This window comes from Papio anubis, chromosome 9 (assembly GCF_008728515.1).
Source record: "Papio anubis isolate 15944 chromosome 9, Panubis1.0, whole genome shotgun sequence".
Taxonomy (NCBI): domain Eukaryota; kingdom Metazoa; phylum Chordata; class Mammalia; order Primates; family Cercopithecidae; genus Papio; species Papio anubis.
Genome location: NC_044984.1, coordinates 2,779,055 through 2,996,938, shown reverse-complemented (window position 1 = coordinate 2,996,938; position 217,884 = coordinate 2,779,055). Strand labels below are relative to the sequence as shown.

Below are 217,884 nucleotides of genomic sequence, written 5' to 3'. Positions count from 1 at the left end.
ATCGGTGCCAAAGTTGTTTCCAAGAGAGGTATTCCAAAAGTCTTTCAAGCAATGACGCCATCACTGAGCTAAGCATCCACTCCTGCAAGGTGAAGGCGTTGAAGACGCAGCCCTCATTTGAATAGATGAATTGTGGTATTTTTATTAAATAATGAGTCATATCAAGGCTTGGTCACGCCTCATGCACATGAAAAGACCAAAACACAAGGCAGCGTATCAGCACCACGTGAAGTACACACTAAGCACCAACTATTTAATTCAGCAATCACAGGGGGCCGCGGTGGCTCACACTTATCATCTTAGCACTTTGGGAGGCCGAGGCAGGTGGGTTGCTTGAGCCCAGGAGTTCGGGGCCAGCCTGGGCATCATGGTTTCCTGCACCTGTAGTCCCAGCTACTCAGGAGGCTGAGGTGGGAGGATAGTTTGAGCCCAGAAAGTTGAGGCTGCAATGAGCCGTGAATGCATCACCGCAAGCCAGCGGTGATGACAGAGCGAGACCCTGTCTCAAAGTAATTAATAATAATTATATGAATTCAGCAATCATTTGAGTGTTTGTTGACTTTGACACCCCACTAAGGGAAGGGGTAGGTCCCTTTCCTCAAGTAGTTCCAGTCAATTATGCAGAGTTCAATGGGAGCGCAAGGGCAGGAACAGTGAAATCCAAGTTACAGTGCATTTGATCTCACTTTTGAGGATAAATGAGGGTTTGCCAGACTGAGGCTGGAAACCCCATTTAAGACACATGGAATAGCGCCTACAAAGGTGAGGCAGCCAGTCTGCTGGTGTGTCTAGCGAAGGTTTGTAAATGGGTGTGACTGGAGAATAGAGATGTGGATAAGAAGATGGAAGGTAGTGGATAACAGACTTTGAAGGTCATTGCATGCCATGCTGAAGATTTGGGCATCAAAAAAGACACAAATGTGACATAATCAGCACCACCATCAAGAAGGCCCTCTGGCAACAGTCTTGGGGTTGGACTGGAGACTCGGGGTGCCCTAAAACTCAAGCCGTGGTCCTGAGGTTGAGGAGGAGGGGAAGGAGCTAGGAAACGGTTCAGATCATTTGGCTGTGTAGTGAGAAAACAAAAATCGCTAACTTTTAACAGCTGAACAATGGTTATGTCAGTAAGTGAGATAAGAATTCAGGGCTGCGCGTGGTGGCTCACGCCTGTAATCTCAGCACTTTGGGAAGCTGAGGCGGGTGGATCACAAGGTCAGGAGTTCGAGACCAGCCTGACCAACATGGAGAAACCCTGTCTCTACTAAAAATACAAAAAACTAGCCGGGCGAGATGGCGCATGCCTGTCATCCCAGCTACTGGGGAGGCTGAGGCAGGATAATCACTTGAACCCAGGAGGCAAAGGTTGCGGTGAGCCGATATCACACCATTGCACTGCAGCCTGGCCAAAAAGAATGAAACTCTGTCACAAAAAAAAAAAAAAAAAAAAAAAAAGCAAGCAAAAGGGGAGCGGGGTAAGGTCGGAGGGGGATCCAGCCAGGTTCAGGGGACAGAGAGGAAGGCAGGACAGAGTCCAGAGTGGAGACAGGGAAGCAACACCAGTGTCACGTTCAGCATAGACTGGCCGAGGAAATGAACTCTGGAGATCTTTTATTCCTCCTACATCCTGTAGCCATCCACATTACCTCAGTGATCCAAGCTGGAAAGGTGTATCTTCAGGATCTTGACTTTCTGGCCCATACCCTTACAGTCTCCTGGAGAGCTCTGGAGCTGTTGAGGAACATCTAGGTAGCAAAAGCACAGACGGCAAATCTATTGCGATCTCACCCAAATAACGTTCCTGGTGATGCCTAATACTCTGAGACGGAGTCTCGCCTGCTGCCCAGGCTGGAGTGCAGTGGCTGATCTCAGCTCACTCTCTGCAAGCCCGCCTCCCCGGGTTCACGCCATCTCCCGCCTCAGTCCCCAGCTGGGACCACAGGCACCACTCCTGCCCGGGCTAGTTTTTGCATTTTTAGTAGAGACGGGTTTCACCTGTTAGTCAGAATGGGACCTGACCTCTGGATCTTTTGATCTGCTCTGTCTTGGTTCTGCTGGGATTACAGGGCTTGAGCCACTGCTACCTGGGCTGAGCATTTCTTTAAGGACAGGGATCCTAATTCACTGGACTCTAGGAATGAGTCTTTTGGTGGAAATATTTCAGCTGTCTGGATCCTACAAATGGATCCTCACTCAAGCTTGATGATGGACTGTGCAGGAGGAGGAGGGTAAGGGTGTGTGCAGGGCCGGGTGGTTTCATGTAGGGGTATTTGTGTTGGCTACATTCCAAAGTCAAAGTTAAAAATCACATTAATTGGGCACAGTCAGGTCAGTAATTCTAGTACTTTGGGAGGCCAAGGTTGGAGGATCTCTTGAGCCCAGGAGTTTGAGACCAGCCCGAGCAATATAATGAGACCCTACCTCTACCAAAAAAAAAAAAAAAAAAATTAGGTGGACATAGTAGCACACGCCTATAGTCCCAGCTACTTGGGAGGCCGAAGTGGGAGGCTTGTTTGAGCTCAGGAGGTCGAGGCTGCAGTGAGCCATGACTGCGCCACTGCACTCCAGCCTGGGTGACAGAGCGAGACTTCGTCTCAAAAATAAATAAATAAACCAGACACATTCATGATATAAGTGGAAAAGCAGATTCTAAAAACTATATATAGGGGCTGGGCATGGTGGCTCACACCTGTAATTCCAGCACTTTGGGAGGCTGAGACAGGCGGATCACCTGAGGTCAGGAGTTCGAGACCAGCCTGGCCAACATGGTGAAACCCCGTCTCTACTAAAAATACAAAAAAATAGCCAGGCATGGTGGCAGGCGTCTGTAGTCCCAGCTACTTGGGAGGCTGAGGCAGGAGAATCGCTTGAACACAGGAGGTAGAGGTTGCAGTGAGCCGAAATCGCACCATTGCGCTCCAGCCTGGGCAGCAAGAGTGAAACTCTATATCAAAAAATAAATAAATAGCTGGGTGTGGTGGCTCACGCCTGTAATCCCAGCACTTTGGGAGGCTAAGGCAGGCAGATCACCTGAGGTTGAGAGTTCGAGACCAGCCTAACCAACGTGGAGAAACCCCATCTCTACTAAAAATAAAAAATTAGCTGGCCATGGTGGCGCATGCCTGTAACCCCAGCTACTTGGGAGGCTGAGGCAGGAGAATTGCTTGAACCCGGGAGGCAGAGGTTGCGGTGAGCAGAGATTGCGCCATTGCACTCTAGCCTGGGCAACAAGAGTGAAACTCCATCCCAAAAAATAAATAAATAAATAAATAAAAACTATATGTTGGATGACCCTGTTTTTGAAAGAAGTTGAAAAAGTATTTTAAAGGGATTATCTCTGAAAGTTTGCAAATTAAGGGGATTTAGTTTCTTGTTTTTATTCTTTTTTTTTTTTTTAAAGACAGAATTTTGCTTTTGTTGCCCAGGCTGGAGTGCAACAGCACAATCTTGGCTCACTGCAACCTCTGCCTCCCAGGTTCAAGCAATTCTCCTGTCTCAGCTCCCCGAGTAGCTGGGATTACAGGCATGCGCCACCGCACGTAGCCCTATTCTTTATTTTCTATAACAAACTTGTAGTTTATAATCAGAGACAAATGTAACTAGAACTATATATCTAACCCTTCCCTAACTTCTCCACATCTTTTTCATATGTATAAACAAAACGCTTTATACATATGAAAATGTCACATTGTGGTGCTTGCCTGGGCAGCACATATACTAAAATTGGATACTGATACAGAGATTAGCGTGGCCCCCGAGCTCACAAATTCGTGAAGTCTTCCATTAAAAAAAAAAAAATATGGCCGGACGCGGTGGCGCACACCTGTAATCCCAGCACTTTAGGAGGCCAAGGCAAGCAGATGACGAGGTAAGCAGATGACGAGATTGAGACCATCCTGGCCAACATGGTGAAACCCAGTCTCTACTAAAACTACAAAAATTAGCTGGGCAAGGTGGCACACGCCTGTAGTCCCAGCTACTCGAGAGGCTGAGGTAGGAGAATCGCTTAAACCCGGGAGGTGGAGGTTGCAGTGAGCCGAGATCACGCCACTGCACTCCAGCCTGGCGACAGAGCAAGGGTAGGTCTCAAAAAAAAAAAAAAAAAATGTGGCCGGGAACGGTGGCTCACGCCTGTAATCCTAGCACTTTGGGAGGCCGAGGTGGGCAGATCACCTGAAGTCAGGAGTTCAAGACCAGCCTGGCCAACCATGGAACCCACAAGGTGGAGTGAGCCAAGATCACGCCACTGCACTCCAGCCTGGGCGACAGAGTGAAGACTTCGTCTCAAAAAAAAAAAAAATGTACATTGTACACCATAAATATATACAATTTTTATTTGTTAATTATACCTTAATAAAGCTGGTGGTGGTAGCAAAGAGATTATGTAGAACTAGAAAACCTCAATGAATAGATTCTGAGTGAACGCCACCATTTGAGTCTTCTAGACTTACCGATCCACTCATTATCCTACATATTTGTTTCAACTATTGCTGACTGCCAGTTTACAACTCTAGAAACTTTTTTCCCCAATAAATCAAACCACTCCCCTCAAACAAACAAACAAAAGACAGCTGGATTGAACGGCCTAATAGGAAACTGACAGAGTAAAGAGAGATTGTTTCCTAGCTTTTAGGTGAAAGGCAAATATTTTACTTTTTTTTTTTTTTTTTGACACAGGATCTCTCTCTGTTGCCCAGGCTGCAGTGCAGTGGTGCAGTCAGGGCTCACTGCAGTCTTCACTTCCTGGGCTCAAGTGATTCCCCCACCTTAACCTCCCAAGTATCTGAGACCACAAGTGTGCACCACTTCACTTAGCTAATTAAAAAAATTTTTTTTTGTAAAGACAAGATTGCCCTGTATGCTCAAGCTGGTCTCAAACTCCTGGCCTCAAGCCCTCTTCCTGCCTTGGACCTCCAAAGTGTTGGGATTACTGTGTGAGCCACTGTGCTGGACCACATCTTGCTTTGGAGATGTCTCCAAAGCTGCTCCCCACACCTTGGGAAGGATTATGCAATGACTCCTGCTGGTCAGCTGTCACTCAGGTGCTTTTTCTTTTTTAACCTCTCCATCCTACATTTATTTATTTATTTTTATGTTTTTAGTAGAGATGGGGTTTTGCCATGTTGGCCAGGCTGGTCTTGAACTCCTGGCCTCAAGTGATCTGCCCGCCTTGGCCTCCCAAAGTCCTAGGATAACAGGTGTGAGCCACTGCACCCAGCCCATCCTACACTTTTATTTACTTTTTTCCTTAAGAGAATCTTCACTTGACATCAGCTGAACTTCATCTTGTGCTTTGAAGGACAAGACAGACCATTTTCTGTTTTGTTTTGTTCTGTTTCTTTGAGATGAAGTCTCGCTCCGTCTCCCAGGCTGCAGTACAGTGGTGTGATCTCGGTTCACTGCAACCTCCACCTCCCGGGTTCAAGCGATTCCCCTGCCTCAGCCTCCCTAGTAGCTGGGATTACAGGCATGCGCCACCACACCCAGCTAATTTTTGTATTTTTAGTAGAGATGGGGTTTCACCATGTTGGCCAGGATGGTCTCGATCTCTTCACCTCCTGATCTGCCCACCTTGGCCTCCCAAAGTGCTGGGATTACAGGCATGAGCCACTGCACCTGGCCTTGTTTTGTTTTGTTTTGAGACAGAGTCTCGCTCTGTCACTCAGGCTGGAGTGCAATGGCAGGATCACGGCTCACTGCAGCCAGGACCTCCCAGGCTCAAGCTATCCTCCCACCTAGGCAAAACGGATCTTTATCGAAGGTTTTTCTTTTTTTTTTTCCCCCAACTGTCTATAGAATAAAAGTAGTCAATAATTTGATAAGCATAATATTCGTTCTATTATGTCTTCATGAAAGAGAAATGTAGGCCAGGGGCAGTGGCTCACACCTTTAATGCCAACATTTTGGGAGGCTGTGGCTGTGGCTGGAGGATCACTTGAGGCCAGGAGTTCGAGACCAGCCTGGGCAACATAGAGAGACCCCCATCTCTACAAAAAATAAAAATAAAATTATCTGGGTATGGTGGCATGTGCCTGTAGTCCCAGCTACTTGGGAGGCTGAGGTGGGAAAATTGCTTGAATCTGGGAGGTCGAGGCTGCAGTGAGCCATGATTATACCACTGCACTCCCACCTGGGCAACAGAGCAAGACCCTGTCTCAAAAAAAAGAAATGTGAAAGAGAACAGGCCCTAGGTCCACTATCTAGGGAACAGTATATGCTGTGAGCTAAATTGTGTCCCCCTAAATTTGTATGTTGAGGTCCAAACCCCTAGTACCTCAGAATGTGACTGTGTTGGAGAGAAGGCCTTTACAGAGGTGACTAAGGTAGCACGAGGTCATTAGGGTGGGCCATAATCCAGTGTAACTGCTGTCCTCATGAATGAGGACACAGAACACTCAGACCAAGGGATGACCATGTGAGGACGCAGAGGGAGACAGGGAGAAAGAAGGGCCTCAGAAGAGACCACACCTGCCAGCACCTGCATCCTCCACTTCCAGCCTCCAGAACTGTAAGAAATGCATTTCTGTTGTCTGAGCGCCCCAGTCTGTGGATTTTGTTACGGCTACGGCAGTCCAGGCTGACTAATTCAGTGTATTAACATTTCCAAACTGAAACAAACAACAGGTTTCCATTGCACAGAGGTGGAAGCGTTCGCTGCACAATTCTCAAGCAGGGTGAAATTCCTACGGGGGTCTTATCCTCAGCTCTCCAGGAGCTTCCTGAAGAAAAGTCGAAAGGAAGGAAAGGCTTCCTCCAATCTTGTTCAGCTAAAATTTTCATCTTCAGTAATCTTGTTTGATAAAATATTCTGAAAATGAGAGTTAACTAAGTTGTGTGTGATGACCTTGTTGGGGCGTTAAACAGTCAGAGTTTAAATTCCAGCTTGGCTACCAAGTGAGCCTCGGTTTCCACATCACTCATTTTTTCACTGCACATTTATTGAATGTGTGGAAAACAGAGGAGTCATGATGTCTGCCTCTCAGGCTGCCACGCGTGGAACACAGGAGCAGAATTGCTAAGAAGATAGTTTGCTTGGGAACCTGAAGTTGAGATTTCTGTAGCCCAACTAACATTTTCCAACACAGCTTTCTGTGATGATGAGAATGTGCTAGGCCGGGCATGGTGGAGCGTGCCTGTAATCCCAGCTACTCGGGCAGCTGAGGCACGGGAAGTCCTTAAACCCGGCAGGCAAAGGTTGAAGTGAGCTGAGATCACATCTCGGCACTCCAGCCTGGACAACAGAATGAGACTCTGTCTCTAAACAGCAACAACAAACAGTTGGGCGGCCGGGCGCAGTGGCTCACGCCTGTATTCCCAGCACTTTGGGAGGCCAAGGCGGGTGGATCACCTGAGGTCGGGAGTTTGAGACCAGCCTGACCAACATGGAGAAACCCCGTCTCTACTAAAAATACAAAATTAGCTGGGCATTGTGGTACATGCCTGTAATCCCAGCTACTCGGAAGTCTGAGGCAAGAGAATCGCTTGAACCCGGGAGGTGGAGGTTTCGGTGAGCCGAGATCTCGCCACCGCTCTCCAGCCTGGGCAACAAAAGCAAAACTCCGTCTCAAAAAAAAAAAAAAAACAGTTGGGCACAGGGGCTCAGGCCTATAATCCCAGCACACTGAGAGACTGAGGCAGGTGAATCACGTGAGGTCAGAGGTTCGAGACCATCCTGGCCAACATGGCAAAAACCTGTCTCTACTAAAAATACAAAAATCAGCCGGGCGTGGTGGCACACACCTGTAATCCCAGTTACTCAGGAGGCTGAGGCAGGAGAATCGCTTGAACCTGGGAGGTGAAGGTTACAGTGAGCCGAGGTCACAACACTGCACTCCAGCCTGGGCAACAGAGTGAGACTCCATCTCAAAAAAAAAAAAAAAAGAAAAATGTTCTCCATCTGCACCATCCAGTGTGGTAGTCACTAGCCACATGTGGCTACTGAGGACCTGAAATGTAGCTAGCCTGACGGAAGAACTGAATTTGAATTAATTTGAATGTAAATAGCCACATGTTGGCCAGCACAGCTGTGCACCATCTCAGACAGAGATGCCTAGCAACAATTGGATAACACTTGCAGAGCTTGTGAAAAAATTTGGGACTGTGGGAGGGAGCAAGTGTAAATGTGTAAAGTTATGGGAGTTACTAAGTGTGGATTAAGATGACATTAGCCTGGTGTGGTGGCACACACCTGTCGTCCCAGCTACTTAGGAGACTGAGGCTGAGGCTGAGGAAGGATCACTTCTACCCAGGAGGTTGAGGCTGCAGCGAGACATGATTGTGCCATTGCACTCAGTCTGGGCAGCAAAATGAGACCATTCTCAAAAATTCATTGGCTGGGCGTGGTAGCTCATGCCTATAATCCCAGCACTTTGGGAGGCCAAGGAGGGTGGATTATTTGAGGTCAGGAGTTCAAGCCCAGCCTGGCCAACATGGTGAAACCCCATCTCTACTAAAAATACAAAATTAGCCAGACGTGGTTTTAGCACGTGCCTGTAGTCCCAGCTACTCGGGAGGCTGAGCCAGGAGAATCGTTTGAACCCGGGAGGCAGAGGTTGTAGTGAGCTGAGATTGTGCCACTGCACTCCAATCTGGGCCACAGAGTGAGACTCTGCCTCAATAATAATAATAATTAATTAATAGTAATAATTTCATAAGGTTTAAAACTTCTTTTTTAATGATTCCTCCTGGACAGGCATGATGGTGGATGCCTAGAATCCCAGCACTTTGGGAAGCTGAGGTGGGAGGATCACTTGAGTCCAGGAGTTGGAGTCCGGCCTAGGCAACATAGTGAGACCCCATCTCTACAACAAATAAAAAAATTACTCAGGCATGGTAGCATGTGCCTCTGGTCCCATCTGCACAGGAGGCTGAGGCAGGAGGATCACTGGGGCCCAGGAGGTCAAGGCTGCAGTGAGTCGTGATTGTGCCACTCCACTCCACCCTGGGTGACAAAGTAACACTGTCTCATAAGACAGAAAAAGATTCCTCCCGCGTCTGTCTTGCCCTTCCTGTGCCGTCCTGCTGCTATAGTTAACCCACTTTTTCGTTTCCAGTGTTTCAGTGTTTATGCAAAAATAATAATGGGCTTGCAATTTCCCACCCTTTGTGCACAAAAGGAAGCATACTGTTCTATAGCTCACTTCTCACTGAATGTGTCCTGGAGATATTTCTGCACCAATCAATACAGTCTTCCTCATACTTGTTTATTCTCCATAGTATTCCATTGTGGGAAGTACCTTAGTGGGTTTTTTTCTCTCTCTCGTTTTTGTTTGTTTTTTTTTTTTGAGGCAGTCTCTCTCTGTTGCCCAGACTAGAGTGCAGTGGTGTGATCATGGCTCACTGCAGCCTCGATCTCCCCAGCTCAAGTGATCCTCCCATTTCAGCCTCCTGAGTAGCTGAGACTACAGGCATGTGCCCCCAAACCTGGCTGATTTTAAAAAGCTTTTGTTTGTTTGTTTGTTTTTTGTAGAAACAGGGTCTTGATATGTTGCCCAGGCTGGTCTCAAAGTCCTGGGCTCCAGCGATACTCCTGCCTGGGCCTCTTAACGTACTGGGATTAATTACAAGCATAAGCCAACCGCGTCCAGCCTTACCTTAGTGTTTTTAACTAGTCCCCTATAGATACGCAATTTGCACATTAATAATGTGTGGGGGTTTTTTTTTGTTTTTTTTTTTTTTTGAGACAGGGTCTTGCTCTGTCCCTAGACTGAAGTGCAGTGGTGCAATCCTAGTGCACGTAAGCAATCCTCCTACCTCAGCCTCTCAAGTAGCTAGGAATACTACTGGTGTGTGCCACCACACCTGGCCCAAAGATTAAATTTATGTATCTCTATCTCTCTAAATATCTGATATAGAACAACATATGACTGACCAAAGGCAAAAATCAGGAAACCTTTTTCAAGGTCACATTCTACCTTAGCCTGATATAGTTTGTCCTAAGTATGCATCAGTACTTTGGAAATGGAACTTAGACCCAACTTGTTGTTGTTGTTGTTGTTGTTGTTGAGACAGAGTCTCGCTGTGTCACCCAGGCTGGAGTGCAGTGGTGCAATCTTGGCTCACTACAACTTCCGCCTCCTGGGTTCAACTGATTCTTGTGCCTCAGCCTCCCGAGTAGCTGGGATGACAGGCATGCACCAACACGTCTGGCTAATTTTTGTATTTTTAGTAGAGATGGGGTTTCACCATTTTGGCCAGACTGGTCTCAAATTCCTGACCTCAAGTGATCCGCCTGCCTCGGCCTCCCAAAGTGCTGGGATTACAGGCATGAGCCACCGTACCCACACGCGGCCTAGACACACTTTAAAAATGTTGCTCTAATTCTTAGCCCTCTTCTGCCAGTCACCCTCCTTTCTCCTCAAACCATTCTTCCTTCCTAATCTTCCTACTCCCAAACTACAGAAGAAAGAGAACTGCTGGATAATTCTTCTTGAAACATTTGAGATTCACGACAAGGGGCAGAATCTAGGTAGAAAGTGCTTAACTAGATGTTAAGCCCTGTGGCTTGAGCCCCAATATTAAACCAAAGAGGTATAGTAAAAGCTGGTGATAGACCAGGAGAAAGCCTGCCCCCTCCTGTGCCCCCAGCTTTACCCCCGTGTGGCTTAGGTCATGGCCAAAGCCATGTAGGGGCAGTGTCGAAGGAGCTCAGGACTGATGGACCAAAAGACAAGGCACATCCAGAAAGAATCTTGGAGGCCCAGTTCATATTTGAAATACTTCAAAAATTTCCATCAGCATCAGGGCTAATATTTGCATAGGCTGTTACTTCAAGTAAAAACACAGATGGGTACAAGGTGAGGAAAGGGAGGTAGGATCAGTGCTGGACTAGCACTGGTGTGTGAAGTAACCCGGTTAAACCATGCTGTGCTTCTGTTCTGTCCTATTGTCTCTGGAAAACCATCTAAATTTGCTTTATAAACATGTATAAGCCATTCTGTATAAGTGCATGACTAAGAAGATCATTGTTCTGTTAAGTTTTTTCTTTTTACTTTTTTTTTTTTGAGACGGAGTCTTGCTCTGTCGCTCAAGCTGGAGTGCAGTGGCGCGATCTCAGCTCACTGCAAGCTCCATCTCCCCGGTTCATGCCATTCTCCTGCCTCAACCTCCCCAGTAGCTGGGACTACAGGCACCCGCCACCACACCCGGCTAATTTTTTTTTTTTTTGTATTTTTAGTAGAGATGGGGTTTCACCGTGTTAGCCAGGATGGTCTCGATCTCCTGACCTCGTGATCCACCCACCTCGGCCTCCCAAAGTGCTGGGATTACAGGCGTGAGCCACTACACCCGGCCCTGTTTGTTTTTTCTTAGAGACAGGGTTTCACGCCAGGCTGGAGTGCAGTGGTACAATCTCGGCTCACTGTGGCCTCCTAGGCTCAAGCCATCCTCCCACCTCAGCCTCCGGAGTAGCTGAGATTACAGGCTCGTGCCACAGTGCTTGGCTGATTTATTTTTGCAGAGATGGGGTCTCCCTATGTTGCCCAGGCTGGTCTGGGAACTCCTGGGCTCAAGCGATCCTCCCACCTTAGCCTTCCAAAATGCTGAGATTACTGTTGAGAGCCACCATTCCCAGCTCATTGTTTTATTTTGAAAGAACATTAATAAAAATGATGGCCGGGCACGATGGCTCACATATGTAATCCCAGCACTTTGGGAGGCTGAGGTGGGAGGATTGCTTGAGCTCAGGAGTTCAACACCAGCCTGGGCAACATGATGAAACCCCATCTCTACAGAATACAGAAAAAAAAAAAAAAAATTAGCTGGGCGTGGTAGCTCACGCCCGTATCCCAGCAGCTCGGGAGACTGAAATGGGAGGATCACTTGAGCCTGAGAAGGTCAAGGCTGCAGTGAGATCATGCCACTGCCATCCAGCCTAGGTAACAGAGTGAGACCCTGCCTCAAATAAAAAAAAAAAGATTATATAGATATCTGCCACTAAGTGTTTATTCTGTGCCAGCCAGATCCTGGGCATTTTACCTGGAATACCTTAACTAGTTGCTTTCTTTCTTTCTTTCTTTCTTTTTTTTTTTGAGACGGAGTTTCACTCTGTCACCCAGGCTGGAGTGCAGTGGCGCGATCTTGGTTCACTGCAAGTTCCGCCTCCCAGGTTCATGTCATTCTCCTGCCTCAGTCTCCTGAGTAGCTGGGACTACAGGTGTCCGCCACTACGCCCGGCTAATTTTTTGTATTTTTAGTAGAGCTGGGGTTTCACCATGTTAGCCAGGATGGTCTTGATCTCCTGACCTCGTGATCCGCCCGTCTCGGCCTCCCAAAGTGCTAGGATTACAGGCGTGAGCCACCAAGCCCGGCACCTTAACTAGTTTCTAAACTCCAGAAATATTAGTGTTCTCAGGCTTTCAGAAGAGAGCCATGGTATAACACGAGGTGCTTGGTAAATGCATGGTAATGTGGTCGGCTTGCTGTTTTCACTCAGGCCTGGTGACTTCCTCACCTGTGCGGGGTCTGCGCATTTTAACGCACTTGCAACATGCATTTCTGGACAGTAGGTGGCGCCATGGAACCACCTACAGTTCCCGTTTTGTGGCAGCCCGTTTTTAGTGGATGAGGGGAGTCTATCGGTTGATAAAAAAGACGGTGAGACTTTTAAAGCATATCCATTGCCAGTGATAACGAGGAGATGTAAGCAGGAAAGGAGGCAAAATGATCCAATATGCCAGTGGTCAGGAAACGTGTCTCAGGAGGTGGCACAGAAACTGGCAAGTCCTTGGCATGCCCCTGCGTGGGCCAGGCTAAGAGAGCTGTGGACTGAAGAGAAGCAGGTGTTAGACGTGCAGACAATTCCCGGGCAGGAGCTGGAGGCTGAGGAAAAAGGCAGCTTGCGACATGCTGGAGTTTTCTCTAGGAGCAAGCTGTGTGTGTCCTGAGAGAATTGCTTCGTTACTATAACCACATTGACAAATGTCAAGTTGGCTAATAAATCGTACTTGGTAGAATAAAGAGGACATTTCTCAGTGCACGATCCTGTTTCTTCCACAATTCCAGTCTCCTCTCCATGGTGCCTTCTTCTCTGAGGCCATCTGTGCTTTCCCGGAGCTCTGTGTCACCTCTCCTGCTAGTCATCCTTAGCCATCAACAGCATGAAGCTGTCCAGGGGTAACCAGTGAGTTCAGCTCAAAACAGGGGAATGCCAGAGTGTTGTCAGCATGAGTGGGGAGAAACATGTAATTCAAGAATGTAAAAGGGCACGTAGTTCAAAGCCTCTCAATCTATAAAGGAGGCAAATCATCGGCAGAAATAGGGTCAGAACCCGGGAAGATTTTGCCTTAGTCGAACCATCACTTTATTTCTGCACTTACAATGCTGGTCTCAAGGAATTGAATTGATGCTAGTTCATTTCTTCTATGATCTATTAAACTGATCAAAAAGAGCCTTTTGCAGGCCTGTTTTTAGACTTGTAATTGACACTTGCTGAAATCTTTCATCTCAGTGCCCACCAGTATGTCCCTGATCACTAGTGTACAAAACTGTGTCACAAAGAATCTATTTGGGCCAGGCATGGTAGCTCATACCTGTAATCCCAACACTCTGGGATGCCAAGGGGAGAGGATCGCTTGAGCCCAGGAGTTCAAGACCAATCTGGGCAACATGGTGAAACCCTGTCTCTACCAAAAACTTAAAAATTAGTTGTTGGTGGTGGATGCCTGTAGTCCCAGCTACTCAGGAGACTGAGGTGGGAAGATGGTTTGAGCCCAGGAGGCGGAGGTTGCAGTGAGCCAAGATCACACCACTGCACTCCAGCCTGGGAAACAGAGCCAGACCCTGTCTCAAAAAAACAGAAAAACTGGCCAGCCATGCATGCACCTTAGCCAAAGAGAATCATATGAAAAAGAAAACAATTCACATTGTGCATGTTGAAGACTTAAAAAAAAAAAAAGGAAAAATCAAGCTGTAAGAATTGATTCCAGCTCTTGTCCTGATTTTTAGGCTCTTCTTGCTTCTTTACATGTGTTTATCACTGTGACACTGATAAGGGCCAGAAAGCCTAGGAAAGCTTTGTGGACACTTTTTTTTTTTTTTTTTTGAGACGCAGTCACATACAGGCTGGAGTGCAGTGGCACAATCTTGGCTCACTACAGCCTCTGCCTTCTCAGTCCAAGTGATTCTCCTGCCTCAGCCTCCCAAGCAACTGAGATTACAGGCACCTGCCACCACACCCAGGTAATTTTGGTATTTTTAGTAGAGACAGGGTTTTGCCATGTTGGCCTGACTGATCTGAACTCCTGACCTCAAATGATCCTCCCACCTCGGCCTCCTGAAGTGCTGGGCATGAGACCACACCCAGCAATTTTTTTTCAACTTCTGAACATACAGCAGCTTTCAAATGTGAAGGCCGGGCACGGTGGCTTATGCCTCTAATTCTAGCACTTTGTAAGGCCAAGGTGGGAGGACCCCTTCAGCCCAGGAGTTCGAGCCTGGAAAACATAGTGAAACCCTGTCTTTACTTTAAAACAAAAAATTAGCCAGTCTTGGTGGCACACGCCTATTGTTCTAGCTACTCAGGAGGCTGAGGTGGGAGGATCCCTTGAGCTCAGGAAGTTGAGGCTGTGGTGGGCCAAGATCACACCACTGCACTCCAGCCTGGACAACGGGAATGAGACCCTATCTCCAAAAAAAAAAAAAAAGGCTGGGTGCGGTGGCTCACACCTGTAATCCCAGCACTTTTGAAGGCCAAGGCGAGACCAGCCTGCAGCCTGGCCAACATGGTGAAACCTCTTCTCTACTTAAAATACAAAAATTTAACTGGGTGTAGTAGCGCACGCCTGTAGTCCCAGTTACTCAGGAGGCTGAGGCAGGAGAATTGCTGAAATCTGGGAAGAGGAGGTTGCAGTGAGCTGAGATCGCCCCCACTGCACTCCAGCCTGGGTGACAAAGCAAGACTCCATCTCCAAAAACAAAAACAAGAAGTTAACACTCAAAGGCAAGCGATGGGGTCTGTTTCACTATTCGATGGTTCATTTGTGTTGCTGCTGAACCAGTAAGGAATGACAACAAATCCGGGAAGCTGACCCGGGCAGGCATCCAAAGAATATACACTCTACCCTCTGGCCCTGCTAAGCTCAGCTATTGGTCCCGTCTTCTGTCCAGACGCCCCTCGCCATCATGTGTAGTGTGTCTAGATAGCCTCTGGAACACAGCCTTCTTAAGTCTGCGGATTCCTGTTCTGCATCAGGATGACATGTTGTTAGTCATCACCTGGTTTTAAAGAACTGATGTGTTCACTGTTACCAAAACTTTTTTTTTTTTGAGGCAAGGGACTCACTCTGTGGCCCAGGGTGGTGTGCAATGGTGTGATCTCTGCTCACTGCAACCCCAGCCTCCCGGGTTCAAGCGACTCTCATGCCTCAGCCTCTTGAGGAGCTGGGATTACAGACGCACACCACCACACCTGGCTAATTTTGGTATTTTTAGTAGAGACGGGGTTTTGCCATGTTGGCCAGGCTGGTCTCCAACTCTTGGCCTCAGGTGATCTGCCTGCCTCGACCTCCCAAAGTGCTGGGATTATAGGTGTGAGCCACTGCACGTGGCCCAAGACGACAATTATGATTACGGAACATGACAGTGGGAACTTCCTGAGGCACAGGACTTGCAAAGGCAGTGACACATTTTTATATAAATTAACTTTTATTTCTATAGCATATAAAAGGTATAAATAGGACTTATGTAAAAACCAATCACCTGCACACACAAATTATGTGAAATCAGTTTATATATCTCTTTAAACCAGAGGGAGGAGGAGGAAGCAGGATGAGGTCCACCTGGCCCACCATAAGTCCTTCCCCAGATGCTGTCGTGTATTAATAGCTTCTGTGGTCAACCAGGGTAATCTGCCAGGCAGTGCCTCAGGATGGGGTGGGGGGGGTGGTGGTGACGAGGTGTGAGGCTTCTGGGCACGGCTGTGAGGGAGGCACTTGGTGGGAAACATGCCTGAGATGTCAACAGTCTCGTCCTCACCCAGAAGGTGGGACTTGTCGCGGGGGAAAAGCCAAGGGTCCCGCAGCTCCCAGCTGGCTCTCCTTCACGTGCTTATCTGATGTGGTGCAGGAACAACAGGCAGGGGTGAGCGGTTTGTCCACGGAAGGGAAGTCTGAGGGAGCAGCCGCCATGGACGTCCCACCCAGTGCTGGCAGTTCTGTGCACAAGCGATGCAGCTCAGCGGTGCTGACAGTGGAGCTCACAGAGCTCCCGTATTCTCAAGGTTTGGATACATTCTGGGAGGGATGAACTGGTGTAAGAGTCACATAATACGTGGAGGGGTGTAATAATCCAAAAAATGTAGCAAAATACCTTCTATGCCTATGAACCTGGGTTGGGGGAGCCGCGAACAAAGTCCAAAGCTCTGCCACACGGGCCAGCAGTGCTCATGACTGCTGGCTGGTCTTCCCCAAAGCCTCTCCTGCCACCTTTTTTTTTTTTTTTAAACTAAACTAAATGGTCAATATTGCCATCTCTCTTGATAATGACAAAATGTTTGCACCAGATGCCTGCAGTTGTGTGTCACTCCACACCAATGGATCCGTAGTGATACAGCTGTGGGAGGCACTCCTGGGTTGAAAATGAAGGCAATTATCAAATCACTGTCAGTCTTGACTGAGTCACCTCTAGAGTTTATGCTTTCGGCCTTAATTGAAATGAAGACAATTATATACAATTCTCACATAATTGATCACAAATGCGATCATAGCCACTCTGACTAAGATTGGTGCTGGCCAATCTGCTGTGAGGGAATGAAGAGAGGAGAGGAACTTCGGTGTCAGTCCCTGATTCTACTGCAAGTTTCTAAGCACAGGAAATCCCACTCTAGCTTCAGGAGACGATACGTGACAAGAACATGACTGTGCTTTAAATCATCTCTCAACTATGCTAAGTTGTGATCCCTCACCAAGTCTATGAAACCTGGAAAAGGAGTAGAGTGCACGGGGTGTGTGTGTGTTTTATAAATTCAGGGATCATTCCAAAAGGGGCAAACTATTGCTCTTCAAGTCCTGGGGCAGGGAGGGGAAGAGGAGGCCACTGTCCGCTCCTGAAAGCTCTGTGGGGAGAAAGGCCCCTGCCTGATTGTTCTGTCATTCACATGCCAGCTTACTGTCAAAGCTAGAAAGACCGATGCCAAAGGCCTGAACTGCGCAAAGTGGGTAGTTGTAGTCCAGTGTGAACACGTCATCTGCTACACGTCCAAACTGCATGACTATATAGTCAGCTAGAAACACAAGGAAATCAAGATGTTAGAATATAATGTGGTTGCACTAGGGGAAAACTTTCTTTTTCTTCCTTTTCTGAGTTGGGGTTTTGCTCTGTCACCCAGGCTGGAGCCTAGTGGAATGACCACAGCTCACTGCAGCCTTGACCTCCCATCCCAGGCTCAAGTGATCCTCCCACCTCAGCCTCTTGAGTAGCTGGGACTACAGGCAAGCACCACCATGCCTGGCTAGTATTTTACTTTTTGTGAAGACAGGGTCTCAGTGTGTTGCTCAAGCTGGTCTCAAACACCTAGGCCAAAGTGATTCTCCTGCCTCAGCCTCCCAAAGTGCTGGGATTACTGGCCCAGTGAAAACCTATTTATGATATAGAAAGAATCCTCCAAATAGGCCAGTTAATCACCAGGTTTCTGTAGAATAGACAGCGGCTTGCTGGGAACGTCACAAGCTCCGTAGGCTAGAGGTGCCAGGAACCTTTATTGGGGTCATTTGCCTTTGTTTCCCAAACAACCTACTCGGTGACTTCTCTGATTTTTTTTTTTTTTTTTTTTTGAGACGGAGTCTCGCTCTGTCGCCCAGGCTGGAGTGCAGTGACGCAATCTCGGCTCACTGCAGCCTCGACCTCCTGGCTCAAGTGATGCTCCCACCTCAGCCTCCCAGGTACCTTGGACTACAAGTGCCTGCCACCAGGCCCAGCTAATTTTTTCTATTTTTTGTAGAGATGGGGTTTCACACCATGTTGCCCAGCCTAGTCTTAAGCTCCTGGTCTCAAGCGATCTGCCCACCTCAGCCTCACAAAGTGCTGAGATTACAGACGTGAGCCATGATGCCCAGCCAACTTTTCTGATTTGCTATAGCATCTCTCTCACACTCCTCCCCCCTCCTCAACACAGTGATTCACAAGTTTTCTCCAAAACTGTAGTTTCATCTTTCCAAAGAAATCCTTTCTCTCCTCCATGATTATCTCCTGACTATCATTTCCTATTGCACACAGGGAATGTGCATTTCCCATCCTGTAAGAGCGTCTATCCTCCTCTTCCTACCCAACCCTTCCCGGAGGCTTACGGTCATTTTTGTGGACTATCTGGAAGTTCTTCACTGATGCCTGAGTGACCCGGCCACGAAAGTTGAGGACATAGGACTGAGTGTCACTGTTCCAGACGGGGGCCTTGTTGTGCAGTTCAATCAGATTTTCCATAGTTTTGTTCTGCCACCTTGAGAGCAAACTGTCATGGTTCTGTCCAAAGGGAAAATCATTACTTTGTAACTGACAACCCTACAACTCCACGAGATAGAAGGTAGAGGAGGATCCTTTCTCCATTTCAGAAAGGGTAAACCAGAAGCAAAGAATGAAAGCCAACAATGAAGACAGGTTTTAAAAATTATTCTACATTCTCCAGCATTTCTCTTTGAAGAAAACATGGTTTCAAGGCAACGACTCTGCAACTGCTCTTATCCTGAGGCTCTGGAGGGCAGCTCTCCTGAAGAAGGGTATGGAGCCATGCTCCAGTGTGGGGCTCTGGAAGCTCAATTTTTTTTTTTTTTTTGGTATTAACCTCTCTGTATTGTACTACTGTCTTTTAGAGTCTTTTGCTGATTTGAATATGTTCTTACTCACGTTTCGTGGCTGATATGGGATCTGCTTATGATTCAGTGTCATTCCAGGAATGATCACAGACATTTTCCTAGGACCTTTAAATCCAAGTACGTTCGTCTCCTGGAAGATAGGAAAACAAGGCAGAACTTGGAAACAGGAGAAAAATAGAGACCACATTCTTTTATAACATGAGACTTTCTTGGGAACGTTAAGATGCTTACAATATCAGGTGTACCGGCCAGGGGCGGTGGCTCACGCCTGTAATCCCAGAACTTTGGGAGACTGAGGTGGGCAGATCACCTGAGGTCAGGAGTTCCAGACCAGCCTGGCCAACATGGTGAAACCCTGTCTCTACTAAAAATACAAAAACTAGCCAGGCATGGTGGCGAGTGCCTGCAGTCCCAGCTACTAAGGAGGCTGACGCAGGAGAATTGCTTGAACCCAGGAGGCAGAGGCTGCAGTGAGCTGAGATCGCATCATTGCACTCCAGTCTGGGCGATAAGAGTGAGACTCTGCCAAAAAAATAAATAAATAAAAAATATAATAAATCATGTGTACCAAAAATAATTTTATTACTTTGCTATAAACAGAGAGTCAAAAACAGGAAAGTAATATATCTCTTTATATATATATAAATATATATAAATATATATATTATATATATAAATATATATATAAATATATATAAATATAACTCTTTTTGTTGTTGTTGTTTTGTTTTCTCAGACAGCGTCTTGCTCTGTTGCCCAGGCTGGAGTGCAGTGGCGCAATCCCGACTCACTGCAAGCTCTGTCTCCTGGGTTCATGCCATTCTCCTGCCTCAGCCTCCGGAGTAGATGGGACTACAGGCACCCGCCAGCACGCCCAGCTAATTTTGTATTTTTTTTTTTTTAAGTCGAGACAGGGTTTCTCCATGTTGGTCAGGCTGGTCTCCAGTTCCCGACCTCAGGTGATCCGCCCATCTCAGCCTCCCAAAGTGCTGTGATTACAGGAGTGAGCCACCACGCCCGGCCTCTTACTCTTGAGTCTTAAATGAGATTTGAGGTAACTGTGAACAAACTGCCCAACTTTGTCAGCACCAACACATATTTATTTCCCAGTGAGGGCATGGCACTAGATTACATACAGTGAGAATGAGTTGTGGTTAAATAAGGCCCGCACTAGATGTTAAAAATGCCTGTCAAGCCAAGCAGATTATTCTTATTTTATTTTGAGACGGAGTCTTGCTCTGTCACCCAGGCTGGAGTGCAACCTCTGCCTCCTGGGTTCAAGCGATTCTCCTGCCTCAGCCTCTTGAGTAGCTGGGATTACAGGTGCCTGCCACCACGCCTGGCTAATTTTTTTATATTTTTAGTAGAGACGGGGTTTCGCCATGTTGGCCAGGCTGGTCTCGACCTCCTGACTTCAGGTGATCCACGCGCATCAGCCTCCTGAAGCGTTGGGATTACAGGCATGAGACACCGCGCCTGGCCGATTATTATTATTTTTTAAATAGGATCTCATGCTGTCGCCCAGGCTGGAGTGCATGGCGTGATCACAGCTCACTGCAGCCTCGACCCTCCTAAGACTCAAGTGATCCTCTTGCCTCAGCGCCTCCAGTAGCTGGGACTCCAGCTACTGCCACCACGCCCAGCTAGTTTTTGTATTTTTAGTAGAGACAGGGTTTCACCATGTTGCCTAGTCTGGTCTCTCCTGGGCTCAAGTGATCTGCCCGCCTCAGCCTCCCAAAGTGCTGGGATTACAGGTGTGAGCCATCAAGCCCAGCCAAGCTAAGCAGATTATGTATGAAAGCTATAGAGGAAAGACACTTTACATCAAAGTGTTGAAGTCAAATGGTTCTCAGGCATGTAGATAAGATCTCATGGGATTAATTTCAACTTAAGAAAGTTGAGACTTTGGAATAAAAAAACCAGCTGAGATGGGTCAATTCCTTCTTGCTTTCTCTTACTCAACAACTTTTTGAATACCTACTGTGTGCCAGGCCATGTGCTAGTATGGATACAGCCATGAGTAAGAGTTCACAAGAATTTACAAACTGGTGGAGACAGTTCATGTTGAACAAATAATAACAAGTACATGTGGGTTACAAATGCCACAAGGACACAGACAAAGGAATGTCAACCACATCTAGTGGAGTACATCAGAAAAGACTTTGATAAGGCAAAAGGCAAGAAAGAGGAAAAGGGAAGCCTCTCCAAGGAGGAAAGAGGAGTGCGGTTGGACAAAGGAACGACAGGAGGGCTGCTTCGCTAGAATGATGGGAAGCGGGGGTGAGCCAACAGAGGAGTCTGAAAGCAAATGCTGCCACGTTAGATCTTCCACAATGGGGAGTCACTAAAAGGTCTGAAGCAGCACAGGAGGCTCAACTAGAGCCTTGTTTTAGGAAGATTCATTTGGTAGCAGTAGAGAATGAGCTAGATAGTTCTCAGGTCTTTCCTGGGTATGAAATAAAATGAAAAAGTACAATAAAACAAATAATAAGATGAAATTTAAAAAGAAGTGAACTATACATGCCAAAAAGAGGAAAAAAATAAGAAAAAGATTAAAAAGAGAAAAAAGAGAATGAACTAGATGGGAAAAGATTAAAAGCAAAAAAAGATCAGCTTTAATTTATTGTAACCTTTGGCCACTGGATAAGAAGTAAAGGTCTGAACTAAGTGGCAGCAGGAAAAAAGAAGAGGAAATAAGGGAAGAAATATTCTGAGAGTGAAAAATAATTGAACTTGGCAATTCAGATAACTAAAACTCAAATACATGGAGAAAGTGGTTCAGCAACAGAAATCAGAAATAGAAACAAGCTTGGGAGGGGAGGTTCTTTGGCGACACTAGGTGAAAAGTGCCAGCAGGACATCAGGAGGGCAGGAAGTGGGCCTTGGGAAAGCAGCACTCACATAGGAGATGGCGGCCAGCTCCTGCCGGGCGTGGGCCGCTCCTACCAGACCCCGGCCCTTGATGGGGCAGATACCACGGTCGTAAACGGTAAACTTGGTCCCCATGAGGTTGGATCTGGAGTCAGGAGAAAAAGTCACCAAGATGATCTGTAATTTTTTTTCTTTTTTTCTTTTTTTTTTTTTTTTGAGACGGAGTCTGGCTCTGTCTCCCAGGCTGGAGTGCAGTGGCGCGATCTCAGCTCACTGCAAGCTTCGCCTCCCGGGTTCCCGCCATTCTCCTGCCTCAGCCTCCCGAGTAGCTGGGACTATAGGCGCCGCCACCTCGCCCGGCTAGTTTTTTGTATTTCTTTTTAGTAGAGACGGGGTTTCACCGCGTTAGCCAGGATGGTCTCGATCTCCTGACCTCGTGATCCGCCCGTCTCGGCCTCCCAAAGTGCTGGGATTATAGGCTTGAGCCACCGCGCCCGGCCAATTTTTTTCCTTATACAAACACAATCTAAGAGAAGGAAAATGGAAGCCTATTTTCCAAATGTCTAAATGTTCATCATCACTTTTTCAAAAATATCTCATTAAAGCAAGGAAGGAACTGAGATTTTCTTTTAACTTTTTATTTACTCGTTCATTCATCTGAGACAGGTTCTCGCTCTGTCACCCAGCTGGAGTGCAGTGGCAGGGATCATAGCTCACTGCAGCCTCAAACTCCCAGGCTCAAGCCATCCTCCCACCTTAACCTCCTGGGTAGCTGGGGCTACAGGCAAGCACTGCCATGCCTGGCTAATTTTAAAAATTTTTGAAGAGATGTCTCAATGTGTTGCCCAGACTGGTCTCAAACTCCTGGCCTCAAGTGATCCTCCAACCTCAGCCTCCCCAAATGCTGGGATTACAGGCCTAAGCAACCACACCACACTTATTTTTTTATTTTTCTGAGGCAGACTCTCATTCTGTTACCCAGGTTGGGGTGCAGTGGTGCCGTCTTGACTCATGGCAACCTCTGCCTCCTGGGTTCAAGCAATTCTCGTGCTTCAGCCTCCTGGGTAGCTGGAATTATAGGTACGCGCTACCACACCTGGCTGATTTTTGTATTTTTAGTAGAGAAGGGGTTTCTGCCATGTTGGCCAGGCTGGACTCTAACTCCTAACCTCAAGTGATCCACCCGCCTTGGCCTCTCAAAGTGCTGGGATTACAGGTGTGAGCCACTGTACCCAGCCTTTTTTTTTTTTCTTTTCTTTTTTTCTTTTTTTTTTTTTTTAAGATTAACATCAATACATGCTAGTTGTAACCAAGATATGAACTGTTCTGCAACTATAGGAATAAGACTATCAGAAAGAATAGGACAGGGATCTAAGGTTGCTTTCACCTAAGCTTGCCGACATAACTTTCTCCTTCACGAGATAAATCAACTGGATCAATGGAGATGAGGTAGTTGGCTGTTTTGCTCTTTTTCCGCTTTCTAGCTGCAAGAAGAAATATCTGGGAAAAGAAAAAGTGTCAGTCAAAAATGAAGTCGAGAGAACCCACCTCGCCCCTGGGGCCATGGCTGTCCTACCTATTCATTCATCCAGTGTTCAGCAAGTCCCCAGCATATGTCTAAGCTGTTAATCTTTGGGTCTTCATCCCTTTTTCTAACTCTCTTATCAGAATTCACTATCAGGCTGGGTGCAGTGGCTCACCCCTGTAATCCCAGCACTTTGGGAGGCTGAGGTGGGCGGATCACAGGGTCAGGAGATCGAGACCATCCTGGCTAACCCAGTGAAACCCTGTCTCTACTAAAAATACAAAAAATTAGCCAGGCGTGGTGGCGGGAGCCTGTAGTCCCAGCTACTCGGGAGGCTAAGGCAGGAGAATGGCATGAACCCAGGAGGCGGAGCTTGCAGTGAGCCCAGATCGTGCCACTGCACTCCAGCCTGGGCGACAGAGTGAGATTCTGTCTCAAAAAAAAAAAAAAATTCACTAACAGGGTTTTCTTCCTGTACGGTTTTTCTAAATTCACTAGCTTGAGTCTCCATATAATTAGTTACAACTTCATCCCTAAAAACTTCCAGTTAAAAAAAAAAATCTCCAAAGCTGGGCCAGGTGGCATGAGCCTATAATCCCAGCTGCTTGGGAGGCTGAGGTAGAGGGATCACTGGAGTCCAGGAATTCAAGGCCAGCCTGGGCAACCCTGCAGAATCCAATAAATAAATAACAATCAATGTTCATCCAATGCCATGATTAAGAGTCTTTCCAACTTTAGGAGAGACAGGATCCTGAATACCTTCCCATTCTTTACTGTGATGGCTTGCTTTCTTTCTTTTTTCTTTTTTTTTTTTTTTGAAGCAGGGTCTCACTCTGTCACCCAGGCTACAGTGCAGTGGTGCAATCACAGTTCATTGCAACCCCTGCCTCCCAGGTTCAAGTGATTTTCCTGCCTCAGCCTCCCAAGTAGCTGGAACTACAGGTGCATGCCACCACTCCTGGCTAATTTTTTTATTTTTTGCTAGAGACAGGGTCTCCCCATGTTGGCCAAGCTGGTTTCGAGCTCCTGTCCTCAAGGGATCCACCCGCCTCAGCCTCCCAAAGTGCTGGGATTATAGGCGTGAGCCACTGCACCTGGCCTGTGATAGCTTTCTTAATGCCATGGGGACACAGACAAAGGAATGTCAACCACACCTGGTGGAGCACATCAGGAAAGACTTTGATTAGGCAAAGGGCAAGAAGGGGCAAAAGGGAAGGCTCTCCAGGGAGTAAATACTCTTTTTTTTTTTTTTGAGATGGAGTCTCGCTCTGTCGCCCAGGCTGGAGTGCAGTGGCCGGAGCTCAGCTCACTGCAAGCTCCGCCTCCTGGGTTTACGCCATTTTCCTGCCTCAGCCTCCCGAGTAGCTGGGACTACAGGTGCTGCCACCTCGCCTGGCTAGTATTTTTTTGTATTTTTAGTAGAGACGGGGTTTCACCGGGTTAGCCAGGATGGTCTCAATCTCCTGACCCTGTGATCCGCCCGTCTTGGCCTCCCAAAGTGCTTGAGCCACCGCGCCCGGCCTCTTTTTTTCTATATTGCTGTTTTTTTTTTTTTTTGAGATGGAGTCTCGCTCTGTCACCCAGGCTGGAGTGCAGTGGCCGGATCTCAGCTCACTGCAAGCTCCGCCTCCCAGGTTCACGCCATTCTCCTGCCTCAGCCTCCCGAGTAGCTGGGACCACAGGCGTGCGCCACCTCACCCGGCTAGTTTTTTGTGTTTTTAGTAGAGACGGGGTTTCACCAGGTTAGCCAGGATGGTCTCGATCTCCTGACCTCGTGATCCGCCCGTCTCGGCCTCCCAAAGTGCTTGAGCCACCGCGCCCGGCCTGCTGTTGTTTTAAACCACTGTGACTTCAATGGCATGAATACCATCCTATGCAGGCATCCTTCCTAAACTCTACTAGGCCAGGACCGTAACAGGGAAGCAGGAGAGTGGCAGTGGCTAAGCAGGAAGACTTTAGAATTATGCAGAAACAGGTTTGAATTTGGCTCTGCCATCACTTAGTGCAATCTGGGGTAGGTAAGTCACTCCCTAAGCCCCAGTTAGTCACCTCATCTTTAAAACAGAGATGAGAAATCCTACCTAACAAGGTGGCTACAGCGATCACAGGTGATCATACACATAAACATACATGCACATGGTTGGTCTGCTGTAAACACTCAATAAATGGCGGTTAGAACAATGAATACCTGCTATCATTATCTCATTTCTAGGCTCTTAAAAGCATCTGTTAAGACCTGGTATTAATACAAAATTACTAAAATAAAGTTCGTCGGCACATATTAAATTGGCTCAAATTTATAAAAGAAATTAGAATTTCTAGGGTGAGAAACAAGACATTTAACTTGTATGTCCTTCGTATTTCTAATTCATCCTATTCCCCAAAACTCGCTCTCCTTCCACAATGTCCTGTTTTATCATTAAAAAAAAAAAAAAAAAAAAAGAACAGTAGCATCCAAAAACTAAATCATGGGAGACAGGTGAAAACTTACATTACAAAATACCTGTAAAATTACATTAAGAAATACCTGCCCATTTTCCCACATTGTGGATCAAGCTCTTATTTGTGGGAGGGTAGAGCTTGCTGCCTATTAGACCATGAGCTCTTTGCAGAAAAGGAGAACACAGCGTCTGGGGACTGAAAGATACAATCTACTTCTAACTGGCTTGGTCTAACACCACAGTTAGTTCCCTAAGGCCCATCAACAATCTATTCCCACAACATTCTTCTCTCTCTCAAGAGTTTTCTTAGAAATCAATTCTCATACCTTCTGATTTTCTTCTTTTTCCAAGTACATATAATAGGTGGGGAAGAGGCCCCGATCCATTCCCTTTTTATCCCGGATTATCCGACATCTTACTGTGACACCTTGAGGGGCAGGACTATACACAAAGTCCTCCAGGTCATCTATGTCTCCCAGGAGGTTATCAGCTGGTTGGGCTGCGGTAGCAGAACAGGAAGTGCCTGTATCCTGAAAGGACAGCCATACATGAGCAACAAGAGGCCAGGACTCAAAATCTGATTCTCTTTGAGAAGCACTTAGTGGACAAAGCAACTTAGAAATTTACCCCTGTGTCTTCAGTCTTCTGACAGAATAAGGAAAACTGAAAAGTTAAATAAGGATATGAATATTAAGAGTAATGAAGAGCTAAGTATGCAAATGGGACAAAGCCTCACAATAGCTGACCTGAGATAGAAAAAATTAGATCATAAGCTAAATTTGAGCTTAAACTTCTGAAGGAACCCTCATTCACTAATGGTATTTAAATACTGAAGATATGTTTGAGGGCTGGGAACGGTGGCTCACACCTGTAATCCCAGCACTTTGGGAGGCCGAGGCGGGTGGATCACAAGCTCAGGAGATTGAGACCATCCTGGCTAACACGGTGAAACCCCGTCTCTACTAAAAATACAAAAAATTAGCCGGGCGTGGTGGCGGCGCCTGTAGTCCCAGCTACTCAGGAGGCTGAGGCAGGAGAATGGCGTGAACCCGGGAGGCGGAGCTTGCAGTGAGCCGAGATCCGGCCACTGCACTCCAGCCTGGGCGACAGAGTGAGACTCTGTCTCAAAAATAAATAAATAAATACATACATACATACATACATACACACACACATACTGAAGATATGTTTGAGAAAGAGTCAAGTTAGCTCTAACGGAAGAAGTTTCAGAACTACATACAGTTGAATTCTGGCTGGATGCAGAATTTGGTCTTTCTAAACATGCTGACTGGGATCTTCCATCAGTCTCCTCATCGAAGTTCACACTTTCAGAGGTATCTAGCAGAAAAGGAAGAACTGTTAGCACTGCCAACACTGGTTTAAAAAAGGTCTTTGAAACAAAGATAGTTTTATTTTTTTTTGCTTAAAACCTTCCTAACTATTGTGACCCTAAACACAACTATTTTGTCCAAATACATAAAACAGGCAAATTCATAGAGACAGAAAGTAGAATAGAGGTTACTAGGGGTTGGGGGCAGGGGAGAATGAGGAATTATCTTGAATGGGTGTGAAGTCTCAGGGATGATGAAAAAGTTCTGGAGATGGTAGTGGTGGTTGCACAACATTGCTAATGTACTTAATGTCACTGAATCTCACACTTTAAAATGATTAAACTTGTAAATTTTAGTCAGGGCAGGCTGGGTACGGTGGCTCACACCTGTAATCCCAGCACTTTGGGAGGCCGAGGCGGGCAGATGACGAGGTCAGGAGATTGAGACCATCCAGCTAACATGGTGAAGCCCCATCTCTACTAAAAATACAAAAAATTAGCCGGGCATGGTGGTGGGCACCTGTAGTCCCAGCTACTCGGGAGGCTGAGGCAGGAGAATCGCTTGAAACTGGGAGGCAGAGCTTGCAGTGAGCCGAGATTGCGCCACTGCACTCCAGCCTGGGCAACAGAGTGAGACTGTCTCAAAAAAAAAAAAAAAAAAATTTAGGCAGGGCACAGTGGCTCATGGCTGTACTCCTAGCACTTTGGGAGGCTGAGGCAGAAGGATTGCTTGAGGCCACGAGTTTGAGATCTGTCTCTATAAAAAGTTTTTTTTTAAAAATTAGCCAGGCATGATGGTACCTGTGTGTCTGTAATCCTAGCTAGCTGAGGTGGGTGGATCACTTAAGCCCAGGATTTTGAGGCTAAAGTGAGCTATGCTTGTGCCACTGCACCCCCGCCTAGGCGACAGAATGACAGCTGAACTCTTTTTAAAAAAAAAGTGTCCTTTTTGTTATTTGGAAGGGAAGGGAAGGCTTCAGTAAAAACAGGAAAACTTGCTAGACATTCTAAAAAGAGCTGTAGCACTAATAAATTATTATTATTATTATTAAGATGGAGTCTCGCTCTGTCGCTCAGGCTGGAGTGCAGTGGCACGATCTCGGCTCACTGCAACCTCCATCCCTCGGGTTCAAGCGATTCTCTTGTCTCAGCCTCCCCAGTAGCTGGGATTACAGGTGTGCGCCACCAAGCCCAGCTAATTTTTTTGTATTTTTAGTAGAGACAGGGTTTCACCATGTTGGCCAGACTGGTCAAACTGACCTCAGGTGATCTGCCCGCCTCGGCCTCCCAAAGTGTTGGGATAATAGGTGCGAGCCACCATGCCAGGCTAACACTGGTAACTTTTATGTTACAATGCATGTTTTACCACAATTGAAAAAAAAATCCAATGATGCATTGTTCTCTACAGCAGTTTTATTCCCCCCAGCATTTTCTTTTCTATTTTTTTTCTGAGATGGAGTTTTGCTCTCGTTGCCCAGGCTGGGCGCAATCTCGGCTCACCGCAACCTCGGCCTCCCGGGTTCAAGCGATTTTCCTGCCTCAGCCTCTTGAGTAGCTGGGATTACAGGCACCCGCCACCACATCTGGCTAATTTTGTATTTGTAGTAGAGACAGGGTTTCTCCATGTTGGTCAGGATGGCCTCGAACTCCCAACCTCAGCCTCAGCCTCCCAAGTAGCTGGGATTACAGGTGCCCACCACCACACGCGGCTAATTTTTTTTGTATTTTTAGTGGAGACAGGGTTTCACCATGTTGGCCAGGCTGGTCTCGAACTCCTGACGTCAGGTGATCTGCCTGCCTCTGCCTCCCAAAGTGCTGGGATTACAGGCGTGAGCCACCGTGCCTGGCCTATTGTGTACTTGAAATGGAAGAGGTGTATGGTCTGTAATTTATATCTCAAAAGAGCTGTTACTTAAAAAATTATTTGCTTTGCAAAGGACATTTTTTCCTTCTGCTCTCTAAAATATTAACTTATTATTATTATTTTTCAAGACAGGGTTTCACTCTGCTGCCCAGGTGGGAGTGCAGTGGCCAAATCACAGCCACTCACTGCAGCCTCAACTTCCTGGGCTTACGTGATCCTCCCACCTCAGCCTCCTGAGTACCTGGGGCTACACCATATCCAGGTAATTTTCTGTAGAGATGGGGTTTCACCAAGTTGCCCAGACTGATCTCAAACTCTTGGGCTCAAGCAATCTGCCCACCTCAGCTTCCCAAAGTGCTGAGATTACAGGCATGAGCCACGACACCTGGTACCCCCCCTTTTTATTGGTAGCAAAAAGGCAGAAAACTCCTGAGATACCACTATCGTATGGATATCTTCACCTATTACTATGTTTTCAAATGCCATTTTTATACCAAGAACTCAGTTCACATGAATCTGTCTTGAGAGATCAAAGATCTCTCTGAAACTTTCAAGACAAGCAAATTGGACCCACTTATAGGGACATAATCTGCCAAACTGACACTTCTTAGAATTCAATCAAAACAGCACTTAATGGGTTTTATAGTCAAGATGCAACCTGTTGAGACATGAAAAGGCATTAATTCATCTGGCACTGAAAGGCCACTTCTGAGAAAGGACACAGCCACTTCACAGAGCAGTGCAAAAGCAGACAATGTGGTATTTACAGTCAGGGATAAAGAACTAGACTAAGAATCAGAAAATCTAAATCTGCCACTTTTCAGCTAGTTGACTCAGGTAAGTAATTTAGCTTTGGTTAAATAGAAAATCATTTTTGCTCTGACTCATTCTATCTGTCCAACTCACATCTTTTACTTTCTTTTGTTGTAAAAATAGTGGTAGTAAAATAATAGGAAAGTACCATGGTCACCTTCATGTTAAAGACAGGGGAACTGAGGCAGAGAAAAGTGAAGTTGTATGCTCTTCTTCCCAGCCAGAAGTGGCAGAATAGAAATTCAAAACCAAGCAAGCTGGCCCAAGAGCTGTGCTCAAATCCATGTCACCAAATTGCCTTTCCTACACCATGCACTCTAGTCACCTGGCCCCGTTTGCACAGACATCTCATGTTTTTACACCTAGCCTTTGCTCATGCGATTTCTTCTGCCCAAGTTTGCTTCCTAACTAGCAGTATGATCTATGACACATTACTTAGCCACTCTAATAACTTTTATTTTTGAGATGGAGTCTTGCTCTGTTGCCAGGCTGGAGTGCAGTGGCGCAATCTCTGCTCACTGCAACCTCTGACTCCCTGGTTCAAGCGATTCTCTTGCCTCAGCCTCCTGAGTAGCTGGGATTACAGGCATGTGCCACCATGCCCAGCTAATTTTTGTATTTTTAGTAGAGACAGGGTTTCACCATGTTGGCCAGGGTAGTCTCGATCTCCTGACCTCGTGATCCACCTGTCTTGGCCTCCTTTTTTTTTTTTTGAGACGGAGTCTCGCTCTGTCGCCCAGGCTGGAGTGCAGTGGCGCGATCTCAGCTCACTGAAAGCTCCGCCTCCCAGGTTCACGCCATTCTCCTGCCTCAGCCTCCCAAGTAGCTGGGACTACAGGGCCCCACCACCATGCCCAGTTAAATTTTTGTATTTTTAGTAGAGACGGGGTTTCACTGTGTTAGCCAGGATGGTCTCGATCTCCTGACCTCGTGATCTGCCCGCCTTGGTCTCCCAAAGTGCTGGGATTACAGGCATAAGCCACAGCACCCAGCTCTATCTTTTTTTTTTAATGAATTTTTATTTATTTTTTTTTTGAGACAGGGTCTCACTCTACACACAGGCAGCAACACAATCCTGGCTCACTGTAGTCTCAAACTCTGAGGCTCAAGCAATCCTCCCACCTCAGTCTCCCAAAGTGCTGGGGTTATAAGCATGAGCTGCTCCGCCCAACCCAATTTTTTTTTTTTATAATTTTTAGAGACATGGTTTCATTCTGTCACCCAGGCTGGAGTGCTGTGGCATGATCATAGCTCACTGCATCCTCAATCAGCTGGGCTCGAGCAATCCTCCCAGCACAATCTCTTAAGTAGCTGCAACTACCATCACACTCAGCTAATTAAAAAAAAATTTTTGTTAGACACTGGGTCTTGCTATGTTGCCCTGGCTGGTCCTGAACACCTAACTTCAAGCAATCCTCCCACCTCAGCCTCTTTAAGTGCTGGGATTACAGGTATGAGCCACCAGGCCCAGCCTTCTATTACTCCCTAAAGTCCCAATTCCTGATGTGGTCTATTAGGTCCCACGTAATTAGAGCCTACCTCCCTGTCCTGGCTCAGCTCTCTACATCCCCCTTCCTACTCTATGACCACACACCCTGAGCTGCTGCCATTATGAACTGGCCAGCACCTCTTCCTGAATCAGGCACTAGCTCAAATATCACTTTTTCTGGGAAGGCTCCCAAGCCTCCAAGTGGAGTGAGGCATTGGGCTCTCTTAGCACCTTGATTTTCTAGCTCTAGCCTATTTAAGTTCATGAAGCTTCAATTAGAATAAGCACTCCATGAGGGCAAGAACCATGCTTACTCACGTATCCTAAGTACCTAGAATGTTGCCTGAGATATGGTATGTACTTTTTTTTTTTTGGTTGAGATAGGGTCCTGCTCTGTAACCAGGCTGAAGTACAGTGGCGCAATCTCAAGCTCAGTGCAACCTCCGCTGCCCAGGCTCAAGCCATCCTCCTGCCTCAGCCCCGCAAGTAGCTGGGATTACAGGTGTGCACCACTGCACCCAGCCAATTTTTTTTTTGGCATTTTTTGTAGAGACAAGGTTTCTCCATGTTGCCCAGGCTGGTCTTGAACCCTTGGACTCAAGTGATCTGCCCACCTCAGCCTCCCAACGTGTTAGGATTATAGGCATGAGCCACCATGCCTGGACTCAAAACATACTTTCTTTTCCTTTCTTTTTTTTGAGAAGTTTCACTCTTGTTGCCCAGGCTAGAGTGCAATGGCGCAATCTTGGTTCACTGCAACCTCTGCCTCCGAAGTTCAAGTGATTCTCCTGCCTCAGCCTCCCGAGTAGCTGGGATTACAGGCACCCACCACCACGCTTGGCTAATTTTTTTATATTTTTAGTAGAGACGGGGTTTCACCATGTGCTGGTCTCAAACTCTTGACCTTCAGGTGATCCACCCACCTTGGCCTCCCAAAGTGCTGGGATTACAGGCGTGAGCCACTGTGCCTGGCCACAGCATACTTTCTAAATGAGTGAATATACGAATTTGTTTAAACGTTCATTTATTATGCCATTCCGTGGTATATGAATCTCCTGATTCATATATCCCAGGACCTAGCAATGTCTGCCTAATGCAAAGAAGGTACCCAATAGATATTCATTATTGGGCTTCAGTTTTCTCATCTGAAAAGGGGATGCTTAATCCCTTCTCATTATAAAATTATTTTTCTAAAAAGGAAAGAAGACTACAAGGGACCTTTGAAATGTATGGGAATATTTATGGAAATGAGAGCTCCAACTAGAAGAAAGGCTATCAATCATCACCAACTATGAAACGGAGGTGGAGTAGAGGGCTGAGTGACAAGTCTGTCAGAAGGAGAGGGTGGGAACCGCAAATAGTCAAAAAGAGAGAAACAGTCATCGATGGTAGCTGGTGGTTTAGATTTAATTATCTTCTTTTTCTCAGGCAATAGTATAAATACTACCATTGCTGACAATTACCAACACTCAGATGTAAAAGATGCTTAATACTGTCACCCCCGTGAGGCCCTAAGCCATGAGTAATTTTGAGTCATGTGGATTGTTAACCACAATGAAAAGAAAGGAAAAGATGACAAATGAGTAAGAAGACAAATTGCCTTAAAATCTTTGCCAGTCCTCACCATGCTTCTGGAGACTCTCCTGGAGTCCTGGCTTGGAAGCGGTGCCCACGGTGTTTTCATCTTCTTCCAAAGCAGGGGAGCTTACTGACGGAGTGCGAACTTCATCTGGTTTCAGGACAGCAGCTGGACCATCAATACCTAGGGGACAAAATAAAATGAATTTTAAAAAAGGAGCAAAGTATTATTCACTATTTAGTTGGGTGGATTTGGCATATGTGATCAGAATTAAGAACTATCGAATCACTTTATCTCCCCTCCTTTCTTAACATCCATAAGAACATGTGTTAAGAGAGTAGGTCAGAACTGGTGTTCTTTTGTTCTGAGACAGGATCTCACTCTGTCGCCCAGGCTGGAGAGCAGTGGTGTAATCACAGCTCACTGTAGCCTCGACTTCCTAGGCTCAAACGATCCTCCCACTTCAGTCCCCCAAGTAGCTGGGACTACAGGTGTGTGCTACTAAGCCTGGCTAATTTTTAAATTTTTGGAGAGATGGAATTTTGTTATGTTGCCCAGGCTAGTTTCAAACACCTGGCCTTAAGCGATCCACCTGCCTGGTCTCCCAAAGTGCTGGGATCAGAGGCATAAGCCACCATGCCCAGCCTGGTGTTCATTTTATTAACATGCTCTGTTACTAAAGTAATATGTACTTGTACTTTAGTAACTGAAGTTATATGTACTTCAGAAACTTAAGAATGAGACCAAGAAAACAAAGTAAGTCCTCCATAGTACAGATCCTGTCCAAGCTCAGGTGGCTTGATTTAGAGGAACTTACAATCTTACTCTTCCTCCACCCCTCACCATCTCAGATGGTCCTTTGAACTATCTATTGGAAGAATGGATGCTCTCTACCTATTCCTGGCTTCATGATTCACCTCTGCCATGATTTAACAATCAAAAACTCCTCAAATAGGTCATTCCAAACTATTCATCTGGCATCTAGAAAACAACAGTTCTTGCCGGGCACGGTGGCTCAAGCCTGTAATCCCAGCACTTTGGGAGGCTGAGGCAGGTGGATCACCTGGGTCAGGAGTTCTAGACAAGCCTGGCCAACATGGTAAAACCCCGTCTCTACTAAAAATACAAAAAAATTAGCCGGGCGTGGTGGCAGGCGCCTGTAAACCCAGCTACTCAGGAGGTTGAGGCAGGAGAATCACTTGAACCCAGGAGAAGGAGGTTGGCAGTGAGCCAAGATCTTGCCTTTGCACTCCAGCCTGGGCAAGAAAGCAAAACTCCATCTCAAAAAAAAAGAAAAAAGAAAAGAAAACAACAGTTCTAAAATGGACACAAACCTTAAGGCATCTTGCACTGATTATACTGCTTTTATTCTCCTCAAAGACCCCAAATGTGTTTATAAAGATTTGTGAAGGTACCTAGTAATGGTGCTAATAATATTGTCCCTTTGGTCCATCTGAGAATCCTCCTGCCTGCTAGGTTTGTGAAAACTGTACCCCAGCAGGAAGTGATGCTGCCTAAATACACACCATGTAAGATGACATTGCTGTGGGGAGTATGACAGTTCACCAAGGGAGTCTGCTCATCACTGGCCCTTGGCTTCGCCCGCCGTAGCCTGGCTTCTGGATTGGGCTGCACCATAAACGGCTCAAGGCGCTTTTTCCTCTGCCTCTTCTCAAGTAGTAGCCTCTGGGAAAAAAGCGATATGATAGCCAGCAAGTAGGGTTTTGACATGACCTAGCCACTTCCAACATTTAGTTTGTTTTTCACTGATCCTCACAAAACATCTTGTAAATTATTATTTCCCCGTTTAAGAAACGGGAAAACTGAGGCACAGAGAGGAGTAAGGATTCAATCATTTCATTTAACAAATACTTTTGAACACCTAACACCTATAAAGATCTATTTAAAATCAGATGATGCATTTTTTTTCTTTTTTTTTGAGACAGAGTCTCACTTGGTTGCCCAGGCTGAGTGCAGTGGCACTATCACAGCTCACTGCAGCCTCGACCTCCAAGGCGCGCCCGATCCTTCTGGCTCACCCTCCTGAATAGCAGGGACTACAGGTGTGTGCTACCGCGCCCAGCTAATTTTTGTATTTTTGTAGAGACAAGATTTCCCCATATTGCCCAGGCTGGTCTCAAACTCCTGAGCTCAAGCAGTCTGGTGCCTTGGCCTCCCAAAGTGTTGGGATTACAGGCGTGAGCCACTGCACCTGCCCCACACAATGCATTTCCAACCAAGTCTACTAAAGATGTATGGGAATCATCACAGCATTATCACAATGTGATTACAAGCTCAAAACATACAAACACACATGCACGGGGGAAAGATGGAGGAACACAGCAAGGGTGGTTTCTTCAGGTGGTAGACTATGGCATGATTATTTTCTCTTTTCTAGTCTTTTTTTTTTTCCAAAGTTTTCTCACTTTTGTAAATGGAAGAAAAAAACTTTATTATTCTCTAAAACTCAAATTATTTCCATGTTCTAATTAGTCAAAGAGCAGTAAGTTTGGCATTCTTGTTTATCTTATATAATTAGAAATCAAATTTGGATCAAGGGTGAGAAGAAAAAAATGGCAGTTGGAACATACCAAATACAAAGCAGTCAACTCCGAATAAAAGCAAGATAAAGACGATGGTAGCAAGAAAAGTCAGGAAAAACGGATGACAGACCCTGAGAATAAAAAACTAATGAAATGGAGAGTACTAGCACATAATACTAGTACCTTTTGGCAAATAAGGGCTTATATAGCAATTATTATGTATCTGGGATAACTCAGAATAGGAAAAATGTTAAGCCCCATGCTAAAAAATAAAGACATGATTAAAAAACAAAGATATTATAACCCACTTACTACTGTTTTTCAGGCAAAATAAACCATCTGTTTACTTTTTTCCATTGATACTGTTTCTAAAAAGTGCCTCCAGGAAGAAGAGTCACTCCAAGGGGCGAGACTATCAAAAGAGGAAGTGTGTTTTTCCTGAACTGGCCTGATGAGAGCACATTGATTAATTCAATAGCTCGTGTATAGAGGGAAAAGACTGGGGAGTTAAGATAACGTGCCAATACGGAATATACCATCAAGAATGAATAGGTGTTAGAGCAAGGACTAACCTATGTTTGGAGATTATTTTCAGATTTCATGAACTACCATGAATAGAAGGACCTTAACCCAGGAACACTAAATACACAGGAGGCTATGATGACTTCCGCCAAATGGAATTGGCCAGTAAGATTCTTCTAGCAACCGGGAGCGGTGGCTCATGCCTGTAATCCCAGCACTTTGGGAGGCGGAGTCAGGTGGATCACTTGAGGTCAGGAGTTCGAGACCAGCCTGGCCAACATGGTGAAACCCCGTCTCTACCAAAAATACAAAAATTGGCCTGCATCTTGGTGCACGCCTGTAATCCCAGTTACTCAGGAGGCTCAGGCAGGAGAATCACTTAAACCCAGGAGGTGGAGGTTGTGGTGAGCTGAGATCGTGCCACTACACTCCAGCCTGGGCAACGATAGCGAAACTCCATCTCAAACAACAACAACAACAAGAAAAACCAGTAACTTGCCTGAAAAGATGGTAAATATTAAGTACTGAAATCATAAGAAACTGCCATATCTTATCTATATGGCCACAGCTATTTTGTCTCACACACACAGTCTGTGAAATGATCGATGAAACAAAAACGCATACTGTGGGCTGGGCGCGGTGGCTCACGCCTGTGATCCCAGCAGTTTGGGAGGTCGAGGTGGGCGCATTACCTGAGGTCAGAAGTGTGAGACCAGCCGGGTCAACATGGTGAAACCCCGTCTCTACTAAAAAATAAAATTAGCCAGGAGTGGTGGCAGGCACCTGTAATTCTAGTTACTTGGGAGGCTGAGGCAGGAGAATCTCTTGAACCCGGGAGGTGGAAGTTATGCTGTTTGAGACACTCCACTGTACCCCAAGACGAAAGCAACAGAGTGCAAGACTCCACCTCAAAAAGGCCATGAAGCAGCCTGACAATCAGAATCCCAGCACTTTGGGAGGCCGAGGCGGGTGGGACTCACCTGAGGGCCGGGAAGTTTGAGACCAGTCTAGTTTAGCCAACAGCTGTGGAACCCCTATCTCCACTAAAATATAAAACACATGGTGGGTGTGGGTGGGTGCTCTGTAATCCCAGCCACCGGGAGGCTGGTGCAGGAGAATCAGCTGAACCCAGGAGGCAGAGGCTGCCATGAGCCGAGATTGCACCCACTGCACTCCAGCCTGGGGCAGTAGAGGAGACTGTTGTCTCTAAAAAAAAAAAAATAAGGCCGGGCGCCGTGGCTCAAGCCTGTAATCCCAGCACTTTGGGAGGCCGAGACGGGCTGATCACGGCGCCAGGGAGGATCGGTGACCATCCTTGGCGAACACGGGTGAGGCCCCCAAGCCCAAAAGCAACTAGCTGGGCTTAGGCGGGCGGGCTCGTAGTCCCAGCTACTCGGGAGGCTGAGGCAAGAGAATGGCGAACTCCGCATGGAGCTTGCAGTGAGCTGAGATTCTACATCAGACTCCAGCCCGGGCAACAGAGCCAGATCTGGCTCCTCAAAAACTTAAAATGTTGTAGTTATTTTATTTTACTTTTGAGACAGAGTTTCTACCTGTTGCCCAGGCTGGAGGCAATCTGGCACCTCGGCCTACTGCAGCCCCCTGCCTCCTGGGTTCAAGCAGTTCCCTCCTGACTCAGCCCTCCGGAGTAGCTGGGATTACAGGCACCGCCACCACGCCTGGCTAATTTTTTGTATTTTTAGTAGAGAGGGGTTCACATGTAAGGAAAATATTTTCTATAGAAAACGAGTTTTCTGCTTGTGGTCTAGAAAAGGGAGGCCAAAGAGCTAGAATTTGATAGGGTTATCCAGTTTGTCCAAGAAAGAGAAACATCTTTTTTTTTTAAAAAAAAAAACAGAGTCTCGCTGTGTTGCCCAGGCTGGACAGTGCCATGGTGCAATCTCGGCTCACCACAACCTCTGCCTCTCGGGTTCATGCAATTTTCCTGCCTCAGCCTCCCGAGTAGCTGGGATTACAGGTGCACCCCACCATGCCCAGCTAATTTTTATACTTTGAGATGGGGTTTCACCATGTTGGCCAGGCTGGTCTTGAACTCCTGACCTCATTCCCTCTGATTCCTTGCTCACCAATAAGCCTTCTAATTTGAAGTTTAACTTCTTAGGTATCGTTTTCCCAGGAAAAGACTATCATGAACAGTAGAGATGAATACACACTGAAAAAGTAGACCTCCCTTTGTAAATTAATAACTTGGGGTTCTGGTTTTAAAACTTACTGGTATGGGTTTAACTAGTGTGAATTTGTGCCAAAGGACCTGGTTATATCCAGGTTCACTGACAAACTAAGCTCTCAGACTTGTAAAGGGGAGACTAGACCCCTGACCACAGGTTCCACCAAGGTATCTGGGGAAGCCTCTCTCTATCTACTTAAAGACTGATCGAACTCATTTAGACCAATGACTTAAGAAAAAAACAACTGTAGACTCAAACTGCAATCAGGGCCACAGCTACTATACCTCAGTATTGAATAGATCTTACTACTGTCCAAGTTTATAAATAAGAAAAATACCATTAAACAGATATGTGCAAGCTGCCATCTTGGTGAAAACTGTCATGCAGTTTGGATGGGGGAGGAGAGAAGTGCTACTAGGGTTTGAATGTAACAATGTCAATTCCTATTTCATTTATATTTTACTTCCCTGAAAACTTAAGAGTGCTTTAAATGAGGCTACATCAACGAGTAAGGACTCATTACCAAGACAGGGTAAGTCAGGGAGCCAGGAAGAAAGCCAAAGTTGATGGTTAGATGCCCTAAATGCAATTAAAACACACTGCCTTCATGATTATAAGTGTCATATAAACTAAAATTTAATCACCTTTAAATTTCCTAATTATCTTGGGAATTGAACAGTAAAAGAATCTATCTTCCCAAGAATTTAGTGGTATGTCTTACTATTGCCTGGGGCCAAAATATTGAATGGTGATGTCAAAATAAACAATAAGAAACTAAAGGAGATTAGATTGGAGGAAATTTCCATGAAATTACTTTATCCAATAAAATAATAAAGCTCTGGCCGGTGCAGTGGCTCATGCCTGTAATCCCAGCACTTCGGGAGGCTGAGGTGGGCGGATCATTTGAGGTCAGGAGTTCGAGACCAGCCTGGCCAACATACCGGAAACCCCGTCTCTATTAAAAATGCAGAAAGTAGCTGGACACAGTGGCGCAAGCCTGTAAACCTAGCTACTTGGGAGGCTGAGGCAGGAGAATTGCTTGAACCCAGGAGGCAGAGGTTGCAGTGAGCCAAGATCACGCCACTGCACTCCAGCCTGAGCAACAGAGCAAGACTCCATCTCAAAAATAAATAAAGCTTCATTTAAATTAATGATAGTTTAACTAATTCTCAATTTTCCTAGAGAAGGAGTCACCCTAGAGGTAATGGGCTGAGGTTACACTATGACAGTTTTCCAACAGACCAAACAACCACAGAGTACAACCAGTAAGTAACATCAGACTGGTTGTCTGCGGTCTATCAGTTTGTTTTAAAATAATCTCAGCCAGGCACGGTGGCTCATGCCTGTAATCCCAGCACTTTGGGAGGCTGAGGCAGGCAGATCATGAGGTCAAAAGATTGAGACCATTCTGGCCAACATGGTGAAATCCCTTCTCTACTAAAAATACAAAAAATTAGCTGGGCGTGGTGACGTGCACCTGTAGTCCCAGCTACTCAAGAGGCTGAGGCATAAGAATCGCTTGAACCCAGGAGGCAGAGGTTGCAGTGAGCCAAGATCATGTCACTACACTGCAGCCTGGGCAACAGAGCAAGAGTCTTGCAAAAAAAAAAAAAAGAAAGAAAGAGAGAGAGAGAGAGAGAGAGAGAGAGAGAGAAACAGACCAAAAGAGAGAGAGAGAGAGAGAGACAGAGAGAGAGGAAGGAAGGAAGGAAGGAAGGAAGGAAGGAAGGAAGGAAGGAAGGAAAGAAAATCCATTCTGCAGCTAGCTAAGGTGCCCACATACCCTGAAAATAAGAGTATCTTGCCAGGTATGGTGGCTCACACCTGTAATCCCAGTACTTTGGGAGACCAAGGTGGGTGGATCACTTGAGGCCAGGAGTTCAAGACCAGCCTGGCCAACATGGTGAAACTCCATCTCTAAGAAAAATACAAAAATTAGCCAGGCGTGGTGGCGCACTCCTGTAATCCCAGCTACTTGGGAGGCACAAGAATCGTGTGAATCTGGGAGGCAGAAGTTGCAGTGAGCCAAGATTGCACCACTACACTCCAACCTGGGCGACAGAGCAAGACTTCTTCTCAAAAACAGAAAAGAGTATCCTAGTGAAACTGGTAAAAATAAAAGCAACATATACTCAACAGGAAAGTATTTCAATAAACGGTGTTGGGATAGCTGGATATCCACATGCTAAAGAATGAAGCTGAATCTCTGTTTCACACTAGACACAGCAATTAATTCAAACATACAGTTAGATAGAAGGAATATGTTCTAGTGTTCCATAGCACAAGAGGGTGACTATAGTTAAGAATAGTTTATTGGCTGGGGGTGGTGGCTCACGCCTGTAATCCCAACACTTTGGGAGGCTGAGGCGAGCAGATCATCTGAGGTTGGGAGTTCGAGACCAGCCTAACCAATATGGAGAAAACCCATCTCTACTACAAATACAAAATTAGCCAGGTGTGGTGGTGCATGCCTGTAATCCCAGCTACTCAGGAGGCTGAGGCAGGAGAATCGCTTGAACCTGGGAGGCACAGGTTGCAGCGAGGTGAGATTGCACCATTGTACTCCAGCCTGGGGGACAAGAGCAAAACTCCATCTCAAAAAAATAATAATAATAATAATTTATTGTATATTTCAAAATAGCTAAAATATTTGAAATGTTCCCAACACAAAGAAATGGTAAGTGTTTGAGGTGATGGATACCTTAAACAACGTGATCATTACAATAACCCTAACCCTAACCCTAACCCCATAAATATGTACAATTATTATATATCAGTTTTAAAAATAAACCACAGAGGCTGAGCACAGGGGCTCACACCTGTAATCCCAGCACTTTGGGAGGCAGAGGCAGGCGGATCATGAGGTTAGGAGTTTGAGACCAGCCTGACCAACATGGTATAACCCAGTCTCTACTGAAAATACAAAAATTAGCCAGGCATGGTGGCACACGCCTGTAATCCCAGCTACTCAGGAGGCTGAGGCAGGAGAATTCCTTGAACCCAGGAGGCAGAGGTTGCAGTGAGCTGAGATCATGCCACTACACTCCAGCCTGGGGAATAGAGCAAGACTGCATCTCAGAAAAAAATAAATAAATAAACCACAGAAAGCGTAAAAGCTAAAACTATAAAACTTGACCAGGCATGATGGCTCATGCCTATAATCCTAGCACTTTGGGAGGCAGAGGAAGGAGGATCACGAGGTCACAACTTTGAGATCAGCCTGGGCAACACTGCAAGATCCCAACTCAAAATACAGGAAAAGAAAAAAGAAAAATTAGCCAAGTGTGGTAGTGCATGCCTGCAGTCTCAGGTACTTGGGAGGCTGACGTGGGAGAATCACTTGAGCCCAGGAGGTCAAGACTTCAGTAAGCTATGACCGTATCACTGCACTCCAGCCTGGGTGACAGAGCAAGACCCTATCTCGAAAAAATTAAAAAATGAAAGGCCACCACACACACACAAAAAAAACTCAACATAATTAGTCATTAGGGTAATGCAAATCAAAACTACAATGAGATACCACTTCACACCCACTAAAATGGCTCCAAATCACAGACAGACAATAACAAGTGTTGGTAAGAATGTGGAAAAACTGGCTGGGCACAGTGACTCAGGCCTGTAATCCCAGCACTTTTTGAGGCAGGCAGGCGGATTACTTGAGGTCAGGAGATCGAGACCAGCCTGGCCAACATGGCGAAACCCTGTCTCTACTAAAAATACAAAAAATAGCTGGGCGTGGTGGCGGGCACCTGTAATCCCAGCTTCTCGGGAGGCTGAGGTACAAGAATCGCTTGAACCCGGGAGGCGGAGATGGCAGTGAGCCAAGACTGTGCCACTGCACTCCAGCCTAGGCAACAGAGTGAGACTCTGTCTCAAGAAAAAAAAAAAAGATTGTGGAAAAACTGTGCTTGCTTTGGCTGCTCATATAGTGAAAACTGGAATGATACAGAGAAGATTAGCATGGCCCCTGCACAAGAACGACACATAAATTCATGAAGATTTCATATTAAAACTGAAAAACAGTGAAAACACGGAAAGCTTCATACACTGCTGGTGGGAATGTAAAATGGTTCAGCCTTTTGGAAGACAGTCTGACAGTTCCTTAAAATGTTAAACAGAGTTACAGTATGACCCAGCACTTCTACTCTTAGATATATAACCAAGAGAAATGAGAACATGTGCACACAAAAACTTGTTTGCAGATATCCAGAATAGCCTTATTTATAATAGGCAAAAAGTGGAGACAACCCAAATGTCCGTCAACTGACGAACGGATAAACAAAATGTGGTATACCCATATAATAAAATGTTATTTGGCGATAAAAAGGAATGAAGTACTGGCACATTTACAATATGGGTGAACTTTATGCTAAGTCAAAGCAGCCAGACACAAAAGACCACATACTGTATGATTCCATTTATAAGATCTAAAAATCATTTGTATACTTTACCTACGTGTATATTTATGGTATGTGAATTTTATCTTAATAGAGCTGTTTAAAATCTATATAGGAGAAGAATAGCCACATGTAAATGATCTGGAGATGTAGAATCTTTAAACATTAAATTAAAAGATTATAGTATCAGGAAAACATGACAGATATGAAACAAACAGTAACCAGATCAATAATACTGTAAACTAGATGATAAAAGAATGAGTTGGCTGGGCACTGTGGCTCACGCCTGTAATCCCAGCACTTTGGGAGGCCAAGGCGGGCAGATCACAAGGTCAAGAGATCAAGATCATCCTGGCCAACATGGTGAAACCCCATCTCTACTAAATACACAAAAATTAGCTGGGCGTGGTGGCGTGCGCCTTAGTCCCAGCTACTCAGGAGGCTGAGGCAGGAGGATCGCTTGAACCCAGGAGGCGGAGGTTGCAGTGAGCCGAGATGGCGCCACTGCACTTCAGCCTGGTGGCAGAGGGAGACTCTGTCTCCAAAAAAAAAAAAAAAAAAAAGGAATGAGTTAAGGGAAGGGAAAGAAGAAGATCTACCCTGTGTCTCTAGCACTAAGGCAGGGAGAATGTCCTGGGCACATGCAAATCTCCTTCCTTGGGTAGGTATATCCCTTCAGAAGAGGCGAATTAATCATACTATCATATTTTAATGTGTCACTATAAATACCATTTTACAAATCTACCTGCTCTGATTTCGAATATACCAAGCCACGTTCTGATTGCAAACTTCCCACAGATATTTCTACTGGGAATGTAGAGACCAGCTAATTCTCGAATATGGTTCACTAGAAAGTAATTCTCAGATTCAGATTCATCACTTATGAGACGGGCTAATATGAACCAATCCTCAGGAGACAGATTAACTTTGGTTGTTTTTAGCTGTTTCTTTTTTTTTTTTTGAGACGGAGTCTCGCTCTGTCGCCCAGGCTGGAGTGCAGTGGCCAGATCTCGGCTCACTGCAAGCTCCGCCTCCCGGGTTCACGCCATTCTCCTGCCTCAGCCTCCCGAGTAGCTGGGACTACAGGTGCCGCCACCGTACCCGGCTAGTTTTTTGTATTTTTAGTAGACGGGGTTTCACCGTGTTAGCCAGGATGGTCTCGATCTCCCGACCTCGTGATCCGCCCATCTCGGCCTCCCAAAGTGCTGGGATTACAGGCTTGAGCCACCGCGCCTGGCCTTTTTTTTTTTTTTTAAAGAGATGCAGGGTGGTGTCTTGCTGTGTTGCCCAGACTGAACGAAAACACTTGAGGTCAAGGGATCCTTCTTCCTCAGCCTCCCAGGCAGCTGGAACTACAGATGCACACTACCATGCCAGCTTCTCATACATTATTTAACACCAAAATTTATACATCTTATCCAAAGATATATTTTTTTTTAATTTCAAAAAATTCCTTTGATACTACCAGGCATGTGAAAAAAAAATCCTATAAAATTTTATGTCTCTAAATTCACTGACTCAAAAAAAAAAAAAAAAGGCCGGGCACGGTGGCTCATGCCTGTAATCCCAGCACTTTGGGAGGCCAAGGCGGGTGGATCATGGGGTCAGGAGATCCAGACCATCCTGGCTAACACAGTGAAACCCCATCTCTAGTAAAAATACAAAAAAAAAATAAAATAAAATAAATTAGCCGGGCGTGGTGGTGGGTGCCTGTGGTCCCAGCTACTCAGGAGGCTAAGACAGGAGAGTGGCGTGAACCTGGGAGGTGGAGCTGGCAGTGAGCCAAGACTGCGCCACTGCACTTCAGCCTGGGCGACAGAGCAAGACTCTGTCTCAAAAAAATAAATACAAAATAAAAAAAATTAAAAATTCACTGACTATCTCTGGAAGATATATTAAAAGTCAGTGGCAGCCACTGACAAAGAACTGAGCCAAGCAGACAGAGATGTTTTCATCAAATATCTATCTTATCTTATTTGAATTCTTATGTTTTTATTACCTGTGTAAAAACATAATTTAAAAAAAATTGTGCTATAAAAAGGCTTACAAAAGTTACAACATTTATACCACATGTAGTATTTTCAATGAAAAGAATACAATTACAAACTACTAGGGCCACCTTTATTTTTTATTTTTTATTTTTTTTTTTGAGACGGAGTCTCGCTCTGCCGCCCAGGCTGGAGTGCAGTGGCCAGATCTCAGCTCACTGCAAGCTCCGCCTCCCGGGTTCACGCCATTCTCCTGCCTCAGCCTCCCGAGTAGCTGGGACTACAGGCACCCGCCATCTCGCCCGGCTAGTTTTTTGTATTTTTTAGTAGAGACGGGGTTTCACCGTGTTCGCCAGGATGGTCTTGATCTCCTGACCTCGTGATCCACCCGTCTCGGCCTCCCAAAGTGCAGGGATTACAGGCTTGAGCCACCGCGCCCGGCCAAGGGCCACCTTTAAAAAAAAACTCAGAAAATGTATCTAATATACAAAATTTAAAGACTAATGTCTCAGAACATGATTGATAGATGAACCATAGATGTTACCTAATGTTAACAAAGTAGGTAAAATTGGGCCTTACGATACTAGGATGCCTAAGAATAAAAATGAGTAAAAATAAATCAAAGATCTACATTTTTGTGTCCACTTCTCCCTAAATACAATTTGCTCTGCAACGGAATGAAGAAAATAAAGGGCTCATCACAATTACTGTGATCTCTGCGGGCAGAGGGATAAGTCTGTATGTATATGTGTGTGTGTAACAGAATTTTCTCCACAATCACAGTAATTTAGTTGTTGCTTAGTTTTCAGTAATTCCACCTCTAAAATAATTTATTAGGCTAGACGTCCCATTATTAGTTCCACCAACCACATAAAGAAGAGAAGACAAAACTTTAGAGACTTTTAGTCACCTACTGAATCCAGACATCTTGACTGTTAACGATCCTAGCTACAGAATTTGCTGAATTCGAATAGATTCATAGAAAAAAGCGAATATAAATACAATGTATGTTGGGTATAGGTTCTAAGCTATCTGAACATGATGATCACAGCATGTAACAACACAAAACCGTTCATTTATTCCTTCCTTTGTTCAAATACTTAATGAAAGATTACTACATGTCCAGCACCGTGCTGAGAACTTCTGATATAATGTTTATCCAAAACATGCTTGGCTCCAGCTCTCACAGAGCTTAGTGTAATGGAGAAAACAAACTAAATGTGCCAGCAGCTCTGTGAAGAAAATTATCCTCTTTGCGAAGGAGATTTTTTGTTTGTTTTGAGATGGAATCTTGCTCTGTCACCAGGCTGCAGTGGCGTGATCTCGGCTCACTGCAAGCTCTGCCCCCTGGGTTCACACCATTCTCCTGCCTCAGCCTCCCGAGTAGCTGGGACTACAGGCGCCTGCCACCATGCCTAGCTAATTTTTTGTATTTTTTAGTATAGACGGTTTTACCATGTTGGCCAGGATGGTCTCGATATCCTGACCTCGTGATCCACCTGCCTCAGCCTCCCAAAGAGCTGGGATTACAGGCGTGAGCCACCGCGCCTGGCCATGCGATGGAGATTTTAAAGCAGCAGTACCAAGTTCGGATCTGCATTTTAGCATAAGAACACCATCTTGTGAAATTACAGTGTGAGTGAAATTACATTGTAGAGAGGTACTTAAGGTAGCAGAACCAAATTACTACATAGAAATACAATGTTAACATTCTTTTAATTCCTCAGAAAGAAAGGCACCAAGGAATTTCTGGTGATTGTAAATCCAAGGCCAGTCTTGTTGCTGACATCCTCAAAGCACTTTGGTCTTGCCATAGCCCAGAGCCTTGGTTCAGCAACCACTAACTCCAGACACTGCCTCATAGGTAACCACCCGAGCCTTCTCCTTCCCAGTCTTCTTTCCATAGCCCTGCCAAGGATTCAGAGCCAAGACCACCAGCATCACGGCCAGTATAGTTGGCCACCTATTTCAAAAGAGGACACTCTGCTCACCTGATAATCCAGTTTAGCCTGTCGCATCTTCATCATTTCTTCATGGAAGACACTGTTTTCCAAAAAAAATAAAGCAAGAAAGCAAGTATATAAAGAGAAAACTCCTTGTCAATTTCATCTCTTTATGCATGTACTCTTTTGGGTTATTTGGAACCAATCGATTCTGCCTTACAGAAGGCATCAGCTTCTAGAGGCTACCTGCACTGACTGCAGGAGGACTTCCCACCCTTAACACCACACTTACTCCAGAGGACCTCAGGAGACTGAAATACTCCAAGGACAAGAAAAAGATGCAAACACAGACTCCATGCATGCAGGGATTTCCTTTTGTTTTAAACAATGTCTTGAGTACGCGTTATGCTCTGAACACAGTGGTAAGCATTTTACATGGTATTATTTTGTTTATTTTTTAAAACAACCCTATGAACTAGATACCATTATTTTTTACACTTTGAAGATGAAGGAAGACTTGAAGAGTCATGTGTAAGGCTAAACAGCAGAAACAGACCCCAATTCTGGTCTCCTTCTGGCATCTAAATTACATCTGAAAAATCAAACATATTTATTTGTTTTTTGGAGTTAGTTCTACGACAGGGAAAATTACACTGTGTATAGCATCTTATTAGAGCCTACTGAATTCCTGAAGATCTGGGCATTTAATTTAACTTACTCAAGTCTGTCATTAATAACACTTATTATGCCAGTCATCGAAGGAGACGACTGTAAGTATGGATGAACAGGTGACATTTATTGCCACCGGGAGACAGATCTGCTTGAAGGCAGAAAGAAACAACAAAAATGGAATAAAACCAGTCTTCAGCTGATAAACCAAGCCCTTCTGAACATTTAAAAACACTCTTTGGGCCGGGCACAGTGGCTCACACCTGTAATCCCAGCACTTTGGGAGGTCTAGGTGGGTGGATCACAAGGTCAGGAGTTTGAGACTAGCCTGGCCAACGTGGTGAAACCCTGTCTCTACTAATGATACAAAAAATTAGCCAGGTGTGGTGGCCATGCCTGTAATCCCAGCTATTCGGGAGACTGAGGCAGGAGAATCGTTTGAACCCGGGAGGCGGAGGAACAGCGAGATCACACCACTGCACTCCAGCCTGGGTGACAGGGCGAGACTATGGCTCAAAACAAACAAACGGGGGGAAAAAAAAACTCTCTCTGAAGGCTTTTCTATTGTTGACAATTTCCTAATTTAAGACTTTTATTTTGTGATTCAGCATTCTTGGAAAGTGTGAAGTATGAAATTAGGCAGAAATGGTTCTCAATTATTTGGATGATAAATGTTTACTGGGAACTTAGTGCCAGAAAAACTGGAACTACAAGGTGCTATTTAAGAAGACAAATTCCATTACCACAAAGAGAAACATGGTTTTTGCTACATGTGGGGCAAATATACCAAAGCATTTATGTATGGCTTAATGGTGTGCCACTATATTCCTACATTTTAGAAGGTTCTATGCATCTTACTAATGCATAGCAACTTGGAATTTGCATGCTGTCACAAAGACTCTTCCTCTTCATTCACTTGTGAGGCAGGTTTAACAACCCGCACACACAGACGTGGAGGTGCTTTCTGATTTTCTGACATGCCTCTCTATTTATTAATTCACTCATGATCTTTATGTTTAAAAAACAAACAAACAAAAAATACTGGGTGGTCAATAAATCATCTCTTTTCTCCCAGCTCCAAAGAGGAACAAATAAACAAAAATGTCAGACACAACAGCCTCTGGCCTTAACTTTGTGCCCCTCATGTTTCACCTAGATATGTTCCTACGTTTTCTGTTTTCTTTTCTTTTTTTTTTTTTTTGAGACGGAGTCTCACTCAGTCGCCCAGGCTGAAGTGCAGTGGCCGGATCTCGGCTCACTGCAAGCTCCGCCTCCCGGGTTCACGCCATTCTCCTGCCTCAGCCTCCCGAGTAGCTGGGACTACAGGCGCCCGGCACCTCGCCCAGCTAGTTTTTTTGTATTTTTTAGTAGAGACGGGGTTTCACCGTGTTCACCAGGATGGTCTCGATCTCCTGACCTCATGATCCACCCATCTCGGCCTCCCAAAGTGCTGGGATTACAGGCGTAAGCCACCGCACCCAGCTGTTTTCTTTAATGATTTTTATCGGCAGTCACATATTTTTAAACCCCAAATTTAAAAATCCTTCATTAATATAGTGTGACCAAAAAAAAAAAAAGATAAAACAAAAACAAAACTAGAGTGCTAGAATATTACAGGTATTCAGTGTGTATAAGTATAAATTTTTTTTTTTTAGACAGTCTTGCTCTGCCACCCAAGCTGGAGTGCAGTGGCTTGAACTCATCTCACTGCAACCTCTACCTCCTGGGTTCAAGCCATTCTCATGCCTCAGCCTCCTGAATAGCTAGAACTACAGGGGTGCACCATCACGCCCCGCTAATTTTTGTAATTTTTTTTTTTTTTGGAGACAGAGTCTCACTCTGTTGCCCAGGCTGGAGTGCAGTGGCACGATCTTGGCTTACTGCAACCTCCACCTCCCAGGTTCAAGCGATTCTCCTGCCTCAAACTTCCAAGTAGCTGGGACTATAGGTGCACGTCACTACACCCGGCTAATTTTTTGTATTTTTAGTACAGACAGGGTTTCACTGTGTTAGCCAGGATTGTCTTGATCTCCTGACCTCGACCTCGTGATCTGCCCACCTCAGCCTCCCCAAGTACTGGGATTACAGGTGTGAGCCACTGTGCCCGGCCAATTTTTGTATTTTTAGTAGAGATGGGGTTTTGCCATGTTGGCCAGGCTGGTCTTGAATTCCTGACCTCAAGTGATCTGCCCACCTCGGCTTCCCAAAGTGCTGGGATTACAGGCGTCAGCCATTGCGCCTGGCCATGTATCAGTATAAATTTTTTAAAGTTCTGCATAAAATGACATTATATAGCAAAAGGAGAATTTGGAGAAAAAAGTCCACTGTTATGGACTAGTATTTTCATTTTTTAAAATTTATTATTTATTTATTTACTTATTTTGAGATGAAGGGTTCACTCTTGTTGTCCAGGCTGGAGTACAATGACGTGATTTCAGCTCGCTGCAACCTCCGCTTCCCAGATTCAAGCGATTCTCCTGCCTCAGCCTCCTGAGCAGCTGGGATTACAGGCGCCCGCCACCATGCCCGCCTAAGTTTTTATTTTTAGTAGAGACAGGGCTTCATCATTTTGGCCAGGCTGGTCTCAAACTCCTGACCTCAGGTGATCCACCCGCTTTGGCCTCCCGAAGTGCTGGGATTATAGCCATTTTCTTTTTTAATTAAAAATAAATTAGGCCGGGCACGATGGTTCACACCTGTAATTCCAGCACTTTGGGAGGCCGAGGCAGGTGGATTGCCTGAGCTCAGGGGTTTGAGACCAGCCTGGCCAACACGGTGAAACCCCGTCTCTACTAAAATACAAAAAATTAGCTGGGAGTGGCGTCATGCACCTGTAATCCCAGCTACTCAGGAGACTGAGGCAGGAGAATCACTTGAACCCAGGAGGCGGAGGATGCAGTGAGCTGAGATCACGCCACTGCACCACTCCAGCCTGGGTGACGGTGTGGGACTCCGTCTCAAAAAAAAAAAAAAAAAAAGAGCCAGTGGCTCATGCCTGTATTCCCAGCACTTCTGGTGGCCAAGGCCGGCGGATCACAAGGTCAGGAGTTCAAGAGCAGTCTGGCCAACATGGTGAAACCCCATCTCTACTAAAAATACAAAAAATTAGCCGGGTATGGTGGTTTGCACCTGTAATCCCAGGTACTCAGGAAGCTGAGGCAGGAGAATCGCGTGAACCCAGGGGGCAGAGGTTGCAGTGAACCAAGATGGCGCCACTGCACTCCTGCCTGGGCAACAATGCAAGACTCTCTCTCAAACACACACAAAAAAATTTTTTTTTTATATTTTTGACAGGGTCTGGCTCTGTTGCCCGGGGTAGAGTGCAGTGGCATGATCTTGGCTCACTGAAATCTCCACCATGAACTAGTATTTTCAAACAGCTGCTGCTACAAATCTGCACTCTGTTCTCAACGCTAAACCAAAGGTGTGATGACTTCTGGTATGGGGGAAAAACGAATCATTCCCCACCCATGCTAAAACCTCTTCAAAGATGTTAAGTTCTGGCATACGACTAAAGTTTTCAAATGTTTCTCATAAGGCCTCAAATAGTGAAAAAAACAGGTATGTCTTTGACAGTACATCTAGACACCACTTGATTCCTTTCATCAAGCCTGGGCAAGTTGAACAGACAATCTGAATAAATAGGGTACAATCAAAGCATTTTGACCTGAACAGAAGAGACAATAAATACATGTTAAGTAACTGTAACATTTGTAAGTCTCCTATATATCAAAAGTCACATTTTCCCTGAGTTCTAAGTTTAAATAAATTATAACTTAAAAAGTTATACCTTTAGTTAAATTATAACCTATAAAGATATTTTATAACACCTGGTGCAGTGGCTCACGCCTGTAATCCCAACACTTTGGGAGGCTGCAGCGGGTGGATCACGAGGTCAAGAGATCAAGACCATCCTGGCCAACATGGTGAAACCCCATCTCTACTAAAAATACAAAAATTAGCTGGGCATGATGGTGTGTGCCTGTAGTCCCAGCTGCTCAGGAGGCTGAGGCAAGAGAATTGCTTGAACCTGGGAGGTGGAGGTTGCAGTGAGCCGAGATCATGCCACTGCCCTCCAGCCTGGTGACAGAGCGAGACTCTGTCTCAAAAAAAAAAAAAAAAGATATTTTATAGACTTACATTCAATCTGAACTAAAATTTCTAGTCTAATCTGGAATATCATCTTAATAATTAATTTACATTTTTCTGACTTAATTTTTTTTTTTTTTTGAGACAGAGTCTCAGTCTGTCATCGAGGCTGGAGCACGATCTCAGCTCACTGCAACCTCCACCTCCCGGGTTCAAGCGATTCTCCTGCATCAGCGTCCCAAGTAGCTGGGATTACAGGTGCCTGCCATATTTTTAGTGGAGAAGGGGTTTTGCCATGTTGGCCAGGTTGGTCTTCAACTCCTGACTTCAGGTGCAGGTGATCCGCCCATCTTGGCCTCCCAAAGTGCTGGGATACAGGCATGAGCTGCCATGCCCGGCCTGTGTTAATATTCTCTTTCCTTCATTTTAACTTAGTTATTGAATAGCAAGCCTAACCACAAGCAAGCCTGGTTAATAAATCAACACAAAACAGAAAGAATTCCTACAGGAAAAAAAAAAAGTGGAGTAACTCTTTTTCCTCCCATTTTTCTCAAAGAAAATTTCCTATTTGCTTGGTACAAACAGGAGAAACCCTAAACACACATCTTGAAGACACACAGAAACACTCAAGTGTGGTAGATGAGAATGCCCACAGAACACCATTCTCTTGGACAATTTTCCACTTACCAACCAGTAAAGGCTAAACTGAAGATACCTGCTGGGCATGGTGCCAGAAGCCTGTGGTCCCAGCTACTCAGGAGGCTGAGGTAGGAGGAGCACTTGAGCCCAAGAGTTCAAGGGTGCAGTGAGCTGTGACTGTGACCCTGCACAGCAGCCTGAGCAACAGAGCGAGACTCCATCTCAGATAAATATAGGTAAGATAGACAGATAAAATAAAAATTAGCTGAAGAGAACTACAAGGCCTTACAACACGGCACAGTGTACACAAAGAGAATTTTCTGGCAGTATGTCCCATCTCACTCACCTTTATTTATGAACACCAAAAAAACCTAGACTAGGAAAGAGACATTAGTAGGAAAACTGACAAAATTCAAATAAGGCCTGTGAATTAGTTAACAGTATTGATTGTATATTAATTTCCTGATTTTGATAATGTGGCCAGAGTTATGTAAGATGTTAACATTAGGCCAGGCACAGTGGCTCACGCTTGTAATCCCAGCACTTTGGGAGGCCAAGGCGGGCGGATCACGAGGTCAGAAGTTCGAGACCAGCCTGGCCAACGCGGTGAAACCCCGTCTCTACTAAAGATAGAAAAATCAGCTGGGCGTGGTGGCAGGCACCTGTAATCCCAGCTACTCAGGAGGTTGAGGCTGGAGAATCGCTTGAACCCGGGAGGCAGAGGTTGCAGTGAGCCGAGATTACGCCACTGCACTCCAGCCTGGGCAACAGAACTAGGGTCCGTAAAAAAAAAAAAAAAGAAGAAGAAGAAGAAGAAGATGATGTTAACATTAGGGGAAACTTGGTGAAAGGTATAGAGGGATTCTCTAATATTTTTATAAATTTTATGTAAGTCTAAAAAGATTTTTTAAAGTCGGGTATAAAAAATATTAGTGATGAATCTACGTGAAGGGCATAGGTTTATGGACTGTGCTTTCTTGCGACTTTTCAGCAAATTTCAATTTTTTCTTTTCTTTTTCTTTTTTTTTTTGAGATAGAGTCTCGCTCTCGTTGCCCAGGCTGCAGTGCAGTGGCGTCATCTTGGCTCACCGCAACCTCTGCCTCCTGGGTTCAAGCGATTCTCCTGCCTCAGTCTCCCGAGTAGCTGGGATTACAGGCATGCACCACCACGCCTGGCTAATTTTGTATTTTCAGGAGAGACAGGGTTTCTCCCTGTGGGTCAGGCTGGACTTGAACTCCCGACCTCAGGTGATCCACCTGCCTCGGCCTCCCAAAGTGCTGGGATTACAGGCATGGGCCACTGTGCCTGGCCAAATTTTTTCAAAATAAAAAGAGAAAAAAATAAAATATACATTTCGGTAACTTTTGTTCATTGTTGTGGACTGACTACCTTTAAAAAGCCCACTGCTACCAGGCGCAGTAGCTCATGCCTGTAATTCCAGAACTTTGGGAGGCTGACGTGGGCAGATCACTTGAGGTCAGGAGTTCGAAACCAGCCTGACCAACACGGTGAAACCCCATCTCTACTAAAAATACAAAAATTAGCCAGGCATGGTGGCCCACGCCTGTAATCCCAGCTACTTGGGAGGCTGAGGCAGGACAATCACTTGAAGCCAGGAGGCGGAGGTTGCAGTGAGCTGGGATCATGCCATTACACTCCAGCCCGGGCAACAGCGCGAGACCCCGTCTCAAAAAAAAAAAAAAATATTCCCATTGCCCTTTAATCTACCACCTAAATTACGCTCACACAGTATTTCTAGGGAATGAAGATGGCATGAACAATGAAGAAATTTGCTAAAGATAAGTAACAGAGAAACTTCGAGCATACTTTAAAACATTCTCCATTGCTAGTCTAGTGCTATACCCAACAGACCATGCTGCCAAGTACTTTGAAGCACTGAATAATGTTACTAATGACCCTCAAGAATCTATGATTATTCGGCACTCTCAACGTTCCTGTCAACTTCTCTCAGCCTGTTAAGAGTAAATTTTTCGAGTTGCCAGTAACACAAAATCCATTGCCACTAGACAATCAGAGTGTTTCTTGCGGCTTCCTACACTGTGCCAGATAAGGATGCTGTAATCAGCACTCAACTGCAATTTGGCCACTGATGCAGGAGGCTAAACAGGCTCCTTCTGTGGTACTGGAGAGAGTAAACACGATCCTTGCCAGGAAAGCAGCAGGATAAGACTTGCAAAAGTAAAGGCTGTGAGCAGCCCATTGCTTTTCCTGAAAGTAACTTGAATGAAGGCTTCCTTTACTGACCACAGTATTGCTTCGGAACATCACAAATTATTACTTTTATTTATTTATTTATTTATTTAGAGACAGAGTCTTGCTCTGTCGCCCAGGCTGGAGTGCAGTGGCGCGATCTCGGCTCACTGCAAGCTCCGCCTCCCGGGTTCACGCCATTCTCCTGACTCAGCCTCCTGAATAGCTGGGACTACAGGCTCCCGCCACCACGCCCCGCTAATTTTTTTTGTATTTTTAGTAGAGACGGGGTTTCACCGTGGTCTCAATCTCCTGACCTTGTGATCCACCTGCCTCGGCCTCCCAAAGTGCTGGGATTACAGGCATGAGACACTGTGCCTGGCCTATTTTTTAGACTTAGAAATCTAGATAGAGTTACTCTTACAGATTTCATTAATGACAACACAATGCCTAATGTGCAGTGATAAATTGGAGAACTAGCCGGGCAAGGTAGCTCATGCCTGTAATGCCAGCACTTTGGGAGGCTGAGACGGGCAGATACTTGAGGCCAGGAGTTGGAGACCAGCTGGGCCAACACGGTGAAATCCCGTCTCTACTAAAAATACAAAAAATAAGCTGGGCATGGTACAAAAAATAGGCCAGGCGTGGTGGTGCGTGCCTGTATTCCCAGCTACTCAAGAGGCTGAGGCAGGAGAATCACTTGAATCCGGGAGGCGGAGGTTGCAGTGAGCTGAGATCACGCCACTGCACTCCAGCCTGAGCAACAGCGTGAGACTCTGTCTCAAAAAATAAAATAAAACAAAATAAAAATTGGGCAAAAAGCCTAAGCAATATAAGGAGGCCCTGTCTCCACAAAAAAAAAAAAAAAAAAAAAAAAAATCTAATTAGCCAGGTGTAGTGGAGTGCTCCAGCGGTCCCAGCTCCTCGGGGAGAATGAAGCAGGAGGATTGCTTGAGCCAGGAAGGTCAAGGTAAGTGTGTATTGAAACCACAACACGGCCAGGCACAGTGGCTCACGCCTGTAATCCCAGCACTTTAGGAGATAGGAGGATCGCTTGAGCCCAGGAGCTCAAGACCAGCCTGGGCAACACGGTGAAACCGTCTCTACAAAAAAAAAATTATCTTGGCTTGGTTGCGCATGCCTGAGTCCCAGCTACTTGGGAGGCTGAGGTGGGAGGATTGCTTGAGCCCAGAAGGTTGAGCTATCATCACGCCACCACATCTAGCCCAGGGTGAGAGAGCAAGATACTCTAAAAAAATATATAAATAAATAAAAATAAAATAACTGTAAGTAGAAAAAAAAAAGTATCTGCAAGGTCTACAGGAATAGAAGAATTCCAGAAGGATATACACAAACTATTAACAATAGTTACCTCAAAGGTAGGGTGTTAAAAAAAAAAAGTATTATTCAAAACAGATGTTTTTGAGTTTAAAATGAGTACTTTATTAATTATCCCGGGCCATCAGCTGACAAGGGTAGCAGAACAGGAAAGCTTGCCATCTCCCTTAGGTTTTACTTCTGTAATTTCACAGACCCAGTCACCAGTCGTTATTCCCTTTCAGTTTATGGACATTTAAATTTTGCACTAATAATCTGTTATTGACATACTGATGTTTATACAGGTTACTATAGGCAACATTTCCAATCCAAGTGCTTCTAACAGCCTAAGAAAGTGCTTTTATGCTCTAAATGAAATTGGGGAGAAAGGAGGAAAGTATAGTCCAGAGACCATCTACAGAACAAAGTATCTTTAGAATCCAAGTTTTTTTGCTTTTGTTTTTGAGACAGAGTCTCGTTCTGTCACTAGGCTGGAGTACAGTGATGCGATCTCGGCTCACTACAACCTCTTCCTCCCAGGTTCAAGAAATTATCCTGCCTCAGCCTCCCCTGTAGCTGGGTTCACAGGCGTGAGCCGCCATACCTAGCTAATTTTTTTTTTGTATTTTTAGCCGAGATGGGGTTTCAACACATTAGCCAGGCTAGTCTTGAACTCCTGACCTGAGATGATGTGCCCACCTCAACCTCCCAAAGTGCTGGGATTACAGATGTGAGCTACCACGCCCGTCTCCAAGTTTTTTTATGGGTTTTTTTTTTTTTTTGAGACAGAGTCTCGCTCTGTCGCCCAGGCTGGAGTGCAGTGGCGCGATCTCAGCTCACTGCAAGCTCCACCTCCCAGGTTCATGCCATTCTCCTGCCTCAGCCTCTCAAGTAACTGGGACTACAGACGCCCGCCACCATGCCTGGCTAATTTTTTGTATTTTTAGTAGAGATGGGGTTTCACTGTGTTAGCCAGGATGGTCTTGATCTCCTGACCTCGTGATCCACCTGCCTCAGACTCCCAAAGTGCTGGGATTACAGGCGTGAGCCACCGCGCCTGGCCCCCGTCTCCAAGTTTTATCTTGAAAATTAAATTATGGGACTTATTCCATAAGGTGACAGGTTCCATTTTAATATAAAAACAACCTCACTGCTGTCTTAAATAATATTCATAGTATGAATAACTACGACCTTACAGGAAAAAATACTTTTATGATTTAGCACAGGGGCTGCAAACTATAGTCTGTGGGCCAAAGCTGGCCTGCCGTCAGTTTTTATACTGCCTGTGAGCTAAGAATGAATTTCGCTTTCTTTTTTTTTTAACATTGTCTTGCTCTTGTTGCCCAGGCTACAGTGCAATGGCACGATCTCAGCTCACCACAACCTCCGCCACCCAGGTTCAAGCGATTCTCCTGCCTCAGCCTCCGGAGTAGCTGGGATTACAAGCATGTGCCACCATGCCCGGCTAATTTTGTATTTTTAGTAGATACATGGTTTCTCCATGTTGGTCAGACTGGTCTCGAACTCCTGACCTCAGATGACCCACCCGCATCAGCCTCTCAAAGTGCTGGGATTACAGGCGAGAGCCACTGTGCCAAGCCTACGATTTTTGCATTTTTAAAAGGTTAAAAATATCTGAAGAATACTACTTTGAGACATGTAAACATTATATTAAATTCAAATTCCAACCAGATGCAGTGACTCATGCCTGTCATCTCAGCACTTTGGGAGGCCTAAGTGGGCAGCCTGCTTGAGGCCAGGAGTTTGAGACCAGCCTGGGCAACATAGTGAGAACCCCGTCTCTACAAAAAATTTAAAAATTAGCCAGGCGTGGTGGTGCACACCTGTAATCCCAGCTACTCAGGAGGCTGAGGCAGAAGGATTGCTTAAACCCAGGAGTTCAAGGCTGTTGTGGGCTACGATTGCACCACTGCACTCTGCCTGGGCAACACAGTGAGAACCTGTCCCCTGAGCCCAAAAAGAAATTATCACTGTGCAGGAAGTAATGAATAAAAAGAAAAAAATCTTCAAATTCCAGTGTCTATAAAGTCTTATTGAAACAGACACATTCATTCACTTACCTATTATCTATGGCTGTTTTTGTGCTACAACAGGAAAACTGAGTAATGAGTAACTGGGACAGAGACTGTATGGCCTACAAAACCAAAAACATTTGGTTAAGACCTTCACAGAAAAGGACCACTGGTCAGGGATGATGGTGCATGCCTACAGTCCCCGCTGCTAGGGAGGCTGAGGCGGGAAGATGGCTTAAGTCCAGGAGTTCAAGACCAGCTTGGGCAACAAAGCAAGACCCCTATCTGAAAAAAAAAAATTAAAAAGAAAAGGTCTGCTGACCCCTGGCTTGGCCTATATTAGTTCTAACTAATCGTAAGTCCCCATTTAGAGACGTGTGCAGTGTGGTTACAGCACAGTTCCCAGTACAACTTAACCTAGTAAAGCCTCAAATTTCCTAATTTACAAAGTGAGAACAATGACACTTAACTCAGAAGGTTATCGTGAAGATTAAATGAAACTTGGCTCATAGTAAGCACTCAAACTTCAACTGCTATTATATCTTTTTTTTTTTTTTTTTTGAGATCAAGTTTCTGCTCTTGTTGCCCAGGCTGGAACGCAATGGCGCGATCTTGGCTCACTACAACCTCCGCCTCCCATATTCAAGCAATTCTCGTGCCTCAGCCTCTCAAGTAACTGGGATCACAGGCATGCGCCACCACACCCAGCTAATTTTGTATCTTTTGTAGAGACAGGGTTTCACCATGCTGCCCAGGCTGATCTCGAACTCCTAACCTCAGGTGATCTGCCCGCCTTGGCCTCCCAAAGTGCTGGGATTACAGGCATGAGCCATGGCGCCCAGCCTAGATTTTTTTTTTTTTTTTTTCTTTTAAGAGATAGGGTCTCGGGCCAGGCAGAGTGTCTCATGCCTGTCCAGCATTTTGGGAGGCCAAGGTGTGAGAATCACTTGAGGCCCAAGTTCAAGACTAGCCTGGGCAACATAGGAGACCCTATCTCTTGAAAGAGAGAACAAACGAACATGACGGACCAACAGACAGACAGGGGGTCTCACTATGTTGCCCAGGCTGGTCTTGAGCTACTGGCCTCAAGTGATCTCCTTCCTCCTGCCTCAGTCTCCGTAAGTGCTAGGATTATAGGCTTGAACCACCGTGCCTAGGAAGATTTTTGTTTTACGATACTTCTTAACACTACAAATGAATGTATTACCTTAATCTTCACTTCAGTGAGAAGCTAATGATTTCATCCTAACACTTTATCACCTTTCAAAAGCTTCTGCATAATCTTTCGAATGCTGGAAACCCACACATTTCTAAGAATGTCCCCTGTATTTAAAAAATCTTTAGGCTGGGTGTGGTGGCTCACACCTATAATCCCAGTACTTTAGGAGGCCGAGGCAGGTGCATCACCTGAGGTCAGGAGTTCGAGACCAGCCTGGCCAACATGGCAAAACCCCATCCTTACTAAAAATACAAAAATTAGCCAGGCGTGGTGGTGGGCACCTGTAATCCCAGCTACTCAGGAGGCTGAGGCAGGGAGAATTGCTTGAACCCGGGAGGTGGAGGTTGCCATGAGCCGAAATCCTGCCACTGCACTCCAGTCTGGACAACACAGCAAGATTCCAAAAAAAATATTTAAAAGTTCAAAACTGTATTGTTATGGAAACATTGTTAAAATGTGTTGTCACTCTGCTAGTTGCACTTAAGTACAGTTCCACTTAGTGAATACTTAATACTGCCTGCCAGGAATTATATTAAATATATATTATCTAATTTTCACAATAACCTTGACAAAGTAGGCACTATAATATCATTTTACAGAGAGATACAAAACTCATAGATGATCTAAATGAATTTGGCGAGAAAGGAGGTGAACTCCTTTCATAGAAGTTTCGTATCTCTCTGTAAAATGAGATTATAGTACCTACCTTGTAGATTTATTGAAGTTTCTTCCTGCAAAGCTAAATAGCAATAATTTTATTTTTCCAGGAGCATATTTGAAAAATATTTCTTGCGTTCTTGTTATAGCCTTATTTTCTACACATCACAGGAAAGCAATTTTGAACTTACAACTATAGCTTATATTCTAAAGGTCAAACAGTTGATCAATGAAAGAGCCAGAATTCAATCACAAGTCTCACTCCCAGTCTACCTGAATGTGTTAAATCGCACGATTGAACACGTGTATTAAAATGGTCAGCAGAGGCAGGAATTTCATTCTCTGGTATTTCAATATGTTCATTAAAAATGCCAGCTGACTTGCTGTTTTTAGGTAGAACTTTCAAGCCAGTGAATGGATTTTAAAGCAGTCCTGGGGAGGAGTGCCCTGAATAATGACATTTAGGTCAACCATACTGCATATACAACGGTGATCCCATAAGATGATAACACTACATTTTCAGCCAGGCACAGTGGCTCACGCCTGTAATCCCAGCACTTTGGGAGGCCAAGGCGGGTGGATCACTTGAGGTCAGGAGTTCAAGACCAGTTTGACCAACATGGTAAAACCCCGTTTCTACTAAAAATACAAAATTAGCTGAGCATGCTGGTACACGTCTGTAATCCCAACTACTTGGGAGGCTGAGGCAGGAGAATCGCTTGAGCCTGGGAGACAGAGATTGCAGTGAGCCAAGGTCGCGCCACCGCATTCCAGCCTGAGCAACAAGGGTGAAACTCCATCTCAAAAAAAAAAAGAAAAAAAAATATTTTCACTGTATCTTTGCTGTGTTTAGATATGTTTAGATACACTAACACTTACCACTGTGTTCCAATTGCCTACAATGTTCAGTACAGTAACAGGCTGTGTAGTTTTGCAGCCTAGGAGCAACAGACTGTACCACAGGGCCTCGGTAGGTAGTAGGATATCCCATCAAGGTTTGTGTGCACTCTATGATGTTCACACAGCACACGTTTCTCAGAACGCATCCCCACCACTAAGTGGCAAATAACTGTATAGAGTGAAAGACTCATCAGATTTCATCATGTTCAAACTGATAACCATTTCAGATAATTGTGGAAAGAGCTATTAACAAAGTATGTTTCCTAACTCAGTTGACAAATAGGTTCACCTTGTCCAAATCCTAAATGTCACTATTGGAAAGCCATATTTTTACACATACTGACACACCAAGAACACATCTGGCTGGAACAAAATATTGCTTCTGAGAAGACACATGAAGGTCATACGAGAACTGTCAGAAAAGAATTCCTTTGACATCTATCCTTCCTTGTCTAGGGAGAAATGGTAGTATTCTAGGCTCAGCTGTCTTCTACTTGAAAGATGGCCACAATCTGGAGCTACCTTAACTGAAGCCAGGGAATGAACATCCATTTCCTAGGAGGCCCATTTAGCAGAGACACAATCAGAGCAGGGAGAATTGCTTGGGGAGAGGAAGGCAATGAGAAGGAAAGGCTGGCCACTGATTTGAGCATTCACAGAGCCCCGAAGAATGCAGCAGGGAAAACTATTTTAGAGTAAACCCCTCCTGATTTTGCATGTACCACATAGCAAAAGCAAAAAGCATTCTTTCGAGTGAACTAAACAGAAAGGCTATTTAAGATGTATGATTTAATCCAAAGGTTAAAAGAATGCATTTATTACTTGTAGATTCAAACAGACGTTACTCAGAACTTAAGTTCATTCTAACTCTTGCCCAATTCTCCCTTCTCAGGGGTTACATTTTCTTTCTTCGGGACTGTTTTTTATTTTCACTATTTCTTATTTTTATTTCATTTTATTTTATTTTTCAAACGGAGTTTCACTCTTGTCACCCAGGCTGGAGTGAAGTGGCATGATCTCGGCTCACCGCAACCTCCGCCTCCCAGGTTCAAGCAATTCTCCTACCTCAACCTCCCAAGTAACTGGGATTATAGCTGCACACCACCAAGCCCAGCTAATTTTTCTATTTTTAGTAGAGATGGGGTTTTGCCATGTTGGCCAGGCTGGTCTCAAACTCTCAGGTGATCCACCCACCTTAGCCTCCCAAAGTGCTGGGATTACTCGTGTGAGCCACTGCACCCAGCCATAATCAGTATATTATTATCAATTATATGCACAAAGGGCATCCAGAATATTTGGAATCAACCTTATGATAATGTGTGAGAAAAGAGGAGGAGACGAGAAGCCAAAGCCTAAATTTTACTTCTGATGACATCATTTTACTCATCACGTAATCTTAGGTATAACATAACCTTTCTAAACCTTAATTTTCGCATCTACAAAATGCAGATGACACCTGCACTTTGTTTCCTTCAGAGTTATAAAGCTCAAAAGAGATCAAATATGTGAAAGCACAATGAAGTCTGCAAAGAACACAAATATGTTAGCCATTATTATTGAGCTTTTTTTTTGAGACAGAATCTCACTCTGTCATCCAGGCTGGAGTGCAGTGGTGCGATCTCAGCTCACTGCAACCTCCGCCTTCCAGGTTCAAGCAATTCTTCTGCCTCAGCCTCCAGAGTAGCTGGGACTATACGCGCACGCCACCATAACCAGCTAATTTTTGTATTTTTAGTAAAGACAGGGTTTTGCCATGTTGGTTGGGCTGGTCTCGAACTCCTGACCTCATGATCTGCTCCCCCCACCCCCTTGCCTCCCAAAGCACTGGGATTACAGGCATGAGCCACTGCACCTGGCCTATTACGGAGCTTTTTATCTTGACAGATCTCTTTTGTGTGTGTGTGTGTGTGTGTGTGTGTGTGTGTGTGTATTTGTGTTGTTGCTGTTTTTGAGACGGACTCTTGCTCTGTCACCCAGGCTGGAGTGCACTTGCGCGATCTTGGCTCACTGCAACCTCCATCTCCCGGGTTCAAACAATTCTCTTGCCTCAGCTCGTGAGTAGTTGAGATTACAGGTGCCTACCACCATGCCCAGCTAAGTTTTGTAGTTTTTTTTTTTTTTGAGACGGAGTCTCGCGCTGTCGCCCAGGCTGGAGTGCAGTGGCGCGATCTCGGCTCACTGCAAGCTCCGCCTCCCGGGTTCACGCCATTCTCCTGCCTCAGCCTCCTGAGTAGCTGGGACTACAGGCGCCCACCACCGCGCCCGGCTAATTTTTTGTATTTTTAGTAGAGACGGGGTTTCACTGTGGTCTCGATCTCCTGACCTTGTGATCCGCCCGCCTCGGCCTCCCAAAGTGCTGGGATTACAGGCGTGAGCCACCGCGCCCGGCCAAGTTTTGTATTTTTAGTAGAGGTGAGGTTTCTCCATGTTGGCCAGGCTGGTTTTGAACTCCCGACCTCAAGTGATCCCCCATCTCAGCCTCCCAAAGTGCTGGGATTACAAGCGTGAGCCACCACGCCCAGCCTACTGTTTATATTTCTAAAGAGAAATCATGGCATATGGACAAACCACCGACTGGAACTTCTTAGATGACTCCAGCTCACAAGGTCACACCACAGTGGGAAGCAAGCCTTCAATTCTCTATCACTTACAAAAGGCCAGATAAGGCTTAAGTTCCAGCACCAGCCAACCCCTGTCATCTCCAGGGAATCTATATTATAAAATGTCTAGCCTCAACAAAGGTCCTGAGTATTGTTTCAAATTTCACTGCCAATTTTCACTAAATATTTCTGATACAAGAAAAACAGGCCAAGCCTGGTGGCTCACACTTATAATCCCAGCACTTTGGGAGGGTGAGGCAAGAGGATCACTTGAGACCAGGAGTTCAAAACCAGCCTGGGCAACATAGTGAGACCTTGTCTCTACAAAAAAAATAAAAATAAAAATAAAAATAAAAATTTGTAGTTAATAATTTTTCTATTTTGTTGAAAATAAATCTGCCTCATGATAAAAGAGTTACATAATTCCAAGAAAAAAAAAAACACAGAAAACCTAAAAGTTGGTTGTTATCCTTACACTGAAAGGCAGCAATACAGAAAATTCTATCAATGTATCTCATCAAAAACATTAAACAGCCAGGCGGGGGGGGGGGGGGGGGCTCATGCCTGTAATCCCAGCACTTTGAGAGGCGGAGGCAGGCGAATCACCTGAGGTCAGGAGTTCAAGACCAGCCTGACCAAATTGGAGAAACCTTGTCTCTACTAAAAATACAAAAATTAGCCGGGCATGGTGTCGCACGCCTGTAATCCCAGCTACTCAGGAGGCTGAGGCAGGAGAATCGCTTGAACACAGGAGGCAAGTGAGCCAAGATCGCGCCATTGCACTTCAGCCTGGGTGACAAGAGCGAAACTCCATTTGAAAAAAAAAACAAAACACATTATTACACACAATCTGAAGCCAAAAAAGAGAAAAAAGCAAGAGACTCCCTCTTAGTAACAAATGAGTTAAGCAGTGATAGAAGTTGCATTAACATTACAGGAGGGCAGGAGAAACACTTGGTGACTCACACATTCCCCTTTGATGTCAATTTTACAATTTAGGGCCAAGTGCAGTGGCTCAGGCCTGTAATCTCAGCAGTTTTGGAGGCCGAGGCAGGCAGATCACCTGAGCTCACTTCGACACCAGCCTGGGCAACGTGGCAAAACCTCATCTCTACAAAAAATACATGAAATTAGCCAGGCGGTGCCACGCACCTGTGGTCCCAGCTACTAGGGATGCTGAGGTGGGAGGATCACTTAATCCAGGGGAGCAGAAGTTGAAGTGAGTTGAGATCGCCCACCACATCCCAGCCTGGGCGACAGAGTGAGACCCTGTCTCAAAAAAATAAATACATAAAAATAAAATTAAATGAAAATAAAATAAAATAAAATTTAAAAAGCTAGTTTCTTTCGGAAGAAAAAGGCTGGGCACAGTGGCTCACGCCTGTAATCCCAGCACTTTGGGAGGCCTAAGTGGGCAGATCACGAGGTCAAGAAATTGAGACCATCCTGGCCAACATGGTGAAGCCCCGTCTCTACTAAAAATAGAAAAATTAGCTGGGTGTGGTGGCGCGTGCCTGTAGTCCCAGCCACTCGGGAGGCTGAGGCAGGAGAATCGCTTAAACCCGGGAAGCAGAGGTTGCAGTCAGCAGAGACTGCACCACTGCACTACAGCCTGGCGACAGAGCGAGATTCCGTCAATCCCCCACCCTCCCCGCTTTTTTCCCCAAAAATCTGAGTCATATCAAACATCTGGTACCCATGAAATTTACTACTTTAAATTCATAGAATTAAAACTGAGCACCCACAACTGAACAAATATTTTCTGAGTTCAACCAGAGATGCTGAATACTAACTTTACCTCCCCTAGCACTTACACCTGCAAATGTAGTTTTCTTCCTCGACTTGGAAAAAAAAAGCACAGTGAACAAATTTCAGAGTGCAGCTATCACCTCAATAGAACCTGATGAAAAAGGAAAATAGGTGTTCTTTATCCCCAACAATTTTGGGACAATTTTTAAAAATGGTTTTAGATTGTTTAAATATCTACTAGTGTAAATATCAAACTAAATCCTTACACGTCAAATTATTTTGTTTGTTTTTGAGACGGAGTCTCGCTCCATTGCCCAAGCGGGAGTGCAGTGGCGCGATCTCGGCTCACTGCAGGCTCCGCCTCCCAGGTTCACACCATTCTCCTGCCTCAGCCTCCCGAGTAGCTGGGACTACAGGTGCCCACCACCTCGCCCGGATAATTTTCCATGCATTTTTAGTAGAGCTGGGGTTTCACCGTGTTAGCCAGGACGGTCTCGATCTCCTGATCTCGTGATCCGGCCACCTCGGCCTCCCAAAGTGCTGGGATTACAGGCGTGAGCCACCGCGCCCGGCCAAATCATTTTTTTTTTTTTTTTTTTTTAAGGAGACAGGATCTCCCTGTGTTGTCCAGGCTAGCAAGCTCAGCGGCCCATCACAGGAGTTTGGAACTCCCGGGCTGAAGGAATCCTCCCTCCTCAGTCTCTAGAGTCGCTGGAATTACAGGCGCACGCCACCGTGTCCGGCCAAAGTGTTTTTTTTTTTTAAGAGATGGTGGTCTCACTATGTTGTCCAAGCTGGCCTCGAACTCCTGAGACCAAGCGATCCTCCTGCCTTGGCCTCCCAAAGTGCTGGGAATAACAGGCGGTGTTCCACCGCGCCCGGCCCCAAATCTTTGTCTTGGTAATGGAATAAAAAGCGGAGTATACAGTTGGCGGGTAGGACTTAAATCCTCAGATGACGCCAACGTTTCTCACCAAGGATTTCAAACGGCTCCCCATTAACTTCTCATTAACCTAGCGAACAAGAAAGTGACACGCTGAGATTTTGGATCCTTTTTCTTTCCCAAACTCTGCCCCTGGCAGAGAAAGAGGCGCACAAACAAGGGGTGTGGCCCACTGGCAGATCAGTCAGACCGTCCCGAATCAGGGACGAATACTGGAAAGCAGAGAGGAAAAAGAAGTTTCGCGTTTCCGCTCCTGGGACTCTGCTCCAGAATTCGGCGTTACCCCGTCCGAAGCGGCGGCGTCAGAACAAGTCACTAAACATCACCCGCACCGCCTCCCGGGAGGGGCTGGGTCCCGTCTCCGCGGAGACACGGCCGGGCCGTGCGAGCACAGCGGGGGCCACCCCGTCTCCCCACAGGGAGACCCAAGGCCCAGAGGGGCCCAGGGAGCCCGACACGAAAACTCCTAAAGTTCCTGAGCAGGGACCTGAACCAAAGGTCTCTGCCCACGGCGCGGGCTGTAGGGCCGCCGCTCCGCTTGAGAAAGGGGTCCCCACACCGGAGTCGGGCGAGGGGTTCGCCTCCCGCCACCGAACCCATCCCTGCCTGGGTCGCCGAGTCCCGTGTCCCGCCCTCTCCCCGCAGGGCTCCCGGAGAGGACCCCCGCCTTCTCGCTTCGCCCCTCCGCCTCGCTCAGGAGGAGACCTGCCACGGCCCTGTCTGACCTGTCGCCGCTGGGACCGAGCCGGCAGCACGAAGCCTCCATGCCCGCCGCCGAGGAAGCCCCCACCACGTACACACTCTTCTCTGCGGTCGCCAGAGTGGCTCGGCTGGCACGCCGCCGCGTCCCGCCTCCTGGCAACCGCGTTCCACACCGTCGCCGCCGCCGATTGGTCCGTGTGCTCGTGGCTCCCGTCTCATTGGCTACTGCCGGGGCAACACTGCGGGAGGGTTGCTAAGGGGCGGGAGGCGAGCGGGAGTTAAACGCGCCTGCGCGGGGGTGGGGGTGGTGCGAGTCAGGGCTTGGTCCTCTGGAGCGCCACGCGCGTCCGAGACTGAAGGGCAAGAGTTTGTTTTTGCCTGGGCCTCGTCCGCCGCGCGGCCAGCGGGCGAGTCCGGTCAGAGGAGTCGCCCATACCCCACCAACCGCCACGCACGCACCGGCTCCCCGCACCCCCGCCATTTTTACCGAGCCCACCCGGAGCGCTTCCCTAGGTCTGCCCTGTGAGGATGTACAGACCTCTGTCACTTCCCATTCTGGCCCCTGCCCTCATACCAGAGGCCTTCGTGGACCCGCTCTGGTACCCTCTCCACTCCGCCAGTCACTCCCAGTGAAACGCATCTTCCATAGGCTGGCCTTGACCTTCAACTGCACACAACTCCTTAAGCTTCCCATACTCCAGCCCAAGCTTGACCTGCTCTACAGACTCCCCTAAAGCACACGAGGGAATCCAGAGACTCTTTTTTTGAGACAGGGTCTCACTGTCTCGCCCAGACTGCAGTGCAGTGGCCCAATCTCAGCTCACCGCAACCCTCGCCTCCCAGGCTCAGGGGATTCTCCTGCCTCAGCCTCTGAGTACCTGGGATTACAGGCACGGGCCACTACCGCCTGGCTATTTTTCGTATTTTTAGTAGAGAGAGGGTTTCACCATGTTGGCCAGACTGGTCTCTTTACTCCTGACCTCAAAAGATCCACCTGCCTCTGCCTCCCAAAGTGCTGGGATGACAGGCATGGGCCCGTCCTGGAGACTCAGTTTCCATCTACCTTTCTACAGCCTGTGGGCCTTCCTCAAACATCCATAGCCCACAGTGAAAGCCTCTGTCTAAAAGTGTACTCTGTCTCCAATAAATCCCGTCCCCAAATGTCAGTCCCTTTCTCCCTACCGACATGCACATCATCCCTACAGAACATCCTAAGTCCTGACGAGTCTCTGCACAAATGGCTTTATGGCATTCTAAGGTCAAAGTTGTTTCCACATTGGTTTTGAACCTACAAGTTAGAACTTTAGGAAGCACACGCTGAGTGGACCGTTACACTGCCTGGGTCAGCCTGCACTCACTGTGTGACCCTGTGCATGGTTCATTCTCTGCGTCAAATTCCCATCTGTAAAATATGCAGAGTAATCCCTGCTTGATCTAGTTGGGGCTGGACCTGACACAGTAGGTCCAGCTGAATGAATGCTGGATGAATGGGGTTTAATGAGATGTACTTATCTGAGTAAAAGGCCATCTGAGACATTCGGTTGACTAGGGAAGTCCTTCTGCATTAATTACAATAAGTAATATTCATTGAAAACTTTCCTTATTTATTTATACACAGTTGAACAGTTACTCTAAGAAATCATTTTCCCACCCTATTTAATATTGATAGATTTCTTCAGTTAGAAACAAAAACTCAAAACATAGGCAATCCTAAAGAACTCATCTACGTCCCCTTTATCTTCCCTGATCTCATATAGTCCCTAAAACAGGGCTTGCTGCCCTTTCTTCTTCTTGCCTTTTCAGCAGATGAGTCAAGGTTGCAGAGGTGGCAGTCAACCACAGAGTCACAGAGTTTGATTTTTTTCCATCCATCAGCTCATAGAAGCTGCCATTGAGCCTGACAAGAGCTGGTACTCAAAAATGCAGAATGAATTGGTTTGAATGAGGTGATTAAAGGATTAATGAGTAGTGGTTAAGGAGACAAAGACCTTTAGTGGATGGGGTAATATTGCTGTATTACTGACAGAAGCAGGATTCTCTAAAAAAACTTTCTGTAGCCATTTACTTACATACATTTTAAAGAGTTACTACAAGATATTTTAAAAATTTAAACAGTTAATACAAGAAAAATATAAAGTGAATAGTTCATGACACTAAACTCAACTGTTCATGACACAAAGTATCTTAGAAAACAAATCTCGGCTGGGCGCGGTGGCTCACGCCTGTAATCCCAGCACTTTGGAAGGTCCAGGTCAGCAGATGAATTGAGGTCAGGATTTTGAGACCAGCCTGGCCAACATGGAGAAACCTCATCTCTACTAAAAATACAAAAACATTAGCCAGGCATGGTGGCAGGTGCCTGTAATCCCAGCTACTGGGGAGGCTGAGGCAGGAGCATCGCTTGAACCCAGGAAGTGGAGGTTGCAGTGAGATGCGATCATACCACTGCACTCCAGCCTGGACAACAGAGCGATATTACATCTCAAAATACAAAACAAAATAAAACAAACAAAAAAAAACCCTGGGAATTGAATTCCTTTATGACTCCAAAAAACATGTCTCTTTTCTATTGAGATTGCTGATGGCAGTCAGCTTTTCACAAGGAATTGGCTTCTGCTCAGCTTCCCTCTCTCCCTGAGGTAAGCAAGCAGGTGCTGTCGTCTCCTCCACGTGACCTTTATTCCATACTTGTCTTCGGGGGTGTCTTCAACCAGAACAGGTCCAGGCTCTGGGCTATCAGGAGTGCCAGTGTGAAGAGAGCAGCTTGGAAGGCTATTTTCCTTCTGATCCTGGGGAATGAGTTCTTCCTTCACAGACGATGACTCTGGGGTCTGGATATCAGGTGGAATGAACACATAAGGTAAGCTCTGAAGTGCCTGTGCTGACATGTCCCCACAGCTTTGGGGACTGAGCACTGGAACTAAGGGTCTTCTGGAAACATCCTTTTCTGAGTCACTGGGGCACTCCCGGATTAAGGGGATCCCCAATGTCTCTGAATTGGAAGACTGCGGACTCTCAAAAGTTAGATGTGGAAACTTGGAGGTGGTAGATTTTCGACTTGAATGTCTCGCCCGGTTTTGGTGGTGGTGTTTCCGGTAGGCTGGGAACAAGCTTCCTGCTGTTGTATCAAAATCAGGTGATACCTTTAAAGAAAAAAAAAAACAGTGAGGTGAGCCTAACTAAGTACTAACCTAAGAGAGGAAACTATATCTGATGACCAGACTCTTAAATCGGGGTCTAATGTAGTAATGAACACAAAACTAAAATAGCTGTCTAATGGGATAATAACAGGATGCTTTCGGCAAATTATTCCATCTCTCTGGCCTTCAGCTTCCTTGTGTGTAGGAAAGGGGATGATGTCTTTTTCCCTTCATCACACCATAGGGATATAACTTTTTTTCCCCCTGGGATGGAGTCTCAATCTGACATCTAGACTGGAATGCAGTGGCATAATCTCAGCTCACTGCAACTTCTGCCTCCCAGGTTCAAGCGATTCTCCTGCTTCAGCCTCCTGAGTAGCCAGGACTACAGGTGCCTGCCACCACACCCAGCTATGTGTGTGTGTGTGTGTGTGTTTTTTTATATATATTTTTATATTTTTTTTTTTTTTTTTTTTTTTTTTGAGACAGAGTTTCGCTCTTGTCACCCAGGCTGGAGTGCAATGGCACTCTGCTCTGCTCACTGCAACTTCTGCCTCCCTGATGCAAGCAATTCTCCTGCCTCAGCTTCCCGTGTAGCTGGGATTACAGGCACGCACCACCATGCCCAGCTACTTTTTGTATTTTTAGTAGAGACGGAATTTTACCATTTTGAGCAGGTTGACCTTGAACTCCTGACCTCAAGTGATCCACCTGCCTTGGCCTCCCAAAGTGCTGGGATTACAGGCATGAGCCACGGCACCCAGCCAATTTTTGTATTTTTAGTAGAGTCAGGTTTTTGCCATGTTGGTCAGACTGGTCTCAAACTCCTGACCTCAAGTGATCCACCCGCCTCAGCCTCCCAAAGTGCTGGGATTACAGGCGTGAGCCACAATGACTGGCCTAGATATAACTTATCTTTAAACTTTATGAGGGTAGAGACCAGCGGTCTTGTTCTTGATTCCCAGCACCTAGCAGAATGCCTGGAACAAAGAAGGCCCTCAGTAAATAATGCAAAGCCAACTCCAAGCACAGGGGGGAGGAACTAGCAGAGGACCTGGCATATAATGACTGTTCAATAAATGTTCATTCCTACTCTCATCCACAGGATTCTGATGTTTAGGTTTCTTCCACAGTCCTGTAGCAGGTATTATGGTTCTTCCAAGCAGTCCTGAATAAGTTACATGTATTAAATACTCCCAAGCCAAGCTTATGTTTTTGTCTGGCCCTTTTACTACACTACTTTCCCGTTGTATAGTAGCTGTATTCTCTTCCCAGGGCTTCTGCTTTTTTTTTTTAATTTTTTTTTTGAGACAGGGTCTCACGCTGTTGCCCAGGCTGGAGTGCAGTGGCAAATCTTGGCTCACTACAGCCTTGACCTCTAGGCTCAAGAGATCTGCCCACCTCAGCCTCCCAAGTAGTTGGGACTACAGGTACACACCACCATGCCCAGCTAATTTTTCTATTAATATTTTTTAGTAAAGATGGGGTTTCGCCATGTTGCCTAGGCTGGTCTCGAACTCCTGGGCTCAAGCAATCCTCCTGTCTTGGCCTCCCAAAGTGCTAGGATTACAAACATGAGCCACTACACCTGGCCTCTCTTCCCAGGGCTTTTAAGCGGTCAAAATATGACATATGCTATTTTTATGGGATTTTTATTTTTCAAGGCTCAATCCGTTAAACAATAAACAGAGTATCTAGCTAGATATGCCACCTTTCACATGAGGTTTGGGGAACAATCTCATTTTTAATTTGTTCTGCCATTGATCTGGCATTCTCACCCAGCTAATGGGTAAAAAACTTTTACACTGAACTCTTTCAGAGGAAAATAGGGGAAGAGAAAGACTCCAGTTCCCACTAACCCATTTCTCAGTTTGAACTGAGAAAAGAAGATGTACCAGGGAAGATGGCTGGCCACAGACAGAAAGAATACATTAACTCCTTGCCCCTGCCCCCATGAATCTTATTCTTGAGGCCCTGGTTCAAGGGGAAGAAGAGTCAGCATTCTGGAAAACCTAACAGAGTAAAAGTCAAAGTAGGCCAGGCATGGTGGCTCACGCCTGTAATCTCAGCACTTTGGGAGGCCGAGGCAGGCAGATCACGAGATCAGGAGATCGAGACCATCTTGGCTAACACAGTGAAACCCCATCTCCACTGAAAATACAAAAAAATTAGCCGGGCGTGGTGGCAGGCGCCTGTAGTCCCAGCCACTCGGGAGGCTGAGGCAGGAGAATGGCATGAATCCGGGAGGTGGAGCTTGCAGTGAGCCGAGATCGCACCACTGTGCTTCAGCCTGGGCGACAGAGCAAGACTCCGTCTCAAAAAAAAAAGAAAGAAAAAGAAAAAAAAAAAGTCAAAGTAATAATCCCATGGGCCTACCCAGGAAGTGATGGTGCTGTGGTCAATGGGCTTGCTGGGCACCTGTCGAGTGTGAGTGATGGGAAGCTGTGTAGATGCACAGCTGTGTTTGGGGCCCTCCAGTGGTTGATGGTGGAACAGCAGCTGGGCTTTCTGGGAAGGCTGGCGGCGTTTTTTTCTGGGAGGCATCAACCGGTGAATGAGGAACAGTTAGTAACCACATGATGCTGTTAGCCTTCGGGTTGGGTGATAGGCTCCAATTCCAACCCATGCCTATAGAGAAGAAACAAAAGCTGAGAACAAAGAATTCAGATGATTCCCTAGCTCCTCCTGATCCTCTGCCAGCCAATTCTACCATAAACCTCAAGGCTGTGGGGAGCACAGCCTCCTATACCTACAACCATCAAGCAAAACACAATATTCATATTCAACATTCATCTAACGAACATTTATTATGTGCTAAGTGTCATGCTGGGTGCTGGGAATTTAAAGATGAATAACCATTTATTCAACAATCATTTACTGAGTGCCAAGCATTTGTAGTGATATAGAGGTCATCCCTGTTTCAAGGAGCTGAAAGTCTAGCAAAGGGAAACAGACATTTACAACACAGTATGAGAATACGATATGGTTCCATTCATTCCAAAGGAGGCTTTCTGGAAAGGAAGATACCTGACCTAGGTATGAAAGGCATAGAAGAAACAAAAAAGCAAGGAGGGCACTCCAACCTGAGGAAGAGTGTACACAAAGGCACGGAGAGGAGAAGGAGTATTGTGAATTCTGGGAATTACAAACTCAATGTATCTGGACACAGAGTATGAAAAGAAAAATGGCAGGAACTGAGGATAAACATGGTGTCAGGCTGAGGTAAAACAAAACAAAACAAAACAAAAAAACAGGTGACACGGCTGGGGGAGGGGGCTCATGCCTGTAATCCCAGCACTTTGGGAAGCCGAGGCAGGCAGATCACCTGAGGCTGGGAGTTCGAGACCAGGCTGGCCAACATGGTGAAACCTCGTCTCTACTCAATATACAAAAGTTAGGCTGGGAGTGGTGGTGGCTCATGCCTATAATCCCAGCACTTTGGGAGGCTGAGGCGGGCTGATCACTTTACGCCAGGAGTTCAAGGCCAGCCTGGCCAACATGGCAAAATCCCACCTCTACTAAAAATACAAAGCTTAGCTGGGCGTGGTGGCACATGCCTATAGTCCCAGCTACTCAGGAGGCTGAGGATCACTTGAACCCAGGAGCTGGAGGTTGCAATGAGCTGAGATTGTGCAACTGCACTCTGACCTGGGCAGCAGAGCTAGACTCTGTCACAAACAAACAAACAAATAAAAAAGATGTATTTTAAAAATAAAAAAGGAGGCCGGGCGCAGTGGCTCACGCCTGTAATCCCAGCACTTTGGGAGGCCAAGGCGGGCGGATCACGAGGTCAGGAGATCAAGACCACCCTGGCTAACACGGTGAAACCCCGTCTCTACTAAAAATACAAAAAATTAGCTGGGCGTGGTGGCGGGCGCTGTAGTCCCAGCTACTCGGGAGGCTGAGGCAGGAGAATGGCGTGAACCCAGGAGGCGGAGCTTGCAGTGAGCCGAGATTGCGCCACTGCACTCCAGTCTGGGTGACAGAGCGAGACTCCGTCCCCCCCCCCCAAAAAAAAAAACAAATAAAAATTAAAAAGGCTGTAGTGGTGCACGCCCGTAATCCCAGCTACATGGGAAACTGAGGTAGGAGAATCGCTTGAACCTGGGAGGTGGAGGTTGCAGTGAGCCGAGATTGCACCACTGCACTCCAGCCTAGGAGACAAAGCGACTCATCTCCAAAACAAACAAACAAATAAAAAACAGGTGATACCATATGAGTTTAGACTTTAAGCAGAAGAAGAATTTGAGCCCACCTGGCTTTTAAAATTTTTTTCACTGCAGATAATGTCAAATATGCACTAAAGTGGACTGAATAACATAATGGGCCCTGTGTACCGATCATCCAGCTCCAGTAACTATCGGTTAGCCAGGCTAACCGTGACCCATCTACACCCCAGCCACTTCTTCTATCCCTGGATTATTTTGAAGAAAATGTATTCGGCCAGGCACAGTGGCTCATGCCTGTAATCCCAGCACTTTAGAAGGCCAAGGTGAGTGGATCACCTGAGGTCAGGAGTTCGAGACCAGCCTGACCACGTGGAGAAACCTTGTCTCTAAGAAAAATACAAAATTAGCTGGGCGTAGTGGCGCATGCCTGTAATCCCAGCTACTTGGAGGCTGAGGCAGGAGAATCGCTTGAACCCGGGAAGCAGAGGTTGCGGTGAGCAGAGATCACGCCACTGCACTCCAGCCTGGGCAACAAGAGTGAAACTCCATCTCAAAAAAAAAAAAGAAAAAGAAAAAGAAAAAGAAAATATATTCTATGATTCCCATTAATACGACTAAATAAATTCATAAATGCTTTAACATTAACAAATATCTAGCCAGCTAGTGTTCCCATTTTCTTTTTTTCTTTTTTTTCGAGACAACATGATCATGGCTCACTATAGCCTTAACCTCCCAGGCTCAGGCGATCCTCCCACCTCAGCCTCCCAAGTAGCTAGGATTATAGCACGTGCCACAACGCTGGCTAATTTTCATATTTTTGTAGAAATAGGGTTTTGTTGTGTTGCCCAGGCTAGTCCTGAATTCCTGAGCTCAAGCGATCTGCCCACCTCAGCTTTCCAAAGTACTGGGATTACAGGTGTGAGCCACCACACCCCAGGTTTTCTATGTCTTTTTTTTCTTTTCTTTTCTTTTTTTTTTTTTTGAGACAGGGCCTTGCTCTGTCACCCAGGCTGGAGTGCAGTGGTGTGATCATGGATCATTGCAGCCTCGACCTCTAAAGCCTAAGCCATCCTCCCACATCAATTTCCTGAGTAGCTGGAACTACAAGTGGGCACATTGCACCTGGCTAACTTTTTTAAAAACATTTTTTGTAGAGATGAGATCTCACTGTGTTGCCTAGGCTGGTCTCAAACTCCTGGGCTCAACCAATCCATCCCTCCTCAGCCTTCCAAAATGCTGGGATTACTAGCAATTCTTCAGATAGGCCTTCCCTAACAACTACGTCCAAAATAACAGGCAACTTAACCTCTTGACCTGTCTGATTTTTCTCTATACTTTTATCTTTTGAGACGGAGTCTCACTCTTTCGCCCAGGCTGGAGTGCAGTAGCTTGATCTTGGCTCACTGCAACCTCCACCTACCGGGTTCAAGCAATTCTCCAGCCTCAGCCTCCCCAGTAGCTGAGATTATAGTCACCTGCCACCATGCTCAGCTAATTTTTATATTTTAAGTAGAGATGAGGTTTCACCATTTTGGCCAGGCTGGTCTTGAACTCAGTTGAGACCTCAACTGATCTACCTGCCTTGGCCTCCCAAAGTGCTGGGATTACAAGCGTGAGTCACCATGCCTGGCCCCTCTGGTAGCCTTCTAACTGAGTTCTCTGCTTCCTTTCTCCACTCCCATCTCCAACCTGACTTTTCTCACAAGGTGCCTAGAGCATCTTTTTTTTTTTTTTTTGAGACGGAGTCTGGCTCTGTCGCCCAGGCTGGAGTACAGTGGCTGGATCTCAGCTCACTGCAAGCTCCGCCTCCCGGGTTCACGCCATTCTCCTGCCTCAGCCTCCCGAGTAGCTGGGACTACAGGCGCCCGCCACCGCGCCTGGCTAGTTTTTTGTATTTTTTAGTAGAGACGGGGTTTCACTGTGTTAGCCAGGATGGTCTAGATCTCCTGACCTCGTGATCCGCCCGTCTCGGCCTCCCAAAGTGCTGGGATTACAGGCTTGAGCCACCGTGCCCGGCCGAGCATCTTTTTTTAAAGTTTTTTTTAATTATTATTTTTTGTAGAGACAGAGTCTTGCTTTGTTGCCCAGACTACTCTCAAACGCCTAGGCTCAAGCAATCCTTCTGCCTCAGCCACCCAAAGTGTTGGGATTACAGGTATAAGCCACCACGCCTGGCCCAGATCTACTTTAATAAGGGCTTCTTTAGTGGAATGGTGGGACACAAGGTTGAATGCACTAGGTAGAGAGATGAAAGAGTTGCAGCTGTGCATGCTGGAAAGTCACACAACAGAGCAGGTTGCTTCTATGCATTCGTGATCCATTCAATCAACAACAAAAAATAACTTGCTTTGACTTATGTGACTAGGCAGTAGAGATACAGGTAAAGAAAAAAAAGGATGACGTTTCTATTCTTTTTTTTTTTTTGATGGAGTCTTGCTCTGTTACCCAGGCTAGAGTACAGTGGCACAATCTTGGCTCACCACAACCTCCACCTCCTGGGTTCAAGCAATTCTTCTGCCTCAGCTTCATAAGTTGCTGGGACTACAGGCACACGCCACCATGCCCAGCTAATTTTTGTATTTTTAGTAGAGACGGGGTTTCACTATTTTGGCCAGGCTGGTCTCGAACTCCTGACCTTCTGATCTACCTGCCTCGGCCTCCCAAAGTGCTGGGATTATAGGCGTGAGCCACCATGCCCGGTCAAAGTTTCTATTCTTAAGGAACTAACATCTTATGGAAAACACAAAAAATATATATATCCATTTGTTCATTCATTCATTCGAAAAATATTTACTGAGCACCTACTGTGTGCTAGACACTGTTCCAGGTGCTGAAAATATATACCAGAGAATAACATGCCCTCTGCCCTTGTGGTGCTTACATTCTAATTGGAAAGGAATAAAAAGTATAGAGAGGCCGGGCACAGTGGCTCACGCCTGTAATACCAGCACTTTAGGGGGCTGAGGGGGGCAGATTACTTGAAGTCAGGAGTTCAAGACCAATCTGCCCAACATGGTGAAACTCCGTCTCTACTAAAAATAGAAAAATTAGCCAGGCGTCATGGCACACACCTATAATCCCAGCTACTCGGGAGGCTGAGACAGGAGGATCACTTGAATACGGGAGGCGGAGATTGCAGTGAGCGGAGATCACACCACTGCACTCCAGCCTGGGCAACAGAGCGAGATTCGTTCTGGAAAATAAATAAAAAGCTACCACAGGAATCCAGTGGAAAGATGCAGTGGTAGCAATGGCTATAAGGGAGGAGACCACCCCTCATATTGTCTTATGCCCAATTTCTGCCTCCAAAGAAAGAAAAAGTAAAAACTAAAAGGCAGAAATGAAATCCGCAGGCAGACAGCCCGGAGCCACACACTGGGCCTGGTAGTTAAAGATCGACCCCTGACCTAATTGGTTATGTTATCTATAGATTACAGACATTGTATAGAAAAGCACTGTGAAAATCCCTATCTTGTTTTGTTCTATCTAATTACCGGTGCATGCAGCCCCCAGTCACTATCCTCTGCTTCCTCCATCGATCACGACCCTCTCACACGCACCCCCTTAGAGTTGTGAGCCCTTAAAAGGGACAGGAATTGCTCACTCGGGGAGCTCGGCTCTTGAGACAGGAGTCTTGCTGATGCCCCCGGTCGAATAAACCCCTTCCTTCTGTAACTCGGTGTCTGAGTTTTGTCTGCGGCTCGTCCTGCTACAGCTATAGTGTTGAAATTCATGACTTGCTGAAAGTCATCAGTACGTTGCTCAGCAATCCTGTTTCCTTGATCAACTCATTCTCCACAAAGATTATCTTAAAATTTCTCCAAGCTAGGTGCAGTAGCTTACGCCTGTAATCCCAGAACTTTAGGAGGCTGAGGTGGGAGGACTGCTTGAGGCCAGGAGTTCAAGACCAGCCTGGGCAACATAGTGAGACCTTGTCTCTACTAAAAATGTAAAAGAATAATTAGCTGGGCATGGTGGCATGCACCTGTAGTCCCAGCTACTTGGGAGGCTGAGGTGGGAGAATCACTTGAGCCCGGGAATTTGAAGATGTGATGAGCTATGATCATGCCACTGCACTCTAGCCTAGGTGACAGACAGATCCTATCTCAAAATAAATAAATAAATAAAGTGGAAAATTTTTTTCTTTGTTTTGAAACAAAGTCTCACTCTGTTGCCCAGGCTGGAGTGCAGTGGCGCAATCTCGGCTCACTGAAACCTCCTCCTGGGTCCAAGCGATTCTCCTGCCTCAGCCTCCCAAGTAGCTGGGATTACAGGCACCCTCACCACGCCCAACTAATTGTAGTATTTTTTAGTAGAGATGGGGTTTCACCATGTTGGCCAGGCTAGTCTTGAACTCCTGACCTCAGGTGATCTGCCCACCTCGGCCTCCCAAAGTGCTGGGATTACAGGCGTGAGCCACCACGCCCAGACTGAACATTTTTAATTTTTAAAATCATTTTTAGAGATGGGGTCCTGTTCTGTTGCTCAGGCTGGAGTACAGTGACACGATCATTGCTCACTGCAGCCTCAAACTCCTGGGCTCAATAGATCCTCTTGCCTCAGCCTCTCAAATAGCTGGGAATATAGACAAGTACCACCACACCTGATTAGTTTCTCATTTTATTTTTTGTACAGATGGGGTCTTGCTATGTTGCCCAGACTGGTCTTGAACTCCTGGGCTCAAGTCATTCTCCTGCCTCAGCCTCCCGAAGTGCTAAGATTCCAGGTGTGAACCACCACACCCTGCCCACTTTCTTAGAGCTTCAGAATATCCCTTTTCTCTTAACAAATGACTTTACTTCCTACTTGACAAAGAATACAGAAGACATCAAAGGAAATACTTTCATTTTCCAGAAAGCAAACATACAAACCTATGCATATCAGCGTTTAACTTCTGTTATAATTAGAGGTCAGTTCATTCTGCTATCTAAGTCCTTCCCCTCTGGTTGTGCTTTGGAGCTGTTCTCACTTGATATACTTTTCTCTGGCAAACTCATCTGCCTGTATTTCAGTACCCACCTAGAAGTAGATGACTTCAATATTTACATATTCATTTTAGAATTCCTTAAGTTTGGGACCCAAATATCCCACTTTCTTTTTTTTTTTTTTTTTTTTTTTGAGACGGAGTCTCGCTCTGTCACCCAGGCTGGAGTGCAGTGGCCGGATCTCAGCTCACTGCAAGCTCCACCTCCCGGGTTTACGCCATTCTCCTGCCTCAGCCTCCCGAGTAGCTGGGACTACAGGCGCCCGCCACCTCGCCCGGCTAAGTTTTCGTATTTTTTTTAGTAGAGACGGGGTTTCACCGTGTCAGCCAGGATGGTCTCGATCTCCTGACCTCGTGATCCGCCCGTCTCGGCCTCCCAAAGTGCTGGGATTACAGGCTTGAGCCACCGCGCCCGGCCCAAATATCCCACTTTCTACCTGAACGGCAACTAGATACTTCTTTTCTTTTTTTTTCTTTTTTGAGAGAGATTCTCGCTCTGTCGCCCAGGCTGGAGTGCAGTGGCGCGATCTCGGCTCACTGCAAGCTCTGCCTCCCAGGTTCACGCCATTCTCCTGACTCAGCCTCCCAAGTAGCTAGGACTACAGGCGCCCACCACCACGCCTGGCTAATTTTTTGTATTTTTAGTGGAGATGGGGTTTCACCGTGTTAGCCAGGATGGTCTCGATCTCCTGACCTCATGATCCACCCGCCCCGGCCTCCCAAAGTGCTAGGATTACAGATGTAGGCCACCGCGCCCGGCCGCAAGTAGATACTTGAAATGCACCTCAAATTCAACATGTGTAAGGCAGAGCACAGTGGCTCACACCTGTAATCCCAGCACTTTTAGAGGTCAGGGTGGGCGGATCGCTTGAGCTCATGAGTTTGAGACCAGCCTGGGAAACACAGTGAAACCCAAACTCTACAAAAAATACAAAAAATTAGGTGGGTGCGGTTGTGTGCACCTGTAGTTCCAGCTACTCAGGAGGCTGAGGTGGGCAGATCACTTGAGCCCGGGAGGTGGAGGTTGCGGCGAGCTGAGATCATGCCACTGAACTCCAGCCTGGGTGACAGAGTCAAAACTCTTTCAAAAAAAGAAAAGAAAAAAAAAAAAATTCAACAAGTTCAAAACTGAACTTGGCCAGGCACAGTGGCTCATGCCTGTAATGCCAACACTTTGGGAAGTGAAGGTGGGAGGATCACTTGAGCCTAGGAGTTCAAGATCAATCTGGGCAACAGAGTGAGACCCTGTCTCTACAAAAAATACAAAAATTGGCCGGGCGCGGTGGCTCAAGCCTGTAATCCCAGCACTTTGGGAGGCCGAGACGGGCGGATCACAAGGTCAGGAGATCGAGACCATCCTGGCTAACCCGGTGAAACCCCGTCTCTACTAAAAAATACAAAAAACTAGCCGGGCGAGGTGGCGGGCGCCTGTAGTCCCAGCTACTCTGGAGGCTGAGGCAGGAGAATGGCGTGAACCCGGGAGGCGGAGCTTGCAGTGAGCTGAGATCCGGCCACTGCACTCCAGCCTGGGCGACAGAGTTTGGTGACTCCGCCTCAAAAAAAAAAAAAAAAAACAAAAACAAAAATTAGGCCAGGCACGGCGGCCTACACCTATAAACCCAGCAGTTAGGAGTCGGTGGCTGATCATGAGGTCGGGGATCGGTGACCATCCTGGCTAACATGGTGAAACCGCCTCTACTAAAAATACAAAAATTAGCCAGGCATGGTGGCGCACCTGTGGTCCCAGCTACCGAGGCTGAGGTGAGAATGGCGGAACCCGAGATGGAGCTTGCAGAGCCGAGATCGGGCCACTGCACCCCAGCCTGGGCAACAGAGAGACTCAGTCTCGGGGGTCGGGGGGGGGGAAATTAGCTGGGTGTAGTGACATGTGCCTGTAGTCCCAGCCATTCAGGAGGCTGAGGTGGAAGGATCACCTGAGCCCAGGAAGTTGAGGTTGTAGTGAGCCAAGGTCATGCCACTGAACTTCAGCCTGGGGGACAGAGTAAGACCCTGTCTCTAAAAAATAAAAAGATGAGTAAAAATAAATATATAAATTTTTTTTGAAAAAAAACTGAACTCATTCTGAGCATTGCTTTGTAGTAAAAAAACAAAAACTGAATTCATGATCATTCCCTTGACAACCCCACCCCCACCCCTTGGCCAAAGTGATTATCTTCCAGGGCCCTTGGTCAGGGAATGGTGTCATTATTCCTTCAGCTATGCAGCCAAAAATCTTGACACTTCTATTTCCCATCCAACCCACCATCAAGCCCTGTCAACTTTACCTCTTAAACATGTTTTCGTAATGCCCCTTTTTCACGCTGTCTCCTTCTTTTTCTTCTCTCCCCGCCACCATTTTTCAAGCTCCAGCAGTTCTTGCCTGGAGTACTGCAACATCCAACTGTTCTGCCCTAATCCACTCTAGCAAACCCCGCTATAGACTGACCTTTTAAAATGCAAATATGACCTGGGTTCACTTCTGCTTAAAGCTTATGATTGGCTTCCTTTAATTCTTGGATAAGCACAAAACTTCTCTGTATGGCTAAGGCCCCGCTTCCCCTGGCTCCAGCTTCAACTCACACCACACTCCATTCAGGTCAATTAGCTCAAACTCTTCAGATATTCCTTAGCCTTTGTACTCACTGTGCTTCCTCCTGCCATCCAGCCTTTGCACGCCTGATTCCCTCTGCTTAGCGGGGCTCCCTCCTTTCTTTGTAAAAGGCATCAGATCTCACACCAAGCTCTCATTAGAAAAGCCTTTCCTGTCCTACCTCTCAAGATCTTATTGTAAATACTCAAAGTATCATTAACCTCTCATGTTTCACTTTACAGCAGTAATGCCACATTTGTTTGTTCGTTTTGGAGACGGTGTCTTCCTCTGTCACCCAGGCTGGGGTGCAGTGGTGTGATCACGGCTCACCATAGCCTCCACCTCTCGGCCTCAGGTCATCCTTCCACCTCAGCCTCCAGAGTAGCTGAGACTACAGGCATGCACCACCACGCGCGGCTAATTTTTAGTAGAGAAGCGGTTTCGCTATGTTGGCTAGGCTGGTCTCGAACTCGTGACCTCAAATGATCCACCCGCCTCGGCCTCCTAAAGTGCTGGGATTACAGGCGTGAGCCACTATGCCCAGCCCACATTTGTTTATTTGATTCTTTTATTTTATTTTAATTTTTTTAGAGACAGAGTCTCACTTTGTTGCCCAGGCTGGAGAGTGCAGCGGTGCAGTCTTGGCTCACTGCAACCTCCGCCTCCCAGGTTCCAGCAATTCTCCTGCCTCAGCCTCCCAAGTAACTGGGACTACAGGCATGTGCCGCCATGCCCGGCTAATTTTTTTTTGTTATTAGTAGTAGAGATGGGGTTTCACCATGTTCGCCAGGTTGGTCTCGAACTCCTGACCTCAGGTGATCCGCCCGCCTCGGCCTTCCAGAGTGCTGGCATTACAGGCGTGAGCCACCGCGCCGGGACTATTTGATTCTTTTAAAATATCAGTGCCCCTCTTCCACGATTGGACTGTGAGCCCGGGGGAAGGAAAGAACCTTGTCTGCCATTGTATCTGCAGGACCTAGCGGGGCCTGGCACAGAGCAGGTGCTCAACTAGACTGGTTGACTAAGTAAATAAAGAAAGCACCACCGTCTACCATAGCCGAAGGCTTGGCTTTGGGAGGGGCCAAAGACAGGTCAGTACTTGAAGATTTCGCGCAGAGGTAGGGTTCGTGGAGCCGACATTTTTTTCAAGATGGAAGAAAGCTGAGCTAATACGCAGCCCTCAAAGAACCCTCAGTCTAATCGGGGGGAGCAGACGATCGTTCACTGTACGAAAATGGGGTACGATTTTCCCCAGGAAGGAAATCAACTGAAGCCGACCTTGGAAAAGGGGAGCAGAGCAGCCCGAGGGGAAGCGGGGGCGTGTCGCCCGGCGTGACTATGGCGGCAGGGAAAGCGGACCCAGGGACCCGAGCCCGTCGCGCCGCTTCCGCACGTCCCCAGACTGTCCCTCCGCTCGCCCACCCACGCGGCGGGGACCCCTCCGGCCCCTCCCAGGCCCCACGGCCACTTCTTCCCCCGCAAGCCGGCCTGCGGCCCACCTTACCAGCCCGGGCCGGACTGGGCCGCAGCTCCTGTCAGACCGCACAGCCTTCAAGCCCGGAACGCCGAGACAAGGCCGGCGCCGATTGGCGACGTTCCGTCACGTGACCTTAACGCTCCGCCGGCGCCAATTTCAAACAGCGGAACAAACTGAAAGCTCCGGTGCCAGACCCCACCCCCGGCCCCGGCCTGGGACCCCCTCCCCTCCCGGGATCCCCCGGGGTTCCCACCCGGCCCGCACCGCCGGGGACCCGGCCGGTCCGGCGCGAGCCCCCCGTCCGGGGGCCCTGGCTCGGCCCGCAGGTTGGAGGAGCCCGGAGCCCGCCTTCGGAGCCACGGCCCAACGGCGGCGGCGACTGCAGTCTGGAGGTGAGCGGGATACAGGAATGGAGTCTCGGGCCTGGCCTGGGCACAGGCGGGGAGCGAGGCCTCCGGGCGCGGAGGTCAGGGCGTCTGGCAGCAGGGCACGGGCCACGAGTGGAGGTTTGGGCCACACGGGAAGAATCTGAGCCCGGGTGCAAATGTTTTCTGCATCCAACCTCCTGGCCGAGGCCGTCTCATTACTTAAAGCGCCCCTTGGCCTTCCCTGGAAGTCTGACCTCTGCACGCTGCCCACGGCCTCGGGAGGGCTGGGGTGGCCTTTCTTAGGCCGGCTGCGGCTGAGATGAACACCGAGCTTGTACTACGTTGAGTCAAAGACCAACCTGCACACATACTCCCCTGCTCCCAGGCTCTCACCACTAGGCAACACTGCCTCCGTCTTACCCATTTGCAGGGCCCTTCTCCTGGGTCCTGAGAGTGTAGCAAGATTTCCCCGCTCAGGATGGAGATGGCCCAGAGGACCACTCTGGAAGTTTCCCGGGCAAGAAAGTGTTGGCAATAATAATATCAGGCTGGTCAGGAAGTAGAAGAAAAAATTAAGACCTAGATATCCTGTGGAAAAAGAGGAATAATATCTACTGATCGATGCGGGGAGAGAGGGAAGCCTGGAAAGATCTGAAGTGAAAGTAAAACTGAGATTTGAAGGTAGAGGTGTGGCGGGCCTGTGAACTCTGCAGATGACAAATGTCAAAAAATTACAGTTGCTTTTCAGGGAGAAAATAAGTGTCCTAAAAAAGAGACAGCCAATTCCTCTGTCTCCCAAAGTTCCATGAAATAGAATTATACAATTTTGCTTAATGGTAGAGTATTCCATGTATCTATTAAAATCAACAAAAGGCTGGGTGCAGTGGCTCACGCCTGTAATCCCAGCACTTTGGGTGGCCGAGGCGGGTGGATCATCTGAGGAGTTCAAGACCAGCCTGGTAAACATGGTGAAACCCTGTTTCTACTAAAAATGAATAAATAGATAAAAATTAGCCTGGCGTGGTGGTGGGCGCCTGTAATTGCAGCTACTCAGGAGGCTGAGGCAGAAGAATCGCTTCAACCCCAGAGGCGGAGGTTGCAGTGAGTTGAGATCGCGTCATTGCAGTCCAGCCTGGGTGACAAGAGCGAAACTCTCTCTCAAAAAAAAAAAAAAAAAAAAAATTAAAAATTTTAAAAAACCAACAAAAGACTTAAAAAGAAAAAAAAAAGACTATGCTGTTAGCATTTCAGAACCAGTGTATTGATAGTGTATTGATGATAGCTCATTCTGGTAGTAAGGAGACAGGGGTTATAGTCTAATTTCTGGAAAAGAAATTAATAAAGTGGCATGCTTAGAAAGTTAAAATATGTATAGCCACATGCAAGTACTAAAATGCCACTGTATAAATACAGTACAAATTGTAAAAGAACACATTCTTTTTAAATTAGAGCAAGTATAATAGCCTGTGAAATGTCACCCTCTAAAGTTCAGTGAACAAGCTGCACAACTTTACATGGGCCTTCAACAGAGGTTTCCATTTTATGTGAGGTTTTGTAAACTGGGAGATGATTTTTTTCAGTAGTGTGGCAATAGTACAATCTGCCTTTCTTCCCTGATTCTGTGTGCACTGGTCCTATTTACAAAATAACATAAAAGTTAAAAGGCTTGGCCAAGTGACTTGCGGTGACTCATGCCTGTAATCCCAGCACTTTGGGAGGCCAAGCCAGGTGGATCACCTGAGTTCAAGACCAGCCTGAGCAACATGGTGAAACCCTGTCTCTACTAAAAATACAAAAATTAACCGGGTGTGGTGGCGGGCGCCTGTAATCCCAGCTACTCAGGAGGCTGAGGCATGGGAATCGCTTAAACCCAGGCAGCAGAGATTGCAGTGAACTGAGATCGTGCCACTGCACTCCAGCCTGGGTGACAGAGTGAGACTCTGTCTCAAAAAAAAAAAAAAAAAAATTAAAAGGCTTTATCTTAGAATGGATTATGGGATCAGAGTTTTGTCAGGACTCCTAACTACCATATGCTTTCCTATTCTAGCATCTTCCATTCCTGTCCATACAGTCATTGCAAGTGATCTATTTATATTATAGTAGGCAATTATAGAGATTTCCACATATTTGTAGCTATCCCATCCACTTCTGTAGCTAAATATTCTGAAGCTTCAAGGAGATCTTTGTCTATCTCCAGCCCAGTCCCATTTTTACCCTTTGAATTGCTTCTGTCTGCTGTAATTTTAGCCTTCTTTTGTCAGTAAAGCTTATCTCCTTATTATCTGAGGTCTTTACAAAAGTCCATGGAGTGTTTACCTGGGCCTTTAGGCTCATGTTCCTGATCATATGAAGAGGAGCACCTTTCTCTAAAAGAACCTCTTCTCAGCCTAAAAAATCTCTAACATCTTGCTGCTGTTTGCATTCTCCAGGGTCGACACTTGTGATTCTCAATGGAGAGTGAAAACGCAGATTCATAATGAAAACCAGCCCCCGTCGGCCATTGATTCTCAAAAGACGGAGGCTGCCCCTTCCTGTTCAAAATGCCCCAAGTGAAACATCAGAGGAGGAACCCAAGAGATCCCCTGCCCAACAGGAGCCTAACCAAGCAGAGGCCTCCAAGGAAGTGGCAGAGTCCAACACTTGCAAGTTTCCAGCTGGGATCAAGATTATTAACCACCCCACCATGTCCAACACCCAGGTGGTGGCTATCCCCAACAATGCCGACATCCACAGCATCATCACCGCACTGACTGCCAAGGGAAAAGAGAGCGGCAGTAGTGGGCCCAACAAATTCATCCTCATCAGTTGTGGGGGAGCCCCAACTCAGCCTCCAGGACTCCAGCCTCAAACCCAAACCAGCTATGATGCCAAAAGGACAGAAGTGACCCTGGAGACCTTGGGACCACAACCTGCAGCTAGGGATGGGAATCTTCCTAGACCACCTGGAGCCCTTTGCGAGCAGAAACGGGAGACCTGTGGTATGTGGTCTTCCAGGGAAAGGGGTGAGGGAGCCCAGCCTTTTCTCTCTAGTGGCAAGGTCTGTGGTCAGTCTTGATGCTTGCAACAGTCAGGCATCTGGCCAAGCACAGTGGCTCACCCCTGTAATCCCAGCACTTTAGGAGGCTGAGGCAGGCAGATCACTTGAGGTCAGTAGTTCGAGACTAGCCTGGCCAACATGGCATGGTGAAACCTGTCTCAACTAAAAATATTTTAAAAACTAGCCAAGCGTGGTGGCTCATGCCTGTAGTCCCAGCTACTCTGGAGACTGAGGCAGGAGAATCACCTCACTGTGTTGCCCAGGCCAGGAGGAGGTGGCTGCAGTGAGCCAAGATCGCACCATGGCACTCAAGCCTGGGCGACAGAGCAAGATTGTGTCTCAAAAAAACCAGAACAATCAGGCATCTAGCCTGAGCCAATGAAAGTCTTGTCTTCATCCTGAAAGCTTGACCCAGCTCCTTTGGGTGCTGTTGAAAGGGTTACAATTATAATTTAGAATTTCTGTTGCTTTGTTTATGTTGTAAAAGGATTATCTCTGTTTATCCTTTGTATTGACCCAAAAGAAAGTAAAAATAATTTTCCTTTCTTAAAAAAAAATCTTGGCTAGGCGTGGTGGCTCACGCCTATAATCCCTGCACTTTGGGAGGCCGAGGCAGGTGGATCACCTGAGGTCAGGAGTTTGAGACCAGCCTGGCCAACATGGTGAAACCCCATCTCTACTAAAAATACAAAAAATTAGCTGGGCGTGGTGGCAGGCCCCTGTAATCCCAGCCACTTGGGAGGCCGAAGCAGGAGAATTGCTTGAACCCAGGAGTCGGAGGTTGCTGTGAGCCAAGATTGCACCATTGCACTCCAGCCTGGCCAACAGAATGAGACTCTGTCTCAAAAAAAAAACACACAACAACAACAAAATTTCTATTTAAAACAATGTTTTGTTTTTTTTTTATTATTAAGAAGGGGTTTCAGCTGGGCGCGGTGGCTCACACCTGTAATAATCCCAGGACTTTGGGAGGCCGAGGCGGGCAGATCATGAGGTCAAGAGATTGAGACCATCCTGGCCAAAATGGTGAAACCCCGTCTCTTCCAAAAATACAAAAATTAGCCAGGCGTGGTGGCGGGCGCCTATAGTCCCAGCTACTGTGGAGGCTGAGGCAGGATAATCGCTGAACCTGGGAGGCGGAGGTGGCAGTGAGCCGAGATTGTGCCACTGCACTCCAGCCTGGCCACAGAGCGAGACTCTGTCTCAAAAAAAAATAAAAATGAAAAAAAGAAGGGGTCTCAAAAAATAAATAAATGAGGAAGGGGTCTCACTGTGTTGCCCAGGCTGGTCTCAGACTCCTGAGCTCAAGGGATCCAACCATATGGGCCTCCCAAGGTGCTGGGATTACAGGCATGAACCACAGCGCCTGACTTCATTTTCCTTCTTTTTTTTTTTTTTTTTTTTTTGAGATGGAGTCTTGCTCTGTTGCCCAGGCTGGAGTGCAGTCAGCTCACTGCGACCTCTGCCTCCTGGTTTCAAGTGATTGTCCTTTTAGTAGAGACACGGTTTCGCCATGTTAGCCAGGTTGGTCTTGAACTCCTGACCTCAGGTGATTCGCCCACCTTGGTCTCCCAAAGTACTGGGATTACAGGCGTGAGCCACTGCGCCTGGCCTCATTTTCCTTCTTGATAAGGGAGAAAGCTGAAGCAAGAGGAGGAAAATGACTTTTTCTTTAGAGATGGGGTCTCGCTCTGTCACCCAGGCTAGAGTGCAGTGGCGCAATCCCAGCTCACTCTAGCCTCGAACGCCTGGACTCAAGCCATTCTCCCACCTCAGCCTCCCAAGTAGCTGAGACTACAGGCATGCACTATCATGCCCAGTTAATTTTTTTTTTTCTTTTTGCAGAGATGGGGTCCCACTATATTGCCCAGGCTGAAAAGTGACTATTTGGTGTGCAGATCTCAATAATTCTTTTGTAAGGCTGCCTTGATTGATCTCTAAGGCTCAGTGTGGCTCAGCTTGAAATGCAATTTGAACTATGCTCCTACAGTTTTCCTGAAATGCATAATGGGGCAGAGTAACTTAGAGCCACAATAGATTCAGCATGTGTTCTCTGTCCTTAAAGGTAGAGGTCTTGGACAAGTGATCCCTAGCCACCAATTCTTTTTTTTTTTTTTTTGAGACGGAGTCTGGCTCTGTCGCCCGGGCTGGAGTGCAGTGGCCGGATCTCAGCTCACTGCAAGCTCCGCCTCCTGGGTTTACGCCATTCTCCTGCCTCAGCCTCCCGAGTAGCTGGGACTACAGGCACCCGCCATCTCACCCGGCTAGTTTTTTGTATTTTTTAGTAGAGATGGGGTTTCACCGTGTTAGCCAGGATGGTCTCAATCTCCTGACCTCGTGATCCGCCCCTCTCGGCCTCCCGAAGTGCTGGGATTACAGGCTTGAGCCACCGCGCCCGGCCTCTTTTTTTTGTTTTTTTTTTGAGACAGAGTCTCAACTCTGTCTCACCCAGGCTGGAGTGCAATGGCGCAGTGTTGGCTCACTACAGCCTCCGCCTCCCAGTTTCGAGCGATTCTCCTATCTCAGCCTCCTGAGTAGTTGGGACTACAGGTGTGTGCCACCACACCCAGCTAATTATGTATTTTTGGTAGAGATGGGGTTTCCCCATGTTGGCCAGGCTGGTCTTGAACTCCTGACCTCGGGAGGTCCACCCGCCTCACCCTCCCAAAGTGCTAGGATTACAGGTGTGAGCCACTGCGCCCAGCCTGCTAGCCACCAATTCTGATGGACATACTGGGCATCTGATGAGGCAGCTAAGTGGGGTGTTGGATGATTTTCCCTCTAGCAGATGGTGAGGCAGCAGGCTGCACTATCAACAAGAGCCTATCCAACATCCAGTGGCTCCGAAAGATGAGTTCTGATGGACTGGGCTCCTGCAGCATCAAGCAAGAGATGGAGGAGAAGGAGAATTGTCACCTGGAGCAGAGACAGGTTAAGGTGAATTGTTCTGTCCCTCACTAAAGATTCAGATCCAGTGCAGGGAATTCCTAGGTAGGGAAACGGATCAAGTGGCCTGATGGCCCAGAATTGCTGCGTTCTGGTGTTAGCTCTCCACTTCATGCTCTTCTGTGTAACTTTTGAGCTACTTTTCTTTTCTGCCTGGGATCTTTTCTCCCCGATCTGTGAAATTTCCTTGAGGGCAGATTCCCTTGGTCACTCTGTATTCCAACCAGCACTGGGTTTAGTATTCTGTCCTTAGTAGGTATTCAGGAAATGATTAAGAGGTCTTCACTTTGGGAATCCACTTGAACTTTAAAGATGTCTCCCAACAGTATGAACAGTATAAATTGAATATAATATAATAAGATAATTTTATTAGAAGATATAATATTAATAGCAGATAAAGTCAGTTTATATATACATTTTTTTTAAGACAGCGTCTTGCTCTGTTGCCCAGGCTGGAGCACAATGGTGCAATCATGGCTCTCTGCAGCCTCGACCTCCTAGGCCCAGCTGATCCTCCCACCTCAACCTCCCAGGCTCAGCTGATCCTCCCACCTCGACCTCCCGGGCTCAGCTGATCCTCCCACCTCAGTCTTCCGAGTAGCTGGGACTCAGGTGCACACCACCATGCCCAGCTAATTTTTGTATTTTTTGTAGAGATGGGGTTTTGCCCTGTTGCCCAGGCTGATTTCAAATTCCTGGGCTCTAGGGATCCTCCTGCCTCAGCCTCCCAAAGTGCTGGGATTACAGGCATGAACCACCAGCCTGGCCTAGATATTAATTTTAAATACTTCCCTAGCAATCAAAATTGAACCCAATCGTGTAGTCTGGGTTGTTTTTTTTCCACAGTTACCAATATAATACATCTAGATTCTATTGTATATATGTGTTAATCATTCATTCAACAACCTTTATTTTCTTCTCAACTTTTATTTTAGGTTCAGGGGGCACATGTGCAGGTGTGTTACATGGGTATATTGTGTGTTACTGGGCTTTAGCGTACAAATGATTTTGTCCCCCAGGTAGTGAGCATAGTACCTGCTAGGTAGTTTTTCTATCTCCCCATCTTCCCACGCTCCACCCTCAAGTAGGCCCTGTTGTCTACTGTTCCCTTCCTCGTATCCATGTGTGCTCAATGTTTAGCTCTTCCTTTTTTTTTTTTTTTTTTTTTTTTTTTCTGAGGCAGAGTCTTGCTCTGTGTCCCAGGCTGGAGTGTGGTAGTGCGATCTCAGCTCATTGCTACCTCCACCTCCCAGGTCAAGCGATTCTCCTGCCTCAACCTCCTGAGTAGCTGGGATTACAGGTGCCCACCACCACGCCTGGCTAATTTTTGTATTTTTAGTAGAGACGGGGTTTCACTATGTTGGCCAGGCTGGTCTTGGACTCCTGACATCATGATCCACTCGCCTTGGCCTCCCAAAGTGCTGGGATTACAGGTGTGAGCCACCATGCCCAGCCTCTTTTTTTTTTTTTTTTTTTCTCTCTTTGAGACGGATTCTCACTCTGTCGCCAGGCTGGAGTGCAGTGGCACAATCTCTGCTCACTGAAACCTCTGCGTCCCAGGTTCAAGTGATTCTCCTGCCTCAGCCTCCCGAGTAGCTGGGACTACAGGCACCCGCCACCACGCCCAGCTAATTTTTTTATTTTTAGTAGAGACAAGGTTTCACCATGTTGGCCGGGATAGTATCAATCTCTTGAGCTCGTCATCCTCCTGCCTTGGCCTCCCAAAGTGTTGGGATTACAGGCATGAGCCACCATACCTGGCCTAGTTCCTACTTATAAGTGAGAACATGCAGTATTTGATTTTCTGTTCCTGCATTAAATCACTTAGGATTATGGCCTCCAGCTCAACAATCTTTAAAAGTGAAAATTTGGCCAGGCGCGGTAACTTATGCTTGTAATCGCAGGGCTTTGGGAGGCCGAGGTGGATGGATCAACTGAAGTCAGGAATTCGAGACCAGCCTGACCAACATGGAGAAACCCCGCCTCTACTAACAATACAAAATTAGTTGGGCGTGGTGGTACATGCCTGTAATCCCAGCTACTCAGGAGACTGAGGCAGGAGAATCACTTGAACCCAGGAGGCAGAGCTTGTGGTGAGCCAAGATCGCGCCATTGCACTCCAACCTGGGCAGCAAGAGCGAAACTCCGTCTCAAAAAAAAAAAAGTGAAAATGTACATGCATGTGTACATAAGTAAATATTAATTGTGCTATAAACATAAAATTTGTGTACTTTAGGAAGTAATGTCTCAGTTTTTAAAAATGTAAGCATGGTGGCTCACAATTGTAATCCCAGCACTTTGGGAGGCCAAGGTGGACTTGAGCTCAAGATTACTTGAGCTCAAGAGTTCTAGGGCAGCCTGGGCAACATAGCAAAACCCTGGTCTCTACTAAAAATACAAAAAAAAAAAAAAAAAAAAAAAAAAAATAGCCGGACACAATGGCTCACGCCTGTAATCCCATCACTCTGGGAGGCCGAGGCAGGTGGATCACCTGAGGTCAGGAGTTCGAGACTAGCTTAGCCAATATTGTGAAACCCCATCTCCACTAAAAATACAAAAAAAGTAACCAGGCGTGGTGGCAGGCACCTGTAATCCCAGCTACTTGGGAGGCTGAGACAGGAGAATCGCTTGAACCCAGGAGGCAGAGGTTGCAGTGAGCCAAGATTGCACCACTGCACTCCAGCCTGGGCAACAAGAGTGAAACTCCATTAAAAAAAAAAAAATAGCCAGGCGTGGTGGTTTATGCCTGTAGTCCCAGCTACTTGGAGGCTGAGACCGGAGGATCACCTGAGCCTGGGGAGGTCAAGGCTGCAGTAAGCTGTGATCTAGCCACTACACTCTATCCTGGGTGACACAGTGAGACCCTGTCTCAAAAAAAGAAAAAAAAAAATGTGAATGATCAGATCTTTGCCTAAAACTTACCTAACTGTGTGCTTTGCAGGCATTGTCTGACTCATACTCCTGGGACTATTTCTCTCATACAAACATTGAAATGAGATGGGTTTATTCACAACACATCAGGAATAGAAATGGGACTAAGACCTAGGTTTCTTGACCCACAAGTCTGAAAAATGGGCGTGGTTTTAGTGTAACATCAATGCTTTGAGAATCAAAGTACCTACTCAAACTTTCCTGAGAAATTGCAACTGGAAGGGACTGGATTTCCTCCAAATTCAACAAAATGAATGATGACAAAACCAGTTTCTTATTGGCTAGGGTCTAGGCTAGATCATCTCCAAGATCCTTCCCAACTCTAAAATTGTATTCTATGAGATAGCGGTCTCAGATGAGTTTGTTTCTAGTACCATCCTATGGGATAAAGGTTTCTCTAGATATTCTTTAAGGGCTTGGGTTGGGGTAGTTCTCATGAACTCTTTTGTGTCATTCCCTTTGTCATAATCCTCAGGTTGAGGAACCTTCGAGACCATCAACGTCCTGGCAGAACTCTGTGTCTGAGCGGCCACCCTACTCTTACATGGCCATGATACAATTCGCCATCAACAGCACTGAGAGGAAGCGCATGACCTTGAAAGACATCTATACGTGGATAGAGGACCACTTTCCCTATTTTAAGCACATTGCCAAGCCAGGCTGGAAGGTAATATGTCCCAATGCAACCAAAATCAACGTCAGTCCAGCCTGACAGACTGTCTCCAGTGCTGTGCTGCAACTTGTATCTGGGACAGCAGTTAAGTGCAAAGGATACTAGAATGATAAACGTATCTTTTGGGTTGTGACTCAATCTTATTGAATCCAGGCAAAATCATTAACAAGAGTTCTTTAACTACTTCATCTGTTACTACCTAAAGTTCATGAAGAGTCTTCAATGTAGCACTCAAGCCCACTTTTCTGCTACACTGAACAGCAGTCCTAGATGCCAGCAGCTAGAGTGGCTAAGTAGTTTTATGAAAATGTCTTGATTAAAAAAAAAGAATGCTGTGAACCTTAAGACCCAAGATGTCATCTCCTATAGCGTCACATACCATTTCTAGTGGGCAGGGGTTTTCCTTTCACTTCATTCATGGAAAGCCCAAGATGCCTGGGAGTCAGTGTAGCTCATGCAGTTGGTCAGTGTCGGAGCCACAAATGAGGTCTTCTCACGGGTGCTTAGTTCCAAGCCAAGTGTGCTTTGTTTTCCTCATGGTAGAACTCTTTCTTTTTTTTTTTTTTTTTTTTTTTTTTTTGAGACAGAGTCTCGCTCTGTCGCCCAGGCTGGAGTGCAATGGCAGATCTCAGGTCACTGCAACCTTCACCTACAAGGTTCAAGCGATTCTCCTGCCTCAGCCTCCCAAGTAGCTGGGACTACAGGCATGCACCACCACACCTGGCTAATTTTTTTGTATTTTTAGCAGAGACGGGTTTCACCATGTTGGTCAGGCTGGTCTCGAACTCCTAACATCAAATGATCCGCCCGTCTCGGCCTCCCAAAGTGCTGGGATTATAGGCATGAGCCACTGCACCTGGCCCCTCATGGTAGAACTCTTAACTTTACTCCCTTCCATCAGCTTACTTTCCTAGTTTTTTTTTGTTTGGTTGGTTTTTTGAGACAGGGTCTCACTCTGTTGCCTGGGCTGGAATACAGCCTTAGCCCCTTGGGCTCAAGCTCTTCCCTCCTCAACCTCCCAAGTAGTTGGGATAACAGGTGCACTACCACAGTCCACTAATTTTTTTTGTTGTTGTTGTAAAGGCAGTTGCCCAGGCTGGTTATTATGTTGCCCAGGCTGATCTGAACTCCTAGTCTCAAGCACTCCTCCTGCCTTAGCCTCTCAGTGCACTGTGATTACAGGTGTGAGCCACCACACCCAGCCTTAATTTCCTAGTTTCCTGTTTGCTTGTTTGTTTGTTTGAGGCAGGGCCTCACTCTGTCAACCAGGCTGGAGTGCAGTGACACGATCTTGGCTTGCTTCATTCTCTGCCTCCCAGGTTCAAGTGATTCTCCTGCCTCAGCCTCCCGACTAGTTGGGACTACAGGCATGCGCCACCATGCCTGGCTAATTTTTATATTTTTGACAGAGACAGGGTTTTGCCATGTTTGCTAGGCTGGTCTCAAACTCCTGGCCTCAAGTGATCCACTTGCCTCGGCCTCCCACAGTGCTGGGATTATAGGTGTTAGCCACCACGCCAGGCCTAATTCCCTAGTTTCTTAATATCTCTGACCCACCTGTCTTGCTATTGATCACTGCCTCACAGCCTTACTCTGCTTTTCTAGCCCCTGACAGCTATCCAGGTCTTTTCTTTATCACAGTCTAAGGTTGACATCAGTCTTTGTTCCCGTAGAATAGATGGGTTTATGGCTGAGGGTGACAGCTCTGCGGTGTGGAGTGTGAGGAGAGTTGCCGAGAGACAGGGCTACAAAGACACCAGAGGAAGCCTGTGCTAAGCACAGTGGGAGGGGCCTGAGGCTGGTTTCCCCATGTGTTTGAAGGGTGATGTTTCTGAACCTAAAGTAACTGATAACCAGTTGTCTTGCTCTTCTTCCAGAACTCCATCCGCCACAACCTTTCCCTGCATGACATGTTTGTCCGGGAGACGTCTGCCAATGGCAAGGTCTCCTTCTGGACCATTCACCCCAGTGCCAACCGCTACTTGACATTGGACCAGGTGTTTAAGGTGAATGCCCTGCTTTTCTCTAAATAGGGCCTAAGTTGGAGGTCGTCATAGCCATCTCAAAAGGAACCAAGTTCTGCTAGTGATGCTTTCATTTGATCGGGGGAGAGTTAGAAGCCAGCCACCCAATTAGTGACTTGCACAAAACCCACTGAATTAAGTACAGTTGACAAATACCAAATGACACATTTTTGTGCTAGGCCAGAGCAAGGAGAGGCTGTTCTGACCCAACAGAGAGGGCCTCCCAGGGCAGTGTTTTCCTAACTTCCCTGTGAACGGGAATTGCCTGGGACATTGTTAAAACACAGCTTCCCAGACCCCTCTCTTGGGGCTCTTGATTTAGTGCTTCTGGGATGGGCCCAGGAATTTGTATTTTTAGCAAGCATCTCAGATGATTCTTCCAAGAAATTCTGGGAATGCTTGCTCTAAAAAAAGCCCTTCCTGCCGGCTGTGGTGGCTCACGCCTGTGATCCCAGCACTTTGGGAGGCCGAGGCAGGTGGATCACCTGAGGTCGGGAGTTCGACCTGACCAACATGGAGAAACCCCGTCTCTACTAAAAATACAAAATTAGCCAGGTGTGGTGGCGCATGCCTGTAATCCCAGCTACCTGGGAGGCTGAGGCAGGAGAATCCCTTCAACCCAGGAGGCAGACGTGGTGGAGAGCTGAAATCGTACCACTGCACTCCAGCCTGGGCAGTAAGAGTGAAACTCCGTCAAAAAAAAAAAAAAAAGGCCTTCCTTAGGCTGCAGACCAGAAGCTGAGCTACTAGAACGTCTCTTCAGACAGAAGCTATTTTGGCATTTCAGAGTGCCTACAAGGCTGCAGCCATTCTCCTGGGAGGGACGGTTGTCTGGGGTGTCTTTTGTCATCAGTCAGGAATAGGTGTTTTTCCCGATCTGGTCCAATTGACCACGTTGGTGGTAACTTCATCTCCTTTCTCTCCCACAATGCCTGGCCGCCACCAGCCACTGGACCCAGGGTCTCCACAATTGCCCGAGCACTTGGAATCAGTAAGGTTCTTTCCCTCTGGCTCGGGGCTTGGCCTTGTTTTCCTTTCACTGCTCAGCATGGCTTTATGGACAGAGACAAGCTGTGATGTGGGGAAGGGTGCCTATGGCCATGTGACTGCCAGCTCTAGACACAGAACACCCTGAGGCTCGGGCACGCACCCACTTCCCTCCCCTCCCATGGGCATCACAGGGGTACGCTGAGCAGAGCGGGGCGCGGCAGGGGAGCATGCTGCAGCGGCCACAAGCACATGGCGCCAGCCTCACAGGCGGCAGTGTGCTCGCTCACTTTTGTGCCTAGCTTTTCTTTGTCACGCATATAGCTACCTGCTCTGGCATCCCCCAGGGGTGTTGAGGACACGTGGGTGAGGCGGTAGTGCCACTCTGCCATCACGTGTCTGTAGGCCACCCACCGGCCCACTAATCATGGTTTTGGAGACCACTCGCCTGCGTCCATCCCCTCAGGTTGGCCTCCTCTGTCTGGGCTGTCGGTTAACTCAAGCACATGCCACCAGAGCAGCTGGTGGGGTTTGGCCATCCCCTCTTTACCTTATTAACACAGGTTTCTTTCTCTCCCCACCTGCCACAAGCAGCAGCAGAAACGACCGAATCCAGAGCTCCGCCGGAACATGACCATCAAAACCGAACTCCCGCTGGGCGCACGTTAGTATGGGAGAGTGGGCCTCGGGCCTGGTCCTTGTTCTGGGGGCATAGCTTTAGGGAACCAGACTTCAGGATTCTGTTCCCACCTCAAAGGGATCTGAGCCCAGAGAAGGAGAGCAAAGCTCCTGAGGCTATGAAGGGGTGTACTCCAGTCCCCCTGCTCCTGATCTCTCGTGTTTCCTCCTAGGACGAAAGATGAAGCCACTGTTACCACGGGTCAGCTCATACCTGGTGCCTATCCAATTCCCGGTGAACCAGTCACTGGTGTTGCAGCCCTCGGTGAAGGTGCCATTACCCCTGGCGGCTTCCCTCATGAGCTCAGAGCTTGCCCGCCATAGCAAGCGAGTCCGCATTGCCCCCAAGGTGGGTGTCCTGTTTTCCTCTGAAGAGAGATTCTGGCCAATTAAGAATGTTGAACCTTCAGCTTGGCAAAGCACTCTGAGAAGTGTTCCTTGAGAGCTTATAAAGTAGACAAGGCATAAAAACATAGGGAAGTGTAATAGCATTAGAAGAGCTAGAAAGGTATTTAGATTACAGTGTCAGTGGTGTCAGAAGGCCCATAAATACCTGATGAGTTTGTAAGAATTCAGACAAGGGTGATTGTGATAGATAAGCTAGGATGATTAAGGAAGATACACAAGGAAGGCAGGCCTTAGGAAGAGGTGGATTTGGTCAGGTGCGGTCGCTCACGCCTGTAATCCCAGCACTTTGGGAGGCCAAGGCGGGTGGATCATGAGGTCAGGAGTTCGAGACCAGTGTGGCCAACGTGGCGAAACCCCGTCTCTACTAAAAAATGCAAAAATTAGCTGGGCGTGGTGGCACATGCCTGTAATCCCAGCTACTCGGAAGGCTGAGGCTGGAGAATCACTTGAGCCCAGGAGGGGGAGGTTGCAGTGAGCCGAGATCACACCACTGTACTCCAGCCTGGGTGACAGAGCGAGACTCTGTCTCAAAAAAAAAAAGAAAGAAAGAAGTGGATTTGAGGCTAGACGTTGTGGGTCTCACTTGTAATCCCGACACTTTGGGAGGCCAAGGCAGGGGTATTGCTTACGACCAAGAGTTCGAGACTAGCCTGGGCAACATAGCAAGACACCAGTCTCTGCTAAAAATACCAAAAAAAAAAAAAAAATTAGCCAGGGTGGTAGTACATGCCTGTGGTACCAGCTACTCAGGAGGCTGAGGCAGAAGGATCACTTGAGCCCAGGAGGTTGAGGCTGCAGTGAGCCCTGTTTGCACCACTGCACTCCAGCCTGGGCAACAGTGAGGCCCTGTCTCAAAAAAGAAAAAGTAGATTTGGGTAAGCAAACAGGTGTGGAGAGAGCATGCTAATGGGCAGTGCCATGGAGGCAGGAAATGCAGTTTGTACCTGGCAGTCGTAGGGTGACTGGGTCAGACTAGCTCAGGGTTTCTCACGTAAGTCCTATTAATGTTCACAGCTGGAGAATTCTTTGTTGGACATGGAAGGGACTGTCCTGTGCATTGAACGGTGTTTAGCAGCATCCCTTCTTTTCCCCACTAGATGCCAGTAGCACCCACCACAGGTGCGACAATTAAAATGCTTCCAGACATTGCCAAATGTCCCCTGGCAGGGAGGGAATCACCCCTGCTTGAGTATCACTGGTCTCGCTTGAGGGGAAGGTGAGAAGGGTAAATTGAGAGCAAACTGGGATCAGCCATCAGATCTGCACTTAACGCTGTTAAAGGGTTCTGTAAGTAAGGGCTGACATGTAACCAAAGTGAAAGGCTTCCCCCATCCCCTTCAGAGAGATGAAAATAGCATAGACTCTGGAGTTTAGAGCAACTTGGGTTTGCTTTTTTTTTTAATATACACAATATTTTAAGCCATGCACAGTAGCTCACACCTATAATCCTAGCATTTTGGGAGGCCAAGGAGGAGGATCACTTGAGGCCAGGAGTTCAAGACCAGCCTGGGCAGCAAAGTAAGACCCTGTCTCTAACAAAAAAAAAAAAATTTTTTTTATTGGCCAGGCATTTTCATGGATACCTGTTGTCCCAGCCACTTGGGAGGCTGAGGCAGAAGGATTACTTGAGCTCCAGAGCTGGAGGCTGCAATGAGCTATAATCGTGCCACTGCGTTCTAGCTTAGGCAACAAAATGAGACCGTCTCTAAAAAAAAAGTCTTTAATTATAAATAAAATATATTACACACAAAATTATATTAAAAAATACATAATTTAGCATAAATGCATTAATGTGGTCGTAGCATGTACACTGTTTTGGTTTTAATGCAGTGGTTTTTTCCTCCCCTTTCCTTTTTGGCTCCCCTTTTCACCCTACCATCACCCACATCACCCCTACTCCCAAGATAACTGGTTGATAATTTATGATGCTTTCTTGCATATTTTATCGATGCTCCTAGTTATACATGTATAGCGGTAGCCATTTTATATGTACACATACAACACATAGAACATTGATAATGTAATCGTGTTGTACATACTTCTCTACATGTCTTTTTTTTTTTTTTTCTGAGACGGAGTCTCACTCTGTCGCCCAGGCTGGAGTACAGTGGCATGATCTTGGCTCACCGCGACCTCCCCCTCCCAGGTTCAAGCGACTCTCCTGCCTCGGCCTCCTGAGTAGCTGAGATTACAGGCGCCCGCCACCACGCCCAGCTAATTTTTGTATTTTTAGTATAGACGGGTTTCACCATGTTGGTCAGGCTGGTCTCGAACTCCTGACCTCATGATCCGCCAGCCTTGGCCTCCCAAAGCGTTGGGATTACAGGCGTGAGCCACCGCGCGCGGCCTCTACATGTCTGAACTCAAAAATACCTCATGGAAGTTCTTCCAAGTCACTTGGCATAGTTCTAGTTCATTATTTTTTAGTGTCCATGTAATATTCCATGATGTGGCTACACCACAGATTTTTCAGCCATTCCACTTTTATGGACATATTCTGTTTCTCAATTTTTGCCCAATGAATGACATTGCAATACATATGTTTGCAAGGATCTCTGTTACTAGTGCTTTCATTTCTCTAGGATAGAGTCCCAGATGTGAGATTGCTGGGTGAGAAGGTATTTTAAATTCTACTAAATATTGCTAGATTGCTTTCCAAAAAAGCTATGATAAGTCATGTTTAAACCAACAATATATGATAAGATCTGTATCTTTGCCAGCAATTGGTATTATTAGTCTACTATTTGCCAATCTAATGTGTATAGCTTATATCTTCTTGTTTAATTTTTTTTAATGGTTTATTTATTTATTTTTAAATCTTTTATTTCCATAGGTTTTTGGGGAACAGGTGGTGTTTGGTTACATGAGTAAGTTCTTTAGTGGCAATCTGTGAGATTTTGGTACACCCATCACCCTCTTGTTTAATTTTGTCTTTCTTTGTTTATCAGTAAGTCTGAGCACCCTGTCATTACATTTGGTGACTTGGAATCGTCCTCTATGGATTGCTTATTTATGGGCATTGCCCATTTTTCTAAAGGTTCTGTTATCAATTTGTGAGAGCTCTTTGTTTTTCTTTTTTCCCTTTTTTTTTTGAAATGGAGTCTTGCTCTATCGCCCAGGCTGAAGTGCAGTGGTGTGATCTTGGCAACCTCCACCTCCCAGGTTCGAGTAATTCTCGTGCCTCAGCCTCCTGAGTAGCTGGGATTACAGGTGCCCGCCACCATGCCTGGCTAATTTTGTATTTTTAGTAGAGACAGGGTTTCACCATATTGGTCAGGCTGGTCTCGAACTCCTGACCTCAGATGATCTGCCTACCTCAGCCTCCCAAAGTGCTGGATTACAGGCGTGAGCCACCGCACCCAGCCCCCTGTGAGAGCTCTTTGTTGTGAAAATAATCTTCTGTCTTTTATGCTGAAGATATTTACTTCTATTATCTCTTTGTTTTTTTTTTTTAGACGGAGTTCATTGTCACTTCAGGCTAGCAGCGTGCAGGGCCAGATCTCCGCCACTGCAAGCTCCGCCTCCCGGTTCAAGCAGAATTCTCCCATGAAGCCTCTCCCAAGCAGCTGGGACTACAGGCGCCCGCCACCACACAATCTCGCCAGTTTTTGTATTTTAGTAGAGACGGGTTTCACCCTCGTATAGCCAGGGATGGTCTCGATCTCCTGGACCTTGTGATCCACCGCCTCGCCTCCCAAAGTGCTGGGATTATAGCCTGAGCCAACGCTACAGGGTCTTGCTACGTTGCCTGGTCTGGAGTACAGTGGTGTAATGAAGGCTCACTGCATCCTTGACCTCCCAGGCTCAAGTGATCCTCCCACCTCAGCCTCCCACCTGTAGCTGGAACTACAGGTGCATGCCACCACGCCCAGCTAATTAAAATATTTTTTTGTAGAGATGGGATCTCACTATGTTGCTCAGGCTGGTCTCAAACTGGCCTCAGTGTCCCAAAGTGCTGGGATTACAGGCATTGTTTGTTTGTTGTGTCTTAATTTTGTTTATGGTATCTCTTGCCACAGTAAAATTTTGCATTTGTATGTAGTCAAATGTCTCTCTTCTCTTTTACAGCTTCTGGGTTTCCAGTCTTGGTTAAGAAGGTCACCCGTACCCTCAGATTGTATATGTAGTCTCCTAGATTCTCTTTCAGGATTTGTATGATTTTAAGGTTTTCATTTTTTTTAAAGCCAGTCAAATTTAGCAGTTGGGGGTTGTGTACCAACTTTAGTGACAATAATGTCACTACCCACTACCGTCAGAGCAGCCTAAGGTTCTAATCTGCACGCGTTCAATCTTTGTAAGCAGTGTCAGACAGGCATGCAATTTTATTTCCTCTCAGATGAATGCTATTATCATTATGCCACTACATACTACATGCTCTCATCTTTTACCCCCAGAATTGAACTGCCAGCTTCAACATATATTGTATTCTCATATTTAATAGATTGTAAGACTTTAAAACGACACAAAGAGGATCAGTACCAATATGTGATTTTTTTGTGCGTCCTGTCCGGTGACCGTTGGCTGAAGCCAGAGTTCCCTTTCACCTTGTCTCTGTTTCCGTTTCAGGTACTGCTAGCTGAGGAGGGGACAGCTCCTCTTCCTTCTGCAGGGCCAGGGAAAGAGGAGAAACTGCTGTGTGGAGAAGGGCTGTGTCCTTTGCTTCCAGTTCAGTCTATCAAGGAGGAACAAATCCAGCCCGGGGAGGAAATGCCGCACTTAGCGAGACCCATCAAAGTGGAGAGCCCCCCCTTGGAAGAGTGGCCCTCCCCGGCCCCGTCCTTCAAAGAGGAATCATCTCACTCCTGGGAGGATTCACCCCAGTCTCCCACCCCAAGACCCAAGAAGTCCTACGGTGGGCTTAGGTCGCCAACCCGGTGTGTCTCGGAAATGCTTGTGATTCAACACAGGGAGAGGAGGGAGAGGAGCCGGTCTCGGAGGAAACAGCATCTACTGCCTCCCTGCGTGGCTGAGCCGGAGCTGCTCTTCTCAGAGGGGCCCAGTACTTCCCGCTGGGCCGCAGAACTCCCGTTCCCGGCAGACTCCTCTGAGCCTGCCCCCCAGCTCAGCTACCCCCAGGAAGAGGGAGGACCTTTTAAGACACCCATTAAGGAAACGCTGCCCATCTCCTCCACCCCGAGCAAATCTGTCCTCCCCAGAACGCCTGAATCCTGGAGGCTCACGCCCCCAGCCAAAGTAGGGGGGCTGGATTTCAGCCCAGTACAAACCCCCCAGGGCGCCTCTGGCCCCTTGCCTGACCCCCTGGGGCTGATGGATCTCAGCACCACTCCACTGAAAAGCGTTCCCCCCTTTGAATCACCGCAAAGGCTCCTCAGTTCAGAACCCTTAGACCTCGCCTCCGTCCCCTTTGGCAACTCTTCTCCCTCAGATATAGAAGTCCCCAAGCCAGGCTCCCCGGAGCCACAGGTTTCTGGCCTCGCAGCCAATCGTTCTCTGACAGAAGGCCTGGTTCTGGACACAATGAATGATAGCCTCAGCAAGATCCTGCTGGACATCAGCTTTCCTGGCCTGGAGGAGGACCCACTGGGCCCTGACAACATCAACTGGTCCCAGTTTCTTCCTGAGCTACAGTAGAGCCCTGCCCTTGCCCTTGTGCCCAAGCTGTCCACCGTCCTGGGCACTCCTGTGGCTGAGCAGTCCGAGGCTCAGTGCACCCCAAGCCTCTGAGTGAGGACAGCAGGTAGGGACTGTTCTGCTCCTCTTAGCTCTCTGCTGCCTGATTATGCAAAGGTAGCAGTCACACCCTAGCCGCTGCTGGGACCCTGTGTTCCCCAAGAGTATCTGATTCCTCTGCTGTCCCTCCCAGGAGCTGAAGGGTGGGAACAACAAAGGCAATGGTGAAAAGAGATTAGGAACTCCCCAACCTGTTTCCATTCTGTGCCCAGCAGTCTCTCTCCTTCCCTGATCTTTGCAGGGTGGACCTTGTAAATAGTGCCAATCCTCCAAATTATCCTCTAATTATAAATGTAAACTTATTTCCTTAGATCATTATCCAGAGACTGCCAGAAGGTGGGTAGGATGACCGGGGTTTCAATTGACTTCTGTTCCTTGCTGTTAGTTTCGAGAGAAGGGAAGACCTGCAGTGCACGGTTTCTTCCAGGCCGAGGTACCTGGATCTTGGTTCTTTACTGCAGGGACCCAGACAAGTGGATCTGCTTGCCAGAGTCCTTTTTGCCCCTCCCTGCCACCTCCCCGTGTTTCCACGTGAGCTTTCCTGCAAGAAGAAATCCTGGTTTAAAAAGTCTTTTGTATTGGGTCAAGAGTTGAATTTGGGGTGGGAGGATGCAGCCGAAGCAGAGTGGGGGTGCCCAGATGTGCGCTATTAGATGATTCTCTGATGGTGTCCCCAGTCATACCGGGGAGACTAGCATTGACGAGCACTCAGGTGGAGGCTTGAGAAGGCCGAAAGAGCCCCTGACCTGCCTGGCTTCCTTAGCTCGCCCCTCAGCTTTGCAAAGAGCCACCCTAGGCCCCAGCTGACCGCATGGGTGTGAGCCGGCTTGAGAACACTACTGTAACTATCTACTCAATAAAAGTGAGGGTGGACATGCTGGGCTCTGTGGTTTATTGGTGTCTGATTCCTAAGGCACCAGGAGAGATTGGAAAAGAAAGAGGGTGTTGATGGAGACAATGGTGATAGGGAAGAGGCAAGGCCTGAAGTTGACCCAAAGAAGCAGTTGGAGCACCTTGCACAGGCACACACTCTACAACACCAATTGCCGCTTTTCCCAGTGCCAGTCCTGCACAGCTCACCTCTTTTCCCTGTCGTCTCCAACCTTGTTCCTTGGGACCTTTGGACCTGCTGGTTAACTTAGGCCTTCTGAGGGTTCCTTAAGGAGAAAAGCTCGTGAGGGGTAGGGCTCCCTGAACATCAGGGCAGGATGGGCCCAGTTACAGGTGCTCCATTCCCGCTGCCATCCCCACCCTGAGGCCTGGGAGCCAGCCTGCCCTGCTTTTCTCCTGCCCGGCAGCAGCTCCTGTTACCATCTTTTGCAGTCAGAATTAAAGAGAGTGCTATCCCCTGCCTGTCTAACCTGAAAAGCAGCCAGGGGCCCAAGGGACACAAGAGCCTCCAGGGACAGGTGAGGGCCTCCTCTCTGCATCACCACTCAGGCAGCATCACCATAGCAACCCCAGGAGTAAACAATGGTGCCAGAAAGGGTTTCCCCACAAAGCCGCTCCTTCTGGCTCTGAGGCCCAGAAGAATGGCCAGTAGCCGGCAAAGATCACTCAGAGGGCCCAGTCACCCACCTCATATGGAAGAACCTTTCCTGCAGGTAGGGAGTGGCCCATCTCTGCTGCCTACATTTTTGTGCCCCACTGGGCTACAGGCTGTCCCCTATAGTGGGCCAGGCTTTCTTCTGGGCAGCTGACCGCCTGGCCCATACATTTTCTGCTGTCTTCCCCTTTTCATCCGATGACACTGGGAACCCAGAGCTCAGAACACAGAGGAGATGCCTTACTAGTGCCACACCTCCCAGTCTCACCCACTGGGGGGATCTTGTAGAAACGACTTAGGGGCCCAAGCTCAAGAAACAGGTGGGTTTTTGCAATCAGAACTCAGAACTAAGTCCCTGGGGCCAGGCACAGTGGCTCACGCCTGTAATCCCAGCACTTTGGGAGGTCGAGGGGAACGGATTGCCTGAGGTTAGGAGTTTGAGACCAGCTTGGCCAACATGATGAAATCCTGTCTCTACTAAAAATACAAAATTAGCCAGGTGTGGTGGCGCGCGCCTGTAATCCCAGCTACTCAGGAGGCTGAGGCAGGAGAATCACTTGAACCCGGGAGGCAGGGGTTGCAGTGAGCCGGGACTGCACCCTTGCACTCCAGCCTGGGCAACAAGAGTGAAACTCCGTCTAAAAAAAAGAGAAGTCCCTGGGGATGGATAGGAGGGAGAAGCATTTTAAAAGAGACACATTTTTGTTGCGGTCAGGCACTGTGCTAAGTAAGGCCATTTCATTTCACCCAGCATGGTATGCCAAGCAAGAGCACAGACAGAGGGCTTAAGTCCTAGCTGTCACTCAGGCACCAGCACCCTGCGTGAGTTACCAACACTTACTGTATCTTGCTTTCTGCATCTTTTGAGATGGGGATGATAGCAATACTTGCTCATAGAGTTGCAGGGGTTAAATAAGATGCATGTAAGTAGCACAGCGTCAATATGTATTTGCTGCTGTTTATTTTATGGGGAGCAGGGTGCAGAAAGGGGAAGAAGGAGCTGGCCATTCTAGACACTTTCTGTACTAGCATTTTAATGAGGAGTGGGAGGAAAGCGTCAATGACAGAGAAATGAGTATTGAGAGGAGTCTGGGATGGGAAGACACGTGGCCCTATTTTCTGGAGAAGGACTTTCCTGGTATTTCGCCAAGACCAGGAGCAAGTGAAGGTGGGCTGCCCCCCTTGGCATGGTAGGGGGCATTTCCCTCCGTGATTTCCTGAGACCTGATGTACCCTCTAAGGAGCACGTTCCTGGGTGGGAATGTGGGGACACCAGAAGGGAGGAGGGAGGTGAAGGTAAAGAGCGAAAGCTGAGCACAGAGGGTGGGAAGTCAAAGCCAAAATATGGTCAATGGCAAGAGACCAAAAGATGAGTGACTGTGAAAATGATACGGAGCAGCCATAACTGCTGCCGGGCAGGAGAGGGATAGAGATGTGGCCCTGCCAGGACTTCTGTGTCCCGATGAGAATCCTGGGCTGGCGGAGGCTGTGCCTGGGAAGGAGGGCAGAGTGCCTCGTCCACCTTTCTGCACCCCTGTCTGCACAACCTTCCCCAGGCTCCCTTTTGTCTCTCCCTAGATGGTCCAGGCCAGCGAGTCCCTCCCGCCCTCCCAAACGTGGGCTCAGCGTGAGTTCTTCCTCCCCAGCGAGTCCTGGGAGTTCCCTGGCTTCACCCGGCAAGCCTACCACCAGCTGGCCCTGAAGCTGCCGCCCTGCACAGACATGAAGTCCAAGGTGCGCCAGCGGCTCATCCATCCTTGGAAAGGTGGCGCTCAGCACACCTGGGGCTTCCACACGTGGCTCGATGTGTGCCGCCTGCCTGCCACCTTCCCCACTCGGCCTGACAGGCCCTACGATAGCAATGTCTGGCGCTGGCTGACAGACTCCAATGCCCACAGACGCCCCCCCACGGAGCACCCCATCCCCCCTCCCTCCTGGATGGGGCAAAACAGCTTCCTGACTTTCATCCACTGTTATCCCACGTTTGTGGACATGAAAAGGAAGAAGCAGGTGATTTTCAGGACAGTGAAGGAGTTGAAGGAGGTGGAGAAGCTCAAGTTGAGGAGTGAGGCAAGAGCACCTCCACTCGATGCCCAGGGCAACATTCAGCCGCCAGCGAGCTTCAAGAAGTAAGACGGCGCCTCCTCAGGGAGCCCACCCAGCCTGCCCTGCCCTGCCCAGGTGACCCCTCCCTCTCTAGGGTTCCTGTTTCTAACCGGGACTCTGCCCTTCCCACCTCTGGTCATCTGAAAACCAAACTCTTTTCTGAGTGTAGCTGAAAGGACAAGGTGGAGACAAGGTAAGAACAGCGAGTGCAGGCACAGAATTTCACTAAAATCTGGGGGGACAGCTATGCAGGAGACACCTGCTAGGTACTGGGGATACAAAGTGTGTTTCAGTGCCTGCCCTCAAGGAGCTTTGCAAAGATAGCTATCAAAACAAGGCTACACACGTGAAGAGCCCAGAGTGTGACACAGAGGGTGTTAAAGGAAGTCAGTTATTAATGTAAAGAACTGGAGTGAGGTCGGGTGCAGTGGCTCAAGCCTGTAATCCCAGCACTTTGGGAGGCCAAGACGGGCGGATCACGAGGTCAGGAGATCGAGACCATCCTGGCTAACCCAGTGAAATCCCGTCTCTACTAAAAAAATACAAAAAAAACTAGCCGGGCGAGGTGGCGGGCGCCTGTAGTCCCAGCTACTCGGGAGGCTGAGGCAGGAGAATGGCGGGAACCTGGGAGGCGGAGCTTGCAGTGAGCTGAGATCCGGCCACTGCACTCCAGCCTGGGCAACAGAGCGAGACTCCGTCTCAAACAAACAAACAAACAAACAAGAACTGGAGTGAAAGTTGTAGCCCGAAGGCCTGGAGTGCAGTTCCAACCCCATGACCATGGCGAGGTGCCCAGCTTCTCCAGTCTCAGCTACGTCACCGACGAAGGAGGGGATCCTCAGGTACCGACCTCACTGTAGGAGGATAAATTGAGCTAGTGAATAGGTGGAAGAACTGAACAAAAGTTAGATGTTATGGCAGGGCACGGTGGCTCAGGCCTGTAATCCCAGCACTTTGGGAGGCCGAGGCAGCTGGATCACCTGAGGTCAGGAGTTCCAGACCAGCCTGACCAACATGGAGAAACCCCGTCTCTACTGAAAATACAAAATTAGCCGGGTGTGGTGACGGGTGTCTGCAATTCCAGCTGCTTGGGAAGCTGAGGCAGGAGAATCACTTGAACCCAGGAGGCGGAGGTTCTGGTGAGCCGAGATGGCACCATTGCACTCAAGCCTGGGCAACAAAAGTGAAACTCCATCTCAAAATAAATAAATAAAATAAAATAAAATAAAAGTTAGATGTTATTACAGAAATTCAGGAGAGAAGGGTTGCAGCGAGCTGGAGTGTCCCTGCCACAGGAAGCCTTCATGGGGAAGTCAGCGTTCAGGCTGGAAGGGTGGAAAGCCAGCAGACAGCCAAAAGCAGTGGCTGAGGCCCTCCAGGCAAGGCTGAGAAGTCGGAGCAGAGTCAGGAACATGAGAGGAGCCGCTGTGAACCCCGCAGCTCCTGCTCCCGGCCACCCTGGGAACTCACGGATGCTTCCTAACTGTGTCCAGCCCAGGCACTAAGCATGCAAGAGTAACAAGATAGGGGGAAGGCAGTGAAAACGGAATGTCTCAAATTCCAATCCCAAGGGCATGACCAAAGCACTGGGGAGTTGGAGCAGGAGGTTGTGAAGATTTTTAATCTGAAAAAACAAAAACAAAAACAAAAAACAGACTAGGCACGGTGGCTCACGCCTGTAATCCCAGCACTCTCGGAGGCTAAGGCAGGCAGATCGCCTGGGGTCAGGAGTTCGAGACCAGCCTGGCCAACATGGTGAAACCTCATCGCTACTAAAAATACAAAAATTAGCTGGGCGTGGTGGTGGGTGCCTGTAATCCCAGCTACTCTGGAGGGTGAGGCAGGGGAATCGCTTGAACCCGGGAGGTGGGGGTTGCAGTGAGCTGACGCACCACTGCACTGCAGCCTGGGAGACAAGAGCGAGACTTTGTTTCAAAAAAAACAAAAAACAAAAAACAACGCCAAAGGTTGGTGACTTTGAGAAACCAGTCCCCTTTGTGGGGGCCCAGGCTTCTCCCTGCCTCCTGCTACCCTTCCCTGAAGACTGCTGATTGCTGATAGGTGCTGACCCTGGCGAAGGGGAGAAAGAGCACTCCAGAGAGATTCGCAGTGGTGTGACAGTGCCAGGTGGCGTTCCAAACGCTTCTCTGTATTATCTAATCCCCCAGGACCTTCTGGGTAGAAACTATCATTAACCCCATTTTTTTTTTTTTTTTTTTTTTTTTTTTTTGAGGCAGAGTCTTCCTCTTTCGCCCAGGCCAGAGTGCAGTGGTGTGATCTCAGCTCACCGCAACCTCCACCTCCTGGGTTCAAACCATTCTCCTTGCCTCAGCCTCCCGAGTAGCTGGGATTATAGGCTCCCGTCACCACGCCTGGCTAAGTTTTGTATTTTTTAGTAGAGACGGGGTTTCTCCATGTTGGCCGGGCTAGTCTTGAACTCCCGACCTCAGGCCCAACTCGGCCTCCCAAAGTGCTGGGATTATAGGTGCAAGCCACCATGCCCGACCTCATTAACCCCATTTTACAGATGGGCTATCTGAGATGGACAGGTCAAGTACCTTGCATAGCCAAGTGTGGTGGTTCACGCCTGTAATCCCAACACTTTGGGAGGCCGAAGTGGTAGGATCGCCTGAGGCCAGTTCAAGACCAACCTGGGGCACGATATGAGACTCTGTCTCCACAAAAATATCAAAAAATTAGCCAGATGTGGTGGCACACACCTATAATCCCAGCTACATGGGAGGCTGAAGTGGGAGGACTGTCTGAGCCCAGGAGGTCGAGGCTACAGTGAGCCATCACTGCGCCACCACACTCCAGGCTGGGCAACATGGTGAGACCCTAGCTCAAAAAAAAAAGTTCCCACAGCAGGTGGTTAGAGGGTCAAATGGCATAGGGCCTAGCGTAGAGAAGGGGTTCAGTAGATTGTATCATTATTAGTATGGTATCTCCATGAGAGTAGGATCCTTGTCTCACATGTTTACTGTTGTAGGCCCAGGCCCTGGAGCCAGGAATGAAGGAATGAGTCTCCTCAAGGAATGAGGTCCTGCCTCAGAGCAGGCAGGACACATAACAGGAAGTCATGTGCCACATAATAACCTTTTGGTCAATGACAGACCACATATACCACAGTGGTCTCGTAAGATTATAATGGAGCTAAAAAAAACTCCTGCCTCATTATGTTGCAGTTTTCTTAACATTTTAGCACAATTCCCTCATTTTAAAAATACATGTAGTGGACCGGGAACAGTGGCTCACGCCCATAATCTCAGCACTTTGGAAGGTCGAGGCGGGCGGATCACTTGAGGTCAGGAGTTTGAGACCAGCCTGGCCAACATGGTGAAACCCTGTCTCTACTACAAATACAAAAATTAGCCAGGCGTGGTGGCACATGCCTGTAATCCCAGTTACTCGGGAGGCTGAGGCAGGAGAATCACTTGAACCCGGGGGGTGGAGGTTGTAGTGAGCTGAGATTGTGCCACTGCATTCCAGCCTGGGTGACAGATCAAGACTCCATCTTAGGAAACAATTAAGAAAAAATAAATAGATAAAATAAAATAAAATAAAGTAAGATAAAATAAAATAAATTTAGTGGTCGGGCGTGGTGGCTCACGCCTGTAATCCCAGCACTTTGGGAGGCAGGTGGATCACCTGAGGTCAGGAGTTCAAGGCCAGCTTGGCCAACGTGGCAAAATCCCGTCTCCACTAAAAATACAAAAACTAGCCGGGCACGGTGGCAGGTGCCTGTAATCCCAGCTACTCAGGAGGCTGAGGCAGGAGAATCATTTGAACGCAGGAGGTTGCAGTGAGCCGAGATCACGGCCACTGCTCTAGAGCATCTGGGACAGAGTCAGACTCCATCTCAAAATAAATAAGTAAATACATAAATTTAGTGTCACCTAATCATGTAGTGTTTATGAAGTCCACAGTAGTGTATAGTAATGTCCTAGGCCTTCACATTCACTCACTCGCTCACCCACAGCAACTTCCAGTCTTGCAAGCTCCATTCACAGTAAGTGCCCTATACATCTTTAAATCTTTAATCTTTTTTTTTTCAGATGGAGTTTCGCTCTTGTCACCCAGGCTGGAGTGCAGTGGTACGATCTTGGCACCACTCACTGCCTCCTGTGTTCAAGCGATTCTCCTGCCTCAGCCTCCCAAGTAGCTGGGATTACAGGCGTATGCCACCACACCCAGCTAAGCGAGACTCTGTCTCAAAAAAAAAAAAAATTGACTCTGGGCCAGGCATGGTGGCTCATGCTTGTAGTATCAGCACTTTGGAGGCTAAGGCGGGTGAATCACTTAAGGTCAAGAGTATAGCCAGGAGTGGTGGTGCACTTGTAGTCCCAGCTACTCAGGAGGCTGAGGCAGGAGAATCACTTGAACCCGGGAGGTGGAGGTTGCAGTGAGCTGAGATCGTGCCACTGCACTCCAGCCTGGGCGACAGAGTGAGACTCTGTTTCAAAAACAAACAAACAAACAAAAACAAAACAAAACAAAACAAAGACTCTGGATCAGTCAGTGAGCACACTGAAGTATTCAAACTGTAGGGACCCAGAGGACTTCAGACATAGAATGAGATGTAAGCATGATCTTGTTGGGGAAATATAACATTTACATGTAAACCTAGCAGTTCCGAATCCTGGCAGCCCATTTTCATGACCTGGGGCTCTATTTATTTATTTATTTATTTATTTATTTATTTGAGACGGAGTCTTGCTCTTGCCCAGGCTGGAGAGCAGTGGTGTGATCTTGGCTCACTGCAACCTCCACCTCCCGGGTTCAAGTGATTCTCCTGCCTCAGCCTCCCAAGTAGCTGGGACTACAGGTGCCTGCCACCATGCCTGGCTAATTTTTGTATTTTTAGTAGAGATGGGGTTTCATCATGTTGGCCAGGCTGGTCTTGAACTCCTGACCTCAGGTCATCTGCCCACTCCAGCCTCCCAAAGTGCTAGGATTGCATGTGTGAGCCACCGCATCTGGCCTAAGGCTGCTTTTTTTTTTTTTTTTTTTTTTTTGAGACAGAGTCTCACACTGTCACCCGGGCTGGTGTGCAGTGGCACGATCTTGGCTTGCTGCAGCCTCCGCCTCCCGGGTTCAAGCGATTCTCCTGCCTCAGCCTCCCAAGTAGCTAGGATTACAGGTGCCTGCTACCACGCCCAGCTAATTTTTGTATTTTTAATAGAGATGGGGTTTGACTATGTTGGTCAGGTTGGTCTTGAACTCCTAACCTTGTAATCCACCTGCCTTGGCCTCCCAAAGTGCTGGGATTACAGGTGTGAGTGACCAGGTCTGGCCTAGAAGCTGTTTTTTTAAATGCTGAGGTTTGAGCCTCCCTCTGGAAATTCTAACTAACTGACCTTGAGGGCAGCCTGGGTAGGTTGTGTTGAAAAGCTCCCAGGGTGATTCTAATGTGCAGCCAGACTGAGAGCCTCTGCATAAACCAACAACAGCAAACAGGGGACTGTCTGCTGAACCAGGTGCAAAGTGTGTTGAGTCATAGAAAATCAGCCACTATTCAGCTGTGTTAAAAGAAACAAAAGTCTATTTCCTACTGTTCGACCCAATACCGCAGGCTTGCTGAGAAGAGGCAGTTACCCAGTGGAGCTGAGTTCTGTGGTCTTCCCACTGGCACTGCATTCGTGGAAAAGGTGAGACTTGAAGGACATTTAGAATCTGGATTGGGATCTGGATCATAATATTATATATAGTATGTCAAAAGGATGGAAGGCTTACTAGCCGAACATTATCTCACCAGACTAACGCCAAAACACACACAAGGTGCAGGCCATTTGGCATAGGTCAATACCCGATTAGGCGCAGAGACAGAAGGGATTCCCTGCCGCCTGATGGCTACCTAGCTTGTGGACAGCAGCATCACCCTTCCCCTTCCCCATCTCTCCACTGTGCCTGGATCTCTTCTTTGATCTCTCTGTTCTCTCCACACCCTTCTCCCAACAGGTACCGGCACATATCCGCTGGTGGGAGGTTCGAACCCCAGGGCCTCCGGCTCATGCCCAACCCATTTCCCAACAATTTCGCCAGGAGCTGGCCCTGCCCGAACCCTTTGCCTCACTACCAGGAGAAGGTGCTAAAGCTGGTCTTGCTGCCCAGTGCGCCCCTGAGCCAGGACCTCATAAGGGATTTCCAAACCCTGCTAAAGGACAGAACTGCCTCACCCCTCCACCACCTCTCCAAGGCACAAGCAAGCAAAACTCCAGCAAGGAAGAGGAAGGGAAGACCTGGGCACTCCTAGAAGGGCTTCCGGGTGGGTGGGGACGATCGCGGCACCCAGAGTCCCAGGCTCCAGTGTTCTCACTCAACGCTCCTTCAGCAAGAGGCCCTGGGGTAGCAAAAGGACTCTGGCATCTGCAGAACAGCCTCTCCACCATCCTCCCAGCCTCAAGCCACCTCTGTACCCCAGGCTATTGGAGACTCAACTGAAGTTCTAAATTGTTATATTTCTTCCTTGGAGGACTCTCATCGCAGGTGGGAGGACTGAGGCCAGGAGGCTGGGTAGAGCAGGGAGAACAGGGAGGGACTCCAGTTCCTAAGGAGAGGAGAAGTGGGAAGGAAGGAGTGTGTGTGTGTGTGCGTGTGCGTCCGCGCGTGTGTGTTGGGGTGGGGGAAGAGGCGCTATAAGAAACGTGGATAAGAAGCTATCTCCACTCTCATAACCCATTAGGAATGAGGCTGGGATTGGTCAGGGTACAGAAAGCCTCTCAGGCAAAAATAACCACAATGCCACCGCCTCCCTGGACCATTTGATGTCTGGACAAAGACCAGACACAGCTATGCTCGGTTGCAGGGCCCCATGCAGGGTTGGGAGGAGGAGAGGTCAGGTCAGGGCTGCTGCTGGAGAATGGGAGAGTCAGGCCCCAGGAAGGCTAACCAGGTCTCAGCAGAGGAACAAGAGTAGAACAAAGTAGAGCTTCAAGGTAAAAGAGCAGTCTCTCCACACCCTGTTGGGGTTACCTGTGGGGGGAAGGGTGTGGAGGACTTATGCCAAAAGAGCAGTCGGCCCAGAGGCCTTAGGCCTCAGCTTTTTCTATTAGGGAGTCGAAGACCAGGGGTAAAGTAGAGGCAGGCAAAGCAACAGTCAGAATGGTGTTGGCCCTGGCTGGGGTGGAGATGGTTGGGGAGGGTGATGGGAAAGCGGCTGGAGGGGAAGAAGCTGAAATGGTGGGGGCTCTACCTCACCTCCTCCCACGCCCATCACATCCCCACATTGATGGTCAGCACCTATTGAGCTTCTCTTGGCCTCCTGCCCACGGCCTCCTTTGTCTCCATTTCTCTCAAACCCTGCAGGCACCTGGGAATCAAGACACCACAGGGTTCTAGTGCTGCTTTAACCACTAAGCAGCAATGTGACCTTTGGAAAAGTCGCTATTCCCTCTGGCTTTCAGGTTCTTCATCTGCACAATGGGGGCCATTAGTTTATAAATAAATGGAATAAATACAATACAGGTGAAGGACCTGCAAAGTGTGTAGCCCACTGGCAGCCCTCCAGAAATGAAGCTGTCAATCATTGTTCATAGAATAAAAATAATAAGTAGATGGAATATTATGTAGCCAGAAAAAGAAATTGAGTATTGATAGATGCTACAGTGTGGATGAAATTTGAAACGTCATGCTGAGTGAAAGAAGCCAGACACAAGCCACACACATATTGTATGATTTCACCTACAGGAGGTACCTAGAATAGGCAAATGTACAGAGACAGAAAGTTGAATAGAAGATATCAGGGGCTTGGAGGCAGGGCATGGGGAGTCACTGTTTGTGTTTTGTTTTTGACAGTCTTACTCTGTCACCCAGGCTGGAGTGCAATGGTGTGATTTCAGCTCACTGCAACCTCTACTTCTTGGGTTCAAGCGATTCTCCTGCCTCAGCCTCCCGAGTAGCTGGGACTACAGGTGCCTGCCACCACGCCCGGCTAATTTTTTGTATTTTTAGTAGAGACGGGGTTTCACCGTGTTAGCCAGGATGGTCTCCATCTCCTGACCTCGTGATCCGCCCACCTCGGCCTCTCAAAGTGCTGGGATTACAGGCTTGAGCCACTGCGCCCAGCCGGGAGTTACTGCTTAATGGGTACAGGGTTTCTGTTGAGGACGGTGATGAAAAAGTTCTGAAAATAGATAGTGGTGATGGCAGCACAACATTGTGAATGTACCACCTCATGCCACTGATTTATATACTTATGAATGATTAAAATGATAAATGTTATGATATGTATATTTTACAGATTAAAAAATTTTAAAAAGGAATACATGTTACAACATGGATAAACCTTGAAAATATTATGCTAAATGAAAAAAGCCAGACACAAAAACCACATATTGTATGACTGCATTTTTATGAGGTGTCTGGAACATGCAAAGCTACAGAGCTAGAAGGTCAATGGATGCTTCCCAGATGCTGAAGGAGGGGAGAATTGAAAATATTTTGGAACTAGGTAGGGGTAGTGGTTGCACAACATTGTGAATACATGAAAAGCCACTGAACTGTACACTTTAAAATGGTAAATTTTGGGTTATGTGAATTTCATCTAAATTAAAAATAATATAATACATCGAACTCTTGTAGAGAGTTTCCTTCTAACACCACGTCCATAATTCTGTCACATGGTCCTTCTCTTTGCCCCTCTCTCCATGGTGTATGTGAGCGTATGTGGGATGGGGTGTGTGAGAGCAGAATTGAGGGGTGAAGGAGCATTTCCTGAGTTCTCCACAGGAATGCTGGGGCTCTGGGAATTTACCCATTCTCCTCACTCTGAATGAGGAATGAGTGTGGAAAGGAGTGGTTCCCTTTACATAGGATCCAAAAATGCCAAAGCTGGACAGGCCATTAGAAAACAAGCCTTGGGCCGGGCGCGGTGGCTCACGCCTGTAATCCGAGCACTTTGGGAGGCCGAGGCGGGTGGATCACGAGGTCAGGAGTTCAGGACCAGCCTGAACAACATGGTAAAACCCCGTCTCTACTAAAAATACAAAAATTAGCCGGGCCTGTTGGTGCATGCCTGTAATCCCAGCTACTTGGGAGGCTGAGGCAGGAGAATTGCTTCAACCCGGGAGGTGGCGGTTGCAGTGAGCCCAGATCACACCATTGCACTCCAGCCTGGGCAACAGAGTGAGACTCTGTCTTAAAAAAACAAACAAAAAAGAAAACATGCCTAACGACCTCAGACTTCAGATGGCCCAACTGAAGCCCATCGAGAAGCGAGTTGCTCCGGACCACGAAGCCAGGCAGCCTCCCGGTGAGAGGACGGGAGGACGGGAGGACGGGAGGGGTCTGCCGCAGCCGGGACTGCAAGGCCTGTGCTGTCATCTGCTTCTTGGGCTACTTGCCACCTTACAATGAGAGGCCCTGGGCATGGTTAGGGGGTCGGCAAGAAGATTTAGGGAGTGGGAGGAAGAAAGCTATTGGGATTCTTTTTTTTTTTTTTTTTGAGATGGAGTCTCGCCCTGTCGCCCAGCCTCGCCCTGTTGCCCAGCCTCGCCCTGTCGCCCAGGCTGGCGTGCGGTGGCCGGATCTCAGCTCACTACAAGCTCCGCCTCCCGGGTTCACGCCATTCTCCTGCCTCAGCCTCCCGAGTAACTGGGACCACAGGTGCCGCCACCACGCCCGGCTAATTTTTTGTATTTTTTAGTAGAGATGGGGTTTCACCGTGTTAGCCAGGATGGTCTCGATCTCCTGACCTCGCCATCCGCCCGTCTCGGCCTCCCAAAGTGCTGGGATTACAGGCTTGAGCCACCGCGCCCGGCCTCTTGGGATTCTTGAAAACGAGCTGCCTACTCTCTGGCCTGAAGCTAGGGGTGAGCGGACAGGAAGCTGCACTCACACAGGCTCCCGCCCCGGCAGACTCTGCCCACCCGGAAGCTCCCAGCCTCAAGGCAGGACTTCACCCCACCCCACCACCTTCCAGCCCGGCTCTCCGGAGCAGCCTCTGCTCTACAGCAGTGTCCAGGCCCCCTTGTTTATCCGCCAGAGACACACAAGCAAGGCTTCTGGCGCCCCCTAGCTCCAGCAGGCCATGGGGGTCTGCGGGGCAGCAATAGCAAGCATGCGACCTTCCGGGCCTGGGGACCCTCACGAGGCCATCCGCAGCCAGGCAGGTGCAGTGGTGCGCACCTGTAGTCCCAGCTACTTGGGAGACTGAGGCAGAAGGCTCGCTTGAGCCCAGGATTTCCAAACCAGCCTGGGGAATATAGTGAGGAAAGAAAGAAAGAAAAAAAAAAAAAAAAAGAAAGGAAAGAAAGGAAAGAAAGGAAGAAAGGAAGAAAGGAAGAAAAGAAAAGAAATGAAAAGAAAAGAAACCCCAGCCCAGCCTACATACACGTGGCTGGCAACCAAGAACAACCTCCTTACTCCATTCCCACGAACGAATGAACCTAGAGGTCCTGAAAGCCTTTGGTGGAGTGGGGTGGGGGGATCTCTGGATCTGGATCTGCCTGAAGATCCACTCTTTCACCACAGCTGGAGTGCAGCTCTGAGAGAGAGGCAGGGGTGAAGGCATGGACACCCCTTTCCCCTGCATCCTTCACTCCCCAGGACACCCTGTGCCCTGCCGAATGCCATCAGCTTCATGGACAATAGTTAATCCCAGCAAAGGAAGTCTTCCCAGCCATTTCCGGGCCAACAACTCCCTTCCCTCCACCTCCCCCTTTCCAAGCCTGATCTTGGTGTCATGACCTAAGTTGCTGACGCAAGTTCCTGAGCTGCTGGGAGCTTAAGGAATGGCTGGGGCCAGGGAGTCTGGAAGCCGTGGGGACTAGGAACCCCTGGGGGATCATACAGGGCCACCCACGTTGCCAGTCATGCTCTGCCAGGATTGTCTCATCTAATTACCATGCCTCAAAAAGCCCCATAGCTGCTCCTTGAGATGACAAATCTGAGCCAAGATCCCCTCTGCAGACAGTTCCCAACTTACCTTTCACCTTCCCTAGGACCCTCCGGCCTTCATTTCTACTCATCGCTGCCTCACTTGCTAGGAGCCCCTTGTCTTCATGCCTCTTTTCCAGCACTGAGCCCTGTCCTTAGCTGTGCTGCCACCGAGCCGCACACATTTGCTTTTTTCATTACACAGTGTAAATAGCGGCTGCTGCCTACTTGCCATTGCAGTTAGCGGTTCCTGTGGCTATTCACATGGTTGCTCCACTTATGTTAGTCCCAAGCCAATTCATTCTCTGCCAGTCCCAGGGCAGAGCCTCACGAATGCCTCCATGCTTGTAAAGAATGTTGCTGCATCTTGCCATTGTCCAAACTCCAAGGTAGGAATTTCGATGTGTGGCTTCCCTTAGACTACCCTTATGTTTACTGGGTGTTTACTGAACACTGACACTAGGTATCATGACATGGTTCCCAAACAATAGTCAGTGACTTCATTAGTCTGAGTATCACTAGAAAGGGGAGGTTGTGTCCAAGGGTGCCACGTGCAGGCCCACAGCTTAGGCAAGGAGGAGGGAAAAAATACAGAAGAATGGAACAGGAAATAAAAAAAGATAAACAAAGAGGGAGGTACAGGAGTGCTGAAGGTAGGTCCTATATGATTTCCATCTTGGAGATAGTAAATTGAGGCATATAATTTACTACTATTTATTGTTAATTTTTTGAGACAGGATCTTGCTCTGCTGTCCAGGCTGGTGTGATATTGGCTCACTGCAACCTCTGCCTCCTTGGTTCAGGTGATTCTCCTGCCTCAGCTTCCCAAGTAGCTTGGATTACAAGTGCACAACACCATGTCCAGCTAATCTTTGTATTTTTAGTAGAGACGAGGTTTCGTCACATTGGGCAGGCTGGTATCGAACTCCTGACCTCATGTGATCCGCCCACCTCAGCCTCCCAAAGTGCTGCGATTACAGGCATCAGCCACCAGGCCTGGCCTTATTTTTTTTTTTTTTGAGACAGGGTCTCACTCTGTCACCCAGGCTGGAGTGTAGTTGTGTGATCTTGGCTCATTGCAACCACTACCTCCCAGGCTTAAGCAGTCCTCCCACTTCAGCCTCTCAGGTAGCTGGGACCACAGATGTGTGCCACCACGCCTAGCTATTTTTTCGTATTTTTAATAGAGACGAGGTTTTGCCATGTTGCCCAGGCTGAACTCCTGGGCTCAAGAGGTCCTCCCTCTTTAGCCTCCCAAAGTCCTGGGATTACAGGTGTGAGCCACCGTGCCTGGCCTAGTTTACTATTTTTTGCTATTCTGCCTCATTTAAACTTCACACCAACTCTATAGATTATGTGTTATTTCATTTTTACAGATGAAGAAGCAAATGCCGGAAGATTAAGCACTTCACCCAAGGTCACCTGGCTAGTACAAGGACAGAGTTGGAACTCTTTTTTTTTTTTGAGATGGAGTCTCGCTCTGTCACCCAGGTTGGAGTGCAGTGGCACGATCTCAGCTCACTGCAACCTCCACCTCCCGGGTTCAAACAATTCTTCTGCCTCAGCTTCCTGAGTAGCTGGGACTATAGGCACACACCACCATGCCCACCTAATTTTTGTATTTTTAGTAGAGACGGGGTTTCGCCATGTTGGCCAGGTTGGTCTTGAACTCCTGACCTCAGGTGATCCACCCATTGTGGCCTCCCAAAGTGCTGGGATTACAGGCATGAGCCACTGTGCTCAGCCATGAATTGGAACTCTTGACCAGGCTCCTCTGAGTTCACCATGCCATGCTCAGGCTGCTTTCATCAACAGAGCCAAAGCACTTGACCTCTTCGTGCCTTGGTTTTGCCATCCATGAAATAGGAAAATCATCCTAGTGTCAGAAATATAAAATGTCCTTGTCTGGTAGCCTTTGGAAGATCCACCTCTTTGGGATGGCGGTGGGGAGGTGTGCTCTCCTGGCAGCAAGGGGTGCCGGGGGCCTCTGCTGGACTGGAGAACTCTGGAAAACAGCCTCATTCCTGTCTTCAGCACATCTGACAGGCCAGAGGAGAAAGCCTGAAATAGAACTGGCTGCCCTTCACCCTCCACGGGTTCAAGAGAGCTGTTTGTCTAGCTCTGAATAACCCATTCTATAAAGAATATTCCGAGAATTTCCTTATGTGGTAGGGCACTGCACTGGGTGATTTCACTGGGCCGGAGGAGCTCTCCTCTCCATCCCTACCAGCAGAGACAAGAATGGGCACTATTCAGCCTTGAGGAATGAATGTGGAAAAGATGGAAAGATCTTTGAAGGCATGAACGGCTGTGACAAGGAAGGTGGGATACAGTTCATCTCCATCTCTGCTAGGCTTGGAGAAGAGGGGATGGACTTTGAATACAGCCACCAGGACTTAGATTTAAAAAAGAACGTTCTGATGGAATTGAGAATAATTTGCTCAGGATAGTGTCCTCCAGCTGCCTCCGTGTTGCTGCAGAGGACAGGATTTTGTTATTTTTTATGGCTCCATACTATTCCATGGTGTATTTTGTTCAGCACTTACTACCACCTGAGGTTATAAATTTAGTTGTTCATTATCTACCTTCTCCATTAGAATGTGAACTCCACGAGGGCAGGGACCTCATCTGGCTCTCCACTGTACACCCAGGGCCTAGCTCAGTGTCCAGTACGTGGTAGGTGCTCAATAAATATTTTTCTGAATGAAAAGAAACTTCATTCAGAGAAGAACCAATGCAGTGAAGGAGCCATATTTCACACTTTCATTTTTTTCTCTCAGAATTTCTGAATTCAGATCCATTCACTTCAGAGAATAACAGACATTTTCCAAATGTCTTGGACGAGCACACGCTCACTTCTACTCCTAACAGTTCGGAATGGCTTAATCTTCCTGAATAGTTGGATGAAGACTTCCCCCTCTGTCTCATTATTAGAGACCAATGGAGTTATTCCTTGTTGATTAATTAATTTTTTTTTTTTTTGAGCCGGAATTTCACCCTGTCACTCAGGCTGGAGTGCAGTGGCTCACTGTAACCTCTGCCTTTCAGGTTCAAGCGATTCCCCCACTTCAGCCTCCTGAGCAGCTGGGATTACAGGCATGCGACACTATGCCTGGCTAATTTTTGTATTTTTAGTAGAGAAAGGGTTTCACTACATTGGCCAGGCTGGTCTCGAACTCCTGACCTCAAGTGATCCACCTACCTCGGCCTCCCAAAGTGCTGGGATTAGAGGCATGAGCCACTGTGCCTAGCTAATTTTTTTTTTTAATTCTCTAACTGTTAGGTCAAAAAAATGATGAGGGGAGGAAACTGAGGTGTCATGGGCAAGGCCCGACAACCAACAGGAAGGTGCTGCAGGGCGGGTTCCTTCTGACAGCTGTAAGGTAGGGTCCGCTCCACACCTCTCCCCTGGCTTCTGGGGGTTTACTGATCATCTCGGGTGCTCCCTGAATTGCAGATGCATCATCCCGATCTCAGCCTTCACATGCCGTTCTCCCCGTGTGCATTTCTGTGTCCAATTTCCTCCTTCTAGTAAGAGCGCAGTCATATGGGAGTAGGCTCATCCTAATGACCTCATCTTAACTTCACCATGTCTGTAAAGGTCCCATCTCCAAATGAGGTCACATTCTGAGGTACTAGGGGTTAGGGGTACATTTGGGGGGTGAAGGAAACACTTCAACCATACCACTTTCTTTCCCTCTAAATGGGGATTAGAATACAATCTTTCTTCATATAATTGCAGTGCTTGTGAAAGTGTCTCGAAGAGGCTTGGTTCCTAGAAGTTCAGTAGACATCTGGTTTGCCTGAACGTGCACGTGCCTCGGAGCTGTCTGGGTCGGACTGCACCCTTAGGGAGCAGGGCTCATTCTGTGAGAGTCCAACACAGGTAAACAGGTGCTTGGCCAATGCATTTCTCTGATGGTGAAGAGGAAAGGCTGGAGAGAAAAATCTACTGATACGCCAGGGCTAGAAAAAGTCTGATACCAAGTGCTGGAGAGGATGTGGAACCTCAGGAGCCCCCGTGTGCAGCTGTCTGAGTGTGCACTGGTAAAAACACTCTGGCAATATGCCAAAAAGGCAAAGCTGTATATGGGACGTCCCAGCAATTCCACTCCTAGGTGTAGGTGTATACTCTAGAGAAATGCTGACACAGGTGCCCCAGGAGATGTGTGCAAAAATATTCACAGCAGCATTGTTTGTTAGACCTAAAAATGAAAAATAACCTCAATTTCCTCAATGTCATGCATGCATCTAGTGGAATACTATGTTACACAGCAGGTGAAGTCACTTAACTAGAGCTAGGCATATCGTATGGATGAATCTCACTAACAAATATTGAGCAAAAAAGAGCAGACTGCAGAAGAATAAATACAGTGATAGGACAAAACCAATGATGTATTGCTTAGAATGCATATAGAAGTATTTGCATAAAGAATATAAAGAAGTATGGGCCTGATAAACACCGATTTCAGCAGGTGGAAGTGGAAGTGCACGGGGAGCTTCAACAGCTTATTTTTTAAACTGGTGATCAGTAAAGAGTACTGGTTATCTTACTCGTTATAACTTCTGTATATTTGAAGTGTAACATTTTTTAAAGAGCCAGGACTTGAGGAGAGTCATATAAAGGAGACTGAGATGCCAGGGACCATTTCTACTCGTGGGAAGATTCAGAGGTGTTCCTGCCATTCCCTGGAACCCAGAATCCAGAGTAAATTAGTTAAAGACTCTGACATCTGCTAGGCGCGAGGGAAGAGACCTAAGGAGGTAAAGCTAGGGGGATGGGAGGAGGGACGGACACTCGCGTGCTGCCCCTCTCTGATCTGAATCCAGTTATTGGCCTGCACGCCAGCCCCGGGCTGCGGAGGAAACAGCTGGGCGGCCCTGGGAAGCCTGGGAGGGATGCAGAGGAAGGGGGGGCCACACAGGCTGGGAGGGGCACTAGGGCTGCCGCCCCCACACAGTGACAGGCGCTTCCTTGCAAACCACCTGGCACAGGCACCCTGACAGTTTACAGTACTGTCTGTCTCTCCTTCTCTCTCTCTCTCTCTCTCTCACACACACACACACACACACACACACACACACACACACACACACGCCCCATCCACCGCCCGCTCTGAACAGGACCCCAGCGTTGGGGACGGGGCCAAGTCAGCCAGCTGTGGGCCCTGCCAACCCTCCCTCTCTTCTAGGACTGGGTTTTTCCAGCCGGAGTCTCACTCCCTCTACAGCAATCTCGGGAAATTGGAGACGACGCGGCTGCTCCTGAACATTCTTTCTTTCTTTCCTCTTTCCCTCCCGCGGGGACCCTCCTGTTGGAAGGAGAGCTGCAGCGCAGGACGGAGACAGGCAGGAAGAAGCAGAGAGGACTCGGTGACGCCCCCCTGAGCAGCCCCCGGCCCACTCCTCCAGCAGGGGCCATGAGCACCAAGCAGGAAGCCAGGAGAGATGAGGGAGAAGCCAGGACGAGGGGGCAGGAGGCACAGCTTCGAGACCGAGCCCACCTGAGCCAGCAGCGCCGGCTCAAACAGGCCACCCAGTTCCTGCACAAGGACTCGGCCGACCTGCTCCCGCTGGACAGCCTCAAGAGGCTCGGCACCTCCAAGGATTTGGTGAGGCATCCCCCTCCCCCGCCCGCGTCCCCTGGCCCTTTCCTTCCACTTCTCAGATCCTGAGCAGGACCAGAACGTGCAGACCCTCAGCTTTCAGGTCCCGCTCCCTTGCTGAGACGGGGAGAGGTCGTATGCCAACTTGAGGCTCTTCACTGGGGATGTTACCATGGTTTGGTGGCTCTGAGGGGTCCTATTCTCACTGCTTAGCTTCCCTGCCTTTTCCCTCTAATGGCCCAAAACTTGAGGGTGGTGAGGAGCTAGGCTGTTTAGGAGTGGGGGCTTACAGGAACACAGGAACCTTCTAGAGTGGTCACTTAAAACTGGGAGGGCCTGGAGGACTGGCCAGTTTAGGGTTGTGACTTCCTGCTCCCCCTGAACCACAGGTTCCCTCCACCAGGTCTGTCTATCCATTTGTCCTTTCTCCTCAGAATCAAAGCATTGGGGGGTCTCCATCCTTTCCAGGGCATCAGGGTTTTGTGTGGCTCTTGCCAGGGGCCCCTGGCCGCCTTGAATGCTGCTCCCCCCACTCGTAAGTGGAATAGACCTTCCAGGCTCCTCTCCTCCCATCCGTCTGCAGCAGCTTTGGCCTCAGAGGAAGGGGGCAGGGGAGTAACAGTAAGGATGTGAGTGGGCGGGGGACAATTGCAGATTCAGGCATTCCTCTCTGAGGCAGTGCTGACAAGCGGGGCCATGGAGCCACTTTGCTTGGGATCAGATCCTGGCTCTGCCACTTACTAACTTGGGCAATTGACTTTATGTCTCTGTGCCTCAGTTTCTTCATCTGTTAAATGAGAATAAAAGCAATCACAGGTTTGTTGGGAGGGTTGTTAGAGCTGATATATTTAAAGCACTTAGAACAGTGCGTAGTAGCAGGCGCTATCTAAATGCCATGATTATTCCCCCAGCTACTATTCCATTTAGTCTGAGAAATATTCCTGGCCCCTGACCCATGGGAGAGAGGGAATCCTTTGTGGAAAGGCTTGGGAGCACTCGGTTCCCAGTCCCCTCTCCTAGTCTGAGAACAGGTACTCAACCAGGCCTGCACTGAGAGGTTGGAAGCGTATCTGCCGGCCTGCGCTCCACCAACTGCTTCTCCCAGGGAAGCTGAAGGCCAGTGCAGCGCCTTGTTACCTTTCTCTACTTAGCTCTACCTTTCCAGACTCCTCTCAGCCTGGGTGCCCACACCAGGACCACAGCCCAGAGGCCTGGCAATTCCCTAGCTCCGAACAAGGAAAAGGGATTGCACTGAGACTTCAAGGAACTGCCAGGGGCTTATTGCTCCTTGCAGTGGCAGCAAAGCATAGCTGAAAAACAGGAATGGAGCAGGGAAGTGGGTTGTCTGGTTCTCAATGGCTAGAACCTACTGGGGACCATCCTACATCTGTTTGGCCCCAGGAGAAGGTGCTCTACTGACATTGCCATCCCAGAGTGGCAGGTCCTGCCTTCTGACGAGAAAGTCCTGAGCTTTTCACCTCTCCCCTCTGCCCAGGATGTCCCCAGTTGATCTCTAGCAGCTACCTCCTGTGGCTTTGGGAGCAAAGGCACGACAGGTAGGGGAGACCCCATTGTCTCCCTCCCTGGGATGGCTGTGGAGCAAACTGCACAACAGTGGGAGGGGCCTGAAGCCTGTGTCCATCGTGGGAAGTGCAGAGCCAGTCTCTCCAGCCAGTCCCAGAGCTCGCTGAACTTTTCCCAGCACTGGGTCTCCTGCTGGCAGTTTCGCTGCCAGGAGCAACCCCAAGGGCCTCATTAATCTAAGGGCAGAAAAACAATCCCAGGCTCCCAAGGAGAGAGGGCAGGTGGAGAGGTGCGTAGAGCCTGGGAGAGAGTCAGTCTGCAGCAAGCATTTATTGAGTGCCTGCTAGATGCTGAGCCATGCCCTGGGATATAAAAATGAGCGAGGTAGACTCAGGGGCTTTCCAGGCTAATGGGAGAGTAAAATCCACACATAACATTTGTGAGAAGCATGGCAAAGGGAGCTAAGACAAGGGACCCCAGCTTAGGGTGTATGGAGAGAGAAGCATGAAGAGCTCAGAGAGGGTATCCTGGAGAAGGTACATCCTGCATGGTAAGATGTACACAGAATCCCGAACTTAAGATGCAACCTCTCTCTCAAATAAAGTGTGTTAAGTCAGTTCTTCAGTCTAGCCTCGAGAAGAGTGGGGAAGAGGAGTTTCAGGAAGAGAGGAGAGAGGAGTGAAGGCATGGAGGCAAAAAGCAGCCTGGTATGAGTGGTGCTTCTGGGGCCCACAAACAGAGTGGCAGGGAAGGAGGCACAGCCCCGTCATCTGGGCTGTGGATCACCTTCAAAAGCTTGAGCTCCAGCAAGCAATGTGAGGTAGGGGGTCTTTGATGCATTTTAAATAAGAGAGTACATGGTTAGTTTCATGTTTTACTTTGGTGCTTCTCAAACTTTAACCTGCACACGAATCACCTGGGGATCTTGTCACAATGAAACGTCTGATTCAGTAGGTATGAGAGTCTGCATTTTTAAGAGGCTTCGAAATGATGTTAAAGTTGCTGATCTGAGGACCACGTTTTGGAGTAGCAAGGTTTTTAGCTTCCAGTCTGAAGCTCCAAGCAGATGTATGTGAAAGGTAACAGGTCTGGAGACAGGTTATGAACTTAAGAAGGTGTTTGAGGGATCCAAGAGAGCTGCGGGGAGTGTGGAACACACGCGCTAACAGAAAGGAAGGAAGGAGGCCAGGTGCTGTGGCGTACGCTTCTGGTCCCGGCTGCTTGGGAGTCTGAGGCTAGAGAATGCCTTGAGCCAAGGAATGAGAGTCCAGTCTGGGCAGCTTAGCAAGATCCCATCTTGAAAGAACAGAAGGCAAAAGAAAAGAAAAAGAAAGAAAGACGAGAGAGAAGGAAAGGAGGGACAGATTGATTCTACACAGGAGGCAAAACCGGCAGAATCTGGGAAGTGACTGGATGGAATGGGAGTGGTTGTAGATGAGGGACAGGTCAAAGATGATTCCCAGCATCCTAGTTCTTAAGAGTTTTCTGTTTGTTTGTTTTGTTTTGTTTTTTTGAGATAAGAGTCTTGCTCTGTCAACCAGACAGGAGTGCAGTGGTGTGATCTTGGCTCACTGCAACCTCTGCCTTCCGGGTTTAAGTGATCATCACACTTCAGCCTCCCAAGTAGCTGGGACTACAGGCACGCGCCACCACACCCAGCTAATTTTTGTATTTTTTTTTTTTTTTTTTGAGATGGAGTCTTGCTCAGTCACCCAGGCTGGAGCGTGGTGGCGCGATCTCAGCTCACTGCAAGCTCCACCCCCCCGGGTTCCCGCCATTCTCCTGCCTCAGCCTCCCAAGTAGCTAGGACTACAGGCGCCCGCCACTATGCCCAGCTAGTTTTTTTGTATTTTTAGTAGAGACGAGGTTTCACCGTGTTAGCCAGGATGGTCTCGAGCTCCTGACCTCGTGATCCGCCCGTCTAGGCCTCCCAAAGTGCTAGGATTACAGGCGTGAGCCACCGCACCCGGCTGTATTTTTAGTAGAAACAGGGTTTCACCATGTTGGCCAGGCTGGTCTCGAACTCCTGACGTCAAGTGATCCACCCACCTTGGCCTCTCAAAATGCTGGGATTACAGGTATAAGCCACCACGCCTGGCCTAGTTCTTAAGAGCTTCTTACTGTTTTTCATCACACCACCAACCCTGGGATTTGAAGCCCACTGAAGGATGAGATCAGAGGGGAAGTAAAAAAACAAACCTCCTAGTTAAAAAAAATATATAAGTTTGAGACAAAATTTCCCCCAAGCATACTAATTCCTGAAATGTCCCTTTAGCTACTAAGTCAGTTTAACCAAGAACGGACCATTCTCCTCTTCCCATTTCCTCACTGCTGAGCAATCTATGAGTGTCCAAGGAAAATGGCATGATTTGATACTGGGGCTACTCTGCTCTCATTACCTGACTGCTGGGACCCTAGGGTCAGCTTCTAGGATAAGGCTCAGGTCTGGGGTGGGGGGTTTGGGGGAGCATCCTGGGATATCTAAGTGGGGTAACTGAGCAGCCTGGATACCTGGGTTTAGAACTGCCTACCTTCATTGTTTCGTGATGGAGCCAGCAGCCGCACAGTGTGATCCAAAGACGCCTGGTAGAGGGAAACCCGAACTGGCTTCAGGGGGAGTCTCCCCGGGTGCAGGCCCTGATTCATGGCCAGGAGAGCAGGAGGAGGACCAGCAGGACAGAGATTCCAGCTCTTCTGGTCAACTGCAAGGTGAGAGGCCTCCCAGGGACACACTTTCATTAACAACCCTGCCTGCGCTCACTTCACCTACTCTCCTTTCTGCCCTGATGGCAGCGGGAAGGAGGGAGAAAGGACACGTCTCTCCCTAGCTTGGACCTAACCACGATCCTCTACCTCCTTCCTCCCTGCCCCAACCCATCTTTCCTTGGTGCAACTCCGTCTGTCACCACCATTCCTCGGCCCCCTTTCCTTGGTCAAAATACAGTACTTAAATTAAGTAAGTACTCCTCAGTGTGCTCTACACAGACGAATGGTGTGCGTGCATGGATAACGTAATTTTGGAAAAAACTCATGTGTTCCAAGGCATTGGCCCTGTAATCTCTGGAACCATTTAACCACTCAGTCACTACTGAACGTTCCCAATAAATTCTCAGTGGTCCTGGGCCACCGTCTTTGCTCTGTGCTGCTTCTACCTGGATTGCTCTCTTCTTGCTCTCCAATAATTCTGGGTCCGCATTCTGCAAGCTTTTAAAGCCCACATCAGGTGTTACCTCCTCCTTGAAACCTTTTCTGATTTTCCCAGTAGGAAACAGCCTTTCCTGCCTCCCAACCTCTAAGGCATGTTACTCATCCTTTTAAAAAATTTTTTTTTTTTTTTTTTTGAGACGGAGTCTCTGGCCAGTCACCCAGGCTGGAGGCAGTGCTTGTCTCGCTCTCACTGCAAGCCCGCCTGCCAGGTTCACGCATTCTCCTGTCTCTCAGCCTCCCTCCGAGTAGCTGGGACTACAGGCGCCCGCCACCACGCTCGCTAGTTTTTGTATTTTTAGTAGAGACGGGGTTTCACCATGTTAGCCAGGATGGTCTTGATCTCCTGACCTTGTGATCCACCCGCCTCGGCCTCCCAAAGTGCTGGGATTACAGGCTTGAGCCACCGCGCCCGGCCAAATTTTTTTTTTTTTGAGACGGAGTCTCGCTCTGTCACCCAGGCTGGAGTCCAGTGGCGCGATCTCGGGTCGCTGCAGCCTCTGCCTCCTGGGTTCAAGCGATTCTCCTGCCCCAGCCTCCCAAATAGCTGGGATTATAGGCCCGCACTGCCATGCTTGGCTAATTTTTGTATTTTTAGTAGAGACGAGGTTTCACCATGTTGGTCAGGCTGGTCTCAAATTCCTGGTGCTGGGATTACAGGTGTGAGCCACTGCGCCCGGCCCTGTTTTTTTTTTTTTTTTTGAAGACAGAGTTTCACTCTTGTTGCCCAGGCTGGACTGCAATAGTGTGATCTCAGCTTACCGCAACCTCCACCTCCCGGGTTCAAGCAATTCTTCTGCCTCAGCCTCCTGAGTAGCTGGGTTTACAGGCAAATGCCACCGTGCCTGGCTACTTTTGCATTTTTAGTAGAGACGGGGTTTCTCCAGGTTGGTCAGGCTGGTCTCGAACTCCTGACCTCAGGAGATCCATCCACCTTGGCCTCCCAAAGTGCTGGGATTACAGGTGTGAGCCACTGTGCTCCCTGACTTTTCCAGTCCTTTTATTTATTTTTTTAAGATACAGGGTCTTACTCTGTCACCCAGGCCGGAGTGCAGTGGCATGATCAGAGCTCACTGCAGCCTCAACCTCCTGGACTCAAGCGATCCTCCCACCTCAGTCTTCTGAGTAGCTGAAATCACAGGTGTGCGCCACCACACCCGGCTATTTTTTTTTTTTTTTTGTATTTTTAGTAGAGATGGGGGTTTCACCACATTGGTCAGGCTGGTCTTGAACTCCTGGCCTCAAGCAATCCTTCCACCCTGGCCTCCCAAAGTACTTGGATTATACATAGGTGTGGGCCATGGGGCCGGGACATTCACATCCTTTTATAGTCCTTAATAGTCCTTAAAGCTTTCTACAGGCGGTGGCTCATGCCTGTAATCCTGGCACTGTGGAAGGCTGAGGTGGGCGGATCACGAGGTCAGGAGATCGAGACCATCCTGGCTAACCCAGTGAAACCCAGTCTCTACTAAAAATACAAAAAAAATTAGCCGGGCGTGGTGGCGGGTGCCTGTAGTCCCAGCTTCTCGGGAGGCTGAGGCAGGAGAATGGCATGAACCCGGGAGGCGGAGCTTGCAGTGAGCTGAGATCCCACCACTGCACTCCAGCCTGGGTGACACAGCGAGACTCCGTCTCAAAAAAAAAAAAAAAAACTTTCTGCCATATAGTAGAGTTAGATTTTACTTCCTTTAGACTCCTAAAGAATAGCACTCACCGATGTACCTTCCAGTAACATATCTTATAGCAGATACTCAACGAATGTTTGGAATGAGAAAATGACCTGTGTGTATATCCAAGTGTATATCAAAATGTCTGTCTATGTCCCAAAGCAGGTGAACTTGTCCTCCTTTGTTTCTAATGGCAAACTTCTTGGTTACCCACAGCTGAGTTTCCTAACAGGGGATTCCAGTCTTCTCATCCTTCCTCTATTCCTAACCTGGAGTTTTCGAACCAGGAGGCCATCAAACTCCCAAGGATTCCTCTGAATAGATCACCATTTCTCCATTTCTGGCAGCTCTTCCCCAAATTTATGAACTCATCACATAGAACCACTTTTTTTTTCCCGTTTTATTTTTTGTAGAGACAGGGTCTTGCTGTGTTGCCCAGGCTGGTCTTGGACTCCTGGCTTCAAGTGATCCTCTTGCCTCCAAAGTGCTAGAACTACAGGCATGAGCCACCTCACCTAGCCCACTTCCTTTTTTGATTTATCCGGGAGTTCTGCCCCTATTGTGTGAGTCTCATAAAAACCAGTTTTTGTTTTTTTGGGTTTGTTTTGAGATGGAGTTTTGCTCTTGTTGCCTAGGCTGGCGTGCAATGGTGTGATCTTGACTCACCACAACCTCTGTCTCCTGGGTTCAAGCGATTCTCCTGCCTCAGCCTCCCAAGTAGCTGGGATTACAGGCCTACGCTACCACGCCCAGCTAATTTTGTATTTTTAGTAGAGACAGGGTTTCACCATGTTGGTCAGGCTGGTCTTGAACTCCCAACCTTAGGTGATCCACCCGCCTCAGCCTTCCGAAGTGCTGGCATTACAGGCGTGAGCCACTGCGCCTGGCCCCGATAAAAGCCTGTTTTAAAGACAGTTCATTTTCTCCACTCATTTCTAAAAGGGAGTCATCAGTGGGCTGGGAAACTGAAGGACCCAATCCCAACCCATTCTCCTAGGGACTCACTGATTTGGCACAATCCCTCTTTCTCAGTGCCAGGACCTGCTGCTTAGAGTGGCCGTGGACACAGGCACCCAATACAATCGGATCTCTGCTGGATGTCTCAGCCGCCTGGGGTAAGAGTGGCCCAAAAAAGCAAATGGGGGACAGGGTTTCTTTTTGGGCTGATGAAAATATTCTCAGATTAGATAGTGACGACAGTTGCATATTTTATCTCAATAAAGCTGTTATTTAACAAAAGAGTGGCTAGAAGACTCTGGCAGAGAAGGCAAGGATTTAGACCCCACGTGAGGTCAGGGGTTGGAGGTGAACCCATAGTAGAGTGGGATGTCTGCTGATTAATGGGGTGAAGCCCACTGGGGGCTGTGGTAGCTATAACCTTTGCTTCCCAACCACAGGTTAGAGAAGAAGGTCCTAAAAGCCTCAGCTGGGGACCTGGCCCCTGGGCCCCCAACCCAGGTGGAGCAGTTGGAGCTACAGCTGGGGCAGGAGACCGTGGTGTGCTCGGCACAGGTGGTGGGTAAGTCCCCCCTTCTGCAACAGCCCTGGTGCTCGCCTCTCACCTTTCTCTTCAGGGTGGGGCAAAGGCAGAGACTTTCAGTCCCTGCAGCACAAGGAGTCCCCAGAGATGTTCTGACCATCCCTCATCTCCGTGCCAGTGCCCTTGGATCTGGGGATGGGGTGGGCAGAGAAGGAGCAAGGGCTGAGAGGAGGGCAGCAGTGACCGCTGGGAACCCTCAGCCTCTTCGGTTTTCAAATGGTTCCTGCAGATGTCGAGAGTCCTGAATTCTGCCTGGGCCTGCAGACTCTGCTTTCTCTCAAGGTAAGGCACCCACACTCAGGGCCTGATCCAAAGCACCAGGAAAAAGTAGTAGAAGGCACAGGTGTGGAAGCTTGGACCAGGTTCTGATGAGAGTGACTTAGAGACTGGCAATTGTCCCTTTGCTTCCTTAGAGGTTCCTTACTCACCACCCAGTGAAAAGTCAAGAGAACTGGGTCACCCCCTCCAACAGGAGTCAAGGGAAATGGGGATAAGGGGGAGAGCAAAAGGCAGGTGGAAGCTGTGGGAAGTGGGAGGCAGGTGACGGGCTGAGGTGAGCCGGCATGACTGCTCTACACCCCACAGTGCTGCATCGACCTGGAGCGCGGAGTGCTGCGGCTGAAAGCCCCGTTCTCAGAGCTGCCCTTCCTGCCTCTGTACCAAGAACCTGGCCAGTGACTGCTGTCTCAGTCAGTCCCCAGAGGGAAAGACCTTGCCTTAGCAGAAGAGGCGTGTGGGGAACGGGTGCTCTTGAAGCCAGGTAGCTGGGGACTCCGGTGTCTGCCCTTTGAATCACCACCCTGAGCCCTGCTGTCCCATTTCCCCCAGCCGGCCACATTCCTCTCTGCTTCTCAGCAGCTGTCCTACTCCCCAGGGGGAGTTTTCACTAGAGCGCCCACGACGCCAGGTTTCTCATTCATTTCCCTCCAAGAAGAGCGAAGCCAAACCAGGACCACAGATGGGAGGCTAAGCAAAATGGGGTGCCTGCCTGGGCTGGGTCGAAGGCTCTGCTGACTGCTGTCCTTGCCCAGCACCCAATTCCACCCCAAACGCAACTCAACTTCCCACACCACCATGTCTCTCACCACACCTTCTGGGGCTCAGTATCTCCCACAATTACACTGCCACGCCTCACCAACCTGGGTCCCTGGACCTCCTGGTGTCTGCCTCTTGGATTCTGTGCACATCTGCACAGATGTGGGGGAAGAAACATGAGACAGAATTCAATACAACAAAGAGATGGAGTTAGTATAGGAATGTCCATCTCATAAGGCTGAGAGCTTTCATTAGTTATTTTTCTGGGGCTGCAAATGTCTGAAGCCAGTTATTGTTTGATTACCCTGTGCAAAACCTTGGACATACTTCTGCTATTAACGCTAGGTGTTTATCCTTCTCCACTTGCTTTTTGTACCCACCGAGCCCCTGAACTTTGGGTGTGTGTGTGGCAGAGCCTTGTAGAGAACTGCTCCTACGAGGCAGACAGGACAGTGAGGCTGTCACCACTCAGACTGAACCTATTTAGTATTCTTTCTGATTTCTGGAACTACCCACCTCGTTAGGCCTTCTTCCCATCCCCGTCTCTGGTCTCTTGAGCTTAAGCTCGCCTTGTCCTGGAATCAGTGGCTTTCTAACCCCCCACCAGGCTTTGCCAAAGCAAAACGACAGAGGCTTTTTCTTTTTTTTTGAAGTTTGGGGTCTGTCAGGAGAGAGAGGCTTTTCTGAATTCACTGTAAAGAGAAGAACCCAAAGCTTCAGAGGCCAGACCCCTGAGAGTCTTTCTGGCTGGTGTGAGTCTCTCAAATCATGGATTAGGAGTAAAGAAAGAGGCCGGGCGCAATGACTCATGCCTGTAATCCCAGCGCTTTGGGAGGCTGAGGCGGGCGGATGACTTAATGTCAGGAGTTTGAGACCAGCCTGGGTAATATGGCAGAACCCCATCTCTACTAAAAAATACAAAAATTAGCCAGGTATGGTGGTGCTCACCTGTAATCCCAGCTACTTGGAAGGCTGAGGCACAAGATTGTTGTGAGCCAAGTTTGTGCCATTGGACTCCAGCTTGGGCGAAGGAGTGAGACCCAAGGAGTCTCCAAAAACAAACAAACAAACAGGGGGAGAGGAGGACAGTGGTAGAGCTAACCTGAACTGGGTGGGACCCTTGGGCTGAGACAGAGTCCTGAGCCTGGGGTAGACTGGGTTAGAGAAGAACCAGGGCCGGGCGCGGTGGCTCACGCCCTGTAATCCCAGCACTTTGGAAGGCCGAGGCGGGCGAATCACAAGGTCAGGAGGTCGAGACCACAGTGAAACCCCGTCTCTACTAAAAATACAAAAAATTAGCCGGGCGCAGTGGCGGTCCCCTGTAATCCCAGCTACTCAGGAGGCTGAGGCAGCAAAATGGCGTGAACCCAGGAGGTGGAGCTTGCAGTGAGCCGAGATCGCAGCCTGGGCAACAGCACGAGACTCCGTCTCAAAAAAAAAAAAAGAGAAGAACCGGGATGCGAGGAGCTGCCTGTGACACCTGGCCTGACCTTTCCCGGCTGCCTCCCCTGCCCTCAGAAGGAAAGGAGAGGGGCTCACTTATCACGTGTGCCATAGTACCTGGTCTCAAAATCCTAAAAGCTTTCCTCTCCCTCACTGCCTTGCTCCACAAGGTCCGCTTTCCTGGGTCCTGTGCTGTGCCTTTCCTTGTCTGCCTCCTGCTGCTTCTGTAACTGCAGACTCCAGGCCCAGTGACAAGCCCTCGGTTCAGCTGCTTCTCCACTGGAATAAACTCGTTTCTCTATGTCAATGTTCTTCTCTGGTCTTCCTCCCTGCCGTCAAGAGCTGAATGATAACTCTGCCCGCTGTCCCTTACAGAAAGGAAATGGGAATGTGGGCCCTCGCCCAGGCTGACCCACCTGACTAGGGTCAGTATAATTGAGAGCAATCTGAAAGCAATGGCTTTCCAGCTCCTCTGACCACAGCAGGAATACATTTCACATGGCACTCAGTACACACGCGCACATATGACTGTAACAAAACAATACTTACCCACACTGCGAGCAATGTACTCTGCTGTTTTCTATTTTACTTTATTCTATTCTACCTATTCTAAAAATGCTGGCCATAATCCACCAAAGGACTGCAACCACAGTTTGAAAAACACCGACTTAGAGCACTGAGAATCAAGAACAGACGGCACATAAATGACCCAAGATATAATTCTGATTGTGGTCTGGATCATAAACCTGCATCACATTTTAAATGACTATTGTCTTAGAGACAATACGCTTTTTTATGGGGGAATGGGTGGGTGGAAAAATGGGAGCAGGGCCTCTGAAGCTCACTAATACCTGAAGAATATGGCAACACGAGAAAGCACTGACCCAGCTGCTTTGGTAAATGGAGGAAAATAATCTCAGGGTTGCTAGGAACATGGGTGAGACCAGACTGTAGAAAGATCCCTCAAAACACAGTTTGCCATTCCTTTAACAATTACCAACGTCAAGAACTTGGAATTATGCCATGGAAGACAGAGCTTAAGATGGGGTGGAGCCCTTACCTCCACTGCCCCCCTGGGCCTAAAGCCTGGTTTCCTTATGGGTGTTGGGGCCACGCAAACAAGTCTCTGTTTTCAACACAGTCAAAGTGGGAAGTGGGACATGTCCCAGATGATCTGGAACAAGGCCAGGGTCCTAGGACCCTGCTGGCGTGATGGATGAGGTCCACAAGGAAATGGGCAGAGGGTCAACTTGTCTCTTCTTTCACCAAAAAGACTGCAAGGTCTATAGTTCATGGTCACCCTAGCGCTGCTGCCATCTTTCATGTCCAGAGTCAAATCCTGCATTTCTGTAACACATATTCCCTATCCTGCCAATATCACAGATACCTTTAGGGGGTAGGGTGGGGGTTCGGAAGAATCCTTCACCAGCTCTGAGGCAAGTACGGCTAGGTGGGATCCTGGAGGCTTGAGGAAGCACACTGTGGTGGCTGGTCTGGATGGTAGAGCGTTTGGTGGAGCAGGGCACGAGTCACAGGGAGGTCGTCAGGATCTGAGAGCCAAGAAGGGGTGGGTGAGAGGCTGTGGGTCTCCTGGGCACCTGGGCCACTGGCTTTTCTGGGACTCACCCACACCCAGCTCCTGCAGCAGGCTGTGGTACTCCGGCTTGGTTTCCAGCAGTTTCAGCAGATTGGTAGACTCCATCCGCTCCAGCTGCACCTCCCAGTACACATAGATCTTCTGGTTGAAAGTGACATATACGAGGCAGGGGCTGTTACGGCCCTCTTTGCAGGCATACAGGCCTGGAAGATGTGGGCAGGGAGACAAAGGTCAGGAAGTTTCAGTGCTGGTGGTGGGGGGCAGACAGCAAAACACAGACCTTCGAGTCAGCACTTCCTATCCTCCACTGATGTCCGGAAAAAAATGAAAGGTTCTCTATTTGTTTTCTGTTAGGAACTCAGTAAAACAGATAAGATGGGAAAAGACCTGGCTCACTTCAGATGTAGAAAAACCATAGCAACAAAACCCAGGCAGAACAGAATCCAAAAAGGTGCTATTTGTTGATTTTCCCATCTTAGTGATACCCCTGGAGTGATGAGGGACGGCCTTGCTCGCCCAAGGGCGAGACTAGCAGAACACGATCAGAAAGTAAGGCTTCTCTTCGGTGCCAATCCCTCCTTCCAAAGGCATCCCCCAGTCACCCAGAGAGTGAGTGCTGCCTCCCAAGGCCCCTGACTTGGAACTAATGAAAATGTTCTAGGAGACCTTTCTCCACAGAGACCTGGCGTGCTCAGGTGGAAAAGAACTTCCTGATGTCTTCACACATCCCAGACCGATGACAGAAACTCAGGCCATTCTTTAAAATATTCCGGGGTGGAGATGCTGCTGTCTTTTATTTCTTATTTAAGATTGTCAAGATGGCAATGTAGTGACCACCCCTCACCCCCAAACAAAAGAGCTGAAGAACTCATTGGTGAATGAAGACTTCCATCAGGGGACACGGCAGAAAGGGAAGTGAGGGGCAAACACTTCCCTGGCATATCTAACACGCCTGTCTAACTTAAGTGTGGTCAGAAAGGGGCCATGAGGGCGGGGGTCACCTGCACAGAAGGCACGGATGTTTTCATCCACTTGGAAGCGGACAACGGTGCGGTTGTGGTCAATGATGTATGTCTGTCCATCCCAGGCGCATGCAACTACCTCCTCATGCCCGTTGCCCTGAAAAAGGCCAGAGACAAGGAACATAAAGGAGCTGCGGACTGGACTCTGGATGACAAACAGCCAGCTGGGGAGGAATTTCACCCATGGGCTGGGCAGTAAATGGGACTGTCAAATGAGCTGTCACATAATGCTCACAGCCACCGTAGGAAGTAGGCAATTCTATACTGAGGAAACCTCAGCTTGTAGAAATAGAGTCACTTACCCAAGGCCACTCAGCTAGGAGGCAGCACAATCAGGACTCAAACCCAGGTCTACCTCTTCTCCTAAACCAACAAGCATGCCTGACGACAATATAAAGTGTAGCCCCTGCCTGCTGATTCAGGGGCCATAGTGACATTAAATAGAGATTTATATATGGACAAGAAAAACCTACAAAATATGCTTCTGGAGTTGGGACGAATAACATACTTCCAGGCTCTTACAGTAACTTTTCTTTAGGGCTACTACTTCTGCTGAAGTTATGGAAATGACAGACTTCTAACAGCACGGTATAGCGTTAAATACGGTAGAGTAAGAGGAAACAAACTCGCTTCAGATGGATTTAGACCTATCTAAAGAGACTTAAGGCCGGGCACAGTGGCTTACGCCTGTGATTCCAACACTTTGGGAGGCCAAGACGAGAGGATTGCTTGAGCCCAGGAGTTTGAAACCATATATGGTGAGATCTCATCTTTACAAAAAGTTTAGGAAAATTAGCCAAGTGTGGGGGCACACGCCTGTAGTCCCAGCTTCTCAGGAGGTTGAGGTGACAAGATGGCTTCAGACAAAGGTTGCAGTGAACCAAGATCATGCCACTGCACTCCGGACTAGGTGATAGAGGGAAATCCTGTCTCAAAAAAAAAAAACAAAAAAAAAAGACTAAAGATAAAGGTTGGGAGTTCCCCGGGATGTGAGAATAGCCTGATTATTCCAAATCTCATCTCTCCATGTGGAAAACGCAAGAATGTTCTGCTCTGCCAGGTTTTCCACTCACGGTGACATCCAGTTTCTCCAGGGCAAAGAGCTGGTGATCCACCTGCACTGACCACAGCAGCTTGTCTGCTTCTTCCATTTCTTCCATGAGCTTCAGTGTCCCTGCCAGGGGACAGGCAGGCTGAGCGCGGGTGGGATAGGCCCCGAGCTGACCCTACAGGCATACAGCCCCCACACCCCATCCCAGCATTGCTCACCATCCAGGGTGCACAGGGCAAAGAGGCCAGAGCCACTACTCTCAGTGCCGTGGCCTGTGGGTAGGACAGGAGGACCAGAGGAAGAAAACGTCAAGGGCAGGGCAAGGTCAGAGCCTACGGGGAGAGGGGCATTCTGCAGCAGCAGGGAAAGGACAGGGCTCGAAATGAGGGGCAAGCTATGGATCTCCACTCTTCCAGAACTGACGGCTGCCCCTCATCTCCCTCCCTCACCCCCACCGCACTTTCACCTTGTTTGATGTTGCCAATTAGGTGAGTGGAGACATTCTTGTTGTGGATACGGCCAGATGTCTGGTGCAGCACCACATCTCGGGTAGCTGGGGTCTCCCTGTACACGGGAGGGTGGAAGGATCAAGCGAGAGACCAAGTGAGCTGAGTTCTCCAGCCCTTTGTAACCCATATCCCTGCAAGAGCTTCTGGGATTTGAATCAGCTTAGAAACCTGCCACTGACCCTATCTGACCCATGTGGCAAAGAGAAGAGACAGGGATGGCGCTGCCAGGTTGGAATCTCAGGACCTCTTTTAGGTGCTACAGAGTTAGAGCCCAGGATTCCCTTGGTCCTAACGTAATCTTCCCCAGTGGGGCAAAGGTGCTCGGGCTGGGACCTAGATGAGGCAGCTCTGCCAACTGCAGACCCATTTGACTACCACGTGCCATCTGGGAGCCCATCCTGCTTCCATGCACCCCCACACCATCCACAGGCCTGTACCCCCTTACCTACTGCCATCCGTGGGCCCTTCGGAGGCAGGAGGGGACCCAGTGTCCTTTTTCCAGGTACACAGTAGAATTGCATAAGCACAGCCTGGCTGAGACACCATGAGTTCAGGAACACCCAGTGGTCCCAGAGTCACTGAGAGGCTGTCCACCTGCGCCAGGGAATGGGATTAAAGGGAGATGGAGACAGAAGGAAGTGGGACCCTGCAGAGAATGGCGGGGGTGGGAGTGGGGCGGGGGTCCTGGGAACAGCCCTCTGGGCTTCAAGGGTAGCAGCAGGGGAAGGATTTCGAGTTTCCAGGGCTCCTGCCTGGCACCGTCCTCTCCACACAGACCACATGCTTTCCCCTGTGCATGACCCAGCTGGGGTCTAGGTCCTGATGCGGCCCACTCCACACCTACCTTCACAGTCCTCATTCTTAGTCCAACATGCCTTTCTCTTCGCCTGTTACTAGCAATTTCCCCTAACCCCCTGATTCGAAATGGTCTTTGGATCTCTCTTGACAAGGTGACTTCACTTCTCCCCATCCTGGCCCTGTCCCATGACTGCTCTCCCACTGCCTCCTCCAGGAGCCCTTCTTCCCAGCTCCCCGGGGCCTTGCTCGCCAGAGTCAGCTGCTTACCTGACCCTCCAGCATCCATTTCTTGAGGGACACCAGCTGCCCTGTCAGATGTTCGGGACCCTCACCTAGCTCCTCCCAGCGGAAAGCTCGAACCACACGGTCTGTGTAGCCCACCACCAGCTCACAACACCCATCTCCATCTGTGGGTATGAAAGACAAGATGGGTTTTGGAGTCCCACGAGCAGCTCCGGCTCCTCTGCTAACTGCAGCACCTTCTAGCCAGTGTGGCTGCATGCCCGATCTGCAGTGCTGCTCACTTCACACTCAGTCGGCTCCCGCCCCTGTCTGCGTTTGCGGCATCTTGCCCGTCCATTTGGTCCATCTGTTCCGCAGCTCCTATCCGCTCTCTGCCTTCATACTACTCAAACATGCAACTCAGGTGTCCCAATTCATCCCATGTATCTCCCACCACCTACAAGCCGCCTATCTGTATGGCTCCTTTGCTTGCCGCTTTTTTTTTTTTTTTTTTTTTAACCAAATGTTACTTTCTCAGTGAGGACTTAGCCCTAACAACTCCATTTAAAATTGCTACCTCTACCTCGACACTCTAGCACTTTCTGCGAATTATTTTCTCCACTGCACTTACTATTTTTTTTTTTGAGACAGAGTCTCTGTCACCCAGGCTGGAGCGCAGTGGCACAATCTTGGCTCACTGCAACCTCTACCTACTGGGTTCAAGCAATTCTCCTGCCTTGGCCTCTAGAGTAGCTGGGATTACAGGCATATGCCACCACGCTCAGCTAATTTTTTTTTTTTTTTTGGTATTTTTAGTAGAGGTGGGGTTTCACTGTGTTAGCCAGGATGGTCTTGGTCTCCTGACCTCGTGATCCGGCCACCTCGGCCTCCCAATCTGCTGGGATTACAGGCGTGAGCCTCCGCACCCAGCCTAATTTTTGTATTTTTATTGGAGACGGGGTTTCACCATGTTTGCCAGGCTGGTCTTGAACGCCTGAGCTTAAGGGACCCGCCTGCCTCAGCCTCTCAGAGTGCTGGGATTCCAGGCGTGAGCCACATGGTTGGCTGCACTTACTATCTTCTTTTTTTTTGGAGACGGAGTCTGTCGCCCAGGCTAGAGTGCAGTGGCATGATCCTGGGTCACTGCCACCTCCACCTCCCAGATTCAAGTGATTCCCCTGCCTCGGCCTGCTGAGTAGCTGGGATAACAGGTGCCTGCCACCAGGCCTGGCTAGTTTTTGCATTTTTAGTAGAGACAGAGTTTCACCGTGTTGGCCAGGCTGGTCTCAAACTCCTGAACTCAAGTGATCCACCCGCCTTGGCCTCCCAAAGTGCTGGGATTATAGGGCTAAACCATCGCATCCAGCCATGCACTTACTACCTTCTAATATACCACTTAATTATCTTACAAAATGTATAGTGTTTCTTTTCTTTTCCTTTCTTTTTTAAAGAGAGACAGGGTCCCACGCTAGAGTGCAGTGGTAAGATCACAGTTCACTACAGCCTGGAACTCCTGTCCTCAAGTGATCCTCCGACCTCAGCCTCCCAAAGCGTTGGTATTACAGGCGAGAGCCAGCACACCTGGCCTATACTGTTTCTTTTCTGTCTCTTCATAGTAAGGCCCAGGAGGGCAGCAATTTTGGTCTATTTATTCACTACGGCTATTCCAGTGCCTTGAGCGATGCCTGGCTTATCACGGGAGCTCAGTACATAACCAATGCATAAATGAATACGGATTCTCCCTCTCACCCCAATCCCTTGGGGTCTGCTCTAGCACCCACTGACTCCTACTCTCCTGGCTGCCTGAAAGGTAGGCATGCCCACCGATGTCACTGATCAGCATGACCTTGGTGTTGGCTGGGATGTGCTGCTTGAAGACTGGACGCTGCTCCTCTCCCATTAGTGTCTCGTGGTGCCCAGAAGCGTCCAACACCTTGGCAGGTGTCAGGTCAAACAAATGAAACCAGCCTTCAGCACTCACTGCCACCAACAGGTTCTAGGACAAACAGAGGTATAGGAGAGATGGACTAGGGAGGGAGTTTCGGAAACAAGCCCGATAATCAGATCACAGAGGTCAGAGCTGAAGCCTTCAACCTTCAGCTGATTTCCGCTGTGAGCTAGGAATCAGGAAAGGTCCCCTGTAGTTCTTACCTTTCCTTTATTACATACATCTCCAACCCCAACGCAAGTCAGCTGTAAGAGAGAAAGGGAGGCTCAGGGAGATGCCAAGGGAGACCAGTACTCCCTGATCTCTGTGAAGCAAGGAGCAGGCAGTTTTCTAATCACCATCATTCACTGAAAACTTGTGCCATAGGAACTATGGTGATAATCTTTATTAACTGAGTTACTGTGCTGCAGGTTTGGTTTACACAGACAGCAACATGAAGACCTGAGGTGGTTAAGACAATCTGAACTTAAAATAAAATAGGAACCCTATATTTAATCGAGCTAGGCGATCATATTTCTAGACTTATTCAAATTATTGCCCCCATTTTTGACTATACTTTAAGATTAGACCACCTTAGGCAACTTCCATAAAGTGTCAAGGAGCACTCCGCTACATAAAAACACCCCAGCCCATGTATGCGTGTGTGAGGACAGGTGCAAGCGCTGGCTGGGGGCGTCCCTCCCTGAATCAAATTGGCTGCAAGTCAGTGGCTGGGCCCAGTAGCTGGGGAGTCAGGACACATGGGTGAGCACCTGTGTGGGAATCATCCTAGGCTGTCCCTGGACAGAAGGGATCCCTTCCCCCCTCCAGGCCCAGGGAAGTGAATACTGACCATTCCCTGGCAGGAACAGGTGAGCCATGGCCGACTGTCATCATTTTTATACACAGACACCTTCCCGCTGGTGTCTCCCACCACCAGTTCATTTAACTTCAAATGGAGAGAGAAGAAAGCGTTAGGATGGGACTCTGCTGAACCACTTCAAGCTCTTCTCTACTTAGCCTAACCAAGGGAAATCACAAGACCTCAACTTGCCTCTTCCTCAACTTTATTAAAAGTCTGGCCAGGTGCAACAACTCACACTTGTAATCCCACTGCTTTGGGCGGTGGAGGTGGGTGGATCACTTCAGGCCAAGAGTTAGAGACCAGCCTGGGCAACATGGCAAGATCCCATTTCTACAAAAAATTTAAAAATCTGCCAGGTGAGGCCAGGTGCGGTGGCTCATGCCTGTAATCCCAGCACTTTGGGAGGCAGAGGCGGGTGGATTGGTTGAGCTCAGGAATTCGAGACCAGCCTGGCCAACATGGTGAAACCTTGTTTCTACAAAAAATATAAAAATTACCCAAGCATGGTGGTGCATGCCTGTGGTCCCAACTACTCGGGAGGCCAAGGCAGGAGAATTGCTTGAGCCTAGGAGGTAGAGGTTGCAGTGAGTGAGCCAAGATTGCACCGCACTCTAGCCTGGGTGACAGAGTGAGACCCTACCTCTCAAAAAAAAAAAAAAAAAAAAAAAAAATTAGCCAGGTGTGGTGGTGCACACCTGTAGTTCCGGCTACTCAGGAGGCTGAGGAAGGAGGATCACTTGAGCTCAGGAGGCTGAAGCTGCAGTGAGCCATGATCGTGCCATTGTACTCCAGCCTGGGTGACAGAACAAGACCTTGTCTCAAAAAACATAACAAAACAATCTTTTGGGGCCAACACAGCCATAGTTTCCCAGTTCTTTATTTCCATTTAGGGGTGTGTGTGTTGGGGGTAGGAGAGGTTACAGAAATTGAGGCTACACACGATTTATGGCCCACCCCAGAAAAGTATGCCACCTGAACAGCTCTAGGCTATACATGCCTGACTTCGGCTCTTTGCATTTGCCCATTACAAATGGGACATGTTTTGAAAACAGCCCAAGATGGTGGAGTTTTGGAGAATCTAACTTCGGACCTCATATTTAATCAAGGGCCAAATAAAAAGACAATGTGAACTCTTGGGGCCCTCCCTCCTCTAGCAAGGCCTTTTGATCTTGAGGTGTACGTGGGAACCACACAGGATGGTGGGGCCTAAGGGGGTAGAGCCTGAAGGGGCTGCTCCCCACTCTGGGCCTCCAGTGCCCTCAAGTGATGGCTAAGCTCTAGGGAAGGGAGGTCCCTGCATGGAGCCTCTCCACCATTTGTATCTGGGTAGCTGCCCTTTACAGGGGCTCAAGATGTTAACCAAGTGGCTTCAAACCCCACTTCTGCAAATTGCTTTATGATCTCCTCTTGGGGGTACAGCCAACATCCCTTTCCTGTCCCCAGAATACACTGAACTAATACTATACTCTCAAGAAATTTAGTTCTGAAGGCAACAGAGATAACAGGTGAACAGTAAGGAAAAGTTAGAAACGAATTGGAATTTATTTGAATCTTTGATTTCTGGCTGGGCGTGGTAGCTCACGCCTGTAAATCCCAACTACTTTGGGAGGCCACGGCAGGAGAATCACTTGAACCTGGGAGGCACAGGTTGCAGTGAACCTCTGCACTCCACTGCACTCCAGCCTGGGATAAGAGTGAAACTCCGTCTCAAAAAAAAAAAACAACTTTGATTTCTTTTTTAATTCTTTTAATTGTTATGGGAGTTTCTGGTGAGAATATCAGATCACAGGAGCATAAAACTAGCTTTTTAAAAAATCAAACCTTCTATTACTTGATATATCTTTTCTTTCTGTTTTCTTGTTGTTTGTTTGAGACGGTCTTACTGTTGCCCAAGCTGGAGTACAGTAGTGTGATCATGGCTCACTGCATCACACTGCAGCCTCAGCTTCCTAGGCTCAAGTAATCCTCCCACCCCAGCCTCCAGGGTAGCCGAGACTACAGGCACGCACCACCACATCTGGCTAATTTTTTCACTTTTTTGTAAAGACGAGGTCTCACTGTGTTGCTCAGGCTGGTCTCGAACTCCTAGACTCAAATGATCCTTCCATCTCAGCCTCCCAAAGTGTTGGGATTACAGGCGTGAGCCATCACGCCCAGCCAGTGCCTACACTGTTCTAAGGGTTGAGAATATAGCAGTGGAAAAAACAGATTAAAACATTCCTATTCTTATGGAGCTTACAGTAATGGAGCTTACAACTCAGGTGAAAAAAATGATAGTATATCTAATATTGTAGAAGTGAATAATAGTGTAATTCATTTAGATAAACAATTTCAAAAAAGGTGGCGCTATAAAGCTATGAAAAAAAGGGAATGTTTTTAAACAAAGAAGGCAATCAGATAAAATGGAAAATAATGTATATCTGAAGGTGCTTTGATAATTTACTGTTTAAAAATGTGGCCTGGTAAGGTTGCTTACACCTGTAATTCCAGCACTTTGGGACACCGAGGCCAGTGTACTGCTTGAAGCCAGAGGTTTGAGACCAGCCTGGTTAACACAGTGAGACCTCATCTCTACAACACATTAAAAAAATCAGCCAGACCTGGTGGCAGGCACCTGTAGTCCCAGCTACGCAGGAGGCTGGGGCAGGCAGTAGGATCATTTGAGCCCAGGAGTTTAAGGCTGCAATGAGCTATGATTGCACCACTGCCCTCCAGCCTGGACAACAGAGTGAGACCCTGCCTCTGTAAAAAACAAAAAAATTAAAAAATTCCTCCTCTGATTTTCTCATAAAATTGGACAGCTTGGCAGTTCATGAAGAAACATGAAAGCCCAGAAAACACAATACAAATTTATGAGAATAACTCTTTCCTCCCCAGAGGGGGTAGAGTCAAAAGAGGCCTCATAAAATACCTTCTCCATCACAGCACTAGGGGCGGTGGGAAATAAGCACAGGACAGTGAAGGAAGTGTGAAACAGGGAGGCCCAGTAGGAAGACAGGGCAGAGGGTAGAAGGGGGCAATCCAGTGCTTTGCATTAGAAATATGAAATACATGTCTGCAAAAAAAAAAAAAAAAAAAAGAGCATCAGACACTATTCCCTTTAATGCTCCACCGGAGAATCCCCTACGTATTTCAGTCAATGCATCTCATTACATTTTATTATCCGGTGACTATTACACAACTTGATTATGAGCTGAGGACTGGAATTCTCTCGTTCATTTTTGAATTCCCAGAATGTAGCAGAGTCCTTGGTGCATAATGAGCAGCTCAATAAAGATTTGCAGAAAAACAGAATAAAATGCTCACAACAACACGAACACTTAAGAGACCACCAAACTGTGTGCCAGGCATTGTTTTACCTGCTTGACCTGTGGTAATTTATTTAAAAAATGAGAAGAAGGGCTGGGTATGGTGGCTCACGCCTGTAGTCCTAGCACTTTGGGAGGCCAAGGTGGGCTGATCACCAGGTCAGGAGTTCAAGACCAGTCTGGCCAACATGGTGAAACCCCATCTCTACCAAAAACACAAAAAGCAGTCGGGCGCGGTGGCGGGCGCCTGTAATTCCAGCTACTTGGGAGGCTGAGGCAGGAGAGTCGCTTGAGCCCAGGAGGCAGAGGTTGCAGTGAGCCGAGATCAAGCCACTGCACTCCATTGCACTCTAGCCTGGGGGACAGGGTGAGACTCCGTCTCAAAAATAAATAAATAAATAAATAAATAAAGAGGAACGACTGCTGAGGAGAGAAAAGGTAGGTGGAGATTGTTTCTGTAATTCAACCAAGGTGTAGCACAAGTTGCCAGGCACGCGCATCTACCATGAAGCAGGCACTGAAGAAACCGGACGTTATTAACACTGGGTTGTGGCAGTGATTGTTACCCTGGCGGGAGAGCAAAGCAGGGAAATACCCCAATCTAGTCCAGCCGAGTGGGCCAAGTCTAATAGCAGCAGACTTTGAGTTTAATGCCTATATTAAGCACGGACGGTGTGCTTAATTCTGTGAGGGTAGGAGGAGGTTCAGAGAAGTCTTCGAAGGGGCGGAGCCACAGGGAGCGCGGCATTGTTATTTCCACTTCACAGCTTTGAAAGGTGATTTTTTTTTTTTCAGATGAAGTCTTGCACTGTGGCCCAGGCTGGAGTGCAGTGGGCGCGATCTTGGCTCACCGCAAACTCCGCCTCCTGGGTGTAAGCGATTCTCGTGCCTCACCCTCCCAAGTAGCTGGGATCTGAGGCGCGCACGACCACACTCGGCTAATTTCTGTATTTTTAGTAGAGACGGGGTTTCACCACGTTGGCCAAGCTGGTCTCGAACTCCTGACCTCAGGTGATCCGCCCGCCTCGGCCTCCCAAAGTGGTGGGATTACAGGCGTGAGCCACTGCGTCCAGCCAAGGTAAGTGATTTGAGAGGTGACGCCACTGCAGGAGGCTTAACTCAGAAACAGTGATCCAGAAAACTTGGCCACCAGAGTTTACCAGGCTCCTCCAGTGAACACTTGACTCAATCAGGCCGAGGGATCAACTATCTATCCCACTTAAAAAATACTCCCAGGGGCCGGGCGCGGTGGCTCACGCTTCTAATCCCAGCACTTTGGGAGGCCGAGGAGGGATCAGCTGAGGTCAGGAGTTCACGACCAGCCTGGCCAACATGGTGCAACCCCGTTTCTACGAAAAATACAAAAATTAGCTGGGCGTGGTGGCGGGCTCCTGTAATCCCAGCTATTCAAGAGGCTAAGGCAGGAGAATCGCTTGAACCCGGGAGGTGGAGGTTGGAGTGACCCGAGATCGCGCCACTGCACACCAGCCTGGGTGACAGAGGGAGCCTCTGTCTCAAAAACAAACAAACAAACAAACAAACGAACAAAACCAACCGCGAACACTGAAGCTATCAATAAAGTTTTTCTCTTTAGCGCTGCATACTAGCCACAGCGCGCATGCTCACGCTCACGTGGCACGCTTGGGCGGCCTGTCCCACTTCCCTTGCGCCGTCCCCGCACAGATCCAGGCTCTTGCAGTGCGCATGCACCTACCGTATCGTTATCAACGTCTCCAAGGCAGATAGCGTGCGGGAAGAGGCTCCCGCTGAACTCCAGCGCCACGCGCTGCACGTAGCTAACCGATCTCATGGCACCTCCAAGTGCAGAGGGAGCGGGGAGCCCCAATAAATGGTCCCTGAACCCCCGTCGCGACAGCCGCCAGAGCGGAAGGCCACCTAAAGCAGCAAGTTACGTCACTGCCTGAGCCTCCAATCGCTGCCTTCCTCCTTTAACCTCAGAGAGGAGGCGGGTCTTCCGGGCTTGGAGGCGGGCTTACCACCTCTGATGTGAGTGACAGGCCCACGGGCCACTCCTTTTCTCCACAGGGCTGCCGCCCATGGGTAAACCAACCCTGACGTGGCCGATCTGTTCCCTTGGCAACAGGGCTCTCAAGGGCTTGACCTAGTAACCTTGACCTTTTTCCTTTGTTTCCCTGGCAATGAAAATTCCTAGCCATCAGACCATTCCTGAGACTCTTACTAATCTTCGTAATAACTGGTAATTGCATGGTTTTGAAAAGTGTTTTTTAAAAGCTAGCTACCCATTAAGAGTGAAAACAATGTAGTGAGTTGCAATCAGCATATAAAAAATTAAATACAATAGAATATATCAAGTGACTCCCAAGTAGTAAGGTAAGTATAGTTTTTGTGAAACCCTTGTTTCAATTGTATATACTTATATGTGAATACTGGCTTATAATGTAAAACAATTTTTTTTTTTTTTTATAGTCTATATGTTTTCTGGTCCATAGTTTAAAAGCCACCTGCTGCAAAGCACATTTCACATATTTCACATAATTAGTTCAGCCACTAGGTGAGCTTGTATTTTTTTTTTTTTTTTTGGTAGAGGAAAACAGGTTCAGCAAGATTAAGTAAAATGGCAGAAGGAAGGACTGTGGGGCGGGGTGCGTGCTCCAACCAGAATTGTTTGATCCCAAACCCTAGGGCTTCTCCATCATTTGCTATCATAGTTCCTAGGAAAGTTTTCAGACTGGAAGTGACAGTTGCCTGGATTCTGGATCTGCTCTGTCTTGTGGTCCCCCAGCACAAAGCTCTTGCATCTCACCCTCAGGGGCCTTACTCTTCTAGCACAAATGGGACTGTCACTCTCATGGCTGGCTTCTTGGGATTCTTTCTTTCCATGTTGAATCCAGTTCTGTCTTTCTTTGGGGTGCCTCATCAATCAGGGCAATATTTATGAAATCATACAGGTGTTCAATACATTTTTAGATTTAGGTCTGTAAACCCAGGCTGACTCACACTTGGTGTTTAAAAAAAATGGTATCTACCTTATCTGGGAATTTGGACCAGGGGCTGTTCCTTTTTTGCTTTTTTTTTTTTTTTGAGAGTCTTGCTCTTTCACCCAGGCTGGAGTGCAGTGGTGTGATCTGGGCTCATTGCAACCTCCGCCTCCCAGGCTCAAGAGATTCTTGTGTCACAGCCTCCCGAGTAAGGAGTAGGTAGGATTACAGGTGTAAACCACCATGCCCAGCTTGTCCCTACTTTCTATGTCTGTACATGGTGGGAGGAGGCTGGTGGGCAAGGCCTTTTTTTGCGGGAAGCGGGTGGCAGATTTTTTCCTAGATGTCCCAGTGGATCTGACAGCCAGGTAAGGTAAGAAAGAACAGCAGGTCAGAACAGTAAACTGGAGGAAATCTGGTCAAATGCTGGAGACTGCAGATATATTCTGAGGCTGATAAGGTAAGAAAGAACAGCAGGTCAGAACAGTGAACTGGAGGAAGTCTGGACAAATGCTGGAGACTGAGATATGTTCTGAGGCCAAACTGTGTTACAAGCTCATATTTCTGGCTGTGTACTGTGGGATGGCCAGGTCCATTAAAAGGCACTGGGTCCCACAGGTATTCCTGGTGCTCTGAGTACATGTTCTCATTTACAGAGCAGGTGCATGCTCCCTCACCCCGTGTTCTACCCCATCTCTATTCTCTCATCCTAGTTCAAACCCTGAGCTTCATATTAGGTTTTAAGGGGTGGGAAAACCAAAACCAGTATCAAAATGTTCACCTCTAGGTTGGCTGTGGAGGCTCATGCCTGTAATTCCAGCACTTTTGGAGGCTGAGGCAGGCAGATCGCTTGAGCTCAGGAGTTTAAGACCAGCCTGGACAACATGGCAAAACCGTGACTCCACCAAAAATACAAAAATTAGCTGGGCATGGTGGTGCACGCCTGTGGTCCCAGCTACTCAGGAGGCTGAGGCAGGAAGATCTCCTGAGCCCAAGAGGCAGAGGTTGCAGTGAGCCAAGATGGTACCACTGCACTCCAGGCTGGGTAACAGTGAGACTCTGTCTCAGGAAAAAATAAAAAGTTTACCTCTAAAGTGGTTTTAAAAGGAATATATTACTAAATAACTCAGAACAAGAGATGAGATCACCCAGCTTCTGTCATCAGGTGCCTTAGCCTGACCCAGTTATCTAAGATCAGACCCCAACTCAGGATTCCCCAATGCCTTAGTTTTATCTTCCTCATCATTTGGGTTTCTTGGTCTGGATCTTTCTGTGACACAGGGTGTCTGTTTTTAATTGTAGAGTATGTTTGTCATGAAGGTCATGTAATTATGATCACAACTTCTTTTTTACTTTTTTGAGACAGTTGCACTCTTCTTGCCCAGGTTGGAGTGCAATGGCGCAATCTTGGCTCACTGCAACCTCCGCCTCCCGGGTTCAAGTGATTCTCCTGTCTCAGCCTCCCGAGTAGCTGGGATTACAGGTGTCCACGACTACACCTAATTTTTTTTGTAGTAGAGACGGGGTTTCACCATGTTGGCCAGGCTGGTCTTGAACTCCTGACCTCAGGTGATCAAAGTGCTCGGCCTCCTGCCTCAGCCTCCCAAAGCGCTGGGATTACAGGTATGAGCCACCGTGCCCAGCTTTATGATCACAACTTCTATACCATACTTTTTGGCTTTTGTCAAGAGAGCCAAATAAAGTTAGAAAGGCAGAAAAGATAGGTCTCCAAGAAATAGGGCACAAATTAAGTCCTTCCATGCCTGGGCCTCTCCCCACCTTGCGTCAGTTACTTTAAGTACAGTGAGTGTTTTTTATGACTAGGCATTGCAAAGCCATATGGACAGATCCCTGGCTCCACAAAGAGCACTCCTGGTCTTGACCCCTTTCTAGTTGGATGGTTGCTAGGTCTCTTTGGGCACCATCTAAAACTTCATCTTGTCTAAGCCAAGCACTCTTTCTGCTGGCTTTTATCTTACTCCCCAGAACTGTCTACTTAGGGTATCTTCCTGGTTAGGTGACATGGATACAGTTGTATGGGTGGCATATTCTTTACAAACAATAGACATCTCCATAGGACGGGATGGGGGGGATTAAGTGGGAAGCATTTCCAGGAAGATTGTCTACTTCATCCTCCAACAGTAGACAGAGTGGTTTCTGTTTGCCCAGGGTGCCCAGGTAAGACAGGGTCTCCAAAGATCTTTCAAAACATGAGGCCCAGAGCCTCACCACCTTGGGGGCAGGGCCTAGGGCTTCTTAATGGGCTCAGTGTGGCTTATATCACCATTTCCCCCTCCCCTCTCTCATTCATGGTACACGTTAGCATATTAAAGTGTCGGAAAGGTATGTTTTTTGACCTAGAAACTGGGCAGAGTAGTGTGGGACAGCTCTGCACTGAGTGAAATGCTGTTATTCAGAGCTCTACTTAGTTTCACTGCCTTCCTCAAGTTTGCCCCGATTAAAATGCACCACAAACTCTGGGAAGCTTTGATCCTAGAACTCACTCATCAGGGTTGTCTGCTCAAGACTACTGATGGATGAGAAGTTCACTGTCACTGGGTCACTTAAACACTGGGAGATAGCCTTAAAACACAAAGAATGAGGAAGACGTTTTGGAACTAGGTAACACTGTAAAGACTAAATGCCACCAAACTTGAATTTAAAATGGTTAACTTTGTTTCACCTAAAAATGTGAATTTCACCTAAAAATATACAAATCAGTTTATGTCTGATGCACTTGTAAAACAGGAGACTGAAGATCCTATGGAATATGGAATATACATGCTGATCCTCTCTTCTAGCCAAAGGACCCTCGACATTCACAAAGGCATTGCTTTTTCTTGATCATCCCTGAGACCATTCACTCTCACTTTGTGTCTCAAATTGGTATAGCGTGGCAGGGCGCAGTGGCTCATGCCTGTCATCCCAGCACTTTGGGAGGTCAAGGTGGGTGGATCACCTGAGGTCAGGAGTTCAAGACTAGCCTGATCAATATGGTGAAACCCTGTCTCTGCTAAAAAAAACAAAAATTAGCCAAGCGTGGTGGTGTGCACCTGTGGTCCCAGCGACTTGGGAGGCTGAGACAGAATTGCTTGAACCCGGGACATGGAGGTTCCAGTGAGCCGAGATTGTGCCACTGCACTCCAGCCTGGGGGAACAGAGCAAGACTCCGCCTCAAAAAAAAAAAAAAAAAAAAAAAAAATTAAAAAAATTGGTATAGTGTCATTTAACAGGATAACAGGATAAATTAATGTTTTTATTATTCCTAGGTTTTCTAACGGGGGATAGTTAATGCATCCACATTATCTGAGGTTAGCAAACAACTGGGGAACTGTAGCCGTAAGGTAGCAATAACGAATTCCAGAAAGAGAATGAATTTTCCTTACTTACAATGTCCAGACTCGTACATTGGTTTTATTCAGCACTGCCCTTAGTGCACTGTCATTGCGACTTGTTGTAAGGTTCTGAGGTGTTTTGCATTTGGAAAGGGAAAATCAGTCACTGAGACAGGAATAAGGTATGAGAAGTTCTGGTTTCTAACTTTTTTTTCCAGTAATGACATTTTCTAAAAAGATACTACACTTTAGGCCGGGCGCGGTGGCTCACGCCTGTAATCCCAGCACTTTGGGAGGCCGAGGCGGGCGGATCACGAGGTCAGGAGATCGAGACCATCCTGGCTAACACGGTGAAACCCCGTCTCTACTAAAAATACAAAAAAATTAGCCGGGTGTGGTGGCGGGCGCCTGTAGTCCCAGCTACTCGGGAGGCTGAGGCAGGAGAATGGCGTGAACCTGGGAGGCGGAGCTTGCAGTGAGCCGAGATCGCGCCACTGTATTCCAGTCTGGGCAACAGAGAGACTCCATCTCAAAAAAAAAAAAAGATACTACACTTTACTCGTCCTGCATAAAATGCCTTTCACGTATTTTTTCTCCAGTGGAAATGGAATACAGTTCTCCATTCACCCTCAGGGTGGCAAAGCTGGTATAGAGGGCAAGTGTTAAGTGCACTTTGCCAAGTCTTGTAGGGTTTTGTGGGCCATGATAAGGATTCTTTAGCCTAAATGGGATGGGAAATCATCGAAAGTGATTGAAGTACTCGGAGGGACACGATTTGGATGCAGTACAGAGTGAACTGCAGGTGCAGGAGGGAATCCAAGATAGGAGCCTTTTGCAGGAGAGCAGGCTGGAGTGCATGGTGATGGGAGGGAGCGATACTAGTGTGGAGGGAGGAGAAATACTTGGGAGATAAAAATGCATAGAACTCGATGTTAGAACCAGCACTAGGACAAGATAAATTCTATTTTAATTTTTCCTAGAGACCACTTGCAAAGCTTGTTAACAGCTCACAGTACTGCTTGCTACTAGCTTTTCTTTATTTGGGCACATTTCTCTGCATATAGAAAGATTTAAGTGTTGGTAGGAAGGGACAACTGACTGGGAAATGAACTTGTAGCACTGACCCAGGGCAGACTTGAGTATGTGGTACGATTATTTTTAGGCTTAGACTTGTAGGCATTTTAACAAAACATCCTCACTAGACAGTTTTAATGTTACATAAACTAAGACTTATCTCTAAACGTTCCACAGTTAAATGCAGTTTTACATTCTTGGAATCCTACAGGATGCAGAGCTGGAAGAAACCTTAGGAATGCTTTCAATTTTTGCAGATGAGGAAAGAAGCTCAAGACTTGCCCACAGCCAAATGAACCTCATGGGAGAGTCTGGATTAGTTCAGAGACCTCCCATTTCAGGCATACCTTTCCATTTAACTTCTGAGTCTTGGTTTTCTTATCTGTAAGTAGGGTTATTAGAGTTATACCTTCCTTGTAGGATGGTTGCAAGGATTAAGTTAACTCATGTGATGCTGTCAGTACAGTGCTAGTAGCTTACCCCATAAATGCTTAATGAGTTAGTGATGATTGTTGGCTGCAGGGGTAAGAATCTACTACTTTTGAAATACCAAGAGGACCCAGACACAAACCACAAACACAGGGCTGTGATATGCAGTGAGCCCAGTAAGAGAGTAGTTACACTGGGACTTTTTTTTTTCTCCCCCCTGAGACGGAGTCTCACTCTGTCACCCAGTCTGGAGTGCAGTGGCCGGATCTCAGCTCACTGCAAGCTCCACCTCCTGGGTTTATGCCATTCTCCTGCCCCAGCCTCCCGCGTAGCTGGGACTACAGGCGCCCGCCACCTCACCCGGCTAGTTTTTTGTTTTTTTAGTAGAGAGGGGGTTTCACCATGTTAGCCAGGATGGTCTCGATCTCCTGACCTCGTGATCCGCCCGTCCCAGCCGCCCAAAGTGCTGGGATTACAGGCTTGAGCCACCGCGCCCGGCCTACACTGGGACTTCTTTAAAAAAGAGGGTCTCACTCTCTTGCCCAGCCTGGCATGCAGTGGCACAGTCACAGCTCTCTGCATCCTTGGTGTCTTGGGCTCAAGGGATACTCACACTGGGAAACTTGCACACCCCAATTTTCATCCTGGCTCCAGCATCAGCCATGTTGTATGACTTGGTGAAAATTTTCACAGAGAAATCAATCTTCCACCATTATAAATTTCTTCTGGAAGGAACTATACAGGCATGTGGCTAAGCAGACAACCACATCACCGTTGGGAAAGGACTGGAGAGCCCACAGTAGGAGAGAGGGGTGAGGGCAGACACGGGCTCTGGCCTGGAGTCAGGATCATCTGGAGGCAGCTCAGCATGACTGGCTTGTGCTGCCTGGCTTCTCCCAGGGCCCCATCATGCCATAGGAGTTAAGGGTCAAAGCATAGTTAGAAAAAAAGCACAAACCGTTTCCTGTTAAGGCTGGGAAGGAAACTGGGCATGACCACTCTCTACTCTCGACCTTAATCATGTAAAAGTTATCTGACGGAGGTTAGTGACACCAGGAGTTTTACCTTGTTAAGAAACCAAAATGCACAGATACCTCTGCCAGATCAGAGGTAGGCAGAAGACCAATTCCAACTTCAAAATGCACATGCATGGTGTCCCAGTCTTCTAGATCTTTATACTTTCCTCTTCCTAAGCGTCAGGGAAGAAAACCAGAGGCACTAAAAACTGCCAGGTTGCTGGAGGGAGGGAGTGCATAGACTCAAGTCCCAGCTGCAGCCTGTGCAGTGCTCAGGAAGCCCTGCATCGTGGGGCTGCTTCCTGCCCAACTACGGTGTCTACTTGAGATGCTGCACTTATTTAAGCTCCACTGGGACTAAGTGGGTGACCCCTTAATTTTGCCACTACCCATTATGTTACCCACCCATACCCACCCCTCCAAGGCTGAACAAAAAGGGTTGTCTGACACCCAGGTTTTACTGTTTCCACTTTATTGCTCAAGCACGGAACTTGAGGCAAGCCTGGACCTTCAGCAACGTGCGGAAAAGAGGCTGAGGGGATTTCGGGACACAACCTGGCTGAGAGGGGAAACTGACAGGGGAAATACCAGAACAGGGAACAAGGGGTGGTCACCATCACACCAGAAGACATCAGCCACACCGTTGGGGGTGAGGAAGGGAACAGAGAAGAAATGGCATAGCAGTGGTTTTTCCCATGTCCCTAGCACCCACATGGAGGCCACGTTTGGAAATGGACTGGGAGAGGGAAAGGATGAGGAAAACGGCTGCCCAGGAGTCTCCCTCTCCACCCTGGGTTCATATCAGACCCCATCCCTACCACTTGCCTCTTCTACCCTTGGAAAATGGACCTAACAGAGGGAGCAAAATAAATTAACATTCTGATGAATATGTATGGATGGACATATGTTCATGTGCAAAGGGGGAAGGGAAGAGGGGGTGACACCAGCTAAAATGATTCCCCACCTCAATCCCCCAGCCTACTCCTTTCCCCCTTCCCCCTAAAGCCACCATCCAACCAGATAGAAAAATAAAGGTCTAATTCACTCAAAATTCTTCAGTTTTTACAAAACTAACAGGGTGGAGGGGGGAGACTGGGGGCAGGCAGCCGCAGGAGTAGGGCTGGTGGAGAGGGGCTATGCTTCTGTCTCCACCTGAGACTGGCTCCCTGCCGTGTTGCTCTTCTGCTCCTCCTTCATCTCTGTGTCAGTGGGGTGGTCTCCTGAGGAGGCCTCTGCCTTGGCCTGCAAGGAAGAGGAACAGCAAAGAGGCTGACATCGCAAGTGAAAAAACACACACTTAATTTCTAGCAGAATTACAGAGATACACCCATTCTCCTACATCTGTCCTAAAAATATATCTGTATAGGCCAGGCCTGGTGGCTCACACCTGTAATCCCAGAACTTTGGGAGGCTGAGGTGGGCAGATTGCTCGAGCCCAGGAGTTTGAGACCAGCCTGGGCAACATAGTGAAACCTCAGCTCAACAAAAATTACAAAAATTAGTTGGGCGTGGTGGCATGCACCTGTAGTCCCAGCTACTCGAGAGGTTGAGACGAGGATTGCTTGAGCCCTGGAGGTGGTGGTTGCAGTGAGCTGAGACTGTGCCACTGCACTCCAGCCTGGCCTACAGGGCAAGAGACACTGTCTCAAACAAAACTAAACACTTATATATGTACAAATTATGAACTCACAAGGTTACTCACTGCAATGCTGTTCTAAGCAGTATTGTCCCGTATGGTAGCCACTACTGTAAGTGGCTAGTTCAAACTCATGTGTTTTTAGTGCAAAATATACATTGGATTTTGAAGATGGTTTGAAAAATACACAAATGCAACTAAAATTTAATTCCATTTGTTTTTCACCTTTTTAACATGGTTACCAGAAAATTTTGAATTACATGTGGTTGATACTGTATTTCTACTGGACAGTGCTGGTTTAGAACACTGTTTAAGACTGGCCAGGCATGGTGGCTCACACCTGTCATCCCACCACTTTGGGAGGCAGGGGCAGGCAGATCACTAAAGTCAGGAGTTCGAGACAGACTGGTCAACATGGTGAGACCTCGTCTCTACTAAAAATACAAAATTAGCCGGGTGTGGTGGTGGGCACCTGTAATCTCAGCTACTCGGGAGGCTGAGGCAGGAGAATCGCTTGAACCCGGGAGGCGGAGTTTGCAGTGAGCCAAGATCGTGCCACTGCACTCCAGCCTGGGTGACAGAGTGAAACTGTCTCAGAAAAAAAACACCAACAACACTGGAAGACTAAAAGGGGACTGACTGACTAAGATAAGCCACATCCACACAATGGAATACTATGTAAGCCTAAAGAAGACTGTAAAAGTTCTTTAAATACTGATGTAAAATAAGCCTCCAGCTACTATCATGTGAAAAAAGCACAGTATGTGCCAAATCATAGAGCACGTTGCCTCTTGTTAGGGGAAAGGGAGAAAGCAACATGAATGTCTGCCTGTGCATTGATGCAATACACTGGAACCATACAAGAACCTGAAGGGTCAGCTGCTTCTGGTGGGGGAGGCAGACTTTTGACTGTATATACTCTGGTACAGTTTGAATTTAACTACGTAAATGTATCATTTATTTAATCACACATAAAAAGCATCTAGCTTCTTTTTTTTTTTTTTTTAGACAGGGTCTCATTTTGTCACTCAGGATGGAGTGCAGTGGTGCCATCATAAGTCACTGAGGTCTCTACCTACTGGGTTCAAGTGATCCTCCCACTTTGGCCCTGCAAAATGCTGGGATTGCAGGTGTGAGCCACCGTGCCTGGCCCACAAGAAAACATAAATCGGGAATTACACTCAGAGCAACCAACCCAACTTCTGGGGCTTGTGGGTAGGTTCCCAGCACTGATCACAGAACACGGCTCCAACAGCAGGGAACACATGCTCCTTAATGCTCCAGAGAAAAGGGCAACTTTTGGTTTCTGGGATCGGCACAGACAACCAAAGGCACCAAGAGCCCACAGTAGCCAGGTTCCGTGGAGGAATGCTATTCCCGCTGTTCCCCACCCCAATCCTCACCTTGTTCTCCTCCTCAGCCAGCCTCTCAAACATATTGGCATAGAGCTTCTTCTCCCGGGCAAGCTGCCTTCTGATCCGCTGCTGGCACACAGCCAGCTGGGTCTTGGCGGCTTTGTTGTTGGGGTAGAGCTGCAGGACCTTCTGGAAATCAGCCCGTGCCAGTTCAAAGTCATTCACGGCCAGGTGGGCCTCTCCCCGGCGGAAGAGGCCCTTCTCATTGTTGCTGTCCAGTTCTAGGGCCTAAAGGATGCAGGGAGGAAGCAACATCGTGGGAGCTCAGGGCTTGTAGCTCATCTGGTCAAGACTGGGTTCCAAAAGTACCCCTCAGCAGGACTGCAAATAGCTGGCTCCACCCCAGGAAGAACAAGGCCTGGGGCATTAAATGGAACAATCCAAGGTCTAGGAAGGAACGTCATTTAATCCAACAGGCAGAGAGGGAAGACAGCAGGTCTTTGGATGAAATAAAAAGACTTCAGACATCAACATTCACTTTAGAATAAAGCAAGTAGGTAAGCGGAGAGGCTAAGAACCAAGGTGGGAGAAAACTCTTACGTGATTCTTCCCGTTCCCTGTGTCCTCCTACTTCTGTGCCAACTGCTTCCCACCACTAAAGCTAAGGTGCTTGCTATGAACACTTGCATCCAGGCCTGTGGCCTGTAACCTCAGAGCTCCCACTGATCCACCCTGCTTTCCCTGCCCTGGTCACCAAGGGGAAGTTTCAGACATGCTGGCGCTCAGCTCTGCCTGTGAATGCTGCTTCCATGCCCTCTGCGGGGGCCTCACCTTGTTACAGCTTTCGATGGCCGCAGAGAAGGCCTGTAGTTTCAGATGACACATGGCCAGGTTGAGGTGAGAGGCCAGTCGAAGGGCCTGTGCCTTCTGTGCTTCCTCACTGGAAAAACTAGACTCATACTCCAGCCAGGACACAATCTTCTTATACTGTAGTAAAGCTTGCTTGTATTTGCCTTCCTAGAATGGGACAAAGGCTCAGGCACCTGGCACAGGTTCAGTGGTACCAGGCTCTTATACCCTGCAAACATCAGTGACACATGGCCACAAGAGGTTCCTGCTCCCACCCCTCCCACTGGCAAGGCCAGCAAGCTCACATATACGAAGTGAAGATGGCAGGTGCCAACCTGTCCATTTCTTGGCAGAAAATGATCTCAGTCACCAAGGGAAGGGTAGGCTCAGAGCGAGTCTTCCTGGGAGTGTCCTTAGGACAGTGACTGTTGGCTCACCTTGAAGTACACCGTGCCCCGCTCTTTCACTATGGTGCTCTGTTCCAACTTCTCTTCTGAATTCATCTCCCAAGACTCCTTGGCCTGCCACACCCCAGGAGAGAAACAGAGTTGTCAGTTACCCCAGAGTACGTACAGGGTGGAACTTGACTTTAGGTGGGAAGACCCTGAGCAAACTTACCTTTTCAAAACTCTTGAGGTGTAATTCATATTTCAGCTCGGCATTTGGTGGGATTTGGAACTTTTCCTTCCCAACACTGCCAAAAGCATAGCTGCAGGGGTGAAAAACACGGTGTCGTCTTGGCAACACTTAACCTGCTCCAGGCTGAAAAGGCTTCCCGTCCATTTCCTGGAAAGTACCTTCCCATCCCTTGAGAGTTGGTGCAAATGTTTGGCAAATCTTCCCTGGCCTCTTCACACCATCAGATGGCCCCTCAGCATCCTTTGTACCCTTCTAATAACTTATAGCCAGGCAGCAGTGTGATTACTAATTTAAATGGCACCTCACTAAATTTAGAAGGCAGAAACAATGTTCTATTAGTCTCCGAACCCCTAGGAATTTTCAGTAGTGCCTGGCACGTAGTAGCTGTTTCAGTAATGACTGAATAAATTAATGGAGAAGAAAATCTCGATGGCAGAGGAGAGAAAGTGTAGCAACTATGACTGAAAAGACTGGGCTTAGATCCAAGGAGATGTAGACAATTGTGGCCACACTTCTAAGTATACTGAGGATATCATAATGGTGTATGTTTGGTGTGGCCAGAGTTAAAAAGGATACAAACAGCTGGTTCTACAATTCATTTTATATCTTTGATCTTGGTTTGCCTGCCTGCCTACTCTACGAAGTGCCCACCCCTCACCTGGGCTTGAGGTACACAATGGAATGTTCTCCTTTCTCCATGCGCTGAATGGCCCTCTCCAGACCATAAGGCAGATCCAGGTTCTCCCCCTCGCCAATCTCAAAGCGGAGCTCCCGCTGGTCAAAGAGCTGGTCCTTGTAGTACCCTTCCAGTGCAACTGGTATGAAAGAGAGGCAGTGTACCAGAGTTGTAAGAGGGCAGGTGACTGAAGAAGGATGCCATCAGCCTCCCTACATCACCCCATCACCCCAAGATTCTCCTAGCTGTGTTCTCAGATCTGGAGTGATTTAAAGAGAATATGATCCAACCCCTCATTTTATGGACAAGAAAATAGACTCAGAGAAGGGAAGTGACTTGCCCAAAGCCACACAAGACCTAAATATCAGAATTAGAATTGAAAGCCCAGATTGTACTGTCTCACCCTCCACGATAGCACCCTCATTGGGCTTAGCATAGCCTTCACCGCGAGTCCGTATTCTGCGGATGATTCCGCCATCTTCCTCTTCTGTCAGATCTTCTCCCTTAAACTCAAACAACTCCACCTGTGGGACAGGATGTAACACAATTCTTTCCCATACTAACTCATGGGCAGTGAAACAGTCTTTCTCATCCGGGAGAGTCCCTACTAACTGCCAGGCCAGATCTGACCACAAGGGCAGTCACGAAGAGTTGGGTAGAGCGGCACTTTTTTGAAGTTCTTGGGGGCTGCCCTAATCTCAACTTTGGAAGAGGCGGGCAGACTACATAGATTTCAGTTAAGCTGAGGACAGCAATCTATTTGCTACCTGCTCTACTAACAGGGACATATTGGGACGCATTCCAGATAATCCTAATCCACACTACCTGATAAACCCAATCCGGTAGGTATTAGAAATGATTACCCATCATCTCTCAGCAGTGTCTCAGTATTCAAGGGCCCACGGATTGGCTCAACCATTTTTTTTTTCCTTTTTTTTTTTTTTTTTGAGACAGAGTCTCGCTCTGTTGCCCAGGCTGGAGTGCAGTGGCTGGATCTCAGCTCACTGCAAGCTCCGCCTCCCCGGTTCCCGCCATTCTCCTGCCTCAACCTCCCGAGTAGCTGGGACTACAGGCGCCCGCCATGTTGCCCGGCTAGTTTTTTGTATTTTTTAGTAGAGACGGGGTTTCACCGTGTTAGCCAGGATGGTCTCGATCTCCTGACCTTGTGATCCGCCCGTCTTGGCCTCCCAAAGTGCTGGGATTACAGGCGTGAGCCACCACACCCGGCCTGGCTCAACCATTTTCAGATTGAACAATGTCAAGTTCTATCTCCTCAGGGAAGTCTTTTCTCAGCCCTTGATCCACAGGGGAGCTACTGCTCCCTCTTCTGATCTCTAGAGCACCAATATTCTGTACTGCCACTTACAATGGGCGATCGTTTCTGACCTCCCGACTCCTTTCAGTATTCTTCTGGGTACCGCTCGGGAGATAAAGACGTCTTAACCCCGACTATGCTTTGAGTCTGGAGAGGGGCTTGTGCCTGCCTCTTGCTACCCGAAGCTTCGGTTACTTCCATTACTAGCAGCAGCAGAGCCCTCTGCATTTCTCCTCCCATAAGGCCAGGCCCTCAGCCTTGGCTACATTGTCTCCAAGAAGCAGGAAGGGCTGGAGGGCAGCCAGGCATTGGGCTGAGATAAGGCCTGGCTCTTAGCCTGATGTCAGTGGCCGGACACTCACCTCAAATACAAGCGTGGCACTGGGGGGAATCTTTGGAGGACTGCCTGCTGAACCGTAGGCATATTCTGGTTTGCAGGTGATGTGGCACACCTCCCCCACCTTCATGGTTGCTATGGCAATGTCCCAAGCCTTGATGACCTCCCCTGCAGGTACAGAGGCAAACAGGACCACTTTAGCAGGGTTCTGATTCTGGGCTCAAACAGTGCTTCTGAAGAGTTAATGCACCACACTCATGGGGAAGCTGAACATCCTTTAGAAATGGGACCAGAAGGTGAGATACCTGGTTGCATTAAGTGCTACCAGGTCTAAGAACTGTAAAAGATCACCTGACCCTGAACAAAAGAGTTTAAGATGCAAGACAGTCCACCTTTGAAGGGGGAGTAAGGTGTTGGGAGGTGATGAGGAGAAGGGGAGACAAAGATCAGTATAGTTACAGAACGGTAGAAAAAAAAAAGAGTGACCGAAAGAGTTAACAGACTGTGATAAACCATTCCTCCCTGAGCTTGGTCCTGAGAAAATGGTTTCTGCTTGTGACAGCTTGTGTCCACCTCGAACCTATCCTACCAGCCCACTGACCACGCCTACCTTTTCCCAGGTCAAAGGAGAATTTGTCCTTGCGATCCAGACTGGAGTCAAACTTTGTGCCATCTAATAGCCAGCCAGTATAGTGGACAAAGACTCGGTCCCCAATCATGGGCATCTCTGTACCTGTGCCCTCTCTCTTGATGACCTGGGAGGAAGGGGGAGAAAGTGAGTAACCCAGGGTTTGGGGCCGAAAGGGGCACCAACACTGCCTGCAAGCCTCCAGAGGGAACATAAAGGGACTTCTCTGTGTTCATCCTCCTCTGCCTACTTGTCCCTCCAGGTTCAGCTACTAGCAACTTGACTTAGGAGTCAACTAACCTCCTTGTCTTTCTTCAGGTGCAGCAAGACTTGGTTTGAAAAAGGAGACAAAAGGCTGAGAGATTTGAGTTCAAGTTTCCGCTGTATGGATAAGTTTTAAAAATTCTCCACACCTTATTTGTAAAGCAGTGATGATAATCCCTATCTCCTACAGTTGTTGGAAGATTAGACCAGTAAAGGGTTGAATAATAGATTATTATTATCATCGACAAAGGGGGAAGTATTTATGCCACACTTCCTCCTCCTTCCTTCATGCCAGTGGTCATCAGATTAAGGTCTGGTTTGGAGACAGGAGAACGAGAGGAGTATGAGTGAAGAGAACAGAAACAGTTCAAAACAGGTAAGGAAGAAACCAGGTTATAAGTGAACCCAGAGGCTCTCCATGGGACCTTAAACTCTGACTTGGGGGCGGAGTATTCCTCACTGGTAGGCTGTTTAAGACCAGGGCTGGAGTTATTTCCCAGAAACGCACAGGTTTCTTTAGCGCCACCTGGTAGGTGTGTGGTTACTCTCTAAGGGAAAGCTTCCATGGAGAATGGACAGGGTCTTGGAGGAGTAGAAAGGTAAAAGGGAAGGAATGGCGGATCAAAGGGGAAATGACCCTTCCCGGAATAACAATCTCATAGAAAACAGCAGGACGCTGGAGCGAGAAGGGGAAGCCACATGCCACAGGAGAGCCGCTGGAGCAGACGCTCGAGGTCCCCAATAATCTGGTGCAAAGACAGATGCACTTCTGGACCAGCTAAAGGCCCCCTGAGGCGGGTGCCACACACGCGGAGCTCAGCGGTGGGAAGCCAGGATGAGGAGGAGCAGCGGATGGGGAGAAGGCATAAGACGCGGGCTGGGAATTCCTCTCCGGACTCTCCCCGGAACCTGCTCCGACCCATGGCAGGTTGTCCTGGCCCAGGTCAAGATGCCCTCCCCACAGCTCCCCAGGCTATTTGTAGTCGAGCGGTCACTCGGCGGCAGGCTCCACAGCAGAGCGCCTCCTCTCCGCCCCACACCCGCAGTCCCGGCTCGGGGAGGCGGCGGGGGGGAGGGGACTACAGCTCCCGGCATGCCCCGCGCCCGGCCTCCCCGGGGCCGAGGGAGGGGGCGCCGCGCGCGGCGAGTGGGGACCTCGCTGGGTCCCGGCGTCGCCAGGGGACCCCGGGAGGGCGCCGGAACCCTGTCGCGCCTGCGTCGCACAAAGGCCGCCGGGCCAGGAAAGCACTGTGGGGAGTCGCTCCCCGTCCTGGCCCGTGTTCCACCGCCCGGGTGGGCGAGCCCTGGCACCGCCACTAACGAGGCGGCCCCCGCGGCTGGCAGCTCCACTGGGGCCGCGGGGGTCGGGGGCGGCGTGGCGCGGGAGGCCCGGCCTGGCCCCGGGCTGCGGCTCGCGTGCCCGCGGCGGTCGCCCCGCCCCTCTCCGCCGCCCCGCGCGCGCCGGGGTGGGCACTGCAATCCCGACCCCCTGCCCCGGCTCGGGCGCTGGGGGCTGGGGAGCCTGGGGCCTCGGCCCGCGCACCTAGGCCGCCCCCCTGCTGAACGCATGGTCGGCCTCGGTGCCTCAAACGACGCAGCCCGGTACGGGACGGCGATGTCACCGGCCCCCGGCGGGACGGCCGCGAGGCTGCAGAGGCGGCCGCCTCGACCCGTGCCCGGCCGCGGGCTCGGGGCTCGGCGGAAGGGCGGCCCGCAGGGCCCCAGGTTCGGCCGCCCCCGCAGGCCCCGCCGCCCCTCACCTTCAGCACGCCTTCGTCCTGTTTGGGGCTGATGTCCACTCCCTCAATGGGCAGCGGCGCCGACTGCGCCCCGCTCTCGGTCGCCTTCATCTCCTCGGCTGTCATCTCCGCGCGGCGCGCCGTTTCTCCGGGAGCTGGCACCGGCGCGAGCGCACCCTGGGCCGCTGGCGGGGGCGCTACCTGCGGCGCGTGCGGGAGGCCGGGCGCGGCGGCACTGACTGCGGACCGCGAGGAGGCTCGAGCACCTCTGCACGCGGCGCGGGAGCGGGGGTAGGTGGGTCAGGAGCCGCTCGGGGAGCGATTGGTCCCGCCCCGCCGCGAGGGAGGGGCTGGGAGGAGCGGGAGCGCGGACAGAGGGGGCGGGGTGCAGAACTTTCTAGAGACGGCGGGACTGAGCCGGTTCGGGCTTAGTGCTGCGGGCGCTTCGGAATCTTTTTTTTTTTTTTTTTTTCTGGTTCTTGGCTACTTCTGGCTGCCTGCCCCCTCCCCCTTCTCCGGGGACCCTCGGACTCTGGGGATCTCCCCAGCGGCCTCCCCTGGCCCTTCCTCCCTCCCTCCCATCCCCGCCCGCTTCCCTGTCTAACCGGATTCTTCCAGATTCTTCTCGATCGATCTCCCGACATCACTCCACCAGTCCGCTGCGCCTGCGGCGGGGTGTGGGGAGCGCGGGCGGCGGGATGGCAGTGGCGGCGCCCCCTCCCCGGGACCGGCCGTCACCACGGGCAGCGGGGTCTCTCCGCTATGACCCGCGTAGACCCTTCCCTACCTGGGGGAAAGAGGGCGAGGGCGTCCGGGGAGGGGGGAGTGAGCGGACAACGCTGCCCCGCTGCAGAGAGCGGGGGAAAGCGACCTCAGTTTCCCCAGAGCCGGGAAGCCCGGGTCAGGCAGCGGTGCCAGCCCAGCGCCTGCAGATGCTGCGAGCAGCGGGGTTGGCGAGGCATGGCCCGCGCAGCTCGGAACTCAGACGGGGCACGCACTCCGGGGACCCTTCCCGGCAGTAATACAGCTGCCGTTTCTGCGAATGCTTACACACGTGGGTGCCCCTCACGAGAAAAGTCACTCGGTTTTCCTAAAGGCCCACAGAAGGAGTCTTTTCCTCTCAATATTTGTTTCCCGAGTGTTTTTCGACAGCCTGTGAAGCGCGCAACTGCCCGTGTCACCTAAGCCATGGTCGTGGGACCTACAGAGCCATCTAGAGAGGGGCCTGGTTTTGCTCTAACCCGTTTAGCATAGTGCCTGGTGAGTGGTGTCCAATAGTTACTGGCTGCATGAATTTTCCTTTTTTAAATTAACTTTTCCAAGTCTTGGCTGACTTTTTTTTTTTTTTTTTTTTTTTGAGACAGGGTCTCGCTCTGTCTCCCAGGTTGCAGTGCAGTAGTGCGATCTTGGCTCTCTGTAGCTGGGACGACAGGCGTCCACCACCGCGCCGACTAATTTTTGTATTTTTAGTAGAGACGGGGTTTCGCCATGTTGCCCAGGCTGGTCTCGAACTTCTGGTCTCAAATGATCCGCCCGACTTGGCCTTCCAAAGTGCTCGGATTACAGGCGTGAACCACTGCGCTCAGCGTGAATTTTTATTCCAATAATAATTATATTTTTGGACTTTCCGTTATGTGCCCGACACTGTGCCGTTGTACACCATTGTCTCATGAAACTAAATTGAAAGCTTTTTAGAGATGAACTTTCAGCATCACAATGTGATGATTTATTGTAGTCCCTGCCGAGGGAACTTGAAAGGGATGCAAAAGAAACAGCCCTTCGCTCAGCAATTTACAGTACAAATGAGTTGGGCCGTAACGACGTCTCTTTAGGTGACTGGAGACAACTTCAGAGGATTCGGGGAGGGGGGCGCTGCCTCTGTAGGGGTTCAATCCATTACTTTTCTGCAGAAGTAACAGTGCCAGGGGCCACCCAAACTCCGGGAGACGAGGATGGTGGGTGCTGTCTTCCGGGGTGGCAAACTGTTTACCGCAAACTGTCCTTGGCTTGCACCTACTGATACTCCACGTGTGGCGGTTTCTTTTCTGCATCTTTTTCTTCATCGGAAGCAGACAGTGTAGGACCCCTCCTTTAATTCTGTCCAGCACATCCTTAATGGAGCCCTTCAGATTGCCTGCCTAGACATTAACACATAGCCTACTACCCTGGTGGAATGAGCGTGTGCTTTGGAGTAAGGGGAGTTGGGTGACCCATGTGTTATGTGAGCTGTTTAATTTGGGGCAGGTTAGTTAATCTTTATGTTTCGATTTCTTGTCTGTAAAATAGGGATAGTAACATTTGTAAAAGAGGGGGATTTAATGGTTAAAAACAGGGAATCTGTGTAATGGTATCTAGCTAGCACATTGCTCGCCTCCAACTCCGCAGTTGGTAAATAACGGTCGGTAATGTGATCTGATAGGCGCTGCGGTGGAGATGGGGACAAAGGGCTAAGAAAACAGAGGTCTGTGAGACAGGGAAGGGCATGAGGACAAGGTTCCCAGTGAGAAGCTCTGTCCCCACACAGTGAAGGAGGAAACTAGGGGACCACAGGCATTGGGGTCTTGAATCCTGGAGCGGGAACGTACTGTTTCTCTTAGAATATTTCCATGTCGTTTATGTGATATTTTTCTGGTCATAAAAAGTACACATACTATAGAAAGTGTGCACGTGTTTTAGTCTCTTTCCTCTATCTCCTCACCCTTTCCCCAGGCCATTTAAGTTAGTATTCTCATTAAAGATGTTTAACTGGTACCACTCGAAATTCTTCCAAAATGTCCCCTTTTTTTTTGCAGAAGGAAGTCAGCACACTTTTTCTCATCCACCTTGTCTGTAGGTGTTTCTGATCCTGCTGGGATCAGAAACTTTGTTCTTGTCACACGGAACCTCTTAGAGCTGACCTGGCTCAGATCCCAAACTCTGGGCCCATCATTTACACATCAAGACCCCTTGTTTCTACAGTTCATATTTTGACCTTCCTAGGCTGCCAATGCACTTAACATCCAAAGAATTATATAATATTTGGATCGTTCAAAAGACTGTGAAATGCATATAGGTGTGTGTGTGTTCATGTATGCGTACATGTTATGCAGCATACCGGTGCAGTGAAACCTGGAAATCTGTCACCCAGCCCGAGTTAGAACGTTCCCGGTATAATTTGCCAAAAATGTAATGCCAAAAAAAAAAACAAAACAAAAAAAAAAAACAAAAAAACCCATTACAGACCTTTACATTTTTTCTTGTTAACTTTGGTGTCTGTTGATTGAGAAAATAGAAACTCTGACCAAAGAAGCTATTACCTATTTCTTAAAACATTTATTTATGGCCAGGCGCGGTGGCTCAAGCCTGTAATCCCAGCACTTTGGGAGGCCAAGAAGGGTGGATCACAAGGTCAGGAGATGGAGACCATCCTGGCTAACACGGTGAAACCCCATCTCTACTAAAAAATACAAAAAAAAAAAACTAGCTGGGCGAGGTGGTGGGCACCTGTAGTCCCAGCTACTCGGGAGGCTGAGACAGGAGAATGGCGGGAACCCGGGAGGCGGAGCTTGCAGTGAGCTGAGTCCGGACACTGCACTCCAGCCTGGGCGACAGAGCCAGACTCCGTCTCAAAAACAAAAACAAAACAGAAAACATTTATTTATGTGAGTGATTTTAGTTCCATTTTCATACAATTTAAAAATAGTGGGCCTCTATACGAGGCCTGTGCACAGTGAAGACCCATGTGAAGGTTAAGCTCATGGGCTCTGGATTGGATTCTCCTGGGTTCCAGCTCCAGCACGGGCTCTTTACCTGGGTTCAAATCTCAGCTTCATCATTGAACTCACCGCGTGAGTCCTGGAGGAAGGTTTCCTTGTCCCTAAAATGGCTGTCACGATCATGCCTTTCTCTCAGGGGTTTTCTTTGAAGATTAAATGGGTGATTTATTTTTTGGAGGCAGGGTCACACTCTGTTGCCCAGGCTGGAGTGCAGTGGTGCATCACAGCTCACTGCAGACTCCGCCTCCCAGGCTGAAGCAAATCCTTCCACCTCAGCCTCTGGAGTAGCTGTGACTACACAGGCACAGACCACCATGCCTGACTAACTTAAAAACTTTTTTTTTTTTTGTAGAGATGGGATCTCCCTGTATTGCCCAGGCTGGTCTTGAACTCAAGCTCAAGTGATCCTCCCTCTTTGGCCTCCCAAAGTGCTGGGATTACAGGTGTGAGCCACTGCGACTGGCAATGGGATATTACGTGTGAAGTACCTGAACTTGTGTATGGTGCACAGGGAGTAGGTGAGTGGTAGTGTGTGTGCCACACTTCAGTCTGTTGATTGCTGGAATATGCAGTCGTGTTTTTTGTTTGTTTGTTTGTTTGTTTGAGACAGGCTCTTGAGCTCTGTCACCCAGGCTGGAGTGCAGTGGCATGAACATGGCTCACTGCAGCCTCAATCTCCCGAGCTCAAGCAGTCCTCCTACCTCAGTCTCCCAAGTAGCTGGGACTACAGGCACATGCCACCACGCCCAGTAATTTTATTTTTGTAGAGACAGTGTCTCACTATGTTGCCCAGGCTGGTTTCGAACTCCTGAGCTCAAGCGATCCGCCTGCCTCAGCCCTCCAAAGTACTGGGGTTGCAGGCATGAGCCACAGTACCCAGCCTTGGAATATGCAGTTGAAGATGTGAAAGTCTCCAGCCCTGAAGTTGAAAAAGCCACTGGTCTAGATAAGGCTTTGCTTATCTAGAGTTTCAGAGGAGGCTTCTCTTCTAATGTTAAATTACATCTGTGCTTTATGCTCCTGGACACTTGACTATGAACTTGACTATCTCACGTAACCCACAGTAGCTTCACCTGCTGATATTTTGTCATTCTAACAAGACTGAAAGCTCCTTAAAGGTAGGCTTGGTGTCAACACTTGCATGAATCCCACCATTAGCTGATCTCCTTGAGGGGAGGTGATGGGATATTTGGTGCTGGAAGAAAGTTTGTTTGCTTTTATAAAATCTAATTCTTGCTTCTGATAAATACACATATTTTTGTTTTGCTCTTGGAGAGATAGGAAGAAGCAAATCGTCATCCTACTGTACCTGTGGAGGCGCTGAAATTTGGCTTTGGCCTGGATCTTCAGAGGGTCAGATAGCCAAAGGCTGATTTCAGCATTATTTCTGTCTTCCTTGAACTTGTGTGTGATCAAGGATCATGTGGCCGGGTGCGGTGGCTCATGCCTGTAATCTCAGCACCTTGGGAGGCTGAGGCAGGACGATTGCTAGAGGCCAGGAATTCAAGACCATCCTGGGCAACATAGTGATACCCTGTCTCTACCAAAAAATAAACACAATTTTACATATGAAAAAGCATCATATATGTGTCTAGGTTATTATCATATCTAATTAGCATAACTAGGACTTGGATTGCCACTTGGGAAAAATAGTCTTACCTTCCATCGTCCTCAGTTGAAAGTAAATGTATATTTAAGATCATGAATGTGCATTGCAGTGAGCACAGGAGCAATCCAGCAGCTGTCGTTATTGAGAAATTAAGACATTATTGTTCCTTCAGTATAACATCAAACTTCTATAATCAGTTTGCTAACTTTTAGAAAAGGTATGAATTGCAATAATAATTTATTGAGAATTCATATTTATTCTTGTGTCCTGGAAGTTCACTCTTTGTTGGTAATAGTTTTTGTTTAGTCAGATATTGACTTTAATATGTAGCCCTTTAGCATTTAGCCAAAATGTGATTCAGAGTATCTCTGAGTTTAACTCTTCACATAGGCTCACGGATGAGATGTTAGATGGCCCTTCTCTCTACAAGTAGCCTCCTCTGGAGAAATTATTTTGGTTTTCCCTTGGGTTTACCTCCTCAGATTTAATTTCCTCACGGGAAGAAAGGTTGCTGGAAGCCCTGACCGGGGTGGGGATTCTCACATAGATTCCTGGATAGGCCAATCTGTCTCTCGTTAGACTCATACACCCTTGGAGAAGAGGGGTATCCTTTTTTAAAGGGGCTCTTGTTTGCCAGGGGCTTCATTGATTAATTATGTGGCACCCCAACCACTTGAGAAAGGAAAGAGAAATGATGGAGAACATCCCTCAGCCCCTGTCCTCAGGGCTTGCCCCCACAAATTTATACTTCCTGTAGACAGCCAGCTGGTGGAAAGATGTTTATTGAGCACCTACTAGGTTCCTAGGTCTCTACCAGAGGCTGTGGAGTGCAGAGTCTGTGACAGAATCTTCCCTTAAGGAGCTTTCCTATACAGAGAAGTAGAGCAGAACCCAGGGCTAGCCAGTGGGGCACAGTTTCCAAGTGCAGAATAGCAGCATCTGGGAAAAGTATTCTGGGAAGGCCTCACAAAGAGCTAGAACTTGAGAAAGAGCTTGAAATATGGAAAATCGTATTTACTTACTTTTAAAAGAGACAAAACATAAATCTTACATGTATAGCTTGATACGTTTTTCCATACGTATGTGTCCACAAAACTGTCACCCAGATGAAGATGTAGAAAATGTCAGCCCCCTTCAGGCTCCTGGATGTTCCCTCCCAGTCAATCATCATCTCCAACAGTAACCACTATTCTGACCTTTGTCATAATAGATTAGTTTTATCTGTTTTGAACATCTTTCAAGAGGAATCGTACAGTATAGACTCTTTTATGACTGTCTTCCTTCCTTCCACATTATGTTTGTGAAATTCATCCATCTCGTGGCAGACAGGAGTAGCTCATTACCTGTCACTGCTTTGTAATCTTCCATGGTTTGAACACCCCATACTGTATCCGTTCTACTGTTGATGACATTGGGGCTTCCAGTTTTTGGCTATGGTGAATGAAGCTTCTCTGGATATATTTGTACATGACTCTTGATGAACATATATGCTTATTTCAGTTTGGTAGATACCTAAGAAATGGAGTTGCTGGATTCGGGTTTTCCTTATGTTTGGCTTTGGTAGATACTGACAATTGCCTGTAGTTGTGGTTCAGGTTACACTCCCACTGAATGTGTACAAGAGCACCAGTTGTTCCACACTCTTGCCAACACATGGTATTGTCAGTCCTTTTCATTCTAGTGCACCTGGGGGATGTAGGGCTAGATACGTAATACATAATCTGTATTTTCTCGATAGCTAATTAAGTTGAACGCTTTTCATATACTTATTGGCCATCTATCCAGTCTTTCACAGAAGAAAGACTTGTCTAAATCTTTGGCCCCTTGTAAAGGATTTTGTTGGCCGGGCACGGTGGCTCACGCCTGTAATCCCAGCACTTTGGGAGGCCGAGGCGGGTGGATCACCTGAGGTCAGGAGTTCGAGACCAGCCTGGCTAACATGGTGAAACCCTGTCTCTAAAAATACACAAAATTAGCTGGGCGTGGTGGTGGGCTCCTGTAATCCCAGCTACTTGGGAGGCTGAGGCAGGAGAATTGCTTGGACCTGGGAGGTGGAGGTTGCAGTGAGCCGAGATCACGCCACTGCACTCCAGCCTGGGTGACAAAGTGAGACTCCATCTCAAAAAAAAAAAAAGAAAAAGAAAAAAGAAAAAAAGAATTTTGTTGTCTGGTTATTAATCTGTGAGATTTCTTGATATAGATAAGATTTGCTTTGACACACACACACACACACACACATATATATATATAGTAATTATCTTCTAGTCTGTGGCATGTCTTTTCACTTGAAAAATGTTTTTTTTTTTTTAAATTTAACTTGTCCAGAGTTAATTGAAGCTTTTCTTAATTATCAAAAAGCTGGTAGAGAAAAAGATGGTACAAAAAGAAAATCTGTATCTCACAGTGAATCTGATGTCAGCAAATCACAGAAGAAAAGAGATGCTGCTGACAAACCAAGAGGATTGCCATAGGTCTCGATCCTGAAAGAATAATCGGTGCCACAGATGGCAGTGGAAAACTGACGTCTCTCATGAAGTGGAAAGATTCAGGTGAGGCGGACTTCATGCTGGCAAAAGAGGCAAGTGTGAAGTTTTCTCAATGGTAATTGCTTTTTTTTTTTTTTTTTTTTTTGAGAGGGTCTTGCTCTGTCGTCCAGGCTGGAGTGCAGTGGTATGATCTTGGCTCTTTGCAACCTCCACCTCCTGGGTTCAAGTGATTCTCTTGCCTCAGCCTCCCAAGTAGCTGGGATTACAGGTGCTCGCCACCATGCCCGGCTAATTTTTGTGTTTTTAGTAGAGACAGAGTTTCACCATGTTTGGTTTGCTGGTCTCAAACTCCTGGCCTCAAGCAATCAGCCCACCTCGGCCTCCCGAAGTGTCGGGATTACAGGCACGAGCCACTGTGCCCGGCCAGTAATTGCTCTTTATGAAGAGAGACTAACTTGGCATTTTTTGTCCAGAAGATAAAGCTCAATCATTGTTCACATATGTAATACGAAACATGTGGGTCTTGCTTTTTGATTTACTAATGTGACAAAATAACTACATTCTAATGAAAATCAAGTTTGATATGTTGTTTTGAAAGTAGTGTTGGAAGAGTTGTTGGTTTTTTTTTTTCCCCATCAATAATACTGGTTACTTTGAATAAATAAAAGATTTCCGTAGTTGCTTCCTTTTTTAGAAAAGAACATTTGATACCATGGTATATTATTTCTTCTGCATTAGAGAACAGCTTTTCTATATGTTGGGGAAAATTTTCAGTCATTACTCCATCAGAACTTATGGTTTTTTATTTTTATTTTTTGAGACGAAGTTTCGCTTTTGTTGCCCAGGCTGAAGTACAATGGCGCGATCTCGGCTCACTGCAACCTCTGCCTCCTGGGTTCAAGCAATTCTCCTGCCTCAACCTCCCAAGTAGCTGGGATTACAGGCATGCGCCACCATGCCTGGCTAATTTTTGTATTTTTAGTAGAGGGGAGGTTTCTCCATGTTGGTCAGGCTGGTCTTGAACTCCTGACTTCAGGTGATCCGCCCTCCTTGGCCTCCCAAAGTGCTGGGATTATAGGCATGAGCCACTGCACCTGGCCGACCTTGTTTTCTTATAAGCCTAAGGAAAATTCTAGATTTTTATTTTTATTTTTATTTTTTGGTGTGTGTATGTACACATAAAATGCACATGTAAATGGTTTTTGAAAAAAAAATTCACCGAAACAAAAGCCACAGGTAAACTCATGTTTCTGAGATGCTATTATTCTAAGCAAGCTACGAGATAATCACTTCAAGTTAAAGTGAAAATTTTCCTGAAGCCATACTTTTCAAGTGAAATAAGTAATTCTACTTAATAGGACAATTTAAATTGGCTAATTTTAAAGCATCTATATCTACAAATGAAATGGTTTGTTTGCAAAATTCCTAAAAGGATTTTTTTTTTTTTTCACTGCCATCACTGGAGGTTTCCCCATCCAGATGAGGAAACGAGACAAATCCAGTGTGTTTTAATTAGCTAAACAAAACTGAGTTAAACGAACATTTGACAATTTCTCCAGAGGGCCATTCCTTTAAAAAAAGTTGAAATCTCTGTTGCTATATTGACTAAAAGGTCACGATTCATGGAATATATAAGACTTGGCTCATAAAAACCTAATCAGATGGTTAGAGGTGTTGGCAATCTAGGACCTGCTGCCATAAATGTGTGAACAACCTTTTGGAATGAAAACTATTGACCTGCATGTTTCTTCTTTACCCCAATGTAGGGATTCAATCAGGCTGGTGGGAAAAATATTAGAGATCGTTATAGAGATAGATGCAAATCTTCCTGGAAGGCCGAGAAATTTGCATAACTTTGGTAATAGATGTGGCTAAAGGCAGCCTGTTCCCTGTACCTTTAGTTAAATAAATTAAAGTAGTAACAAAAGAATGTGGGGAAGTTTTCTAGCTAGCTTGTTTACTCTTGTGGTCTTAAGACTAACCTTTGATTACCGTGGGAGCTTAAGTGCTTTCTACTCAGGAAGTCCACAATGTCAATTACCCTCTAGTGGTGTTGACTCAAGTCTTTTGTCAATTAATCTTTACCAGTAAATGCGCGTCTCCCTAGCTGGTCAGGGCAACTGTTTACGGGACTCTGCTGGAGTCAGTAAGTGACTCGGGGACACTCAGCTGGGCTGGCAGAGCAGAATATCTGTGTGTCAGTGTACCTCATTCATCTGTCCCTGGGTCAGGGGTCTGCAAAGGACAGACCTCCTGCAGCTGGTGTCCCCGTGTGAGGAGCGCTACCACACCCCAACTCGTTCCTTACATGTAGACTCAGTATTTTCTTTATTGGTTCAGCAAAAGCCAGGAAAACAGCTCTGTAGCAAGCAGAATGTTATTGTACTATATATTGTTTAATTTATTGTAAATACTGGTGAACAGTGGTCAATAAATAGTTTTATATTCCTTCAAAAAAAGAAAGAAAGAGAAAGAAAGAAAAGAGAAAGAGCGAGCTTGCAGGGTGTGCATAGGTTGTCTGCAAACGCTATGCCATTCTGTATTAGGGGCTTGAGCACCTGTGATGTTGGTATCTTCAGGAGAGGGTCCTGGAGCCAATCCCCCACGGATACTGCGGAATGACTGTATTTGGATTTTGATAGAAAGCTGAGAAACCCGGAATGTCAGAGACATCCTCTCAGCAGTAGGAAGCCGAGTTAGTATCAGGAGAAGCCAGTGGTTAAATTCAGTCTTTTTACACACAAGAGCAAAACACACTTTACAACAACGGTGGGAAAAACTCCGTGATCGCTCACTGAAGGGAATTAAAGATGCAGTGATAGTTACAACACGGCAACAGCACATATTGACAAGCGAGATCTCATCCAAGAGTTTAGGGTGTGGTGGGGGGAGCCAGAGCCTCTCTGAGGATGCATCCTCCTTTGAAAGCACTGACCTAGCCCCTGCGTCCACGAACGTGGGAAAAGTGTGGGAGACGGCAGAGTCTCAGCAACCCCTCATTCCAGTTTGTCTCCTTAGACAGCATCCACATCCCCCATCCTCCATCAGCTCCTTTTCCGGCTTCCCGATCCTGCAGTTGTTTTTGCAAAGCGGGGAGAGGTGACTGTGCTTAGGACAATGCTTCACATTGCCAGGAGAGGGCAGCAGATCACGCCCCCCATTCCCCGCGCTGCCTTGGCGCTGTCCAGGATTCCAGTGAATTTTCAAGGGTTGTTGAGTGGTCACAGGAGCCAGGCTGTGTGCCAGGCACTGGGAGTGCAAAGCCAACTGAGATACAGGGCCCTGCTCTGCAGGAGGCTGTGGTCTAAGAGGGCGAGGCAGCCATGGAAACATACAGGTCCAAACAGTGGGGCGAGGCGCTGGGGCAGAAGGCTCTTCAGGGGCTGTGGGGTCCCCAGGAGGTAGGGAGAGGAGGAGTATCAGAAAACCCCCAGCTGGGGCCAGGCGCGGTGGCTCAGGCCTGTAATCCCAGCACTTTGGGAGGCCAAGGCCGGTGGATCACTTGAGGTAAGGAGATCGAGATCAGTTTGGCCAACATGGTGAAACCCTGTCGCTACCAAAAATACAAAGATGAGCAGGATGTGGTGGCTGGTGCCTACAGGCTACTCTGGAGGCTGAGGCACGAGAATCACTTGGACCCTGGAGGCGGAGGTTGCGGTGAGCTGAGATCACGCCTCTGCATTCCAGCCTGGGTGACAGAGCTAGACTCTGTCTCAAAATAAACAGACAAAACGCCACACAGCCAGCAGGAAGAGGTGCTTGGGCTGAGTCTGGGAAGCAGGTAGGTTTTCCTGGTTCCTAGGCCAGGCCGCGCACACCAGGCAGGGGAGTTGGGGCTCAGCGTGACACTACAGGGTGCGCTCAGGCTTGAACACAGGGCACTGGGGGCAGGAGAAGGATCTCAGAAAGGGGGAGGATCACAGAAGGCTGTCCTCCATGGCCACACTAAGACCGGAGACCTCCTGGGCTCAGATGATCCTCCTGCCTCAGCCTTCGGAATAGCTGGGACTACAGGTGTGTGTCACCATGCCCAACACATTTCTTAATTATTTGGACAGATGGAGTCTGCCTATGTTGCCAAGGCTGGTCTCAAAATACTGGGCTCAAGTGACCCTCCTGCCTCAGCCTCCCAAAGTGCTGAGATTGCAGATGTGAACCACCACGCCTGGTCCATTTCAATTATTTTTAGTGTATTTGGTATATTTACAGAATTGTGCAACCATCACCAACATCTACTTTTGGAACATTCTGTCATCCCAGAAACTCGTGCCCGTCAGAGTTACTTTTCATTCTCATCCCCAGCCCTAGGCAACAAGTTATCTACTTTCTGTCTCTATATTAGGCTCTTCTGGATATTTCATATAAACTGAATCAGGCAATGTGAGTTCTTTTGCATCTAGCGTCTTTCACGAGGCGTTGCATTGTTGAGGCTGATCAATGTAGTAGCATGTATCAGAACTTCCTTTTGATTGCTGAACAGTATTCCATTGTATATTCCAGGTTTTAAACCCTTTGCCAGTTGATGGCCATTTGGGTTGTCTTGACCTTTTGGTTCTTGTGAATGGTGCTGCCGTGAACATTCACATACAAGCCTCTGTGTGGACGTACATTTTCATTTTCCCTGGGTACATACCTAGAAGTGAAGTTGCTGGGTTTAAGGCAATTCTATTTGTAACATTTTGAGAAACTGTCATACTATCTTCTAAAAAAGTGGCTGCACCATGTTATTTATTTATTTATTTATTTTGAGATGGAGTTTCACTCTTGTTAACCAGGCTGGAGTGCAATGGTGCAATCTCAGCTCATTGCAACCTCTGCCACCCAGATTCAAGTGATTCTCCTGCCTCAGGTTCCCAAGTGGCTGGGATTACAGTCAGCTAATTTTGTATTTTTTTTTATGGTGAAAAGATATACATATATTTAGAATTAGCCAGCTGGACTCAGTTTAGATGATCCCAATTTTGTTGGCAACATTCAAAGCATCGTAATCAGGAGCCGACCGAACATACACCTTCCTCTCTCCATCAGGCCAAATCAGGGTGTTGAATTTGGCCACATCCATGTCACAGAGCTCCTTCTCCGCCTGTTGGATCTGGTTCTTGTTGGGCTTTAACGTCCTTAACGGACACAAGGATGTTGTCTTCTGTCTTCTTCATGGCCGACTCAGTGGTCAGCAGAAACTTTTTTTTTTTTTTGAAGCGGAGTCTCGCTCTGTCGCCCAGGCTGGGGTGCAGTGGCCGGATCTCAGCTCACTGCAAGCTCCGCCTCCCGGGTTCACGCCATTCTCCTGCCTCAGCCTCCCGAGTAGCTGGGACTACAGGCGCCCGCCACCTCGCCCGGCTAGTTTTTTGTATTTTTTAATAGAGACAGGGTTTCACCATGTTAGCCAGGACGGTCTTGATTTCCTGACCTCGTGATCCGCCCGTCTCGGACTCCCAAAGTGCTGGGATTACAGGCTTGAGCCACCGCGCCCGGCCGGTCAGCAGAAACTTAATGACAGCATAGTGGTCAAGCTCATTTCTCCTGGGGACACTCTTCTGAGGATATTTGGGCTGCCTCCAGAGTTGCAGTGTCTTGGGCCACTGGGATGTTGGTGACATGTAGATCTTCTGTTTTTTGTGGCTGTGGACACCTTTCAACACTGCCTTCTTGGCCTTCAAAGCCTTGGCTTTGACTTTGGTTTTAGGAGGGGCAGGAGCTCCCTTCTTTGCTTTCTGTGCCATCTTGTGAAAAAGTAATTTTGTATCTTTAGTAGAGATGGGGTTTCACCGTCTTGGTCAGGCTGGTCTTGAACTCCTGACCCAGGCTGGTCTCGAACTCCTGATGCACCTGCCTCAGCCTCCCAAAGTGCTGGGATTACAGGTGTGAGCCATTGCACCTGGCCTGCACCATTTTATATTTTCACTGGCAGTGTATGAGGATTTTGATTTCTCCACATCCTCTCCAGCACTTGCTGTTATCTGCTGATTGGTTATAGTCATTCTAGCAGGTGTGAAGTGACATCTCATTGTGGATCAATTTACTTTTTCCTAGTGACTAATGATGTTGAGCACTTTTTAATGTGCTTATTGGACATTAATATATATGTTTTTTTTTTTTTTTTTTTTTTTTAATGGGGCTTCCCCCCTTCTCGCCCAGGCTGGGAGTGCATGTGGCGGGATCTGCAAGCTCACTGCAGAGCATCCGCCTTCCGGGTTCACGCCATTCTCCGGCCTCAGCCTCCCGAGTAGCTGGGACTACAGGCGCCCGCCACCTTGCCTGGCTAGTTTTTTGTATTTCTTAACAGAGACGGGGTTTCACCATGTTAGCCAGGATGGTCTCGATCTCCTGACCTCGTGATCCGCCCGTCTCGGCCTCCCAAAGTGCTGGGATTACAGGCTTGAGCCACCGCGCCCGGCCGGACATTAATATATATTCTTAGGCCAGGCATGATGGCTCACACCAGCACTTTGGGAGGCCGAGGTGGGCGGATCATGGAGCTAGGAGTTGGAGACCTGCCTGACCAACATGGTGAAATGTTGGGAGCAGGCCCCAAAATCTGACCATAAACTGGCCCCAAAACTGGCCATAAACAAAATCTCTGCAGCACTGTGACATGTTCGTGATGGCCATGACGCCCACACTGGAAGGTTGTGGGTTTACCAGAATGAGGGCAAGGAACACCTGGCCCACCCAGGGAGGAAAAACCGCTTGAAAGCATTCTTAAGCCACAAACAATAGCATGAGCGATCTGTGCCTTAAGGACGTGCTCCTGCTGCAGATAACTAGCCAGACCCATCCCTTTATTTTGGCCCATCCCTTTATTTCCCATAAGGAAGACTTTTAGTTAATCTATAATCTATAGAAACAATGCTTATCACTGGCTTGCCATCAATAATTATGTGGGTAAATATCTGTTCATGGCTGTCAGCTCTGAAGGCTGTGAGACCCCTGATTTCCCACTCCACACCCTGTATTTCTGTGTGTGTGTCTTTAATTCCTCTAGTGCCACCAGGTTAGGGTCTCCATGACTGAGCTGGTCTCGGCAAGTGGTGCCCATACGTGGGGCTCAAACCCGGGTCGGAGGGTTGCTGGAGCAATGGTTGGAGAATGTGGCACTAAGCTGGAGGACACCCGAGTAATCTTAAGCAATCCCCGTGGTGGGTAAGAAGGGGAGCTTGGAAGCATCAGGGTAACAATGGGACAAGTGTGGGCTTTGATTCATTCCACCTTCGAACCTTTTCACACTAATGATAAGGAGGAAGGAGAGTATAATGAAGTAACAAAAGAGGTTACAGAGCAGGTTTTTTGCCAGCTAAAGCTAAAGTGGCAAAGGAGGAAGAGGTTCATCCCTACCCTTCTGTACCCCCTCCTTATTTTGAAGAAAAAGATTGGCTTGACCCTCTAGATCTTTCTTTTCTGGAGGATCCTGGGCAAAAAGCAGTTGCCCCAGTGACTGAGCAGCACCTCAAGCTACTGCTCTCAGTTCTATTCAGGCAGGAATTCAGCAAGCTAGAAGAGAGGGTTATTTAGAGGCTCGGCAGTTCCCTGTTAGAATACAACCCCCAGATCAACAGGGAAATATTATAGCTACATTTGAGCCTTTTCCTTTTAAATTACTCAAAGAATTTAAACAAGCTATTAATCAGTATGGACCAGGTTCTCCTTTTGTAATGGGACTGTTAAAGATTGTTACTGTTTCCAGTCGGATGATTCCTTCTGAGTGGGACGCTCTTACTCGAGCTTGTCTAACTCCTACTCAGTTCTTACAGTTTAAAACTTGGTGGGCAGATGAAGCTTCCATTCAGGCTGCTCGCAACGCCCAGGCCCAACCTCAAATTAATATAACTGCAGACCAACTTTTAGGGGTCGGTGGCTGGGCTGGTTTAGATGCACAAGTGGTCATGCAGGTCGATGCCATAGAATATAGTGGTCAAACTCATTTCTCCTGTGTGCATTAGAGCTTGGGAAAAAAATCAGTTCAGGAGAACAATACCCTTCCTTTAGTGCTGTAAAACAAGGACCAAAAGAACCATATGCAGATTTTATAGCTTGGTTACAGGAGTCTTTTAAAAAGGTGATTAAAGATTCGGCTACTCAGGATATAGTGTTGCAGTTATTAGCTTTTGACAATGCTAATCCCGATTGCCAGGCTGCTCTGTGACCTATTCAAGGGAAAGCACATTTAGTTGATTATATCAAGGCCTGTGACAGTATTGCAGGCAATCTGCATAAAGCTACTTTGTTGGTGCAAGCTATGTCAGGACTGAAAGTGGATAAAGGAAATACTGCATTTCCTGGAGCTTGTTTTAACTGTGGGAAGCACGGTCATACTAAAAAAGAATGTAGAAAAAAATCAGTGAGTCAGGCCGCTAGACAGAGGAAAAAAGAAAACTGCTAAGCCTGAAATATGTCCAAAATGTAAAAAAGGAAAACACTGGGCTAATCAGTGTCACTCTAAGTTTGATAAAGATGGGAACCCAATTTTGGGAAACGCCATGAGGGGCCCGTCCTGGGCCCCATTCCAAACCAGGGCATTTCCGGCTCAGGCCATTCCCTCAACCCTGTGCAATGTCTGTCCCCTGCCATAGCCAGTAGTGCTGCAGTAGATTTATGCTGCACAAAAGCTGTGAGCTTTCTGCCTGGGGAACCCCCACAAAAGGTCCCAACAGCAGTCTATGGACCCTTGCCACTGGGGACGATAGGATTACTTCTGGGAAGGGCTAGTTTAGTTTAAAAGGGGTACAAATACATACAGGAGTCATTGATTCAGATTACAATGGGGAAATTCATATTGTTATATCTACTTCTGTTCCCTGGAAAGCAGAGCCAGGAGAGCGCGTAGCACAGCTCCTGATTGTGCCGTATGTGGAAATGGGGAAAAGTGAAATTAAATGAACAGGAGGATTTGGAAGCACAAATAAACAAGGCAAAGCAGCTTATTGGGTGAATGAAATTACTGATAAATGTCCTACCTGTGAAATAACTGTTCAAGGAAAGAAATACAGGAGTGGACATTTCAATCATTTCTCTACAGCACTGGCCGTACTTGGCCAATTCAACCTGCTCCATTTAACACAGTTGGAGTTGGTAAAGCCCCTGAAGTATATCAAAGTAGTTATGTTTTGTATTGTGAAGGGCCCGATGGACAACCTGGGACTATTCAACCAGTTATAACTTCTGTACCTATAAATGTATGGGGAAGAGATTTATTATAACAATAGGGAGCACAAGTTCTAATTCCTGAGCAATTATACAGCCCTCAAAGTCAACATATGATGCACGAAATGGGGTATGTCCCTGGTATTGGACTAGGAAAAAATTTGCAAGGTTTGGAGGAATCTCTTCGAGTGGAAAGACAAAGTTCCCGCCAAGGTTTAGGATATGATTTTTGATGGTGGCCATTGTTAAGCCTACAGAACTTATACCTCCTTTTAATATGCCTATTAATGTGATTTCTGATTCTTCATACATGGTTCATTTCACATAGTTAATTGAAAATGCTCAGTTACGATTTCATACAGTTGAACAACTGATGACAAAAACAAAAAAGGGGGAGAAACAGGGATGACGGGACACCACATATACAGTTGAATCTAGCATTATTAACTTTAAATTTTTTGAGCCTGCCCAAAGGCCAGATGTTATCAGCTGCTGAACAGCATCGACAGAAACCAGGTGCAGACAGAAGCAGAACAACCGGTTTGGTGGAGAGATCTGATAACAAAAAGTTGGGAAATAGGTAAAACAATAACTTGGGGGAGAGGTTATGCTTGTGTTTCTCCACGCCAAAATCAACAGCCAATTTGGATATCATCAAGACACATGAAACCTTATCATGAGTCAGATGCCAAGGAAGAGACTCCAGGAGGATCCTGAGGACCCCCCAGTTGTAGCCATGTCAAGACTGATGCTGAGGAAGACCCCAGCTGTCACAAGCAACACTCGTCAAACACAGCCACCCACCTGGGGACAGATCCAGAAGCCGTCACAGATAGCGGGAGAAAACCTGAGGAAAGCGGGACAACCAGTCACAATGAATAATTGAATGGTAGCTATGATAGCGGTGATCACCATGGCCCTGAGTGTTCCTTCAACAAGGGCTGACACAGAGAACAATTATACTTATGGGGCATATTTATCAATCTTGGCTGGCAATAGTGCCTGGATGTAATCACTCTATGATGCAGTTACACATGCTTTCTGGTCTCAGTATTTACCATAATAAATCTGCTCCTGTAATTGAAGTAAACAGCCCTCAAAAACCTATTTGTAAACAGAATTGGACCTGGCCAGAAAAAATGAACATACTTGTTTAGGAAGATTGCGTTGCAGAACAGACAGAGGTGCTGTGCAACGATTCCTATGGAATCATTGTTGATTGGTCCTCTAAGGGGACATTTAGCTTGAATTGCACCTTTCAGTCTGCCACACTATGGTCAGCTGGTCTGAATAAAATGGTCAGATGGTAGAAATGATAAGAAATATGGCAAGAGTTCCTATTATCTGGAAACATGGCAGTATAGTGGCACCTCAACCTCAAATGATACGGACCACTCTAGGAACTAAACATAAGGATTTGTGGAAACTATTAAAAGCTCTTAGTAAGATCAAAATTCGGGAAAGAATAAAAAAGCATCTAGAAGGATACTCTACAAATTTGTCTTTGGATATTGCAAAATTAAAAGGACAAATATTTAAAGCATCCCAGGCACACCCAACCTTAATGCCAGGAACTGGAGTGCTTGAAGGAGCTGCAGACAGAATAGCAGCTAGTAACCCATTAAAATGGATAAAAATCCTAGAAGCTCTGTGATTTCAATGATGATTGTGCTTTTAATCTGTGTTGTTTGTCTTTGTCTGCGGATGAGGATCCTGACTCCTGCAAGCAGTAGGTCACTGTGACAAAGCTGCCTTTACTTTTATTGCTTTGCAAAACAAAGAAGGGGGGGTATATTGGGAACAAGCCCCCAAATCTGGCCATAAACTGGCCGTAAACAAAATCTCTGCAGCACTGTGACATGTTCATGATGACCATGACATCCACGCTGGAAGGTTGTGGGTTTACCGGAATGAGGGCAAGGAACACATGGTCCATCCAGGGAGGAAAACCGCTTAAAGTCATTCTTAAACCACAAACAATAGCATGAGCGATCTGTGCCTTAAGGACGTGCTCCTGCTGCAGATAACTAGCCAGACCCATCCCTTTATTTCAGCCCATCCCCTTATTCCCTGTAAGGAATACTTTTAGTTAATCTACAATCTACAGAAACAATGCTTGTTACTGGCTTGCTGTCAATAAATATCTGGGTAAATCTCTGTTCGAGGCTATCAGCTCTGAAGGCTGTGAGACCTCTGATTTCCCACTCCACACTCTATATTTCTGTGTGTGTGTCTTTAATTCCTCTAGTGCCGCTGGGTTAGGGTCTCTACGACCCAGCTGGTCTCAGCAGTGAAACCCTGTCTCTACTAAAAATACAAAAATTAGCCAGGTGTGGTGGTGCATGCCTGTAATCCCAGCTACTCAGGAGGCTGAGGCAGGAGAATCACTTGAACCCAGGAGGTGGAGGTTGCAGTGAGCCGAGATCGCGCCACTGCACTCCAGCCTGGGTGACAGAGCGAGACTCCATCTCAAAAAAAAAAAAAAAATATATATATATATATAAATTATACATATTTATATATAATTAATATATATAATTTATATATAAATAAATATATATATTTATATATAAAAATATATATTTTGTCTCTTTTGATGTGCCAAAGTTTTTAATTCAGCTGATGTTCAACTTGCCATTTTTTTTCATTTTCTCACTTCCCCACTTTCCTCCTTTCCCAGGTCTCATTAAGTTGCCCAGTCTTGTCTTGAACTATGATTTTGGTATTATATCTAAAAAAATCAATGCCTTACACAAGAACACAAGGATTTACTCCTATGTTTTCATCTAAGAGTTTTATAGTTTTAGTTTTTACATTTAGATCTGTGATCCATTTTCAGTTAATTTTGTGTGTGGTGTTAGACATAATTTGCACATTGATATCCTATTTCCCCACCACCATTTGTTGAAAAGATTATTCCTGGCTGGACGCAGTGGCTCACGCCTGTAATCCCAGCACTTTGGGAGGCCAAGGCAGGAGTACTGCTTGAGTCCAGGAGTTTAAGTCCAGCCTGGGCAACATGGTGAGACACCTGTCTCTACAAAAACAAAAACAAGAAAAGACTATTTCTTTCCAAATGAAGTTTCTTGACCCATTTGTCAAATAATTGACTTTAAATGTAATGATTTCTTTCTGGGATTTCAATTACTTTTCAATTAATTAATTAACCATTTTTTGGGGGGACAGAGTCTTATTCTGTTGTGCAGTCTGGAGTGCCAGTGGTATGATTATATCTCACTGCAGCCTCAAGCTGCTGAGCTCAAGTCATCCTCCTGCCTCAGTTGCCTAAGTAGCTGAGACTATAAGTGTGCGTCACCATTCCTGGCTAATATTTTATTTTATTTTATTTTATTTTACTTTATTTTAGTAGAGACAGAGTCTCGCTGCATTGCCCAGGCTGGTCTTGAACTCCTGGCTTCAAAGGCTCCTCTCTTCATGGCCCTTTGAAATGTTGGGATTATAGGCGAAAGACACCACACCTGGCCTTTATTTCTTTTTACATTTTTTTAGACATGTTCTCTTTCCATTGCCCAGGTTGGAGTGTAGCAGCCAATCATAGCTCACTGTAACCTCAAACTCCTAGGCTCAAGAGATCCTCCCACCTCAGCTTCCTGAGTAGGTGGATTGCAGGCACGCACAACCATGCCTGGCTAATTTTTAAAAAATTAAATTAATTTAAAAATTAATTAATTGATTAAAATTAAATTAACTTAATTCAGACTGCCTGAAATGATCACTCAGGCAGTCTGCTTCCAAAGACCAAACCCTGGATCACAGTGCTCTCTCTCCAGCACACACTTCCCTTTTTTTTTTTTTGTTTAATAGAGACAGTTCTCACTCTCTATGTTTCCCAGGCTGGTCTCAAACTCCTGGCCTCAAGGGATCCCCCAATCTCAGCCTCCCAAAGTTCTGCAATTATTGGCATGAGCACTCAGCCCAAGCTTTCAGTTATTCTCCGGTGACCTATACATCTGTTCTTATGCTGATACTATACTCACTTGATTACTTCGTAGTAAGTTTTGAAATTAGGAAGATAGGTCCTCCAGCCTTGTTCTTCTTTTTCAGGACTGTTTTGCTTATTCTGTGTCCTTTGCATGTCCATATGAATTTTAGGATCAGCTCGTCAATTTCTGCAGCAAAGGCAGCTGAGATTTTGATAGGAATTGGGTTAAACCTGAGGACCAATTAGGAATATTGACAATAATCTCTAGTCTTCTCATCCATGAACATGGAATAGCTTTGATTTATTTAAAGTCATCTTTAATTTCTTTAATTTCTTTCAACAATGTTTTAAAGTTGTTAGTGTGCAAGTCTTGCTTTTGTGAAATTTATTCCTAGTATTCTATTCTTTGAGATGTTATTTTGAGTGAAATAATTTTCTAATTTTCGTTTTTGGATTGTTCATTGCTAGAACTACAGTTGAACAGAAATACAATTGATTTTTTTTTTTATTTTTTAAACAGAGTCTCACTTTGTCGCCAGGCTGGAGCGCAGTGGCGCGATCTCGGCTCACTGCAACCTCCACCTCCCGGATTCAAGCGATTCTCCTGCCTCAGCCTCCTGAGTAACTGGGACTACAGGTTAGCATCACCAAGCCCAGCAAATTTTTGTATTTTTAGTAGAGATGGGGTTTCATCATGTTGGCCAGGATGGCCTCGATCTCTTGACTTCGTGATCCGCCTGCCTTGGCCTCCCAAAGTGCTGGGATTACAGGCATGAGCCACCTCGCCCAGCCATAAATAAATGTTTTAAGAAATATGTAACACCAAAGTTAACAAGAAAAAATGTAAAGGTCTTTAATGGGTTTTTTTTTTTGCATTACATTTTTGGCAAATTATACTGGGAACATTCTAACTCGGGCTGGGTTGAGGCAGGAGAAAAATACAAAAATTAGCCAGTGTGGTGGTGCACGCCTGTAATCCCAGCTACTCAGGAGGCTGAGGCAGGATAATCGCTTGAACCTGGGGAGGCGGAGGTTGTGGTGAGCTGAGATCACACCACTGCACTCCAGCCTGGGCAACAAGTGTGAAACTCTGTCTCAAAAAAAAAAAAAAAAAAAAAAAGAACCTTCGTGACATGAATGAATATGAAGGGCATTCATAATATTAAGCAAATAAGCCAGAAACCACACAGAAAAGCAAAATCACACAGTGTCACTTACATGTGGAAGCTGAAAAAGTTGAACTCGGCCGGGCGCGGTGGCTCAAGCCTGTAATCCCAGCACTTTGGGAGGCCGAGACGGGCGGATCACGAGGTCAGGAGATCCAGACCATCCTGGCTAACATGGTGAAACCCCGTCTCTACTAAAAATACAAAAAACTAGCCGGGCGCGGTGGCGGGCGCCTGTAGTCCCAACTACTCGGGAGGCTGAGGCAGGAGAATGGCGTAAACCCGGGAGGTGGAGCTTGCAGTGAGCCAAGATCACGCCACTGCACTCCAGCCTGGGCGGCAGAGCGAGACTCCGTCAAAAAAAAAAAAAAAGTTGAACTCATAGGAACAGAGAGTAGAATGGTGGTTATTAAGGGCTGGGGGTGCTGACTGGGGAGATGCTTGTCGGAGTTAGGCAGGAGGAAGAAGTTCCAGAGATCTGCTGTATAACGTGATGATTAGCGTTAACAACACCACAGTGCAGACAGGAAAATGGTGAAGAGAGTAGGTTTGAAGTGTTCTCACCACAAAAAATGGTAAGTGTGTGAGGCCACGCATGTTACATAACTTAGTGTGTTCATATTTGAAAAACACTACCTTGTGCACCATAAATATATCCAATTTTTCTTTCGTTCTTTTTTTTTTTTTGAGACAGAGTCTCACTCTGTCTCCCAGTCTGGAGGGCAGTGGTGCAGTCTCAGCTAACAAACAAAAACAAAGTAGAGGGAACAGCATGAGCCTGGAGAACCTTTTCACTGCAGGGCCAGCTGGTGGGGCCACCTTTTGGGTAGATGAGAAGGTGCTGACTCCTGTGGAGTGAAATCAAGGGGGAGAGAAAAGCCCTCCCTGTGCCCTGGAAATGCCCCCGTGGCTGGAGCATCCTCCCGTTTCATGGATGCTTGCTGTTATGTGTTCCTGCAGAGCCTGCAGTGATTGCTGCCCGGGGACTGGGGTACAGTCATGTTTTATAAAACACACAGGAGCACTGAAGAGCCAGGTTGCATGAACTTTGGGAAAATTGTTTATCTGGTGATTCTCAACCCGTTTGGAGACTCAGGGCCAGCTTTGAGAAGCTGGTGAAGGCACATTTGCACAAGATTTTGCACACAATCCCAGAGAGTCTCAGGCCCTGTGAAACTCATCCCTAATCCCCAGATGCAGAGCTCCTGCTTTATGCTGCTGCAGTTTATGCCTTAGTAAGAAAGAATGACTAAGAAGAAGGTTTAGCTGGGGTGATGGGGAGTGCAGATTTCTGCGGGGAATAGGGATGTGAGAAAGGGCTCTGAGGGAAGAAGAGGCGCAGAGAAAGAGAGCAGTGTGACCCAGGAGACCTCTGTGTGACCTTGACACACTGGCTCAAGGCCTAGGCTGGTCAGAACGCATGTGTCCTAAGTGACCCTGCCCCATTTGTCAAAGACCACTGTGAGTGGGGAGAAGTTTCTGGGCATCTCCATAGGACATGCCCTGTGTGTTGGATGGACAAGCAAGCTACGTTTCTCAGTAGTAACGGCAAAAGATGATGGGAAGACAAGTCATGGAGCTGTCACGAATCCTGGCACCACTTGGCCATTTCCTGCAGGGTGACCCTGAGACCCAGGGCACTCGCTAAGGACACTCACCACCTTAACTCAGTGATGAGCTGTTTTTCCTGTGTGCAGGTCTTTGCTAGGTGCTCTTACACCTCTGTCCTCACAGCAGCCCTGAAAGGAGAATGCATGGGAGGCAGTGTGGCCAGGCTGCCTGTGCAGACCACTGGCGTTCAATTGGCATTTACCAGGGGTGAGACCTTGAGCCGATCCCTTGCCTTTCCCGAGCCTCCTCCTTCTCGTCTGTAAAACGGTAACAGCGCGCCGGCCTCTCAAGGGTGGGACGAGGTTCGGTCAGGACAATGGCCGTGAAAGCACAGTGTGGAGCTGCATCTGTTTTCTCTTGACGTGTCACAAATTACCAAAATACGTACTCTTCATGATTGTAGGACTGAATTCCCTGTTTTCCAGCTGGATGTCAGCCAGGGGACAATGCCCACCTCAGGGAGGCCAACCATGTTCCTTGCCCTGAGGCACCTCCAGCTTCGGAGCCAGCAATGCTTCCTCATTGGATCCCTCTCGCCCTTGAGTCTCGCTGCCTTCCCTTCCTCTGACCTCTAGACCCGGATGTAGAAGGGCTCATGTGGTTAGGTCAAGCCCACAGGGATCATCCCCCTATATAAATGCCAACTGCAAAATCCCTTCCCATCAACACCCATTACTGAGTCACTGAGTAACTGACAGAAGATGTGTGTGTACCAGGACCCTGGAATTTTGGGGGCCATCTCAGAATTCTGCCTCCGTGAGGCCGATGTTATAGGGTTTTTATTTGCATTTTAAAATTTTATTAAAAATAAAAGAATTGTTATTCTTTTCAACGGCTACATCATATTCCATTTTTTAATACATGCCACAATTTCTTTACCCATTTGTCTGTTGACGGATGCTTAGGTTGACTCCTGTTTCTTTCAGGTCAGCCAACACTTGCAGTGTTGGATTCCCTTAAGGTTTTCTTGGAGTCATGAGGTTCTTTGAAAATCAGGGCAGCGTCTTGGGTGAGGGGAACGGTCCAGTCCTGGTTGTGTCGAGCGACGGGAGAGCTGCACCTTGGTCCTGCCTCGAAGGCTCGAGAGGGCCGTGTGAAATCGTAAGGGCTTGGACCAACCTCGAAGACATGAGGAAGGAGTACTTCCCTCGAGGCTGTGGAAAGGGCTGGGACGACCTGTCCTCACTCTGTCCTTGTGCACACAGTGCATTTGCCAGCTGGCCGAGGCTCTGGCTCTCAGTGGCCGTGGAGGTGTCAACTTGGAGCCCCAGCTGGGGAATATCACAGGCGTGCTGTTCCAGCTGGTGAGTGCTGCGGGCTGGAGGCAGCCTGTCCTTGCCCTCTCTCTCTTCTTCCCCAGATCAGGTCATCACCTCCAGACGGTACAGGGGTCTTTGACATGGCGACCTTAGCTGCACACACTGCAGGCGTCTCTGAAACAGGCACATCGGAAACAGCCTGGATTCTGGGCACAGAGAGGGACGTTTTCCAGGAGGTAACTTGGATACATCCGGTGTGCTTTCTGGGGTGACAAGCCTTTGTGGCTTCCCCTGAACTCTAGGGAAAAGGCAGAAGGTTGAGGCCCTCCTTCAGCCCGTGGGAGGTGCCAGGTCTTCAGTGTTGTGGAGTAGGCAGAGGACAATTGAACATTTTACAAAAGGATGACGCCTTCTTTATATTTAATTTGATGTCCTCTGTCTTGTTCCCTCTGCAGCTGGGAATGTGGATTCCTGGGCTCCGGTTTTCTGTTCTCCTTACAGCCTGGTTGCCATGCACTGCACGGCTTCATGCCTCAGTTTCCTCCTCCATGTGTAGGGTCCCTGGTTTCCATCCTCCCAGGCCTGATGGCCTTGGTCTCCCTACAGATGAGTGGCAAATGCTACTCAGATTGTTACTCCATGCTGAACCACAGCTCAGCTCCGAGAGCTTTCAACATACTCTTAAGTTCATATGTTTCCCTAGCTCTGTGTGTGTGTTTGTGTGCCCATGTGTGACTCAGGACCACTTTGGTCTCTCTCTGCGCTGGAGCTGGGGCCTAGGTTCCTATGGGAAGGTGGGAATTCCATCCTCCGAGACAAGATTCGAAGTAATTAATGAGAACTTTGCCTGAAATTGAGGGAATCAGAAAGGGCATAGCCACGGCCCCACCCCACCCCTATTGTTCCCACTGCCTCACCTGTTGCTGACTCCCCTTTCTCCTGGCATGATCGCCATTTCAGAAAGGTACTCACGGCAGGACAGCACCGATGGACACCTTGCACTGCCTATGGGCAGGTATGTGGGGCAGGAGGTGCACTTGGCACATGCTCGGCACATGGCAAGTGCTGGGGGGACCTGGTTCTCTTTCTTTTTCTTTCGTCCAATTCATGGTCAGTGGTTTACTGTGAGCATGATTTAAGCCTGGGGATTACCTGCCGTTTAAACATACCCCTGACTGCCCTGTATTCACACCCTTCTTACAGCCAGGTTATACGGTGGCGATCAGCTGGTGACTTTGCTGCAAAACGTCGTCAAACCCGAGGAGCCTGCCAAGGCAGTGGCAGCCCTGCGAGTCTTCAGGGATGTGTCCTGCAGAGGTGAGTGGGAATGGGGCATGGGGCACAGTCCTGGGGTTCTAGGACTCGATCGTTCCTAGGGAAATCTGCTTTCTCCGGAGACAGTCTGGTATAGTAGTTAGAAGCACGATTTTAAATGCAGAGTCATCTCAGTGGGTTCGGATCTTGGCTGTGCTTCTCACTAGCAATGTGGCCTAGGGCAAATGACTTTTTAGGCTGTGCCTCTACTTCTTCATTGGAAAAACAGAAGTAAAAATAATTGTTCCCTTTAGGGATTTTTAGTGAGGGTGGAGTGAGTAAATGTGAGGTGCCGAGAACAGGGCCTGCTCTGGAATGGTTTCAGAGTGGTTTATCTGTGATTACTGCCTGGAAGAGCAGGCTTCGCCTCCAATCAGGCGTGGATGTCAACCTTTCGCTGTGTGCTAAGCACTGTGCCAGGCATGGAGAACACACACAGAGAAGACAGCCCCTGCCCTCAGCGAGCTCCCTGTAGGGTGGGGAGGGTGAGGCTGTCCACACGGTGAGACAGTGCAGGACAACATGCTCTGGGCTGCTTAGATGGGAGTGACGATGCTGACAGGAAGGCAAGCAGGGGGAGGTCAGGGAAGCTGGGGCGGGCTTTACAGAGGGGACAGGCCAAAAGCAAGGAGGAGCCTGTGACCATGGGTCAGGACAAGGAGGCCACAGGGGAGAGGAGCAACAGCCGAGGTTGGAAAGGTTGAGATGGACAGACAGTGGAGAGGACAGCTTGTCTGGAGAGGCGGATTTGTGTGGGCAGTCGTGGAGACCAGCAAGGGATGGGGCTAGAATGCCCTCCTGTGGAAAGTACCCGCCAGGCTTGTGGGTTTCAGTGTGGTTGGAGGCGCAGGGATGGCTGAGATGCCTGTGGAGACTCCACCTGGCCTTTGATGGCCAGGACTGTACCTGGCGTTCCTCCCACCCGGCTGTCCTCCGATGTCTCCCCAGGCAGCAGAGGCGGGGAGGAGGAGGCTGACCTCCGGCTGCAAGCCTGTGTTTTCTCTAGTGCCCCAGATGGAGACCTTGAAGAAGGAGGTGATAAGTTCAGTGGTTCTGCTGATACAGAAAAATCCGAGACCTGTGAGTGCAGAGGCCGTGTGTTTGTGCTGGGAGGGCAATTGCTTTCTTGAGACCCTGATGTCATGTAAATGGACAGGGGAGGCAGATAGGGAATGAGTAGGAAGGCATCCTCACCAAGCTAATTCGGGCTGAGACCCCTGCCCTTCTGTTCTGTTTGGGTTCTTTAAAACCAGAGAAGAGTTTGAGAAGTGGAGAGGTGGTGCCTACCTGCCCTCTTCTGAGCCTGTTCTGTGGGCAACACTGTTGTGTCCTCAGGGGAGACACGGAGCTCCAAATGACACTGACTCAGGCCCCAAGAACCCACAGGTTGCTTGGGAGGAGAAAGCCTTGAGCTTCATGGCTGGAGCGGGGCCTGGGAAGCTGTATTTTTAACAAGCCCTGCAGTCAGGAGTGCAGGCAGCAGAAACTCCCAGGTCTGGATGGTGTAGGACAGTGCGTTGGGATGGCTGCAGCAGGGCCTACTAGTTTTGAGTGTTAAATAGAGAACAATGCATCAGCCTGAAAAACAAGGGCCCAGTTCCCAGAAGGGTCACAGGAGGCTGGGCCCTCAGGACTTGCCAGATTGGTTCCTGGCTTTCCCCACAAAGGCCAAAACTTGAGACCTTTCCTTTACTTGGATTCCCCTCCACCAACACTCCTGCCAATTTCAGTGTCTGCGGCACACAAAGTGTGGGAAGTCAGTGCTTGGAGTTCTCCAGGAGGATGACGGGGCTGGAGTGGGTCAGAACCTCAGAGCAGAGGACGGAAGTGGGCAGGTCCAGTCACGGGTCGTCTGTCACAGCCACAGCGCCCACTGAAGGGTCACAGTGGACTTGAAGTCAGGAGGCCCGAGGTCCTTGAAGACCTCCCTGACCTGCTCTGGTCCCCTGTGTGCTCACCTGGAACAGGAAGCCATCCTGCAGCCGTTTCCTGTCACGCATGTGATGGTCTGTGACCCAAAGGGTACACACGCCCCTGCTGAGCTTTGTCGAGATTCTGGGGCAGTACAGCTACTTGACCCTGCCCCAGGGGAACACCATCAGCCACCACCTTATTAGGCTCAGCCAGCCGGAGCCCTCAGTGAGCAGGACCTGGTGCAAGTGAGGGGACTGAGGGTGGAACGAGCCAGGGGCAAGGGACAGAGAAGGGCAGGGGTGGGAGCGGAGCCACAGAATAGGGGCCTGGCTGGCCTGACAGGGAGGTGCTTTGGCATCCACACCCCTCATCAGTGGGCCAGGGCCACTCCATTCCAGACCTGATGCCAGATATGGAGTGAGGAGGGAGGGTTGAGGGTCACAGGGGTCCTAGGAAGAGGCGCCCCAGGCCGACGGGCTTGGAGGGGAGGCCCTGGGCACATAGTGGTGGGACTGGAACATGGGGAGGGAGAGGAAATGGTGAGGGCCTGATTGTCTCCTCTGTGTGGCCTTGTTGTGAGCTTCTCTCTGTTGACCTGGGACAAATCCCCCAGCCTTTCTGGACCTCCTTTTCTCAGCAAGTATGTTTTGAGTTTCTTAATTTTCCCAGTGCTGTGACAGACATAAAGGACACGTGGAGAGACAGGATATACACCTGACTTTGAGGGGTTCACAGTGCTAGCGAGGGAGACAAACCTGGAAGTGACCTCACCACCCATAGTTAAAGGCGACAGAGGTACTAACAGGTGCAATGGGATCTTAGCAGAGCAGTGGATAACTTGGCCTGCAGGAGTCACAGAGGGCGTCACAGAGGAGGTGGCATCTGAGGGCATTTTGGGCAACTTGTTCAGCAGGTGGAAAAGAATGGGAGGGCTCAGTTTCAGCTCTACCATTCTTTGGGTTTGTTCTCATTTTCTTCTTTGCCTTCATTCTTCTCTGCCTCCCGTTTGCTTCTCTGGCTGTTCAGTTGTTCTCCCTGAAGGGCTCCAGAGAAAAGGCATTTGGAAAAAATGCCCTAAGGCTGTTATAAGCCCCGCATCCCATCGCCTCCCCGCACCCTGTCGTCAATCGAATGTGGGCCCGCTGTGGATGTGGGAGGTCCCCCAGATGTTGCAGATCCTGGATGGTGAGGGCTTGCTTGAAAGGGAGGAGGAGTGGGGCTGGGCTGTGGGGCCAACTGTGGAAGGGATGGAGTTCCAAGCTGAGGGACGGACTTTCCTCTGGGTGAGGACGGGAGCAGCCTCCCTGTCCCTCTGGAGTGTCATCTGGGTGGATCTGCTCATGTGGGCCATGCTGTATGCTGGGCAGACGTGCACTCCAGTCCTGTGGCTCCTGTCTCTTCTTGCAGATGGAGGACCCGGGAAGATTGTGGGCTTTGAACCAGACACAGCCGTGTCTGGCCCCTGCCTATCCCTTGGCCTCCAGCATCCCTCTCTGTAATATGAAGTCCCCTCTCCTCAGTGGCATTCCTGCTCGGCTCTCTGGTCTCACCTCTGTCTCATCCCGGATCTTAGGAAGTTCCTGTCGCTCTTGGAGCTGGATGGCAGAACAGAGCTGCTGCTCACCTGCTACTGGAGTGTGCTCTGCCTGCCCCCGTCAGAACTGATGCAGAAGGAGGTGTGCAGACCCACAGAGGGGCAGGCCAGTGTGGTAATGAGCTCTTTGAAGGCTGTCAACTGTTGTTGTTTTTGAGAGGGTAGAGGTTGTAGGCTTGACAGTTTTATGTAAGGCTTTCTTGTCATCTCTAAGAAAAACAAAAAGGAAGGTCTCGTTGGAGGAAGGGGCTGCTAGGTGAGGCAGCCTCACCTCCACCCAGGAGATTATCATTCTTCCGCAGGGCACTCACTGATGATCACTGTCCCCCTGGAATCTTCTGGCTCAAAGGTGGACACTGACGCCCTCCCTTTGTTTATTTCATTGCTATTATTATTGTTATTGAGATGGAGTCTCACTCTGTCACCCAGGCTGGAACGCAGTGGTGCAGTCTTGGCTCACTGCAATCTCCGCCTCCCGGGTTCAAGCGATTCTCCTGCCTCAGCCTCCTGAGTAGCTGGGACTACAGGCATGCGCCACCACGCCCAGCTAATTTTTTGTATTTTTAGTAGAGATGGGGTTACACCGTGTTGGCCAGGATGGTGTCGATCTCCTGACCTCATGGTCTGCCCACCTTGGCCTCCCAAAGTGTTGGGATTACAGGTGTGAGCCTCCGCGCCCGGCTGACTCTCTCCCTTTATAGCTGTGGTACAGCTGAATCCAGGCTGGAAGGTGCAGACATGACTTTCCTCAAGGCCCATGGGTGAGCCACTGCAGGGAGCCCAGGGGTAGGAGACTGAGTCCCTTTCCTGCACGGCCGCCAGGGTTTCCTGGAGGGAGGGCGGGGGCTTCGTGTCTTCATCTGCATTCTTTGGTTTTTCTCCTAGGAACTCTTTCCCGATCTCTGAGTATTCCTTTATCTTGACTGGTTGTTCTCATTTTATTGATGCCATAGTTGCTTGGATTTCTTTGAGGATATTAAGAATAATTTTTTCGAGACCGAATATTCTGCTATCTATGAAAGAGTTTGGTTTCTTCGGGGACTGTTGGCTTCGTGTGGTTCTGGTGGTGGTGGGTGGGCGTTTGACAGGGCTTCCTCATATGTGAGGCAGGCTGGGAATCCCGGCTGCCCAGCAAGATTGGCTTTAGTCTGGAGCTGGGTTTCTTTTGAGGACTTCATTCTACAGAGCGCGGCCTTTCCTTTTCTTTCACGCTTGCTGCCACTTTTGAGGCCCACAAGTATCTTGAAGGAGACCTTCCAGGCATATCACCTACTTTCTTGATAAGGTTTTGGTTTAAAGGCAAATACTCACTTTTTCTGGGCAGGTCCACATTATTCATGAAAGGGCAAGTGGGAGAAATGCCTTGTCCTGGAGATTGTGATTGCCCTGCAGATGGCCAGGCCAGCCCTCTTTCTTCCCTGGTGCCAGCGACCTCCTAGTCATTTCTACTGACCCAAGCAGCACGCACCACGAGCAGAGCCCCAGAATGAGCACAGCCTAGGGTGTGGGAATACAGGGCTGGGGGAAGCCCAGGCAGACTTTTGTGCTCTTGTGCAAAAAATGGAGGACTCCATTCAAGTTCACAGAGGGAAGGCAGCCCTTGGAAATGTAGCGGGCAAGTTGCAGGGCAGAATTTAGCAGGGAAGCCTTCCTGGGGGAGAGAGAGAGCCCAGTAGAGTTTAGGAGGAGGGAGGGGGAATATTGGGGCAATACTCTTGAGTCCCTCTTTCCTCTTCAGTCACCGTTCGGGAAGTCCCCGAACAGTGGTCTCTCTGCAGGCTGGTGGGAGCTCCCAGAACCGAGACACACGGATCCAGGCCTGCTTGGAGGTCAGTGGGATAAGGTCCTTGAAAGTCGTGTATTGGGTTCCTAGGGTTCTCATAATAACGCGCCATAGCTGGCTGGCTTTAAATATCGGGTGTTCATTGTCTCAGTTGTGAAGGCTAGAAGTTCAAAGCCAAGGTGTTGTCAGGGTGAGTCCTACTGGAGGCTCTGAGGCGGATCAGCTGCTTGGCTGTCTCCTGGCTTCTGCCAGTTCCTGGCACCCTGTTCTGGCCTGGAGAGACATCATCACCAAAGCCTGCCCATTTTCAGGCGATCCCAACGCGCGCGTGCGCGACGCGGACGCAAAGCGCGACGTGCGCGATGCGCAGCACACGCGCGCGCATGCGCGATGCGACGCGCACGCGGACGCGCGTGCGTGATCGCAAAGCGCGCGGATCGCGACGCGCGCGGATGCGCGCGACGTCGATGCGCGACGCGCGCGGCGTGCGCGCGCGGCGCGTCCCGCGCGCGACGCGCGTGCGCGCGGACGCAGCGCGACGCGCGCAAAAGATCCGCATACGCTGACGCGCGCGTGCGCGACGCGTTGACGCGCGCGCGCGCACGCGGCGCGCGCGATCGACGCGCGCGACGCGCGCGCGACGCGCACGCGACGCGCGTGCGCGCGACGCGCGCGCACCGCAAGTGCGCGCGACGCACGCGCGGATCCACGCGGCGCGCGACGCGACGCGCACAAAGTTGACGCGCAAAGCGCGGACGCGGCGCGCGCGCGCGCGATCGACGCGCGTGCGCGGACGCAGGATCGCAAAAAGATCCAGCAGCGCGCAAGACGCGCGCGTGCGCATGGACGCGGTGTGCATGTGTGTGTGATATGTGTGTGATGTATGGTGTGATGTGTGTGTGTGTGTGATGTGTGTGGTGTGTGTGTGTGTGTGTTCTTTTTCTTTTCTTGAACAGAGTTCATTCTGTCGCCCAGGCTGGAGGCAATGGGCTATCGTATCACTGCAAGGCCCCTCCCCGGTTCACGCCATTCTTGCCTCAGCTCACAGTAGTTGGAACTACAGGCTTCCCCAACACCACTTCAGCTAATTTGTGTTTTTAGTAGAGACAGGGTTTCACGGTGTTAGTCAGGATGGTCTCGGTATCCTGACCTCATAATCCGCCCGCCTCGGCCTCCCAAAGTGCTGGGATTACAGGCTTGAGCCACCGCGCCCGGCCATGTTCTCTTCTTAATAGGACAGCAGTTATTGGACTAGATAGGGCCCACTCTAATCCACTGTGAGCTCCCCTTACGTTGATCTCATCTGCAAAGACCCTCTTTCCAAGCAAGGTCCCATTCTGGGTTTTAGGTCGACATGAATTTTGTCAACCCTGTAGAGCTGAGAACAGAGCGGTCAAGGGTGGGAGAAGAGATCAACCTGAGGATCAAGCTTGGGCACAGAGCTTTGAGAGAAGTGTGATCAGGGTTAGGATCTGAGCAATGTTGGTCTTCTCCCTTGGAGGAGAATTTTCCCTTCTTCCTTCTGCTCTTCAGCCAGGGCTGCGGCCATCTCCTCTCTCAGCTCCTTTCTGCTGCCTCCAAGGAATTAAAGGTTGGAAGCATGGGCTCTGCACTTCCGGACCCTGCAGGTCCAGAGCCTGGTTCTCCTGTTAGCTGTGTGGCCTTGGGTACCTATGCCACTTCTCCCTACTCCAATTTCTCTGGGGAAATGGGAGAACAGTAGTACCTGGTTTATGCAGTTGTTCTGCAACTGTGTGAGACAATGTTTGTAAAGTGCTTGTCTAAAAGGAGTGAAGTTCAGGTTCAGGCAGTTTGCCTATGTTAAAATTGGCTTGGCTGTGTTTTTAGAGATTTGGCTCACTTTATGCTAAGGTCAATGTGATATTCTGGCCTTCTCTTGATTATCCTGTTCCCCACTTACCACATGAGGCTTCAGTTTTCTTTGCAGTTGTTTTTGTTGTCAGAATTGAGATCACTCAGGGGTACACAGACAGAGTATTTTGTTTAGAAGTTACCGAGGTAATCATTTTCTGTGTGGTTACAGCATCAAATTGATATAATTTAGATTTTAAAATTTGTGTTAAATTTTAGAATTTCTGTTCTCATTTCTTTTTTTTTAGGTGGAGTCTCACTCTGTCACCCAGGCTGGAGTGCAGTGGCGCCATCTCGGCTCACTGCAAGCTCCGCCTCCCGGGTTCATGCCATTCTCCTGCCTCAGCCTCTGGAGTAGCTGGGACTACAGGTGCCCGCCACCACGCCTGCTAATTTTTTGTATTTTTTTTTTTTTAGTAGAGACGGAGTTTCACTGTGTTCGCCAGGATGGTCTCGATCTCCTGACCTCGTGATCCGCCTACCTCGGCCTCCCAAAGTGCAGGGATTACAGGCGTGAGCCACCGTGCCCTGCCTCTGTTCTCCTTTCTTAATAGAAGATATTGGTGATGTAAAGACTTACATAAGTAAAAAGTTACAACTACAGTTGTACTTGGAGTCATCTTGCTCCCATCTGGATCCTCTTAACCTACTCCTCAGTCAGCCCTATGGAGAACCATATTCATTGGCTTCTGATTTGTCCTTGCCATTTTTATTGTGGAAAGAGGCAAATATGTGTTTCTTGTAGATTCTGATTTCCCTTTTTTTCTCACACAGTAGGTAGTGCAGTCTCTCCAGTGCTCTGAATCTTGCTTTTATCACTTATGCACAATGGGTGGCAAATATATTCCTGATTTTTTATTGTTGCATACATTGTGTGGATGGACTATAGTTTATCTGATCAGTCCCCTATGGATGGGCATTGGGCTGACTCTAATCAATCATCATGTTGCTGCTATCTGCTAGTTCTCTTCTTAACTTTTTTTGGATATAATTGTGGATTCATAGGTAGTTGCAAAAGTAGTAGAGGGACAACCAGGGCATTGGCATCGGTTGACTATTATTAGACAATGGACCTTGTTAGACTACGGACCTTATGCAGCTTTCAGTGTTTATATGCACTCTGTGTGTGTGTGTGTGTGTGTGTGTGTGTATTCTGTGCAAGGTGATCTCATGTGTAGTATCTTATAACCATCTCCACCCCTGCCATTGCCATAGAACTGTTTCCTCACTGAGTAGAACTCACCTCCCTTGTCATTCTTCTTTTGAATCACATCCCCACACATTGCCCCTGTGTCCCTGGCAGCCGCAAATCCGTTCTCTATTCTCCGTCTCTAGTTTTGTCATATGGAAGATGTTATGTACATAGAACTGCGTAGTGTGTAACCTTTTAAAAGACTGGCCTTTTCCCCCAAACTTCCTTCTCTCATGATCCTCCAGGTTGTGGCCTGTATCAGTGGTTGATTTCTTTTTACTCCTGGGTGGTATTCTCTTGTACAGATATCCTAGAGTTTGTTGACTCCTTCACCATTAAAAGATATTTGGGTGGTTTCCACTGTGAGGCTATTCTGAATAAAGCTCTTAGGAACATGCATGTACAGGTTTTTGTGAACCTGAATTTTCATTCTTTGGCTTAAATGCCAAATAATGCAATTACTGAGTCACATGGGAAGTACATGTTTGGTTTTTTAAGAAACTGCCAAATTCTTCTCTAAAGTGGCTGTACCATTTTTCAGTCACACCGGCGATGTATGAGATGTTCAGTTTTCTTGCATTCCTGCTAGCACTTGGTGTTATTTTTTATCTTACCCATTCTAACTGGCATAGTGAGAGCTCATTGTGGTTTTAATGTGCATTTCTTTAATGGTCAATGGTGCTGACCATATTTACATGTGCACATTTGCTGTTCAGCTACTTTGTTTGGTGAAATGTCTGTCCATGTCTTTGTCTGATTTCTCATGGAGTTTTAAAAAAATGTGCTGAGTTTTGAGAGTTCTTCATAGATTCCAGATACAAGTCCTTTGTCAGATATGTGGTTGTGGTTATTTTCACTCGGTCTGTAGTGTCTTTTCATCCTCTTAATAAGATCCTTACAGAACAAAAGGCCTCCATTTTCATGAAGTCCACTTTATCACTTTTTATTTCTATGAATTGTTATTTTGGTGTCATCTCTAAGAACTAGGTGTTAGCTATTTCCATGTTTTTACTTACTCACTAGAGTCTTCTTTTTACATTAGGGGAAAAGCTAGTGCTTCTGCTACTCTTCCTACCCTGTTCCTGAGCAGAAAGCACTGGACCCCCAGAAGCCGCATGCTGTGCTGGCCTGGATGCTGCTCTCCCCATAATCCCCAAGGTGGGGGGCCTGGTGCCCCCTCCCACCACCTCCAGCTACACTTTCCTTTCTTAAAAAAACCTAAAAGGCTAGTCCTTCTTCACTCTGAAGTTCTTTCAGGAAGGCTTCTGAAATAGTATGTCTCAAACTTCTGTGAATTCCACCCACAGTCAAAAAGACGTTTCATAAGGAGACCCTCTAGATACTCACATCTTTACCCACAGTCATAAGACGTTTCACAGGGAGACTTTCTAGATACTCACATCTTTTTTTCTTTCTTTCTTTTTTTTTTGAGACGGAGTCTGGCTCTGTGGCCCAGTCTGGAGTGCAGTGGCTGGATCTCTGCTCGCTGCAAGCTCCGCCTCCCGGGTTTACGCCATTCTCCTGCCTCAGCCTCCCGAGTAGCTGGGACTACAGGCGCCCGCCACCTCGCCCGGCTAGTTTTTTTGTATTTTTTAGTAGAGACGGGGTTTCACCGTGTTAGCCAGGATGGTCTCGATCTCCTGACCTTGTGGTCCGCCCATCTCGGCCTCCCAAAGTACTGGGATTACAGGCTTGAGCCACCACGCCTGGCTGATACTCACATCTTTACCCACAGTCATAAAGATGTTTCGTAAGGAGACCCTCTAGATACTCACATTTTTGGCAATTTAGCAACTGTTTCACGCACAGCACTTACCTTTGTGACATGTGATGCACCCTGATAGTTTTCACTGTGCTATGCTACGCTGTACTATTCTTTTAAGAGCCAGTCATAGCTGACCAAATGGATATCACCACCTTTTAATGGATCTGCATCTACAGCTAAAATCCTCCAAAAATTCCAGAAGGACAAAAAAGTCTCAGGCCTGGCTTTGCCGCCAGTGCCCTCTTCTGGGCAGCTTTATTATAAGCCGTGTCTTGAAACACTTGTGTGATTGCCAATAGATGTATGTGTGCACTGAGTCTCACCAGAAAATATACTTATGTCTGTTGGTTATAACAAAAGTTTAAGAAACTATGTTTAGAAGTTTTCCTAGTCAGGAAAGGCCATACTGAAAAGGGCATTGTGTGTGTGTGTGTGTGTGTGTGTGTGGCGGGGTGGGGAGGCTCCCATTCCTCTAAGACGATGACAGAGGCTGTGCAGGTGTTTTCTATGTGATCTCCTCTCCTCCTGCAAATTACTCCCAGAGGAGAGATCTCAGTGACCTGCCTCCACCTCCCTAGACATGTTCCCACATTTGGGTCAGCCTGAGCAGAGGGCAGAGCTCACATCTCTGTGTGTAGAGCAGGCTGAGCTCACTGCAGGCCTCCGCGCCATCATTCATCTTCACTTCACAGGTCTCGTCCTGTGACGTCTCCTCCTGACCCACCATGGCTGCCTGGCTCTCCTGGGAGTGGCACCTACAATGTTCAAGATAGAGAAAACCATCAAGACCAGCCAGTCCTTCTCCCCTTCCCTCAGCAAGTAAAGCATCACGCATGCACATATCCGTACACACAAACACATGCACACACAAGCACATACGCACACACACAGTGCACACGCACGTGAACATGCATGCAATTGCTGTGGGCTCATACTCTTGTGATAGCCATTGAAGTGTTAAGATTAGAGTGAGGGTTCCATGTGAGAGGGCATCTGGTGTAGATCCAAGGAGATCTGAGTCCTGACCCTAATTCACTTACCATCTGGTCCAAGTCACTTAGCCCAACACATGCCTCAGTTTCCCTTTCTGTGAAATTAGAGTGACATGTGCCCTGCCTGACTCAGAGGCTTGTTGTGAGTCACAAATAAAGCAACAGATGAGACGGTGCTCTGAGGGTGGAAAGAGCCAGCTTTGACGGAGGGTCCCGAGTCCATAAAGGGTGGGCCCGTGAAGAGGCTGCTCCCCACCAACCCACAGCTATGATAGCTGGGCCTTTGGCATTTGTTTGGCCATAGCTGAGGTGTCCCTGGCATCCTACTTCGATGGTGCCCTTGATTCTGACACTGGATCCCTGGAGTAAAGACACAGAGAGGAAGCCTCACCTAGAGGGGTTTGCTCTCCTGAGCAGAGGGCAATGAGCCTGAGTCCCTGCTGAGCCTGAATCCCTCCTGAGCTCCAGACCCTCCCACACCAGGGCGTGGCTTTCCCTGCTGGGGCAGGGTCTTCTGCTCACTGGGTCATGTCTTCTTTAGTTCTGGATCACGAGCTCTTCCTTTTCCTGTCTGAGCTCAGCTCAGTGCCTCCCTCCATCTTTATCCTCAGACCCCAGAGGGCGTCAGCATTGGGAAAAGATCCCAGTTCATCCTTTCAGAGCTGAGCACTAGTCAGTGCCCTGGCTCTGAGCATCTCAGGCAGGGTAGGGGCAGTTCTCTCTCAGGGAGGCCTACAGATCGCCACCCGCCCCGCAGGGGGAAGGAAAGATGAGAGGCGGGAGCTCCAGGAGGATTGGGAGGGGAGGGAGGTGGAGTGGGCTTTGGGGAGGCACGTGGGGAGGGGCTGGAGATGCAGAGCAGCAGCAGGCAGGCAACAGCACTTCTGGGGGCCACCGGGCACAGGACGTGCTGGTCCATCCTCAGCGCAAACAATACTGGCACTAGAACTGCCCTTAGCCTTTAGCTGCAACACAGAGGACAAAGCCCAGGAGCTGGAACGTGGGCTATGCTTTCCTTCACCAAGCTGAAGCTTGGCTCATTGTGTTGCCTGTACCATCTGCAGTGGGCAGAGGGAACCGACATTTCATGAGCACTGACTGTGTGCTGGGCACTGTGCCAGGTGCTTTGCATGTATTTTGCTATGTGGAGAGATGTATCTGTGGGACAAGGAAATTCCCTGGGGTCTTCTCCCCCAGCTCCTCTAAACATCCCTCTCCCCTTATGTCACAGAGAACAAAGCTTCACATGAAAATGCCCTTAGAGGGCGGGGATTTAATTGACCCTGAGATGCTAAAGACGGACATGGGGCCCTCCTTAAGCAGAGGCTTCATGAGGCCAGAGGGGAGAAAGGGGTGTGGGGGCTCAGCACGTCCTCAAATTTGGCTAATTAAACCTGGAATTGATTGAGACATGTCTCAGTCACTCTTCTTAACAAGGTCAACTGAGGCACAAGCACCAAAGTCCACCTTTTGTGCCCACTTTTAAATAACAAAGGAAATTACAAAATATTTTGCAGTGAATGAAAATGAAAACAAAACTTGTGAGCTACAGCTGAAGCAGTGCCTGGTGGGAACTTTACAGCTCTTAGTGTTTAAATTAATAAAGAAGAAAAGTCTAAAATTAATACTCTAAGCTTCCACCTTAGGAAGCTAGTAAAAGAGAAGCAAATGGGAACAAAACTGGGTAGAAGAAAGGAAGCAGTTAAGAGTAGAAATCAATGATATAGAAAATGCACAAACAAGGAGAAAAATGACACCAAAAAGTGGTTCTTTGAAAATATCATAAAGAGGGATAAATCTCTAGCCACACGGATTTTTAAAAAATATACAAATTACTGGCTGGGTGCAGTGGCTCACATCTGTAATCCCAGCACTCTGGGAGGCCGAGGTGGGTAGATCACCTGAGGTTGGGAGTTTGAGACCAGCCTGACCAACATAGAGACACCCTGTCTCTACTAAAAATACAAAATTAGCTGGGTGTGGTGGCACATGCCTGTAATCCCAGCTACTCGGGAGGCTCAGGCAGGAGAATCGCTTGAACCCAAGAGGCGGAGGTTGCGGTGAGCCGAGATGGTGCCATTGCTCTCCAGCCTGGGCAACAAGAGCAAAAACTCTGTCTCAAAAAAAAAAAAAAAAATGTGTATCTATCTATCTATCTATCTATCTATCTATCTATCTATCTATCATCTATCTATCTATCTATCTATCTATCTATCTATCTATCTATCTATCTATCTATACAGATTACCAATATCAAGAATGAAAGAGAGGACTCACGACACAGCCTATGGACATTAAAAGGTTAATTGGAAGGTGTTAGGAACTGCTTCATGCCAACAAGTTTGACAATGCAGATGAAATGGATACATTTCTTGAAAGACACTGTGTTAGTTTCCATTTGCAGCTGTAATAAATTACCAAAAACACAGTGACCCAAAAACTACACAGATTTAGTATCTTACAGTTTCAGAAGCCAGGAGTCTACACTGGGCTTCCTCTGGCTGAAATCGAGGTATTGACAGCACTGTGCTCCTTCTGCAGGCTTCAGGGGGGGATCTGTCTCCATCCTTTCCCAGCATCCTCCAGCTGCCAGCATATTCCGTGGCTTCTGGCTCGCAGCAGCAATTACATCACTCTGACCTCTGCTTCTCTGGTCACATCCCCTCTCTGGCTTGGTTTTTAAAAAATTTTTTTACTTCCATAGGTTTTGGGGGAACAGGTGGTATTTGGTTACATGAGTAAGTTCTGTAGTGGTGATTTGTGAGATTTTGATTCACCCATCACCCAAGCAGTATACACTGAACCCAATTTGTAGTCTCTCACCCCTCACCCCCTTCCCATCCTTTCCCCATGAACCCCTACAGTCCATTTTATCCTTCTTATGCCTTTGCATCCTCCTAACTTAGCTCCCACTTATGAGTGAGAACATACGATGCTTGTTTTTCCATTCCTGAGTTACTTCACTTAGAATAATAGTATCCAATCCCATCCATTTGCTGTGGATGCCATTCATTCCTTTTTATGGCTGACTAGTATTCCATCATACATATACCACAGTTTTTTTATCCACTCATTGATTGATGGGCATTTGGGCTGCCTCCACATTTTTGCAATTGTGAATTGTGCTGCTATAAACATGCGTGTGCAAGTATCTTTTTCATGTCATGACTTATTTTCCTCTGGGTATATATCCATTAGTGGGATTGCTGGATCAAATGGCAGTTCTACTGTTAGTTCTTTAAGGAATCTCCACACGGCTTTCCATCATGGTTGTACTACTTTACATTCCCACCAGCAGCTAGAAATGTTCCCTTTTCACTACATCCATGCCAACATCTATTACTTTTTTATTTTTTGATAATGGCCATTCTTGTAGGAGTAAGGTGGTATCACATTGTGGTTTTTATTTGCATTTCCCTGATCGTTAGTGACGTTGTGCTTGTTCTCATGTTTGTTAGCCATTTGTGTATCTTCTTTTGAGAATTGTCTATTCATGTCCTTAGCTCAGTTTTTGATGGGATTGTTTGCTTTTTTCTTGCTAATTTGTTTGAATTCCGTGTAGATTCTGCATGTCAGTCCTTCATTGGATATATAGATGGTGAAGATTTTCTCTCACTCTGGGTTGCCTTTTTACTCTGCTGATTGTTCCTTTCGCCATGCAAAAGTTCTATAATTTGAGTAAGTCCCACCCATTTATCTTTATTTTTGTTGCATTTGCTTTTGGGTTCTTGGTCACGAAATCTTTGCCTAAGCCGATGTCTAGGGGTTTTTTCCAGTGTTATCTCCTAGAATTTTTATTTTTTCAGGTCTTAGATTTAAGTCCTTGATCCATCTTGAGTGGATTTTTGTGTAAGTTGAGAGATGAGGATCCAGTTTTATTCTACGTGTGGCTTGCCAATGATCCCAGCACCACTTGTTGAATAGGGCCCTGTCTCCCTCTTACAAAGACTTGTGATTACATTGGATCCACCCATATAATCCAGGATGAACTTCTGATCTACAGACCCTTACTTTAATAACATTTTTTAAAGTCCCTTTTGTCATGTACAGTAACACATTTACAGGTTCAGGGGACGAAGATACGGGCCTCCTTGGGAGGCCATTCTGCCTACCAGAGATGCAAATACCAAAATGGATGGACAAAGAAATAGAATACCTGAATAGTCCTGTACCTATTAAAAAACCTGAATGTGTAGTTTAAAAATCTTCCCACAAACAGACCTCTAGGCAGACACGGCTTCATTCTGTCAAGCACTTAAGAAAGAAATGAACCTGAACTCTTCACACTGAACACAAAAATTAACCTGGAATGGACCATAGACCTAAACTTGAAAGCAAAAACTATAAAACCTCCAGGAAAAAACCAAAAGAGAGCATGCTTGTAACTCTGAATAGGCAAAGAATTTTTGGTAGGACACAAAAAGCATGAACCATAGAAGAAAAGTCAGTGTATTTTCCATCAAAATAAAAATCTTTGCTCTTCCACAGATATTAAGACAATGAAAAGGAAAACTACAGGCTGGGAGGAAATATTCGCCATACATACATCTGACAAAGACTGCTTTCCAGAAGGAAGTCTTATGATACAGTTTAAATATTTGGCCCTGCCCAACTTTCATTTGAATTGTAATCCCCAGGGTTGGAAGCGGGGCCTGATAGAAGGTGTTTTGGTCTTGGGGGTGGCTCCCTCGTGGCTTGGTGCTGTCCTCAGGATGGTGATGAGGTCCTGTGAGATCTGGTTGTTGAAGTGTGTGTGGCACCTCCCACCTCACTCTCTCTTGCTCCTGCTTTTGCCATTTGATGTGCCTGCTCCCGCTTTGCCTTCCGCCATGAATAAAAGTTCTGTGAGGCCTTTTCAGAAGGTAAGCAGATGCTGGCACCATGCTTCCTGTACAGGCTGCAGAACCTTGAGCCAATTAAACCCCTTTTGTTTATAAATTGCCCAATCTTAGGTATTTCTTTACAGCAATACGAGAATGTCCTAACACATCTTACAACTCAAAAATAAGAAGGCAGACAATTCAATAGAAACAGTGGGCGAAAGAGATACACAAATAAACAATAAAACACATGTGAAGATACTCAATAGGGTTAGTCACCAGGAAAAGACTTATTAAAACCATATTGATATGCAACTACTCACCTACTCAAATGGATTAAATAAAAAAGGGATGAAAATACCAAATGTTAGCAAGAATGTGAAATACCTCAACCTGTCATATGTTGCCGGCAAGAATTAAAAATAGTACCATTGGCCGGGCGCGGTGGCTCACTCCTGAAATTCCAGCACTTTGGGAGCCAGGCGGATAACCTGAGGTCAGGAGTTCGAGACGAGCCTGGCCAACATGGTGAAACCCCATCTCTACTAAAAATACAAAAATTAGCTGGGCTTGGCGGCAGGCACCTGTAATTCCTGCTACTTGGAAGGCTGGGGCAGGAGAATCACTTGAACCTAGAGATGGAGGTTGCAGTGAGCTGAGATCATGCCACTGCATTCCAGCTTGGGTGACAGAGCAAGACCCTGTCTGGAAAAAAAAAAAATACCATCACTTTGGAAAACAGTTTGGCAGTTTCTTATTCAGTTAAATACATATTTTTATGTAATCTGGCAATTTCATTTCTATAATTTTAGTCTTGATAAAACATATGAAACATGTTCACACAAAGACTTGTCCATTAATAATCACAGCCAAGGCTGGGCATGGTGGCTCACACCTGTAATCCTAGCACTTTGGGAGTCCAAGGCAGGTGGATCACTTGAGGTCAGGAGATCGAGACCAGCCTGGCCAACATGGCGAAACCCCATCTCTACTCAAAATACAAAAATTTTGTGATGTTCCCCTTCCTGTGTCCAAGTGCTCTCATTGTTCAATTCCCATCTGTGAGTGAGAGCATGCGCTGTTTTTTTTTTTTTTTTTTTTTTGTCGTTGTGATAGTTTGCTGAGAATGATGGTTTCCAGCTTCATCCGTATCCCTACAAAGGACACGAGCTCATCCTTTTTTATGGCTGCATAGTATTCCATCGTGTATATGTGCCACATTTTCTTAATCCAGTCTATCATTGGTGGGCATTTGGGTTGGTTCCAACTCTTTGCTATTGTGAATAATGCTGCAATAAACATACATGTGCATGTATCTTTATAGAGGCATGATTTATAATCCTTTGGGTATATACCTAAACAATAATTTCTTATCTATGCCTGGTGGAGATCCTAGTACATTACTTTGCGTATATGCATCTGGCAGGTACTTTACATAAAATTATTATAGGAATGAATGATTTGATTGATACTGATTAGTATTTCTGAGCTTTTGCTCATGCTGCCCTTCCTTTCTGGAAAACTCTTCTCACTTTAAGAGTCACTTCCTCCTGTAGTCCATAAATGTTTGTCAAATAGAATGATCTATTCAGAAGTTTCTGGAAGACTTGGCCCTTGCTACAGAGGGCCTGGTTTATTTAGTTTGTGTTCCTAGTAGAAACAGCCAAAACTGTCCTGAGGTCTCACTCCCAGAGAAAACCCAGCGTGAACAGCATTTCCACCCCAAGTTTCATCATGAAACATGGCTGAAGGAAGGAGTAGGACCAGATGCTCTTTAAGGTCCCTTAGAGCCCCAGGATCATTGTGTTCTGGGGAATTCCCCAGCAGAATAGACGGCTGCGAGCAAGAGGCGAGTGTGGGCTCTTTTCTTCATCAGGTCTCTAGATGGATTCCAGCCTCTGGAAGGCCAGGACCTGGGAAAAGAATTTGCGCCCCTTCAGGGTCCCACGCCTTCCTCTCCTCCAGCTCATTTCTCTCTTTCTTTGCCCCCACCTTCCCCTTTTCTTCTTCTTCTCTGCCAGCTTCTCCCCTTCTCTTCCTTTCTTTTCTGCTTCTCCTCTCCTACCGGTCCCACCGCACCTTCCCAGTATCACCACTTCCCTTTCGCCTACTTTCCCGTCTAATCAGTCAGGTTCACCGTCCTTCTCTGATCGCCTGCGTTATCTTGCTTCCCTCCCACGCCCCGACACAGGCTCCCTCTTGCTGGCCTCCTCCCTCTCCTCTCAGCCCACCGGGAACCAGAGTCTCCTCTGGACGCCAAGAGACAGGAAAGGGGTGCTCTGGGCCGCGGCCTCACCCGTGGTGAGTGTGTGACGATCGGGGTGGCGGTGTCGCCGCGCTGGTGGCGGGAGGGAGGCTGGGCCCGTGGAAGAGGACCGCTGGGCTGATGGGTTCCCGCGCCCTCGCGCTCCCAGCTGCCAGCCCAGGGGCAGGTAGGGCGCAGGCGGCGGTGAGTGGCATCGAGAGCCTGCTGGAGAACCCGGTGCGCGCCGTGCTCTACCTCAAGGGTTCTGGGCCATCCATCGTGCAGAACCAGCAGAGCCTCGTCCACGTCCAGCGCCAGCGCATCGACGAGCAGGAGCGGCGGCTGGACGAGCTGAGCGCTGAGAACCGCAGCCTCTGGGAGCACCAGCAGCTGCTGCAAGCCCACCCTTGTGTCCGCCATCGTCGTTCCCGGTACTGGCCTTCTGGGCCACTGCTCTCGCCATTACCACTGGCGGCCGGGAACCTCCAGGACCAGGGACAGCGCTCAGCCGCCGCGCCACACCCCGCGCCCGAGCAGATGCCGCTTCAGCACCATGGACAGCTCCTGGCGCAGCCCAGCCTCCTGGCTGCCGGGCTCACACAGCCCAATCGCCCCACCAGCTCCCGGGACACTTGGGGCCGCTACATACAAGGAGAAGGAGGGTCTACCGAGTTGCTGCGCAGCTCCCGGAGTCCTTCTTCAGTACAAATCCCCCGCGCGCTCGGCAAGGGCGTCCTGAGCAGGAGACCTGAGTGAGCGGGGAGGAGCAGATGGGCACTGCTGTGGTGGGAGCAAGGGAAGAAAGTGCGTGTGAGAGGGAGACGGGGAAATAGAGTGCGCAGGAGTCTAAAGGACCGGGGTGATGTGGCGTGAAGGGGTGAGAAGATGCTTGGGAACAAAACCGTGACAGGAGATTTGGGGATGAGGAAGGAATGATATTCGTGCTTCAGAAAGTTTTGGAGAACGTTGGAGCAAAAAAGGAGTCAGCAGACCATCGGTAGGGGCAAAGGAGGAAATAAATGGGTCTAAGCAACTGGGGATGTTGAGAACTGGCAGATTTAAAGGGGACTAGACTGGCAGGAAGTTTGAGTGAAGATTAAACTGAAGAAAAGAGAACCATCGAAATATTTTTTTTAAGTTAGGAAAAATTTGAAAGGGAGTTTGGGTAGCAAAAGTATTTGAATGGAGAGTGAGATGTGAAAATATGGAGACTGGGAAAAAGGCATGTGTAGAGCTTTAACAGGGCTGGGGCCCAGGAAGAGTAGGACTTAGGTAGAAGGGAATTCAGGAGGCAGAGGACATAGCTGAAAAGCAGGAGTGATGTGGGAAAGCAGGCGAACTGGAGGCAGAGGAAGAGAAAGTGTAGCTCTTTACCTGTTGCAGTGGGAGTCACAGCCAGGAGTGGCTCATTAGGGGAAGCTTTCTCTGCTCTGACTGGAGGGGGCACCGTTCTTCTGAATTCCCGCAGAGCTGAAGACCGGCAAAGAAACATCCAGTCAGACTATTGGAGGACTCAGGTGTAGCTTGAGGACTTGGTGTGGTTACAGCTTTTTCCTCCGATTCAAGAAGGATTTCCATGCAAGGTCGTTGGCCATCATGGAAAGGGAATGATGATACGGGGAACAGTTGGCAGATGGAATTGGCATTTGGATGTCCTGTTTAAATCTTCCTGTTAAGGCCAGCAACTGCAAACCTGATTTCCTCTTGGTTATTTGCTGATCACTGAAATCTCATCTTGGGTCCTGAGAAAAATGTTAACTTCTCAGGACGTAGGGCCTCAAGCGCTTTCTTCATTCATGAGGTCCATGAACTAGGTATATGGGAAGAAGACATGAAAGGGGCTGCAATGCTCTCCCTCTGTACTGGAAGGCTGTGGCTATGTCAGCTTTATTTCTCTGGTTAGACAGGTCATGGGGAACAAAAGGGAAGAACAGCTGGAGGAAATCATACCTGGTCAGCACCCAGCCTTGACAATGGTGATGCTAAAGGGGATGGGGAGGGGGAGAGCAGAGCTGGGAATCTCATCTTCATTTAGTTTCATGTGTGCTTTAAGTCTGGGGATACTCGTCAATATTTCCTGTATTCCGTAAAAGCTAATTTTCTTCTTGCATCTGCTGTAGAGTTACAGAAGTTGGGTTAGGGCATGTTAGCTCACAGAGTAGGTTGACCAGAAGCATGGAATCTGAGAGGTGATGATCTAACATGATCTGGCTTGGCAGACCTACAACATTCTATTCAGCCCCCCCAAAATATTCTGTTTTCTACCCCAACTTCCTCAATGGCCCATTTGCCCTTCCCTCAGTCTCACATTTTTGTTTGGTTTCGGTTTTGGTGGTGGTAGTTTTGTTTACTTGTCTGGCAAAACAGAAAAACAATTTTCCCTCAATGCTGAAGTCTCATCAAAAAGGAACATTTGGAGGGGTGCAGTGGCCCACACCTGTAATCCCAGCACTTTGGGAGGTTGAGACAGGTAGATCACCTGAGGTCAGGAGTTCAAGACCAGCCTGGCCAATATGGTGAAAACCTGTCTCTACTAACAATAAAAAATAAAATTTTATTTGCAGGCAAGATGGCCAAGTAGGAAGAGCTCTGGTCTGCAGCTTCCAAAGAGATCAATGCAGAAGGCCGTGATTTCTGCATTTCCAACTGAGGTACCCAGCTTATCTCATTGGGACTGGTTAGACAGTGGGTGCTGCCAACAGAGGGTGAGCTGAAGCATGGTGGGGTGTTGCCTCATCTGGGAAGCTCAAGGGGTCAGAGAACTCCCTCCTCTAGCCAAGGGAAGCTGTAAGGGATTGCGTCTTGAGAAACGGTGTACTCCAGCCCAGATACTACGCCATTCCCACAGTCTTCACAACGCGCAGACCAGAAGATTCCCTCAGGTGCTTACACCACCAGGGCCCTGGGTTTCAAGCACAAAACTGGGCGACCATTTGGGCAGAGACCGAGTCAGCTGCAGGAGCTGTTTTTCATACCCCAGTGGCATCTGGAATGCAAGTGAGACAGAACTGTTTACTTCGCTGGAAAGGGGGCCGAAGCCAGGGAGCCAAGTGGTCTAGCTCAGCAGATCCCACCCCCATGGAGCCCAGCAAGCTAAGATCCACTGGCTTGAAATTCTCACTGCCAGCACAGCAGTCTGAAATCGAGCTGGGATGCTCGAGCTTGGTGGGGGAGGGGTGCTTACAGCACCAGGGCCCTGGGTTTCAAGACGTTTCACAGGGAGACCCCCTAGATACTCACATCTTTACTCACAGTCATAAAGATGTTTCATAAGGAGACAAAATCTAGAAGAAATAGATAAATTCCTGGACACATACACCCTCCCAAGACTAAACCAGGAAGAAGTCGAATTCCTTCTGAAATTCTGAATAACAAGTTCTGAAATTGAGGCAGTAATTAATAGTCTACTAACCAAAAAAAGCCCAGGACCAGATGGATTCACAGCCAAATTCTACTAGAGGTACAAAGAGGAGCTGGTACCATTCCTTCTGAAATTATTCCAAACAATAGAAAAAGAGGGACTCCTCCCTAACTCATTTTATGAGGCCAGCAACATCCTGATAACAAAACCTGGCAGAGACACAACAAAAAAGGAAAATTTCAGGCCAATATCCCTGATGAACATCGATGCAAAAATCCTCAATAAAATACTGGCAAACCAAATCCAGCAGCACATCAAAAAGCTTATCCACCAGGATCAGGTCGGCTTCATTCCTGGGATGCAAGGCTAGTTCAACATACACAAATCAATAAATGTAAGCCATCAGATAAAGAGAACCAATGACAAAAACCACATAATTATCTCAATCGATGCAGAAAAGGCCTTCGATAAAATTCAATATCCCTTCATGCTAAAAACTCTCAGTAATCTAGGTATTGGTGGGACATATCTCAAAATAATAAGAGCTATTTATGACAAACCCACAGCCAATATCATACTGAATGGGCAAAAACTGGAAACATTCCCTCTGAAAACTGGCACAAGACAAGGATACCCTCTCTCAACACTCCTATTCAACATAGTATTGGAAGTTCTGGCCAGAGCAATCAGGCAAGAGAAAGAAATAAAGGGTATTCAATTAGGAGGAGAGGAAGTCAAATTGTCTCTGTTTGCAGATGATATGATTGTATATTTAGAAAACTCCATCATCTCAGCCCAGAAACTTCTTAAGCTGATAAGCAACTTCAGCAAAGTCTCTGCATACAAAATCAGGGTACAAAAATCACAAACATTCCTATACACCAATAACAGACAAACAGAGAGCCAAATAATGAGTGAACTCCCATTCACTATAGCTACAAAGAGAATAAAATACCTAGGAATACAACTTACAAGGGATGTGAAGGACCTCTTCAAGGAGAACTACAAACTGCTGCTCAAGGAAATAAGAGAGGACACAAACAGATGGAAAAACATTCCATGCTTATGAATAGGAAGAATCAATATCATGAAAATGACCATAGTACCCAAAGTAATTTATAGATTCAATGATATCCCCATCAAGCTATCATTGACTTTCTTCACAGAATTAGAAAAATCTATGATTAACAAATTAAATATCATATGGAACCAAAAAAGAGGCCATATAGCCAAGACAATCCTAAGCAAAAAGAACAAAGGTGGAGGCATCACGCTACCTGAATTCAAACTATACTACAAGGCTACAGTAACCAAAACAGCATGGTACTGGTACTGAAACATACATATGGACAAATGGAACAGAACAGAGGCCTCAGAAATAACACCACACATTTACAACCATCTGATTTTTGACAAATTGACAAAAACAAGCAATGGGGAAAGGATTCCCTATTTAAGAAATGGTGTTGGGAAAACTGGCTAGCCCTATGCAGAAAACAGAAACTGGACCCTTTCCTTACACCTTATACAAAAGTTAACTCAAGATGGATTAAAGACTTAAACTTAAGACTTAAAACCATAAAAACCCTGGAAGAAGACCTAGGCAATACCATTCAGGACATAGGCATGGGCAAAGACTTCATGACGAAAACACCAAAAGCAATGGTAATGAAAGCCAAAATTGACCAATGGGATCTACTTAAACCAAAGAGCTTCTGCACAGCAAAAGAAACTATCACCAGAGTGAAGAGACAACCTACAGAATGGGAGAAAAATTTTTGCAATCTGATAAAGGGCTAATATCCAGAATCTACAAGGAACTTAAACAAATTTACAAGAAAAAACAAACAACCTCATCAAAAAGTGGGTGAAGGGTATGAACAGACACTTCTCAAAAGAAGACATTTATGTGGCCAACAAACATATGAAAAAAAGCTCATCATCACTGGTGATTAGATACATGCAAATCAAAACCACAATGAGACACCATCTCACGCCAGTTAAAATGGCAATCATTAAAAAGTCAGGAAACAACAGATGCTGGAGAGCATGTGGAGAAATAGGAACACTTTTACACTGTCGGTGGGAGTGTAAATTCAACCGTTGTGTAAGACAGTGTGGTGATTCCTCAAGGATCTAGATCCAGAAATACCATTTGACCCAGTAATCCCATTACTGAGTATATACCCAAAGGATTATAAAGACACATTCTACTTTAAAGACAAATGCACACATATGTTTATTGCAGCACTATTCACAATAGCAAAGACTTGAAACCAACCCAAATGCCCATGAATGATAGACTAGATAGAGACAATATGGCTCATGTACACCATAGAATACTATGCAGCCATAAAAAAGGATGAGTTCGTGTCCTTTGCAGGGACATGGATGAAGCTGGAAGCCATCATTCTCAGCAAACTAACACAGGAACAGAAAACCAAACACCACATGTTCTCACTCATAAGTGGGAGTTGAACAATGAGAACACATGGGCATGGGGAGGGGAACATCACACACTGGGCCTGTCTGGGTGTGGGGGAGCTAAAGGAGGGATAGCATTAGGAGAAATGTAGATGAAGGGCTGATGGGTGCAGTAAACCATCATGGCACATGTAAACCTTTGTAACAAATTTGCACATTCTGCACATGTATCCCATAACTTAAAGTATAATAAAAAATTAAAAAATTTGAAGTATAATAAAAAATTAAAATAAAAAATAAAAAATTTAGCCAGCCATGGTGGAGCATGCCTGTAGTCCCAGCTACTTGGGAAGTTGAGATGGGAGAATCACTCAAACCCTGGAGGCAGAGGTTGTAGTGAGTGAGATCACACCACTGCACTCCAGCCTGGGCGTCAGAGTGAGATTCTGAAAAAAAAAAAAGGAGCATTCTTCAAAGATACTAAATGGACTTTTCCTTAAGTGGGGAGAAAACATTTTCCTTCTTTGGGGTAAATGCCAAAGAGTACAATTGCTGAGTCACATGGCAAGTGTACGTTTGGTTTTATTAAAAACTGCCAAAATATTTTCCACAGTGGCTGTGGGAAGGGAAGGGAAGGGAAGGCAAGGGAAGGAAGAGAAGGTCTAGTCACACCAATGACGCATAAGTTGTCCAATGTCTTAGCATTCTTGCTAGGATTTGGTGTTTGTTTGTTTTTTTTTTTAAGTTATCCATTCTAACAGGCATAGCAATAGCTTATGTGGCTTGAACTTGCATTCCCCTACGGGCTAATGGTGCTGATCCTATTTACATGTGCATATTTGCTGTTCACGTCCTTTCTTTGGTGAAATGTCAGTTCATGTCTTTTGCCCATTTTCTCATGGGAATTTTTTTTTTTTTTTTTGAGATGGAGCCTTGTTCTGTCACCAGGCTGGAGTGCAGATTTCAGTTCACTGCAACCTCCGCCTCCCAGGTTCGAGTGATTCTCCTGCCTCAGCTTCCTGAGAAGCTGGGATTACAGGTGCGTGCCACCATGTCTGGCTAATTTTTTGCATTTTTAGTAGAGTCGGGGTTTCACTGCGTTAGCCAGGATGGTCTCGATCTCCTGACCTCATGATCCTCCCGCCTTGGCCTCCCAAAGTGCTGAGATTACAGGTGTGAGCCACTGCGCCTGGCTAGGATTTTTTTTTTTTTTTTTAAATGTGTTGAGCTTTGAGAGTTCTTCATGGATTCTGGATATAAGTCTTTTGTCTGCTATATGGCTTGCAGATGTTTTCACTCAGTCTGTAGCATGTCTTTTCATCCTTTTAATAGGATCCTTCATGGATCAAGAGTCCCACATTTTGATGAAGTCCATGTTATAAGTTTTTCCACCATGAATTGTTATTTTGGCGTCGTGTCTAAGAACTAGATGTTGAACATTTCTCCTATGTTTTCTTCTAAAAGTTTTATAGTCTTGCATGTTACATTTAAATCTGTGACCCTTTGGAAATAATTTTGATATTAAGTAGGAATTTCAGGTTGAGGTTCAAATTTTACACATGAAAATTCCATTATTCCCATAGCATTTGTTTAAAAAATGTCCGTTCTCTATTGAGTTGCCTTTGCAGCTTTGTCAGAAATCACTTGACCACATTTGTGTAGATTCGTTTCTGTACTCTGTGTTCTGTTCCGTTGGTCTCTGTGTCCATCCCTTCAATAAACCACACGATTGTGATTACTCTTGCATTAACGTAGGACTTAAAATACTGTAGCACTATATTTTCAGCTAAATGAAACTAAATTCATCGTTTTACCTTTACCTTTGCGTATACATTTAAAAATCAATTTGTCTATGTAGACAAAATATCCTGTGCTGGGATTTTAGTGGATTTGTATTTAAGTTATAGATAAATTTGGGAAGAATTGAAATTTTTACTCTGTTGACTTTTCCCATCCATGAATATCTCTCTTCATTTATTTAGACCTTCTTTGATTTTGTTTATAGCATTTTTAAAGTTTTCAGAATAGAGAATCTTATATACCTAAGAATTTCATTTTTCAGAAGTATTATAAATGTAATATTTGCAACATTTAAAATTTCCAGTTATTTATTGCTAGCATGTAAGTATTGAATTTAGTATTGCACGTGACAACCTTGTATTATTTCTGGGTTTTCGTCTTCCCCAAGAAAGTCAATTTTCTATGCAAGGACGTCACTCCGGTTCTCCCTCCATGTTTGTCTGCTTAGTGTCCACCCTTCCAGGAGTAGGAAATTCCCTTATCTAGAATTCAGCCCTAACCTTTGGGCCTTAACAGTGTGTGTCAGCGTAGTGAGGGGGGTGGTTCAAGCATCCCCCACAGTGATGTGGAGATGTGGCAGAAACCCATTCACCTGTTACACTGGTATCTGGCTCCACAAAGAAACGTTTCATTGCTTTGACGTAAAAATGAATTGATGAATGAAGTTAAGCCCAGAAGTGGCTTCACAAAGAGGCTGTGTAAGCATCTGCCCATGGGACTCCCTTCCACGCACCGTCTTTCTCACTAGGTGTTGGGAAAGACAGAGAGCTGGGGCTGGGGAGGGCAGTGGGAAGAGGAAGCTCTGCTTAGGGACAGGGAAAGGTGCCCCATTCCTGACAGTTGTAGGACTCTTCTCTGCCTCCTATCTTCCCCCTCAACCTCCTCAAATCGTAGCCGCTGGAGAACCTGGACTCTGGTGGCTGAGGGCCTCCCTGTGAGTGAGGTGCGGGCTTCCCCGCCTGCCTTTGCACAGGAGCCTGTGTCACGTGGCACCTGGACCACATGAGGGGAGGGACCTCAGCAGAGGGGGTCAGGGTGGCAGACACCCTCACACCTCGCCAGGTAGGCTGACGTGGCTGGGACAACACCCCCAGATGGAACGTGTACTCTTCTCACCTTCCCAAATCCTTGAGATGTCAGCGGCTCCACCACACGGATCACTGTGGGTGGGTGAGCTGAATACGTCCTTCCATGAACTGGGAAGAGACCCAGAGGGAGTCAAACTATGCCCTTTCTTTGCCTCCATTCTCCTCCCAGTCCCTCCCCAGACATCTGCCCCAGAGGCAGGTCTTCAAAACGGAATTAACCCTCGACTGCGCCAGCAAGTATTTGCCGCCTCTGGGGTTTAAAGAGGTTCTCTTGGGGAGTCACAGCCCCTGTTGTGGCCTCTTTGCTGAATTGTTTCTAAATCCTCAACAAATGATATTTCACCATTCTAGGCCTCTAGGGACGGAGATGCCATCACCCTCCTTGCCACCTTTCCCATGATGGTTTGATGAGGCTGAAAACCCCGATGACCAGGGTTCCACTCTATCCTTCTCCTAAGCATTTGTTCTATTTCTGTGCCTTTAGGAGTGGTGGGCGTATGTTGTCAGGCCTATTGTAAAGTAACCATCCAAAGGTTGGTTACTTTACGTGACCCTTTGGATGACTTCTGTACGTAGCACTTGTGCTGTAAGAGTAATTCCTTTGTAGAAATAGGCTCTATGGAGAATTGTCTCCTTGGCCCCTTCATGTAGCTCACGACTTTTATTATCGAAATAAATGAATAAAAGGCTGCAATTGTGGATAGACACAAATATACTTGGACATGGCTATCTCTGATCTTGTGTGGCTCAAAATAACTTCCAGAGTCCTCATTTTCAGAGTGTTCTCACCCAAAAAGATACTAACTTAGGCATGGAAAGACCTATTTCTCCTGGACTCCTGGATGTGCCAACCATCTGAGGCAGGCAAGACCCACTGAGGTCTTCAGGATTTGTCCGGCCACCCCTGGGACTATCTGCCTGCTAGCAGGAGACAGTGGCCTGTCCAAAAGTGTGAGCTACCTGATGATGAACCAGATGCAAGGGTAGGACTGTCTTCTGAGAGATGTCTCCCCTCGGTCCTTCTGTCGCTTCAGACATTCCAGGTGGAAGGAGGCCCTTCGACCTGCAAAGCCAGCCAGAGAGCCAGGATCAGGGCAGGAAAACAGGACGCTGGCCTGTGACGGTTTACACTCTGGTGGGGTGCCAGGAGCAGTAACTATGGCCCGAGACACCCCTCCTCTCCCCTCCCCTGGTCTGAGACGTTTTCTGAAGCATCTGTCCAGGGCTCATCCCTGCACACCCTGCCTTTGGATTGTTGTCTCCTTGCTTTGGAAATCCCCCGACTCTGTGGGGCTGGTTTGAGGCAGGCCACAATGGTTTCTCAGTCATCCCTGAGTACCTGACCGGCGTTGTCTTGGGAGTTACCACTGGCCACATCTGGAGAGCGAGGGGTGCATTTACCTAGTGAGGCGGAGCGGAGGAAACTCCTCTGGGGATTGCCGGATGTCCCTCTTGTCCTCCTCTGGGAGCGTCAGTTGCCGATTTTCGTCATCCTGGTAGGACAGCCTGGAACAGAGAGCTCTTGGGGCTTGTTCCTGGAGGCTGAGAAGTGGCCGCCCACGGGGACAGCTGCACCCCCAGAAAGCACTTTGATCCTTAGTGAAGGACGCCCGCTTTGTGCTTACAGACAGGATTGGGGAATTGCCACCCCAAGAAGTTCTGGCCTGCCCCTGGCGTCTTCCAGGCCTGCTCAGTGGGAGTTGCCAGCTCCCCACCCGCAGCCTGTCTCATGAGCCTGCAGTCCTGACTTGGGGCAGTGAAGGCACTCTGGAGACAAAGGTGTTGAGAAAGCGGAAAGAATCCTAGGCCCATGAAGTTCTTTTGGGGAATGGTATTAATTTATATTCCCTAAAAATCAATTTAGAGACAGTTATCAAAAGGAAACTTCAGGTATTTCCCGTTTTTATATTGACTGTATTTCACTGAGTCAGAAAAGTAGAAGGCTTGTCACCTCCACCGCCCCGTTTTGCTGATAGGGACACGAAGGCACAGGGCAGTTGATCGATTTGTCAGGAGTCGCTGGTTGGGACTCTTTCCATGCTTTTCCTTACTCACTGGATTCTTCTTTCTATGCTGGGGAAAAGGAGGCGCTTCTGCTACTCTTCCCATCCAGTTCCTGAGCAGAAAGCACTGGACCCCAGGAAGCCACATGCTGTGCTGGCCTGGCTGCCGCTCTCCCTACACCCCCACAGTGGGGAGCCTGATGCCCCCTCCCACCAACTCCAGCCACACCTTTCCTGTCTTCAAAAGCCTGCAAGGCTAGTCCTTCCTCACTCTGACATTCTTTCAGGAAAGCTTCTAGATACTGTGTCTCAAACTGCTGTGAATTTCCCACAGTCGTAAGATGTTTCACAAGGCGACCCCCAGATACACACATCTGTGGGCCATGGAACCCGCGTTTCACAGCACGTGCTTACCTTTGTGACATTTGATGCATTCTGATAGTTTCTATTGTGCTGTGCTGCCCTGTGCTATTCTTTTAAGGGTTAGTCATAACCGACTAAAGGGATGTCACAACCTTCTGAAA

General features: G+C 47.8%; 7 protein-coding genes, 1 long non-coding RNA gene, 1 other non-coding gene and 2 pseudogenes across 28 annotated transcripts; 5 read left to right on the top strand and 6 right to left on the bottom strand.

Moving 5' to 3' along the window:
* Positions 1-15,620: 15,620 nt before the first annotated feature.
* TULP3 (TUB like protein 3) lies at positions 15,621-66,226 on the bottom strand. Of its 6 annotated transcripts, none has more exons than XM_017946483.3 (12): positions 66,047-66,226; positions 46,343-46,394; positions 34,239-34,398; positions 32,758-32,895; positions 26,878-26,975; positions 25,964-26,167; positions 23,059-23,171; positions 21,702-21,816; positions 18,832-18,930; positions 18,279-18,450; positions 17,102-17,215; positions 15,621-16,560 (listed from the first exon to the last, which is right to left on the bottom strand). In XM_017946483.3, the coding sequence occupies exons 1-12, from the start codon at positions 66,085-66,087 to the stop codon at positions 16,451-16,453; spliced, it is 1,416 nt and encodes a 471-aa protein (XP_017801972.2). In that variant the 5' UTR covers positions 66,088-66,226; the 3' UTR covers positions 15,621-16,450. The 6 variants fall into 6 exon arrangements, with proteins under 6 accessions (XP_017801972.2, XP_017801973.2, XP_009215986.3 ...); XM_017946484.3 differs by lacking the exon at positions 66,047-66,226 and adding an exon at positions 51,768-51,797; XM_009217722.4 differs by lacking the exon at positions 66,047-66,226 and adding an exon at positions 51,740-51,786.
* Positions 41,871-41,978, top strand: LOC116268990. Its single transcript, XR_004176316.1, has one exon. It is a non-coding gene; the product is annotated as a U6 spliceosomal RNA (small nuclear RNA).
* A 1,380-nt stretch (positions 66,227-67,606) lies between the features above and the next one.
* On the bottom strand, positions 67,607-82,497 carry RHNO1 (RAD9-HUS1-RAD1 interacting nuclear orphan 1). 2 transcript variants are annotated; one of them, XM_021923240.2, is made up of 3 exons: positions 82,411-82,497; positions 71,540-71,791; positions 67,607-69,166 (listed from the first exon to the last, which is right to left on the bottom strand). In XM_021923240.2, exons 2-3 carry the CDS (start codon positions 71,705-71,707, stop codon positions 68,612-68,614), a joined length of 723 nt encoding a protein of 240 aa, XP_021778932.2. In that variant the 5' UTR covers positions 71,708-71,791; positions 82,411-82,497; the 3' UTR covers positions 67,607-68,611. The 2 variants fall into 2 exon arrangements, with proteins under 2 accessions (XP_021778932.2, XP_031506896.1); XM_031651036.1 differs by having other exon boundaries at positions 82,406-82,477.
* FOXM1 (forkhead box M1) lies at positions 81,883-103,001 on the top strand. 8 transcript variants are annotated; one of them, XM_031651031.1, is made up of 9 exons: positions 81,883-82,775; positions 85,181-85,729; positions 88,577-88,725; positions 92,141-92,332; positions 94,216-94,344; positions 95,309-95,353; positions 95,944-96,013; positions 96,201-96,376; positions 101,002-103,001. In XM_031651031.1, the coding sequence occupies exons 2-9, from the start codon at positions 85,228-85,230 to the stop codon at positions 102,025-102,027; spliced, it is 2,289 nt and encodes a 762-aa protein (XP_031506891.1). In that variant the 5' UTR covers positions 81,883-82,775; positions 85,181-85,227; the 3' UTR covers positions 102,028-103,001. The 8 variants fall into 8 exon arrangements, with proteins under 8 accessions (XP_031506891.1, XP_031506890.1, XP_031506889.1 ...); XM_031651030.1 differs by having other exon boundaries at positions 95,941-96,013; XM_031651029.1 differs by having other exon boundaries at positions 88,574-88,725.
* On the bottom strand, positions 100,401-103,582 carry LOC116268967. Its single transcript, XR_004176275.1, has 3 exons — positions 103,488-103,582; positions 103,207-103,283; positions 100,401-101,038 (listed from the first exon to the last, which is right to left on the bottom strand). It is a non-coding gene; the product is annotated as an uncharacterized LOC116268967 (long non-coding RNA).
* Positions 103,557-112,228, top strand: TEX52 (testis expressed 52). Of its 3 annotated transcripts, XM_009217715.4 has the most exons (4): positions 103,644-103,730; positions 103,889-103,992; positions 105,251-105,801; positions 111,737-112,228. In XM_009217715.4, the coding sequence occupies exons 3-4, from the start codon at positions 105,251-105,253 to the stop codon at positions 112,029-112,031; spliced, it is 846 nt and encodes a 281-aa protein (XP_009215979.2). In that variant the 5' UTR covers positions 103,644-103,730; positions 103,889-103,992; the 3' UTR covers positions 112,032-112,228. The 3 variants fall into 3 exon arrangements, with proteins under 3 accessions (XP_003905858.3, XP_009215980.1, XP_009215979.2); XM_003905809.5 differs by lacking the exon at positions 103,889-103,992 and having other exon boundaries at positions 103,557-103,730; XM_009217716.4 differs by lacking the exon at positions 103,889-103,992 and having other exon boundaries at positions 103,557-103,730; positions 105,251-105,853; positions 111,737-111,816.
* A 9,405-nt stretch (positions 112,229-121,633) lies between these two features.
* NRIP2 (nuclear receptor interacting protein 2) lies at positions 121,634-132,178 on the top strand. Of its 3 annotated transcripts, XM_017946492.3 has the most exons (6): positions 121,643-122,265; positions 126,340-126,492; positions 129,687-129,769; positions 130,052-130,173; positions 130,424-130,476; positions 130,780-132,178. In XM_017946492.3, the coding sequence occupies exons 1-6, from the start codon at positions 122,074-122,076 to the stop codon at positions 130,870-130,872; spliced, it is 696 nt and encodes a 231-aa protein (XP_017801981.1). In that variant the 5' UTR covers positions 121,643-122,073; the 3' UTR covers positions 130,873-132,178. The 3 variants fall into 3 exon arrangements, with proteins under 3 accessions (XP_031506887.1, XP_017801980.2, XP_017801981.1); XM_031651027.1 differs by having other exon boundaries at positions 121,634-122,265; positions 130,052-130,476; positions 130,780-130,897; XM_017946491.3 differs by having other exon boundaries at positions 121,634-122,265; positions 130,052-132,178.
* Positions 132,179-133,234: 1,056 nt separating this feature from the next.
* ITFG2 (integrin alpha FG-GAP repeat containing 2) lies at positions 133,235-145,913 on the bottom strand. 2 transcript variants are annotated; one of them, XM_009217692.3, is made up of 12 exons: positions 145,686-145,913; positions 140,652-140,747; positions 140,023-140,064; positions 139,696-139,867; positions 137,917-138,056; positions 137,297-137,445; positions 136,809-136,906; positions 136,561-136,614; positions 136,365-136,465; positions 135,271-135,388; positions 134,299-134,472; positions 133,235-134,222 (listed from the first exon to the last, which is right to left on the bottom strand). In XM_009217692.3, the coding sequence occupies exons 1-12, from the start codon at positions 145,779-145,781 to the stop codon at positions 134,119-134,121; spliced, it is 1,344 nt and encodes a 447-aa protein (XP_009215956.1). In that variant the 5' UTR covers positions 145,782-145,913; the 3' UTR covers positions 133,235-134,118. The 2 variants fall into 2 exon arrangements, with proteins under 2 accessions (XP_009215956.1, XP_009215957.1); XM_009217693.2 differs by lacking the exon at positions 135,271-135,388 and having other exon boundaries at positions 136,365-136,484.
* Positions 145,914-153,240: 7,327 nt separating this feature from the next.
* Positions 153,241-162,542, bottom strand: FKBP4 (FKBP prolyl isomerase 4). Of its 2 annotated transcripts, none has more exons than XM_003919523.4 (10): positions 162,245-162,542; positions 160,203-160,347; positions 159,618-159,760; positions 158,344-158,464; positions 157,923-158,079; positions 157,244-157,334; positions 157,063-157,146; positions 156,608-156,793; positions 155,825-156,064; positions 153,241-154,027 (listed from the first exon to the last, which is right to left on the bottom strand). In XM_003919523.4, exons 1-10 carry the CDS (start codon positions 162,347-162,349, stop codon positions 153,920-153,922), a joined length of 1,380 nt encoding a protein of 459 aa, XP_003919572.3. In that variant the 5' UTR covers positions 162,350-162,542; the 3' UTR covers positions 153,241-153,919. The 2 variants fall into 2 exon arrangements, with proteins under 2 accessions (XP_003919572.3, XP_017801975.2); XM_017946486.2 differs by lacking the exon at positions 162,245-162,542 and adding an exon at positions 160,521-161,534.
* A 12,429-nt stretch (positions 162,543-174,971) lies between these two features.
* LOC108581254 lies at positions 174,972-175,796 on the bottom strand (annotated as a pseudogene).
* A 29,976-nt stretch (positions 175,797-205,772) lies between these two features.
* On the top strand, positions 205,773-209,203 carry LOC110740792 (annotated as a pseudogene).
* Positions 209,204-217,884: the final 8,681 nt, after the last annotated feature.

Coding starts and splice junctions, on each gene's coding strand:
- TULP3 (XM_017946483.3), bottom strand. CDS start 66,087: ATGGAGGCTTCGTGCTGCCGGCTCGGTCCCAGCGGCGACAG. Junction 26,168..26,877: donor CATCCAGCCAGAATTCAACT/GTATGTAGTTCT, acceptor CTGTCCTTTCAG/GATACAGGCACTTCCTGTTC. Junction 18,931..21,701: donor AGCTGGCCGCCATCTCCTAT/GTGAGTGCTGCT, acceptor CCTATCTTCCAG/GAGACGAACGTACTTGGATT.
- RHNO1 (XM_021923240.2), bottom strand. CDS start 71,707: ATGCCTCCCAGAAAAAAACGCCGCCAGCCTTCCCAGAAAGCCCAGCTG. Junction 69,167..71,539: donor ACAGCACCATCACTTCCTGG/GTAGGCCCATGG, acceptor TTTTCTTTAAAG/GTATCACCTGATTTTGATAC.
- FOXM1 (XM_031651028.1), top strand. CDS start 85,228: ATGAAAACCAGCCCCCGTCGGCCATTGATTCTCAAAAGACGGAGGCTG. Junction 85,730..88,573: donor GCAGAAACGGGAGACCTGTG/GTATGTGGTCTT, acceptor TTTTCCCTCTAG/CAGATGGTGAGGCAGCAGGC. Junction 95,354..95,940: donor TGCCCGAGCACTTGGAATCA/GTAAGGTTCTTT, acceptor ACCTGCCACAAG/CAGCAGCAGAAACGACCGAA.
- TEX52 (XM_003905809.5), top strand. CDS start 103,659: ATGGCCAGTAGCCGGCAAAGATCACTCAGAGGGCCCAGTCACCCACCT. Junction 103,731..105,250: donor TGGAAGAACCTTTCCTGCAG/GTAGGGAGTGGC, acceptor GTCTCTCCCTAG/ATGGTCCAGGCCAGCGAGTC. Junction 105,802..111,736: donor CCGCCAGCGAGCTTCAAGAA/GTAAGACGGCGC, acceptor TTCTCCCAACAG/GTACCGGCACATATCCGCTG.
- NRIP2 (XM_017946491.3), top strand. CDS start 122,074: ATGAGCACCAAGCAGGAAGCCAGGAGAGATGAGGGAGAAGCCAGGACG. Junction 122,266..126,339: donor TCGGCACCTCCAAGGATTTG/GTGAGGCATCCC, acceptor TGATGGAGCCAG/CAGCCGCACAGTGTGATCCA. Junction 126,493..129,686: donor CTCTTCTGGTCAACTGCAAG/GTGAGAGGCCTC, acceptor CCTCTTTCTCAG/TGCCAGGACCTGCTGCTTAG.
- ITFG2 (XM_009217692.3), bottom strand. CDS start 145,781: ATGAGATCGGTTAGCTACGTGCAGCGCGTGGCGCTGGAGTTCAGCGGG. Junction 138,057..139,695: donor CATGCTGATCAGTGACATCG/GTGGGCATGCCT, acceptor TCATACCCACAG/ATGGAGATGGGTGTTGTGAG. Junction 136,907..137,296: donor GGGCCCACGGATGGCAGTAG/GTAAGGGGGTAC, acceptor TCCCGTGTACAG/GGAGACCCCAGCTACCCGAG.
- FKBP4 (XM_003919523.4), bottom strand. CDS start 162,349: ATGACAGCCGAGGAGATGAAGGCGACCGAGAGCGGGGCGCAGTCGGCG. Junction 158,465..159,617: donor GTGCCACGCTTGTATTTGAG/GTGAGTGTCCGG, acceptor CCTGTCCCACAG/GTGGAGTTGTTTGAGTTTAA. Junction 157,335..157,922: donor ATTGTGTACCTCAAGCCCAG/GTGAGGGGTGGG, acceptor TCACCCCTGCAG/CTATGCTTTTGGCAGTGTTG.